At 41.6% G+C, this 288,358-nt stretch overlaps 1 protein-coding gene across 3 annotated transcripts; it reads right to left on the reverse strand.

Moving 5' to 3' along the window:
• Window positions 1-23,496: 23,496 nt before the first annotated feature.
• Window positions 23,497-176,633, reverse strand: MPPED2 (metallophosphoesterase domain containing 2). Of its 3 annotated transcripts, XM_045017074.1 has the most exons (11): window positions 176,490-176,633; window positions 168,601-168,670; window positions 157,616-158,087; window positions 154,794-154,835; window positions 152,480-152,577; window positions 151,855-152,098; window positions 108,909-109,090; window positions 80,709-80,934; window positions 33,181-33,296; window positions 29,169-29,282; window positions 23,497-24,821 (listed from the first exon to the last, which is right to left on the reverse strand). In XM_045017074.1, exons 6-11 carry the CDS (start codon window positions 151,980-151,982, stop codon window positions 24,703-24,705), a joined length of 885 nt encoding a protein of 294 aa, XP_044873009.1. In that variant the 5' UTR covers window positions 151,983-152,098; window positions 152,480-152,577; window positions 154,794-154,835; window positions 157,616-158,087; window positions 168,601-168,670; window positions 176,490-176,633; the 3' UTR covers window positions 23,497-24,702. The 3 variants fall into 3 exon arrangements, with proteins under 3 accessions (XP_044873009.1, XP_044873008.1, XP_044873010.1); XM_045017073.1 differs by lacking the exons at window positions 152,480-152,577; window positions 154,794-154,835; XM_045017075.1 differs by lacking the exons at window positions 154,794-154,835; window positions 157,616-158,087; window positions 168,601-168,670; window positions 176,490-176,633 and having other exon boundaries at window positions 152,480-152,938.
• Window positions 176,634-288,358: the final 111,725 nt, after the last annotated feature.

Genomic DNA, 288,358 nt, shown 5'->3' on the forward strand with positions numbered 1-288,358 from the left:
GTACTCAATATTTTTATTAATAGCCTGGGCACAAAAAGTAGGAGTGTGCTAATATACTCTTCTGATGATACAGAGTTGGGAGTAATCATCAATACTGAGAAGAATCTGAATATTATGCAGGAAGATCTTGGTGACCTTGAAGATTGTAGAGACAGAAATAGGATGAAATTCAATAGTACAAACTGCAAGTTCATGCACCTAGGGTCTAATAATAAGAATTTCTTCCCCAAGATGGGGGCTCATGAGTTGGAAACAACAGAAGAGGAGAGACTTGCATGTGTGGGTAGATCACAGGATGACTGTGAGTAAGGCTACATTTTAGTCATGGGTATTTTTAGTAAAAGTCATGGACAGATCACAGCCCATGACCTGTCCATGACTTTTACTTATACCCTTGACTAAAACTTGGGGTGGGTGGGGGGGTGAGGTGGTTCGGGAGGGTGGCCCTGGGGGTGCTGGCGAGGATGGCACGGCCCGGGGGGTGCCACTGGTGCCGGGGAGGGTGGCGTGGCTTGTGGAGGGCATTGCGAGTGCTGAGGGGGTGGAGAGTTGGTGGGGCTGTGGCAGGCTCCCTATCCAGCTCCTGGGAAGTGGCAGCTCCAGCACCTAGCTCCATGTGCTATGTCCACTCCACCCCAAGCCCTGGTTCTGCAGCTCCCATTGGCTGGAAATCGTGGCCAACTGCAGCTGCGGGGGGGTGGGGCCTGCAGGCAGAGGCAGCATGTGGAGCTAGGAGCTGAGGACAGGGAATTCCTGTTGCCCTTCTGGGGAGCCTGCCCCCCCCCCCCCAGATAAGCACAGCACTGCACCGCACCTCAGCTCTAAGCCCCCCAACTAGGTTTACCAGACAGCAAGTGTGAAAAATTGGGACAGGGATGGGGGGGTAATAGGAGCCTATATAAGAAAAAGGCCACAAAATCGGGACTGTCCCTATAAAATCAGGACATCTGGTCACCCTACCCCCCACACCCAAACTCCTGCTACTGGGGAGTGGGGCGGGGGGCGAGACTACCCCAGCAGCGGCCAGTGCGCCTGATCCAGGAGCTGCCTGAGCTGCTCAGGTGGCCCCCGGGCCAGGCGCACCAGCCGCTGCAGGAGTCACAGAGGTCACGGAATCTGTGACAAACGCGGATCCTTAATTATGAGCCACCCATGTAATTTGCCTCTGAAAAAGGCAAATGTGATCCTAGAATGTAGCAAGCGAAGCATTTCCAGTAGAGAGAAGTATTAATGCCATTGTACAAGGCACTTGCAAGACCTCATCTGGAATATTGAGTACAATTCTGGTCACCCATGTTCAAGAAAGATAAATGTAAAGTGTAACAGGTGCAGAGAAAGATATTAGGCCCTCCATTCCCTTGATCATCCTATCTTATGAGAGAAGACTGGAAGATCATGGCTTGTTTAGTCTAGCAAAGAGAATGCTGGAAGTGGATATGGTAAGGCTAAATACAAAGGAGGGTGAAGAACTAGTTAAGCTAAAGGACAGTGTTGGCACAAGAACAAATGGATATAGACTGGCCAGGAACAAATTCAGGCTGCAATCAGAAGAAGGTTTCTAACCATCGGAGGGGTGAGGTTCTGGGACAGCCTCCCAATAGGAGTTGTGGGGGGAAAAATAGTTTTAAAGGGGAAAAATTTAGTTTTAACGGAGCTGGACAAATCTGAGTTCAACTGTAAGATGGAGTTGCTTGTGATCTTAGGGGAAAGGACTCAGGGCTTGTTAGGCCTGAATAAAGATATAGCACAAAACCAGTTATGCCAACCTGACTGAAGTCAGGCTAACAGAGTGGAAAATACTGAGAAGCAGCATTGTCTCACAAAGCCCTGGGAAACAGTGAGATAAGTGAGGGGGCTGGTACCAGCTGTGTTATGTTGAGAAACACTGTTTCAAGAACTGATGAGAAACACAAGCATCTCACAGTTCTGACTCTAACTCCCTGGTTTTAGTGTTCGGTGTGTTTTAACTCCCTCACATTCCTAACCTTTGGCGCTTGTTGAGATATTAACAATTCAATATTGTAGAGACTAGGCATGCGTATATATTATAAGGTGTCTAATTTCTAGTTGTTAGACAAAGGGCGTGGGTTGCTCAAGTGAATGATCTATGACGTAATAAAACTGTCTATATAAGCTAATACTAAGCTGTAAAGGGCGGCTGGTTCTCTTCGGATACGAGCTGTTCTTTTACTGACACGTGCACTTGTCAATAAAGAACTTTTGATCGGACCTTGCTGGTGTTGCCTGTCTCTCTGCGGTCAGACAACGAACTTCGCTGTTGGGGTTCGAGTCCCTGACATCTTTGGCGACTCCGCCGGGACTTTGTCTGACTCTCCGGCGGGGGATCAGACTCTGAGGCAACGCAGCGCGCATCCTCTGGTTTAGAGGAGCCTTGCCTGGTAATCTGATCTCTGCGTCGGCGATAAGGCGAGTTCTGTGAACCAGCTGAAGCTCGTAGAAATCCAGCAACATCCACCTACCCGTTGAGTAGGGTCAAGGTTGCCTGGGTTAGAGTCCCAGTGCAGATTGTCGGGGTTCAAGTCCCTGACAACTTAGGTCTGGGTTAGAGTCCCAGTCCAGGTTTGTGCAGGATCCAAGTAGTCTGGGTTACAGTCCCAGCCTGGGTTTGAGTCCCAGTCCAGGTGTTCGAGTCCCCTGGAGAGGTAAGTGAGCGCTCATTTCAGTTTGCCCTATGTTCCTAAAAATTAATGTGTCAGGGCTTCACCTGGTCATCTGCAGGGGCCAGAAAGGGAATTTCCCCAAATGTACTCTAGGAGGTTTTTTTCTCGTTCCTCTGAAGTATTAGGGATGGCCATGGCTGGAGATGGGATGCTGGATGGAGAGGGTCATGGCTTTGAGATGGCACCAAGCATTCTCCCTCTCTCTCAAGCACAGGTGCAGACTTCCCGAGGAGGTGCTCAACCCCCGCTCTGCCCCCCCACTCCACACCATCCCCCAAACTCCCCCCTTCTGGTTCCCACTCTGCCCCACCTCTTCCTGCCCCCACCTGAACCGGTTCCATCCCCAACCCTGCCTTCCCTTCCCCTCCCTCCCCCAACACCTCCTGTACACTGCTGAGCAGCTGAGTGTGGCAGGTGAGAGGTGCTGGGAGGGAGGGGGAGGTGCTAATCAGTGGAACCTGCCGGCAGGTGGGAGGGCTGCGGGGGAGGAGCTGATCTGCGGGACTGCTGGTGGGTGCTGAGCACCTACTATTTTTTTTTCCGGTGGGATGGAGCACCCATGGAATCAGCATCTGTTCTCAAGTACTTGGTGGGCTGGTTCTTGTTCATATGCTCAGGGTCTAACTGAATGCCATATATCAGATCAGGATTCCCCCAAAATTAGGATTGGCATTGATCTTGGAGGGTGGGGGTTGCCTTTCTCTGCAGCATGAGTGCAGGTCAGTTGCCAGATTATGTAGGTATATAGCACTCAATCATTTCATTGCAGGGGTCTCGAGCACTGGTGTACTTCAGTCTTTCCTATTCTCCATCATTGGCACATAATAATCTAGTTTCCTGTGGGCTGTATGTTTTATGGTCTAATGTCAGTTGTTGGGTTTAGTGTGCAGGTGCTGAGTGGTGTTGGTGGCCTGTCATATACTGGAGGTGATACTAAAAGATGATCTGGTAGTCCTTTCAGGCCTAGAAATCTGACTCAATTGGTTTTCTATGTGACCTTGAGCAAGCCACTTGGGCTTAAGCTATGAAAACTGTGCATTCAAATCCCACACAGAAAGGGAATCATGGTTCCTTCTTTTTTTTTCAGTAGGGTGCACAGTGTCGTGTATGGTTAGAAAAGGATGTGGGCAAGGTTGTCAGGCCTAAAATTAGACCTACCTTTGTTTCGGTTCATGCACGCTTGGGCACATTGCTATACCTCTGCTCTGCCTTGTGAATAGGCACAGTGCTGGATTCCAGGATTCTTGTCAATGTCTATAGGTAACAGAGGCGGCACACATTTTTAAGGGGCAAATTCTTAAATGCAGTGTGGGAGGCAATGCAAGGATCCCCTAGTCCACCCAATCCTTGCATGCCCAACCCTCCCCTAGTCTGCAAGAGCACTTGCATATGGAGGCTCTGAGCTTTCTGCCATGCAAGAGAAGACCCTCCCTGTTCAAGGCCACTAGAATTCAGTTGCCTCCCTTCCTCAGCAAATTGAACTGGTTCATCTGCTTGGGGGATCTTCAAGTGGTAAGGATGGAGGTTGATTTTTCCCCAAGTTGCACATAGGATCTGACTTCCAGAGTTGTTGAACACCATTTTAAATGGGAGTTGAGCTCAGCACCTCTGGAAAACAGGCCCTAGGTGTCTGAACTATGCCCCATCCCCCAGATTTGAGACCCCTTTAGGAAAATTTGGGCCTTAATGCTGTGCTTCAGTTTTTTTTCCCCTGTAAAATGGTGATGGTGATTCTTCAGAGGTGTTATGAGGCCATATTAATCTATATTTGTTGAGCTCTTTCAGACCATTGGATTGAAGATGTTCTGGAAATCCAAAGTAGTATTATATGCCCAAAGTACTCTTATATTGCTACCTAGAACACAGAATGTAAACCGATCTTATTTTTTACAACAAATCTAGGGTATTTCATAGATAGAAACATAGATGGGAAATAGATGGTATCCTTACACTTCACTTCACTGGTGTTAGCCAGTTCCATGTTATGCTAAGATGTGTGGCAATAATATCTTAATGTGGTGGCCATCAGAGAATACAAGGTTTAAGAGCATCCTGAGGTGAACAGATCCATAAATTCTCCTAGTGATGAATGGTAGGCAGTTTCATTTGAGTACTTCCTGCTACAGAAATTAAATACCTTTTCAAGGACATACGTCAGAGAAGAGACTGTGAAAGGACTTTATCACATTAGCAGTTACATCTCTAATATAAAACAGACGTTCATTGCGGGCAGTTGCAATCCGAGTATCAGTGATGCTCCCAGGCCACAGAAAGGAGGTGTGGAGAGAGACTGGGCTATGTTCTTGGCAGAAGCCTGAGAATAATGTGAGGTGCTTTGTTGAGCAAGGTAGAAGAGGTGATGTTCCCCGCTGGAGACTGCCTGTAAGGATGATATGATCCCCCCCAGCTGGCAGCCAAGATCTGCCATTTCTACATGTGGCTCTCATATACAAAGGGAAGGAGCGGGAATAAAGCAGCTGGTCAATTAGAAGATGAGCTTTGTGGCAAATAAAACAATCACCCAGAATCCCCTTAATCTTAATCTTTATTGATCTAGATAACAGGCCTTGGTAGCATCCACAGTCAGTTGAAGTACAGAATTGTTTCAGCTCAAGTGGCACCTGCCACATCAGTCACTCAAAGCCATGTCTTCTACCATATAAAATAGTGGCTATTTTAAACATTCACACTGATATTAAGGCAAAAGCAAGTCAGGGTGTCCTCTCTGCGGATTTGAGAGTGCTCTCTGAGCTTACTTTTGGAAAGAGGCTGAAATGGCATAAAAACTTTCTGTAGCTCATATAATAAGGATTCTGTAGTGTGACGCCAGCTTGAAAGAGCTGAGGCCTGTTACTCCAGTTCTGAAACCAGACTCTTGATCTCCTAATATTTCCTAATATTAACGCTGTGAAGGAAAAGGGAAATAATTGGTTGTTCTTTTAATATATCCTCCATCTACCTGACTTACTGCTTCTCCACCTTAAAATTAGCTTGTGGTTATCTGGGCACAGTTCAGGTAAAGGTGGCCTCTGCTGCGGGGAAATAGTGGCCTGATGTTGTAAGCCTTACTTGTGTGAGCGATTCTAACACTTGTGAGTAGTTAGAGCTGCTGGAGGTTTTCCCAAACAAAAAGGAGTTTAGCTGAAAAAATGGCCTTTTTTCAAAAGGAACTTTTTGGTGTGAAAAATTATCAATATTAATTTTAAAAAATGTGAAAAATTTCACAATTTTTATATCACAAGTGTTATCAAAATGATTCTTAACAATGTATTTACTTCATTTTGGGGTAAGTATTTCAATAATCCAGTCGGGAAAAAATATTATAATAAACAAAGGGTCCATTTTGAACAGAGTAAAACAAAAACATCAAAGTTTTTAAATTTTGAGGTGAATTTTTCCATTTTTTGATCAACTCTATTGGTATTCTCAATGCCTACAATAGTATGGAGAAAGCTCCATCAGTCAGTCAATGGGACTGTTTGTGCGACTAAAGATTACTCATACAGGGCCAGGGTCTGTGTCAACAATCAAATAGGTCATTTCCATCTCAAACTGTTATGATCCCAAAGCTAAACACATGCACCCACTGAGTGAAATCCTGGCTCCACTGAAATCAACAGGAGTTTGCCATTGACTTCGTTTAGACCAGGATTTCACCCTTTGAAATTAGATCTTCAATATTATTGGAGTTTCTCCTTGAAAGAAAAAGCATATTTTGACTTGCAAAGTTAAAGAGTTTTGCTGAGAAAAATAAGCAGGAGGTGTGGTTAAGCTTCCTTTGTTGTGTGTCATTCTAAAGATGGAAGAAGTTAAACCTGAAGCTGGAAAGTAGCACTCGTCAAGCTTATTATGCAGCTGCATAGCTGCTGCATGCAGCACGAAGTGAAAAAGTATCAGGATGGCAGACTAGACGACGTCATGCAAAACTAGCCAGATAAGAACAATTAAGAAACAGGATGAAACCTAAAACAGGAGCTTAATGCAATCACACTAGGACTTAAAAAGAACCTCTGTTTCATGTATGATTAATCTTGTCTGACTTGCCTCTAGAAATTTGTCATCTGTTCCTAGTAGTTCCAGAGCTTTTGATTAGAAGGTTTTGTTTTCAACTAGCTTTATCAGCATTTTGTTTCACTGGGACTGATAGAGTCCCCTTCTCCAGACGGTTTCACTTCCTCTGGTAGACATGACCAAAATACCTCAGCTTCCTTTGCTATGGCATATTGATTTTTTTCGTGTCTGTTTCCCTAAGGAATCGATTGCACTAGAAATTAAGAACAATCCAAGCTTTTAATAGAGCTTCTCCAATGCAATGAAGTTTGGTTGTTTTATGTTGAAGTTCATGATCATTATTTACTCTGACAGCACCCTCGACGGCAATAAAGATTGACCCTTTTCTGAAAGCACCAATCATCGTTACAGAACAGACTTGTCTCTGATGCCCTTATATCACTGTATATATTTCTTATAATTAAATGTGCTGATTTGTGTGATCATGTGACCAAATACATTTTGTGGTGTTTTCCAAAATTTGATTTCAGAGCTTTTTGAGAGTTTAACATTCTATTCCTCAGCAAATAAAACAATGCTGTCTGAATAGGATGGGTAATATGCAATGGTGTTGTAGCCATGTTGGTTCCAGGGATATTAGAGAGACAAGGTGGGTGAGGTAATATCTTGTATTGGACCAACTTCTGTTTGGTGGGATATACCTCAGAGCTCTGGTGAGACAAGGTTTTGAGCTTACACAAACAGAAGCTGGTCCAATAAAGAGAGATTACCCACTCACCTTGTCTCGCTCTAGAATTGATAGTATTTCTTTCTCAGTTAAAAATCTGCTCCTGCTCCTTCAGAAATGAATGGCAAAACTCCCATTGACTTAGATGGATGCAGGATCATGACCTTAATTGTTATATTCTAGGTCTAAGAGTACCCAAACATCTGTAATCTACTCCGTGTTCTTTCAGTGTGTTCTAAGAGCATGCACGGAGAATTACATATTAATTTAATTTCCTTGGCGCAATGTCTTAGTTATGTCATTGTTTTATAATTAAACACAATCCTGCTATTGGAAAACATATAAATACAAATAAAACTTTGTACCTTCAGGAGGTTTGGTGTGCAACATCCTCCTTTGTAGTATGTCGTGAAACAAGGCTTCACTTTTGGCTGAAGAGACTTTCTTAAAACCATGGGGGACTTAAATTCTGTGCGTGCCATGGTGTCAATGTGAAAAATATTAGTGTTTTCCAATTTTCTAAAATTTGTGGACTCAGCTGGTGTAAATCAATGTAGCTCCTTTGACTTAAATGTTTTGAGATTCTTGGATGAAAGGTGCTCTCTCTATATATAAATATATCAGAGAGATAAATACCAGGGAGGGAAAGGAATTATTTAAGCTCAGTACCAATGTGGACACAAGAACAAATGATATAAACTGGCCATCAGGAAGTTTAGACTTAGACGAAGTTTTCTAACCATCAGAGGGGTGAAGTTCTGGAACAGCCTTCCAAGGGGAGTAGTGGGGGCAAAAGACATATCTGGTTTCAAGACTAAGCTTGATAAGTTTATGGAGGGGATGGTATGATGGGATAGCCTAATTTTGGCAATTAACTGATCTTTGATTATTAGTGGTAAATATGCCCAATGGCCTGTGATGGGACACTAGATGGGGTGGGATCTGCGTGACTACAGAGAATTCTTTCCTGGGTGCTGGCTGGTGAGTCTTGCCCACATGCTCAGGGTTTAGCTGATCGCCATATTTGGGGTCGGGAAGGAATTTCATCGGGGCAGATTGGCAGAGGCCCTGGTGGCTTTTCGCCTTCCTCTGCAGTGTGGGAATTCTTGCTGGAGGATTCTCTGCACCTTGAAGTCTTTAAACCACAAGCTGAGGACTTCAATACATCACAGCTGTTTTCCTTAAGAGGAACGTAAGGCTATATTGCTCCACCACACATACAATAATTTAATTCTCAGTCCTTCCTTCATATAAAGTGCCCAGTGAGAGATTCTGCCAGGGCTGACAGGCTTCCTGTTGCCTGCTGCAGGCTACTCTCTATGTAGTAGTTTTCACACTTTGTGTATTATTACCTTAAAATGGAGGAACAGCTGCCTTGCATTACACTCAGGGCCGGCTCCAGGCACCAGCCGAGCAAGCTGGTGCTTGGGGCGGCAGATTCCAATGGGCGGCATTCCTTCCAAACCTTATTTTTTTTTGCGCTTTGCCGCTTCCCCCACCCCTGCAGATTTTTTTCTTTTTGGTTTGCTGCTCCTGTCACCCTGTAGGGGGCGGCGACGCGGAGGAGGGGAGCTGCTGGGAGCGGTACCAGGTCTGAAGCAAGCCCGGCACAGCAGCCCGTGTCCTTCCCTGCCCACCCACCGGAGCGGCGTGGAGCCCTCTCAGCAGGTGGCGCGGCGGGAGGGGCCGCATGGCGAGCGCTCGGCTTAAGGAAGCCCTGGCCATCCCCCTTCTCTCTTCCCCACCCCCCGCTAGCTGGGGTGTGCACTCCGCTGCCCGGGGTCTGCAGGGCTGGGAGTGCCCCTGCACCTGAGCTCCCGCCGCCCCGCAGGTATTTTTTTTTCTTTTTGGTTTTTTGTTTTTTCTTCCCTTCGCCGCTCCGGCCGGCAGGTTTGTTTCACGCCCCCCCCCCCCACTTTGCTGTTTCGGCTGGCTGGCAGGTTTGTTCCCCCCCTTCATCGCTCCAACCGGCCAGGAGGTTTCCAGCACCCCCACTTTGCTGCTCCGGCCAGCTGGCAGGTTGGTTTCCCAGCCCCCACCCCCCTTGGTGTTTCCGCTGGCTGGCAGGTTTGTTCCCGCCCCCCCCCCCGCTTCGCCGCTCCGGCCCCCATGCAGGTTGTTTTTTTTTGCTTGGGGCGGCAAAAAAGCCAGAGCCAGCCCTGATTACACTCCCTCAGTAATGCCCAATCCGAGGCCTGTGCAGAGAAACTAATTTCCTAACTTGCCTAAAAGAAAAAATGAAAATGAAGTTTCTTAAAATTAAGACTTTGTAAATCAGTTGGGGGAAATCTGATATTAGAAATTAAACTGTCTGCAAACAGTAAAAACTTGCATAATGATGCAACTGCACTTCACAGAGTGGCATATAAAGTAATCTAATTTCATACCTTGATTTCCTAATTTGGTCAGAGAGGAATGGAATTCCTTGACATTGGCAGCTGGTCAAGTGGTGGAAGAGGTGTCTAATGGTTTCAGCACGAGATTGGGGCTCAGTTATGTCTAGGTTTTGCCAAGGCTTGCTATGACTTTGGATGAGTCATTTAACTTTTCCCTGCCTCAGTTTACCCATCTTTAGGCTTGATATAATAACACTTACCTGCCTCAGAGGGGTTCTGTGAGATCCATGGGGTGGGGGGAAGCAGAATAGAAATGTAAAGTAGTGCTATTATCTTAGTAATATTTCCTTGCAGTGTGCCTAGGCATAATTAACAACAATGAATTAAATCTACTTTAAAAAAAATAGAAATTATAATATTTGCATGTGAAATGCTGTTCTGTCTCTTTAAGACTCTGTCCAGACTGCAAAGCAGTCATGCCATTAATACTAAATACTGTACGTTTCTCAGTAATACTGAACTCTTGGTGACCCTCGCAGACAATAATTGCTTCAGAATAGGTTTGACAATAACCGCACAAAACCCTCTAAAAATAAGCACACGCTTTAAATACATTTTAACATTGGAGACCTACATTATATTCTTTATATGTATATCTCCAGCATTGTTCCTTGATTATTAACACAGTCCCAGGCAGTTGGAAAAAAAGAGTTTTCCAAAAGTTTTTAAATGTCTTGTGCGCCAGTTTCTAAATTGGTAGGGAGACAGACAGCCACCAAAAGTGGGTTGCCCTTAAAGGGACCTAACTTGAAAATGTCTTGGCCAGAACCCACTCTCACTTACACCAGTGTAAATCTAGAATAGCTCCATTAAAGTCGGTGGAAGAAATCCAGTTTTTGTCTACTTAGAGGGCCAAATTCAACCTACTTTATGAGTCGAGAGCAATTAATTCAATATGCACGAATAGTAATTCACATTTACAGAGCACAAAAGGATGTGTGTTTCAAAACGTGTATTCACATACGCTACAGAAGACAGTCACACCTGGGGTGGAAGAATGACCCACTCATTGCACTGCAATTGGAGGGGGAAACTTTGGCCAAGGGTACTGTGGAAACCTCTGCCCTTACAAAACGTGCTGTGTAGGTAGGACCCTACCAAATGCACAGTACATTTTGGTCAATTTCATGGCCAGAGAGTTTTAAAATTGGTCGATTTCACGATTTCAGATGTTTACATCTGAAACTTCAGGGTGTTGTAGCTGTGGGGGGGTCCCAATCCAAAAGGGGATTGTGGAGAAATCGTGAAGCTGTTGCAGGGGGCTCGCTGGATCGCCACCTTCACTTCTGGGCTGCGGAGTTTCCTGCAGCTGGAGGAGGCTCCCTGAAGTGCTGCTGGCAGCACCCCAGCCAGGGGCTCCTAGCTGCTAGCCCTGGCTGCCTGGAGAGGTACAGGACTTTTTCTTCCCCTGCATGGTCCCTCTAGTGGGGAGATCGAACCCAACTCTGGGTACCTCCTGTAGGAGCAGGATTTTATAATTACATTAATTCTCATAGTACATGATTTGATTTCATCCTGTCAGCCACCCGTTTTGAATAACAGACGCCCTGGCAGGAGCCATTGGGTGGAAACCTCAAGCCCCGGCAGGAACCCCGGGGGCAGAAGTCCTGAGCCCAGGCACCCCGAGCCCTGGCAGGAGCACACCCTCACTTATGCACTGCCTCTGGAGGTGGGTCTGATCTCCCCACTGAGAGTTGCTGTGCAGGGGAAGGGAAGGACAACTCCTGTCCCTCCCCAGCCTGGCCCACACTAGCAGCTAGGAGATCGGATTTCATGGGGAAGGGCTTATTTCACAGTCCTTGACGTGATTTTCATGGCTGTGAAAATTGGTAAGGCCCTAGCTATAGGATACGTGCAGAGCAGCAGGACCTCAATTTTTCAAGATCTCATCTGGAAGATTATAGTGAATGGTATGGAGTGGATGAGGGTCTGTTAGGAGTTGAAACTGTGGTGCCAGGGCCTCCAGATCTTCACTAATCTTGGTTAAAAGAAACCTCACTATGAATAGAGCAGAGTTAAGTGTTTACTTCACTCACAGAAGACAGAGCTCAGTTATAGGTTTTCCCACCTCATTCAATGCTGGCATACGAGGCAGTCCTTTACAAACTCCATGTAAGCTAATCCTTCAAGCCAAAAACTGTCATTAGACAGTTACAATGTCACTGTACGTTAAATGGAGCATAGGATGAATTTTGAGATGCTGAATAATAGCAATATAGAGAAACCCAAATCATTTTATTTTGCCTCTATTCTTATCACTCGATATGGGTGGTTGTCAGTGTCCTACTTTGACACCATTCAGCATCAAAGCCTTCAAGAAAACTACCTCGGTGTATGAATTGTATGATCTTGTACTTGGGCCTATTGCCTACTCTCCTCTTGTCAATGAGCTAACTCTGTTTTAGAGAAACTGATGCTTCCAGCCCATCAATCAAGGGAGACCAAGCTATTGACTGAAGGATTTGACCTAGGTTTCTGCAATCAGTGAGCAGTCCAGGTCCCAAGTTAACCAACCTGGCATATTTTATTTTAGCAGGGCCATTTGTACAGCTCTTTGGAAATATTACTTTGGTGCCAAAGCATTTGTATTTAAACTCACTTTGCGTTTAAATTTCTGCAGAAAATAAAAATTCTTCTGGTTTTCAACCTTGGCTTCCAGAATGTAGTGGTGTGGAACTCGTTTCCCAGAGAGGAGGGGTCACCCCTTACATTCTTTTCAGGAAACTCTTTTCCTATTAGTTAAAAACTATTTTGCAAACTGGGATCAGTGCTGTAGTGTTCACTTGGCAGCTTATTTAGCTGTTATATGAAACTATCATACAGCACTTCCTCTGGCTCCAGATCGGGAAGCGCTAAGGGCCAAGAGATGTAAATACACTGAACTTTACGCTCTCCTATTGCTTTTTAATCAAAAACATCTCTGTTCTCTAATCCCTGGAGAATTCAGCCTTGTCTATTGACCACCTAATGAGTTGGACCCATTTAAAAAAAAACTAGCACACAACTGCGTCCAGGCCAGGTTTCTAAATATTAAAGACTGTGCAGGGTATGATTGTCCCAGGAATGCCTAGTAGTAAAATGGGGTTTTAATGGTGATTAATGAAATTACTAACCTATCAGCACTGCTAGGCCTACGTATAGTACGCTTGAGAATTTCTCCTAAAAATAGTTGTCTTCATATGAAGAGGAGCTAGTTAAATACAGATTTTCTGTAGGACCAGATGTGAGGCATAGGGTGACCTATTATTGCAAGTATGAGCCACACGACTTGGCTGAATTGTGTTGAACAAACTGCCCAGTAGAAGGGATAACATCTAGTGATTATTATAAAATTGAAGGAACTTTCTAGATTTTTAAGGGACAAAGGTGAGCTTGAAGCTGCCTAGATCAATTAATCACTCCAGCTTGACTGAGTAATGTTAGCAATATTCCACTATTTTTATTTGAGACATGCCATTTGGGGAATACACTTCTGCAATGCTCCTGCATATGAATTTGTTACAAAATGTGTTACTATTGCAGACCATTGGCCCACAGAGGACAGGAAAATCTCTGCAAGATGACTCATTTCCTCTGAAGTTATACCTGTGATGCAGCTGGTGAAATTCTCTGTCATGTGTTAGGCAGGGAGTCAGACTCATTTATCGTAATGATCCATTCTGGACTTTAAAAGGTCTGATTCTATGAATGTTCTGTCTGTGGGAGACCGGCCCCCTGTGGAGATGACTTGAGTTTCTGCCCACAAAACCTACATATCAACATTGGTGAGATCTATGCAGAACCCAGTATTTAACTGGGATTGAGGTTGTCCATAGAGAGGCTCTATGCCTCCAAACTGTGTCTGTGGGTCCAGGGCAGTGCTGCTTGAAGGAAGTCCTATTGCCACACATTCTTCTGCTGGCTCCTTCACTCAGAACCCTCCCTTAGGGGGCTAGAGTCATCCCTCCCCCCATCGGTACTAACACTGTTGGAGAATCACTGTTGTGCAGAGAGCACTTGTTCCTCAGCCTCCATGCATGGGTTCCCATCCCCCTCCGAGCATCTTTAGGTGAGAGTAGAACAAGGCTTTAGAAATGCTGTTCCTCAATTCACTGACCCAAGATAGGCTTCCATAGGTTTTCCAGCTACACCATCAGAGGATGGAACGGTCTGGGCCATTATTTTGCTAAAGACCATACACTAAAGGCTGATTTTAACTAAATGGACATCAAATTATCTGGACTTTGACTTTGCAATAGATCTGTACATATTAAAAGCTAATACAATTAAACTCATTGTTCTCACGTATAAATGAGAAGACCTGATTTCAAAGCACACTGAGTTAAAGAGCAATGGTCATGAGCTATCAGTTTTGTTTAGTTCTTCATGGTGCACCCATTTTCCTGGTCTTGCACTAACCATTTCTTGTATCAGCATCAGAACTTATGAATGAACAAAGTCAGAGCTGTGGAACATCTTCACCAGAGAATTCCTGTTCCCTCACTGGGGGCTAGGACTCTGCTGAAACCCTGTTGTTTGGTTTTTTTCCATATCCCTTAATTTGTTCTTTTATCAAATACCGTAGTTGGTCTTTGCTACATTGGCAGATATTATCCAGAGCAGAATATAATGTACTGGTCTCAGTGTTGCTAAAGTCACTTTGTATTAGTTTTCAGTATTATTCTATCATTATAGGAACAGGTTAACGTATTTCATCATGTGTAAATGGACAATGGTTGAAGATTAGAGAGGCTTCATTTGCTATGAAGAACTACTATTCTGTCTCGGGGGAAAAAAGAACCAGTTGACCTAGATGAAGGATTATATACTTACTGTGGATGTACCAAATTATCACCACCGTGTCAGCGTACAGATATTAGATCTAGTAAAAGTAATGCAACCACTGACTGATTTCTTGGGGTCAGAAAATGCTAGAGGCTGTTTAAATAATCTGGTCTGCGGACTTGGCACGTAACATTTCATAGTCTTGCGTATAATGTTTTACTGCCATTTCTAAACCATACTAGTGCTCTATCTGCATCTGGCCAATTTCCTCCTCCAGATGAGACATTCAACCAAATTATCATTTACTTGTTGTATAGTGGAGAATGTAAATTTTTCAAAATATTTTTCAGCAACATTCAGGTAATTTAGGACACTTTCAGTATTTCTGATCTCAGTGTAGCTGCTAGGTGTCAAGATAGAACTATCTCCTTTTATAATCCATCAGGCTTTGTGAGTTATTCACCAATGCCATATTTCATTGTATCACACGGATCTGTTCTACAAGCCTAACTCACGGGAGCAGTCTGATGACTTTGTAATTTGCTAGTTTGTCAGAAATCCCTTGTTTATGCAATCCTAGAAGCCCCGTGGATGGGATTTTCCGTAAATATTACTTTAAAGTTTGCCTTAGTATTATGAAAGCATGCCGAATAGCCATTCAGAAACAGAGATTCTAGTACAACCAAGCTCTCCCTTGCAAATAACACCTACAGCTGCGGTTGCCTGCGTATTGCTACTACGCATTAGGTACATAATTCATTGCTCTAGAAAAGTCTGCTTTGTAACTATGTTACTATTAAAACAGTCTGTCAAGTGCCACTGTGTTGGGAAAGCACATCACGACAGATTGTAATGACTGCTTATACCAGTCCAGCTTTCCCCTTGTTCCATATAAAAGCCAGCAAACCCTAAATCATCAGTGCAACCCTACTGCTTTCCTGTCCTTTGTGTTCGAGCATGTCTTTGTCAGGGAACTAAGTCCATCAAAACATAGTTTGAGAGAAATCTATTACATGGTGTATCAAAGCTCTATTGACTGATTGAAAAATTAAAAGTTAGGATTGGGCTTTCAACACAAAAGCATTTCCATCCCAAAGAAATATGACTACGAAGTACTCAGCAAAAATGTTTAGAGATGTGAAGCTCTTTATACTCGATCTACACCTGGTATTTCAGTGCACACACATTCAAAGGCCTTAGTACTCCATCAACAAACCAACACACAGCATGTCCCCTACCTCACACAGGTGGATGTTACTCAGATAAAAATGACAAGAAACAACTGCATCTACCAGCATCATTAGGGCCTGAACATAGTTAGTTGTTTTTTTTTTTTTTTTTTTTAATTTCAACTGGCAACTTAAGGTGAGGTGCTTGAAATATTATGGCAGCAGAGTTACAGTGTATGTACTTGGGCATAGAAATCAAGAATGCCATTACAATGCCATTTTAAGATTTTTTGTGTGTATGAGTGAGCGAGAGAGAAACAATTAAAAAGTGCAAGTCTGAGACAAGCATTAGAAAGACAGCTAATATGAGTTTCAGATTCTGAGAAATAAATAGTTAGGGGCGTTCAAGACAATACTAATAATCAGGAACTGTAGTATTTGGAGAGGAAGAACAGTCTTATGGTTATAGCAGCAGATAGAGACTGGGAGGAGGGTTCAGGTCCCAGGTCTGCCACAGACTTCTTCTGTGACCGTGGGCACATCACTTGACTTCTCTGTGCCTCAGTTCCTCCATGCATAAAATTGGGAGCTCTAATTTTCGTGGGACAGAATAGCTGTATTACACAGGTACAAATAATCATTTGAGATATCCTAATGTTACACTAGGAAAGTTAGAGGTAAATTTTATTGTGCAAGTATCCCCAGTAAAACCAGGAATTACTGAACAGGGGCTCCAAAAAGAACTTAAGTGCAGCAGAGAGTGCTAGATGACTTTCTACATAGGACAAATCCACGAAAGGCCAAGGACTCAGGGTCAGATTTTTAAAGGTATTTAAGTGCCTAAAGATGCAGACACAAGCCTGGTGGGATTTTCAAAAGTGTCTAGATGCCTAGCCCATGGGAGTTAGGAGTCTAGGCACTTTTGAAAATCCTCTTAGGTGCCTAAATACCTTTAAAAATCTGGCCCTCAGTTCCTAACTAGAAACCTGGCATATGACAAAATGGTAGAAGTCTTACTACGTGAGAGATGCAATGTTTAAACAAGACTGTCCTTGGGCCCTCTCTAAGGCTCTTTCTATGCTGGAGAAATTTACATCAAGTATTCCCCTTCAGTTGGCTGATACTTCAAACAATCAAGACTTTTGAGTGTGAATGTGAAGTGCTGTTCAATCAGTGCAACCTACCTGGAAATTTGTCTGGGTAAACCCTAGGTCCAAGGTATTGATTGGTGCAGTGGAACTCATCGAAGCATAACCCACTGAGCGCTCTAGGATAGGAAAGCCCCAGAAGAGGTATCGACCAGGAGGAGTTCTACTATCAACATACGTGATGTGTGCTGAGTAATGTGAAGCCAGTAATGACACTGAATTGCTGCAAAAGGGTGATGAAGCTACTACTCTCTATCTGGCTCCTATTCAGTAATGTTATGAAAATGCTTGGTAACCACTTCTGACCTTTTAAAGAATTCACCCAAGTGAGTGTGTGCAATGATGCTGAAGCTAAATCATCTCACATTTGCCTGCTGGAGAAAAATGTGTGATGCATTTGAACACTGAGGTGACTGGTGATGTTCCTGTGCATTTAGTAGGCAACATGTCTTGCTAAACAAAAGCTCCCTGGATCTTTAAGTCCTTATTCAAGCAACACTCCCAAGGGCTTTATTTTATCCGGAGTAAGATCTTCAGGATTTGGCCCTACATTTTTCAATCCTAGTGCTCAAAATATGGTCTTGTAGTTAAGGCACTGGACTGGGGCTCAGGAGATGTGGGTTCAATTCCTAGCTCTGTCACAGGCTTCCTAGGTGACCTTGGGCAAATCACTTAACCGCTCTGTGCCTCAGTTTTCCATCTGTAAAATGGGGAGAACAATATTTTCTTTTTTCCCTTTCTTCTTCTGGCTTGTGTATTTAGATTGTTAGCTTTACAGTGTATGGTCTCCCTTTTACTATGTGCATATACAGCTCCCCAACTTCTGGGGCCCAAAATAACTGTAGGCACTACTTTAATACCAATAGTGAACTAAAAAGCAGGTAAAGAAATGTGTCTGTGCACCAGAACTGCAGAGCAGTTGGTGCACTGAGGGTATCAGGTATGTTCCTGATATATTAATTATGAGATTATTTACCTGTACAAGGAACAATGATAAGTCTCTGGAGTATTTTTTAAATTGAACCTCTTTTTCTAACGGTAAAGAACGATACAAAATTGAATATTTATTTTTACAGTCCGTCATTGTAAACATCCATATTTCATCAATGGGAGCGCTTGTCTATTGACTGACATAAGTTTGACATTGAATTAGCAGCATTTTCTTTTGGCAATAGCTGAATGAGAACTTTGAAATTATGTATCTTATAACTGCTTGTAAAGAACACCACTATTCTTGTAGTTTACTGAAGGGTCTTCCCTAAGATCCTTCAGTACCCCTTGAAGAGTTCTCTGCCCACCATCCTGCTAGTTGGTAATGGAATTTATTAGTACCACTATGCCACGTACCTAGATGATACTCACAAGGTCTGAGAAGGGAGAGAGACATACAGAACACACTCAGTGAGGCTTATCTTCATTGCAACTGTTAGCTTGAATCAGAGCCACAATTCAGAACAGTGCTGGAGTGAGACAGAGTGACTTGATTAGCAGCACAGTGATTGGATTAGCAGATAATGAGTTGTAATGTATTGTAGCTGTTGCATCCTCACTGCATTAGTAGCTTGAACTTCTGCCCATACCCACCCCATTTGCCCCAAGCCTTACGAAGTGGTAAGCTTAGAGTTTAAAGCACCAATTAACTCTGGTTAGAGACTTTTGTGTGTGTGTGGACAGGAGTTGAGATGGGTAACAAGTTCTAACTCAAGCTAACTGTGCTGTGAAGATGCACCCACAAGATGCCAAGATGAGATACAGACATAGATTTTGATCTAACTGAAATATAATCTTCAGGTATGAAAATATGTGAGTAAATCATTCTGTACTGAGAGGATATGCACAGGGAAACTTCCCCCTATGAAAGAGTCAGGACCTTGACTCTCATTCTACCTCTAATCCACAAATAGCAAACACACTGAGCCACACAATCAGAAAGATTTGGGGAAAAAGGCATCCAAAACTCCCCAAACAACCCCCTTCCATACAGAATACATCCAGATACCTGTACTGTATATGAGTTGGCAGCACACTTCAGAGGTCCATTGGGACAAAACTGGTTGGCTCAATAGAGGGATGCAAGCTCAGAAAGTGAGACCTAGCTTGGGAAAAGTAAATCTGCATGGTGATCCAAAACAAGGCACAGATGCAGTGCAACGGAACACTTTCTGACTTCGCCTGCAGAGAAAACAGCCACCAAAAGGACCAATAGGATCAACAGAAACACAATTAAAAGGACTCTGCAGGAATGTGCAAGAAAGCAAGTAGATCATGTGCAACGAGGGCTCCAGGTGTGTTCTAATATTTTCAGCTCTTGAGTCTCATCAACCTAAGGAAAATAGTAAACCTACACATACACCCAGGGTGTAAGGGGCTAATGGCTGTAGTGGTTGTCTGAGATTGAATCATAATGGGATGCTTAGTAGGATTTTAACTGACGTAAATAAGCAGCAGAGATTGTGCACAAGAGGGGTTCTTGAAGATGAAGGAGCTGTGTGAATGCTGAGATCTGTATCTCCAAGCAAAGACACAATCAAATTGCTGCACGCTTTGTTACACAGAGAATTGGGAATGTATTCCTCTTTTCAGTGCAAGAAGCCAATAATGCCCAGCAGAGGAGAGAATGGGCCCTAGCATATTGGGATGGGGAGGGAGGGACCCTTCATAAAATGGTACAAACCTTGGTAAAAAGTAAGCCAGACATCCTAGGTGGCAGCCTGTGCCATTGGTGGAAGATGCACGGTTGTTTAACTAGAATGACAGTGTCATGAAGAGAAGGCAGAAATGTTAAGACCCTAATCAGCCAAGTATGGTCAGAAGCTGGCCCCAGGAAAAGTTCTCAGGTCTACTTACCATCAATCTGGAAGGGCTGCAAGGCTTGGTGGCGGTCTCCCTGTGACGTTAAGTTACATTCTCTTTGAATCCTGGAGCTCTGCTTATTAAAATGCCTCCTATGGGGAAAATATCTCTCAATAGAGGGGGGGGGGGGAAGTCTGAGTCACAGAAAATGAAAAACAAGCAGCTAGAACAGGAGTTAGTCCATCAATCTCCTCCTTAGACACAGTCTTGGCAAAATCCATTCTCCTAGTAGAATTTGCCTGGAGTAGACCGGATTGATTTGACAGTCTCTTAACCTAATAAATGCTTGACCTCAAGGTCTGCTGAATTCACTAAATTCACTATTCACTATGCACAGAGAATTGGGAACCAGTCACCTCTGGGGAACATCCTGTTCTGCAGCCCTCCCTTGATAAAGGCCTTGACTGCTTTCAGCCTTATCAAGATGACTAGATGAAAGCTGCTCTCAAAAGAGGAAAGGTTAATCGACTTCAGTGCTGTTAATCAATCACTTGGAAAGATTCAGCACTTACAATAGGCAGGTCCCTCTTCCTGCCAAAAGGTTCTTGCATGTTAACCAGGGACTTCTCTTCCAGCTTGAAGGGTGAGTAATAGACAGAAACTTGTTCCAGTTAGACACCTGGTGCCTGATCCGGAGCCCTTTGAAGACAATGGAAAGACTCCAGGTGAGGTCTGTGGACTTCGGAGCAGGCTCCAGAGGAAGAATTGTTACCAGAGGCTTATTCTATATGCTAATATGGAACCCTGTAAGAGAGAGGCACCCTTGAAAAGGAGCATAGTTATCACAGATGAAAGCATAGTTCTTCAACAGCGATGTTATCCTAGATACACACTGCTTGTCAAATATGCCTAACATCTAGCAAAGGAAAATTACCTGTCTGTGACAGAAAAGACAGTCTCTGAACAGCACAGAAATAAAAGGTGCTAAACTCTGTATCTGCTAATGCTCCCTGTCCTCATGCAGCTTCCACTAGCCAATTGGTTGGCTTTCACAAGGAAGAGAAAAAAACTAGACTGACTTCTGGAATCTCCTGAAAAAAGAGGAAAAGAACTAGGAAAGTTTTTAGAAGAGAGGAGACAAGTTCAATAAAGCAGATGATTCCTGAACCCAAAGGCGGTGCCAGTCAAGGAAAGAACCATACAAACTATCTGATCATTTTGGGGAAAATAAAATTCACTAGAGTAATATACAGCCAATTCCATTTACATCAATAGGTGGTGATGGGTCGTAAAGATCCAAGCTTACACAGGAGTTGAGAGAATTCTCAGCGCCCTACACGATCAAGTCCTCATGCTTTTTAATGCAAAAAGAATGGTATGATTGAAGGAATTGTACTCATCTCCTGAACAGTTCTGACATGCCTTAATCTCCTGGTGCTGGCTCTAGTACTTGGGGGTTTTGACACTGGTACTTGGTTTCACCTAGCCTAGTCAAGGCTCAGCTTCTGTGCTTTGTCTTGGAGCATCAGTGATGGCTCCTGCTCAACTGAATCTGTGCTTTAGCCCACAGTAGGGCTCAAGCTCCCCTAAACCTCAACCTGGTCTGCTTTGGGATTTGGAGCAGTGAACTCTTTACCGGAGAGAGACAACTGAATTGGAGTTGCAGACTGTGCCCGAGCCCTCGGCAATGGGCGAGAGGGCACAAGGAACCGTCTCCATTTTGCAGAGCTCACTTAAGGTCCAGCCACTCTTGCAGTCTCTCTTTTTTGCCTGCTCCCTCAAAGGCACAGCAGCCCAAAGGATTCAAGGCAGCGGACCCATGCACAAATCAACAACAGACCACAAAGGGGTGTAGCTGGAGGTGTACTGCCTGTTTGTGCCTGGGAGTGCCAAGAAAGATTCTGCTTATGCAAGGAAGAGTGCTTCCAGGTGCTTCCCCTGGGGAGGTGGTGTTCAGAACTATCTCCAATACACAGCTCTCTTACAGGCACGCTTGAACTCTTGGGGCCCATTTCTGCCACTTGTTGAATACCACCTTACTCTTTGGTTTCACTGGAGAATTGGATCCTGAAGTATGAAGGGTGGGTAGGGCTGGTTGCAGAAGGAGGGGAAGGACAAGCGTCACTGACTTGTTTTGCTGAGCTGTTGGTCTAATAAACTGGTGCAGTTACCTAAAACGATTCTGAATCTCTGCAGTAGACTTTCTGAAAAGGAAAACCCATATAAGAAGGATTATGAATATAAGTCAGAAAAGGGGGTTTGATATGAGTGGACACATGTCGACTTAAGGGACCAAACTCAGCCCTGGTGTAAGCAAAGCTGGCAGGCAGCTTTTTCTCTAAAGTCAACCAAGCTGTGCTCACTTTGTTCACTGTTCCATAAAGAAACCAAACAGTCAGATACAAAACAAGAGACAGGCTCATTGTTTGGGAAGGAAGTTCCTACTTCAGACTATCAAAGCCACACAAGCCTATGGCTGGAAAAATATTGAGCTGAGATTTTCATTTGTGTCTAGGGGATTTGGATGCCTAATTCCCCTTAACTTTAACATACAATATACACCTATGTAAAGTCAAGGCCTTGTAGTGTCTGTAAAACTCTGCTGTAGCAGACTGGAGACGTGATGTCAGCTTTAGCTAAATTCAGAAATAGACAGAATTAACGCTGCAAGCAGAATACTATCACCACAGCATCCTGGTTTATATTGAAATAAATCATTTTAAAGACGCCCTCTGCTTTTTTCAGCATTCGGCATGTCAGATTTATACAATGGAAAGGGACAGCCAGGAGGAAGAGGTTGGAATCTGGGTGTGGAACAGTTTGGGATTTTGCGAATGGGTCTGGGACAATTTGGGCTCAGGGAAGTTCTGTGGCACTGTTTGAGACTTGAGTAAGCACGCTGAAAATCAATGGGACTTGGAGATTTTAAAAAGGAACAAAAGCAGTTTGGCTCCAGTTATCTACATGTTTCTACTAAAAATGCTCAGTAGTGAAACAGCTGACGATGACGTTTCCAAAATCATTGGTAGGTTTAAAGGTTAATCTGCTGGGGTGACTGGGTGCAGTTCATGGCTCTCTTGAGCTATTGTTTTAGGTCGTAGCAGGTTCATGAAGACAGCTCTATATCCATTGCCATTTGGACATTTACCTTCATAAGAGCTAAAAGTAATTTACAAAATACTTTTGTTTTACATTTATTTTGCAGTAGCTCTAGAGACCAAGCAGGGTTGGGCCCCATGGTGCTAGGCCTTGTACAAACATACAGTAAATTACAGTCACTGCCTTAAGGCGCTCATGCTCTTGCACAATTCTCCTGCAAGGGGTGGGTTCTGCTGCAAATTCTGTGACCTAGAGTTGCACAATAGGTCAAAACAAAATAAATATGCCCTATATTTCATCTAGGACTATTAATTTTTTAACCTACAGGGGATGAACAACATAAAACACCCAGAGCAGTTAAAGTACTTATGAATAACTGAGGAGGTACAAAGGTTATTACATAATCAATTTTTCCATACACTGTCTGAAATACTGTCCTATGAGCCTTAAACTGCACATAAACTCAGTTCACACTGAATTACACCTGAATACAAAATCTCCATGTAAAAGCTGTGGAAAGATGGATGGCAGAGGAACGGAAGGAAAAGTCCACTGAGTGCTTTATCGACCCAGCTGCCCGCCCATGAATGGTGAGCAATAAAAATTTATGGAAAATGAGAATTTTTTACTTATTCTAATCAAGGCCTATGGGATTAATTCAAAGACTCTTTAACACCAAGTATTTAAAAATCTTGCAATTTTATTTGCATATAAAGGCCGCTAGATATATAATATCACAATAAATTTAAAGAAACAACTGCTTTTCTAAATTCCATTAACAAGGTAACATAAAACAGAACAAAGCTCAATAGCATTTACATTGGTAGAACAGAAATAACTATCTGCAACAATATTTTGTGCTAGTAAGATTGCATTTACACACAGTGCAAAATAAGGAAAAAAGGAAATAAAAAGACAATTCAAGAATATTTAAATATAAAGGACAACTAAGCCTTATTTTAGTTAGGCTTGATTGTATCCATTTGATTCTATACATGCCTGAAACTGCACAAAGATTTAACTCAAGCTCTTGAAGGCCTTGAGCACTTGGAAAATGTCACATCCTTCATAATTTAGATGTGCTGTACAGCATAATTTTTCAGATGCTATACTTGCAATATTAAATTCCTAGTTATAATGCACAAAAAATACATATATATATAAATTCATATTTAAAAGGAGTCCGCATTTACATGTTTTTACTGCATGAAACACCTGCTCTTTGCAGCTTTCATCCCCGTATTTTTAAAGCTAAAATAATTTAAAAAACAAAACAAAAAACCCAAATAATAAAAAGGTAGAAAATCACATAAAGGATGCAGCTATCTATATTTAAAGTAGGCAGAGACAAACAACTGTGAAGTCTGTTCTCCCCTTGCTGCACATTACTGGTAATAGGAGGGAACTACAGTACATGCACACTTATCAAGGGGCAAACAGACTCCTAAATCATGTTTACATTACTAAAAAAAAGTTTAATATAACTGCGGGGGGGAGATAGGGGAAGGTGACATCTTAACTAGGAAAAATTACATTTAAAAACTTTCAAACAATAACAGTTGTGCAAATTTGGTGTTTTTTTTTAAATGCTGCCTTTTTAGCTTATAATATAATATTAAAATAAGGTCTCTCACTTGTTAAAAGAAAGCTTGGCTGTCCTTTTGAGAATACTATAACAATTTTACAATGGCAAGTTTGAGAAAACAAAAAAAGTTCATTTTACAAATTCACAATGCTGTATCAATTTAAAATGGATGCTGCATTTCCAAAAAGCATAACCTCTTTTTCTTTTTTGTACCAGCAATTTACAAAAAACCCACATAATTTTGGAAATAAACATGTAAGAGAATGTAAGTTTTATAATTAGAAAATGGCAGTTTATAGACCTTCCCCACTAAACTGTGCAGTAGTGCTTCATGATCCTTGAGGGGTTGGAAGGTCAAATATAATTGGAGGATTGGTTGGTTGAAAGCTGACTGTACATGTTGAGGCGTTGATGTACGTTGTGTAACCGTCTGTCATAATGCCATAACCTGTAGGGAGAATGTGTCACACACACGATAATATAAATAAACAAACGATGCTGACCTTATGCAGTGCCTATAGGCAGGTACATAAAAACCTGTTATGAAAACAGGGCTTTGGAATAAAATTCAGTGAATCCTGTCAAAATGTTATAAGCTTTTGAAACTTACCACAAAGTTACAAATTAAAAAAAACGCAATGCACTGTATCTGGAATAAGAACAGGGTGTTTTAAAAGTGCAGTTTTCTGACCAGAAAGGCCTTTTACTACGCTGCAACTGAACAAGGCAAAAATCCCTCCTTTTCTTTAAGCTAATTGGTTTTCTGTGGTTTGGCATGATTCTAGTGTCTGGTTGTGAAGGACCGATCAGGAGCAAGAGCTGAAAACCCCTCTCCTTTTAGGCACTTGGTCTGCAGATATCCTCTCAATGAGTTCAAACAAACTTGGCTGGCCTATCCTACATTGGCCATATTGTCTAGTTTGTCAGCTCACGGGTTGTGGGGGTGGGTGTTCACAATGGTTTGCTAAACCTCAGAAATCAATTAGCAGGAAAGAATAGGCATTTTCTGTAGCTTGGCTTCCCAGTATGGACAATGGATCTGAGCAGAAATTCCAGCCCAGGGCACAGAAAATGAAAGGCCAGCTAGATGAGCTGAAGAGGCTTGAGGACTGGCCGAAGAGGGAGGGGAAGAATGGGATACTAGCTCCCACAAACCTTAAGGCTGTAGTTGAACAATTGTTTGGAGAATTCTACTGTCTGAACATCACAACTGCTGACAGAGAGATTGAATGGTAGTACGAAGTGTAAGTGTGGGTGCAGCTCTAGTGGCTGCTATGCAGAGCTCCTCCACAGAGGCTGGCCTCTTCCCTCTCTTGACCCAAGAGCGGCCTATCGTAGTGAAAGAATGGGCTTTAAGCTGGTCCAAGCAGGGGAGGTTCACTGAGGTATTGGTGAACCCGATGGAGGAATGCATATAAGGGGGGAGGGCAGTGCAAGAGCCTTTGAGCTCCTTGCAGGGGATCCTCAATGAAGAGGGAAAGGGGCTTTCTGATCTGCTACATATAGAACCAATAAGACATCACAGGCTTATTGATGTCCAAGGAAAGCTCACAAGATTCTCCACCATCCTTAAGGTTAAGGCAGAATTGGGATAAAAAGGTGAAGAGAGGAGACTGATAAGAGATCTGGAAAAAAATGTGAAGCATGCTGTTGTCTTAATTAAAGGGATGATCACCTGGCCTGGACACCACACGTTCTCTCAACCTGTCCAGGAGTGATCATTGACTTCTACCTTACTTCTTTAGCGGACATTGCCTTTAGGAACGTAAGGCTAGATTCTCTGCCTTGCTCCATCCTCAACTCCATACAAAGATCTGGACATCTGGCTTGGGGTTCTACTTGCACAGGAAGTGAGGTAAAGCCTATGTAGCCAGCTCTATGCTACTTGTTCCTGGCCCCCCTGTAGGGGCATGAGGGGAAATGGCTAGAGTGCCTTACACTCCTGTAATGGTGGGCAGGCAGAATAAACCCTTGGGGCCCATTATCTGCCCGTGGCCTTCAGGCTCTGAGTCACATTCCTCCTTCTCTCTCAAAGGTGTTTATAGGGTGATGGGGAGGGGGAATGAAAACTAGTAACAGTCCCCTGAGATTACTGAGGGCAGAACAGGAGACGGGAGAACCTGTGAGGAACACCCTGCTCAAGGAGCTTTTTTGGGGCGAGCAGAGAGGCATGATAAGTTCTGTTGAAACAGATGTTGGCCCCCAGAAGAGTCTTTGCTTCTCCCTCAAAAAAAAAAAGTGTTTTGGGAGTGGGGGGAGTCTGAAGGGACTCCTTTCCTTTACCTCTTCCTCTCTGCTCTCCTGGGATACCTGTTCAGATCTAACTCCCACTGGCAGGATTAGGGGGCAGCTGACTTTTCAGGCACCCTAGCCCATTGAAGGACTGGATGGGACAGACAGACAGCACTATCAGCACTTTCTTCTGTGCCGAGGGAAGAAGCAAGCTTCACCTTTGCTGTCAGTCACGATACTGTGGCTGGCCCTGAAAGATGGTGCCCCAGGATGACACTTGCTGCTTTCCTCATGGAGAGGCAGGAAAAGAGACAGGAGACTAAACAGAGTAGGAAGGGCTTGGCACCAAATTTCTTGCTCGTGACTGGTCCTTCAGAGGAGAGGAACTTCCCACTGTCAGTATTAGCAGGCCAAACCTCAGGGAAAATATTTTTCCTTTTGCAATGCGATATAGTACAGATCGCTGCCGCATGAAAGTTAACACAAAGCTTGTGCTACCAAAATGTCCGCCAGAGACTAATCATTTCACAATTGCTGTGTGGTCTGCCTGTATCGTTTTGTTTGTTTAAGCTGGCAATTTTGAGTTAGGTCACTTTGCAGTGGAAAAATACTGGTTTAAAAAAAATAAACTGAGACTGCAAAATTCTGCCTGAAATACTTGTGTGCAACTCCTACGGCCTTCAATGAAAAATGGGTTCATGTGGTCTGAGAGCAGAATTTGGTCCTGAATTAATCGTGCTTTAACTCTTAAACTCTCAGAAACATTCAGGCCAAATCTTACTACAGTAAAGTGAGTAGGCAGTTCCTTTGCCTTCAGCATTAGTCAACTGAGCAGGATCTGCATCTTTGTTTAGAGCCCTTGTATGCTCAAATAAGACTCCTTTCATGCTTGTGGTGTGTGTTGCCATCTTACTTACAAGGTTTAAATGTAAGGTGCACATGACTCCACAGTGTTTTTTCATAATGATCTTACGCGCTAAGAGGCCTTTGCTTTCCCTCAGCTTAACATTATTACTGCAGGAAGTTTGATTACTTTCAGCTTACCATGCACCTACAAAAGGCTATAGGCAATTTGCATGTTCTAGTTGGAAGCCTTCTTGTATTCACTTATCATTAATATCTGATCATTAATATTTATAGAAAACGTCCAATCCTTTCCTGGTTTGCATTAGAGTGCTGCTATTCATGCCACTATAGTTAAGGTCATGTCAATGTTTCTGTTATAAACTCCTTATTTACAAGACTTTATAACCCATGCATAAAAATTCATTGTATAAAGTCATGAGGGCTTCGGAAAATCAACAACGGCAGGCGAGTAGCCTGTCTGTTCTTTTATAAAGTTCTCCAACTCTGTGAGCCTATGGAGAGCTTAATTAGAGTCAATGGCGAAATCTCCAGGGGGGGAAATATAAAGCACTTAGTGTGTAATTTTTAGTCCTAGGGTCACAAAGTCTCACTATCTCTCCCAGGCTGGACTCCTAGTATTTGTCTCATTGGAACATGAAAGCCACAAAGTGTATTAAATATTTAAAAACCTCCAAATGTATTTATTTAATCTCTCATTCCCTCCCATCCCCACAAAATGATCTTATTGTTCTGAAGTTTCACACTCCGCCTGCCAGGTGTGAGATTAAAAATGGGGAAATATATCTTCTGAAAAAGCTTTTCTGAAGTTCACAGACCTTGAAAGATTACACCTCATGAAATATATTGCAGAATGACTTCAGAAGTGGATTTCAAAGGAACTGTGGTGCTTATCCTCTCTTCCCTCCTGACTTATGGCACAAGCTGCCCTCCTTTCTACTGTACTCTCCCCCATATACTGACTGAGGTAACTTGATGGAGCAAGCTTTCTCCGAATACCACCCTGTCTCTTCTACCTCCTTTGCTGGCTCCTGTACTTGGAGTAACTGGGACTTCCTTGTGGTTTGGTAAGACAAATTTCAATTTGCTTTTATTCTTCTGAATATGAGGGAACTCCCCCCCCAGAAGCTTTGAAAGCAAATAAAGTGGCATAGCACAATTACTGCAAGTTGCAGGTGTGGATATCCTGTATGTGGTCAATATTTTAAAATATGCGTTCCTCAAGATGGACTACTAAGTCTTTGGACACTAAGAAGTGAATTTCCAAAGTGCTGAGCACCCAGCAGATCTGACTGTTTTCTCATTTTATTCTACTATGGGCTTGTCTACCCTACTGCGAGGGGTCGATCTAAGATAGGCAACTTCAGCTATGTGAATAGCGTAGATGAAGTTGATGTACTTATATCTACTTACCGCGGTGTTTTCACTGTGGTAAGTTGACAGCTGACGCTCTCCCGTCAACTCCACTTCCGTTTCTCGTTCTGGTGGAGTACCAGAGTTGACGGGAGAGCGCTCAGCTAGACATGATAAATCGACCCCCGCTGGATCGATCGCTGCCCGCTGGTCCAGCGGGTGGTGTAGACAAGCCCTTACTCATAATAAATGGAAAGCCCACATCTGGTATAAAGTATCACAGAGATCTATTTGTTTCCCCCATAAGGATTCTCATACAGAGCTAGGGAGCCCTACTATTTCTTACCTTCATGAATTCCACCAAAGACGTGGAGTTTGGGCCTTACTCGCCTTTGCACAGTGTTCAACAGCTCCACACAGCCAACTCTTTGCAGCTCCTTTGGGACCCAGTCTCGAAAACCTGAGGGCAGAATGCAATCAATACTCTTAATTTTCTCTATTCAGTTAGGTTTTCATTTAGACTTTCAGGAAGCCATAATTCACTAAAGGTTTATTACGTTAATGGAGAGGTTAGGATTACAGATAAAGCATACAAGGTCTTTTAAGAAACTTCTCACTCTGTCTTCCTTAGGTTCCTAAGGTTTTTTCCTTTTTCCTTCCCCCCCACTCCTGCCTAATTAACATTTTCTGTATGTGATTTGATTTATTAGAGTTTTAGACTCTTCTTCATGAGTGGAAGTTTTGTGACTCTTATTCCTGGCAGCGCTGCAATTTTTTCCCCTTCTTGATTCCCCCGCCCCCACCCCCTGCCTTATTTCTCCCTTCTGCTGCTGTCTGCTGTTGTAGCAGCCTATTTCCCAAGCTAGTCAGGTAAAAAGTGCTGGTCACAGTTATTCCAGAGACAGGCCACTGGAAGGATCTTCTGTTCTCACACCTGGCATCTCTGCCACCCCAGAAATTTAAAACGTATCATCTTCAACAACTTCCAGAGGCCCAGGGTCTGTGAGTGTTGGGTTACTGTGGAGCCCGGATCACTGAAAATAGGCAGCACAGAGCGACAGGGAAACAGCTACAAGCAACCTAGTGCTAATTGACTACTTTTAAAGTAAAAACCACTTAGTTCTATAGCTAATACGGAAAATCCATAAAATTTGACATCAATTAGTATAAATGTGGGCTGTCTGGACTATTACAGCCTAGACTAACATTCAAAAGGGTGTGAAGGATTGTGAGAAGCAAAAGATAAATCATAGCTGAAAGGAGGAGCAAACTCACTCTTGATGTTACTCTGTTGACTTCAAAGTACTTATACAAGGGATAAATTTGGCCCAAGCTGATTAAAAATGGTGGGACATAAACTGGACTATATGTCCTCTTCAAAACTGGTCGAACAGCCAAGGTAGGTAATGACATAATTCTACCTAAATTAATATGTAGCCACTTTAAAAGGCAATATTTGAGGTGTATTTTCAGGCATGTTGAGGCCCAGTATCTCTATTTGCATCTCTGATGCCCTGATCTGTGCCCACAATTAAAATGGATGTAAACTGTATCCACAAAATGGGAGGCTATACTTCTGATTTTTTTAAAGGAGTGGAGTAAAATTTCAGAAGGGATGTCACAAAAAATTCAACTAAGAAATATTGTGATGCTGCTGAGACTAAAGCATACTATGGGAAACCAATTTACAATATGTGGATTGGCAGCCCATTGAAATCTAGCAACTGGGAAAAAATATAAACGTACTTGGGGCTTTTTTTTGTTTCTTGGGAAGAAGTAAATAGATAAAATGTAAATAAATAAATCACTACAATCAAAGGGTGGCTTTCAAAGTACAGGACATTCCACTGAGAAGGAGTGCTAGATCACAGCTCTGTTGAAGACACACATTGGCTCTAGAGGATTTAAAGGTGACATGTACATTTTTACAATATTCCCTTGGTAGCATTATATACTGAATGCCCCTAATACCCAGGCTAAAGATAAGCACTGAGTATATCAGGGATTGGCAACCTTTGGCACATGGCCTGCCAGGGAAAGCCGCTGGCAGGCCGGGCCGGTTTGTTTACCTGCTGCATCCACAGGCTCGGCTGATCGCGCGCGGCTCCCACTGGCGGCAGTTCGCCGCTCCAGGCCAATGCGGGCTGCGGGAAGCGGCGTGGGTTGAGGGATGTGCTGGCCTCCGCTTCAGCGGTGAACCGCGGACAGTGGGAGCCGCAATCGGCCGAACCCACAGACGCAGCAGGTAAACAAACTGGCCTGGCCCACCAGGGGCCGCGTGCCAAAGGTTTGCTGATCCCTGGAGTATATTATTAGTGTAAAATTTTCTTCTGTTCTTCTTAAGTCCCACAACATTCAGCTCTGCTAGGATTGCTGACTCCTAACTCAGGCTTGGTCTACATCTAAAACGTAGGTCAGCCTAGTTGTGTCATTCACGGGTGTAAAATATTCATCCCCTGACAGATGTAGTTAAGACAACCTAAAGTCCCACTCTAGATGGAAGAATTCTTTTTGGGGGGGAAGAGGGGCGTGGATTAACTACAGTGTTGAAAACCCCCTTACGTCACTGTAGCAAGCAAGGGGTTAAAAGCAACTGCTATAGCTGTGCTGCTACAGTGTAGCCAAGCCCTTAGCTGTGATGTCCTACCATGCATCAAGTTCCTCACACTCCATTCACCAAGAAACCTGCTGGACCATTCAGCTGGCCTCTGGCATTTAAATGCCATTTTTAAAGCATACCCTTCACAGTTTAAAATAGTATTTTGTAACGATTGGCTCAGATGCTGAGCTGGTGCAAACCTGAATAGCTCTGCTGAAGTCAGTGGAAATTCTCTAATTTACATAAGCTGAGGATCTGGCTAAGAGCTTGGCAAAACCACACAATCTACTAATTAATGCGTGCTTGCACCTGATCTTCCTCACCCTGACAGAACATTTTTATACAGGTAGATCCTCAGCTGGTGTAAGTTATCATAGCTCTACTGACTTAAATGGAGCTATGGCAATTGACATTGGCTGAGGATGTGACCGTAGATTTGTATCAGTCTCACAGAGCAGGAACCAGAAATATGTGACTTGGTGGAATACAGCATGAAGAAGCGTTATGGAAGCATTTTCCGAAAGGCTCAGTGTTGGCATAACTCTTCTCCCGTTGAAATCAATGGGAATTTTGCCCTTCAGTGCAATCAGAGTTAGGCCCAAACTCTATTTAAAATCACGTGTGATGAATACTCTTTTTACCTGCTTTCTGAGGCAATCGGGACAACCCTATGATGCCTCTTATCATAGCATAACTCTGTGGATCAACAGGGGTACTCATGTGTGTATGGGAAGCGGGGTTTGGCCCAAGATGCCATTCATGAAAACTCAGATACATGTACTCATCTCTCATTGAAATAAATAGGTGTAGTTTGAATGAATAGGTCGCAACAGAATTTTGGTCCTTCATTAATGTAATCCAATGTTTAATATTTCAGCGTAATTGTGAACTTTTGGTAAATCTGTTTAACAAAGTGTAACAGGGTGCTGGCTAGGAGATCCAAGCCAGGCCCCTGTTAGCCCAGCTCTGCTTAAAAGGGGGATTAGTTAGGAGTGGCTGGGGAGGCCACACCCTAATCACCTGAGGGGATGCACCTGCGGGCCTGAGTGGCCAGCCCGCTATATAAAGCTGGCTGGGAGGAGTCAGGAAAGGGAGGAACAAGGAGCTGTAGATCCCTGCTGGCAGGAGAAGCTAGCGGTCTCCCAGGGTGTTGGTCTGTAAGATATGTAAATAGTAGGTGGTGGGGATAAGCACGAACAGTAAAAGAGCACTGGTGCATGTACTCTGGAGTGGTTTCCGACTGAGTTTGTGGTGGGGCCAGGAGAAGGCACTTTTACACGAAGCAAGTAATCTTCTAAGGGTAAAGAAGAGAAATTAGATAACCACTATATAATCTTGACCCAATAAAAAGCTTACATAAACATTATGATCTAATGCTGGTGGTGGTTGCGAGGGAGGACCAATCTTTCAAAACGTTTTTAGTCAGTCCTGGAGAATCGTAGGCCCATGTGATTGGAAGCTTTGTCAGACAAATAGAATACTGTTCTTAAAATAAAGGATCTAACTCAAATGGCTGTGCAGCTAGATACACTTTTGATTTTCCTTGGCTTCACTAAATCAAAAAATTTAATTTAAAAAATACCTAGAAGTCCAACATAATTGCTAAGTTTAATTATCGTACTAGACTTCTTTATTGATTTTTTTTTAATTCATAGTTTTGTGTTAGGGTAAAATTGTGTCACTCAAAGTATTAATAGCTTTGCTTGCACTAAAAGTGCATTCTACTTACAAAACCACACACAGCTTTTCCTTCACTTACCAAGAGGAGGTCCATGTGTCATTAGGATATCAATGCCCTCAGGGATAAGGTTCCACTTGTCCAGCAAAGACTGACCTCTGGGTAGGTTAAAGCCCCATCCATTAAACCATGGTGTCCTTTGGGGAAAAAATAAGACAAACTGTCTCAGTCTGATACAGCAATCTTTTCTTGCTTTGGAATTTCTAAATTGTAAATTTTTCTGTACTGTTTTGGCCATCTCTTCTGTCTTTTTACGATCACTCACTGACCAAAGAGCATTCGTCTTTGGAAGAGACCATTCCCAAAACAAAGGGCTTTAAGGTTTTTTGGGGTTTTTTTTTGTTTGTTTTTTTTAAAAGTGCCCTAGCTGTAAATTTGAATCCATATCAGGAGCCCATCTTTCCTACAGTTTCGAGGGTATTTGACTCCGGGGCTTGGGTTTACCCATCATAAAGAAAGGAGAGAGTCAGTGTGTTCAGGCCTAGATCTTTGGGGGATTTCAATTCCAGGATTTGGGCTTCGGCTCTTCCCTTATTTTAAGGTAAGCACCTAGACCAGGGGTGGGCAAACTACAGTCCGGGGGCTGCATCCAGCCCTCCAGATGTTTTAATCTGGCCCTTGAGCTACAGCTGGGGAGCGGGGTCTGAGGCTTGCTCTGCTCCGCGTGGCGGGAACTGTGGCCAATGGGAGTTGCAGGGGCGACTCCTGTGGACAGGGCAGCGCGCAGAGCCGCCTAGCTGCACCTCCGCTGCTTGAGGTAAGTGCTGCCCGGAGCCTGCACCCCTGACACCCTCCCACACCATGATCACCCTCCCGTCCTCCGAACCCCTCGGTCCGAACCCGGAGCACCCTGAACTCCACATTTCTGGCCCCACCCCAGAGCCCACACCCCCAGCTGGAGCCCTCACCCCCTCCTGCACCCCAACTCCGAATTTTGTGAGCATTCATGGCCTGCCATACAATTTCCATACCCAGATGTGGCCCTCAGGCCAAAAAGTTTGCCCACCCCTGACCTAGACCAAAAAAAAAATCAAACCCCAAAACATGGTTTGGGAGCAGGAAAAAGAGAACGACCTGCAGTGCAGGGTGCCCTATCGGAAGATGGGAACACAGAACAGTTGTTTTCTATGGCAATGGTCACAGGCCTGTATAGTATACCATGGCTGTATGATCTCTAACATTAGAGCACTGTGAAATGATACAACATAACTATACATGGTAACCCTAAAAAGATATTACACTCTTTAAAATACCTTAATACATATTTAATTCTGGGGGGAAATGGGGCCCTTGAATTTTCTCCATCATAGCAGTTAGGAAAGTCTATTATAGAAACCATCTGATTGAGACACACACTCTTTATGGGGATGAAAGGAACTATAATATTTGACAAAAATGTTTTTTCCTGATAAGTTTTGCTATAAAATGTGAAAGCAAAATTGAGTAGTTCTGATGTAGAAATATAAAAGCTGTTATCAGATGTGAAATGCATATCGTCAAGATAAAAATTATATCCTTACCTCTATTACTAACAACATTTTAGGCTATTACAAGCAAAGGAATTTCAAAATCCTCACTTGCTTTTCACCATTTGTGCTGTTTTGCGTTTCATGTGGTTTGGGCACTTAAACTAGTCAGTTTTACATTCTATTAGAAATGCTCTCGGACTAAAATCTGGGATCAAAGCAGCAAGCAAAGCAAGTCTAGACAATGGGCCCTCTCTAGATTTTTAGCTCCTTCTCTCTCAAGTTATGTACTACCACAGAGGTGTTGTCTTTCTGAATCACTACTCTGGAAAGGAACATTTAAATAGATGAAATCTGTTTTCATTAAAAACGTAAAACATCCTCAAGGAAATATTTACATTTTCAGTTTACAATGAAGTCAGCAAGAGTTACATATCTCTGTAAATCGCATCCTCACCCATCCCCTTCGGCATTTCATATTATACACATAACTATATTTGGGACCTACATTAAATTGACAATTTCCCTTTGAGATTATAAATCTACTTCTCATTTTCATAATTCAAATGTTTTGTTTTTATCAGAAGTTGATCTGAGGAAGATCAGTATTTAACCAGGGATTGATATTCTGAACACCTGTTCAATCTACTGTGTGTGAAATGGAAGGCTCATTTGTCCTATAAAGATGACTCCAATATAAGAGTTATGGGAACCTTTGCAGATACCAGATTCACTGAAAGGAACCATTTAAAGTGTACAATAGACAGACCATCCTTCATCATATAAGTAGTCCCATACATAATAATGCATGTACGTCAGGATTACTGGCTTGAGTAAAAGTTTGCAAGATTGCAGCCTGTGCGTTTACATATGGAAAGAAAATGTCTAGTTCCATTTAGGACTTAATCCTGCACCCATTGAGGTCAACGACAAAACTCCCATTGATTTCAGCAGGCTTCAGTAGGTGAATGCTGAATTTGCACCGGAGTTTGTGTCCTTGAAGTCTGCCGTGTCAGAACTTTGTTTTTGCTATTCTTTTCCACTGCAATTAAAGTTTAGTTTCTTACTCACAGGTGTCTGAAACAAACAGCTAAATTAGCTAACAATCTTTCCTTTATTGTAATACTCTAGTTTCTAGCCATATGCAGGTGATTAAATTTTTCAGAGTTCCATCTGAAAATTAAAACATATTTTGGCTAATTTTTCATCTATATAACAAACCATAGTCAAACTCTACTATGACAAAACACACACACAATGGGGGGTTGAATTGGTCACTATCAATTAATGATTCTTTACCCGTTTCTCATGCAAAGATTACTGTAATAATACTACAGTTAAACCTGAAATGTGAAACCATAGCTGTTATCTTACTGGAGATCTTTGGAGAATTATACATGCAATAAACCTAGATTGTGTGCAGTAATTTTTGTTCTTTAGCAGTCAGGGGAGAGGAGAAAGGGAATCAGAGTTCCAGTGTAATCTGCATTCACCAAAAAGACTAAATAATTAGCTGTGACTGACACACACCACATGGGAACTAACTTGTAAGACAACTTCTCGCAAACCTCCCCAGTAGTGCCATGTGTGCATAGTATAAAGTGTAAAACATTCTCTTTAACACACTAAACATTTTCATAAGCAATTAATAAATATTGTATATGGGGGTGACAGAACCCCTGGGATGACAGAGATTTAAACTGCAATTCCTGGTGGAGCTATTTCAGCTTGAGTTTACTACTGCTTATGCATATTCAATGAGAATACTGTGCCCTCACTCAGCAGAGTTACTCACTTGCCCTTTATGCTGCCTCAAGTTTCTAGAGAGAACAAAGCTTGTTAGAAGCGCACACAGGAGAACTTGTTCCGAACAATGTCAATAAAAAATGGGTTTCCGACACAGATTCAGGTTTAGATGAGATCACAGGAAAGGTCATCCCGTTTTTGTACTATGCTGTGTTGTGGTGCAGCCAAAATGAAGTTGATGTACTGTGAATCCCTTGAGCGGACCAATGAATAGCTGTTTACCTCCAACAAACTTGAAACATGTATAGTGAGTAAGAGAGAAAGACTGGACTAGTGGTAATACAACATTAAGTGCCTCTATTAGATTCCCTGTTGCAAATAGTTACAATTTATTTCTATTGCATGATATATTTTTGCATGCCTAAACAGCAAGAGCTAGTCATAACTGTTATACTTTTAAATTATTTCACAAAGAAGAAAATTAACTGGTACCAATATTCCACACAATTTTCCTGGGCTGATTACTTGTTAAAAGAAACTTCCTTAGCTGGGGGTGGAAGATACTTCTTTTGGTTTTGGTTTTTAAAGATTTCAATCAGTTTTCCTTATACAAGCCTTTGGTATGCTGAAACACGGGGCAAAGTTGGTACTCAAGGTTGCTTAGTCAGTAGTACACATGATTAGACTCTTGACAAATTTGCAAGATTAGGAACCAAGTGAAAGTGACTAGCTGGCTCCTGGAAATATTACTGGTATACCTGATTTTTACGACATTTTCAAGAAAAGAAAGTAATTAGACTGCTAAGTAGTACCATCCCTGAAGCCCAGAGCCAGAGTAAAACACGGGATTGGTAATCAGACATTACAAGTGATTTTTATCTCTGTGTTGGTGAGCCCGAACAAACCCTAACTTCCTCCTACACAATGCATGGAATGATATTGGTCCCTCTTATCCTGCACATCAGACTAAGTCCAAGAGAACCTAATTTAACCACCGCTGGCTAGAATCATACTGCACTTCACAGCATCTTTCATATGCCATGAAACTGTCATGATAATTCTTGATCTCTGGCTCACCTGACAGCTCAACCCTCCCATGACTGCAAAACTTCCTTATCATTTAGAAATAGCAGTTATACTGGCACCAGATGTGTCACATTGAATATCCAGATGAAAGGCAAACACCTGGCCAATTTTTCTCTCCACAGCTCTTGACTTCTATGCAGAAGGCCAGCACTCTCCCCACAGATTCCTCTCCACTTGGCAATCTGAAAGCTACTTTTTCTGCAATTAAAAGGATGCTTTGCGCTAGGCCACAAAACCTCTTCACACCTTGTACTGCAAGAGACACACACATAACTTGACATAAACACAAGAGGGAGGGGAATTTTAAGCTTCATGATGAGACTTACAGGTGTTGTGAAATCTGCCTAACAAGGAAAACAATTCCTTCTGCTGCCGAAAGCCAGCACAGGATTTGTTTCTCACCAGATTTCCTTTCCCCAAAATGATTCCACCTGGGGGCTATGGGGCAGGAAGCCAGGAGACCTCTGGGAAGTACCAGCACTCCCCAGAGGGAGCCTCCAGGCAACAGGTGAGCAGGAAGTCAGGGGAGAGCCGGGCTGTGGCTGGGAGCCCAGGGGGCAGCTGGGCTGTTGCTGGAGCCCCCTACCTATCCTATCTGGTGATAGCCCGGCTTTCTTGTCAAGGTCACGGCTCCATGAGAGCCAACAGCCAATGTAAGTAATGCAGTTTCTGTGTAGACACTGCATCACCCTAACTACACTGCCATACGCCCTCTCGGGGTGGTGGAGTTATGATGTCAGTAGGGCACTTATGTCAGCGGAAGCAAGGTTGTAGTATGTACACTGACAAAATCAGGTTGATGTAAGCGGCCTTACATCAACCTAACCGTGTAATGTAGGCCAAGCCTACGTCTGTTTTCTTTCCACAGGCCAATAGTGGGGGAAATGCCTAAAATCCATCTCCAAAGGAAACAGTTACACACAAGTAATAATGATGATGATGGGCTCTTTATTTTGGTCAGCACTTAGAGCAAACACACAAACTTGTGAGATTGCTAGGGAAGAAGATAGTAGTTCCATTTGTAGAAGAAAAATGACAGAACAGAGCACTAAATAGGCATTCCCAGAATTGTTCAATTACAGAACTGCCCTATAAACTCATCCTGAAAGTACCTATTTCAGTTTTACATTTAGGGCTTAATAGCAGAGAGTGTCCTGAACTGAACAAACTGTAAAGGGAAGATATGACCTTTATGCACAATAAAGAAGAGCCTTTCAATAAAAAACATACAGCTCATAAATGTTTGCTAAGGAGGAAAAGCACATGCAACTTTCTCCATTTAATGAAACAACAGAGTGCGCCTCATGGGAAGGTAGAAAATTGTTGTAGAGGGGTGTGTGGGGGGTGTATGTAGTTTAAGTAGAAACAAAATAAGTGAAAAAATAGTGTAAAATGGATTAAGTGCATTTTTAAAAGCCATCTATGAATTACAAGATAAGAGCTGCTGCAATTTAAAAACTTTTAACCCTGGAACTGAGCTTTATGGAACCTAATTTTGATTAAGCCCTTTCTTATAGCAAACATCAGGCTATTATTTCATAACAGATACTGAAGGAGGCAATAAATAAGGGTCACAGTGTGAAAATCTTAAAGAATAAATATAGTGTATTTCTTGCAGCTCTTTTGTCGTAAGGATAGTCTTGTGACATAAGCACAAGTCTGAGAGTCAGGTGACTTGTTCTAGTCCCAGATCTGCTACAGACCTCCTTGTGTGATCCTGGAGCGTCACTTAACCTCTCAGTGCCTCATGTTTCTACAATGAGGCTAATACTGTCTAACTCAACAAAGATTGTGAGGTTTAATTCTTTAGGACTGCAGTATTCTTTGTAAAGCATTTTGAGTACTTCATGTGGACACCACTATGCTGGTGCACAATATTATGATTATTAGTCATGTTGCTTTTGTAGATCTCTAGAATGAGTAGATACATATAACCCAGAATCTCTAATGCAGTCTAAGGCAAAGAGTGGTGGTATGTAAAATACAGAGGTACTTTGGCATGCAGTCCTGTTCAGCCAGTGTTATATCGTCTTTCAATCAATTCGACCAAATTCTCTCCTCCCTGGCTCTCTCACCCTCTGAGGCAGAGTGAAAATGCCCTGGGATCTATACGAGCTATCAGCCTCCAGTTGAACTGTTCTTATTGAAGTAATATCAGAAAGCAGTTCAGCTGAGTTACTTTAGTTTTGTTTTTGTGGGGGACAAGGTGAAATGGGGATGGGGGTCGACCATCTTTTTCTGAAGAGATGCTGATAACTCCAGAAAAGCTTTGGCACACATCCTCTGGCCCAGCTGAGCTGTGCAATTCTAGACAAGGGGTGGGAAGCAAAGATGTCAGTAAGGGTTTGGCTACACTTGCAGATGTGCAGCGCTGGGAGTTAAAGCTGTCTTCGTACAGCTGTGTAGGGAAAGCGCTGCAGTGTGGCCACACTGACAGCTACCAGCGCTGCAGTGTGGCCACATTTGCAGCATTTGCAGCGGTGTTGGGAGTTGTGCATTATGGGCAGCTATCCCAGCGTTCAAGTGGCTGCAACGTGCTTTTCAAAAGAGGGGGGTGGGGTGAAGTGTGACAGGGAGACAGAGAGAGTGGATTTTTGGAGCTGACACTGTGTCAGCTCCCTGCCTTGCAAGTTCTAAGGATTTGAAGATACACAGCACCAACCTTCAATCATTTTAAAAGTTTCGACCCCTTCCCCCACCCCTCTCTCATTCACTAAATGCAAATAGCCTTCAGACCACATAAGCAGCTGCTCCAAAACGGACCCTCCCTCCGCCTCTCCCGGCTGCTTCTCTCCTCAAGCAAACATTCCAAAGGGATCCCTCTGCCTGCCTCTGCTCGAGCAAACAGGAGCTGTGTTTGTTTTTTAGATAAGCAGCTTCCGGAAGCCCCGAGTTCACAACAAAACAAAGAGAGGCATCACAACAAAACAAAGAGTGTTCTCTTTACTTAAAAAGCATTATGGGAAGGTTCTGGAGGTCAGTTACAGAGTAGTAAGATTAATCACTGTTTACATTGGCACCCCAGCACTGCAAGAGGTGGAGCACAGCCAGCGCTGTAGCCAGGGAGATACAGCGCTGTATGTGCCTTGCCAGTGTGGACGGGGAGTAAGTTACAGCACTGTAAAGCCACCACCAGTGCTGTAACTCTCAAGTGTAGCCAAGCCCTAAGTCACCTTTGCAGTTCCTGATCCTGTGGCAGACAGGCACTGGTCCTAGTCCCTGGAGACAGATAATGCAGCCTATTTCGAGCCATGCCCCTTCATCGGGGACAGGGAGAGGAGAAGATTTGTGTAGGAGTCACTTTACTGTCCCAATGCCACCTGTGGCTTCCCTTATGACAGGGAAATCCTCAACTGGCCAACTAAACCAGATTTAACTCTGCTTTGCACTGCCAGAGGGAGACATGGCAGACTTAATGCATCTGAGCATCTGGGCCAAGGTTTGGCAGTGGCTTCTCACAGTTTTTCAATTTTTAGATTGCCGTAATGAGACATGGCTTATTTAAATTTTGAAAGCATACAGTGTGGTAGCTATTTTCAGCAATACCTGACATCAGTATTTTACACTTTGCTTTATGCCCCATTTTTCAAAACTGGATGCATGCAACTGCACACACAAAAATGTGTGTATATAATTTGTGTGTATCTACATGTGGAATCACAATGTGTTAGATGACCCCCCAATGGAGTGATTTGCTACACATCAGTAGTTCTCAGACTATGTATGGTCAGTGGAGTCCTTGGTTGTGGTCCTAAGAATGAAACATTTAGAGATGCAATCAGGGAGTGACTGTGGTGTTTGAAAGGAAAATGTCCCACAACAGCATCTTTCTCTTACAAAGGAGTTTGCATTTAAAAAAAAGCTACCAAATAAGTGCACTACACAATTATATTTGCCACCATTAATCCAAGTATGAAATATGCTTCTTGCTTCAAATTGTTCTTGCTTCCATCCTCAGAACAGTATGAATTATTAGATGGGTGTTTCAGGTTAGGATCATTTCAGGTGGAGCTCTATACTTGAATTTGCAGCCCCTCAGTCAAAAAAGAGAGGGCCAGATTCTCATCTGCTGTAAACTGGCATAGTTCCACTGAAGCTATTTGCCGATTTACAGCAGCTGAGCATCTGACCTAGACTGTCTACGGAGACAGAGCTCGTATTTAAGGATAGACATAGAAATGGATACACCTTTCAGTCCTTTGTATGAAAGGAAAACGGTTTATTTCATGGGGAACTTCTCACACATCCTCAAACAGGTTCCTTCTCCTTTCCTGATATCTCCCAACAGACTTCTGACTTGCTTCCTTCTTGGAGTCCCATCTTTCACTAACATGCTTCAAAGGGCATTTGCTTCCACTTCTGAAAATGTGTTTCAGAGCCATGCTTCCTCTGCGATGGGGCCCCAAACTATTGGCATTTGCCCCACAATTCTCTGTCCTGCTATACTATACATGGTATGCATATCACTGGAGAACCACCACAGTGTAACAGAACTTGCATTTTTTTCACATTATCAGTGCCAGAGGCCAGCAGACAAACATCTAGACACCACAACTGGTCTTCAGTGGTATGGAATAAAAGTGTGCAAGAAGGAGGTTGTGTGGAGGAACATATAGTGCAGTATCTACATTAGGGAGACCTTGAGGAACAGGGCCAGAAAGGCAAGATGCCAACAATATCCTGGGGGATTACAGGAGGGAAAGAAAAATGTGGGAAGTAAAGAACATATGGCCTGTTTAGGGTAGGAACTGTATAGGAGGGGAATACTGAATGAGATGGGGATATAAGGAGGCATCACTGAGAAAGAGATGGGGGAGGAGAGAGGAGTAGCGTTAATAAGCATATGTACATTTCATTGCTCATCTGAAAAGAAAACACTCTTTAAACCTTTTGAGGTTTCCTAAACTCTAATTATATTGCAATTTTATTTAGGGCTTTAGATAATGAGCTCTGGGAAATATTTTAATATCCCAAAATTATGAACATAATTTCAAATTTGACTCTAGGGCTAATTTTACTCTACTTTAAAAAGGACTGTAGACTTAGTAAGAGTAAGAATGTCCAAATTTGGAATTCTACAGCTCTACATTTTCTATGTTGCATACAATTGCAATGTTCAGCAGTGCTACAATATTTGAGGGCCTAAGTGTTACCATTTTAAATACAGATTTTTTTGTGTGGCCATTTCTAAAAGATTGGGGCTGGAACCCTACCTCAGAGGTTGAATGCAAAATAAAATCAACATCCATGTTGGGAAGACACACCTGTCCAAACGTACAAGCATGAACACATGACTGCACAATAATGATCTTTGCATGTTTCTACATACCTTCTAGCATCCATGGAACACCAAACATTTTTGTGTGTGACTTATAAAAAGTGTCTGAGCTCCCTCAGCTGGATCTGAAGCAGTAGTTTCATCTCTGTAACCTTTTCCTAGCTCTGTACTGACATCACTGAAGTGAACGAAAAACTTTGTATTTATTTTGGCTCCGCTGAAAATAGAATGGTTTGCATGGATAACTTTGTGAGAACTGCAGTATAAAAATCTAGATTAAATTAAGATAGAGCTCATTATGTAGATAGAAAGACTCTAGGAAAAGGGATGGGCAAAGAGAAGTATCAATCTTTGACATCTGAAAAGGTCAAAATCTGCAAGGAGCTATATCTAATAGTTTCTAAGAGCAAACAGAAAACAATAATGTTTATATAATACGTTTAAAAGGCAGCTGACCTTTTAACTTTATTTCAATTTGTTACAAAACAAATTTGGCCAAAATCTGAACTGGTGTAACAGATACAACTCCACTGAAAGTAAAGGAGTTGTGCCTGTTTGCACCAGTGGTGAATATGAACCAGTGTTTCCAAGGAGCAGTCTCCAAAAACTTGTGTTTTTCAACCTCAAGTGTCTACTATCCCTGCATTATTGAGAGCCTGAACTGGCCAGAAAACAATGGGACTGTTCATTCAATATTAAATGCTGAAGGTCACAAACAAGATGAATGCCAGGTGCATATCTTTTATACACTGCTCCAGTTCCTTCACATGTAACTATACACATATGCACACACATTCCTACTAACCTATGTAATTTAATACATCAATGTGATGGAATAATATTTTCCCAAAGGAGTAATTTAGGGCCTGATCCCTCAGTCCTGCCATACATGTAACACCAGCTGACTTTAATGGACGTGCTGAATGAGGGCGGGCTTTCATGATCCAGACAGACCTTATTTACTCTTTGAGTGAAATTCCCTCCTGAGCATAGGGATGAATTTCACTCACTTGGTGTGGCCCACTGGAAGACTAGACATTGGAAGGAAGAGGGCTCTGGAGGCACTGCATAATTGTGTGAGAAAGGAGACGACAACGGTGGGGATAGTAGAGAGGTACACTGGTTTCTTCACTCTGAGGATCACTGATGTTCCTTTTATTATGGTGCCTAGATAATTTGGTCATTGTGCCTTACATGCAAATACTTAAAAAAATGATGATGTTCATGGTGAAGAAATAGGACTATTGATGGACCAAAGGCAATGGAGAGAGGGAATTGGGGGCATACTGAAGATATGGAAAGACAATGGGGGGAGCCTCAGATAGCTCTGATAGTTCAAAAGAATTAGAAATTGCTATACTGGATCAGCTCAATGGTCCATATAGTCCAGTATCCTGTCTCTGATAGTGGGTGGTACCAGCTGCTTCAAAGAAAGATACAAGAAACTCTGCATGAGGTAGGTGAAGTTTCTGAAAGATGGAGGTTAGTTTATGCCCTGAAGCATGCATCCAAAGCTCTTCTTCATGTTTTAATATGTATTACAACAATTCTGAATACTCTTATCATATATACATCCAGTCTTTCTGTGAATCCTTCTATGTGCTTGACTTTAATCATATCTTGTGGCAATGAGTTCCACGGGCTAGAAACAGTGTTCCTTTCATCCATTTTGAATCTGCCACCTTTTGGTTTCATTGAATGTTTCTGTATTATGAGATGGAACGAACAGAGGTCACCAATCAGATCAGCATCAGATCCCTGACAATGGGAGGTGTTTTGTAACAGGAGTTGAGGGCACTGTGCACCATACAGGATTCCTGGATTTGTCACCTCTCTCTCAACCTTTTGAGGAATGCCCAATTCTGTTGCAGAGCTGTCTAGGGCCAATATTCTCAAATTCTTTTTCCTATATGTGACTGCAATGTCAGCAGTATCTCTGCAGATGCAAAAGATAATATATTGCTTTCTCTCTCACACACACGTACGTGAGTACGTGCGCACGCGCACAGACACACACACCCCTGAGCACAGTCAACTCTACAAAGGCAGACATAAATCTGATTAGATCCTCACTAACAAATAAGGAATAGCATTGCTGACTGGAAATTCAGTGACATCACAGTATAAGCCAGGGTGCAAAGTCAAGTCCAGCATGCTGGCCAGGGAAGAGAGACAATAGCTGGGTTATGAAGAGGGAATAGCACTTTTTTCAATTTTCTCTAAAGAAAATCTTCGGAAAAGGGAACAGACTTTCCACAGTGTACTTACAGTCATGACTATTACCTACCTCACACGCAACGTAACTCAAGGCATGCTGGCCATAAAACTCAACAGGAATTTTAGTCTCCTAGAGCAGTGTTTCTCAAATGTTTTGTGCTGGCGATCCCATCTGGGCTTCCCCCCAGTAGAAAAACTTGTGACCCCCTACCTTCAGCCCCATAGGGCTCAGGGCAGGGGCTCCAGCTCTGGGCTTCAGCCCTGCTGACCCCATCGAAATGGAGTCACAACCCACAGTTTGAGAACTGCTGTCCTAGAGTAAAACTGGGGTGAGTGGAGAAAGCAGAAAAGTTAAAGTGAAAAAACAAAGCTTCTACAATGTAACTTCAGAACCGGGGTTAAAATGATGGGGAAAATCTTTTAATATTTAAAATAAATTGACAATTAATTAAAATATTTGTATTTTGTTTTAATGAAGACTGTTAGTAATACTCCTCCTTCTCAACTGCCAGCTCTAAATAGAACAACTTTCAAGATTGGGCCCTAGTTTTTCCTATCACAGTACTGATCCTGCTCCCAGTGACTTCAGTGGAGAAAGATGAAGCTCCATAGCAGTACAAAATGAAGATGAAATGAGAATATCTATCCTTCTGTATTTTGTACTGCTGTATTTAACAAAGTTATATTTAATAAAAGAGAAAGTTTGTGACCTTCCATGCCAAGTTTCAGCTTAGAGTAAGTTTTTACAGACAAGCTATAAACTAGAGCCCTGCATGGGACTTTTAAAATCCTGCTCCCACTATTATGGCAGAGGGTTCTGTGGGATCCCAGGCCTGCTGCAGAGCTCTATTCTAAATCCCCTAATTAGGAGTTTATAATGGAAAGGCAGACTGACATTTAACTAGAGTGGTGCTTTTAACAACAACTTTTACATTTGTGTTTTCTGGGAGGCTGAATGACCACAAAGTTAACATGCTGTATATTCTGGTAATAAAAATCTGTTGAAAACAAAAGGTCATTTTACTTCCTCAGATAAGAAGGAGTTAGGTTTGTATTGTATGGCCACGACAGTATAAGGACAGGATAATTCTTAGAAGAGAAGTTGATATGTCAGATGGCTAGGGTTTTTTGTTTTCAACTCTTTAACCATGTTGTAAAGCCTTGCAGTTCATAACCTGTAGTCACCTATCGCTATACACTACAGATTTTAATACAGGTTCCCAATTTCAGACAATCTGATGTGATAAAAATCTGAAACTTACAGTAGCCCATTATATGGGCAAACTATTCATTTTATATTCACCTCCTTGTTGTATCAGTGCAGAGGTCATCTAAAGAGGGGGTCTAATTAATCATGCTGTCAGAGCCAATGAGGAGGAGCATGCTAATAGGACTTTTATTTCACCCAGGAAAGCAGCGGTCTGACAGGAACTAGAAAATATGGCCTTGATGTTGCTGTTTATTAGCATTGCTGAGATCAGTGGTAATGGGAGCCAAGCAGCTTATGTTTGATAAAGTGCTGGATGTCAAGAACCAGCAGCAATCAGAAATTAGACTGACAAGAGGCAAGACTCTCACATTATTAATAGTTGATAAATACAAAACGAGGTTTGGTGAGGGAGACACACGAAAACATACTGTGAACTAGCCAGGGCACATGCATGTTCAGAGAGAAGGAAAGTGAGTCAAAAAACTACCCAAGACCGGTCTCACTTACTTCTCTACTGCCCCCATGTAAAAAAGCTGATTTTTTTAAAAACTAAATGATATGCCCACATCAAAAAGTAATACTAGCGTATCTAAAAGTGCCTGGGTGTGAGGCACAAGAGATGCTCACAGATATTAGGAGGGCACTGGACTCTTGTTAGCAGCAGTAGAATTTGCTGTGTGTGAGATATGTAAAATTTGACATTAATTATTTTAGTAATGCACCCCTATGCGACTCCTCAATGTGCAGTTTATTTTATACTTCAGGCCAGCCTAGTTTTTTTTTTTATAATTAACTACTTTCTCAAGACTTCTTAATTGAATTTTTTTTTACAAGACTATTATTTCCAAATGGAGAGAGAGAGAGAGCATTAAATAGCCTTCTCAACAGAGAGGTACATGGATTCACAATTGTGTTGGATAATATAATCAAAATCCTGCCCATAGTAACATCCTTTGGCAAGGTTTAAGCCAAATGCCTAGCACCGGAAAAAGAATATGTGCTGCAGAGGGCGAACATGAGACATTGTTGGGATATAAAACTAGATTCAGAAAGGGAGGTAGACTGAAACTTCTGTGTTGAGGGAGGAAAGCTCTAATGTTTATGGCTGCTAGTGTGGATCCAATTATCTTCATCCTGAATTGTTTCTTTTTCCCCCCTGAGAATACTCTATTGTCTAGATCTTCCTTTTGGAGCCCGCCATAAACATTTGTAATCCGAGGTTGCAGAATCAAGTTCTGTAGCCTCTAACTGATGTGACCAAGTTGAAGGCAGCTGAGCACAACTTCTGTTCTGACAATGAACAAGGGTACAAGTTAATTCCCACTCTAATAGTGGCTGTTGTGATGTGGACACCTGTCCAGTATTAAGTGGATTGAAACAATGAACTTTTTCTACATAACAGCTTTTGTGCAGGGCTCATCTGGGCTGGATTTGAATTGGTGATCTAGAAATAAAGTATTAAGCCATACTTAAATGTACCATTTTTAGTAATAAAAGTATAAAAGATATGCACCTGGCATTCATCACTCTGTCATTTCATTAAATTAATATGAACTAACCAGTCTATTATTAAATTATAACTCTAATGGGCCAAATTTTGCCCTCACAAAATCCCGAGGAATATACTGAGCCAGAGCTTCAACTGGTGTAAATCGGTGTAGTTCCGTATAGACTTCACATATATAGCCTACACTTTGTGACTGAAGAGTTAAATTATGCCCTTAGTTTTGATTAGCCAGACTAAAGAATCCATGGCACTATAGGAAAAGAATAGAGGATGTCTTTGCCAACATCCCTATCTGCAAACGATAGGCTCGAGTGTCCAAGACTATATGTAAATTATTATGGAGTACATAATGGCTGCCCATTTTGCTGCCCTCTTGCCTGACTAAAGATGCCATGAACCAAAGTAACTCAGAGTTCCATCCGTTGAACAATATTCATTCCCTGCCTTGGTTTTTTATAATGCCCCACTTTGTTTACTGTATTTGTTTGGCCTGAGTGTGACCAAACCAACCGTTTCTTCAAAGGCTTCATAAAAATGCCTTCTTCAGATTGCCTGCTTACCTCTGCAGGGCTACTATTGTTATTTTAAAAGAAAAAGGAATCTTCACCTTAATCACAATGACATTGCTATAGGAACCTTATTTACAGTATGAGAAAAAAAATTCCTTTCTTACAGCCTCGTTCAATCTAAGCCTCATTTAACTAGTGGGACATTTTTACAATGGGTTTACTGACATACTGTGATAAATGGGTGTATAACATCCTTCAACAATAGCCATGGCCTTAGCCATAACCACAATGTGTATAAACACTGCATTGGTTTTAACAATGCACAGTCCTGAATAGTAGGAAGTAAAGTAAAACAGAACACAAACATTGTTACTAATCCCCCCCCCTTTTTTTGGTGGGAAATGGAACATCCACCAAAAAATTATGAGAATTAAAAAGTTGAAGTTTCTAAATAGTACAGGAGGCCTTTGAAATCCTGACCCAGGCAGGAAGCTTTCCTGAAATTTGATTCTTTTAAGATAAGAGTTGGCAGCAGGATGAAAGCAGCCCTACCCTTGTTCTCCCCACCCCATGTCAGAGAAGTGAATGGAATAGCTTATGAATACATGCAACTCACCCACCATTCAGGAGCCACACCGGTGCCTATTTGTCCTGAAATATCAGTATTAGGTTACAGTGCAAATCAAAGTAACTGTTAGCCAGCATGAACTTAATCCAAGAAAACAATGAAGACCAGAGTAAGGTTTTTAGAGAGTTTTAACAAACTTTACAAACTTCAGTGTAATGCGTGGAATTAAAGGACTTCTCTGTGGGGACTGCGCTTTCAAAACACTGGACACCTTTGCAATGCCTTATAACTTGCTGCAGAAAGGGAAGAAGGGCAGGGGTGCCATAATTACTAAATGAACTAAAGTTTATTTATCCATCTCAATTGCTTTCCTGCTCATAGCTGGCCTACTATTTAATTTAATATAAAATATCACAGTGCTGGTCATGGTGAAGCTACAGTATTTACACTGGAGACTACGCTCTGACATTCTGTCTAAATGAAATTTCCCAGTTGTCCCAAACACTTTTTATCTTGCTTTTATGCTAGCAGTTTGAAATGTCACTATACACTCCTCTCAGTGACAAATGAGCAAAGGACTAGAAAACCATCTCGCTGGTTCCCCTAGTGAAGCAAGCCTGGCACATGTGAAAACGTATTTTGCATGCTGGCTTTTGGTCCACCCTCAAACCTTAAATGTAACTGAGACTAGGACTTGGCTTCATTCAAAAATCTGGTTAGGAAAACACCAGAAAATATGAATACACTAGGGGCCCAATCCTGTAAATTACTGCCATGAGTAGTCTCATTACTGCAGTAAAAACAATGCATCAGTAGTAAGAGTTCAAATGATTGAGCCATAAGTGAACTTATTAGGTACTATAAATTACTTAGACTGAGTCTTGGGTAATCAGATATGAATGAAAAATTGAAGAAAACCCCTTCTACAAAACTTCTGTTCCAGAAACAAATACACTGGGGCTAGATTCTGCTTCCATTGAAGTTCATGGGCGATATGCTGGCAGAGAGGATAGCTGGGGATTTCATGTGACCCACACACAACCTTTATGTTACCGTGGCTATAGCATGGGCTATAGTGAAGACTCAAAGCTTTTAAAGTTAAACTTTGTGGACTTGAAAGCAACAATATTGAATATTTTATGAGAAGCCTCTGAAGGGCCCTAACAGCAATATAATGGCTGCTTTCTTATAAGCACTGCACATTTTCAGTAGAAAATAATCTGAAAGGTCTGCAGAATTTCCAGATATTGATATATAATTTTGTTTTAGGTGTCAGATTTTATATATATCTACCATATTAGTTACCATTCTGAACTGGGATGAGGTCAGACTGCATCATGAAGATCTGGATCCAAGTTTTCTGACATTTAGAACTAGAATTCTTCAGTAGAAGTTGTGCTACTTTTTAAGAAAACTGTTTCTGAAGGGTTTCTCATTGAGTTTACTATTTCAAGCAGCTGTCTCTATTGCTCTTACATTGACAGTATACAAGTGAAAAAGGTAAATAACTGATTTAGTTTGTCTTTTTGAGATCAGTCTCTGTTGGTCTTCATTCCTATTTGGAAGGATTTAGTTTTCAGGGTAAAAAAAAACCAAACCCTTTTAATGTGAAATCCTGGCCCCATGCAGTTAATGAGAGTTCTGTCATTGACTTCAGTGGGGTCTGGATTTCACCTCAGGAATTTTTCCCACAATCAGCATGTGATGTTGAACTCCTATTTTCCCCATGCAAAGGCAACCAGCATTTTAAAAAACAAATCATTGATGCACTGTCATTGGCTTCAGTACTGCAAATGCTTAAGCTTATGCATAACTTTACTCACATGTGCAGTTGCTTTGAAGCCAATGGGACTATCTGCACGTGCAAAGTTAATCATGGGTGTAAGTACTAGCAGGACTCGGGCCTTAAATAGTGAAACTGGTCTAAACCTTTTATATAACACATTCCAGCTGCAGTCAAAAAAATAAATGGCTGAGCTTGACTGAAATATCTCAGGACCGAAACCTGCAGTCCTTAATCAGGCAGAGCTCCAGTTAACTTAATAAACTATTCCTGTTCTCTTTGAGAGTTCTGCCTGACTAAAATCTTCACGACTGAGGTACTAATTCTAAAGCCCATTGACATCAATGGGCTTTGGATTGGGCCTGGGGTGGCCAGATATACAAAAGTACTTAGGCAGCTAGCTGCCAAATGGGATTTTCAGAGGTTCTCAAACTTCATTTCACCGCGACCCTCTTCTGGCAACATGACCCCAGGAGGGGGGACCGAAGCCTGAGCCCACCAGAGCCCCACTGCCCTGGGTCAGGGGGCCAAAGCCGAAGCCCAAGGGCTTCAGCCATGGGTGAGGAGCCTGTAAGCTGAGCCACACGCCCCAGGGCTTCAGCCCTGGGGCCCCAGCTTGTTTAACGCTGCCCTGGTGACCCCATTAAAATGGGATCCTGACCCACAGTTGAGAACTGCATTCTAACCTGCTTAGGCACTTTTGAAAATCCCAGGAGGCACCTGTCTGCATCTTTAGGTGCCTGTACACCTTAGTAAATCTGGCCCTGGGTCATCAACGAAGACTTTGGGTCAGATTCCCAGCTGAGTTATGCCAATTTACACAAGCTAAGAATTACAACCATCTTGGTTATTTTCCCACCAGCTTAGCCCTATTTCTGACCCCAAAGCATATCGGTCTGACATTTTGTTAGACACCCATCATTTTGTCAGACACTCCGTACCCTGGCTTTGGCCCTTTTCCCCCCCTCTCTCTCTCAAACATTTGGGAGTTCTCTACTTATTAGCAGTAGAAATCCATGATAAAATACAGAACCCCCCCTGCCCCACTGATATTACAAGGATGTTTTAATTTTGATGGAACTGAACTCAAGCTGTAGGAAATGGTGATACCAAACCAGAGTTGCTACATGATATTACCACAGTAGCATTTCTTTTAAAAACTATAGACAGAAATTCTGTTCTTCCTAAAGGGGAATGGACCAAATTTTAGGAGGCTTTCACTTACCTCGTTCACCCAATGATACTTTTGTATTCATTTATGAAGGAATTGTTACTATAGGGTAACTATGACAGATGATAACAGATAATATGGTATTATGCTAACACAATATCTTTATAGCAGACTGATGACAGAATTCTTTTTTTAAAAGTAGAGTGTTTTTAAGATCTGGTAAAAAAAAACGTCCACAGATTCTTCTTGACTGACGGAACATAAGAATGGCTATATTGAGTCAGGCCAGTGGTCCATCTACTACAGTCTTATGACAGTGGCCAGTGCCAGATGCTTCAGAGGAAACAAACAGAACAGGGCAATTAATTGAGTGATCCATCCCCTGTCATGCAGGAAGGTCTCCTTTGATGCTGGCAGGTTAAAATTAATTCTCACAACTTCTGGAAGTTTGGTCCTAGAGATGTGTTGTCTTCCATAAAATGATACATCTTACTACTCTTACTGAGCCTCATCTGAAGCCAATAGGAATCTCTCCATTGACTTCAATGGATTTTGGATTAGACCCATCATGTATATTTGTATGTAATGTAAATGTAATCTGCTTTTTGTATTCTTTATGGCCCAGCTTTCATTTATTCTTCAAAAACTAAAAATCTTAAATAATATTAATTCCAGTTCAATAACCTATGTTAATTAGGAATTATTAAGCATATAGTTTAAAGTGGGTACCTGTAATAACTCTTACTGGGCCACTATATCAGAATAGTGGGGAGTGATGTCATATGTTGGGCACAAAGTACTGAGAGTCAAGACTTCCAGGTTCTAGTACCAGTTCTGACTAATTACTGGGATGAAACCCTGGCCCCACTGAGGTCAATAAGAGTTTTGCTGTTGATTTAAATGGGATTGAATTTCACTCTAGCTGACTACTGGCAAGGCACTTCACATTTTTGTGATTTTGTTTATACATCTGTAAACTAGGCATAACCTGCCTCTTTGTTGTGAGGTTTTAATTCATTAACCTTGGTAAAATGCTTTGAGTTCCTAAAAGAGGCAATACAAGGGCCACATCCAATGCCCATTGAAATTAATGAAAAGATTCCCATGAACTTCAGTGAACCCTGTACCAGGTCTTGAGTGTAAAGCAGCAACTTCTATAAACCAGAAAAATTTTACATAAAAAAAACAAACCCATAATTATGTTAACTGATTATCACTGTAGCACATCATAAAATGAGAGATGAAAAGATATCTACACAGAATGCATAACAGAGAAGCAGAAACAGAAAGAAGGGCTGGATCCTGCAAACACGTGGTTCATATGAGTAGCTCCACTCAGTCCATGTTATGAACAGTTACGTACATACACAGGAATTTGTAGGATTTGCAGGACACACACACACACACTCTCTTACACTTTTTTCTCTTACCAGACACAGATGTCTTGGTATCACTTTCGAACATAATTTCTATCTCATCTATTCAAGTCTCTTCTGAACACCACCTGCATTACAGTAACATGTTTTGAAAGGGCCAGGGACTGGTATATAGCATCAAATCCTCATCTGCTGTTTTAGCAATAAAATGAACACAACTGGAAAGCACAAAATAACTGTTTCCTGGTATTTTGATGTCCTCCTGTGGAGAGTCTTGACTTCCAATACCACAGGAAACGGGGACACCACCTCCTATACAGCTGGGCTCTGCAAACTCACTGCACGTTGGGATCCCAAGCTGGGAAGTCAGGGTCCTTGAAATACCAAGTATGAACTTGTGCAAGTTTAAACAGCAACTCTTCAGTTCTGAACAGTGAAGAGCTGAGTGTATCCAGTGGAAGCCGTGGAATAATAAGCTTAGATTTACTGCTCACATTTAAAGGAGAATTCTAAGTTTCTCAGCAATCCTAAGGGCTGGTGTTTTGAAGAATTATCATGTTAACTCAAAAACTCAGACGCTAGAATGCAACATCAAGAATCAACAGTCTCTATAAATTACAGAGATTATCCTTTCTAGCCAGTATTTGCAGTAATGTATTAAAATCTTTTCACCTGAAATGTTACTACCTAGAAAAGGACACCCTCAATATATTTACATAAAAAAGCTAGGTTGTATTACTTGAAAGCTGTGATGTGAAACTGACAAAAGCAAAGAACAATTAAACTTCATCACAACCAGAAGAATGTTCAAAGTCCAGACTTTTATTTACCTGTTGCCACTTAAAGACATAGGCTTTGCCATCAAGGATCAGACCAATGGTCTAATGAGTTGGGTATTATGCCTCCAGTGGTGATCAATAGTTGATACTTCAAAAGATGGTGGGGGAAAAAAACAGCATTCATTGCAATTGAACTCATTGCCTCTGACCAATGGGGCAATCCAAGTGACCCCTGAAGCACTACATTTGGTTACTCTTAATACGAATGATTACAATTATTACAGGTCATAAAATCGTCCAGCCTTTTTAAAAAAATCAGCATAATGTCCGTGGGTGAAATCCCACCCTGTTTTGTGAAGGTGCATTGAAGGAGAATGTAAAGCCTCTTCCAGAGAGTACCAAGGTAAAATAGCTATCAAGACCTAGCTACTGTGCTTGCCAGCATTTCATAGCCATGTAGGATTGTAATCTGCCAGCTGAGCGCATGACCACCCTCCCCACTCCAGATCAACTATGCAGTAAATGGCATGAGCTTATTAAAGTGTATGCCCCCACAAGCCTCAACCCTTCTTGTCTAAGGTTGGTTTGAAAAGCATCATACCAGCCAGAACTTCTCTTGCCACACCATCATCAACTTAACTCCAGCAAGGAAAGGCAGGGTGTAGCTCACTATGGAATTATCCTTTTTAATCTGTCATGTGTTTTCTGTATATTCCTATCATTTCACTATTCATGACTGAAAAATGCTGATGCTTTCACTGCTTTATCAGCCTCACAAGAATTCCTGGCTTTACCAGCTGGTCACTTGAGTGTGAGTTTCCATTTATTTTTAAATAATTTTTAATGTGGTAGAATATTTTTTATGTGTAGCTTTAAATAATTAAGAACTAAAATTAAAAAGAAACATAGTGCAATATGGGCCATATGATCTGCAGGCAACCATTAGCATAACAAAGCTTTTTCATGTTTCTCTGATGTAACTAAACTGAACTCTAAGCAGTTCTAAGCAGCTCAGAGCACAGGATTCAGAGAAGGGAGCATATACAAGAGACACAGATGGACAGGCAGGCTGTGTGCATGTGTATTTGTTAGTTGTTCAAACTCATCAGCAAGTTTATCATGAACAGGGCTTCACCAGAAAGTGCTAAAGTTACCGTAATCAAACAATTTTACTTTCACAGTGTTAATCTGCAAATATTAGTGTATTTCCCCTCTGTTCTCAGTGCTTTTCCATACCAGATACAGTCCACTTAATCTCTGGTTTCTACAATGCATTTATAGTACCACCCACTGCTCCGGACTGCACGGCATGCTCTCTTTCTACACCTTGCTGCTGCTTATCTACCTTATCCGCTCAGGAAGAAAATTCAGCAATACTCTTCCTCTGGTCACTGATATCTCTGGGAACCAAATCCATTAAGATATTTCTGACCCCTACTCATGCTATTTTAACTGTCTGCTATACAGGAAGCAACTGATAAAAATAGGATTACAATGCCCTTACAGATGAACTAGCAAGAGGCTTGATTGTGATTGATGCCTGAATAAATATACACTAGCAGACCCTACATTTCAACACAGCTTTTGATAGAAGGTGCAAAGGAGTGTAAGGTTTTCACTGCCTAGACGGCAGTATTCTTTTCTCAAAGAAACCTTTGGAAAGAACCTAACCACTATGGAAGCTCCTGGGGTATTCAGTTTGTTTTAACCTCTTGTTCTTTCATTTTAAAGTGACGGGTTGCTGGTTTTTAAATTATCATTATTTTGTAGAGGGTCAGGCAGGGTGTGTTTGTCTTTTCTCTAGATGCACCTGAGCATTTGAATGCAGCTCTAAATTCCGTCAGTGTTTTAGAATTGTTCAATTCTGAGATTTATCAGAGAGAGAAGGAACAGCCAAAGAGTTTAGAACTAGATCTAAACTTCCATGGAGTTTGCAATCTGGAGTTATGGTTCGGGATTTTTGTTTTTCGGCTAGAGTATATGCGGTTCGTAACTAAATTGCATGGATGAACACTCTGGGAATGATGGAAGTCACTGAGAGACAATGTATAGACTTCTTTCTGAGCAATCATTTTACAATAATGTAATTTTTCCCTTTTTTCAATAGCCTGCAACTTTGTACCTTACTATGAGTGGGAATGTAATCTATCCTTCCTTCCTCCCAGCACAGAGAGTCAGTGAGTGTGTGCTGTTTTAAGTTCCACTCTTTTTTAAAGCAAATACTCTAGAAGTATTTAAGGTGTAGTAGAAATAAAAATACATAGTTTGCTGCTTCCTTGTGATAGCAGCAAGAGGGCACAATATTTCCATCAAAATATTTGGGATGTTTTTACTAGCAATGCTCCCTTAATATTTCAATATAGATTCAAGTTGACCTGCAAGCATTGTTTTAATGAACTAATGATCAAGTAATGTGCTTCTTGCCTCAAACAGCAATTGCAAGAGGTCAACTCAACATAGGGCTCATATTTATATTTCAGTTTTGGAGAGGGTTGTGTGATTTCAGGACACTTACATTATCAATTCCAAATAGCACAAGTACTTCAACAGTCTCTGTAAAATGCCATTTTTTTCATTCTGTAAAAATAGACACCTGTTTAGCTCATCAGTGCCAGGATGGAGGCAAAGCACTTCAGCAGGTGTGTAACTTCAATAACAAGAATAGTCCCATTAATTTCAATGGAACCATTCACTTGCTCAGAGTTAAGCACACATAAATGCTTTGTAGAAATGGGATCCAAATCACCCTATTGAAAATAAACTAATAGTAATACTTAGTACTTTACCTGTCCCAAGCACTCCTCAAGCATTGACTAGTTAATCCACCCTTCACAAAACCCCTGTGAAGTAAGCATGTAAGTATTGTTAGCCTGTTTCGCAGATATGGAAATTGAGGCAAAGTTATTACCCAAGGCCTGCAAGCATCAGAACCTGGGATTTGAACTCATGACTTCATAACCTCTCAACCATGTGCTGAGTCCTCCAGACACCCAAACAGCATTAGACTGGAGCACAGGCGACATATGGCAGATGACTAGTAAGTGGGATTTTTTTTTTTTTACTATTTGCAGCAGTTTTGCAAACAACAGCAAAAAAAATTACATTTCACTGACTACTGCCATCTGGTACTGTTAATTTAGGCCCAATCAAAATAGATAGGCAGATAGATAGGCTACTTCAGTTTTATCTCATTGTAAGGTCTAGATTACAGTAGGCCCACAAGCAGTATGTCTGTACACCTTCTTTTAATGACTCAGCTGTGAACTGCATTGTACTGCATTCCAACCTAGCTCTTCCAAATAAACGCTCCAGTTTTATAATACAAAATTAAATTTTGGCATTGTGCACGTAAAAATCAAACTGCAAATATATAAAATTTCCCAGGACATCTTTTATCCATCTGCTGATAATATAGATGGTTATCCAAGTCTGTCCTCTATGTAGATGTTTGCAATATAATGAACGAAGCAAAAGATTTGTGTTGTTGCAATTTAAAATGTGTGAATTTGAATGAAATATAAACTCAAAGCACTAAAGGCCAAATTATTTCCTCAGGCCCCAGTTTAGAAAAGCACTTAAGCCATGCTAATGTTAAGCATGTGCTTAAATCCTGGAGATTTCAATGAGATTTAAAGGTGTACTTAAAATTAAGGCACGTGCTTAAGTGTTTTGCTAATAAGAATGGATTTAAGCATGTGGTTAAGTGCTTTGCCTAATCGGGGACACACAATTGTATGCAGTGCTCAGTGACTTCAATGGGAGCTGTGTGCAAATGTCTGAGACCAAAATTTGGCTTTTAATCACCTAATTACTACAAGAATTTTAACCAGGAACTGGTCATATAGATTGCTTGATGATAAGTTGCACAGTAAAGGTGAGACTGTCAAAAGTGCCTTTGGCATTTGCCTAACTCAACTCACAATCCACAGAAAACTTCGCATTGACTTCAATAGGAGCAGAAAGAGTATTTTTGAAAATCCCACCCTATCAGGACCTGCACTGAAGTAAAATACAAAACTCGCACTGACCCAGTGCTGCTGGCTCAGTCTAAATGAGAAGTAAAAGATCAACATAGATGGCTGAATTATGGAGCTGCTCCTCCAAATCGGTGAATGAAAAATGAAGACAGTGGATATGTACAATTAGTAACAAAGCTTGCCATGTTAGCAAACAGCTATGGGGATGCTTGGGGATAGTGAATATCTCTGGCCTGGATGATATGCATCTCAAAATTCCATAAATTAGTTACAAATACACTGTATCAATCAGAGCAGTTATTTTGAAATCAGAGAAATGGAGAACTAGAGGACTGAAAAAAACAAAACAAATGCAGTATTGACCTCCAAATACAAATTAAGGAATGAATCTGAAAATTATCAAATATTTGGTCTAAATCCAGTGCTGAAAAAAAGGTGTAATCATATTCTAAAAGATAACAGAACCATATGTGTTAAACAGCTTAGGTTTACAAAAGACACATGGATTACAGCTAAACTTATTTTTAAATAAATTATGAAGAGTGGACTTCAGTGAAACACTGGAGACAGTACTCAAAAATGAACTCAAACTGGCTTAGATATGAGGACTGTCACATGGATTGAACTGTGGCTTTAGGGCCATAAACAAAGGGATTGAAGTGATGTGGGGGAGGTGCTCAGTGGATTGCTGTGGGGACTGGTATTAGGATCAGTTTTACTTAACATCTTTATTAATGATTTGGAAGAAGGGATAAACAGCACATTAATTAAATTCACAGATTGTAATACATTAGGAGGCGTTACAAGCACAACAAAGCAGAGAGAAATCATGCAAAAAGGACCAAGAATTAAAAATATGGGGAGGAAACAACAAAATGGGATTATTCATGGAGAAAGACAACTTGATACATCTGAGGGGAAAACAATCCAAAATATCGATATTTATTGGGAGAAACCTGGAAAGCAGTTAAGTCAGAAAAGACTGAGGTGAAACAGTTGATAGCAAAATATGTATGAGCTTGCACTATGACAAGCGAAAGTGATTTGGAGCTGCAGTCATCACAGCAGAGTGCAGCGAGATCCTAGGTTGCTCCTTTCTATTGGAGTACTGAAACATATGCATTGTTACACCAGAACAAACCAACAGTCCATCTAGCTAAGTATCTCTCTCAACATATATTACACTGGCAAAATTGCAGCTGGAGTACTGCGTTTTGGTTCTGAGCCTCTCAATACAAGATTATTAAGAATGAGGGAATATACAGAAGAGCAACAGAAACAAAGGGAGGAGGATTTACCCTCTTCAAGTACTTATAAATAACCTGTCTATACATATTTAATTCTTGAGAATTACACATGTATAAACGAGGTCTGATAAGTACTTGAAGAGTAAACACACCACAAGGAAAAGGAATTGTTTAGGGGGACCAATCTGGGTATAAAACTTGGGAGTAAAAGAATGAAAAGTGTAGGTTGAATATCAAATACAATTGCCCATCAGTAACATCTAATAAACTGAGGAACAGTCTCCACGAGGAAATGGTTAAAGACCCAGTGCTTGAGTTATTTAAAATGGACACAGCACTCAAGAATAGTCCAGGGAACAATCCTACACTAGCAGGATGACTTAATAGGGCTCTTCCAGCTATAATTTCTATGATTCCATGATATGAGTTCCAAAGACAATAAGCAGAGAGACAAACCTCTGCAAAATTAAATCACTGAGAATCAACTAGAGAATGGAAATTATATCATGGAAAAGTATTTTCTTCTTTGTAAGCATTAGCATTAATCACATGCAAAAGTAAAATATTAGTTAATTTGATTCTCTCTGCCTTCCAGACGTGGGTTGAAATGAATCAATGCAGGAAGAGCAATTTCTCTGATAGCTGGGGAAATGATCAAATAAAATCTGTAGATAAAGCTAGTGAAAATGAAATGACCAAAAAGAAAGATACAAAACCATGTTTTGGGGTTTATTTCTTCTGAATTCCTAATAAGTACAATAAATGAAAATCTGCACACCAGCAGCTTCCTAGCAGTTTGAGTGGAAGGTGGCTACACTTAGTATTTAATGGTTTGGGTATTTTTCTTTCTAGTAATTAATTATTCTATTTATTAATTTTCTTTTTTTGTTGTTAAATTATTATTATTGTTTTGCAAGCCCATAACACATTATCCAGGCTTCTAGATTTTGAGTACTGCTAATATATGCCTAATTCACACCAGGAAAAAACAACAACAATGTAACTAGTGGAGAAATCCTTAACCAACAGGAAAAAAAATAATAATATGAAAGACGTGTTTAAAGAACAATACGCTTTGGAACCCATTCCCCTTAATTGCTACGAAGCAGGCTCCTGGGTGCACATAGGCCACTCAACTATTCATCTCAGTAGCAGATCCTGGTAAGATATGCACTGAAGGAATTATGTCTGGACTGTGTCAAATAGGGGTGTTGGTATTTAACTGTGTTCTGTAGGCCATGAAAGGTCAAACTGGACAAAACAGAGCCTAATGAAGCAGCTAGTATCTGGGGGCGAGGAGACACAAAGCCTTTCAAATTAGTTGAGTCATGATGCAAAGTGATGATGGGCCCAATCATGCCCCCTGTTACAGCCAATGGGAGTTCAGCCACTGACTTGACTGGGAGCAGGTTCGGGTCCATTTTGTGTGAGGAGTGAAAAATTCAAGCTTGTGTACCAATGAAAATGGATCAAGAGTTCTGCCTGCATTCCATAAAAATAAAGGAAAAACTAGCCATATACAGAGGGAGAGATCAGCAACTCAGCTGATGCAAACCCTGTTGTATCACTGCTGATTTTCTTTACAGACAGCAATCCAGCCATATCAGCCTCAGTAATTTTGTTCAAGGGCAGAATTTAAATTAAACAAATACATCATAAAACCAGAAAGGTAAAACTTTAAAAATCAACAACAAATGGCTGATTAACAGGAGTTCTGGCATGCTCTTTCTGATACGTATTTTAAAATATATTTTCATTTTGAATGGATTAAATCCTATCTTTAATTGGACAGATAATTCCTTAGTTTAAATTGAGAAAAACCTTTCCTGAAATAAAAATTGTTCTTTTAAAAATATCCTCAAATGACACTGTCATGATAAACATCAGATCATATTTATTACATTTTTCTGTATCATTAATAATACTTTATATACTGAAATTAATCTAAATAGCTAATTTATTTTTCACCATTTATGTTGCTGGTTTATTATTTATACCCCTTGGGGTTGAACTTACTAAAGGGGGAACTCTGTAGCCTAATTAAGATGATAGGAAAGAAGATGGCCAAGTACAGGTAGGCGCTAATGAGGCACAGTCAATTGTGAATGAGTCTCATTTAAATATAACACATGAAGGCAAACACCTGAATACTGACAAAATATCCAAGTGCTTATAAATAAGCTAAGATGGGTGGATTAGAGGGGCTTGGCATTAAATGAGGATATTGATGTAAAGGCATTGTCGAAACTTGGTGGTACTAGGGTGACTAGACAGCAAGTATAAAAAAAAATCGGGATGGGGTAGGGGCGGAAATAGGAGCCTATAAAAGACAAAGCCCCAAATATCGGGACAGTCCCTATAAAATCAGGACATCTGGATACCCTAGTTGGTACGATGATAATAAATGGGACACAGTAATACCAGGGGTATAAAATATATAGGAATGAGTTCATGCTGGTGGGAGAGTGGCACTGTATGTGAAAGAAAGCAGAGTCAAATATAGTAAAAAATCTTAAATGAATCAAACTAAACTATGGAAAGAAATTCCACGCTTGACTAATAACATTATAGCAGTAGGAATATACTACCAACCACCTCACCAGGATGGTGTCGGTGACTGTGAAATACTCAGAGAGACTAGAGCAGCTACAAAGGCACAAAACGCAATAATGGGGGATTTCAACTATCCTCATATTAACTGGGTATTTGTAACCTCAGGGAGGGATGCAGAGATAAAATTTCTAGATACCATAAATGGCTGCTTCCGAGAGCAGCTACTTCTGGAACCCTTTAGGGGGGGAGGTAATTCTTGATTTAGTCCTAAATAGGACTCAGGATCTAGTTCCAGAGATGCCTATAACTGAACTGCTTGGTAATAGTGATCATAATGTAATTAAATTTAAACATCCTTGTAGGGGAAAAAATGCCAAAGAAACCCACCACAACCTCTACAAAAATGAGGAAGCTAGCTGAATGTAAATTAAAAGGAACAATTGCAAGGGCAAAATGGCTGCAAACTGTATGAAGACTACTGAAAAACACCATAATGAGACTCAAACTAAATATATACCCCAAATCAAAAGAAACAGTAAGAGAACTAAAACAATGCCGCCACAGCAAAACAGCAGAGTAAAAGAGGCAGTTAAGAATGCCTTTTTGACTCTTAGAAATTGGAAGTCAAACCTTGATGAGGAAGAGGGAAAGGGGCATAAATCTGGCAAGGTAAATGCAAAAGTGTAGTAAGGTAAGCCAAGAAGGAATTTGAAGAGCAACTAGCTAAGGACATGCACATAAAAAACTAACAGCAACAATTTTGGGTAAGTACATCAGAAGCAGGAAGCCAAATAGTCAATAGAGCAACTGTATGACTGAGGGAGCTAAAGGAGCACTTGAGGAAGACAAGGCCATTTTAGAGAAGCTAAATGAATTCTTCCCTGCAGAGGATGTTGGGGAGATCCTCACACCAGAACCATTCTTTTTAGGTGACAAAGCTGAGGAGCTGTTCTAGATTGAGGAGTTAATGGAGGTGTTTTGGAACAAACTGATAAATTAAACGGTAATAAGTCACCAGGACCAGATGGTATTCACCTAAGAGTTCTGAAGGAACTCAAATGTTGCAGAACTACTAACTGTGATATGTAATCTGTCACTTAACTCAGTTTCTGTACCAGATGACTGGAGGGTAGGTAATGTAATGCCGCTTTTAAAAACAGGCTTCAGAAGTGATCCAGGCAATTACAGGTCAGTAAGCCTAACTTCAGTACCAAGCATATTGGTTGAAACTATAGTAAAGAACAGAATTATCAGGTGCACAGATGCACAAAATACATTGGAGAAGAAATCACGTGAAGGGAAATCATACCTCACCAATCTATTAGAATTCTTTCAGAATGTCAACATGCCTGTAGACAAGGGTGATGTAGTCAATACAGCACACTTGGACTTTAAGAAAGCCTTTGATAAGGTCCCTCACCAAAGGCTCTTAAGCAAAGTAAGCAGTCATGAAAGGAAAGGTCCTCTCATGGATCTGTAGCTGGTTAAAAAATAGGAAACAAAGGGTAGGAATAAATAGACAGTTTTCACAATGGAAAGAGATGATCAGTGGTGCCTCCCCAGGATAGGTACTGGGACCTGTAGTGTTCAACATATTCATGAATGATTGGGAAAAGGGATGAACAGTGAGGTGACAGGTGAAATTCAATGTTGATAAGTGCAAAGTAATGCACCTTGGAAAAAATAATCTCAACTACACATACAAAATGAGGGAGATTCCATTAGCTATTGCCACTCAAGAAACAGATCTTGCAGTCATTGTGGATAGTTCTCTAAAAACGTTCACTGAATGTTGCAGTGGCAGTCCAAAAAAGCTAACAATGTTAAGAACCACAAGGAAAGGGATAGATAATCAAACAGAAAATATCATAATGCTACTATATAAATTCATGGTACACTGAGACCTTGAATACTGCATGCAGTTCTAGTCACCCCATCTCAAAAAAGAAATATTAGAATTGGAAAAGGGCAACAAAAATGATTAGGAGTATGGAACAGTTTCCTTATGAGGAGAGATTAAAAATACTGGGACTGTTCTGCTTAGAAAAGAGACGACTAAGGAAGAACATGATAGGGGTCTATAAAATTGTGTATGGTGTGGAGAGTGAATAGGGAAGTGTTATTTACCCCTTCACATAACACAAGAACTAAGGGTCACCCAATGAAATTAATAGGCAGCAGGTTTAAAACAAACAAAAGGAAGAACTTCTGCACAAAACACAGTCAATCTCTTTGTCAGGGGATACTGTGAAGGCCAAAAGTATAATAGCTATTAGCCAAAATGGTCAGGGATGCAACCCTATTCTCGGGGTGTTCCTAAACCTCCATTTGTCAGAAGCTGGATGACAGAGGACAATGGATCACTTGAAACTGCCCCTGTTCATTCTCCCTGAAGCATCTGGCACTGGCCACTATCAGAGACAGTATAGTGGGCTAGATGGACAATTGATCTGAAGTAGTATGGCCATCCTTGTGTTTGCATTTCACTCACTTTTAACAATGAAATTACTACTGATCGGTTTTACTTTTTGTTTATAATCCATGTGACTTCCTTGTTTTCAGATATTAGCTTATTTGGCTTTCCACCAATGCAGGAGAATGTCTCTATTTTTAAACAACCACTAGGCTTTTTTGAAAAACAAACAAAAAAAAATTGTAGGTTTTAAAATCTACCCGTTTTATTTTATAAAACCCTGAATTCTGAGCCTTGCATTTTGGAATGTGAGAGGTTCCTTTTTACTCAAGATATGACTGACAAATCAATTTGTGGTGATAGGACACTGTTCCAGTTGTTGATAATCTTCCATAAGTTTTCTACTAGCATGTAGCCACTTAAACATTCCTTAAACAACTTAAACAAAATTCAGCTGACTTTTCAAATGATTTTTCCCTTGCTAATATCCCACAGCAATAAAATCAAAATGTAAAAACAAAGAAATTGCAGCAGATATCACAGATTTTAGTCCCATTTAACACAACCCATCCCTAGCAGCTCTGTGTATAGACTGATGAAGTGAGCACTTACACCAAATCATTCAAGTAGACTTGTTTTGCAGACTGATTAATAGAAACAAGCTCTAAGGACTAATCACAAGTCGAGCCCTGTTTGGTAGATTAATAGAACAAAGGCACAAGAGAATAAGGAAGGTTACAGTACTGGAATATGAATAAGGAAAGGTGAACACTGTGTAGTTTGATTGTTAGTACTTATCAACCAAAGACAAATCTTCAGGGCCAAGTCTCAGTATTTCACTTGTATACATGAATCACTATTCCGTGCTGAAGAGGCTCGGTTCTATTAGGCTGATCAGTCTACATATCTCAGGATGATCAATCTATGCTTTAACTCCAAGATTAAAAACACAGAAACAAAATCTTTCACGGAATGATGAATTACTCTAGTTTTACTGTAGAAATAGCTCCATTTCATTTGGCATTTGCTGATTTCAACAGACACTTCCAAGCTCCAAACTTTTTTTCAGTTACAACCATGGACAGAAGAGCACATGTGACAGCTCAGACAATGCGCGCGCGCGCGCGTGTGTGTGTGTGTCACTGAGCTGTGGTTTGGAATCAATGAATATTACTCAAAATGTTACCATATCATGGTGACACATGCTAAGATCCTCTGTCGAATCATTCTGACGTCAGGTTTGTGAACCCTGCATAAAGATGCAAGATATTTACCACTGTGTCATTTTGGGAGGTAAATTTTGCTGACTCCAGTCAGGATACAAGAGGAGCTAAGAGAGGGAGGGAAGGAACTAGCAGCTGGGACAGATACGCTTCTTACAATACAGCTGAGCTTGGGGAAAAAGCTTAGGCTTTCAGTGTCAGTTTCATTGTTACATTATTTACAAATCAAACCAAACTTCAGTTAGGAGGTAAATTTGGCCTATATACAATGTGTATACAAATGTAATGGCTATATAACAAATTTATTTCTCTGTTCTGTGTTATTTAAATTCATTTGTTGCATTTTTGTTTGTTTTAACATGAAATTTAGTGGTCCAGGTTAAAAAGGAAAATGAAAGTTTGTGGCTGGTTTAGGATGCTGGGCAGTTGGAGCACACAGGAAAATGTTACATTGCACACATCATTAGAGGTATAAAATCTGTGTGTGAAAACCTCATTTCACGGAAGTCAATAGCAAAACTCCTTTTGACTTGAACAGGGCCAGGACTTCACCCTTTCTCTTTTCTTCATTTAACCACAGAAAGATTAAACATTTTCTGGTGAATTATATTGTGGGGGGTTATATATGTGTTTTTTACATTATTTCTACATTTTTCCAACTCTTTTCACAAGCTCAAACCTTTTCAAAGTTAGGCATATGAAAGGACCATAAAATGTCTTTCATAAACTTGACATAGCTAGTTGAAAAGTGTATTGAACAGGGTGTTTAGCTTGGGAAAGGGAAAATTTGTTCTCCAGAATAGATTGCATTAAAATGAATTACAGAGTTATATCAGCAACCAGCAGAGGGAGACAAAAACTGCTACAAAGCTAAAATATAACTGCAGGGGCACATAATTCTGGTTTACCTTATACTGGGGCAAACCACAGAACTAGTGTTTTCCGGTTAACATGCATTTTGCCCATCTACTGCATTCTTCTACAGTTCAGAATATTGGATCCATCCCAAGCAGCCCCAGATGGAATACCAAGAAAGAAGGAAAAGACAATTCCTTTCTTGTGACTTTTTTTCTTATGTGCCCAATTGTCTCTTGTTGGGTATGGAAACAAGATGTATTAAAAACTGTGCCAGGAAAAGGAGAATGAAAGGCTCACGCCGCCCCTTCCTCACCATATAAATACTGCATTTGATGAGGTGCACAGCCCAGTGCCACAAACACTTGCCTCAAAATGGTAGCAAGGATAAACATCTGCTTAAGTGTGTTGCTGGATTGGGGCTTTTGCTCGCAAGTTTTTCTTCTCTGACATTCCTACTATACAGGCCCTGGCCACCTCCTGATTAGGTATAGAATGAATACTTTCTCCAGACAGTTTGCAGCTAGAGTTGGTTTAAAAAAAAATTAAATGGAAAATTTTTAACAGAAAATGCCTTTTTGATTAAATAGATATTTTCATAAAAGATTCAGTTTTGGTCAAAAATTTTCAGGTCTTAACCAAAAAAGTTTTGTTTGTGAGTTTTGGATTTAAACCCAAAAACTTCCAGAGGAAAATTCAACAAAAATTAATATGTTTTCATTGTGACTGAAATTTTTTGTGGGAGGGGAAAAAAATTCATTGACCAGTTCTATTTCTAGCCACCTAAGAGGCTTGGCAAACTACATGCATATCAACTTCCTTCACTAAAGCTGTCTGAAGAACCCTTTTAATGGCCATCTTTTCATTGAAAGTAGATCTGAAGCAGATGATTCCATCTCAGAGAAGACTCCTGAAGGGGTCCATCTACAGGGATTCAACTTAGGACCTCTAAATCTAAAAGCACAAGCCTTTACTACTTGTAAACCTTTGTACATGATCTAGCAGCTACCCTTCGTTATCATGGATACAACTAGCTTAATTTTGAGAGAGACTCACAAATTCCCAGAAACAATCCCGAGTATCACTTTAATTTCAGATCACACTTCTAAAATCATTTCCTGTTCTACAGGGTCTGAAATGATTGGTAGCCTAACTCCTATTCTGTAACTAAAAGAGCATTTTTTTAAAATGACCAATTTTTGACCTAATTGGCTTATAGTAACGTTCTCTTCTCGTGGCTGAGCTGAAGCACAACAGAAGATTAATTGAAACTTTTGCCTCCATTCGCACTGTACCACAATTTGTCAGCTTCTGCAACAGCCATAGCTCTAACAGAGCTTTCATCATTGTCTGGTTCTCCTCCCCTTCAACGGTCAGGGCCTACTCGCTGCTTGGGCCTAAAGGCTTCAGTTCCCACTGGTCAGGCCCAGACTCTGATTCCAGACTGACTGACTGACTCTCTCTATTGTTTGGGTCTGAAGGCTCTGCTCTCTGTCCCTCTGGCTTCCCAGGTGCCCTCAGTGGCTGGGTCTCCCCAGGCATCTTGAGCTTGATGATCCTAGTGTCTTGCTGGCTGGTTTTTCCAGTGCTCAGCCCCCCTGGTAGTGGTCTCCCCATTCAGCACACTCTTGATCACCCCCCACTTATAGATTCTTCTAGCCCTTGGGTCCCAATTCCCCTGCTAGTCCGCTCCTCACTCAGCCCGCATTGCTCTCCTCCCTCTCATCCTTCTGTTGCTCTTCTCCACACTGACTGTGACCCCAAGCACTCAGCTGCTCCCTAGCTCTCTCATGGTATGGCTACACTGTGATCAAAAACCTGCGGCACCCACGAGCCTGGGTCAGCTGACTTGGGCTCATGTGGCTTGGGCTATAGGGTTAAAAATGGCAGTGTAGATGTTTGGACTCGGGCTGGAGCCTGGGCTCTACACTGCTATTTTTAACCCCACAGCCTGACCCCTCTGAGCCTGAGTCACCTGACCTGATTTACTGCAGTGTAAATATACCCTCAGTAACCTCTTTCCTGGGACTTGAGGAACACCACCTTCTGTCGCAACTCCCGCACTCCTCAAGTAAGCCACTCAGACCCACATGTCCCACCTAATTTCCCCTTTCCCTGGATGAGCTGGCGAGTGGATTTTTAGGGCTCCTGCCCTAGGTATTATAATTTCTCAATACATCAACAGCACAATCTCTTTTTTTCCCCTCTACCCTAGACCACAATGAATGAATGGCTTAATCAACAGGAACTGCCCTGGTAGTGACAGAAGGTAAGAAAGGGGAAAAATAAGGCCCATGAGCACTGAAGCTACATGGAAAGAATGATTAAACAAAGCGCTGCCCTCCATCATAGAGTTTAATCCTTTGAGGAACTGAGCACCTCTGGATTGGTGCTAAGGGCCCTCAGCTCCCACTGAAGTTGATATCCTCCAGAGGTGCGCTCAGCTCCTCTCAGGATTAGATCCTTATAGAGGTGGTGTGGAAATATCAGAATCTGTAGTAATCTAAGCAGTGCCTGCTCCTCTTGAACGTCTTGCTGGGTGCAAATGCTCTGAGCTGCTCAATGAGATACAGCTTTGTACCACTGCATACAAATGCCACGTGGACCCATGTGCTGCTGCAGCACTCAGCAAGAGGAAAAAGAACTTTTTCTGGACAGCTGCCAACTGGAAGAAAAGCACACACACACACACACACACACACACCCTTGTGTTTTTTGTAAGTGCAACTTTCATTTTATAATGACTTTGTTCTTGATCAGATCATACACACACTTACGAACAGCAGTCTCCCATAATCTATTAACCCCTGGAGCACTACAGCTGATGCACATTCTGTCTCCACTAATAGTTGTATAGCATCTACTGTGCTTCATGAAAATGTTTAAGGAATCTTAGACATATGGCATGTTACCTTTGTTGTTTGGTTGACCACACACTGAACACTCATAGAGCAGTGAAGAGATTAATAATTAGTCCAAATCCTGTCCACACACCAACACAAACACAGAGGTGTGAGGAATGTTGTTGATGGTTTTTCATTTCAGCAACATGTCATCTGCAAGCAGGCATGGTTTGTAAATTACACTAGAACTGAATTCTCTGCAAGTACTTACTCACTCCTTAGTCAGGCAATATTCCCACTGAAGTAAAGTCCTACTGTAAACAGAATAAGCACTACATGATTTGACCAAATGTTTAGAGGTAGAGCATTTTGAAAATGGTTAGTTTGCTGCTGGCTGGAGTCTTATTAAAAGCGGTTAGGAGACAATGCATTTTAAAATGATCTGCATTACAGTCTTTTTTAATTTGTTGTTGTTAAAATAAAATGGAGGCTAAGTTAGAAGTGAATTTGATCTCAGGGAGACTGAACAGAAATCTGTGACACTCCCAAAGAGGCAAAAATATAAACAAACCCCCCTGTAATTCTAGACCTGGGGGAATACATTCTTCGATCTTATAATGAGAGAGCTGAAGGACAAATGCCAAGAAAAATGAAATAGGAGCCTGTGCCTTTAAACACAACCACATTACAGCAGTGTGTCTATTTGTTTAACACACACACAGAAGACCTTATTCTTTGCCAATACTATTCCCAACTGCTGACTTCTACTGAATAAATGCCGGAATTCCTGAAAGACTGTGCAGCACCAATATAATTTTCCAATCTCCCTTTCTATTCCCCAGTGCTAATAGCAAGGAGGAACTTTATTGCTGAGCATGGCAATTTCTGTTCTTTTTTCACTTTTTTTTTAGGCCCAAGTTAATTACCAAGTAAGACTATGAAAATAAAAGAAATGAGACTCATTCTACCCATCAGTATATCTGAATCCTATCATGTGAGTTGCCAATTGGTTTTCTAATCCTCACACTCAATATCGGCTGTTAATTTGCTCGCTATTTCAAGAACTTGAAGACTGTCAGCAAAATCCACGATGCATTACAAAACTTATAATTGGAAAAAAATCTGATGCTTTTCTGACAGGGTAAACACAAAGTATTAAAGCACCGATCAGAACAAGGAAGCTGTAACAAACCAGTAGCTATTTGTACTAAAATATAATTGTAAATGCAGTGGAGAAATAAACATGCTCAGTTTTAACTCATTACTAAAATATGTGCAAAATTAGGCCAAATGATGGTGCGAATCCAGCAATTTTACACCAGATTTAAACACACATACACAGAGAAGAGAGGAGAAAAATATTGTATTTTAAAGGAGATGACTGAACTGTGTGGTGTTGTTTTTCAACCTTTCTTGGCCTTTTCAAGGTCACATTATCTATGCCAATTAAAATTTTGCTTCCAAAAAAAAAAAAAAATTAAGGCACTTCCTCCAGAGTTACTAAAAAAAGCAAATGAAAGCCTTTGTGTCTCAGAGGTGAGCTATAGTGAGCTGTTTGTTCCTGACCTCTGGATCACCCTATGGATCAAATTCCTGGACATAGGAAAAACCCACTAACATTCATTAAAAGCAACTGGGAGGCCAGCTTTGTGTTTCTGTTCTTGAGACCTGACCAAGCTACAACTTGACAAAAGGTGCAGGATATTGCTGAACAATGCAGCTGTTCCTGTTGGGAGGGGAAAGGATTTTCCCAGTTCAGATGCTGGAGAGCCGCAAAAAAAACAGATTTACTGGACACCTCAATGTCTGAGGCATATGACTGTGAAAATTAAAGAGTTTTAACAGTGAAATCATTAAATATCAATTATAAAGTTCAAAGAGATTTATTTATTTATTTTGTACTGGCTAGCTATTAAGACCTAAACTCATACTCCTGGTAATATTCCTGTTGAAATCATTAGGAGTTTTGCCTGCATAAGGAGCTATACAATCAGATATTTCTGCACTAACTAAACCAGGTCCAGAGGGCAAAGACAGTAGGAAGTGAAAGGAGGCAGATTGTAGAAGTAGATTGTTGTCTACAGACTAAATGGAAAATCTTTACCTAGGTTATTTCTTCAAGGTGCATCAGCCAGTCTCCTAGTTAGGGTGTGAAAATGGCAGTTACATCCCCAGCCTCTGAAAGTAGGAGTTCAACAAGCAACTTTAGCATGTCCGACCCTTGCTCAGGAGGAGTCTTTCACTTTTCAGGGGCTGACGCTCCAAAACTTTCAACATCTCTGCAGCTAATGCCATTTAATACTCCCAGACCCATCAGGCTACATTCAAATTTTCTGCACCTCAAAGACTGTTGATATGCTCCACTGCACTCTCCAATTGCAAATACACATGAATGCTCCTGTGTGTTGTAAGTTATTTTCTACATACAAATTCTACTAAATTGTAAGTTAGGAGGCACTACTTGAATTCTCTTAGGTCTTTAGAAAGCTTTCAGATGTACCATGAGTAATAACATGTAATGAATATGGACTGATATTCCTTTCCCATAGCTACACTGAGTTGGCAATTTACATTTTCTAAATAGATAGATGAGTTATAACCAGTTTTCCCAGTCTGATGGCAATTACTTCTTAGAAACCTCTGACAGGCTGAAACCCTCAGAACTGCAGATGTTATTCTTAGTTTGGTTCCTCTTCTTAAATTAAAACCACTAGCTGTATCAGCAAACATGGATTTTTCCCTCTGGAAATATCATCTAAAATGCACATAAATCGAACTTGCCAACGTAGCTCAATTTAGGTTGGAGTGTCTTTTTGTTTAATGCACTTGTGTTTCACCTCTGAGACAGAAAGGACAGTTACTCACCGTAGTAACTGTTGTTCTTCGAGATGTGTTGCTCCTATCCATTCCATGTAGGTGTGCGCGCCGCGCGTGCACGGCTCTCCGGAACATTTTTACCCTAGCAACTCCGGCGGGTCGGCTGGGCGCCCCCTGGAGTGGCGCCGCCATGGCGCTGGATATATACCCCAGCCGGCCCGTCCGCTCCTCAGTTCCTTCTTGTCGGCTACTCCGACAGTGGGGAAGGAGGGCGGGTCTGGAATGGATAGGAGCAACACATCTCGAAGAACAACAGTTACTACGGTGAGTAACCGTCTTTTCTTCTTCGAGTGATTGCTCCTATGCATTCCATGTAGGTGATTCCCAAGCCTTACCTAGGCGGTGGGGTCGGAGTGAGACGTGGCAGAGTGTAAGACTGCTGAGCCGAAGGCTGCATCGTCTCTAGATTGCTGCACCAACGCGTAGTGGGAAGCGAAGGTGTGTACAGAAGACCAGGTGGCCGCTCTACAGATGTCCTGGATGGGGACATGGGCCAGGAAGGCGGCAGACGAGGCTTGCGCTCTCGTAGAGTGAGCGGTGAGGCGGCATGGTGGCACGCGAGCAAGCTCGTAGCATGTCCGGATACATGCCATTGCCCAGGAGGAAATCCGCTGCGAGGAGACCGGCTCGCCTTTCATGCGGTCGGCAACTGCTACAAACAGCTGTGGCGAACGCCGGAAGGGCTTCGTCCGCTCGATGTAAAAAGCGAGGGCCCTGCGGACGTCCAGGGTGTGAAGCTGCTGCTCACGAGGTGAGGCGTGCGGCTTCGGGAAGAAGACCGGAAGGAAGATCTCCTGATTAAGGTGAAAGGCCGACACCACCTTAGGGAGGAAGGCCGGGTGTGGTCGAAGCTGCACCTTCTCTCCGTGGAAGACGCCATGGAAGACGGTGTATGGTGGACCAACCGTTAGAGCACGGAGCTCAGAGACTTGTCTTGCTGATGTAATTGCGACGAGGAAGGCTGTCTTCCAGGAGAGGTAGAGCAGAGAGCACGTGGCCAGAGGCTCGAAGGGCGGTCCCATAAGCTTGGCCAGAACGAGGTTTAAATCCCAGGTCGGGGTAGGACGCCGCACCAGTGGGTACAAGCAGTCCAGGCCTTTAAGGAAGCGGGAAACCATCTGGTTGGAGAAGATGGACCGACCTCCCATAGATGGACGAAAGGCGGACACTGCTGCCAGGTGCACCTTCAAGGAGGAGACCGCAAGACCTTGCTCCTTAAGGTACCAGAGGTAGTCCAGGATGGTAGGGACAGGGACTACGAAGGGATTGAGGCCTCGTTGATCACACCAGAGCGCGAATCGCTTCCATTTCGCAAGGTAGGTGGAGCGAGTGGAAGGCTTTCTGCTCTCTAGCAGGACTTGCTGTACTGCCGCCGAACAGTCCCTCTCTGCGTGGGTCAACCACGCAGGTACCAAGCTGTAAGATGGAGGGACTGCAGGTTCGGATGGCGGAGTCTGCCGAAGTCCTGCGTGATGAGGTCCGGCCATAACGGAAGGGGGATGGGATCCCGAACGGAGAGCTCGAGCAGCAGGGTGTACCAGTGCTGTCTCGGCCAGACCGGAGCGACGAGTATGACGTGGGCCCTGTCCCTCCGAAGCTTGAGCAGCACCCAGTGTATGAGCGGGAAAGGAGGGAAGGCGTAGAGGAGGTGATCCATCCAGGAGCAGAGGAATGCGTCCGACAGGGAGCCTGGAGAGCGACCCTGGTACGAACAAAACTGGTGGCACTTCCTGTTCTCCTTGGAGGCAAACAGGTCTATCTGGGGAAACCCCCACCTCCGGAAGATTGTGTGCACGACATCTAGACGGAGGGACCACTCGTGGGAGAGGAACGACCTGCTGAGATGGTCGGCCAGCGTGTTCTGCACTCCCGGAAGAAAGGACGCTTCCAGATGAATTGAGTAGGTCACGCAGAAGTCCCACAGGAGCATTGCTTCCTTGCAGAGCGGGGAGGAGCGGGCTCCGCCCTGCTTGTTCACATAGAACATCGCCGTCGTGTTGTCCGTGAACACCGCTACGCATCGGCCTTGCAGACGGGCGCGGAAGGTGTGGCACGCCAAGCGGATCGCTCGCAGCTCCCGGACGTTGATGTGGAGGGAGAGCTCCTGGGGCGACCAGAGACCCTGGGTGTGAAGGTCGCCCAGGTGGGCCCCCCATCCCAACGCCGAGGCATCCGTGGTCAGTGTAACGGATGGACGAGGAGGGCGGAACGGGACTCCTGCACACACGACCTCTGGGTCCAGCCACCAGCTGAGCGAAGCGAGGGTAGGCTTCGTGACCGTGACTACCCTGTCTATGGAGTCGCGGTGCGGGCGGTACACTGACGCCAGCCAGGATTGAAATGGGCGAAGGCACAGCCTCGCGTAGGCGGTGACAAACGTGCAGGATGCCATGTGACCCAGGAGGCGTAGGCAGGACCGAACTGTTGTAGTGGGAAAGGTGTGCAGGTCTCGGATGATGGAGACCATCGTCTGGTGCCGAGGTCGGGGGAGGCAGGCTCCGATGGACCGCTCCGATGAACTCCACTCTCTGCGATGGAGTCAATGAGGACTTTTCGGCATTGACGAGAAGGCCCAGTACCCGAAACAGGGATAGTATTTCGGAAATTTGGTCTGCTACCAGTTGTTGGGATGGCCCGCGAACCAGCCAGTCGTCGAGATATGGGTAGACGTGAACGTGACTACGGCGGAGGTCTGCAGCAACTACCGCCATGCACTTGGTGAAGACCCTCGGCGCGGTGGATAGGCCGAAGGGTAGTACCGCAAACTGGTAGTGCGCACTGTTGACCATGAAACGTAGATAGCGTCGATGGGGAGGGTAGATCGCGATATGGAAGTACGCGTCCTTCAGATCGAGGGCGGCAAACCAGTCTCCCGGATCCAGGGAGGGAATGATGGTCCCCAGGGTTACCATGCGAAATTTGAGCTTGACCATGTACTTGTTGAGCTCCCGGAGGTCCAGTATAGGTCTGAGACCTCCTTTTGCCTTGGGGATGAGGAAATAACAGGAATAGAATCCCCTGCCCCGCATGTCGTGCGGCACCTCCTCTATGGCACCCAAACTCAACAGCGTCTCGACCTTTTGTAAGAGGAATTGCTCGTGAGAGGGGTCCCTGAAGAGGAACGGGGAAGGTGGGTGGGAAGGAGGGGGCGAAATAAACTGAAGGCGGTAACCATACTGGATAGTACGAAGTACCCAGTTGTCCAATGTTATTTGGGACCACGCCGGGAGGAAGCGGGAAAGGCGGTTGCAAAACAGAGGGGTTGGATCCTGGAAAGAGTCTGATGAGCCGTCGTTGGGCGTCCCATCAAAACGGCTGCTTGGGCCCTTGCGGGGCCTTGGACGACGCCTGGGCCTGGTTGCGCCTGCTACCGGATGGCCTACGGCGGTTTAGACCGTTCCGCCGACTATTATACGGCCTTGACCTGGCCTGGGTAAAAGGCCGGTAGGGCTGTTGCTGCCGGAAAGAGCGCCTCTGGGTAGCTGGTGTGTGCATACCCAGAGTGCGAATAGAGATACGACCGTCCTTGAGGGTCTGGATCCTGGAGTCCGTTTTCTCCGAGAACAGACCGTGAGTCTCAAAGGGGAGGTCCTGTAGGGTATACTGCACTTCTGGCGGCAGGGTGGAGGACTGCAGCCAGGAGATGCGCCGCATAGTCACTCCTGAGGCCAAAGTTCTGGCCCCTGAGTCCGCCGAGTCCAGAGCAGCCTGGATGGAGGACCGGGAGGCTTTTCTGCCCTCTTCGACTAGAGCGGAGAACTCCTGTCGGGAAGCCGTCGGGATCAGCTCCGAGAACTTAGTGAGGGACACGAAAATGTCAAAGGTGTAACGAGCTAGGAGGGCCAACTGGTTGGCAATCCAGAGCTGGAGACCCCCCGCCGAATACACCTTTCGGCCCAACAGGTCCATGCGCCTGGCATCCTTGGACTTTGGCGCCGGGGCTGGCTGTCCATGCCTCTCGCGGTCATTAACAGACTGCACGACGAGTGAGTCTGGAGTGGGGTGGGTGTACAAATACTCGTACCCAGTGGGGGGGACCGAGTATTTTCGTTCAACACCCCTTGCAGTAGGAGGGACGGACGCCGGTGACTGCCAGATGGTAGTGGCATTTTTCTGAATAGTCCGGATAAACGGGAGGGCCACCCGCAACGGGGCCTCGTCTCCGATGACGTTGGTCACCGGCTCTTCGTCCTCCGGGACCTCCGCCACCGGGAGGTCAATAGCCTTCACCACCCTGTGAAGAAGGTCCTGGTGGGCCCGCAGGTCAATCGGGGGAGGGTCCGCCGTAGCGGCACCCGCCACCGCCTCATCCGGCGAGGAAGACGAGGAAAGAGTCTGGACTACCACATCTGCCGGTGGTTGCTCCGGGGCTTGGGAAGCTGTATCGTGCCCCGGATGCTCTGCGGGACCTGACGGCGACAGGGCCTCCCCCGGTGGTGATGGGGGAAGCCTGCTCACCGTGGCTTCTAGCACCCTGTGTTCAGCACCCGCAGGGCGCGGGGGGAAAGGGAGCCCTTGGGGCTCATGGTAGGCCCAGGGGACCCAAAAACCCCACTGCTGTGGACCAAAGTCCTGGTTCTGGGTGCCCGCCCGGAGATCTCTCCCGCTGCCTGCCTGAGAGGCGACTGACGGCTGACGCGAAGGCCACGGGGGGGGGGGGCAGAGGCGCTGATGGAGTGCGCCGTGGAAGGTGGCAGCTTGTCCCCGGACGGTGCCGAGGATTGGTGCCGACCGTCGCGGTGCCAGGATGGAGATCGGGACCGTCGATTGCCTCGGTACCGGGAGCCTGACCGCGACCTCGATCGGCGGTGACGGGAGCGGCTTCGGGAGTCACGGTGCCGAGAACGGTACCGGGAGCCAGACCTCCGACGGTACCGTCGGTCTGGTGACCGGGACCGTGAGCGTCACCGGGAGTGCGATCGGTACCGCGATACTGAGCGGTACCGGGACTGCGACCGGTGCCGAGACAGGGAGCGGTACCGAGACGTTGATCGGTGCCGGGATCGGGATCGGCGTGACCGTTTCCTGGATCGGGACCGGGTCCGAGACTTGGAGCGCCGTCCATCCCGTCGGTCAGGGGCCGCATCATTGCCGGCTTGCCCACCGACTGAACAGCCCGCACCGGCGGTGCTGGGGGCCGGAGGCTCGGTGCCTCTGTGAGCTCGATAAGCTCTCTCGCCGTCGAGAATGTCTCGGGTGTGGACAGGAGATGCAGCTCGAATGCGGTTGGCACCGGGGAGCTGGGAGGTACCGGACTCGACGGCTCTTGAGGTGCCGGAGTCAACGGAACCGTGCACGGCTTGTGCACTACCACAGCCGGTGCCGGAGGTGCCGGTGATGGCTGGGTAAGCTGTCCCGAAGCAGGAGGCTTAGAAGCCGAGTGCGCCGTCTTCCGCTTCCTCGGTGGAGAGAGGGAATGGTGCCGGGACGTCGGTGCCGTCTGCGAAGATCTAGCAGCGTCGGTACCGGGGCGGATCGGTGCCGCTGGTGCGCTGCGCGCCGAGGACGATTTCGGTGCCGCCGGGGACGGCGCGGGAGGCTGAAGTGCCACCTCCGTAAGGAGCTGCTTGAGGCGAGAGTCCCGCTCCTTTCTGGTGCGCGGCTTAAACGCCGTGCAGATTGGGCACTTATCTGTCCTGTGAGATTCCCCGAGGCAGCGCAGGCAGGAGTCGTGCGGGTCGCCCACGGGCATGTGCCGCTGGCAAGCAGCACAGGGCTTAAACCCCGGTGCCTTGGGCATGAGCCCGCACCGGTTGTGGAAGAAGAGGGCTAACCCCTCTAACTCCCCTACTATTACTATAACTAATTAAACTTATTCAACTAATCTAAAAACTAACTAAGTTAACCAACTATGTACACCAAAGAATGGAGAAACGCTAGGGCTGTGGAGGTAAGAGAGCACTCCACTGTTCCAACTGGCCGTCACGGGCGGTAAGAAGGAACTGAGGAGCGGACGGGCCGGCTGGGGTATATATCCAGCGCCATGGCGGCGCCACTCCAGTGGGCGCCCAGCCGGCCCGCCGGAGTTGCTAGGGTAAAAATGTTCCGGAGAGCCGTGCACGCACGGCGCGCACACCTACATGGAATGCATAGGAGCAATCACTCGAAGAAGAATTGTGTGTGTATTTTTATATATGTAGATAAAAACCCTAACTGAGGTAAGCAGACATATAAAACCCCCCAGAGGTTTCGTCCTTTTGGGGTAATCTGTATTTGAAGATTTAGGATAGTAGTTCAGGGTAAGTATGGAGGGTGGGGAGAATGCAGTATACCAGAAGAGCACAAAAGCTAAAAAAGTCTTTTTCCATCATTAAGGAGCAGTCTCCTCTCTGTACAATTTTGAACAACTGACTTTGTGCATCTGATGCACCTTTTCCCTTCTCTGAAGGAGCCACACAAAATGCAGAAATCTAATTGGATTTCATACTTTCCCAGTAGCTGACACAAGAGGAAAGGGTGAAAGCTGCCATTTCAGCATCAGCAGTCAGCATCCTCCAAACCAAGATAAGTAGACTCCCTAACCTAAAGAGCTACATCAATTTAAAATAGTTATCTCATCTCAATTTCCTCATTCCCACTTGCCCTACACACATATTTACCACAATTCATCACAACTTGACACAAATTACAGACTTTGTTCAAGAGAGATTAGAGGAGTGTCCTAGGATGGATGGAGCTCAGCTTTCCTTTCTGGCAAAGTATCCATTGCCATCCATGCGTTTTGCTCAAAGAAATCCCAGGATCAATGGGCTAAGGAGTCAGGTCATTATGAAATAAAGTTAAGTGGTTCAATGGCTTGTGCTGCTGGTTAGGAGAACCTTTGTTCCTTGATCAGTTGCCCCTTAATATTTCTTAATAAACCTCCTATCTTCACACATACAATATGCAAAATTTAAAGACTTCTGGATGCAGTTGGAAAAAGTAGGCCATGGGTCACCATTATGGGTTCAGTAAACAAAGGCAAAAATCAGTACATATATACACGTGCTGGAAGTGTATCATAGAGTCCACTATTGTAAAACACCAAGTCACATGTCGCACAAGAAGACATTCCTCAAGGCCTGTAGACCACATTTTCCTCTCTGGTCTCTCCAGTGGCAATAATCTTAATCTAGGTTAAGTAAAACCCATCTATACGAATATGAAAGGATGTCTGCAAACATCAGAGGTTGTCTGCAAATTGCAAGCTTTCTGTCTAGAGCTCACACAGGAGGGAGGAAGCTGTTCACCATGGTAATCTGCAGTTAACATTCCAGAGAGCTCACAGAGCTTTTAGCCCTCCAGCAACAGCCTCAAATCCATGTTACATTACCAAGGCCTTTATGTGCCCTTGTCTTCTTCAGAGAACTACCTATGGTTACTTTAGAAAAAAAGACTTTCAAATATCTTTAAGAGATGTTCTTTATCTGAATTATGACCATCTCTAACAATTAGCAGACACTGTGAATCTAAGAGTATTTTTTAAAAACTAGGTAGTATCAAGTTGATTTAAACTAGAAGCGAAAGCCTATGACTTTTGAATTAAAAAAAATCAGTAGCTTAAGTCAGGGGCATTGGACACAGAGTATTTCTATAAATTTCTCCCCTCCCACCTGGGTTGCCTGTAGCCAGCAGTGTTGCATGTGGACTGTACAAGGGACACTGGTAGGAACTTCACCACCAGAGAGTAACTGAGCAAAGGTGCTGTCTATAAATTGCTAAGCAGCACTGTCCAGGTGAGCGAGGGAAGGATCTTCTCAAATGTGCATAAGAAGCAACTGCAGAAATGCACATAATGCAGCTCCATTCTTTGGTGCAAAAGAACCCCCAGTCTCTCATTTAAAGTGAATCTGGTATCACTGAGTTACATGATATACCTATATTAAGTCCATGCTAAAGGATGCAGACTAATATCTAATCAGCTAAATCAACATAGAGGTTACTATTATAATTCCTACATGTTTAACAATTATTAACATCACTGAGGCTCAATTTTGTGGCATAGGCATACCAGTTTCCCTTACTGTGCTAACTGAATTCAAGAAGTACCAAGATCCTACATCTAAATATCCGGGCAATGTGATGTGACAACAGATTGAAAGAGTAGTGGTCAGATAAAGGAGGTGGCATTTTAAAAACTCAGTTCAAGGTATCTTCAGTACAGAACTGTAGACAGCTATAGTCAGCATCTTCCTGAGTTTGTTCAGAACAGGGCCTCAACTCTGATCTCTCTCACACTAATGTCATTCAAGAGCGACACTGATAGCAATGGACTTACAGTGGTGTCAGTGATGTCAGAATTAGGCTCAAAGTCTAATTATCAAAATTTTGAGAACAAAAAGAACAGACAAATTTTCAGTATTCCTCAGTAGCAAGATAAAAAAATAGATATTAAGGCACCAACTTTAAAATGGTCCCATACTGATCTAAGTTTTTACAAGTGTAAATGACTACACAACACACAAGGCAGTGGAGACAGGTTTTAGGGACTGAATTCTGCCCTCGTTGACACCTATGCTAGCCCACTGAATTCATGGGAACTACATGGATACAGAGAAGAGCAGAATTTGTCCAAGAGTTTCCAGTAATCAAACAGCAGGCAGAATGGATATAGATCACAGCTCTTTTTTTCTTGCTCTGCTCCCTCTCTCACTCACACAAACAAATAATTATGTTTATCTTGCTGCATAAAATCTTTACCACTACAATTAAAACATCATTGTCTGTGTTTTCATAGCTGTTCACAATGCAAGGTTTACTGAAAGAAACAGTACGGTTCTGCACACCAGCGCAACAAAGCAGGACTCATTGCATTTTCAATGGCAGTAACTCTTGCTGTGGTTGAAAAAACAAATATAAGCTCAGAAAGTTTAAATGGGGACTTACCATGGGGCACCGTATATTCGGAATCCTTTAACTGTTACCTCTGAATCTTGCAAGTAAATACTGTTTGTCAGAAGTGACTGAACATTGTCAAAGTCCTCTGGTTTCAATTTGGACACAGAGGGAAAGCGGTAGTAATCCTGTTTAACAAGGTCTGCCATGAATTCCTTATCAAATGTCAGTTCATGATTCCCAGCAATCACTATTTTATATTCATATGGCAGGCTTCCTGAAATAACAAAAAGAGCACTTAATTAGCACATTTGCTTCCCACACCAGCATACCCGGCAAAATAAGTAGACAGCGAACAGTGACAGAATGAAATACACAGGATCCGTGTGTATCTCCATGGGCAGCGCACGCTATTAATGCTGCTGCTTTTTCTCTGAATGAAATTTTGTTAAAATGTAAAGTAATGTCACACAAAGAAATGTCATAACCAAAGGCACGTACTGCAAAATGAAACAAAACAAGCTGGCAGGCATGCAGACAGATCCTCAGCTGGTGTAAATCAGCTCCGCTCCACAGGCTTGAATGGAGATACAACAGTGCTGAACATCTGGCATACTATCTGTTAGTACATGGGACTAGCTAGAAGTCAGCAGTCCTGGGTTCCAGTCTAGTGTGCAGTGAGACATAATGAATGAATGTTTGTAAAGTGCTCAAAGGAAAGGCTCTACACTCTGTATATATTAGGTAGGATTACTTATTAAAGGTATATTTTACGAGAGTTTAAGGATGACGAAATACCCATTAAGCAATTTATTCCCACGTTCTACCCTGTTCTACACAGTACCAGTCCACTTATGATGGACTCTCATTGTATTATTATTCTTATTATTTGTGTTATGGTAGCGCCTATTTGAGATCAGGGCTCCACCCTGAGATAGATGCTGTATAAGCATATGGTAAGAGACAGTCATTACCCAGAAGGGCTTACCAGCCAAATGGACCAGACACATAAAGGGAGGGAGAAAGGAACTGAGGCACAGACAGCCTATCTTTAAAATCGGGATATTAGTATTTTCTAAGGGCTTGGCTACACTTACAAATTTGCAGCGCTGCAGCAGGGTGTGAAAACACACCCTCTGCAGCGCTGCAAATTGCGGCGCTACAAAGCGCCAGTGTAGTCAAAGCCCCAGCGCTGGGAGCCGCGCTCCCAGCGCTGTCCGTTATTCCCCACAGGGAAGTGGAGTACGGACAGCGCTGGGAGAGTTTTCTCCCAGCGCTGGCGCTTTGATTACACTTAGCGCTTCAAAGCGCTGCCGCGGCAGCGCTTTGAAATGCAAGTGTAGCCAAAGCCTAAGGGCCTAATCCAAAGCTCACTGAAGTCAATGGGACTGGCCCATAAGGACAGATTTTCAAGGGTTCAGTACCCCCAGTTGGTGCCAGATTTAAAAAAAAACAAAGCAAAAAAACCCCGTTGAAAATAAGGTCATTTATTTCAGTGCCTTAAGAAAAGCTGAGTTCTTTTAAAAAAATCTGATTCAAAGCAGCTCGCCAAAAATCACACAGAAAACTCTTAGAGCTGGGAATTGGCCTCTGATCTCCAGTCCAAATGCAGCGCCTTAACCACAAGCCATCTTTCTTCTCTTATAGAAACTCATTTAGCTTAGTGCACGTTCCTAATGATCACTAAGGGAATGATTTCACAAAGGTGATTGGTTCCTTACAAATACCATGGATTAGATAGCCCAATAGATAGCCACCTCTTCTTACTGTTCTTGGCCCTATTTGGTTGTACAAACTGTGAAGGAAAGACTAATATTCTATACTTATGAATACTATTCTAATAAGGACACTACAGCCCCAGTTCTTTAGTCTTTGCACTCCTGAAACTCGCACTGAAGGAATACAGGATTGGGCTCTATGTTTTCTTGCCAGCACTATCCCCCACAAACACACACAACTTTCCTATTTCAAAATTTGGTTTGCAAATAAAATAAAAAAGCCTACTTGAAAAAATAATTAGAGAAATGTTTGTGATAGTCAGACTAACTTTACCCCACTTGGGCTTATGGGGAAAGAAAAGTCTCTCCCTTTCAATATTTATGGCAAGGAAATGGGAGTTCAGCAGGATTTTTATGCAAACATTTCCTGATCAAAATCCGTTAACTCTGGGTAGAAAAATAAAAAGCTATGACGTCCACCCCTCCCCCAAAAAACACTAGACATCTTCATAGATTCCTAATGTCTGAACAAAATGCAGATCATACATATTAATAACTCTCTGTGGTGCTGCATTAGACTAAAAGCTGGGGGAGATGCTACTGGGCATTTGTCACTCCTCTGCAGTTTACACCCCATTCCCTCCTCCCTCTTTCCCATCTCTGTCACATGCTGCTCTGCAATTCATTTTATTTAAAAACTAGGAATAATAGGTACCTATAATTCCTGCTCTCTCTGACTCCTGGGCAAAAGGCAAAATTGCTATTTTCTTCTCTCTCAGGGAACAGAAAAGATACCACTGGCATGAAATCTGATACACTTGTCATAATTATCAATCCCCACAAACCAAGCTAGATTTGGTGAAATTCTTAAGAGAAGCTGGATGGCGACGTTAAAAGTAGGTTTCTGCCAAGTATCAGTATTTGCTAACTTCAGCGGAGAAAACTTCCAGCCACATTCTGGATAAATGACCAGGTTTTACTTTTTCCCATTTAGTTTAATAAGATACTTTAAAATTAGCATACCACTGAGCTCATGCCAAATGAAAAGCTGTACATTTTACTTCAAGACAAATTTTTCTTGAGCCAAACAAACATCCCAAGCTGGAGAGTTCCCTATGTAGTCATGCTGAACACAGCAGACAAACTGCAACTGAATCACTGTTATATGAGTTTATAAATGGAATGATATACACGTACATAATCCCAAAAGAATGAGGGGAAACTAACAAGTGGCTTGATCCTGTAAGTTAATGACAAAGTCACAAACAAACAACTGGAAGGACATATTCGGTCATGGAGTCCTGTCCCCTGCTGTCACAAGTATAAGAACATAAGAACGGCCATATTGGGTCAGACCAAAGGTCCATCAAGCCCAGTATCCTGTCTTCCGACAGTGGCCAATGGCAGGTGCCCCAAAGGGAATGAACAGACAGGTTATCATCAAGTGATCCACGCCCTGTCACCCAATCCCATCTTCTGGCAAACAGAGGCTAGGGACACCATTCCTGCCCATCCTGGCTAATAGCCATCGATAGACCTATCTTCCATGAATCTATCTAGCTCCCTTTTGAACCCCGTTATAGTATTGGCCTTCACAACACCCTCTGGCAAGGAGTTCCAGAGGTTGACAGTGCGTTGCGTGAAAACATACTTCCTTGTGTTTGTTTTAAACCTCCTACCTATTAATTTCATGTGGTGGCCCCTTGTTCTTGTATTATGAAAAGGAGTAAATAACACTTCCTTATTTATTTTCTCTATACCACTCATGATTTTATAGACCTCTATCATATCCCCTCATCCAGTCGCCTCTTTTCCAAGATGAAAAGTCTCAGTCTTATTAATCTCTCCTCATACAGGAGCCGTTCCATACCCCTAATCATTTTTGTTGCCCTTTTCTGAACCTTTTCCAATTCCAATATATCTTTTTTGAGAAGGGGCAACCACATCTGCACGCAGTATTCAAGGTGTGGGAGTACCATGGATTTATATAGAGGCAACATGATATTTTCTGTCTTATTATCTATCCTTTTCTTGATGATTCCCAATATTCTGTTTGCTTTTTTGACTGCCGCTGCACACTGAGTGGATGATTTCAGAGAACTATCCACAATGACTCCAAGATCTCTTTCTTGACTGGTAACAGCTAATTTAGACCCCATCGTTGTATATGTATAGTTAGGATTAGGTTTTCCAATGTGCATTATTTTGCATTAATCAACATTAAATTTCGTCTGCCATTTTGTTGCCCAGTCACCCAGTTTTGTAAGATCCTTTTGTAGCTCTTCGCAGTCTGCCTGGGACTTAATCCCATTCTTAAATTTATCAAGATCCAACTGTCATCTAGTGAGGTTGTTTGCCCCTGCTACTACTGGGAGATTGTTCCAGAACCTCACGCCTGTGATGGTTAGAACCTTCTTCTAATTTCTAGCATGAATTTGTTCATGCCCGTTGTGCCAACACTGTTCTTTAGTTTAAATAGCACTTCTCCCTCCCTGGTGTTTACCACCTCCCATCCCCAATGTATCTACAGATAGCAATCATATCCCTGCTCAGTCTTCATTTTGCATACCTATTTTTATATAGTGCTTTTCATTAGTAGATCACAAACTGCTTCACAATCTTTAATGTATTTATCCTCATAACACACCTGTGAGGTAGAGAAGTAGTATTATCCCCATTTTACAGATGGGGAACTGAACCACAGAGAGGCTAAGGTTTGAATCTACAAAGGTACGTAGGTGCCTATCCCCCCAGATTCAGGTGCCTAAGTCCCATTTTTAGGCTCCACTGCAATCCACAAAATTCCTGCTCAGGTGCTGCCTAACTCTGCACCTAAACTCACTCATTTTTGCAGTAGAAGTTCCCTAGGCACCTATGTTTCTGCCTCTGGGCATTTGTGATACTGGCAGAGGGCATGGGTGTGCACAGAGTTTTACAGGGATCCCCTGGGTCAGTTATATGCATAATAATTCAACAAAGGCATATGAAGTCTCTACTGAGATCCAGTAATACACTGGTTGGCGTAACCACTGCAACATGTATATAAGGATAATATTAAAGGAGGTACTTGCCTATACTGGAAAATAAGTTCTTAAGGTGTGAAAGGGCACCAGAAGGTGAAAAACATGTTCCTTTCCGATAAGACGCTTATCTGTCTGGTTATATGCAAACTGGGTATCATATACCTTACAAGAGATACCTATTTACATACTAAGCCCCTCAGCTAATCAACATTGAGAAACTGACAAGAGATTGCTAAAGCTATAGGAAGGAACACACAGCAGGAGAGTGTCTGGTTTATGAATAAAGATCAAAGGACTGTTTTGCCATATCTAGGGTTGCAAAGAGACACCCTGATATCTTTCACTTAGGAAGTAAGCTGACAGTGGGCTTGCTTGCTGGCTGTAATAGGCTGGAAGGATTTGGGGTGAGCTTTTGCTCTTATGACAGAACAATGTCCTATTAGTTAAGTTTAGGCTCTAGTACACGTGCTATGATTTCATTTCATATGTAACCCTTTGTTGCCAGTATTTCTGCTTGCTATCATTTGAATCCCTGTTCTTTGCTAAATAAACTTCAACTTGCTTTCCCTATAAACAAATCTCAGTGCTGTGTGTTAAGCAGAACTGTGTTCTGGACTGTAACTGATAAGCTGTGATGTACTGTTCCTTTGTGAACAGAGGAATTCTGTGACCATCCAGTGGATCAGGAACTGGGAGACGCTTGGAGCACTCAGGGATTGGAGCGTGCCCTATCGCTAACCCGTAAAGAGAGAGTGGGGCCTGTGGTGGCCTAGAGGGGAGTGCTTGTGTTGCCAGAGGCTGGTGGAGTTGGGGAGCTTACCCACAGTAAGCACAGAAAGGCTTCCTCACACTAAGAGCAAGTACAAGTGAGGTGCGTCACAACTCTGAGTATCCCCAGAAAGCATCACAGCATGCACACTGCTACTTCACTCTAGGTGTCTGGACACCTATCTCCTGCCTAAATCCCAGTGCAATCCATGAACTGGGGGAAGGCAGGCATTCCTCTGCTTAACTTGCCTGTGAAGCCTGATCCAGGAAGCACTTTCAGAGGTTGCCTACCTCCATGCAAAACAGAAGGAGGAGAAGCTCCCTTTAGCCCAGTTGTTAGGATACTCAACCAGAATGTGGGAGACTAGTAGTTCAAGTCCCTGCTCTGCCTGATGAGAAGGGATTTGAACAGGGATCTGTCAGGTCAGTGCCCTTCCCCCTTGGCTACAGAGCCTCACTCTTCGTTGCCCAATTATTGAATTAAAGTGGAACAATTTCAAGAGGAGAGATTGAGGGGACTGACCTCAGTATACGCCTTACACCCAGTCTGTTTTGTGCAAAGGTAAGCTGCCTCTGAGAAAGCCTACAGGCTCAGGCCCTTCACACAAGTTAAACAGCAGAATGCCCGTCTTCCCCTGGGTTTATGGATCTCTAGCAGAGATAGGCACCTGTCTCCATGAAAGAGGCAGGGCTTAGCATACATCCTTCTCGCTGGCATCTTCACCGGCTCCTCCTCCCCACTGTGCTGGCTTTGTGGATTACATTCTAAGGTGCCTATTTCTCCCAATATATTGTGTAGGGTACTTAGGCGTTGTGGATTGCAGTGTTGTTCCTGTGATTTTCTAGTGCTCAGAAGTCAGGGATTATGACAGTGAGCATCCCAATGCCTAAGTGTAGTGTACTAAGACTGTATTGTGATAGCATGGACACTGAAATGTACATCCACATCTGACAGTGAAGCAAGCATGCCATGGTACATTGTATAGCACACCCTCAAGATGCTAGCTTGATTAGTAATTAGTTATGGGCCTGGTTGTATTTGCTTGCAGTCTTTAAATGACGTACACTTCTTTCTTTTTTTTTTTAAATGGATCAGGATGAATGTGCTTCATTCTATCTTTAAACATTCATGGGACAGTACCTGCTGTGTGTTAAGTGCATTTAAATGCTTAAATACTTTCATTATGTACCAGAAACCTGACTTTGCGCCATAATTTCTTGACTTTAGATTCTGCCAGATTTCTTTTTCCTTTTCTGATGGGTAGGGGCACAGAAGGAGGCTCAGGAGATGGGGGGAATTTTGCTCTTTAAAAAAAACAAAAAAAAAAACCCTCCCGCCCCCAACGTATCTATAACTAAATCTGTTGAAAGCCAGCACAGGCCCATGAAAAGCAGAGGCGGTCCATCCATTGCTTTCCCCTTCCCCTAGGAAACTGTATATAGTATTAATCAGAGTAATAAATTACCTCCAATCAGATTATGTATTTGTACATCTCATTCAGGTTATCCCCTCCTGAAAGGGCCCCAATAATGTAAAACATTCATTCATTCTCTGTGATACAATTTATGAAATATTCTGGCATGTTTTCATTTGGCAACGGTGCCCTTTGTCTATGTTCTGCTGACCTTTTATGTTTTCTATGGAAGCATAAGCACAGTCACACACAAATCTCCTACTCAATGGTATTTTAGTTTTCCTCTTGCCTACATTAATCTTTATGTAGCCACATTCAAGTTGTTTGGTTGCTCAGTGCACAGTAGCACAGTGCAAGCTTTGATGGGCATTTCCCCATTTTTTCTTTATATCACACATATTAATGTAATACAGTAGTTCAGGAAAACAGTAATACTACTTATTCTCAATTATTCCATGAAACTGCTGTGTGGGGAGGGATCCATTACCAAGCTGTGGAAGATGCCTGATGCGTTTGTTGGAGTGAGCGCTTCAAAACCCCCAGTCGCAGACTCACAAAGTGACAGTAAAGTCTAATTTTAAACCATTCAACCAGTTTCCAGATTAGGCCAAAGGCCACAACTGCAGCTGCTGAGTGTATGCATGTGAAATCTTAACAGGAGGAGGATTAAAAGGAAGCCACTGTCCCACTGGAGCAACTGGTAAGGAGTTTATGATGGAGATTTTCGAACATCAGTCACTCTACAACTTCCAAAATCAAACAGCCATGTCAATGTGCCAAAATATATTACTTGGGCCAATTACGTCCTTGAATATCTGCATGCAATGGAAGCTGTGCACATCCCAGGGCAGAATTTAATCCATGACTAGCAAATTACTGTAATAGCTATGAATGCTTCTCTCTTCCTAAATATGACAGTTCAGTGGCACTCTTGCTCAGAGAAGAACATCACTATTAAGAGTAAGTCAGTCAGTTTCAGGCTCACAAATAATTTTTTATACTTCCTCCACCCAGCAGTTGCCACTAAAACATGACTTTGGAATTAAGGATTACATTGAAGATATATGACTCTCCTAAAGAAACTGGTTTTGCCAGATTAACTTTAAATACTTAAACGGCCAGATTTTTACTATGTGATTTAGCCAGGGGTTCCAAAACCTCAACCTAATGTCGCACCAAATAATTCTCTTTACATTTCTGCTTCATAAGAGCTTGATCCTGGAAGCCCATACTCACCCAAGCTGTCTTTTCTGATTTCAGTGGGGCTACTCAGAAAAGTAAAGATTTACCCTATATATGGCATTATAAAAGATAGAATGTGATTGGCTATGAGATTTAACTATGCATGTCCTTGTTAGAAGCAAAAATGCCAGATCTTCTGTCATAAATAAACAGATCAGGGTTAAGGTCTCTTTTCCTATCCTGTTCCTTGATTGGTCCTCTGGTCAGGTGTTTCTCAGGTTACTGAGCTTGTTAACCCTTTCCAGGGAAAAGAGACCTTAACCCTGATCTGTTTATTTATGACATCTTCTTAGTCAACTGTTCAAAAATATAACAATAATTATAACATGGTTGAGAAGTGCAGTGACTCCAGATCTCCACACTGTTGTAAAAGCCACATTGCCTTCAACTTCATGCTTCAGGCATTTGAGGGAGTGGCACACTTTGCTATTTGTTGTTCTTACTTTTGAGTGATTACATGGAAATGGGGCTTTACTGCTGTCTATAGCTGTAGTACATAACATTGTAAATGTATTTCAGTCACAGATATTTGACTCCTGTCTTCTCATTGTTACAACTCCTTCAGTGCCTTTCATCTAAATCTCAACATGTATTACAAGCACTAATTAACTAAGCCACCAACACCTCCATCAAGCAGGTAAGTATTCTCATGCCCACTTTACAGGTGGGCAAACTGCAGCACAGACTGGTTAAGGGAGTTGCCTGTGGTCATACAACGAATCAGAGTCTGAGACTCTCAATTCCCTGTTCTAACTACTACCAAATGAAACAGGGCTTACAGATATGTAGAAGCAGAAAGGAACATTCTCCTGTAACTACAAAGAGGCTCAGAGATCAGCAGGGAAATCAGCAGACCACAGACATCCTTATAGACAGCCAGTTGTTCTTCTGTGCCGTTCCTTGCTATTGGCAGCAGAGCTCACCCAGCAGAAGGGCTGCCATTGGTGCCACCCCCCTCAGTGAGGTGAGGGCAACAAATGCTGTAAAGTGGAACTTAATGTTGTTCTGAACAGCCGTAATTCCTGGTAGATTGTCTGGTGGAAACTCCACTGGTTTTGGAGGTCAGTGTGAACAGCAGCTTCATCTCTAGCTCTTCCCTGCATGTGGCCATCCCTATCTCTCAAACTCACAATGCCCCAACCACATAATGGGGCCTTCTCTATTTTGAGAGACGGTGGGACAATGCCTCAAAAGCTCTGCTTCCTCCTTCCATATGGAATGGATGGATCAGACTCGTATCTGTGCCAGTTTTTATAATACATGCTAGATTCCCCACGCTGAATGGAACAACACTAGTCCTCTGTAAAACTTAGGATTCAAAGCAGGATAGAAGGAGCAAACATCTTTCCTTGGATTATACCAGCAATGAAAAAGCTCTGGCTGCTGTCAGAATAAATATCCCTCCCACTATCCCCTGCCCTGCAAAATAAAAAATCCTTTACTCAAATAATTAAAAAAAGAAAATGACAACTATATTGGCCAAACAAGCTAACAGCTTAACACACATTTCTAACCATTCACACACACATCTTGATGATATAAAAAGAATGAAACAATTCACAACAATAAAATAGTTCAAACAAAACATACATGAAAAACAGAAACACAAGGTCCAGGCATAGCTCCAGGCCACTGAAGACAGCCCAAGTCCCAAAACTCTGCAAATCTTCCTGCTGCAAAATATTCCACCAGGTTTTTTAACCATCAGTTCACAAATGCCTTTTTAAAGCAACATTTGGTTTTGGAAGAGCGTGAAGGGAAAGATAAAAACACATGGAAACTATATCAAGGTGGGCGAAAGAGTAAAAGTTTAACTGTTTTGCTTTATGCAAAGAAAACATCAGACCACAGTATAGAGAAAAGTGAAGGCTGAGATCCTTGGATTCCTGTGATAAATCTAAAGCTTGTACATAAAAGCTCCCCTTTGTTGAAAAGGTTGTTAGACACCACAGAAAAGAAATGTTATGTAAGTGCAAGCTCTGCCTCTGACCTTTCACTCTGTAACCGTCAGGCTTCATTCATTTTCACAAGGCCTGACAGCTCTAGCGTTAATACTCACACTTGCTGATCGAGCCACACAGCAGGTTCAGACTGCTACCTTCTCCTCTGAAATTCATGCATTAGGGTTTCTTCCATGCTGGTAATGGAAAACCAAGTCTAAGAAACATTAAACACAAAAAACTACGTTACAATAATGCCAAGGTTGAGCCATAAACCCACGAAAGCAAGGAAATGCTGAGTGAATCTTTGTCTCATCACCCGTAACTCAGTCCTCAACAGCTGAAGCACTGTAGCACTTAAGGCCTTCCACTAGAGTCCACAGCACTAGGAGATGTTACTTGACCTGTGTGGTCCCTGACCAGCAGTCTTATGCTGCAGAACCAGAGGTGCTCAACAGCAAATATTCCTATCCAGATATCTGGCCCATACAGAAGTAAAATATATTGTACGACAGTGACATGTAACATCACCAAGTGGAGTAGGACCCCTGAAACAGGGCCATATACACTGTGGTATCTAGTTACAAAGGGGCAGATTTAAGGATGCAGTGACAACAGTAACTTGGAAATTCCTTGCTTTTATGCATTTATGTCTCAACCGTAACATTATTCTAATGTAACTGTTTGTGATTTATAGCCGGAGTTATTTTTGTTCAAAACAAAAAAAAAACACGTTAGTATGACAGTAAGATACAATCTTTTGTTTCACCACTGATGCCACAGTCTATTTACAGCTGAATTGACATCAGTTATTTTTTACCTCTTGAGTTTGTTTGGAAGTTTGTTAGGATAATGTAACTGAAACTGTCTCTCTAATGGAGCCTAATAAGAGAAGGTTTTCACTAGATCTTACCAACTGGTGCACAGTATTTATTTGTCCTGAAGTTGGAATACAAATTAGGCATTCTTTGAAAGCCGCAGCATGATTTTGTAGCTCAAAGTATTGCCAATCAAAGCCATGAGCCAGCCCCCCAAAATCATGAGATTGGCTTAAAAATTATGGGATTTTAAAAAGAATACATTTGGAACTCTTTTTATTTGCCTGCTGGTGAGTGAGCCTTTAGGGTTAATGTTTTCAAGCTTTCCTCCAAAATGAGAAGAGCTAGAAAATTACTTTAAAACAGCTGAGATTCTCATATAATAACTCCAGGAGATGGGGCTTTAAGGAAAATAACAGATACCATAAAAGTCACATGAAGTTGCAAGAGCTGGCAACACTGTCCTTAAAGTCTACCTTTAAATCTAGCGAAGTCTGAAGGGCAATATGGTCATTGTATCTTGCAATAGCTTTTATTGTTTTTTTCATTCATTTTTAAAGTCAATCCTTGAAAAAAAATGTAAATGTGCCAATCGTTCTAGGACGTCATATAAACAATACAGGGCACAAAGAGCAGGCCTAACTTGATTGCTGAGTTACTTGAATGCTTGCTTTTAAAAGGATCCACTGAAATGAAATAGCACTAACTTGGGATAATATAAGGGTTATAGGCCAGATTTAGCCTTCAATTCATCTGGTGAATTGGAGTGGGGCTCCACTGATTTAGGCAGAATCATTCCAGATTTACACCAGTGTAAATAAGATCAGTGTCTAGTCCCATATAACATTATCCCTTTGAACCATGGACATAAAACACTAAATATATTAAGATATAACACATTAGAGCTGACAAATTCCAGACAAATTTTGACTCAATGAATGTTGTTTCAAATGGCTGAGATATTGAACTTTGGATACAGAGCAGACAATGGAAACAAAAACTCAGCCTTCATTGTGCCAGTGAAGTGAAATGGAAATACTCTTCTAGAACTTGATTAAAACTAAATTGAAAAAGAACATTTTTGGTTAATATTACATTAGGCTAAAATACAGAAATGAATCATAATACTATTTAAATCTAATAAGAAAAAGCCATCTCCATTTCAAAACTTTCAAAGCATTCTCTATAAATGCATCACAGATCAATTTACATGGTACTTTTGCCAATAAGCAAAACCAAATCACAGGTTCCAATTGGCTTAACTCATATTGGAAAGTGCGAAAGCAAATGCTAGAAAATGCAATTACTGCAAACAAACTCCATTTTCTCCACTCAGGAGGGAATTTCAGGGAACATTTTATTGCCATCAAATAATATTTCTAAAGGCATAAATACACAATTCTATTTTCTTTTTGGAGTCTCAATTACTGTATAACCTAATCCTCTATAACAAAAACCTCCAGATTTTGAACTAATTCATCAGAAGTGGATATTACCTTGTGCACATCGACACCGTGTCAATTTTAATAATTTGCTCTTTGCATCTTAAGAACACCAAAACCAATCATCAGTGCCTGACACAAATAGCTAATACTTCTAATAACATCCTCTTTCATTTCTGTAATTTACAATTCCAATTAAGCTTATTTTTTTAATGAAAAAAAAAAGGCTATCAGAAAAAGAGGTCATCTTGAGAAACAATTATACTGAATGTAATTAAACTAATCATCATTATCATGGAGGAGAGCCTTGGTATTTTCCTGTATATATATTTCCACACTTCAAAAGGCCAACAAATGCTGCTACTTAGAATTTCACGTCAAAAGACAATCTTTGTTTTAAAGAAATAGCTAAGGCAACTAGAACCTGATACTTCATCTCTTACTCAGACAAAACAATGCTCTGAAATCAATGGAAGATTTTTCTTGAATAAAGACTGCAGGACCCACATCCAGATGTGGGCCAAAAATCTTTACTGGTTTTGTATAATAATTTGATCCAATTCCCACTGGTATCAATGGAGAGACTCTCATTGCTGCCAATGGAGGTGAGATCTGGCTCTATACGTGAACACCTCTTGAGAATCGCATCCAAATACCAAAACTCTCCCTTTTGTCCCTCCCCCCGCTTATGAATTTGTTCTATTTATTTTGTTGCTAATTTCTAAACCCAAAGACCCACATTCTTCAAGGTCTACAGTTCATATGCAACAGTGTTCACACACATTTATATGTATCACACCTTACTATTATGTCCATTTAGTATTTTTTGGGAAAAAAAATCCTTCTATACAAATACAAAAAATTGCCTTGATTGTTCTGTATTGTACAAAGAAAGTTACAATCACACATGCAGAGAAGTCTTGTAAGGAATTTTTATTATTAAGAATAGTTGCTAGCCATCATTTTTGCAAATTTTCAGATTTATATTTAGAAATAATGAATTTTGTTTTTCAAGAAACAATAAGTTCTTTGGCGCAGCAACTGTCATTGTTTACGTACTGCCTGGAATAATGGGGCCCGGACCTGGCTGGCTACTAGGCAGTGCTGCAATACAAATGTTAAACATCACTGAATAAAGTACTAATGAGAATCAATAATAAGCCATAACAATGCTAAGGAACAATAAATACAAGTAAAAACACAAACATAAGAAGAAACAGGTACAGGGTAAAATTTGTGAAAGCATCTAAGTGACTTAGGTGCATACGTCTCTGACTTTCACTGGGACTCTGGCTCCTAAATCACTTCTGAAAATGGGACTTTGGGCTTGTCTACACAGGAACAGTCAGGAAAGTTCATCTGAATTAATAAGAGGTGTGAATTTAAAGTGGCTTAGTTGGACAGCACTGAACTCCTGTGTGAACACTCTTAGGTTATGTCTATACTAGTACTTTTGTCAGTAAAACTTTTGTCAATCGGGCGTGTGAAAAAAACACACTCCTGACTGACATAAGTTTCATCAACAAAAGCGCCAGTGTGGACAGCGCTACATTGGCAGGAGACACTCTCTCACTGAGATAAACTAAACTGACTTAAGGCCACTTTAGTTCTGAGTAAGAGCATCCACACAGGGGTTTAATGCAGTTTAACTAATCAACTTTAAATGTTAATTCAGATTAACTCCCTTAAACTATGTCTATACTGCACCACAGTGTGGACTACAAGGGTGTGACCTGCAGAGCACAGCAAAGTGTTGCACGCTAACTGCTCTGTGTGGAGTAAAAGGTAACTAGTGTACATAGTCCTCTTTCAAACACAACTAAGATTAACATGAAATAGGTAGGTACCTTTTAGTTTGTCAGCAGCATCCACGCAGAGCAGTTAGCATGCAACACTTTGCTGCACTCTGCAATTCACAATCCCACAACCCACACTGCAGAACAGTGCAGATAAGCCCTTAACATCCCCATGTAGACAAGCCCTTAAGCTCCTAAGCTATTGAGGTGCTTTACAAATTTTTACCCCATATCTTGTCTGTGCATGCATGTGTTTATTTGTTAATATTTGTGTAATAAGCACATTTGTTAAAGAAAATAATATATTTTTTAAATCTTTTTTTAATTTAGTTCAGTTTGTTGTTTTTGTTTCTTTGTTCTCCGAAAAGGAGAAGACGAAAAGCTGAACCAACCCCACTTCCAGCAGCTGATCAATACCAACCTGACGGCATTCCCTGATAGCCCTGCTTAATGTATCTGATCTCACAATAAACCTGATGGTTCTTTTCCAGATTTTTCTACAGGGGATGAAAACAAATGACTAGTTGCAGGGAAGATGCTATCTGCAGTTACAGTCAATTTAAAAAATATATTCAGGTGCAAGGTGCTTGTGAGCTACTGTTATCCATCATTTATTGCCTCTTTTTACTGCCCAGGTTTAAATTTATTATTTTAAATAAATCTAAACATTCCAGTACAGTCTCTCGAGATGAACCTGGATACCATGAATCTCCTGAGCTTTGTACGGAAATTCCTTTTAATAATCCAACCCACTGAGAGGTTTTTTAGCTACTAACATGAGACAACCAAATCATTCCAGCTGTTCCTTATTATTTCAGGCAAGCAAATTTGTTTGTTTTTTCAATTCTTGTTTTTATTTATTTTTCTAGCCATCTACAGATGCCTGTGGAGAGTAACACCTCCCCCACAGACATTTTCCATGAAAATGTAGGGACATATAGTAACCGTAACCCTCTCATTTGACATCCACAAGGAGAACTGTACAGAGAGACGACTGTAGCAGGGATCTGTGTTTACCCTGGCGGGCCGGGGTGGCTTGTTTACCTGCCGTGTCCGCAGGTTCAGCCAATCGTGGCTCCCACTGGCTGCAGTTTGCTGCTCCAGGCCAATGGGGGCTGTGTGAAGCGTCGTGGGCTGAGGGATGTGCTGGCCTGGGACGGCGAACCGCGGCCAGTGGGAGCCGCGATCGGCCGAACCTGCAGACGTGGCAGGTAAACAAAGCAGCCCAGCCTGCCAGGGTGCTTATTCTGGCGAGCCGCATGCCAATCCCTGGTCTAAAGGAATAATCATGGCACTGGGAGCCAGGGACTCCTGAGCTCCAATCTTAGCACTGTCACTTCATTCTTGTTGCTGCCTCTCTGTGTATGGCCTTGAGCAAGCCACTGCAATTATTTATATTATGGCAGTGCCTAGAGGCACCAACTGAGCTCAGGGCTTCACTGTGCTAGACACTGTACATACATATGATTATAGACTGCCCCGTCCTGAAGATCTTAAAACCTAAGGCCTTGATCCTGTTGCAAGTGACTCTCTCAGGGCAGGGTCCTATGCCTGCATGGCAAATCAATAAAGTCACTTCCCATACAGCGTTAACTGCAGGATAGGGGCGTAGACAGACAAAGGGTGGGAGATAGTAAGTATTATAATCTCCATTTTACAATGGTTAATTAAGGCACAGAGAGATTATGAGGTTTGCCCAAGCCCTAGATTACCCAGGAAATCTTTGGCAGAGTCAAGATAAAACCTAGATCTCTTCTGTTCCAGTCTATTGATTTAACTACAAGGCCATCTTACCCATCCATTTCTGTCTCACCTTCCTCATTATTAAAATGGGGATAATATTAGTTACCTCACTCACAGGACTGTTGTATTAATTAATGTTCACACAGAACACTGAAGTGGTAAAATGCTAAGTACTGTAACTATTTCTGTGCATCTGAATTCACAGCACCGTTTATTTTAATGAGGTTCTGAAGTAGTTGAGTTCTGCTGCAAATGCCCTTTTCCATCCTGTATGAAGATTTCTTACATATTCTAAGCCTTGCTGGAAAATATACTTCTGCACCTAAATGCCATTTGTAATAGAGTGTTGGGCAGGCAGCCTTTTGAATTTCTAACCTACTGTGTCTTCTTCAATTACTCTTAACTGACCCTATTCACTTATCCTTTTCAGCCTCCGATTCTAGTGTTTTGTTAAATAAAAAAATCAACCTCCTATTGAAAAGTGTGATTTGCACACCTTAAACACTACAGAATAGACAAGTACACTTAATCAGAACTGGCAATTAATAATGCAAGCTAATATAATCACTACTCCACCCATTTAAGAAATTTATTTCTTATTTATAATTCCTTTCTGCCAAGGTTTTCGCCCCTTCACCTAATAGGTAGCCATCACTGTTTTTACAGCTGGCCTCACGGAAGCACTTGTTTATGAATGGCTCTATTGCTTCCACTATAACTTTATGCATGTCCTCTGAAGTCATTTGGTCAAATGCCAGACTAATTTTAACATCCGTAGGCAGAGTTGTCCAGTGATGAAAGCAAGGCCTCTTCCTTCCACTCAGACCCAATGCTACCCCAATGGAGCAGTCCTGGTGACTAGACAGTATTGTATCTTCCACACCATCACTCTTCAGTGCCTTTTCTTTCTCTTCAGATTCTGGCTATCACCATGGTACTGTATACTTCCAGGTGAACAGCCTTTTCTACAGTAGACAGCACTGCTATTCTAGGAGTTACAGAGTTGTGGTTATTAAGGGATGTGTGGCTGGTAAAAATTCTTTAGTTTTAGGGCTAAGAGCATCGCCAGAGCAAATATACTTTATTCCCACCAACATCAAAAGCTTCACTGGGGACAGAGGAGAGGAGGAATAAAAATGAATCTCCTTCACTACAATTCCAAGAGAAAACTCAATGGAACTTTCATGAACAAAACTTCATCATTTCCCTGTAGCTCTTCTGCTGTCCCTCAGCTGTAAGCCTTTGAGCTCCAACACCAGGTGGTATTCAAGGATAGTGAGGCTTACTAAGAGGCAGCAAACTCCAGGAACATGATGTAATACATAGGGAGGGAGCAGACATCTCAGATAAATAACCAAGCTGACCCTGTATAGAGGTATGACAAAATGTGGACAACTTTGGTGGCTGTTATTTCTATTAGAATTTCCATTTTTGCATGCTTGGAACAGCATCAGAAGAGAAAATGCAAGGTGCCAGGAGAAAGGCTGCTTTAGTCTTATTTCCATCCCAGTTAGAAAGAGGTAACTAAATATTTCTGGAAGCTTATCCAAAACAAGTGAGGGTTCACTTGTCACTAGTAATATGCAAGTCATGGGGTACAGAGGGTTTCCAAGTCCAAATGTTTGTATTAAGAAGGATCAAAGTGAGCCCTGGGAAAAGTAGGAACATCTCCCATCTGACTATTTTTGAGTCCCCCTGTTGTCTTTTGTGTCTCTTTGTTCTTTGTAATCTCTCTCTCCATGCCCTTTCCCAGTCTGATGTTCTCTTGTCATCATTTTGTGTAGTCTTTGCATCACCTCACCTCTTTCCTTACATTACTATCCCCTGCTGTGCTGCTTTGTTCCTGCTCTACTTCATGTGCCATCAGTAGTGAGGTTTTAATAACCTTTGCCTCACAGCTAGCATGCAGAGTGGGAACAGAAAGCCCAGCACAGCTGAGGACAACATGATAAGAAGGTGGAGTAAAGCATTTGAGTGAACTGAGTTTCTAAAAATGGAGCCTCCTGACTTCAAGTTCTTAATTGTTTTGGACACAGGGAACATGAGTCCCAAGGTTCCTCACAAACTTAAGAAGCCCACGGGGCAGTTCAAATCAAATTCTGCTCAAGCACACTAGTTTAATTTCTTCACCTTCAATAGTATTATTTCAGATTTATACAACTGAGAGCAGAAGCTGTCTGTGGGCTTCCAGCCCAGCCCATCTAGAAGTCTTTCAGAACAGCTATCATTATTTACACCATCATTCTCAGAGAGACACTGCAGGATATTAAAAAGCAAATTTCCTCTTTCAAAAAAAGTAAACGGTGGCATCTTGTTTCTCACTACAATGAGCACCATGGATAAATGACCAAACTGCTGGTATTACTATACCTTCCCCAGAAACACTGCTGGAAATCAGGTTTTACTTTTCTAGATCTCCCAGAAAAGAATTTCAAATAAATATTCTACATCAGCGGTCAGCAGAAGTGGTGTGCTGAGTCTTCATTTATTCACTCTAATTTAAGATTTCATGTGCCAGTAATACATTTTAACGGTTTTAGAAAGTCTCTTTCTATAACTCTATAATATAACTAAACTATTGTTGTATGTAAAGTAAATAAGGTTTTTAAAATGTTTAAGAAGCTTCATTTAAAATTAAATTAAAATGCAGAGGCCCCGGACCGGTGGCCAGGACCCGGGCAGTGTGAGTGCCACTGAAAATCAGCTTTCGTGCCACCTTTGGCACACGTGCCATAGGTTGCCTACCCCTGTTCTACATCGATCATCTATACACTCTCAACACAACTCCAGAATTAATTACACGGGTTTTCTTTTCTGAATCTGATATAAAAACAATGCAATGCAACATTTGTCAGCGTTCAGATCCTAGCTTGTGGCCCACTGGAAGAAGAGGGTTAATTAACAAGTCACATAGGCTGGTAATATCCAGTAGGAAGCATGGCTCAAAAAGCTGCCTATTTTTCTGGCCATAAAGAAAATAAAGACAGTAAGTCTTGGAACATTAATTAACCCCCCAGTATTGGTAATTACCATAAGATGAGAGTCTGCCAGCCTTGTATTAACATAAGTTGCTGCAAGTTGCTTTTGAATGGTACAGTAATGCCCATGATCCTGTGAATAAACGCTAACATTAGAGTTTTAGGACTCAAGCCCTATATCCAACAAATGCTTTTAACAGATCTTCACTCTCACTGGTTGCTTGACCAGAAGAAATTCATTTCATACAAACAAAAAAGCCAAGGAGGCGTTCCATTGAGCAAGCACTTTCTTTACTCGTCTTACAAATAATCTCCTGTATTCACCAACAATTTCCTAAATGAGTAGAACAGTGAGGAGAATTAAAAAAACCCTAAGAGCCCTTGTACTCTTTGCCACCTACACTGGAAATAACAGAGTGGTGATTTAAAAAATAAAGGCCAAAAAAAAAAAAAGTTCTGTAATAGACAGGACACTGATGACCAATTTTAAATTGAATTACACAGCCTGCTAATTTTTATGATGAGATAAAATTTCTTTGGACACTACACACTAAAATCTACACAGAGCTTTCTCCCCCACAGCCCCAACCCCTCCCTCTGTTACAAGCAACTCCTCCTCCCCTGAAACAATTGTTTTTACTAAGCAGAAACGTAATGCTCTACTAACTGAAAGACTTTTTAAAAAAAAATTAAGTCCTGTTAATATGGTGCAGTGAAAGATTCAGTAGAGAGGTTTACATCTATGTAGTTTGTTTATTTTTGAGACAATGCTTAATTTGGAAGCTATCGATAAATCAATAGTATACAAAGAGTACATGCGTTAGGACTGCTTTTCAGTGAAATCATTTCCAGACTGAGTTTTGTAGCAGTAGCAGCAACGCTTGAAAAACCTGACAGCAGTGTTTGTGGAACTTATCTTTCTGTTTGAGTGGCTTGGGTTTTTCTCATGGCTGTTTCCTGCAATGCTCCTACTTTGTTATACTTTAAAGGGGATTTTTTTTGAGGGGTGGAGAGGTGATTTGTGATTATTTAGTGCATTTGTTTTGGTTGTGGTTTGATTAACTATCCCAGCTTTAAGTAAGGGCAGCCCTAGCAAGCAGATCCAAGAAATGACAGAGGAATTACTGAGATGAAAAGTCACAACCAAAAATTGTGGAATATTTTCTAGTGCTCCCCTTCTCCTTTCTTTCAATTAAAATTACCAGATTAATTTATTGAAGTGATTTCTTTATATTAAGTCTCTCTGGAGATGTTGTCCTCTCTGAAAATAAGATTAACCTCAGCCAAGTATTCTGTTTTCAGATGTCAACCTAAAATTTACACTGATTTGTTTTAAGATGAATTTCCATACTAATGCTTGGTAGTATATGAGTTGTATAGGTGTCATATACAGTATATTTCCAATAAGTTACAGATTGCAGAGGAGACAGACAAAAAGGACCAAGGTTCCTTGAGCAGACAATAAAAAATACATGCAGTTCCTTGAGACTTTTTTGTTAAGTTGCTGGGGGGGGGAAGGGGAGGAGATAACATACCTATAAAAGTTTAACACACATTTATCCACATGGAGAATTTCCACTGAAGTCAATGGAATTTTTGCATGCAAATCAATGGCAGGAAAATGGTCCCTTCTACTCTATTTACAAAGTTATACTTTGAGGGTACTGTATTCTACATAGCATATAGCAAGAATTTCAGCTGACATGCAAAGTAGTAAAATAAAATATCAGGAAAGAACTGGAATGAATATGGCATGGAGAAAGAATTTTACATTTGTTCTTTGAATTTCTTTATAAATTGCTAGATGAAAGGGGAAATATAGTTCCTTATTGTATGATGCCAAGTGCTTATTGGTATATTTACCCATACTTTATAAACATATCAAGATGCAACATTCACACTTGTTTTGTATTCTCCTAAACGCATTACAAGTTAGGACACAAATATGAGATTGGACTCTCAAACAAAGATACAAATATTTTTACAAGAAGCAAAACAGGATAATCCTTTCAAAAGAAGTTTAATAAATACTCAAGAGAATTTTAAAAAGTATGAATTTGGATTACATTTTGTTAATTGCACTGATGAATTTCATGCTTCTGAAACTGAGCAGCTAACAGCAAGTGCTGGTAGCCATGCAGGCAGACACTGTGCAAGTTTGCCTATACAGCTCTGCCAATGCACTTCAAGACCTCTACTTACCATATCACTTCTGAACTATGCTGCAGCAATCAGCTAATTTGGCCGGATCCTGAAATCCTCGCTTAAGCAAAGGGATCACAGAAAGCCTTCTCCTGCTCCCACTGACCCCAAGAGAGCAGAACTTGTCCAATGCATAAAGGAAGAGTCCTAGAGTATTAGAAGTCAGTCACTGAAGACGTAGCTTTTTCTAAAATGAGACTAACAAACTTTTCTGGAGCTTTCTTCCCTCCTCCCAGAGCAGCAGTGCAGAACTCAAACACTCTTAAGAGGATTTAAATCAGAACAACATTTTCTTTCAATTGCAACTATTGAATGCATTCAAAATGTGTTAGAAGAGCTAAGTGCAGCAATCTGGTATTGTATAGTTAGTCACTTAATTATTCATTCTGGGTGTAATGACTGGAGCATGTTTAAAACAAGCTCCAGATGGTAAGAGCAGAAAGTAAAAATAAATCAAAATTTATAAAAATAAAAAGAGATTTCTTTTTGTTGCCATAATTTTACTCTATAATATTTTGAAACGGCCTTTAGATTTTAAATTATCTCAGAGCATTTTGCATTAATAGCCTTCTGAATTTTTGGCAATTTGGAGTTTATTGGGTTGTTTTTCATAAATAATCAAACATGTTTATATTAGTTACATACCAAACACTGACCAAATTCTTACTACAAAAGATAATATTTTAAAAGGAATACAATGAAATGAAGTCCTGAAAAGTCAAAAGTTTGATCACAGTGAATTTATTATCTTAAATGTGCCTAAATATGTGAGATTAATGCTCAGCGCTGCATGCCTTGCTCAGAAAAAATTCCCATTTACTATTCCTAAGTAAGTAGAGGATTGGGTTCAGAGACAATCCAAGTGTGCAACTATAATGAGAAAAGAGTGAAGGAGGAACCTAACCAAAAAGGAATAAAGAGATGGTTGGGAAGAAGAGCAAAGGAACCAGCCTTCCCTGCCCTTCTCTCTCCCCGCTCTCCCAAAAGTAAAGTGACCAGAAGAGCTATTCAGGAATGTAACCCTGAATGTTGGGTTTTTTTAAGTGATAAGAAAATGTTCCAAATCTCATTATGTTGTTTTGTTCCATTTGTCTGCTTCAGAATAAGTTTGGTTTTTAAGAAGCAAACAGTATAATGGCAGACATCCAACCTACAACCCATGGGCTACACTTTTAGATATTGACAAGGGATCATGTGGACAAGCTAAGAGTGGATTAGAACAGGTCATCTGTTCATACTTCCTACAGCAACACCACATTATCACAGGTCTTCCAGCTTTATCATCTACTCTACATTACAGTCAACAGTTTCATTTGAAGCTGCTACTTTCATTAACTTAATCAAATGTCACATACCAACATGACCCACAGTAACTTTTCTGCTTAGTGTAAAACAAGCCTTAACAGAACTACCACCAATACACAAATAAGCAAATATAACTTGCCAATCACCAAATTTAAATATATACGTCCTCTGCTTTTATTTCTTTCACTAACACATTGGACAAACTAAATATACTGCATATAAAGACAAAATTCTTCTTTCATTTACACCAGTGCATTTCTACTGAAGTCAACAAAGATCACACTGGTATAACTAGAAGAATTTGACCCTAATCCAAAAATCAGACTTGTCTCACTATGTCACATTATTCACGTTTCCTCAGCTTAACCATATCATGCAGCAGCAATAGAAAGAGAAAACCCTAAAGGTACATCTACATTGTACACCCCTTACATCAATGTGTAGAGTATACTCGCTGCATGCCCCACAGCATGGGTATAAGCAGAAGCATAGATGGTGAGACACTTCTTAGGCCTGATCTCTGTGGGTATGTACTGTGCACATCCCTCTACACACCCAAGCAGTGCCTCCCCCCTCTACACTGCTAAAAACAATTATGTACAGTCCTGCTGTCTCCCCGCTACCAGAGTCTTTTCCTGCTGCCTCCCTCCTGCCAAATCCTTTCACTGATGCATGTAGCTACATGTCTCAGTGTGGATGCAGTTGCTTTTCATTGCAGCATGTAGCTACACATACCCTACATGCTGCCACCAGCAGTGTGCAGTGTAGATGTACCCTAAGAGGAACACTATTGGCAATGAACATATAAGATGAAAGGAGAGCATAAAAGAACCACTTTGCCCCTTCCAAACATTTCAGAAACAATAAGTCAAATTTTCTATTTTCAGTTATAGTGATGTATACTTGTGGTAACTCCATCAACTTCACAGGAGTTATTCCAGATTGAAATCACTATTGCCACAGACCATAATTCAGCCCAACTCATTGAACCTGCACACCCCACGGAGGAGTTGTGCCTAAGTAAGAACAGTACAAGCATTTCGGGAAATAAATAGTAGTAGCAATTATTTGTAAATAAATAAATAAATAAATAGGTGAAGAACTTCAGCTGGTGTAGAAACAGATCCTGCAAACAGTACTTCAGTCATGATACTATTGAAATTGATGCAGACTACTCATGTGAGCAAGGGTTTGCAAGATCAGGCCCCATCTGACAGGATAAATATACCGTCAGTCATTACAGATATATATTATGTAAATTCAGCTTTGCGTTCTCTTTACTTTGCATTCATGACTTATTCAGTCACTTCCCAGCACATGGGAAAGGACATACTGTATATCGTCAACCGTGCTATAATTACATATTCTTCTATTTAATTTTCCATATATGACTCAGTGTGATGGGAAGGGGATAATGCACACTGTAATATAATAATACACTAAGTATATTTGGAAAGAAGTATATTAGCCATAGCATAATATCTTAATTCTTCCCCAGCCCAGCATATAATGCTGTGTTTACTGCAAGGTCAGTTAAGTTACTATAAGGGATTTTTAATGAAAACAATTATAAATTTAAAATAACTGTGTTTAAAGCATTTAACAGCCACTAAGGTCAAGTGATTACAGCAGTTACAAGACCCATGGGACATGTTCACACCAAAACAAAGTGAATAAATTACCTCAGCTGGCATGTGTAATCACTAAGTGACCACAGAGGCTATTCAGTGCATAAGCCCAGAAGAGTTTCATGCAAAACCAATAATGAAAATTTATCAGACAAGGGAAAAAAGCATAAGAATTAGCAAAAGTTATGCTATAGACTACATAACTATAGCGAGCAGAAGACATGATATGGAAGGCAGAGTTTGATGAATGGTGGACCAAGGCTGAAAAACACAACAGGCACAGGAAGAAGAGCTGATATTAATGAAGCAAGGTGGGAGAGATATCTTCTATTGCAGTGTTTCTCAACCTTTTTGATACCATGGGCTGGCTTGCTGCCTTCCTAAACTGTGTCAGGGAGACCTCAGGGACCGGCATTGGTCCATGGACCAGTTGTTGAGAAACACTGTTATATTGGACCAATTTCTGCTGGTGAGAACCTGAAGAAGAGTTCTGTGTAGGCTTGAAAGCTTCTCTCTCTCTCTCACCATCAGAAACTGGTCAAATAAAAGATACTACCTCACCCAACTTATCTCTCTAATATCCTGGGACCAACACAGCTACAACACCATTGCATATATTAATGACGCAGGTAGATAGGACCCAAACCTAAATACCTTACGCAGCCAAAACACCCACTGAGTCCAGCAGGCATTTCAGGTGCACAAAAATTAAGAGTCATAAGGCAAAACGAAGGACTCAGTCCTGCATACAAAACTCTTAATCAAGTAAAAATGGGGTAGGATATTAATCTCTTGACTTTGGCTTTGTTTTTTCTGCCAAAAAGGTGTGTTTTTACAATGGGATAACGAATGTACATTAGCAATCCCTTTAAAATCCTAGTGGAGCAGGGCCCTGTAGTTTTACCACAAGGTAAATTAGACCAGGTCAACCACAGGTGGGAGTCTACTTTGACCTGGTCCTGCTTTGAGCAGGGGGTTGGACTAGATGACCTCCTGAGGTCCCTTCCAACCCTGAGATTCTATGATTCTATGATAGCTACCTTGCAGTGAAAACTACAGGTGGCTGGTTTCACACCAGGATTTTACAGCAGAATCACTAACCTGCATTAGCAATCCTGCTGTACAAAACCCCACCTTTTCTGAGATATGCCCATAGGCTTTGATGGGAATTCTGTGTGCAGTAAGGTTTGGGGAACAGACCTTAACTGACAGGATGGGATGAACAGCTAAGACAGAAGGAGAGACAAAAGGAATACCACTGTGCAGAAGTGAGAACAAATCTTAAGAATAGGAAACAGAAGAGGATTTGCTCACCTCTAACATACGTAGATATTTCTAAGCTCCCATTACTACACTATCTGAGCATCTCACTATTTTAAATATATTTCTCCTTACAACACTTTTATGAGATAGGGCAGTGATATTATCTCCATTTTACAGATGGCGAACTGAGGCTCAGACCGACTAAAGGAGTTAGATGCCTAACTCCCATTGAAGCCATTTGGAGTTAAGTGCTTAAATGCCTTTAAAATTCTGGCCCCAAGTGACTTGCCTAAAGTCACACTGCTTTAATTCCAAGAGAGGAGAAGAGAAAATTGCAACAGATCCACACCAGAAGGGCATGTAATGGAGGAGTGCCACCTATATGGCACCCCCCCCACACCTCACCCTATAGAAGTACCTTCGTGGATGCTCGCTATAGAGATGGAGAGGGGCAGGCGGGGCAGTGCTCAGGGCATGACCTTTCTCCATGGTTTCATGGTGATCACATTTTTCACAGTAGCCACAGAGGGGAGAGGTGGCTACACACTAGGCAGGAGAGATGTGTTGCCCAGCCACTCTTCCCCCACCTTCTTCCACAGGGCCATTCAGTTCCTCTATGCATTGTGTAAATAAAGGCGAGTGTACAGGCACGTCCCAAGGAGAGTAGGGGAATTTCATCACTGTGAGGTATGAACAGAACTCAAGACAACAGATCACCTAAAAGAAAGCTAAGAATAACTGCAACCATTATATGGTGGGGAAAAAAAATCATTTGCAGCCTCATTCTAATATGCAAGCAGAGTGGCAGGTATTGTTTTGTGTATGAAGTTACAGGTGGACTCTATGGACTACCAAAACCAGAATGAAATACAAGAGAGATCTCCTTAAGACTACAGAATCTGGCCTATTAGACATATACGCCACACCAACCTCTGCCAGCCGTGTGTGTGTGTGTGTGTGTGTATACTCATATACACACACATATATACACTAAGAAATTCCTTAAATAAATATTGGAGCTGGATTACTACAGAGCAATATGATAACCACAGAGCAATATGAAAAAAGGTACTAAACTATACACATGTAACTCCTGCACACATATACTAAGCACATACACCAGGGGCGTATGTGATGAAATCGAATCATAATTGGTTGTTAAATAAAGGGGTATCTCTGATACATAAAATTCAATATGGAACAATGGAAAAATTTACTTGTGCTGGCTTCCTGCAGCGCAGATTGGCATCTTCAAATAAAGTGTTGTATCTCAGCACTATCCTTATCAAGATATTACTATGGTATTTTGAAGTAATGACTCAATATTTAGACACGCCACTGAGTTCCATCCATAGTGGGTACTTGGGTCTATGGGCTCAGGACAGCAAATCCTTCCAGGAGCAGCCTGCCACACAAGGGGTCTGAAGACTGAACCATCTTTAACAATAGTGCTCCCTACTTCCCTTGTGTGACTGTCTCATTTTAGGGGGGGAGCATATTCAATCTCTTTTGAAACTATGTATCCCCAAGAGTCCCTGCATATGTCAGTGCATATGGACTCCAGTTTTGACAGGCCTTTGTGGAGGCTGCACAAAAAGTGTGGAAGATGGCTCTTCGTATGCTCTTCCTCCTATATTCCCACATAAGCTCTTGTCACACACTGACCCGTACTAAAACTGTTGCAGAAAGGGATGTGTTTTGAATCATTTGAATACACTAGGACTTTCTAATCATAAGGGTGGTGAGGCATAATTACAGCAGGATGGCAGTGAGGGATACTAGAAGCCATTGTAACCAGTATACAACAGCCAGAGGAGGGGCAAATATTCTTAAAGTAAGACAAGGAACTATGAGACATTGAAAGCAAGTGGGGGAAAGAGAGTAAGAAAGTATAAATGCACAAAACAGGGAGAGGAAAAGCAAGGAGGAGGATGAGAAAGGCCAAGGATGTGGAAGGAAAGCTCTTTTGTTTCTTTTTATGAACCAAAAAAAGGTCCCCTCTCATTTCCCTAAGGGCCAACCAAGAGAATCCAATGGGATTTAATGATGCTATTAAAGGCCTTTAGAGACGTGGTCATCACACAGCAGCAGCTGAGAGAGAGAGAGCAATGACTGGGGCACAGTGCAATGACTCAGCCATACTTGTAAAAGCTTTTATATAATGTTGCAGATTTATTTTGAGAAGGAAGAGACTTTGGATGACCTGCTTGGTCTGATGGGCCATCCTAGCATCTTTAATACCCAAAGTGCTAACAGTGACATGGCAACACATAACTGGCCTCATGATATCATGTGTAACAATGATGCCTGGCACATGGGAAAATCCATTCTCCTGAGTATAACCTACTCGCTGTAACCTGCCCCATTCTTGCGGAGCTGCTGTCATTCTCTTAACGACTCACAGTATCAAGTGATCACTAGGACACACCTGGCAAATTCACCAGTGCAATAGGTGCTTCCATCTGGGAAATTCCAGAGCATAGCAGGAGTCAGCAGTCAAAGGGTTAAAATGCCAGCCCTCCTTTATCTGAAAGGTGCACTCAATTCAGTAACCACAACCACATACTGCCTAGTACAAGCCCTTTGAAGCTGCCCCTCCCAGTGGTGGGAAAAGGGTTTTTTTGGCTGCAGACCCAGAGCTACAGAAATGCCAGCTGCCAGGAGTACATACTGTGTGCACACATCTGGTCCCCCCATAACAGTGTACACTCAGAGCTGCCGCATAGCTCCTGTACCCTTGCCTTGGAATGACAGAGGTCCCTACCCCAAGATAATGCAGTGATAAAGCAAAATATCTCAATTCATCTTTAATTAACACAATCATATTAGACAGAGCACATCACACAGGAACAACTGAAGCAGAGGTTGTGGAGATGGGGTCTCCAAGGGCTTTAATTCAATTAGAAAGCACTGAGTGACACTTGGACAGAAAAGGTTAATTGGGGTCACCAAAATGCAATAATTCCTTACCTAACCAGTCATTAAACTTCTTAACCTCGGAGGGCAGTCCCAGCTCGGTGAAATCGCCTGTGTGGAGAAGGATGTCCCCATAAGGCATCTGGATGCCATCTGTTCTGGAGTGTGTGTCTGAGACGCAGACAAATCGCGTGTGGCCCGTTGGTTTTGGAGTGTCATATGGGATAGGGTCGACCCTAAAGCAGACACATAACAGAGCCCATAACAGTTACATGGGTTACAACCCTTGCATGCTTTACTTTAAATATGAACATAAATCTATACACAAAGTGCTTAGGGAGAAAACTGTGGAAGATCAGAACTGTCCTGTTATCTAGGACTCCATAATGCAGCAGAATGAACAACCCAAAAGGTAAACACTTTCCTGAGAGAAAAAAAAGACGGTCAAAAATTATACATGATATGGCCTGTCCAGCACCAAGTCCTGATATTAACCTCAATGAAGAAATCAGAGAACATGGATTCTAGAGATGTATAATCCAGTCAGACCTTTTTCACCCAATCAATAGATGCTACCACATATCTTATTAAATGACCGAGTGCATGGGCCATTAAATAACATCACTGCCAGCTGGGCCAGAACAGTCTCCTACTAGGCTCTATCCTGCAAGAAACTGAGGGCTGGTCTACACTATGGGGGGAAATCAATCTAAGATACGCAACTTCAGCTACGTGAATAACGTAGCTGAAGTCGCAGTATCTTAGATCGAATTACCTACCGTCCTCACAGTGCGGGATCAACGTCCGCGGCTCCCCAGGTCGACTCCACTACCGCCGTTCGGGTTGGTGGAGTTCCGGAGTCGACAGGAGCTCATTCGGGGATCGATATATCGCGTCTAGATGAGATGCGATATATCGATCCCCGAGAAATCGATTGCTACCCGCCAATACGGCGGGTAGTGAAGACGTAGTCTGAGCAACAGGATTTCAGTCAAGCTAAGCACTAAGCTACATGCTTAATGTTAAACACATGAATAGCTCCATTGACCTCAGCAGGACCAGCCATATGCATACAGATAAGCACACGCTTAAGTGCTTTGCTAGTGCTCAGCATCTTGCAGGACGGAACTGAATGAAAGGAAAAAAAGGTGAACAGCCAGCATAAGAATAAAATTGATTTGTTTTTAAAAAATGCCTTCAGTTTTAGTAATGTGATGTGTTATCTGTAAGAGAAATAAGACAATTCATAAGAAAACATAAAGCCTAGCAGTGTTCCTCTTTATTTTTTTTTTAAATAGGCATATATACCTATTTATGTCCTGAGCTGTATGACGACTTCCACGCTTAAGTCCAAATTCTTTGCTGGTATAAATTGGCAGAGCATTGTTGAAGTCTATGGGGTGGTGTCAGTTTATGCAGGCTGAGAATTTGGACCACACAGTGAAAATGTCACAAGAAGAGCTGACAAATAACAGAACTGTGTAATATAAAACAAGATACATGGAGCAATATCCCACAAGATCATATCCAGAAAGTGTAACAGAACATTCTGCTGAGTCACATACTATATGGAGCCAAAGGATCTTGTACAGAACACTGAAGATTTTTAGATCTTTATTCTCACTACTGCTTCCTAATCCAGACTCAGGTGACGTGTGTGTGTAAAGTGTGGCTTTGTGTGTTCACTAGCTGTCCCTCCCCATCCTCAGTGAAGTAGAAGATCAGTGTAAACTAAGGAAAGTTGCAGCAGTTTAACTATGCTGATGTAAACCCCTATTTTGATACTTAAATAATCCTCATCACCGAGTGCATTTAGACTCACAACAACCCTGTGAGTTAGGGAAGTGCTATTACCCTACTTTACAGGCACAGCAATTAAGTGACTTGCCCGCAGTCACACAGGAAGTCTGTGACAGATTAAAGGATTGAACGTGTGTCCTTCAAGTCCTGGAGTACTAACCAACCACTAGACAGAGCATATCCTTCCTTTCTTAAGGGCAACAAACCATCCCAGTGCAAAACAGGGCACGTACTAGTGCAACTTACCCTGACAACCTATTGGGATAAACTTTAGTACTGCAAACCTCATTTTACACTGGTGCAGCCTATTTACACTTGGGGTTTGCACTAGTGTAAATACATTAGCGCAAAGGACAAACTGCTGTATAGACAGGGCCTTAATGGAAGAATACTCTAGCTAGTATTTTTTTTACTACCAAGAATTTATTTACTTTATCGCATATACTACAAAACATCTCCTGAATAGTGCCCAAGTGCTACAACGGTGGGTGTGGTAGGAATGGATAGATCACATTGCTACATATTAGTATCCTACAAAGCACAATCATAAATAACTAGGCCTAAACCTCATTTCACTTGTCATATAAATGAATCGAGTTTTTGTTGCATTTGTTCACTTACTTGCTAATCTGTAAAATTCAGTCATTCATAAAGTACCTTCCCAGGTACTGGTGCAAATCAATGAGGGTCAATTGTATTTAGTTGAATTTATTTGCCTGGCCTTTATTTTTCAAGTTGGGTGAGGTAGGAAGGAGCAGTTTGGTATGTAACTTGCACATGTTCCTGTATATTTTTTTAATACTGCAAATATTTGTTTTCCCAAAAAATAAAATAATGAGCAGATTGTATGATTATATGGGCCATATAACTGGTTATCACTGTGGGTTTAATTGGAAACTCAAAAAGACATCCTAACTCCAACACACAATTAATGGGTTTTTCGCCACAAGGGTTAGAAATGAATTGTTGTTACCACAGAGAAAATCCACTGATCCACTGAGATCACACTGGCAACGTGGGCAGAACTGTGATTATAAGCAATAGTGCTTTCTTATTTGGCATCTTCCTTCCCATTACTGAGGCTAAATTGAAAACTTTGAGATATATATTACCAAGTAAATACATGGGTCTCTGCAGCTATGGTCTTATCAACATCTCTTCTAGGAATGTTTCCTCAAGACAATACAAGAAATGAACGTCTGCTTTCATTGCTGTAGCATACTTTGTTCGGGTATGTCTGCATTAGGGATGAATAGCATCATCGGATCTTGTGGCACCCACTTTTGCTTGTAAACATTTTTCCCTGCTCCCTCTAGCTCATTCCCAAATACGCTGGTTGTTTCAAGATCTGCTCTGCTACAGGCAATCCCATCAAAGCATATTACTGGAGACTGGCTTACGGTTACACCTCTACCTCAATATAACGCTGTCCTCAACAGCCAAAAAATCTTACCGCATTATAGGTAAAACCGCGTTATATCGAACTTGCTTTGATCTACCGGAGTGCGCAGCCCCGCCCCCCGGAACACTGCTTTACTGCGTTATATCCCAATTCATGTTATATTGGGTCACGTTATATCGGGGTAGAGGTGTATTTTCTATGCATGCAATAACTAACCTAAAGAGCATAACAAAATCCAAATTCATTAAGAGCTTTTCTTTTCTTTGTGAGTGCTATGATGTTGCTGCATAGCTTTTCCTCTGGATTCGTGCTTAATTTCCTCTGTTATTAAGCAATACTAGTTTACTAAATATCTGAAACTAAACCAGTGCAGGTTCTTATACCCAGCCCATCAGATCTCCTGACAAGCTGAATATTTCAACATCCTCTTCCGCCAACAAAGGCTTAGGAAAGACGGTGTATTGCTAGTCCAGGCAGCTGAAGTTCTCTATTTATCCACAGCTACAGCATAAGCCGCAGCAATGCAAACGCCCCCTACATCACAATGCCCATGAAACTCTCAACTACCTCCTGAGTAAGAAACTCATCACACTCCATATCCATTCAGTCCTTGGTCTGTCCACTGATGTGCGTACTTGTTCATTAGAATCTGCACTGAAACCACTTATTCACTTTACACTAGCCACTCAGGGCATGTCTACACTGGGACAAAAAAGCCTGTAGCTGGCCCAGGTCAGCTGAGTCAGCCTTACACGGCTTGGACTCCAGGGCTGTAAAACTGCTGTGTAGATATTTGGGCTCAGGCTGGATCCTGAGCTCTGAGAACTTGTGAGGGTGAAGGATCTTTTATTCCTGTGTAGACATACCCTCAATGGCCATAGGATAATAGATTTCAGGCTGGGATTTTTAAAGGAACCAAGGGAGTCATGTATCCAATTCACACTGAAATCCAGTGGGAGAGGGGCATTTAATTCCCTTAATCATAATCACTACCAACCTGAGCCAGATTAGAACCAGGGACTGAAAGGAGAAAGGGTCTGTTTTCCTTTAACAATTCCCTGAACCACTCAGCACCCTGTCCCTGCTCATCCCCAGGTTTTGAATAAAAAGATCCCAGCTGGCAGAATAAAACACCTCTAAGATTATTCCACTGTCACATCTGGAAGGGGGGAAGGAATGGTAAACACGTTTCCAACTTTGTGAACTATAGCCTGACACTGCATGATTTTCCTAGGCAGCCGTAGCTTTCTTTTAACAAAAATAAAGCATATTATTTTTTTCACATGTGCATCTGTTTTGATTAATATGGTAACCAGGTAATGCAAAGCACTGGGTGTGACCAAAAGCACCCTACACACTACTGTAATAATATTTATACAAAATATGCCTTGTGAGGTATCATTTGAAAACTAACACATTTATCATCAATATTCTTGTGTAATGTATGTATGAAATGCATATTAAGTGTTCTGAGCATAAGATGAAATTATGAGTACAGCCTGTGGAGTGGGTCAGCCAGTTTCTCAAAGACAAAGGATCAGCTGACACCACTATCCAGCTGTTATCAAAGCTGCAATCACCTGTCAAGTGGCCATTCTTTGGCAATGGAGGGGGCAGGAACAGATTGATATGCATTTCAGAATAATAATATGGGACCTCTTTCACCACAAGACTCCATGTCTTCTTCCTCCCAGCTGGAATGAACTTAACTAGGGGTAACCCTCGGGAAAATGACTTTCAAAAGGGTGAGTGAACTATAAAAGTGAGGGGCAAAAATACCCCAGCATCTCCCTCTTTCTCTCTCTCCTCAATTCTACCTAAAACAACAAAGGAAATGGCCCTTTGACTTTGCGGGCAGCTCCCAACCTGAGAATTTGGTCAGCTATGTTGCTGGGAACATGTGGTAAAGATTTTACCTTGAACCAAGTCTAGCTTGCTAAGTGTTAGCTACTAGGAAGCATTTTATCTTTATTTTTCTTGTAACTGTTTCTGACTTTAATACCTTATACTTGTGCTCACTTAAAATCTCTCTCTCTGTGTGTAATTAAATAAACTTGTTTTATTTTTAATCTAAACTAATCCAGTGTTGTTTGGTAACTCCAGTTAAAAAGTATCGAATTGTTGAATATTGACCCTTTACTGGGGTAATGGACCTTTAATATCTGAACTGTCCAGGAAAAGGCAAGGAACAGGTTTTGGGAAAATTCAGGCCGAGGAGGGTGTTGGAGTCGCTTTGCAAGTAGTAACCAAAGCTGATAGAAGCCAGAGTTATGACTGGAGTATTGCTGACAGGCTGCTGAGGTCAGTTGCTGGACTCGGGTTGCAGCTATACACGGACTCAGGGTATGACCTGCATGCTGGTAGGCTGCTTGTGAGCAGCCCTGGTTGGACAGTACAACAGCAAAGCACTGAGAGGCACCCAAAGGGGCAGGGCAGGTGGTGACACAACCCCTCACTAGTCTGGACTGCATCCCAGAATGTGATACTAGGGTAAAAATTTTAAAGCACCCTGGATGACATAGGAGCCTACGCCCCATTTTCAAAAGTGGTCTCATGAATCTAAGTGACTTAGATGCTTTTCACATTTTTTTCCTGAGGATTCTAGAGTGCTCTATGCCCAATTAATGATATCCCATTAGATACCTGACCATCAAATGCTTTCTAAGATTAAGAAGAGTACTGGTAAATTCTGCACTCTCTGGGGTAACACATATGCGAAATAAATTATATGACAGAGTTTACGAATCAGAAGCAATAGGGGGTATGTACATTATGCACAGACCCTGCCCCCCAAAACAACTGCTCAATTTAAAATAAGGTGCTTTTACCATCAGCTTTCCAGCTCTAACCTCCTGCCCTATAGAAGACCCCTTGTCTAAAGGCTCCGCGTTACTCTAATATATTAGCTTGAGAAGTGTGAAAATGAGCAGAGGTGTGGGTGGACGGGTCCATCACCATCTATAAAAATCTACCTCCACTAAACCAATGTGGCAGCCCTGAGCAAAGCACAGTAGCTTATGGAACTATATTGACAAAAGGCCACATGGGGGCTAGGAGAGCTAGGTGTCAGTGTAGAGGCAGAGTCTTCAGCATACCCCAACATACACTGCAGCAAGGTGAGACTAGCTTCCACAGCACTAATGCAGCTGACTAGAAATTCTATGGTGGCTTCATTTACATTTTAAAAATTAATGTGTTACTGAAAATGAAAATAAATATTGCAATCATTGCAACATCCCCTGTGTAATGATTTTCATATTAAATTTCATTTATTTTGCATTGTTTCCACATTTTCAGTTTGGGATATGCCACAAATATTTTAGTGACAATGCACAACTGCGCTGCAGAAGTTATCAAGGGGGAAAGCTAGAGGTTTTGGCAGCTAGGTCGGAGATGATTGGAGCTTTTGGCACATGGGGAGGCATGAGACATTGAACAGTGGAATAAGTACATTAGCTGGATGTTTCTACTCAGTAGTGAAATAGTTAATGTTGACATGTAGTCATCTCTCGATTTCAGACCAATGTCTCACTGAGATGAATGGGGCAGTCCAGATTTCTCAGAGCTACTGTTGCAGGCTCTCTGCAGAATGAGGCAGAGAGCACTGCATTAGTTAACTTTGAAAACAGAACCAAATGTATCTTCGCTACCAGTAAGGCTGCCTTCCCCCCTCCCGCGCCCCTTTTGGTGTGTGGAGAAGCCAATCTCCAAATCCCCTCCCCACCAATTATGGAAGATTTCCAGGGACACTGCAACTTCTGCCTGGCAGAACTTCCAGTCCTCTCACTGGGAACACCCCACATAGGGAATCATGCAGGCAGGTAAAACATTTACACCTATCACACACACAAATTTTATTTGTCCTCTCAGGCATTTTTTAATATAAATTTTAGCAGCAATATTATTGTGTACAGTCTACTGTTCTTAAACTGTCTTTGTTGGTATTGCTACAGGGGATCAACTTTGGGGCCACCATAAAGGATCTTGAAATTTTACCCTTTTCCAGATCTGCTAGCTGTAGTAATGGATATTGGCCATGCCTTTATTATCTGTTCTTTGTCACCTAACAATGTTTTCTCCATTGGAGTATGTCTACATCTGAATTTTTAGTCATGCTTTAAATACATTAATTAATATATGTTAATTAATGCAATTGTAAATTCTGGTGTAGACAGTACAAAACCATCCGTTACTAGCCAATCTAAACTATAGGTTACAGCAACAAAAATTAGTGCCTAGCAATCAGCAACACACGTGTGTCTCCTGGTACAAACATTTCTGTAATATCTATACTAGAATTTACAATGGTGTTAGTCAAAATGTGCTAATCATTTGTTAAAAGACAACTACAAAATTCAAGTGTCACCTTCGTAAGGCAAAAGTAACGTTCACACATGTTGTTTCTGTGGGTCATTTAGAGGGGCAATAAGTTAAATATATATTAAAACATAGCTGTGTTATTAATATTAAACAAACGTTTTAATCATTTACTTTTCACCATTCATACTTTTCACCACCAGTGGTGATGAATTGGGTTTGGTTTTATACTTTACTGTCCTCTTACAGAGTGCCCCATTACCCCTATTTCAAATTTTGTAAATTAAACACTCTGCAGTAAAATCAGTATGCTCAGAAATCCCCCTCACTCTCCCCGCAGGAGCAAAGTACAAATATTTCCAGCAAATGCACTTAAAACAAGTTTGGTTCTAAGTACTGATACCTCCCCAACTCGTCTATGGCTTTAAGAAAACATATTTGTACTGGATATACAAAAAGAATAGATTTACCAGAGCATCGCCCCTTTCTCTCTGTGGGTATGAGACTGCACACACACGTGCACATAGATGGGGTTTATGAAAAATAAAGGGAGGACATTTCTGTGAAAGCGCCTTCTTAAAATATTGACTACACATCATTGGGGTTTCCAACTCTTGTGATTTTATCAGGAGTATCGTTGTATTTGTTAATTTTCTTAAAGCCCCAGTGCTGGAGTCACATAATTATGTGAGAATCACAGCTTTCATGTTAAAAAAAAAAAGAGAGTATGTTTCTCGCTCTCCTGGTGCAGAGAAATGCATGAAAATATGACCTGAGTGCACCCTGAAGACTTGGAAATCAAAAGGCAAATAAAAAATACCAACATTTTTTATTTATTTTAAATCTCATAATTAAGCCAATTTTGCGATGTGGGGAGGCCCGATTTATAATTTTGGAATGCTTTCTGTTGGCTATACTGCATTATGGTCAAATTCTGAATAAATACCTCCAATGGGTGCACATGCACATTATTTTTGGAAGCAGCACTCCAGCATCTGCCTTTAAAAATTGGATCCAAAATATTACAATCATTTTTCAAATGAATCTAATTGTAAATTGACATGTTACTAAGAACTGTATCACAGGGGTGTACTGGAGTAAACACACCAGTAAATGGCACATCCCTCCAAAACTAAAAATTGGGTAAGGGTATGAACATTTTTTGGCAGTTGTGAATACTGAGGGAAAAATAGCTTAAATGACAGATTCCAATCCCCCACTTACCAGATCTGTGAACAGGGAGAAACAGTTAGCAACACGTATAGCTAGTTCTTATTAAAAAGAAGTTGTGATCCACCTTACATTTATCATACAGGACACCTGCTTCCAAAATGATCTGAATAATATTGCTGAGTAAGAATTTGGGGTTCCAAATTCATTCTACTGACCTCAGTGATTACATCATTTCACCAAGTTAAATAAAAAATTCCTAAGAAACCTTCTGCAGAATTTTTTAAAAAATTGTCTTAATATAATAAAAAGATTGGACAATTGATTAACTTTTCAATATTTATAATTGTTGCTCCCAACCTTGAAATGGGAACTACAAGCACTTTGGCAAATGGACAGGCAGGTTGTCTGGTAACTTCTCTAAACATATCCATTACTGAAAGGAAGACTAGTTAGTAAGCAACTGCATACAGAATTAACTCTCAGTGTATCACAACCGATATCTTGACATCTCCAGCAAGAGAATATACTGACAGTGAGAATATACACTGGAAAATGACATCATGTTATAATGTGTTAACCGACACATTAAATACTTAGTAGCACTCATTATACACAAGACTGTTGTGTATGAAATCATGTTAGCTGTTTGTAGTCAGGCTGCTATATCCACACTAACAAATACTCAACATCGTGTTCATTAACAGATGTTATAACATGATGCCAGTTCCCACCGTAGACAGACCCCCAAAGACACTTGTTTTCTACCCTGTCTAGCAACAGAAGCAGACCAGGGTAATAACACCTTTCTTATTCTTACTATCAGATACTAAATTTACACATATGTCTAAGAACAGATTATCACCAAATATTTAAAACATCAATTTTCATCCCAAAATCTTTATGCACTTGTAACTTCCATTGAAATCTCTTTACAAACATTAACAATTTAAGACCCACGTGTTGGTTAACCCTCAAGCTATGACTGGAATAGAGGCACAGAGAGGCTAAGAGTCAGATTTTCAAAGGTATTTAGGTGCCTAAAGATGCAGATAGATGCATAATTGGATTTTTAAAGGTGCCTAAGTAGTTAGGATCTAACCAGTTTATCTGCTTTTGAAAATCCCATTAGACTCCTGACCAGATGTATAGATGCCTAAATACCTTTAAAAATCAGGGTCTAACTGACTTGTCTAAGATTTCACAGGAAGCCAGTGGCAGAGCTGAGAACTGAATCCAACAGCCTTGACTCTGAGACCCCAAGTGGGGTCATGACATTAGCAGATGAGGTCGCAGCGATCTCTAGAGCGCACAGGATGCCATTTTGCTTCACACAACATGACCTTGCATGTATATTGCATATGAGGTCACAATGCAGGGAGGATGCCATTTTGCTCTACACGTTGGCATCCTCCACAGAGCATGACCTCACATGCACCATACATACAAGATCATGCTGTTTGGAGGATGCCATTTTGTGGAGCAATGGTATCCCCCATGCAGCATGACCTCAAACATATTGTGTATGTGAGGTCACACTGTGTAGAGGACACCACTTTGCTCAGCATCCACCATGCTGTCTGGAGTCCTGGAGGAAATATTTCATTAAAATGGGGTCATGCTAGCAAAAGGAGTGGGAACCACTGCTCTAAAGCCTGTTCTACACTAGAAACATTTGACAGTATAGTTATGTGATTTTTAACATTTTTATACCTGCAAAAGCCCTAATGTAGATGCTGGTATATTGGCAAAATTCATGTTTTTACCAATATAGCTTATTTCATTTGGGGCTATACCAGCATGTCACATCACAGTCCCTACCTGGAGCACACACACCTCTCCCTCACGGAAGGCGACAGCATGACAGGTATGCCAGTCTCAGTTTCACTTTTCAGATTCCCCAGTAACTCCATGCAAGCTCTCTTGACACAATAATATCTTTGGGGCTGGTTTATTATAAGACATTGTGCAAATGGTTCAAAAACAAGCCCCAAACACGTTTTCTATTTTTTTTACCTCATGTAAACAGTAATTTATATCACCTGACATCATCATCCCACAACACCCCAAATATCACGCACTGGCATCTCTGACCATGACCAGACTCTCTGGCAGTCCTCCTCTGTCCTTATACCCAGACAGCCACGCTAACCCTTCTTACTGTAAACCCTGCTCTTCCCAGCAACTACCCCACAGCCTGTCTGCTGGGAGATAATCTTTACCAGGAGAGTATCCCTTACTCTTCCTGGCCCTCTCATGTTTCTTCTGGGTCCAGCTCTTTGGTCCTGGAGATCTTTCCAGGTAAGCTCCTCTGCTGCTCCCCTACCTTCAGCCCTCCCTGGGCCTCGGCTCTCTCTCTGCTGCACCTGACTTCTGCTCTCTCCAGCCCTGGCTCTTTGGTTTGGGGATGCCAGCCGGCAAACCCCTCTTGCTGTTCCCCTGCCTTCAGCTTTCTCCCAAGTACCAAATATACAGTCTTTGGTAGCTCTCATCTGCCCCTAACTCCCACTCAGGCAGCTCTGATTCATAAGGTCTCCCCCAACTCACTTGGTCTCCTCCAACTGACTGGGTCCTCTCCCTGTCTCTGATTCTTCCTGGTCCCTTATAGCTCACAGGTGCTGCCACACCCTCTTAATCAGCCAAACAGGAACACCTGTTCTGGCACAGGGGCACTGGACCTACTTCCTTCACAAGGGCCAACCCCCCCATGACACAGCAAAAGTACATTTGCTGGTACAAATGGTGTCTCCACTAGAAGGGTTTGTCAATATAGCTATACCAGCAAACACTTTCTAGGTTAGGCAAGTCCTTAGACTCCTGCTATAACCATTAGGCACACTGCCTCCCTAAATCTATTTCGGTCAGATGTCCTGGATGCCAAATTCATCCCTGGTGTAGCATCCCTGGTGTAGCTCCAATTATTTCAGCTGACTGCCTGAGAAGGATTTAAAAGAATGTGCCATAGATGGTGAAGGAGGCATTACTGGAGAGGAAGAGATGTTACTATGTGGTGTAACGTCCTCCTCTAGTCTGACTTCCTGCTCCTCCAGGATCTCCTCAGGAGCATCTGAGTCTCTACACAGAAACAGTGGCTGAGGGTGAATGCCTCACAGTCTCTCAGTATGTAACACTAGATGCCCGGGAGTCCTGGTGCCTATAGGCTGCCCAGGGATCCCAATAGGGCCACTGGGGTGGTGAAATGGCATGGGAGGCTGAGCCCAGGGTTGGTCATATCACGGGGGGTGAGGTCCAGACCTAGGGCATGACTGGGAAGGTCCAGGTTGGTAGTGGGAGGAAGTATAGTGAGAGTGACGAGAGAGGACCTCTTCCTGGTCACGATCCGATTCTCCACTGGAAAACAGTGGAGCCAATGCAGAGATGTGAAGTGCATGGCTCAATGCCAATAGTGAGTCTTGGGCTCGAGATGTGCCTAGTACTGGGGCCAAAGAACCGAACAGAGGAGGCTCTGGTACCTCAGATACTGTGCGGTCTTTAGAGAATCTATATTCCTGCGGTGCCACAGTAACAGGTACCATCAGTGGTTGGTGGTATTGAGTTGGCAGTACCAAGGGAGCTGGTGAGCTTGCCTGCACTGAGCAGTTCAATGAGGGCTGCTTTGAAGTTGTCTGTTCCGAGGGCATCGGTATGGTCTCCACTCCTGTCCCTGACCAGCAGTACCACTGCTTCGGTGCCTGTGTTCATGGGATCCTTATAGGAGCCAGCTGTATCTGTTGATCCGGACCCACGCAATCTATGGGTACTGTGCTTAGATGCCTTCGGTGCCATTGGTACCAAGACGACCAAACATGCTGGGGATCTCCTCTGGCTGGTTCAGGGCTCACTATGAGGGCTCAAAGCTTTCTTTTTGGAGGTCTTATGTGGGGTGTCCAAAGATTTCTTCCTGGATTCACTGGCTTTGGAGGAAGAAGGCTGCAGAGAAGACTCACGTCGCCTCAGAGACCTCTGGGTGCAGGTCAGACGCAGGCTGAAGAGCTCCCTATATGATGAGCTGCCATAGTTTCAGTTCCTGGTTTGTTTGTTTTTTTGGGGGGGGGATGAGGGTGGGTCTGGTGTTTAGCTTCTGACAGATAGTACACTTCTGTGGAATGTAGCCCTCCTCGAAGCAACGGACACAGCGGGAATGTCCATCCGTTACCAGAATGGACTCCGTGCAAGAAAGGCATCACTTAAAACCGGGCGAACTGGGCATACCCCTTATTGAGGGTTAATCCCCAGTAGTTGGGGCGGGGGAAGAGATAAATTATTTAGTTAGTTAGTTAGTTAGTTAATTTTTGAAAAACGGGAAGAGAAAAAAACTAAAGAAAATTATATGAGACTAAGAAGAAAAACACTAAAACTAGCTAAGAATGACTTTCTAAACAGTAGAAGTATCCATGAACGGACAGCTAATCATTGCGTTGTCTCTAGCCGGGGTGAGGGGAGGCGGCTAAGAAGGAGTTGCGGGTGGTTTGTCCGTGCAGCACTAATTAGCCTGGAGGCAGAGCACAAGGAGGGGAAAGCACACATGCAGGCCAAACAGACACTTCTACCAAAAAGAACAGGAGTATTTGTGGCACCTTAAAGACTAACAAATTTATTTTAGCATGAGCTTTCGTGAGCTGCAGCTCACTTCTTCGGATGCATAGAATGGAACACACAGACAGGAGAAATTTATACATACAGAGAACATGAAAAGGTGGAAGTACGCATACCAACAGGAAGAGTCTAATCAATTGAGATGAGCTATCGTCAGCAGGAGGAAAAAAACTTTTTGAAGTGATAATTAAGATGGCCCATAGAAGGTGTGAGGAGAACTTAACATAGGGAAATAGATTCAATTAGTGTAATGACCCAACCATTCCCAGTCTCTGTTTAGGCCACAGTTAATTGTGTCTAGTTTGCATATTAATTCAAGTTCAGCAGTTTCTCTTTGGAGTCTGTTTTTGAAGTTTTTTTGTTGCAAAATTGCCACCTTCAAGTCTGTCACTGGGTGGTAAGAGAGGTTGAAGTGTTCTCCCACTGGTTTTTGAATGTTATGATTCCTGATGTCAGATTTGTGTCCATTTATTCTTTTGCGCAGAGACTGTCCGGTTTGGCCAATGTACATGGCAGAGGGGCATTGCTGGCACATGATGGCATATATCACGTTGGTAGATGTGCAGGTGTACGAGCCCCTGATGGCGTGTCTGATGTGATTTGGTCCTATGATGGTGTCACTTGAATGGATATGTGGACAGAGCTGGCTTTGTTGCAAGGATAGGTTCCTGGGTTAGTGTTTATGTTGTATGGTGTGCGGTTGCTGGTGAGTATTTGCTTCAGGTTGGGAGGCTGTCTATAAGCGAGGACTGGCCTGTCTCCCAAGATCTGTGAGAGTGAGGGATCATCTTTAAGGATAGGTTGTAAATCTTTGATGATGCGCTGGAGAGGTTTTAGTTGGGGGCTGTAGGTGATGGCTAGTGGCGTTCTGTTATTTTCTTTTTTAGGCCTGTCCTGTAGTAGGTGGCTTCTGGGTACTCTTCTGGCTCTGTCAATCTGTTTTTTCACTTCAGCAGGTGGGTATTGTAGTTTTAAGAATGCTTGATAGAGATCTTGTAGGTGTTTATCTCTGTCTGAGGGATTGGAGCAAATACGGTTGTATCTTAAAGCTTGGCTGTAGACAATGGATCGTGTGGTGTGACCGGGATGGAAGCTGGAGGCATGTAAATAAGTATAGCGGTCACTGGGTTTCCGGTATAGGGTGGTATTTATGTGACCATCGTTTATTAGCACAGTAGTGTCTAGGAAATGGACCGCTTGTGTGGATTGGTCTAGGCTGAGGTTGATGGTGGGATGGAAATTGTTAAAATCACGGTGGAATTCCTCGAGGGCTTCTTTTCCATGAGTCCAGACGATGAAGATGTCATCAATGTAGCGCAAGTAGAGTAGGGGCGTTAGGGAACGAGAGCTAAGGAAGCGTTGTTCTAAGTCAGCCATAAAGATGTTGGCAGACTGAGGGACCATGCGGGTACCCATAGCAGTGCCACTGACTTGAAGATATATATTGTCCCCAAATGTGAAATAGTTGTGGGTGAGGACAAAGTCACAAAGTTCAGCCACCAGGTTAGCCGTGATATTATCGGGGATACTGTTCCTGATGGCTTGTAGTCCATCTTTGTGTGGAATGTTAGTGTAGAGGGCTTCCACATCCATAGTGGCCAGAATGGTGTTTTCTGGAAGATCACCGATGGATTGTAGTTTCCTCAGGAAGTCAGTGGTGTCTCGAAGATAGCTGGGAGTGCTGGTAGCATAGGGCCTGAGGAGAGAGTCCACATAGCCAGACAATCCTGCTGTTAAAGTGCCAATGCTTGAGATGATGGGGCGTCCAGGATTTCCAGGTTTATGGATCTTGGGTAGCAAATAGAATACACCTGGTCGGGGTTCTGGGCATGTGTCTGTATAGATCTGTTCCTGTGCTTTCTCAGGGAGTTTTTTGAGCAGATGGTGTAGTTTCTTTTGGTAATCATCAGTGGGATCAGAGGGTAATGGCTCAAAAGGACTAAAGGTAAAAAATCCATTACAATCTAGATATCACACAGACTATGCTGACAGATTGTGCCACACACTCTCAAATAAACTGCGAAACCACCTGATCAACATCCTATACAGCAAACGGGGGAAGATTAAGACTGAACTCTCTAAACTAGATATTCTGATGAAAAACCAACCTTCTACACATACTTCCTCATGGACAAACTTTACAAAAACTAGACAAGCCATTTACAACACAAACTTTGCTTCTCTACAAAAGAAAAAGGACACTAAACTGTCTAAACTGCTACATGGCACAAGGAGCCACAACAGTAGCTCCCTTAACCCACCCAACAATATTGTTAATCTTTCTAGCTATTCTCTTAGCCCAGCAGAAGAATCTGTCCTATCTCGGGGACTCTCCTTTTGTCCTTCCAGATCCACGAATATGATACAGTTCTGCGGTGACTTAGAATCCTACTTTCGCCGTCTCCGACTCAAAGAATACTTCCAACACCACACTGAACTACATACTAACCCACAGAATCCTTCCTACCAACGCTATAATAAAAAGGATTCTGCATGGACTCCTCCTGAGGGTCGAAACAACAGACTGGACTTCTACATAGATTGCTTCCGTCACCGTGCACGGGCTGAAATTGTGGAAAAGCAACATCACTTGCCCCATAACCTAAGCCGTGCTGAGAAAGCACAGGAACAGATCTATACAGACACATGCCCAGAACCCCGACCAGGTGTATTCTATTTGCTACCCAAGATCCATAAACCTGGAAATCCTGGACGCCCCATCATCTCAAGCATTGGCACTTTAACAGCAGGATTGTCTGGCTATGTGGACTCTCTCCTCAGGCCCTATGCTACCAGCACTCCCAGCTATCTTCGAGACACCACTGACTTCCTGAGGAAACTACAATCCATCGGTGATCTTCCAGAAAACACCATTCTGGCCACTATGGATGTGGAAGCCCTCTACACTAACATTCCACACAAAGATGGACTACAAGCCATCAGGAACAGTATCCCCGATAATATCACGGCTAACCTGGTGGCTGAACTTTGTGACTTTGTCCTCACCCACAACTATTTCACATTTGGGGACAATATATATCTTCAAGTCAGTGGCACTGCTATGGGTACCCGCATGGCCCCTCAGTCTGCCAACATCTTTATGGCTGACTTAGAACAACGCTTCCTTAGCTCTCGTTCCCTAACGCCCCTACTCTACTTGCGCTACATTGATGACATCTTCATCGTCTGGACTCATGGAAAAGAAGCCCTCGAGGAATTCCACCGTGATTTTAACAATTTCCATCCCACCATCAACCTCAGCCTAGACCAATCCACACAAGCGGTCCATTTCCTAGACACTACTGTGCTAATAAACGATGGTCACATAAATACCACCCTATACCGGAAACCCAGTGACCGCTATACTTATTTACATGCCTCCAGCTTCCATCCCGGTCACACCACACGATCCATTGTCTACAGCCAAGCTTTAAGATACAACCGTATTTGCTCCAATCCCTCAGACAGAGATAAACACCTACAAGATCTCTATCAAGCATTCTTAAAACTACAATACCCACCTGCTGAAGTGAAAAAACAGATTGACAGAGCCAGAAGAGTACCCAGAAGCCACCTACTACAGGACAGGCCTAAAAAAGAAAATAACAGAACGCCACTAGCCATCACCTACAGCCCCCAACTAAAACCTCTCCAGCGCATCATCAAAGATTTACAACCTATCCTTAAAGATGATCCCTCACTCTCACAGATCTTGGGAGACAGGCCAGTCCTCGCTTATAGACAGCCTCCCAACCTGAAGCAAATACTCACCAGCAACCGCACACCATACAACATAAACACTAACCCAGGAACCTATCCTTGCAACAAAGCCAGCTCTGTCCACATATCCATTCAAGTGACACCATCATAGGACCAAATCACATCAGACACGCCATCAGGGGCTCGTACACCTGCACATCTACCAACGTGATATATGCCATCATGTGCCAGCAATGCCCCTCTGCCATGTACATTGGCCAAACCGGACAGTCTCTGCGCAAAAGAATAAATGGACACAAATCTGACATCAGGAATCATAACATTCAAAAACCAGTGGGAGAACACTTCAACCTCTCTTACCACCCAGTGACAGACTTGAAGGTGGCAATTTTGCAACAAAAAAACTTCAAAAACAGACTCCAAAGAGAAACTGCTGAACTTGAATTAATATGCAAACTAGACACAATTAACTGTGGCCTAAACAGAGACTGGGAATGGTTGGGTCATTACACTAATTGAATCTATTTCCCTATGTTAAGTTCTCCTCACACCTTCTATGGGCCATCTTAATTATCACTTCAAAAAGTTTTTTTCCTCCTGCTGACGATAGCTCATCTCAATTGATTAGACTCTTCCTGTTGGTATGCGTACTTCCACCTTTTCATGTTCTCTGTATGTATAAATTTCTCCTGTCTGTGTGTTCCATTCTATGCATCCGAAGAAGTGAGCTGCAGCTCACGAAAGCTCATGCTAAAATAAATTTGTTAGTCTTTAAGGTGCCACAAATACTCCTGTTCTTTTTGTGGATACAGACTAACACGGCTGCTACTCTGAAACTTCTACCAAAGATCCCTGATCAGAAGTGCAGGGACGCATATACACTAACAGTGGGCACCCATAAGGGGGGCACTACTCAAACTAGAAACAAACACTATTTCAGTTTAACAAGTAGACAAAGCTACCTAAGAAAACAAAATTTTGACATCCTCTCTAATAAAGCACTGCATAGTGCAACTCTAGAAAGAGTAACAGGACCTCCCCACTTTGAAACTGCACACCTCATACATTTTAACCTTTGTTGCTGTTATTTAAACTTTCCTTCTTCCTTTGATGCAGTCATGCATTTTCTCCAATAGCTATTTTTATGCAACAGGTCACTGAACCCCTTTTGTACAAATAGCACCATAAAAACTATTTTCTGTATTAATTTAAAACAGACACCAATTAATATTTTTGTTACATCACTATCATAACTTGTCTATAGAGTTTATTTGAAACATATATTGCATTTAGGCAAACAGCACTATGAGAAGCACTGCTGTATGTAGCATTAGGAGGTTTTATCAATAATGTAGTTAATAAGCAGAGGTTTTGTGGGCAACCACACTATGTTATAGGTTATCTGAGAACATTTACTTTTGCTTATCTTATTTTCCATTTTAAAAATTAATGAATTAAGAAATCCTCAGAGGGAATATCTGGGACATTCACATTTATCACAAATGTTTCTGACTTCTGCCGTCGACAATTATTCTTACAGTACTAAATAATTTATTTTCAAAGAGAGGTACCAAAAAAAATCAAATAAATTCTAAAATGAATTATGGTCAAGATAAAGATCTGCCTTAGGAACACTTATAGAAAACTCAATATGAAAATACATTTACCTTCACTTTTATGCCTGTAACAAAAATTAGAAAAACCACAGACTGGATGATAATGTTTGCAGTTCTATTACACAAGTTAATTCTGTAGACAAACATGCTGAAAAACCACAATATGTTACTTTTATATGCCCATGAATGTGAATAGTTTTAAGCATTACTACATAGTAAGCAGAAGTCATCACTATTGATGCAAGCCTGATTAGCAATCGCTTGTTATGCAGCAGAACATGAGACCTTGAAAACTTGGAAATCCAAATGCTCTCCAAATCAACACTTTGCAGAATTGAAATCTTGGTTTGCATAGCAGATGTTGCCACACATTGGAGAACAGCTATTTCCATGCTTAACAAAGAAAGCCGATGCATTCTAGCTTTGAAATGCGGGAAAAGAATGCCACCATAAGAAGCTCTAGGGGGGTAGGGAAACAAGCTGCATCCCATAACATTTTATGATACAAAATGAGATGCAGGCAATGTAATTTCGCTTATGTGATTCAGTTACAAGCAGTGCAAATGTTATCTCGCTGGTTATGCTTTAAAACAAAAGACTGAATCTGCTTGTTTAGCAACCAGTGCAACAGACATATAAAAATCATGACACAACATACCTGCAGTAGAACAAATAGGCACCACTGGTCTGACCTTTTAGACACATTTTGTAATAATCTCAATGGGTGAAATTCACCCCATTACAGTTGATGCAGGCAAGGAACAGATTCAATCCTATTTAAACCTTTAACCCAGTTGTAAATGGTGCATTGGAGTGAATTTTACCCAATGTAAATATTACCAACCCCAAGTGTTTAAAAATCATGTGTCAGGCCTCAAAAATCACAAGATTAGCTTAAAAACATGAGATCTTTAAGAATAATGTTTTGGTTCTTTTTATTTGCTTTCTGGTTTTCTACAGTTGTCAACACAGGGAAGTTATTCTGGAATAAAGTGGGGTGTGAATTTAAAGCAACATAGCAATTCCAGAATAGTTTATTCCACAATAGTCATTCCAGTCCATTTCCCCAGGCAGATAGGCCTGGACACTTGGGTCACATTTTCAAGCTTTTCTTTGCAACCAAGGTGGTTAGAAACTTCTTTTTTTCTCAAATGAAAGCTGAAATTCTCATGTAACCAGTTACCTTTCGTAGCTTGGACTTTAAGGACACCACCAGTTATTGTGAGACACTTAATAAAATCACAAGAGTTGGCAACACTTACATGCAAACATATGTTAGTGACATTTGGCTGCAACGCTATTGGACTGTATCAACACAAGTAAATTTTGGGGGGAGGGGAGTTGCTTTTAATAATAAAATTTGCAAAATTCTATCCACTCAGTCATACAGAGTAATTAGTTTTTTCTGACATGCAAATAAGGAATCAGTATTTTTCATTATCATCATCATCATCATTGTGGCAAGAGTAGTGAAGCATTTTGTGCATGGGCTGGTAAAGTTTCATCATAACAGACTATAGTATCTTTTTTTTTTCATTCTCTATGACCTTCCAGCAAAATGACCATAAAGCATTTTGAAAACACTGAATAACTAAGCTTCCTAATGCCCCTGAGAGGCAGGCAATATTATTTTGCCGATGAGGAGACACAAATTAAGTGACCTGCCCGAGGAGACACAAAGTCCAGTCCGTTAAAGATCTGAGAACAGCTGTCCTTTAGCCACTCTTTCCTCTAAACATGGAACTATTTCTCTCAGGAATTCTATTATTTTGTAAAAAGAACAGGAGTACTTGTGGCACCTTAGAGACTAACAAATTTATTTGAGCATAAGCTTTTGTGGGCTACAGCCCACTTCATCAGATGCATAGACTGGAACATACAGCAAGAAGATATTTATACATACAGAGAACATAAAAAGATGGAAGTAGCCATACCAACTGTAAGAGGCCAATCAATTGAGATGAGCTATCAACAACAGGAGGAAAAAAAAAACTTTTGAAGCGATAATCGAGATGACCATAGAAGGTGTGAGGCTACTTAACATGGGGAAATAGATTCAATTAGTGTAATGGCCCAACCATTCCCAGTCTCTGTTCAAACCTACGTTAATTGTATCTAATTTGCATATTATTCAAGTTCAGCAGTCTCTCTTTGGATTAGACTCTGCCTGTTGGTATGCATACTTCCACCTTTTCATGTTCTCTGTATGTATAAAATATCCCGTCTGTGTGTTCCATTCTATGCATCCGAAGAAGTGAGCTGCAGCTCACGAAAGCTCATGCTAAATGCTAAAATAAATTTGTTAGTCTTTAAGGTGCCACAAGTACTCCTGTTCTTTTTTCTTTGGAGTCTGTTTTTGAAGTTTTTTTGTTGTAAAATTGCCACCTTCAAGTCTGTCACTGAGTGGTTAGAGAGGTTGAAGTGCTCTCCCACTGATTTTTGAATGTTATGATTCCTGATGTCAGATTTGTTTCTTTTGTAGTGTTCTTTACATTTCCACAAGCAATTGTAATCTGGCAATGTGACCAATGTTGCTACTAGCACATCATTAAGGCCAGGATCCTATGCTAATTGAAGTCAATGGCAACAATCCCACTGACTTTAATGGTGAAGGATCAGGGCCTAAGTGACAACATTTTGTTCACCTCAATGCACCAGCAGTTGTTTAGCTGAAACTGTTGTAATCTCTGGGTATGGCTACACTTACAAATCTGCAGCGCTGGTCGTCCAGCTGTGCAGGGCCAGCGCTGGTGTGTGGCCACACTTACAGCTACCAGCGCTGGTGTGTGGCCACATTTGCAGTATTTGCAGCGCTGTTGGGAGTGATGCATTATGGGCAGCTATCCCAGCATTCAAGTGGCAGCAACGGTGCTTTTCAAAAGAGGGGAGTGGGGTGGGGCGTAGTGTGACAGGTAGCGGGGGGAGAGAGAGAGAGTGGATTTTTGGAGCCAACACTGTGTGTTTAGCTTCCTGACTTGAAAAATCAGAACATGTTCCCGATCCCTTGCCCTTAACTCTTAATTGCAAACAGCCTGCAGCCAACACGACTCCCTTTCTCCCCTCTGCCCCCGCTGTTTCTGTCAAGCAAACACTCACTCCCTGCCTGCCTCATTATCTCATTTGATTGTTCACAGATTGATCACAGCAAACAGGAGCTGTGTTTGTAGATAAACAGCTCCGGGATCAACGGATCGGAGCTACGGAGCTCGGAGTTCACAACAAAACAAAGAGAGGCTGCATAAAAAAAACAAAGAGAGTAATTTATAAAAGCATTCTGGGATACATCCTTATACCCTGGAGGCCAATCACAGTGCTGGTGTGTGGCCACACTTGATGACCAGCGCTGCAGCACCAGCGCTGGAATCCTTATTCCCCATGCTGAGTGAGGTGTACGGGCAGCGCTGCAGCCAGGGAGTTGCAGCGCTGGAAGTGCCCTGCAGGTGTGGCCACTTACTAATTGCAGCGCTGGTGGAGGCTTTCCAGCGCTGCAACTCGGCTCTGTGAAGTAGGGACAATTTTTTTGTTCTGTGTTTCTAGTTTGGTCCTGGTCCTTGATTAGAATAATACAAATAATAAATAGAATAAGAATAATTGCAAAATGAGTTGAAGTTGAATTTTCAGTTCTGTTCATTATGGTTAAAAGTGACCACAATTTTACAAATTTTTACATTACACACATCTTCAGCACTAAAAGCAACACATCTAAACAAAAGCTAGGTGAAGTCTCTAGACCTGGTCAAAAAAAAACAAAAACAAGCAGTGATTCACAAATATTTTCATGTCTAGAAAAAGCAAAGCTGGCTTGCTGCTATTGGTGGTGTTATCCATTATCCATGAGAACATACAGTAAGTACCAGCAAAGATGTTCAACCATTTTACGTCAAATGATTAGTACTGAAAGTTATTTGTTATTCATTATTCTCCTCTTTGAAAAATTTCAGTCATCTAATCACGGAACAAAACCAAAACCATGTGACTCAAGTGACCAATCACACACCTTGAAAAACAAGCCCACAAAACAACCAACAGGCTAACATTTTTCACAAAAACTATTAAGCAAATACGAATAACAAATAGACCCATAGATAGGGTGTTTCCGAGCCAACCTTCAGAAGAAAGGGCTAAATTGGCAAGAAATGTTATTTGCAAAGAATAATCCACCCAGCTCTAGAAATTGCTTCAGTACTTGATCATTCATTAATATAAACTAAGGTTCTACTGTCACTGTTTGCAGCAGATCCTATTCTACAAGCTGGGAAGTACTCTCAACATCTGCTGACTTCCCAGCAAGTTTAAGGGGCCTACCTCCTCAAAGGACATGTTGAGCAACTTGCAGGATTAGGCCCGTTCTCCTTAAACTTCCAGGAACAGTTAGAAGCTTCAAGCAAATCTGCCTCATAATATGGCTATTGTACTAAATTTCTAGTGAAAAGTGGAATTTGTCTAAAGATGCCCATTGCAAGGGGAGGGGACATTGCAACTGGCTCTCTAGCAGCTGCTTCAATCACATAAGGACGTGAATCCAATGCCTTACACTTTTCAGATGCATTCTCCACAAAGGAGCGGGGAAGGGTATTACAAATTCTCCTGGATCATGAAACCCTTTTTCCATTGTGTACACCCTCCACAGCTGTCATCAAGGACAGCTCCAAACACAAATTAGCTAAATAAGCATCTGTGTAGCCAGTTTGTACACCAGCTAACTAAAGTGTGATATAATAGTCGACAGCAGATCTGATAATTGCTCCTCTAGAGGGCAGTGGTATATAAACAAATCTATATAAAACCATATGAGCCAGTTCATTGCTTTGCCCTTGACCTTTGATAAATAATCATGACCATAGCATAACATGCACGAGTCACAGACTTGCCATCTAGTTATTCCTCAGTCTGAGGAGACCTGCCATTTGTATCATCAGACCTTAGTGAATCTAGGTTTGTTTAGCTACACTCAGCTCATTTAAGCTTTAGGTGGCATGCAACCTCATTGGAATTTAACATGTAATCCTACTTGGGGCATGTGCCACTCAATTTTCAGCTCCCAACCTGATGGTAAAAATGCAATTCCAATCCAAGTGTGATGGATACATGCACAATCTTTGGGAGGACAACTACAGTATGATACAAACAAAATTCTTCCTTAGCACGATCTCTCACCAGCTAACCAGATGTCAAAGTTATGCAGTAAGGTGAGTACAAAGTTGTACCATTTCTGCATTTGAAATTAACCACGGTAAATCACTATTTACTGCTCAAACAGTCCAAATGGGCAGGGCAAAGGGAAGACTTATGATGACCTGATTGCTACTTCCTGGATTTACCCCAGCGGTTCCCAAACTGTGATTCCATGTACCAACAATGGTTACAGAGTGCTTGCTGATGGTCCATGTAGTGTCAGCTGGTCACATGGTCCTGGCTCCTCCTTGTTTCCAGCTGCTAAATCACATTAAGAGAAGCTAAATATACACCAAATATTACCCTATTACTCTTCCATGTGAGCAACTGGCCCATTGTTGCCACAGAGATGCTACTCAGCCACCAAAGGTAGGTGAAGTAGTCAGTGTAATCAAGAATGGGAGTGGAGGTGCTTACAAGATCAACTCTATTAAGATGTGGTCCACACCATGAAAAAGTCTGAGACACTCCCTGCTCCCCAGTGCAACCTTGGTATTTTTATTTTGCTATTATGTACAAGGACAGAGCACAAAATTTACATTGGTTTGTCAAGCTCATTAGGCTAAATTCTCTTTTAATCCCAAAGGTAGTTTTAACTTACATCATAGCTTTTAACCCTCCAAAGATCCATTTTGTTAGGGATGGAGTTAGATTTGGGTCTCACAGACTTCCTAACCAAACAGACTCAAAAATATTTTCCCCATAATTTACTTTCATTCTTCCCCTCCCCAGGCTGCTGTCCCACCCTGCAAAAAAGAGAAAATTTAGCACTGGTGAGATTGAGGTAAATAGCAGCATTGATTTGTGCCAGCATTATTTATTGTGCTTGGGTACCAGGTTTTGCAACTTTCCTCACCATCTCTCCCAATGCCTCTCAGTCCTTACCTACTGGGCTATTCCAATCCTGTGCCTTTTTTGAGGCTAGACCGTGACTACTACACCACCCACCCCTCCCCCCTTTTTCTTTTTTACTTTAAAAGAAGTATACAACTATATTGTAAACGAAAATTCAAGTTCACTTTGCAGCCTTTGTTCACAGGATTTTTCTCAGAACCCTTGATTTTTTCCCCAAGGGACACAGAGACATGAATGCCACTTGAACTGCCAAACCTGGGAAAGGAACATTTCAATCAACTTCTATAACTAAGCCCTTATCTACACTGCCATTTTACAACGCTGCAACTTTTTCGCTCAGGGGTGTGAAAAAACACCTCCCTGAGTGCTTCACGTTTCAGTGCTGCAAAGTGGCAGTGTAGACAGTGCACCAGTGTTGGGAGCTGTGCTCCCGGCACTGTTAGCTATTCCTCTTTTACAGAGCTGGGAGAGCTCTGTAAAAAACCCAGCGCTGGTGCCGCGACTACACAGCAACGCGTGGACATACCCTATGAATCAGACTGCCAATGTCCAAATTGCATCTGAAGAAGTGAGGTTTTTTACCCACGAAAGCTTAATAAACCTGTTAGTCTTAAAGGTGCATGATTATCACTGTTGCTTATCTTATGGCCAGTTCAAAGGTCATCTGCCATGGTCAGATAAAACTCAGGCTTGAACTATTATGTTAAGTGAACACTTCTTCCCACCTCGTTCTCACTAAACTCGGAATGAAACTGATCACTCTAGGTTCAGATAATGCAGAGATTGTTGGTATTCTGCTGAATTAAAAAGAAAGTTACAGCTTAAAAAATGTCATAAAGATGCAGGTTTTCAACAATCACAAAGGCATTTCTGGGTGTAACCATCTTCCCCAGGCAACTGGTATTACCTATAACACACCCAATGACCTTTCGAAACCTTCTTTTTAGTCATAGAAATGAAGACAACCGACCAAATTATGTGCTCAGCTACACCTGGATAAGTAGGAGGGCGTGATCAGGCTAACTATATTTTAACAGCATTGAAGTCATTGGGAGTTTGCCTGAATAAAGAACTCTGGATTTGTCTGTTAGGGAGATAATTATGAAACTTCAGACAGCATAGCAGTGTTGGTGAAGAGTGTGATTTGGGGGGGGGGGAGCTTATTTTTATACCAGCAAAGGTTTTAGCATAGATGCAGTGATACAGGCATAAAAGCACTTTGTTGGTATAGCTTATTTCACTCACCAAACCAGTATAAATATTTTTGGTATAAGCTGCGTCTATCCTAGGAAGGTTTACTGCTATGGTTACACCAGTATAGCTATACTAGCCAACTTTTTCCTCATGTAAACTAGATCTATTTCAATTTTCCTGTGGGAGGGGATGATCAGACTGGAGGACAGAGCTAAACAGGAGGATATCACCGTATGGTTCTCAAGGGAAACAGAGAGAGAGAGAGCAGGGCAGGTGTTTCAAGGCTCCTTTCCCCTACCATGTTCCACCAGCACAGCTCCAATGGAACCATGTTGACAGGGATCTGGCAGCTTGCAGCTCAGCTCTGCCACGGACCCTGGGGATCCCCACCTCAGAGGAAGCCCAGTGGAAAGGTATTACAGTCTTATCTCTCCATCTTGAGGTCTGCAGAGTGCTTAATGTTTGAAACCTGACATGTATCCTTTCTCCATGGCCAGTCCACTGGAATCAACGGGAGTTTGCCTGAGCAGAGGCAGATGATTAGGCCTCATGGTTCTGAGAAAAGCTGTAGGTGCCCTGGTTTCTCTGACAATGAGCAACACCACAACTGCCACATGTAAAAGGAATGAGAACAGGCATTTAGAATGGGATGTTTCTTTTCAACATTTGTCTGTCTCGGGTACTTGTGATTTCACTGACTCTGGCAAAGAAACCAGAGGGTCTGAAGCTCAGATCTCTCTCTGCCTTTGGGGCCTGTCCTGTTCCCATGGAAGTCAGTGTTAAAATGCCCACTCTGATCTCAACAGGTGCAGAATCAGGCCTTCAAGGATGTGGTAACTGTCTTGCATGACAGAGTCCTGATTCCTGCAGCTTTGGACAATGGTGGGAAATCCTTTCCCCTTGTTCTGTAATTTTACAAAACAATTCAGTAGCACACTGAACGGTTGACTCCTTTGAACCACCAATCACCATCGCAAACCATGTAAACCCATAACCTAGACATAATTTGCAAGAGCATCTTGTTTGATACCTGTAAAGCTAGCTGTAAACTATACACTAGTGACCAACTGGAAGTTATGAAATTACCAGTTAAGGGCCCAACCCAGCTGTCAAAGGAAGTGAATGGAAAGGATCCCTCTGACTTCACTTGGAGTTGGATTGGGCCCCAAGTAACCAAACAGTATAAAATATTAAGACACCACATCACAAAATGCACTTCGTTCTTTTTAGAAATGTAGTACAATATTCCATAGCATCTTAAAGAATGAGGAGTACTTGTGGCACCTTAGAGACTAACAAATTTATTTGGGCATAAGCTTTTGAAAGCTTATGCCCAAATAAATTTGTTAGTCTCTAAGGTGCCACAAGTACTCCTCGTTCTCTTTGCTGATACAGACTAACACAGCTACCACTCTGAAACCTGTCACCATGGCATCTTAGTAACTATTATGCAGTGTATTTGAAAGGATAGTGAAGTCTTGGGGCCAAATCCTGATTCCACCAAAGTGAATGGCAAAACTCCATAGTATACAGAGGCTGTTTTACATTTAAGTCTCTCCTGATTAGTGGTAAGAAACTGCCCTTTTGGTATTATGTGTATTATGGGGTGTGTGGGTTAGCTACAGTACAAGTTAATGAAGGTTGAATGTATTTTTTATTTTCACAAATATTTAGGTTAAGTGCCTCAGTGCAGTATCCCAAGAAGCATTTATAGATTCACTTGAAACACACGGTCACTCAAGAGCAGCTACTACCTTTAAAATCTGTACCCATGACTGGGGAAGCAGTGAAATGAGAGAGCAGGTGAAGCTGTCAATAAAACAGAGTAAGCGGTATGACTTATTCCTTTTAACCTCTGTAGAACCTTATTAGTCCTTTCTAGATATTGTGTCACTATTAACAGCAAATGTACTAGAAATTATAAGTCAAATAATATATTAGCCAAAATAACACCAATAAATTGCTACGTTGCAAGGCTTAGCATAAAAATGAAAAACACTAATGGAACATAGTGCAGTTTGTACAAACCATGTGCAGTCTAGAATCATGCATAATGTAACAGTGCAACTGCTAACAGCAGGCTCACACAAGATAATTTACACTTGTTTTTATGGGCATGAGGAACTGATCTTTGAAGTTGTCCCTAATGAGATTCTGCTTGGCCCTAACAGCATCCTGAGAGAGTGTGCCGGTTTTCTCCGCTGCATCCGGTGTAGATTTATAATGTAGACTACAGACTCATTTAAATTGTTTGCAGAATTGCTGTAGCTGTGTTGGTCCCATGATATTACAGAGACAAGGTGAGTGAGGTAATATCTTTTATTGGATCAACTTCTGTGTAAACTCAAAAGCTTGTCTCTTTCACCAACATAAGGTCTTCTTCACCAACAGGAGTTGGTCCAATCAAAGCTACTACCTCACCCACCTTGTCTCTCATTTAAATGGGACCTGAATATTGGTGTCTCTCTCTTCATCCCGTTTTAAAAGGGGATTCTCACTCTGGGGGAATACTCACTAATATATCATACTTTACACCTTTCAAGTTTTTTTTTAATATTGCCTCTGCCTCATCTTCTTCATCAAAAGATATATTGGGGGTGGTTAATAAAGTTTCTCTCTCTTACAGCCCATATAAACTTTCAATTTGATTCTGCTGTGATGTCTAAATACTAACTCTGCGACATCCCAGTTATATTTTTAACAAGCAATTCATCTCTAAAACACAACATTATGGCTTCCTCACAGGCTCCAGGAGATGTGATGCTGGATAAAGAAGCAGAAAACTTTCATTCAAACAAAAATAATAGCAGAAGGAACACAAAACTAGTGGAAAAGTAAGTCAGTTTTTGTAAACTGTAAATAATATTTTTTTAAATTTCCCACCACTGTGATGGTTCTTAAAATTATGACCTTGCCAGGAGGACCGTTTAGTGAATGCTATTTACAAAATCTCACCTTTGACAACCCCTGCAGTAACTACAACACCTTTCACTTCTTAGGGGATACTGTGGTTGGTACCCACAACCACTACAGAGGAGCAAATGTTGAGCTTTTAATGGCACTTGTAAGCTTTAAAATGTGCAAAGAGTTAAGCTCATTGTACGTGTCTTGGACTCTGAACTACACTATTTCAACCCTAAAGAGTCCTCTCGTATCTGATGATGATATAACTTTCATATGAGAAAGTGGTCACCCATAAACGCCTACTTCCGTTAACTAAGTAATATTAGCACTGTATTTGCACTATTCTAAGTATTCCCTTAGAAAATTAGGGAACAGTACATATCCATCAATCTAAGGCAAAACTAGCAAACTTTTAAAGGTGACCACTTTATGTGCCGAGTGCTACAAGGAGACCTTGTTTGTTTGGGGAAAAGGGGAAATTAATCACCATATGAGTCATAGTAACTCTTAAACTGGCTCTGTTTCATGTTGGAAAATAAAAAGATGAAATCCGTAAATTAATTGGAAACATCCTGTTAGTCCAGTTGAGACAGCCTTATGTCCTAGGGATATAGAGTATATTGCACAGAAGTAGATGGCTTGGGGAATCAGTAATGGGTTATGCGGTTGTTCACTTAGATCACTGTTTCTGACTTTAAACAAACAAACAGAAACAACAACAAAAACCCTTACAATCAGATGGGTTGTTGGTAGCCTGCCTGAAACAAGTTAGTGGCCTCTGTCTGCTTCCTCATGGATGAGTGTCTGCTTTGCAAATGCAACCACTCCATTTGGCTTTCTCTGAATCTACTCTTTCAATCCTGAAAGAAGTAAGAGATGAGGGTCATTTGTTGGACACTATGAAGGAAGCTTTAATGGCAACTGCAATAGCTCTGTAGAGAGTGGGTTTTTCTCCCAGTGCAGTCAGCCTGGCACCTTTCACAAGCACACTAAGCTTAATAGAAGAAAAATTGTAAAGAATAAAATAATAATAATAATAATAATAATAGTGTGTCTTTAAAGTGGTTAGGCTCTGGGCATGGCACTGAAAGGTTTAAATGACCTTGCATGAGTATGTGAACATACAAGCCCTTGTTCAGCACTGAGAAATTCCCTTGTGAGCAACTACGAGACATAAGACTAGAGGCTTAAGAGCTGAAAAAAGCTTTTGTTAAGGAAATAATAAAACACAAACAACTTCAGATTGACTCTGGTATTAAAGCTTCAGTAATAATGTGTGCCATATGCAATCACTATATTTCATGCTAGAGCAGGAATGCCTTCAAACTCATATGCAGACAGTAAAATCCTGACACACAAAGCACAGCTGCAGGACATGGAGAGAGAGCTATACTTAATTCTAATATTTTTTTCCTCTGGTTGCTTGCTGGTTATTTCAAATAATTTGCTCATCTTTCATTTTCCATTTATTCTGTTCCCTGCCTAACATCATTGTGTTTTTCACTTGCTATTTTCCTGCATTCCTTCTGTATTTTATTAGACAGGAGGTGTGGTGGCCCTTCATACTGTGCCTAAGGAAACTGCATTATATCTTTATAGTGTGACTCAAGGTAAAATCTTCCCTGAAAATTATCATTTCTTGCATGAAATCTGCTAATGGCTCCTAGTTCACGTAGGGCCTGATCGCAAGCTCATTTATGTCACCTGAAAAATTTCCCTTGACTTTCATTGGATCAAACCCTTTAATTCTATATTGGACAAAATAAACACATCATAAAAGATGGGCAGCTAAAGCCTCTTGCCATTCTATAGCATGTTGTCTTAAGCTTCGAAAGGAAGAGGTGGCTGAAAACAATGGTTCTTGCACGTACAATACATAATTACAGCATGAACAGACCATCAGGAAAGCAACACAATGCAAAGTTAATTTTTCACTTATATTGGGATTTCTTTTTAATCTAGACCATAGCTGAATTGCAAAGGTTCTTTACAGTAAAAGCCTCTCAGTATTAATGGGATCTAGCTGAATCAGATTGAAAAAAAAAACCCAGAGCATTTAATTTCCTTGAAAGCAATACCATTAGGACTCCCTTTTCCTTTTTGCCCCGAGAAACTGAATGCTCTACTTACATACACATTTCAAAACACACCCTTTTCTCCAAGGCGTTGAATTTACGATACCAGATAATTAACAACAAATGGTAAAAACTCCAAGAGTTAAAGGTCTTAGTTTTGTTGCCAAAATGGTGTCTCAGATTCCGAAATAAACAACGCCTGTGCCTCCTTCCATTAATACTGTGGCACTGTCAAGATGTGGCAATACAAAATAGTCTGGCAAAAATACCATCAAAGGTCACAGTGAAAAAAAAAACCATTATAAATAATACCCCTAGTGGATTATTATTTTTTCTCTCTCTCTCTCTCTCTTTTTTTTAATTCTCACAGGGTATCTACAAACTTGTATTGCTGTATTTGATCTGTGCTGCCTTATTATAATGATAACATTCCTAGTAGACAAAATAGTCTAGAAACTTAGCACAAGCAAGTAAAACAATCTCCAAAAGATCCAAGAGGTTGCAATATGGATCAGACCTCAACAAGTGAAAATGTTCTTCTCAAGCTATCTCTATATAGCGATCTTATCACTATATAGGTTCTGCATATAAAATGGCATTCTTTTCAAAACCACAAACATCTCTTCTTCATATGAAAAGAGGAAAATCCAGGTAGTATCTAAGGGGATACTATTTATTTGAAATCTAGGCTTTTTTTAAAATGAGTTTAAAAGTAGTTTCAGAGCTTACACATCTCTGGATTTCCCACTCAATTTTTGTGGTTTTACAGTCACATTACTTTTTTTAAAATGTATTCTCTCCCCTCTTTGTGCAAGTTTGTCACACAGCAACAAAACAGGAAACCAAAAACTGGCTGAATACATTGAGGAAACAACATGGCCTTGTTTACACCCAAAGTTGTACAACTGTATATATATAGTTAAAGCAGAACACCCTCCGTGTATGGATGCAGTTATATTAGTATAAAGATGCTTATATCTGTTTAGTATAATCACCATGGGAAAGGGAATAAACTATACTAGTACATAACATCTTTATGTTCTTATAGTTTAGTCCATACTAGCTAGGTGTTGTTCAGTAAGAAAAAACACACCCTAAACCAACACAGTTATACTGATACAAAAACTGTGTGCAGTCCAGGTTTGAAACTTTCCACACATTAAAGCAGATCAAAAAAAAAATCCCAAAATGTTGATATTTTCCGCAAAATTTTGATCTCAAAAGAAATTGGAAAAATTGTTTCATTTTTTGACCAGCTGCGCTATACAATTGCCATCAAATCACAAAGAAAACAAACTGAAAATGGGGACTCCCCTGCATTCAACCCCAAATATTTGCTAGTTATGGCAATCATAGGTGTTATTTTTAACAATCACAGGTAAAAGAATTCCACTAAACACTGTGACTGATAAGTTGATGAGTCCCTTTAAACTACTAATATTGCTATATAGCCTGTTAGAGGCTGGTTCTGCTCCAATGAAACCAATGAGAGTGTTACCACTGACTTTAATGGGATGGGAGGACAGAGCCCTGAGTTACAACAAACTCTGAATTACACGAAATTTGAATTTCAAGTACACCACTGTTTCTCCCAAAATTCACAGCCTCACCATTTATTGCCTTGCTGCATTTGAGGATTCACAGAAGGGTTCTTTGTTTTCCAACTGTTGGTCAAAAACAAACATGACATTCAAAAGATGGATATTCTAATATAATTGAAACCTGGTGACTTTTTGCTTTGTGTCCTCTAACATGGGTATCAGGGAAAATGTACAGTAGTAGCACCATTGCCTCCCTGCAAACTGATACAGTAGCTAAACATTTAGGAATAATGTACTGACCCTGCTGCTCTCAGTCACTGCACTCAATTCCTTACACCACAGAAACTGTAAATGTGGTCACTAGCAAGTTCCTGGCTTATAAATGCATCAGATAAGGTCCCTCTCTCATACATATTCTCTCAACCCTTCCCTAGCATGGACAGAACTAGTCTACTAAACTGAATGACTGTGTGCTTTCCAATCCAATGTACTAGATATAAGGTAATGCCCAGTACAATAAGTCAGGACTCTGCTGTGAAGGAGCCTCCAGTACCATCTCTTCTTGTCAACATCTATTTGGGTCTTTGTAGCCCTAATGTCGAGCAGCACACAGAGAAGAAAGAGCTTGGAATAAGAAATACAAAAATGGAGATAAAAATAAATCTTACAAGATACCATGGTATAATAGTTCAAACAAGGTAGGGTTTTGGTTTTCTTGTTGTTACTTATTTTATCCAAATACATAATGATACCTATTTAAAATATGCACATTATACAAAAAGAAGAGTAGAAATTTCTTCAGTCAGTGAACAGTACAAAACATGTCAGCGCTGATTTTTCCATGAAATCTAAAATTACACACAAGAAGCATGTCTATAGAGAAAACGTCTTGCTCCTCCCATTTCAGAATATTTCCTCAAATTTTCCTTTGAGAAATTATTTTTATCTAAGGAGCTCCAAATCCTTTGCAAAAGGACACCTCTGTGAGATAGGGTGGTATCGTCCTAACTTTAGACATGGGAACAGGAAGAACAGACGATGTTTGATACAAGACTATCCATGTGTTAACAGGTCAATGGAAGAACCAAGAAAAGATGGTAAGATCCTGATTCTCAGGTCTAGCTGAGCTTCCCAAAGCATAAAGAGGGCTACCTATATTCTGGGGCCAGCTACAGGCTGGTCCCGTCCCTGAGTGACTCAACATTCCAGCGACCAAGAATAGTCAGAGCACATCCACATGCATCTTGCTCAACCCATGCTCCCCTGCCCTAGCAGCTGCAAGAGAGATAGATCTACTATGCAAGGATAGTCCCCATTGGACAGATCTGTTGGTTTATGGCCCCCTACTCTGCTGGACTGCATAAAGGAACTCCTAACACAATGAAAACTCAGGTCCCCAGGAACCTTGACTTTCAGTGTCCTGCTTTAAACTTTGGGGAAGTATATCTTTGCATGCTGGAGCTCTATTGTATTAGATTCTATAATCTTTGTTTTGCAATGTCCACTGAAATAAAACCCTTAAAGATCTAGTTGTGTTTATTACACAGCACTTCCTCTTAAAATGTTTTTAACTTATACATATTTTCCCTTTTGCTCACTACCTCTCCCGAGGACTAGTACAAAATTCCAAAATGCTGCACAATAAATAAGGTGACTGTACTGGTCATGTCTTTGTCCTATAAATAGAAGCAACAAAAACACAGCAGACTACCTTTGTACTGTTTATTTGCATCAGACAAACCTTAAGAACTCAGGCCTTGTCAGTTCTGCATCAAAATTTAAAAAATTATGGCAAGAATAGGGTACCCAGTGTCCTTAGCCAAAATGTACCCTCTTTATCTGTTGAGCGGTGAGTTATGTTCAAGTTGGTTGTTGTGCTCCACCTCACAGGTGGCTGCATTTCCATGGTGTAATATGTATATAGTTAGTGAAGCACTTTAGGATCTTTTGGCATTAATGCTGCTAAGTACATTTAAAATATCCTTAGTTTATGCATTTTGTATAGCTCTGCACAAAACAAATGAGAAACAAAAGAAAATCGGGGGGGTGTCAAAATCAGGCATGGTAAAGCAGGAACAACATCTCTGATATAAATGGGATTTCCCCTTCTTATATCTCATTTGAATTTGGCCCACTGATTATATATGCCAATATTTCAAGCATTAGTACATAATGGAATCCTTTCTAGGGACTTGGAAAAATCTGGTCTGAGATTTACAGGTGAATTAATTCACCTTATGACACTCAGGAGATTCTCTGCCTGACGCTGGTGCTGACTTTTTCAGCTAGCACTTGTCATTTGTGACAACACAGGTAGCCCCTAGGCCAAATTTTATTATGTCTCTGAATAGGTAACTTTGCAGCATTCTGATAAGATACATGCTTTAAAGAAATTCCCCTGCCCTATGATTTTTCTATCATGTCTGAGAAGCTTTATTACCTAGGGTCAACATATCCTGAGAAAGACATTTTACAGAATTCAGAAATAAGCAAAAACATTCAGGTACAATTTGAGGAGAGGAAAGACATGCTGCCCTGAATTTCTAGGACCCTACAACAGAGCTCCTGCTCCACAGCTGGCTCAGCAGTGAGTTGTTTGTTTTAACCTCTGTAAATGTTGGTAGCTCAAGATTTGAAATCCAAATGTGAGGGTCATTGTGTAAAATATTATTTGAAACTGATGCTTGCACTAATGTTTTGATGTTTCTGAAACAGTCATACAAGAAACAAGCATGAAGGCTATGTGCAGTTACATTACAAACATACACTCATTTGCAGGGCTCTCCTTTAGTCTCATATTAGTTTGCTTTTCTAATGGAGAAATTCAAACAAGGACACATAAAATAAGAGGCCGGGAATCACTGCTGAAGTACAGAGCCTCTGCCAAACTTGGAAGATCCAAAGCGTGCAGGAGTCAAACTCCCTTGTCAGTTCCACAAGGAGTGCCATCTCCTCCCTACCACTCTGAGGAAACAATCAGGCAGTAGCTCTAAACATGCAGATAACAAAAGGTCAGATTGTACCTGCCTGATCCCACTCTTCATGCATGAACGGAGGGGAGGGTCTGCTGCCTCCACAGCAACATCCCTGCCTTCTTGGTATTTCTGGGTTCTATGCTGGGGAGGGGCTTGGAAGTGCCACATTCAGTGGGGATGAGATTACTGGTCCCATGAGGCAGTCAACTTTTCTATTGAGCCCTTTCACAATAGCAAACCCCTTTTAATGAGCTGTTCCAGGCCCGTACTATGTTGGGACTACCAACAATCTGGATGGTGAAATCAGCTGGTGCGAAGCACATATTTGGCTTGCTCTTGTCTTTTATAAATCTTAGTGGATCAGCAAAATCTGTGGGTCAGACTAATGGTTCCTTTCATACACTAGTTTAAACCTGCAAGTGACCCAGGCCCCAGGCTGCAGAAAAAGGCGAAAACCCCCCAGGGTCTCTGCCAATCTGACCTGGGGAAAAATTCCTTTCTGATCCCAAATATGGTGAACAGACGCTGAGCATGTGGGGAAGACCCCCTGGGCAGATACCTGGGAAAGAATTCTCTGTAGTAACTCAGAGCCCTCCCCCATCTAGTGTCCCATCTCCAGACGTTGGGGATTTTTGCTACTGACAGTCGCCGATGCGCCACATGCCATCACAGGCAGTCTCTTTATAAAGCTGTAATGTTAAAATTGATGTGAAGTGCCTTACAAACAGAAAGCAGAGGGAATACTTTTTTAAAGGGAGTTTAGCACAATATACTCAATGTAACAAAGGCTGTAATCCTGGCCCCACTGAAGTCAATGGCAAAATTCCCACTGATTTCAAGGGCGCCAGGATTTCACCCTTAGGCGCCAGTCCTGCAAACACATATCTCCATGCTTAACTTTAAGCATCTGAATAGTGTGAATGACTACAGATGTTTTTAACCTTCTCCACATGTATAAGTACTTACAGGACTGGGATCCCAATTTGAACTTTAATAATGAAATTCAAATCTCTGAGCTATAAATAATAATAATATGAATACTTTTCACTTCTATGGCACATCCCATTTAAGGATCTTGAGGTCCTTTACATACAATGAATTAAACCTAACAGTGTCCTTGTGAGGCAGATAGCACTGTTATTCTCACTTTCCAGATGAAGAATTTTAGGCACAATGAAATTAAAGGAATAATGGCAGGTCCCAAACTTTGTTTTATAAAATAAGTGATTAAAAATTTAAGAGTAGTAGTAATGCTTCCATGACTTTTTTAAAAATAAAGAAACAGCGAAACAGATCATTTACAAACAAGTAAAAATGACCATATTTGCAGTTCAAATCCCATTATTCTACTATATGTGCAGAAACTGACACTGACTAAATAAAACTGACTAGCCTGTTTTCACTGCCTTGATTTTGCAAACACGTTCAGGTGTGCAAGCCCTGGTCTACAATACAAACTTATGTCGGTATATCTATGTTGCTCAGGGATGTGGAAAATCTGAACTATACCAAACTAATTCCCAGTGTAGACAGCATTATGTCTACTGCCTCCCGGGGAGGTGGAGTAACCTATGCTAACAGAAGCCACAGAGCTGTAAGTGTAGACAAGCCCTAAGTGTTTGCAGGATTGAGCCCTAAATGTAGTGTGTTTGCTCTTTTATTGTATGGTTTGTTTTTTAAAAACTGCATAAATACTGAAAAGTAAATACTAAAAGGTAAATCCAAGCAACAATCAGGTTGACTTCAATAAGAGCTCCAAGCACTGAGTGACTGTTGGATCAGCTCCCTATAAGAAGAAAAATGTAAAAGATCCTACTTTCCAAGGTTAACTCTCTCATAATGACTGTGGATTTAACAATTTAGCATCCCAGTGTAAACAAAAGTTTCCCAGCATAATTACATTGCCACTGTTATACTGACATAACTTCCCACGTGGACACCCTTATTCCAGAATAAAAGTGCCTTTTTTTTTCAGTTTACCTTGTGTCGCTTTGGAGGGAGTATATACTAAACATAAGAACGGCCCTATTGGGTCAGACCAAAGGTCCATCCAGCCTAGTATCCTGTCTACCGACAGTGGCCAATACCAGGTGCCCCAGAGGGAATGAACCTAATAGGTAATGATCAAGTGATCTCTCTCCTGCCATCTATCTCCACCCTCTGACAAACCGAGGCTAGGGACACCATTCCTTACCCATCCTGGCTAATAGCCATGAATGGACTTAACCTCCATGAATTTATCTAGTTCTCTTTTAAACCCTATTATAGTCTTACCCTTCACAACCTCCTCAGACAAGGAGTTCCACAGGTTGCCTGTGCGCTGTGTGAAGAAGAACTTCCTTTTATTTGTTTTAAACCTGCTGCCCATTAATTTCATTTGGTGGCCCCTAGTTCTTATATTATGGGAACAAGTAAATAACTTTTCCCTATTCACGTTCTCCACACCACTCATGATATTATATACCTCTATCATATCCCCCCTTAGTCTCCTCTTTTCCAAGATGAACTGGATAAGAGTGTCCACAAGAGGTGTTATACCAGTATAATGATAGCAATATAATTATACTAGTAAATTTTCCCACGTAGACAAGCCCTTAGGCAAGTTTCCATCAATTGCTGTCGTACTGAGATCGCCACCTTCCTTATTCCCAAGTGGTGAACTGTCCTTAAACTATACCATACATTTAACATACTAGTCCTTAATGCTTATATAACGCTATTCATCTTCAAAGCACCTTTAAAACCATGACCCCATTCCTGCAAGCTATTTTGCATGGGTGGACCTTTATATCTGGGTAGAGCCCCAAAAAAGTAAATGAGGATCTGTCTACATGGACTAATTTGCAGTAGCAGAATCTTCAATTAACAAATCATCTCAACACTACTGTGGAGTAAATAATGGGGCTGGTCAAAAAATGGTAAGTATTTTCCATGAAAAAAATTAAAATAAAACAATTGACTTTTCCCCCCAAAAAAAGTTTTCCTGGAAATTTATGATTTTTTGTCAAAACTAAACAAAAAAAATGCATTTTTATTAGGCACTAATTGAACATTTTTCAGTTTGCGTTTTCCCCCCCCCCCTTCCCAATTTCACATCCATTTACTCTCTTTTCAAGATGAAAATAAAGGCGGACAGGAGTGAGAGGTCTGAACCCAGAAAATTAAAAAAAGTTCCAGTTCACTTAAAATAACAATTTTTTTGTTTCAAATCAAAACATTTTTGATTCATTTCAATGAAAAATTTAAAAAATGAATATTTCTGTGAAAGTTTTCATATAATTGGACAATTATTATTTGTTAATCAAAAAGACCACCCCTAGTGAATAAAACTGAGGAAAGGAGATTAAAGGTGGCCTAGAAAAAGTGGGGTCTGGGTGGGGGAGAGGAGGCCTTTTTTGCTTTTCTTTATTATTACTGCTTGTGTTACAACAACAACACAGAGGCCACAAGCCAAAACCAGAGCTCAGAAGTGCTGGGTGTTGTATAATCCTTCAGTTAAAAAAAAAGTTCTGCCCCAAAGAGCTTACACTCTACATAAATGGTAAAAGTCTTTAAGGTCATTTTATTTTTTAAAGATTTTTTTCTTCCACGTTTCTTTATCGCATTAGAAATATTCAGTACCTTGTTTTTCCTAAATTATTCTATGGATGACTGAAGAACTGGTAATGAAATCACAATTATCAAAGAAGTGAAACTTGTTTGAGAAGGAAAGTGATTTTTATTCAGTATGATTACAGCTATCTGTGTTGTGTTTGTTTTTTGGTTGGTGTTCTGTTTTGTTTTCTTGGCTGGCCAGCTGGGTTTTTGATACCTATTTAATTCAAATGCTTAGTAAGCAAATGAAAGGAAAGTTATCTTTGTCAAAGTTTCAATTAAGAACTATGAAAGATTCCAACCTATTTCTCAGAGTCCACCAATGAGACCTCCAGCAGAATCAGGAGGGGGAAAAAATATATTCTTGATATTTTTAACATAAAATGAGGAAACAGAAAAATCTGGGGGGAAAGCGATCTTTCACAGCTTCTTTATACATTCTTAAGAAGCAAAAAGGGACACAAATGCAATTTGTGGTGTTTTTTCCTTAGAAGTTTCCCTTTAAGCATGGTACAATCAGGTCGTTTAGTCCAAAAATATAGAATGAATGGATTTTACAAAATGCAATAGAAATATTTTAATAAATTCTTTAACATATTAATGAAAAGAAGTATTTTTGGTCTCATGGTGTCTGCAAACCAATCACTGCATCACTGTGCACACATACAGAACAATCAGACCGTGAAAAAGTGAAATTGGCCTTGTGTCACCTGGTCAAAGTAAAGGCAGTGCAAACATTAAAAAAAGCATAAATGGGGAAAATTATATTAGAGTTGTACAATTCTTGCAGTTTAGTAATTAAAGCTGCTATGAGTAACAGGAGTAGACAAATGTGGATTTTGGTTGGTTGGGGTATTTAATAAATGACTTTTCACCTGACAGTACCCCTTTAGAGTGCCACAGCCACAGGAAGTGTCAGAACCAGGATTAGAACACAAGAGAAACTGTTTTCAGAGTAGCAGCCGTGTTAGTCTGTATCCGCAAAAAGAACAGGAGTAATTCTCTGTTCTGTGCTGATTACACCATGTGTCTCTGTCCCGAGACATCAAATGGAGGGGGAGGAAGCAGAGGTGGACAAAGTCTAAGGAAACAGTAAGCATGTTTCTGATCTCATGCTGCAGTTTTACACTGATAAGGTTCCACTGATTTTTAATTTACACCATTGTGAGATCAGAATCAAGCCCTATGAATGCAAGAGACATGTACGCAGCTCAGTCAATCCAGATTAAATTGTATTCAATAGTCCTTTAAGCCTTGTCCCCAACCCTTGTCTTCACACACAGAGGAACACACATGCAAAGGAGAAACTGAGATGTGTTGCACACAAATAATTTTGAAAATTCCTTGAGAAGAAAGCTTGGGTGCTAACATGATAGCTTGGCCTTCAAACTGAGTTCTACCTTAGACTCTGGTGTTTAGAACAAGCAAAGCAATATAGCAGTCCATTGGCATGGGCTTGTATACTCTAGTATGCTCATTGCTTGTATACTCTTTTGTTCATTTATCAACTTCCCAACACTCTTTTATCAGGCTGCATTGTAACTTTCCATTAACCGGAAGAAAAAAGTTCTTCGAATTCTTTATAAAGAGGCATTAACAAGATAGTGCAATAAGAAAAACAAAGCTGCATAAAAGATTGGCAGCTTCAGCAGTGTGGCATTAATGCAGAGACAGAAGGGTAAAAAGAGCAGGTGTGCTTTTACAGAAAGTTTTTTTTGGTTATTTTTCTTTCCCAATTTTCTTCCCCAGATTTTTTTGCCTGCTGATCCCCCAGCTCCTGTGTTTGCACACAGCTTCCATTATAACACCCTGGAAAAGCAAATGAGCATCCTTTTCTGAAGCTCTCACTTTTCTTTCACTTCTCCATGACCAGAGACAACTCCTCTGTCCTGATTATTCACACTCACAACTCTGATGATATATTTACCTCATCACTCGCCTCTGCACCCACATCCTGTCATTTCTTCCTCTATAGCTTCTCTAAAATCCAGCATTTGCTCCCCATTCTTAATGCCAAAATTTGCCTCAACTTCTGCAATCTTTGGCTTTCTGCACTTCGGAACTCACCTCACTCACTCTCTCCCAGTTTAGTCAAGATTTTGGTGCAAAAATCATTTCGTTCTCCCATCACTCCATCCCTTTATCATGTCATACTCTTCTTTTATGCATAAGTGGTGAAATCAAAGCAGCAACATTGTAGTTAAGGGTCTGTTTGCACTTTCATTATGTTGTAAATTATACCTCATTTTTTAATTCAGACTAGGTAGTTTTTCAAATCCAATGAAACTAAGATATCTGCCCAACTACTTCTGGCTTAGAGATGCACAAAAATATTAAAATTAGAGATTATCATCATTATTATTATTGCCTATTTCTAGAACAAATCAGAGATGCATTTTGAAAAGTAAATTTTTTTTAGTCTTTCAGCCATTTTCAGGACCTTCTGAAATCCACAATAATTTCCTGTTGCATTCAATAACAGTTAGAAGAGGCCCTTCAAGAACAAAAATTCTCTCCAATCTACAGTCTGGATCTTGATGGGTTATTCTGAACTCATTCTGTACATAGAAATTCTATTGATATTGATGAGAGTCAGCAGGGCAGCCTGGAGTGCAGAATGTGCAATGGAGATCTGCACTGCTGATAAGAGATCCACACTGTGGAGCAGAGGGGAGAGTTTTGCCCTGAAAGGAGAGTAATATGATCTTTTCAGCTACAACAAAATTTAATTAAGGTAAACATTTCCAAGTTTGGGAAGTGGCTCCTCTTCTGAACTTAATCCTTTTAGAAGCTCCATGGATGGTTTATGATTTTATGAATATTGTTACTACATGAAGTCCCAGGAGAAGGTGCTCAACTGTTGGATTGTCAACCTTTTGACAGGATTCTGCATAGCAAAAATGCTATGAAGTGGCATGCTACTTTAGCACTTTTACTATGCAAAGGCCCTATCAAATGCAATAGCGTGACAATGTGCAAAATCCTGGTTAACACAGGGGGCCCCTCTGAGGTCAAGAGCTGTCCCTTTTGTTTTATAGTTTAACATACATTTGAGACTATTAAGAAAAAAAGAACTTAAATAGAAATAGCTGATAAGGATCTGACTTAGCCAAACAATGGGAAGGAAATTCAGAGTTAAAGCTAGCACTTAGTTCTTAGCACTCCCCATTGTGCCTAGATACTATATTGTAGAATGATTTTACAAGTCATACAATACTAAGGCATAACACCATGAGGTAAGGAGTATTTTGTTGGTTTAAGTTCAGGCCATGAACAGTATTTTAACTCGGTATTTGTATTTCTTGAGTCTAATTGTTCCACAATCTCTGAATCCTTGTTGTGAGTGGAATACAGCATGCGGCACACGTTCTACTCACAACAAGGAGGACAAAGGATTCAGTGATCAGAGGACAATTAGTCCCAATTAGGCCTATTTTGCAGCTCAGTGTAAAGGGTGGGGGAAGGGTGCTAAAATTTTAAAGAAATAGGTCCCTCCGGCAAGTTACAGTGAGATCACTAAAGTTACAAGTGAACTTCAGAACCTGGCACCTCATACACAATACTACATTCTGATGAGTTTCACCAAGATTATGTCTACAGTAAAAATGCTACAGTGGCACAGCTTCACTGCTGCAGTGCAGATGCTACCTACCCCAACAGCAGGGATTCTCCTGTTGGTGTAGGTAATTCACCTCCCCAAGAGGCAGTAGCTAAACTAACAAAAGAATTCTTCTGCTGACCTAGCGCTGTCTATACTGGGCGTTAAGTCACCTTAACTATGCCACTCAGGGGTGCAGATTTTTCACATGCTTGAGCAAGGTTGTTAACCCAACTTAATTTTCTAGTGTAGAGCAGGCCTAAGTCTGTGCCATGCTCTTGGGAGGACAAAGTCAGTAGCATCTAGAGGTGATGGAGCACTATTTGTAAAATATAGTATGTAACAAATATTGGCAGCTTTCGTCAAGTAGTTTAATCAACAAATCACTTGATCTAGCTTTCAACCAACTGTCCTATTGACAGACCTCATTTTAAATTAGCTTAAAAAATCAAGGTTAATAATACTTACATATGTACATGTGGAGGCTGGAACCTGCTCTGGTTGATGTTGTAGTGTGTAAATGCCTGGGTTGGATTTGAGCTGTATTCATCCACTGTTACAGTAACTTTGCCTTGTGAAGGAATTCCATGAGCCATCCTTCCTCCTTATAGACATGAGCAATTTACAACTTTCCAGAGTCAAGAATGGCGGTGGGCATTGTGTTCCAGCCAACTTCTGAACCCAAGGATCTCCTCATCAACACTACAGACTTCTACAAAAGGAAGAAAAATAACACAGAGACAGTGTTTAAAGTCCTGAGATGCCAAAAAGATCAAATTATGGCTGTATTTCAATCTAGTCCTATGCTGATATCCTTTGGAAATTTCTATCTATATATTTCTAATGTACCCATTTATTTGAGTATCTAGCCACTAAATGTTAATTATTTCTGCATCTTTTTTTAAAGCTTCCTCACTTTGCACTGTTTTAAGTACTGTTGTAGTACGAATTGCTTAAAATAAGACTTTGTTTACACTACAAAATAATCTGTGTAGAAAGCCCCAGCTAAGTGCCCTATATTTACTATTCCTCTTAATTTTAAACAAACATCTAGTGCTAATTACAGCTGTGAAAGTTAATAACTGGGCCTAACCTCATGAAGGTCAAATGGCTCTTGTCAAATGCCTGCACCCTCTTCGAAGCACAGCTAGCTTTACAAAGTTGGTTACATTTCGTCAGATCTTTTGCCAGCTGAAAATAAGACAGCCCATCTTACAAAGCCGTAACAAAAGGTAAACCACTTTGGTTCAAAGTATTTATATCTGTTAGAAGGAAAACTGGCATTTGAGCAGCATTACCGATATACTCATTCTACCTGCAACAAAACTAAGCTTTCTACACACTTTACATAATCAAATATTTGTGATTTATTTGCTACTATTACCAGCCTTCTCTCAGTGCACATATATAATTCTATTAACGAGAATTCTACATACATATACAAATAAAAGAAAAACATGCTCCTCTGCCTATACACACACATGCCTGAGTCACTCAAGTTACCAACACCTTTTCTGGTGCACCAGACATCATCAAATTCTAGTGAACGTACATACTCACACACAGAGCCATTGTAAAGAATATTAGCATTCAGAGTGGAGAAGCCCAGCCACCGCGGTGGTCTAGCAGTGTGATCACAGGCCTAAGAGCCAGGAACTCCCAACTTCTAATCTTAGTTCTGACTCCTTCATAAAATCATTTCTCCCCCGCCCTCCCATCTGTAAAATGAAGATATCAAGACGACCCTATTTTACAAGGGTATTGTGAAAATTGATCAGTAAAGCGCTTTCAATCTCTGTATAAGTACTATTTATGGGCCAGATCCTCAGCTGGAGGATCTGGCCTTAGATTACTAGATGCAAGGAGCAGGTTCTTGTATTTATATGTAAGTTACAAGAGTAAATCTCCATGTGCTGAGATGAGAACATACAAAATAGAAGAGAGGAGAATGATCTGAATCTCAGGCATCAAACTATGCAATATTTTTCCTACAGTGATGCTCTTAGACTGCTCTTAGCTCCCAAACAGAAGTATGTTTACCACATGCAACATTAAAATTTTGAAATCTTTGCTTTGTAATAAAACTTATTTAGATTACAAGACTAGTTTCCAGTTTGGCATAAAATATTGAAAAAATGCCCAGCAAATGGCAGATGGCCTGCTATAGGCCATTTATTTTATTATTTTACAACCTCAGGCCTACCTCCGCTTCCATATGTTAGTTGGGCAAAGAAATGCCACAATCTTCATTCCAGGAATCGGATTCTCTCATCCATTTCCAATATCAGTAAAAAGCAGACAAAATTAAACTAAACCTTAAAATTCTCACCACGAGAGAGAGCTACTTGTGATTTCGTATGTTTCAGTGAAATCACTGTCTGGTCTTTATACTAATTTGCCCTGATAAGAATAGTAAAGGGTCTGAGGGATAAAATCAACAAGGTAAGATTTACTAAATCAAATCTTTGCTCTGTTAAGTGTGATGTAAGATACATGTAATAACTGCTCATGAATCATAATGTGGTAGTTTCCATACCAAATTTGCAGCTGTTTCCTTAATTTCCCTCACAATTATATTTTACTGTTATTTTGCATAACAGTAAAACACAACACCTGCTTCAAATTGCAGTCCTGTTCTAAGTACTGTAATTCTTTTGAGATACAAACTATTAAGAGTGTGCAGCGTAAAAACTGCATAATTGCACTGCACTCAAAAGTAAATACAAATGAAAACATCTTCCTGTTAGAGAAATGACTGTCATTAAAAAGAATGTTAGCCATCAAGGCTTGAAGGGGAAAAAAATACACATTTTTATACGAGAACTTTAGGGTTTACATAAATTAGGGAATAGTGTGGAAATTACATGCCCAATCTTATTTTTTTGCAATCAAAATCTACTGTGCAAAACAGAGAACATTAAAAGCAACCACAACCAAATTTTTGCTCAGACTTTTAGGAAGGCTATGTACTTCCATTAATAGTATAAGCAGAAGTCAGAACATTAATTTTTTTCAGAGTTACTTGTAATAGGAAATGTAATTTGCTCATTAGAGTGAATTATACACAAAGATAATATTAAACATAATTTTACAGTGTTCATAAAACTATTAAAAATATAAATTTCAGCTAACATAAAACAGAAATACTAAGAGGATATTGGATAGTCATAGAAAATACTTTTAAGTTGCTTCATTGTAATATTTAAAATAAAAACTTCCCATAATATTTAATCCTAAATATATACCTTTATGCTTAACTAAGACTAAGTTAAACAAAGCAACGAATTAAACTGAAAGGTAACAACAAATATCCGACATGGAAAAAAGTCAAATATATGACGGGGAGGCTGATTTTAATTTCATTTTCCTAATTTCTCTTGAATGTTTTATATAGAAATACAGCTCACCTATCAGAGGTGTTGGATTATCTTCTTCTTTAATGTGGAGTTCTTTGAAGACAATGACAAACAGAAGCGAGTATTTCAGAACTTTCATAAACAAATTTGTATTAGGCCCAAGGAAAAAAAGGCTTATTTTTCAGCACTATTGTTCTTCTCACCCCCCTGACAGTAAGCACTCACTGAGATGATGAGCACAAAAGAATAGTTGCATGTTTTTTCATAGCTGTCAAGTGCAACCTAGTATGCAATATTTGCCATTTCTTACCTGATAATTTTTAAGCAAGAAATCTAACTATGAAAAGGATATCCACTTCATTATATCATGTTTTACTAATGATATGCCAGAGGTTATTCTAAGAATGCCAATAGTCATCTTTCAGTGTGTATTTATGATTTAGAATGTTACAAAGAGATACCTTAGTGCATGGGTCTGTTTGTTCAGTTTTACATTTATAAAATGTACAAGGCTGGCACTTCTAAAAACAAAAGGCAGACAATTTTATACTACAGCCTACTTTTCTAAGGAGTATTCATACTGAGCAGCTTTTACAATTTTATTTTAATTTTAACTGTAATTAAAACATTATATATAATAGCTCTTTAGACTTGTCTAGCACTACATTAAAAAAAAATCTCCCTCAAATTTAAGCACTTGTGTGTCCTCAGTTTGAACAATCAATGCTTTTTCTCTTCTGACTGGTATTTAATGGGAGAAAATGTCGAAGTCTGTCAAAACTGAAGAGGGAAAAAGGGGTTAAATTAGATGTTAATTTTCTTTTCAAGTAAGCTTCCAATAACTGTTATATCAACGTTGATAGAGCAACAACATATTAGAAAAATATTAACACAAGCCCACCACAATAAATAAGATAGTTATTTGGTCTCTCATAGGATATTGCAGGATGTGCTAGTGATTATTTAACAATTTGCCCGAAATCCCTACAATGTTGTACAGTACTATACTTTTTCATGCAACTCAAACTTCATACTATTCAACAAGAGTGGTGTATATCATATCAGAGTGACCACCGCATATACTAAGTGTGGACGTGTGTTTTAAAATTTCATTTTAGACAACACATTACCCACTCTGCACACACGTCTAGATAAGCGCTCGCAGACTTCAAGAGAGCGGGAGGCATGAAAAGTTAAATCAAACTAGTGATGCCCACAGAAGGCTTATCCAAAAAACTATGCACACACACCATGAGTCGCACAGAGAAACAAATGCAACGCTGTACATTCATAAATACCACCTCCCCCCCCAACACACACACCGACTTCCTCTCCTTTCATGTGTCTATGGAATAAAACCTCGTGGCAAGCCGATCCCTCAGTATAAATGATCCAGTTGCCAAAATGGTTAGCTCTGTAGCACTCAGTACTAGGCGGAAAAGGCAGAAGTGGTACCAGTCTGCACACGCTACCTCCTCTATCAATCAGTCCATGCCCGGCTGCCGCCTCGTACTCTCTGGGCACCCTCTGTGCTGGCTGTTGGGAGTGTGCTGGGTGCTTGGCTCACTCCCTCTCACCCCCTTTTTTTCCCAGGCTCGGATCGATTGATCACAATCAGTGGCCAATGGCTCTGACACCGCACCATCCTGCCTTTTGTACAACATCCCCCTTTTCCCAACGTCATTCATCCCATCCGATCTTCCCCTTCCACTAGGCGAGCTAGCATTATAGCCCAGATCAAACACACACACACACAGCCAGAGCCCCCGGGAAGCACAAACCCGCCCTGCAAGCTCCTGATTTTGCAATTGCTCTTGTATTTATTATTCCGCCCCCGGGGGGGGCGTTTCTGCATTTTTTTAAAATACATAAAGTTTCCATCCTCCCCGCTCTTTGAAATTAATGCATGTTATTTTTCCACGCCCACATCTGCACTAAAACTGATCTGTGGGGGGGGGGAGCGATATATTCAACCAACAAGAGAATAAATGCTTTTTATTGCAGCTGTGTCATTTCCACAATTCTCCTTCCCCCCACCCCCCACCCCCCACCCCGAAAAAAATCCCTCCTCTCTTTCCAAGTGCCCTAGGCCTCTGGGATCAGGATTTCAAAGCATGTTTTAAAATGTAGTTGTCTCGCATATAAATAAGAGACAGAAACTCCAGCTCCGAATATAAAAGAAACCAGTTTGCAATCGGTACTTTTCTTGGAGTCTCGCTTCCCTCCGGTTCCCTGCTTTGGTGGTGGAGGGGGGTGGGTGAAATCCCCCTTCAAATGCACAAAAAATCGGAGCAAACGCTACATTTCAGTTTGAATGTAACTGTACTTTGCATTTCGCCCGCTTGATCTGCCGTTTCCTTGGTCTCTCCAGCAAGCAAAATGCTCCCTGGCCTACCCTCCCCCGGTCGTGCTCTAACATTATAACCCCGATCACCCGAGACTTTCTAGTAAACAGCCAGGAAAATTCATCCCATTTCTCTCTCTCTGCTGCCAAATCACTTCCACCACTACCTCCCCCCAGACAAGAAATAACGCAGTGGGGAATTGAAGGGGGGGGGGCTTGCATGGGGTGGAGGGAGGGAGACAAGACAAACAGCTCAACAAAATAATTAGCTTTTCACTGTGCAAAAAATAACCCCCAAACAAATGAAAACCAAACCATCCAGCTAAATGATCATTCTGGTGAACGGAAAATAAGCAGCCAGTTCTATTCTTATTCTTCTTTAAAGCAGCCTGGCTCAGGCGCTGCTGCGCTAGCCCCTGTCTGATCCCCTTCTACTTGTACATGACAAGGCACCTCTAACCCGAGGCTTTGTGTTTTGTTATTTTTCCATTTGATTTCTCTCCCCTTCTCTCTAATCGGGGTTGATTACCTTTCTTTTTCTGGCTGCTGCTGTGTGTCCTAGGGATGCCTTCAGTGCTGGGAGAGGAACCGATCCATGGGGGATTTGAGAGAGCTGGTTAAGAGAAAGGCTGGAAGGTGGAGGTTGGTGTAGGCAGGGCAAAACCTTCGACCCTGAGGGTCCCCCGGCCGGCTGGAGAGTGGAAATGAGAGACACAGAGAGAAAGAATGAGAGCAGAGCCTCGATCTGGGAGAGCAGCGAGCGAGCCAGAGAGACAGAGGGGAGAGCGAGCGAGAGCAAAGGAGGGAGAGAGCAGAGCCGTGCAGTGAGAAGGGACTGCCACTGGGGTCAGGGAGCAGAGCACCAGGAAACAGGGCGGCCAAGGAGCTCTGCACATACACACACAGCCAGCCAGCTCCTCCTGCTGCCTCTGACTTCACTCCCCAAGCAAGGGGGGCAGAGCTCTTCTGCCAAACTGCTGCAATGCCCCCTCCCATGGAGCCTGGAAGAGAAAGAAAGGAGAAGCGCTGTGTTAGTTGGGTCAAAGGAGAAAGACAGACCGAGCACCGCGTTTGAAATAAATAATAATAAAAGGCAGGAAATTCAGGAGACTTTTCGGATAAGGGAGCACACAAACAAACCTGCATTGTAACACCTCCCGAGTCCTGAAGGGGGAAAAGCCCTCAGCTGGGGCTAGGTGAGAACAAAGTAGGCATACTTTATGACCCAAAAAACCCAACTCTGTCTCCCCCAGATTTCTGCACTTCTGCTTTCCCTGTGAAAAGCACATTTTCTGTAATGCAGGAGGTACAAATACAATGGCTGGTTGAAATGTGTTAAATGTTCTATAGCAAGAATTAACCTCAGTGCCCAGAAGAAAGCATAATAAAGTGGGTTTTTTTAGTAGAGTTTGCTGGGATTCCCCCCCCTTCCTCCTAAGAAGCCTATAGTAATTGTGTCAACAGTCACATCAGAAGCAAAGTAAACACTGGAACTGTTTGTTCTTTTTCTCTGAAGACAACAAATGGAAGAAAAGACTTCTAAAATCATACAAGTAGGGATAAAGGGGGGGGAGAAATGTCAGAGAAAACGCAGAAAATCAGGCTGATAAAACTATTTCTATCTGACCTTGAAGAATGATGCCCAGTAGGGTCCTATGCATTTAAAAGTACTGCTGGCTGGCTTTGGCCAGCCTTAGGATATGCATGGCAACCAGACCTAAATTTCTTGTTGAAGACAGCCTCACAGATCTAGACTATCATCAGGCAGAAATCCAGTATGAGAGCAAAGGCAGCTGCGTACATATGCAACAAATTAACAGTTATCTCACTAAGCAGCCTAAAATATATTAAGTGGCAGGAGTTTTTTCAAGGCTGGTCAGAAGGCTCTTCTGGGCTTATTTTAGGGTGATCATTGTAAGGCCCCAAAGAGATTTCATTTGTTTTGGCTAAAATGGTCTTCAAACAAGTGAGTCTTCCTTCTCACCAAATAAAGGCGTTTAAAGTACTGAACTTCAGAGAAACATATTCCACCACTGGAAAAAAAAATTGCCCTGAGGTATTTGGATAGAGCACAGGACTGAGAATCAGAAGAGGCAGGTGCTGTCTATTCCTGGCTCTCTCACTCATTTGCCTTACCTTGGGCACTTCTTTGTTCCTCAGTTTCCTCATCTGTAAATTGAGGGCATATATTTACTCCAACTTGCAGATCACTTTGCTGCCACCCACACATTTCAGTCTATAAGTGCTAAGTCATTACCCAGTCATCCAGATCACCATTCTGAAAATGTTTCTGAGAAATGCAACATTTCCAGTCAAATGGGGACCCACTATACCCCAAATTCTTTTAATAAACTAATTAATTTCTGACAATTCTGGGCCTGCTAGGCAATTCTCTTATATGCACAGAGGAGTGGCAAGAATTTTTAATTAATCATTAGTCAAGTTGACAGTACAAGGAAGGAGGAAGGAATTGGGGCCAAAACGTTCTTAAGTGATCACTGGTTAAAAATGAGGCCACCAGAGATCAGTGGCTACTCTGGAAGGATGTGAAACAGGAATAGATGTGGTCCTGAGATTGTTCCAGCACACCAAATCTTCTTAGATTGATTAAAATGTTTTTTGGAATACAACTTCCTATTTTATTTTCTCACCTTTCTTCCTTAATTGATAAAGAAGTGTTAAGTTCCTGAAAAAATTAAACAAAAGAATGCAAGATAAGCAAGAACAGAAAAATTGTGGTAAGTCTGTATTTATTTCAACTGGGGATTTTGATTTATTAATACAAACGGTGATGAGATTATCTAAGGGCATACATTTGGGAATAGAAAAAGTAAACAAACGGTTTGTTGTGAATGCCACAAGTTTGATTTTCTGGTTGGATGAAATTAAAAATGTTCTTCAGGTTCTAACAAACATAAATGCTTACATAAATGCTTCCTAGTTCTAATGGGAAAAAAGATCTACGTAACCATGTTTTTAGACCCTAGACACTTTTTTTACGCTTACATTCATTTAAAATGAAGTACAAGAAATACACAGACTAGGCTGATGCCTATTAAAAGTTTCATTACGGATTTCATTATTTTGTAAAATAAATAGGTACAATAGAAGCTCCCTTTGTGATCCCATCGCAGTCCCACTGCTTAATACCACTGTATTTTATCTCTGGCAAACAGAAGAAAGGAGGGTAGGATTTTCAGAAGTGCACAAGGAAGTTAGGGATACAACCCCCAGTGAAAGTCAACGGACTTGTGCACCTAACTCCATCAATCACTTTGGAAAGTCTCTAAATCATCTGTAAAACTGTACAAGAAAAGCATTTTTAAAGTCTTTCTTTAAGGATCGTTTCCCTAAACAAAGAAAAGTTTTGCACATCTTCCATAGGGAAATAAAGAAATGAGCTGTTAGACTCTGACTTAAATCATGGTACTGGTATGTGTTTGCAGTACTGGATAGATATACACAACTACACAATTCCTACCCAAAAGAGCATACAATCTACGGGTCAGATTATGCTATCCTTACTCAGTGCCTTACTCCATGAACGGTGTCATTTATTTCAATGGGACTATTTCTGCAGTAAAGTGCTACCCAGTGTGACTGAAAGTTTCTTCTGGTTTGGATGCAACAACTCTGTACATTCTGTATTGCTTTAGTGTTTACAACGTTCTGACATCTTAAGGTTAGAGAGTTAAGGATTCTTGTTTGAAGAAAGGCATGATCTGGGAATCTGCTTGTCCCCAAGTGATCATTAATTAGTAGCAACATATTCAAGTAAGAACTCTACAAGTAGAACTCTACAACAAAGACCAATGGTCTGATCACATTCACACAGAGGTCAGTGGGATTTGGCCATGGATTACAGTGGATGCAGGCCCACACATCTGGTAAAAAGGATCTATTTGTAAATAATTGGGGAAGAGAAGACAATTAAAGCAATCATTGGATCAGTCATCACACCCGAGAGAGAAGATCTAATGTTAGATCTAGGAAGATCTCTACTGGGTTTTGTTTTTTCCACATTTTATAGCCTGAAAATGTGCATATTGGATAGGCAGTTTGCTTGACTACATGAATACAATTAGTACATACAGAATAAGGTCAGAAGTCAGAGGGTTCAGACTACAAGCTATCCAAACTAGCTAGAAAGCTCTTATTATAGCTCTTAAAAGTGCATTCAACTAAGAAAATAAATAGAACAAAAAGAAACAGCAACTAACTGAACCCTGAAAAAATTAATGCTACCTCGTGTCCAAGGTTTAGGGTTCTGTAATCTCATTCCTCTATCGTTTCTTCTGGTTTATAGCTTTATTTGATTTTCCCCCTCTCACAAAAACAAGCTCCAGAAACTAAGCTGTTGAACATTCCAGCAAACACTGCATCTTGGGAAAGGACCCAAAGTCCATCTTCCTCTCTGCCCATTTAAGCAGTCCAAGACTCTGAGAAGGGGACAATTCTCAGAGGGATGTGACTCTCATCTGTGCTGTCAGCATCCTCAATCAGGGAGGGATATATCATTGTAATGCTGATAAAGCATGGAGTAATGCTACCAAAGGAAATATCACCAGTTTCCTCTGGGCATTCTTTTTACATTCAGTGGACCAGAACTTTGTCACAGGATAACGGTCATTTGCTGCCTTGCTCCTATTAAATTAAATTAGTTAATTGGAATATCCCCACTTGTTCTATGTAAAAATAATAAAGCAATGTAAAAATATGTGGATTTATCACTTACATTTGGAATTTTCAGAAGTGTATCTACCCATAAATGCACCCAGATAAGAATTGCAGCGAATTTTTGTTCTTCTGAATATTCTACCGAGTACTATTTTTAAAAATACAAAGGAAATCAGAGTGATTTATAACTCCTTGGTAAACTGGGTATATAGTTACTTCAGTTTTATATATACACATGTACTGTAAAAATGTTAACGTTGATTCACACATGGTAGTTATTGCACAGACATTACATCAGGAGCACTTAGGGTCCACAGACAGTGAAACCTAGTGAAATGTGGGAAAGACGGACCATGACTGGAGGAAAGATGTTTGGAGGTTACCTTCCGGTCAACAATCTGTGGCAGTTCACTTTCAGGTCTTGAACACAAAAGGCAAAAAAATCCTGCTTAAAAGTAATGTTGGGTGTCCAAACTTCCTGCTTGTTCTGTATCAGTTTAGATGACAGATGCATACACTGTTCATTAAATCAGTTCTCTCAAATGACCACTTATTTGCGGATGTAAAGTGGGAGGATTAAGGATGCTCAAAAGGGCAATACAGGCAACAGAGCCAATATATCATAACAGTCCAGCCCAGCCACTCTCACAACTACCATACATACTTACTGTAGAGAAAAGTTCCAGTACTCTAGGTTTTGACAGAAATCAAGTGCACACTCATACAACAAAGATCATTACCATGAACAGCAATAGTGCTTGACCTTTGACCTATGCAACAGTCCCCTCCCTCTTCATCATGTAGCTTATTCAACCCAGAAGCAGCATTGAACAGGGGTTCTGAGCCAGTGTAGAGAGGCATACTGTACTGACTAACACCCTCTAATCACATTATATTTCCACTCAAAAATGATCAGAGTCTTGGGAAGCCACAACCAACTCAGAGAGCTTCTGTCTCATGCGCCTACTCTGGCTATGTCTTTCTGATTTTAGTAAGAGAAGTCAAGCATAGACGAAGACAGTTCATATTACGCTATGTGCACTAAGTAAAAGAAAGACTTACTGAACCAACATTCCTACCGTTAGAGTAAAATTCTCCTCTCGGTGTGGCGCTCCACTGCACATATTGCACTCATTTCATATGTGAAACTTCCCTTGACATCAGTGGGAGTTCCACATATGGAACAATTGCAAAATCTGCCATAGAGATTCACTCACAGCACTCTTGTTTTGTTAAAGTCCTGAAGATTATTTTAAGGGATATTCCCTTTCAGATTTAAGTCCAGTCTACACTAGAAAAAGAACCTATTGATGACAATCATTGTCAACAGATAGTCAGGATTAACCTCTGTTACATTCAGATATGTGGGCATCATTGCTTCATTTTATGCTTTGCATAATTGCCTTTATGTTTTTGATGGATGCATGACTGACAGTCTCCAGCATTTTTACATTCAGTTCTAGTTTATGGGACAAATTCTGCTCACGTGCAGGGCTCCCTTTACAGAAAATGAAATTGTAGAGTGAATATCATGAAAAGTTTTCTAAGGGAGTAAGTATCAGAATGTGGAAATATCTCCCAATTGATCTCCATACAGTTACTGGTCTTAATTTTAGCCATAAACAAAATGAACAAGCTCTAATGAAGAGAAAAAGAAAGAGAAGTTTTTCCATGGTCATTTTCTACAGTCCGACAATTCTTGGCTCTTAGTGTTCCTGAATTTTGCCAGTAGCACCAATGATCTGAAGCTTCAAATAGTTAGATCCTGAAGGCAGAAATCATAATCATTATAAATATGAAACATCATACTTACTGTAATATACATGCAATAAACATTTCAATTGTTATATAGAAAATATGGTGTAGGCTGCTCATGCTGCTTCTATCCTGTGGAGTGAGAACTCAGGTTTAATTCACATGAAGTAAACCTTCATGGAAGGTAGGTTCCTATGCAGAATTCGGAAAGGTTCCTACACCATAGTAAGATTAATCTCTGGCTAGTGTTCATTTTTATACTTTGATTTGACACTAAAATGAATATTCTCAGTTATCTGTGTCTAGATTTTGGGCACATAGAAGGAGAAACCGCCTGCTACAAGGAAGAATTGTGGAGTTCTAAGCTCTTTGTCTCAGGCATTCTATGAGGAAACTATTCTACTCTAGTTATTGTCTAGCATTTAAGTTCAGTGTTGGCAAACTCATCCCTACATGTCTTTGAGGCATATGGAAATTGATGATGAAAGTGTCTAGTGTAACTAGAAGTATAATTTGATGAAAACTGAAGCAGTGAACTGTGAGAAACTGCTAAATCAGTGTCATCAAACAGTGCTTGAAAAATAATGAAACAGAAATACTACCAGTACATGAGAAATGCAGGGCAAGAGCTGTACAACCACATAGTAAACTAAAAAATTAGGGAAATGTAAGTGATCATTTTTTTATTGTTATTTTTTAAACGAACACCTAAAATACAACAAAAATACTGTCCAATTTAACATTAGGTAGATAGTGACATCATGTCTCCTCTAAACTGTTCTGACCTACAGCTTGGCACAGGTTTTTCACAAGGAATGTCATGTTTGGTCCTGGCGCTGTAGCCTGTCTACGCTAGCCATGTGCCTACTCAGAACACTGCAGTGACCAGTGTAAATCCTGGCTATAGCTCAAGCCCTCACAGGAACAGAAAGAGACCAAAATAGAACATATATTACAGGATTTAAAGTAATAATTTACTAAAAAAGAAAGAATGTAACCTCAGAAGTAATATGGCACAAATTGCCTAAAAGTTAGCAATTCATGAAGGAGTTAAGGGACTTCATAAAGACAACTTGAAGACTACACTGAGGAAATCCTGATATTCCTACATCTGAATGAAATCAAAACAGACCTAAACTATATATAAACTTGAAAAAACAGACATTCTGATTTTTTGTTTGTTTTTCTGTTTTGTTTTTTTAGTGCTCAACTATGTCACTAACCTCACTACAATTACTGATGTTCAAAATAGTCAATGATTCTGTTCAGATTTATCCATGTTTTGAGCTGGCGACATGCCTAGGTACAATCAAGGGGTGTAAGCCTGTACATTCAAAGACATGCCAGAAAATTTATACCAAAAGATCACAGGGAGACAGAGACAGCTGGAAAAATTGGAGCTGGGGCTCTGATTTTCATGCCAGCATTACACCTAATGCAAAGGGAATGCAGATGATAGACTGCAAGCTATGTATGTTATTCCTGCTGCCATTTAGCAGCATACTCTCAGAGCTGAACAATAGTCAGGAAGTAATGGGGCGCGGGGAGAAAATGCTAGAGTAGGTTAAAAATTAATATCAAGAGTTAGATTAAAACTGCATCAAGATTTTATTTAGGTATGAAAGAAAAATACTAATATCAAATTAACCATTTACAATACTTAGCACTTTTTTCTTTTTATTACAATTTCAAAGCACTATATAAACATTAATTACTCCCCACAACACCAATGTGAGGTGTAGATAGTATGAATTAAAGAAGATTTGTAAGTGGTTAAACAACAAATGCCACAAGCAAGTTTTGTACTGTGTTTTAAAGTTCAATTTGAGAAATTTCATCTCACAGTTTTATGTAAAATAATTATCAAAGGGCCTAAGTACAACTTGTGTTAATAAACAGCTTGAAGATTTCTTCCTATAAAAGGGTGGAAAGATAGGAGGCTTATTAGAAAAAAGAATGAGTGGAATCTTGAGAGGATTTCCAGGCAATACATACAGGTTTCTAAAAGCAATCCAGGCATGAGTTCCTGAGCTTTTGATGTCATCTTTACATGGGAGGAAATCTCAAAACCAAGGTGTTAAAATATTTTTTTTCTCTGCCAATTCACCGTTCAGACTGAACTCTGAATTTCAGGAACTTTTCCGTATAATTTTGTTTTTCAGACAAATTGACCCCATGGGTCATATTTAATAGTGTTATTACTGAGAATTCAAAACAATGCTTTCATTGTAAAAACTGCCATCCAAAGCAGAAGCAGTCTATAAAAATCAAGATCATTTAGAATTTTACCGAGGTATCTTTTAGTTTGTCTAGGAATCATATTGATTCCATTTTTGCTTTCAGACTTGCACATGCCATAGTCTGAAAGCAAGTGGTTGAGAGAAGCAGAACCACACTGTCTCTTTGTAACACCCCAGTAGTCACAAGGAACTGTCCATTGAGATGTCTGTCACTGATCACAGTGGTCTGGAAAGCCTCTCACCTATGGAAAAAAGAGAGGAGAGTGAGAATAAAATAAAGAGAGTAAGAAAAAGAGAATGAAAAAGGTAAGGAAGGAAGCAAAGAAAAAAAATAGAGTCGGGCTGAACAGCAATGATAGGATCCAGATTCAGATCACAACTTTCCGCATGTGTAGAGGTGTTTGCATTTTGGATTCTAGTTTAGGCCCACTTTACACACAGGCCAAATCTGCAATGTTTGGAGCCAAATCCAAATCGTCCCAGGGTTTGAAGTGGAGACTGGTATCCAGGCTCCAACTGGAGCCTCTCTCTAGAGGTAAGAGTGGAAAATAGATGCCGGATATATCAGTGGCCTGAAAATCATTCTCTTCACCACTATGAACTAACTGCTGACCTTCGAAAGCTTGTCTCTCCCACCAACAGAAGCTGGCCCCATAAAAGATATTACCTCACCCACCTGGTCTCTTTAGAAAAAAGTAACAACGTCAAATTAGGAAAAATCTTGGAGTATATGTGTACCTTTGTCTGTTTGACCACGGCTATATTTTACACTGTAGGGAGAGAGGAGTCCCCTTCATCCCACTTAAGTCTGCAAGCAATATCTGTGCATTCCTCATGGAGCTTAGGTCCTAAGAAATGCCAGTTGTCACTGATAACATTGGAAGTTGCAGATACTCTGGGTTTTCCATGATCAGACCTTTTATTTGTGACTTTCTCATGTAGAAATGTCTGTACTGCACTATATGTTGGGAACTTTTTCTTAAGCACACATTATTCTTAGCCTGGTGCTGTATAAGCAACAAATACATTTAAACCTACTACTCTATTTTCCATCCTGTTTGAATTAAATATTTTTTCTTATTCCCAGTTTATTAACATACAAAGTAAATTGTAAGCTGAAACTTTTCAGTACTATCAGAAAACGCAGCATTTAGTACTGAAGGCAGGTGATCTCTTCATATTTGGGGTTTCTCTATCCCAGGTCAACAATCAGAACAAAAGAGAAATGAAGGACGAGATCACCACTATCAATTCAATATACTCTGCTAATTATGATTCAGAATTTGGGAAGTAGTAGGCCAAATACATGTTAGACATACTGTAAGACATTCTAAAACACACATCTATCCTCTGCACTTTTGTATCACTTTCTTTTGCACTAGGCTTGAGAGTTCATAACACTAATGTTGCATCAGCTCAGTATTGCCAAACCCAAGCACTAAAAAATCATGAAACAGGGCTCCCAAAATCATGAGCTCGGCTTAAAAAATAATGAAATTTTAAAAATAAAAATGTTTACATTATTTTTATTTGCCTTCTGGTCTCAGAGACAAGGACTTAACACACTAGGCCCCAGCCCATCAATCAGATCTACACAGAAGGACCTCTGCACCCATGAGGGGTTCCACTGACTTAGATTCAACTGCAGCATTAGAGCTATTGATAGAGAGGAACTCCCCGCCTGTTTTGGACTGTAATTCTTCTGCACTTGTTAATAATATGAGTTCACAACTTTACTTTTGCATGTGGCTCACAGGAAAAAGTGTCGCAAATGAATGCGTAAGTACAGTCTGGATTCAAACACAGAACTCGTGCGGAAAATATGCTCCTGTCCTGTACAAGGAATGATCACATAGTCAACATCTGGAATTACCCCCATCCTTATTTGTATCAACATTACATCCCATCATTTTTTTAAAAATTGTTTATTCGTTTATTGTTGGCAGTCTCTGAGAGCATCTAAATGGCAGCACAGCAACGGTTTGCCAGATGTGGTATTTTATCTGGTTTGTCAGAATTGTCATGTTTTATAAAAGAGGTGAAGAGTATAAGAAGCTAAACATAATGCTGTTTAGATTAATAGGCCTTTTGTTTAAGCTTTCTATGTTCACAAGGTGTTGATATCTGAAGTTCTCTATGCACCCAGGGCTCTACTCAGCCCTGGCAGAAATGTCACTTCTTCCAGTTAACTTCAATAGGACTGAAACCCTGTTATGCCAAGGATGAATTTGATCCATGCTTTGTACTTTAGGAGCATCATTTGTATTAAGTGACACTGGTTTTGCCAAGATAAGCAGTTAGAGATCAATCCTGGATTTTTTCCCTCATTCCAAACGCCATTGACTTCAAATGTAATTTTGAGCGTCCAAGGAATGCAGGATCTGCTTCCCATATTTCAATGAATAAGATAGTAATCAAGGGCCAGACCTTGCTCTCACTGAAATCAGCAGGAATTTTAACACAGACTTAAACGGATGTAGGATTGAGCCTTAGGTTTACAAACCCACACCTATTCTATTCTTTGGGCTGGACCTGGATGGATTTTCATTTACACTAAGGTCCCTTTCCACTGACTTAAAGGGGGCATAAATGTAATTTCCTCCCAGTTTAGGGCTCCTTTACCAAATTGTTGTACAAGGGCAATCAGGCCCTTTCTGGGTTAATTATTGTGTCACGTGGGCTGCAATATTCTGTACAAATTCTCTTTTTAAACATTTGTTGATGCTAAATTAAATGTTCATGTGTGTGTTGAGGACACACTGCACAAGCACCCTCGTGACTTATCCTGCCACATTTGGAAGTAGTGCTGCTCCAGGTATTTTTGAGAGTCACTTTCACTTACCAATTTGTATGCCCCAGGACTGGCTTCTCAGGAGAGGGCCTCCTTATAAGAAAAGCTCATTGTTTTCTGTCTGGAGAAAAAGACAACATAGAAATAGTCCCAAACATGTTATATTAATAAGGCCTTCATTTTCAATAGCCATTTCTCGGTGTTCTTAATATTGTCTCTCATAGTATTTATTTGGCATACATGTGTGACACATGCTACACTTTAAATATCCCCACTAAAAATGAATATTAGAACATTCTATATTGCATTTTACCTGTCAGAGGTCATCAGAAACTATATTTCAAGAAAACTGAAAGCAATAGATGTAGTTTGCCCAGTAGATTAATACTGAGCCATGAACTTTCATCCTCTGCAGCAAGATTTCCATCCAACTGACATAGAACTGACAGGCAGTAACACTCACAACCAGGGGAATCCAATTTAGAGGGAGTTCAAATGGTTTCAAGCTACTCATAGGTCACAGAGGTAAAGTATGCATAAGAGAGCTGGCTTTAATCAGAAGGTTTTCAGTAATGTCATACCAGAATGATGGACCACATTGAAAATGAGCTGGGTGTTAGACTTGAGAATTAAACCAAATATATTTAAATGTTCTCTGAATATACTCTAAGCATATGCAGAGATTTCCACAGGATCATAGATTGCACTTTTCAGGACAATGAAGCAAGACACAGAATTCAGCCCTGAAATAAGTGAGAGCACTTCCCACTGAAATCAGTGGGGATGGTCACTGTTTACAATAGTTTGGCCCCATATCTGTAACTGGTTGAAGCTGTTTGAGCAGATGGAAACAAAACAAAAACCAAACACACACACACACACACACACACACACACAACAAAGCTCCAACTCCATCATGGGGGACAGTTTAAAAAAAACAAAACAGAGGTGACTCAAAATTTTTCTCTGAAGTAGAATGTGCATGGTTAGGAAAATTGGGAGGGATGGTAAGTACATTCGTAAAGGAGAGCAAGAGAGGATTCTAGCAAAAACTAATTCTAATACATACAGTTATCAAATACTGACCTACTTCTGAAACTGGCAGATGGAATCTCAGTTTAACATTTTAAACTAAAGAATAACACGTCCTTCAGTAAAAATGAGAGGATTCAGTTCAATGAAAGACAAAGTGTTAGTCTCTAGAGAGTCTTTTAAAGGTTAGATTCCAACAGGAAACCCCCAAATCTGTCAACTCCTTTTATTTCAAACCTCTCAGATCACTGTGGTTCCATCCAAATCAGGCACGTGCCCTCATTTTCATTTGGATGGTCTAAGAGCTCTCTGAACAAAGTTAAGGGAGGCAGTACAGACAAAGGAGTGCTTTAGATCTGAAACTCAAGCACCACTAGTGTAAGTCTGAGTTTTCCTATAGCACAGCCTCAGCTTTGTGCTACCAGCAGCATGAAAAAGGAAACTGAAAAACAGTTCAATAATATGTTAGATGCCATTATAGACTTTGTATTAAAGTACAGTCCTTCCACTTGTAAGTTTCAAGATTTGCATTGTGCTCAAGGGGATGTGCCTCTTAGAATGCTCAGAAAGACAGAGTCATTTTTTGTGCCTTTATTCAGATCCTTGTCTGCTGTGTAAGTAGGGCATTCTCAGTAGAAACAAAACAACAAATACTGAATAAAGCCCAGTATATGAGGTATGTTGAGTTTTTACAGGATTTCAGTGAGTTTGGTTTTGTAGAAGACATGAATTAAACTAAGTAACTAGTTTTCTGCAAAACTACACCATCTTCTCCACAAAAAAAGAGAATTAAATTCACCATCCTTGAGAGACAGTAGAAACATTGACAGAACTCTAATTGCTTTGGGAGTTGTCTCTGCAGGCAAGGGAGAGACCTGGGGCTAGAAGTAGGTAGTTGGACTTCATGCCACATCCATTGCAAGCGTCTCTCCAGTAGGCTTAGCAGACAAGAAACAAGGAATGGGATTGGGATGGACCCAGTATTTGGTTAGAAGTAGGGCTGTCGATTCGTTGCCGTTAACTCACACAATTAACTAAAAAAAATCGTGATTTAAAAAAAATTAATCGTGATTACTCGCAGTTTTAATCACACTATTAAACAATAGAATACCAGTTGAAATGTATTTAATATTTTGGATTTTTTCTACATTTTCATATATATCATATTCTGCGTTGTAATTGAAATCAAAGTGTACCGGTATATTATTTTTATTACAAATATTTGCACTGTAAAAATGATAAACAAAAGAAATAGTATTTTTCAATTCACCTCATACAAGTACTGTAGTGCAATCTCTTTGTTGTGAAAGTGAAACTTACAAATGTAGACTTTTTTGTTACATAACTGCACTCAAAAACAAAACAATGTAAAACTTCAGAGCCTACAAATCCACTCAGTTCTACTTCTTGTTCAGCCAATTGCTAAGACAAACAAGTTTGTTTACATTTACAGGAGTTAAAGATACCCACTTCTTGTTTACAATGTCACCTGAAAGTGAGAACAGGTATTTGCATGGCACTTTTGTAGCCAGCATTACAAGGTATTTACATGCCAGATATGCTAAGCATTCATATGCCCCTTCATGCTTCGGCCACCATTCCAGAGGACATCCTGCCATACTGATGATTCTCGTTAAAAAAATAATGCATTAATTAAATTTGTGATTGAACTCCTTGGGGGACAAATGTATGTCCCCTGCTCTGTTTTACAAGCATTCTGCCATATATTTCATGTTATAGCAGTCTCAAATGATGAGCCAGCACATGTTCATTTTAAGAACACTTTCACTGCAGATTTGACAAAATGCACAGAAGGTGTCAATGTGAGATTTCTAAAGATAGCTACAGCACTGGACCCAAGGTTTAAGAATCTGAAGTGCTTTCCAAAATCTGAGAGGGATGAGCTGTGGAGCATGCTTTCAGAAGTCTTAAAAGAGCAACATTCCAATGTGGAAACTACAGAACTCGAACCACCAAAAAAGAAAATCAACCTGCTGCTGGTGGCATCTGACTCAGATAATGAAAATAAACATGCATCGGTCAACTCTGCTTTGGACTGTTATCGAGCAGAACCCGTCATCAGCATGGATGGATGTCCCCTGGAATGGTGGTTGAAGTGTGAAGGGACATATAAATCTTTAGTGCATCTGGCACGTAAACATCTTGCGATGCTGGCTAAAACAGTGCCATGAGAACACCCGTTCTCACTTTTAGGTGACATTGTAAACAAGCGGGCAGCAATATCTCCTCAAAATGTAAACAAACTTGTTTGTCTGAGTGATTGGCTGAACAAGAAGTAGGACTGAGTGGATTTGCAGGCTCCTATATTTTACATTGTTTTATTTTTAATGCAGTTTTTTTGTACATAAGTCTACATTTGTAAGTTCAACTTTCACGATAAAGAGATTGCACTACAGTACTTGTATTAGATGGATTGAAAAAATACTATTTCTTTTGTTTTTTACAGTGCAAATACTTGTAGTCAAAAATAAGTATAAAGTGAGCATGTACACTTTGTATTCTGTGTTATAAGTGAAATCAATATATCTGAAAATGTAGAAAACATCCAAAAAAATTTAAATAAATGGTATTCTATTATTGTTTAACAGGGTGATTAATCACTTGACAGCTCTAGTTATAAGACATTCATATATAAGCAGCACCAGCACTGGAACCATACTAGTCTATATTCCATTACTTTAATCAGCATCATGTATTATTATTATGCAATATTTGATTACTTTAAACATTTTAATATGTTTTTTCTTTCAGGCATCTTAAATCGGTTGTTTCAATCAAAACTACGGTAAATGAAAAAACTGCATGTGCATTTTGGGAATTCAGTTGAGATGTACAATGGAGTAATCCATTTCGGCAACTTCCACCCTGGGGATGTTCACCATCCAATCGACCATTTGCCACCTACTCCTTGACAGTGGATATCATGGGATGGGCTAATTTATTAGTATATTCTCAAACAACTACTAAGCAGAATGGTGGAAGAAGAGATGTAGAGTGATTGTAGAGCAAGTGAGAGAAGAGAATTACTTAACTATAAAAAGGATCTCAAACACAGATTTACTTTTTTCACTGATCACCACTTTTGAACACATCTCACCATCCTTGCTGGTGGTCATGGTAGTTAAAATTCACTCCACTCACATAAACCTGAAGCCAAACTTTTTAAAACTGGACGATGGTTTTGCTCCTGAATCCATATCCATATTTTATATATAATATTAATGCTTCCTAAATGAAGAAATTATATTATATATATATATATCCATTTTATATATATAAAAACTGGACGATGGTTTTGCTCCTGAATCCATATCCATATTTTATATATAATATTAATGCTTCCTAAATGAAGAAATTATATATATATATATCCATTTTATATATATAAAAACTGGACGATGGTTTTGCTCCTGAATCCATATCCATATCCATATCCAAAATGGATATATATATATATATATGGATATAAAATATGGATATGGATTCAGGAGCAAAACCATCGTCCAGTTTTTTTACACACACACACATATATATATATATGATATATATATATATATATATATATATTTCTTCATTTAGGAAGCATTAAAAGGTTTACAAATTCTTATGTAAATATCAGAAAGAAAACAATCATTACGACAGTGACTATAAATAACTACCTTATTTAACAATTATTCAATAATGGGACAAGGCTTCGAAGGTTTTGACAAAGTGGAAGGAGCTGGAATTTCCATTGGTGGACACCTCTTACCCAACTTCAGATTGGCTGATAACACAACACTCTTTGCTGTAACCACTGATGCAATACAACAAATGTTGGAGTCTGTAAAAACAGTTAGTGAGGAATATGGACTATTTCTGAATTTGGTGAAAATGAAATGCATGCACATTGACACAATTAACAAAAACAGGATACAAACACACATCACAATTAAGGGTCAAGCTGTAGAGGCAGAAGATGAATGCTGTTATCTGGGATCATACAGAGGCTGTTCCAAAGAAACTGGAAGAAGACTAGCAATGGCTCACTCAGCCATGTCCTCTCTTATGGAAGTTTAGAAAAAAACACAACATCTGAAAACGTATGAAAGTTTGACTGATGAAAAGCTTAATTTTTTTCATAGCAACTTATGCATTTGAATCATGGGGAAAAGAACTGTTTTTCTTTGAGATATGTTGTAACTTTTGTAACTGTTGTTCTTTGAGATATGTTGCTCATGTCCATTCCATGACAGGTGCATGCTCACCGAGTGCACAGTTGCCGGAGGTTTTTCCCTCAGCGGTATCTGTAGGACCAGCTCTAATACCCTCTGGAGCCATCTGCATATGCGCCAGTGCGCTGCCGACCCCACACCCTATCAGTTCCTTCTTGCTGGTAACTCCAACAGAGGGGTAGGAGGATGGGTCATGGAATGGATATGAGTAACACATCTCAAAGAATAACAGTTACAAAAGGTTAGTAACCATTTTTTCTTCTTTGAGTGCTGGGTCATGTCCATTCCATGCTAGATGACTCACAAGAGGTGGGCTTGGAGTTCATGGATGTGCTCACTGCAACACTGCTCTCTCGAAACTGGCATAATCACGGGGGGAGGGGGGAAGGAGGGGGCAGAATGATGGAAGCCAGAGAGACCATGCAGAACCTCAGTTTCTTGAGATATTTCTTGAGGTGACACAGGTCCAGGATAGGCCGTAGACCACCTTGGCCTTCAAGATTAGGAAATATCAGGAGTAAAACCCCTTCCCCCTCTCAAGTCTTGAGGAACTGCCTCCATGGCCCCCACATGTAGGAGGACTTGCACCTCCTGGTCGAGAAGCTGCTTGTGAGAAGTGTCCCTGAAGAACGGGGGAGGGGGTTGGGAGGGGGGGAGGGATGAAAATTGAAGGGTTAACTGACTGTTACTGTAGTCAGTACCCAGTGGTCCAATGTTATCTATGACCACACTAGGCTGAATGGTGACAGGCAGTCCAAAAACAAAAATGGGGTCAGATCCGGAGTTGAGACTGGTATAATGCCCTTGGGCGTATCTTCAAAAGGCCCGCTTGTCCCCAGTGAAATATCTATGAGAGCCCAACTGGGAGGCTGAGGTAGAAGGGTGGGGTTGTCATTGTTTATAACCTTTCCTCCTTCTTCTGTTGGGCTCCTGCCTGGCAGGTGCCATGAACCTGGGAGGCTGCTGGGGCCTGAAATGCTTCCTGGACGCTAGCAACAAGTAAAGGCCTAAGGAATAAGTGTAGGTCTTGAGTCTTTGAGGCTGAGGAGCTTCAAGTACATCTGATTGGAAAACAGGGAGGAGCCTTCAAAAGAGAGGCCCTGGACAGACTGCTGAACCTTGTGAGGAAGGCCAGACAATTGAAGCCATGAAAAGCACCTCATGGTGACTGCTGATGCCATAGTCCAGGCTGCCAAGTCATCTGCATCCAGAGCTGCCTGAAGGGAGGTCCTGGCCACTGTCTTGCACTCCTCTAAGACAGCCACAAGATGGGTGCTGGTACTGGGGGGAACCCTCAGGGATTCCAGTACTGCCACTGCATTGGCCAGTGGCCTGGAAGCCAAGTGCCATGGAAGGACCAGTACCAAAATCTGGAGGCCTGGAGGATGGGTAGGTCTTTGAGGAAGTGAAGGATTCCTCTTTGCCCTCTGAAGAAGATTCTTCCCTTGGAGACCATGGTGGTGCAGTACCTGCTTCTGCCACCAGGCGGTGCTGAGAAATTGGAGACCAATCTCCATGGAGGACTTGCCTCCAGACAGTGCCACAGTGGTCAGTACCAGGATGGATCTTGCCAGATCTTGTTCCCTTCTGACCCATGTCGCCCAACCCAGTGGGGTTCCTTGAGGGGATGGTGGGATCGGGAAGGACAGCAGATCCTTCACCATCTGAAAGGCCTCTGGTGTCGAGGGGGTCAACAACCGTATGGCCCCCTGGCTGTTCCTGAGAGTCAGTGGTGGGTCCCATACCAGACTCAGCACTCTAGGCGGAGTCTGCAAAGTCATCAGTGGCTCAGGGGAGGATGAGTGGCCTGACGCAGGTCTCATTGCACCAGTCCCTCCCCGCTTGTCTCTCTTCAGCACTGGAGAATTCTGGGATGAACATGGTGCCAGAGGAGCACTCCGCATGGATACTGAAGTACTCTGATCCAATTTGGAGTGACTTGCCTCCAAGGCTGGTCTGAGGGCTGCCTCCATAACCATGGATTTCAGCCAAATGTCCCTGTCCTTTCTGTTATCGGGTTTGAAGTCCCTGCAGATCTAGCACTTCTCTTTGACATAAGACTCCCCCAGACACTTTAGACAGCTAGCGTGCAGGTCATTAAATTGGCATCAGCTCGCTGCAAGAGGCACACAGCTTGAAGCCCAGGGCATGCCCAGCCCCAGGGGCAAAAGGTCTCCCAACGACAGGAACAACTATTAACGCTACTATATATACTAACTCTAACTAAGAACTATATACACTAACTATGATAACTATACAGAATATGACAGAGAAAAGCCAACCATTGGGGAAGAAATCTTGCCACAGCAAGGAGGATTGTTCCAGCAATTGTTATGGGTGGTAAGAAGGAACTGAGAGCATGCGGGGCCAGTGGCACTGGCACATACGTGTGTTGCTCCAGAAGGTGTTAGAGCTGGCCCTACAGATATCACTCAGGGAAAAATCTCCAGTAACTATGCACATGATGCATACATAGCTAGCATGGAATGGACACGAGCAAGCACTCGAAGAAGAATTAATGCTGCTGACAAAAAGAAAACTGAAGCCTTTGAGATGTGCTGCTAAGGAAGATTCTTGTGTACCTCCTGGATAGAAAAAAAGACATACTTATATTAGAAATATCACTGGAGAGAACCAGACCCTGCTGTCAGAAATCAAGATGCATAAACTTACATGCTTTGGTCACATTAGGTGTAGAGATGGAAATAACCTTGAGAAGGTTATCGTGACAGGAATGGTGGCAGGTCGACCAGTAAGAAGATGGATATATGATGTGTGGTTGATCCCTGGGAGGTCTGCTGCTGCATACTCAAGGCTAGCGATGGATCAAGAAGTCTTCTGAAAATTCTGGTATATTACCAATATTCAGGTATGAATAAATAGATTTTACTTAGCAGAAATGGAACACTTTAAAAACAGGAGGAATTCCAGTGCTACATGCAAGTTCATAGCCTGTAAATTACTCTTAGTTTCTTTCACAGCGAGAGAGAGATCATAGAATTTATAGCAAAACATCCTAGTTAAACATTGGACTAGCCAAGATGCCAATACTAGGGTCAGTAAAATAAATATTTCTATGCTTGAAAATCCTGAGAACATTAAGGCTTTTAGTGTCCTATGAAGAATCACTTTATTGCTTGGCATAAATGTTTTATTCTCATGTTGGACCTATATTCAAGATTTGCATTGTCTCATTCAAGATTTTTTTCAGTTTTTAAAGAGTTCTCTTCCAATTCTTGCTCTAACTCACTATCCAGGTAAAATAGCTAAATGGCAAAATAGCTAAATCATACCTTATTCATAATTAGTTTGCATAGCTCCTCCCCCCGACCCCTTACACAGGGCTCTCAGCTTTGCAGGATAAATAATCAAGTTAATGTTGTACTATTACCTACTCCTCAAAAGTCAGATTTAAAGAAATTTTCTTCTTTCATCCCAGTTTACTAGGTCAGCAAAGTGTATATTCTTATGTTCTGAGGAAACAAAAAATCCCTATTCCTGTTCACAGGCATCAAAGCCAGTTTTTAATAAAATAAGTCTATAAAGACTAATGATAGTGGGCACATTTCCCAGTTGCTCCAAATCTTTCATATCATCCTATCAACTCCACATTATTATTATTTTTTATCATAATGTAATTCTGAAGACTTTTTCGGTCCGTGTTTCATTTCTATAAGTATGTACAGGGCTTCAAGCCAAAAGGATAAGGATAAGGACCTGTGGATAAGGCAAAGGGACTGTGTAAGGCTCCATAGGGCTAGAACATGTGGCTGCTGGACCCTGAAATTCTGCTGCATCCACACCACTACCTGACAACTCTGGCAAAGTAGCAATCTGTGTGGTCATCCACAGAGGGCCTGACTGGCAGTGCTCCTGGGATCCCTGATTAGTCCAGGTGCACTCCTTAAGACAGAAGGGGCATCAGGAAGTTGTCTGTGTAACTACGTGGATCCCCTGCCAGCTACTGTGACAGTCCCTCTTCCTTTGCCTTATTTGAGTTTCTGGCTCTGACCCTTGGCTCTGGTTCCTCGCTTCCGATCCTGGCTTGGTCCTGGTTCCCGGCTTCTGATTCTGGCTCTGACCCTTTGCTCTGGCCTTACCAACTAGGCCTGACTCTGGTTACACCTACTAGCCCTTACAGCCCATGCCCTGGCTCTGGCACTGTACATTAGTTGATCAGGAGTCTGAAAAACTAAAATAATTTTAAGAAAAATTGCAATTAATTGCTTTGTGGCCTTCCTCCTCCTCCATACCTGCTGGACACTCTAAATAATGCAGCTTTTTGCTTTTTAACACATTCTAATGGCATATGGTATTTAAAGTGGAGTATTTCCATTAATTACAGCTGCTATATACTTTCCTTCATGTCCTAGCTAATCTTCCTCAAAAGCTTCCAACAATTGCAGCCTTTCTTCTATGACTTTTAGTTTTATTTTCCAGCGCTCCATGAAACGTAGGTTGACAGAATCAATCTTTAAGCTCATTACTGGAGGTTACCTCTACCCCACCCAAGTGAGTTTTTGAAAGTATTCATCCATTGGATCCCTATTGAGAAGCTGGCCATGGACAAACATCAAATTCTAGCCTCTTGCGTGATTGGATAACCCCAAAAGCAACTCCATTATTAAAGTACTGTCCAAAGTTCTATCCTCTTGCTGGGGTGGTGAGTTTTATTAGTTCTCTTTTTGGGAAGAGGATGTCATCATAATATAAAAATGTAAGGGCAAAAATCTCAGAGGAACCAGGGAGCTCAGAAAACACCAAAGCAAGAGATCAGTATGTCTTAGGGAATGTCCACATTGTATTTACAGGGAATGACTGCAGCTTGCACAGACACACCTGTGCTAGCTTTAATCTAGCTAGGTCAGCTACTGGAGCAATGAAATCAAGGCCGCATGGGCTTCCACACAGGCTAGCTGCAGGAGTAATTACCCACGATTCCAGACAAATTTGTACAACTTGCACTGAAACAACAAGGAGTCCGGTGGCACCTTAAAGACTAATAGATTTATTTGGGCATAAGCTTTTGTGGGTGCATCTGAAAAAGTGAGGTTTTTTTTACCCACGAAAGCTTATGCCCAAATAAATCTGTTAGTCTTTAAGGTGCCACCGGACTCCTTGTTGTTTTTGTGGATACAGACTAACACGGCTATCCCCTGATACTTGCACTGAAGTGTGCTGCTGCGGTTTCACTGCTCTGGTACCTGAGCTAGCTATATTAAAACTCACACAGGTATGTATACACATGCTGTAATCACATCCTGTGACTGCAGTGTAGACCAACCCTTACTGTCAGACTAGAAGTGATACCTCTGATCTGCCCACTCCCGCTCACCAGCATTACACTGATTTTAAAAAAGGCAAAGCTGGAGAAAGATTAACATATAGGTTACAATACATGATAAGTCAGTTTAAGTGCAAAAAGGGAAGGAGGCCAGTGAAAGATGGCTGGGGTAAATAATTAACAGAAAAAGATATTACTAGAGAGAGAGAAAAATATTATCAATTCCACTAAGAGTGAGGGATAAATGTACAAAGTGTTTACACTTCCCAGGGGAGGGAGTAAAATACTAAAGAAAAGTATATCAGAACAGGCAATCAGAGGATTAAAATCTGAGACTCCTACAACAGTGGCAACAGACAGATGTGCCTCCCTGGAAATAAAGGTTGCAAAATTCAGTGTGTTAAGTAGGTATTATTTATTATCCTCATTTTACAGATTGGAAAACTGACAGAAGCTTCATTTGACTTGCCCAGTTACACAGTGAATCAGTGGCAGATCTGGAACTAGAATTGAGGCGTTCCAGACTCCCAGCCTTCAGTTTAATCCTTTAGATCACTCTTACGTCTTGGCTACACTGGCGCTTTACAGCACTGCAACTATCTCACTCAGGGGTGTGAAAAAACACCCCCCTAGCGCAGCAAGTTACAGCGCTGTAAAGCGCCAGTGTAAACACTGCCCCAGCGCTGTAAGCTAATCCCCACGGGGAGGTGGAGTACCTGCAGCGCTGGGAGAGCTCTCTCCCAGCGCTGGCGCCGCGACCACACTCGCACATCAAAGCGCTGCCGCGGGAGCGCTCCCGCAGCAGCGCTGTACAGCTGCAAGTGTAGCCATACCCTGTATGTCTCTAAGAGGCCCCAGGACATACATGATGTAAATTGGTCATGTGATGTGCTGCTCAGCAGAGGGACTAGAAACCAGCTGGGCCCTGTGTGACATTATCGACAGGAACAACATATCGACATTACAGATCATTGTTGCAATCAAGGTCCTGTAGTGGCACCAAATCTCGTATGAAGAGGATCAAATAAGGTGTCTAAGACAAAGCTATGGTTTGCTGGTTATGATTATGCTATCTGTATGCATGTATCATTTTTGTATTTAAAGTTATAAGTATTGGCTCTATACTGTCTGTATTTCAAACTTGTGCTGTGCTTCTGGGTGACACCCCAGACAATTTGGCATCAGCACTGCCTAGCCTGCTTGATGGCCCATTAAGGACCATCAGCTATACCACTGACCCATTGAAAGAAGGCAGATACATCTTGTGACTCAGCAAGGAATGCAGGGACATGCCTATGGACAGAACTCTAAGGCTTTGGCTACACTTACACTTCTAAGCGCTGCCGCGGCAGCGCTTTGAAGCGCTAAGTGTAGTCAAAGCACCAGCGCTGGGAGAAAGCTCTCCCAGCACTGTCCGTACTCCACCTCCCTGTGGGGAATAACGGACAGCGCTGGGAGCGTGGCTCCCAGCACTGGGGCTTTGACTACACTGGCACTTTGTAGCGCCGCAATTTGCAGCGCTGCAGAGGGTGTGTTTTCACACCCTGCTGCAGCGCTGCAAATTTGTAAGTGTAGCCAAGCCCTAAGTTTTTTCCATGCCACGTGCTGGATAGCTTGTCTTTGGAACAGAGAAAGCAAAAGACTATAAAAGGCTGCTGCATCTCCTCCATCTTATCTTCAATCCTGCTTCTTGCCTCTGGAGGAACTTTGCTACAAACTGAAGCTCTGAACAAAGGACTGAATGACCCATCCCAGCTGTGGATGTACTCCAGAAACTTGATTTGAACTTTCAGTTATTCCATCGCTGCTACAAGCCCGAACCAAGAACTGCCATTACTGTATGTCAGTGTTTCCCAAACCTGGGATGCCGCTTGTTTAGGGAAAGCCCCTGGCAGGCCGGGCCAGTTTGTTTACCTGCTGCGTCCGCAGGTCCAGCTGATCATGGCTCCCACTGGCCGCAGTTCACTGCTCCAGGCCAATGGGAGCTGCTGGAAGTGGCGAGGGCCGTACTTGGAAACCCAAGCTGAATCTGGTGCTCTGTTTGTTTAAATTTAAGTTAAATGCTGGGTCCTCACCTGGTTTGTTGTTGTTTTGTCCTGGTTTGTTGATTTTTATTGTCTAATAATGTGTCGCCTGGGACACTTTTCATGACCTTGTTCTCTATTCACACAAAACACACAATATAATCGTTAAAAAAAAATAAGAAAAAAAAGCATTTCTCATAGCGTTGTAAATCATTTAGTTCCATGAACTGGAACCCAGAGCTTCCCTCAATCTGTCATGTGTGAAAATGCTCAATACTGAAAGAATCCAGAGAAGCAAATCACAAGTGACCTGTCTGTTTAGAAAGCAATGCAGAGGATGCCAATTTCACTCTTTTCCCAGAAGAACAAAAGAAAATCTTAACCCTGTGTAGTACAAGGTGCCCCAGAGTCACTGTCACATGTAGGGATCAGATAAGCACCTGGTTTGTTCTGTCTGTGAAGACAGCTTTATCCAAATAAAGCATGGCACATTTTATCATTCTATAATGGAAGAGACCTGTCATTCTTTGAATATCATCATATGGTTGGTGGCCAGCAGATAATGGATTGCTAAGTGTCAAGGTGACTGGCTTTGAATGTGCACAAAACTAAAAATTATAGACCTGTCATTCCATAGGCAGGCCACAATTAGCAGTCTATGCAACTTGAAATTTCCATTTTGCCAGCTGAATAATCAATTGGCTGCAGTTTCTCAATTTAGATGCATTTTTAGGCCTTTTTGCATTCAGGATTTTATCTTTTTTATGAGGGTTTTAAAATAAATATGCAGTGCACTTAAACAGATGGGGTCACCTTAAAAACAACCCTCTCTCCCCAGACACATACACCAACTGGTATTTTATAAGCAACTCCTTTTACATTATTTTCCCCTGGTCCTGCTCTCACTTACAATGTTTCTGACAGGAGTGTTGTGCTAAGGATCACAAGCAGCACCAGATTAACAGTCTCAAAGACAGTTTGCTTCTATTAACTATTTAATCTCAAATATACTTTTGTGAATGTTGATCCACTTGATATGTGGCTTATAGCATAGTGTAACTAAGAATTAGTCATTTCCTTATAGGGGAAATGTATCTTCACTTTGGAAGATCAGCACAAATGTCAAACTCTGTGGACATTACACAGATTGTAAATTGCCTGGGGTGGGTACCTTATCTTATTTTATGCCAGTAAAACATCACATAGAAATACAGTGATTTATGAATAATACAACTATACAAAACAGCTCTGTGTTGTGTTGGATGGTTGATATCAACACAAGTGGTAAAAATAGTTGTAGTACATATTGTTACCCCTTTTTATCCAAGTGGTTCACCAATATTTGGGGCAAAATGGGTTGTTTCTATTGGGAGGGGGGAATTGATGCTGGGGTCAGGTATTTCTTTGATGCAATCTTATTTACAAAGAATGTACACAAAGTAGTGTTTTGCAGGACACCGTAGGAATCAAACAACAGAAGACAGATTGCTTCCTCAATATTCCAAGCTTCTTTTTCCAACCAGGACTTTCCCCCCAAAGCCCTCTATCTTGGCTTTCTTTCAGGACCATGCGAGAAGTATTTCTCTAGTTGTTATTGCCTTCTCTAATTTCTTTTATGGCATTTCTGGCTGCTTCTCTCACTCACAACTCCACCAAACAATGTCCAGTGAAACCTCACTGTCCACATAACTCAAATCCTGACTGGCCTTGCATGTGACCTGTTTTAGGCAGTGGCTACTATTGTTTCCGAAATCTTACTTAAAAAGGACTACTTACATTTATCCAGCTGTTATGCCCACCAATTTCAATAAGGTTTCACCCAACTCCCTATATAGCGATATACACATATTTACAAGTCACAGGCCTAACTAAATATATATTTAGATGTAAAGAGTTCTGGTTCAGAAGCACTCATGTACTTCTTTTTCCAGCTTTGTTTCATGTGGGTAACCTCCAGAGCTTCACTTTGTCCAGAAGATCAAAGCAGAACGCAGCTGAAAATGCCATGTTCCATCTGGTTTCTACCTATAATCATAAATCAGCCTAGGTTTGCTTGAAGCTCAGCTCAGGCATGCCAATAGGTTTGTAATACTTGATGAGCATGGGCCAACTTTCAGGTTCATAACAACATGAACCCTAGTAAATTTTGCCTAGTTTTGGGTTTCCAAAATAAAAAAAGGTTTCCCATAGCGATGTTACTGCTGCTCAGCACTTATGCTTTATAAGCCTGATCCTGCAGCTACTTAATGAGAAGAATTCAGTAGAGCCTCATCCAAAGTCTATTAGAGTCAATGGAAGATACCTATGGACTTCACTGGGCTTTGGATCAGGCCTCTGTAGCTGTTTCAGGATCAGGATCTATGTTTTTGTAGCATTTTTCAAATATTAAACAACAAATCCTTACAACCGCCCTGTGAATTAGATTGGTAACTACTCAAAGTGGGCTGAAGATCAGGAAAATGGGGTGAGGAAGGGAGTAAAATCAAGAATTATCTTAGCAAGTTGTAACACTCTGAGTCTCTGAATTTCTCCTGTTTCTTTTCTCCTCTCAATAATCACTATAGAGATATCAGGACAGATCTAGCCATTGAAGGACTTGGTGCCAGATGGGATCCTAACTTGTTCTGCTAGTAAACGCATTTTCTTGTTAAGCAGCCTGTGCTGGACAGACTGGTCTACATTCATCCTGGGTGTAACTCCACTGAAGCCCATGAAGATTCACCAGAGATGGAGTTGACCCTATATAGAATCACAGAAATGTAGGGATGAAAGGAACCTTGAGAGATCATCTAGTCCAGTCCTCTGCACTAAACCATCCATGACAGATGTTTGTCTAACCTGTTCGTGAAAACCTCCAGTGATGGGGATTCCACAACTTCCTTTGGAACCATATTCCAGAGTTTAACTATCCTTATAGTTACAAAGTTCCTTCTAACATCTAACCTAAATCTCCCTTGCTGCAGATTAAGCCAAATATTTCTTGTCCTACCTTCAGTGGACATGGAAAACAACTGATCACCATCCTCTTTATAACAGCCCTTAACATATTTGAAGATGATTGTTATCAAACACAAATTGGTGATCTGCACTGTGGCTAACTGTGAAACTTGAAAACTGAAGTGGACATCACAAGCTGGGAGGAGCAAGCCACCAACCGACCCAAACGGAGACATTCTCCATCAGGCAGTGGCCCGCTTCAAGGAGCATCTTGCCCTTGAAGCTGAAAAGAGAGAGAGAGGAGGAAGGAAAAAGAAAGAACTTTTTCCCAGCAGGCAGCTGGCCTGGATCGGACTCCTGAGTCATCTTAGGACCCATATTAAATCTATGGTAGAGATCATGCTTGAATTGAGGGATCGCCAATGATGAACAGTGTAACTCTTACATGCTGTTTCACATGGCTGTTACTTAGGATAATGTCGATGTATTTAGCATGTTCTGGCAAAGCAAAAAATAAAATATACAGAAATTATGGGCCCAATCTTGCTCCCATTGAAATCAATGGCAAAACTCTCCCAGTTTTCTATAGGAGCAGGATCAATCCTTCTGACATGTTACAACAGAACATTTACAATTCTGGAAAACCCATTTCTTTTCTAAGCACAGATTATGAAAGCAATCACAGCCCAACTGTTCATTCAAAAGTGAATAATTTTTTTAAAGTGAGTGTGTTTGTTTAATTTTGTAGGCACTTGCAGATCTTATGGTCACTGTAGGGACCATATGATGCCAGAAAATGAGAAAATGCACTATTTTAGATACTACTGTAACTGGGGTCATGTAATTATCTGATCACTTGACAGCCTTGAATGTACTTATCTTCACACCATGCCCATGATTATTAATATTTACTATTTGTATTTCTTTAGCATCTAGGACTCCTAGTCAGGGACCAGGACCCCATAATGCTAAATGCTGTACAAAACATAAAACTAAATGACAATCCTTGCCCCAAGCATTTTACGATCTATGTACAAAGCAAAAGAAAAGATGGATGCAGACAGACTGGGGAATACAAGGAAACTTTAGACAGTTTTGGTCAGCATGATAGCCAGTGATTTCTGCACACCAGTGGACTAACCACGATCAAGTGTTTTGAAGGCTTCATGACAAAGCAGAATACTGAGGAGAGATTAGAAGGAGTTAATGAGGTAGCTTTATGGATGTTTAGGGAGAGCGTCTCCCTAGCATGACGAACAGCATGGGAGAAAGCACAAAGGTGTTTGTTTGAAAATTTAAAAAGTGGGCAATGGAGGCTGGCATCATGGACCAATCAGAGGCGAGCAATGACAGTTTGATAGTGAATGAAAGATGATAGATAGGATGGGGACTGGCCATGAAGAGAAGCAGCTTCTGTTTGATGTGATAGACAAGGGGAGCCAGGCCAGGTTCTGTGGCCAGGAATGTGCAGGATGTCAGACTAGATGATCATGATCGTCCTTTCGTCCTTTCTGACCTTACAGTCTATGAGCCAATGAAGGGGTGCAAAGACAGAGATGACATGGTCAAAGTGATGGGCTAGTAAAATGATCTTTGCAGCTGCATTCTGAATGGAGATGAGTGGGGCAAGATTGCATTTGTCAAGGCCAGAGAGAAGGATGCTGCAGTAACCGAGATGGGAGACGAATAGAGTCTGGCCAACAATTTTAGCTGCATGGGTGGACTGAAAAGAAAGAATCAGCAAGTTTTAGATATAACGTGACACGAGGATCTAGAGAGAGGTCCGAGTTGAAGATGATGCCTAGGTTATGGACCTGAGTGACAGGCAGGAGATGATGTTGTCCACAGTGATCAAGAAAGAAGTTAAGGATATGCTATTATTCCCATTTTACAAATGGGAAACTGAGGCATAGAGAGACTGGGATAAAATTTTCAAAAGTGAATTAGACTCTTTGGAGTCTAAGTTCCAGTGACTTTCACGTTTACTGGGACTCAGTCTCCAGAGTCACTTAAGTGTTTTTGATCATTTTAAAGTGATTTTGCCAAAGTAACACAGGAAGTCTGTGGCACCCGGGAATTAAGCCTGAGTCTCCAAAATAGCAGCCTAACCACTGGACAATCCTTCATCCCTCTTTCACTTGTATGTTTCACTGTTTTGCCATTATGGATGCAGCTGATGTAATCTGCACTGACTACTGTATAGCCATCTAAAGGAGAAAGAAATCAGATTCATTTTTCCTATTCCCCCCAAGTGTGAAACATGAAACTGATTCTACATTCTGAAGTCAGTGGAGTTACTTCAGCATAAAACCGGCGCATCAGGGCCTAGCCATTTGCTATGAAATTTGCGGCTATACAGTTTTGTATAGGTTGTAAGGTTGTGGCAGATGGCTGGCAAGTGCAAAAGAAAAATGATGCAAATCTCCTTCCACATCTTTAGGGTAAGCAGTTTCCATTCTGTTCTGCTCTCTCGTTGCTGAAAGTTCACAAAACAGTGTAAAGAAAATTTTTATTTGTTCTGTAAGCCCTAGAAATTTGCACTTTCATACAATGATGCAGCCCTTTTTTCTATATTTTGAAATGGATTTATACTGAGACAGAGGTGCTTATTTTAATATATTTATTTGACAGTTTGCCCTGAGAAAAATAAGAAGCAGGATTGTATGTAACAGGCTGCCAAAGAATTTGTAATGGAGTTAGGATCATTCATTGGATGCCCCAAATCCACAGACATGTTCTTGATTCTTAGCTTTATACTAGCAATGGAGTGAAAAATAGATACATACAACCCTCTCTCTCTAGATGCTCTATATCTAAGGAGACTGCTGTGTGTGCTAGAGTCCACTTAACAGGTAAAATAATTATAATCTGAACTGAGACAAGGTGGGTGAGGTAATATCTCTTATTGGTGATGGTGAACGACAAACTTTCGTACACCACAGAGCTTTTCTTCAGTCTGCAGAGCTAGAAAGTTATTTTCTTTCACTAACAGAAGTCCAGTAAAAGATATTCCCACACCATCTTGTCGCACTCATATCCTGGGACCAACATGGCTACAAACTACACTGCAAATTATAATCAGAACTGTCCTTCAGTCAAACCAGCATAAGGACAGAAAAATCTGATTCACTGGTTCATGGTAGTAAAACCACTTATTGTCACCCAAGCCATACTCCATGTAGTGGGATTCTTTGGCCCTAATGTGGAAGTGTCAGCTCCTGTGTAAATCGCTGTTCAGAGAGTAGGAAAATAACCTTTGTTATATTTTTCGACCACAATATAAGCCGCTTACCTGATATCTCTGGCCTCAGTGTGATGGTGAGGTATGGTGCTAAGGGTACTGCTATATTAGCAAAATTCGTATGTGGAATTCATGCACAGATCTCGATTAGCTAATACAGAAGCCCTTTCTACACCACAGCTTCAACCATTACTGACACTGCCAGAGCAACACGGGTGCTCAATTATGACTTCATTTTTGTAAACACACCCTAAGAGTGGCATCTACAGATATCAGGACAGAAGGGGAAATGCCCCAATTAAGCACATTCATTAGCACAGTAGGTCTTCCCATTGGTGGAGATAAGAAATACAGCAACTAGGAGGTGCTACAATTCACTAGGAAGCATTGCTGTAAGTCAAAGGATAGCATTTCACCTAAGCATGTCGGGGCGCTTGGAGAAGTCACCATGAAACTATACCACCTCTCTGTTCATTTACCAACATGTTTTCACATCTCATTTTGAGGTGGAACAGATAAAGTAACCAATACAGAGCAAAGAGAGCATGGGCCCAACCCTACTTTACTTGGAGTTTTGCCATTGACAAACAGAAATAGGCCCTTTACTTGTACCAAGAGCAATATAAACTTAAGCAAAAATGAAAAGACCCCAGTTGGTTCTCCTTGCCTGTTGTCAACGTATTAAGACTCTAATTTCCCGCCAAGCCCAGTCAGCTCAATTCTCAAGATTTTGGTACTCACAGCCAATAGCATAAGCATATTTGGTTTATAAATAGGGGGCACATGGAGGAGGTGTGAAGGGGAATATTTGTCAAGTTTTCCATGCCATCCTGAGAAAATGTTTGGCAAAAAATACCACACTCTATCTTCTTCAGCTGCTTCTCTTTAAAAGAAATAAGAATTTAAAAGCTAGCTGCTAAAAGAATACCATATTCTTAAAACCACAAGAACATTTAGATTCCACATTAAAATGACCATAAATAATATAGTGACTGCATGTGTCAGGTTAATATTAAAAACACAGGCTGCCTGGCACATACCAACTACTAATATTCCACTACAATCTGATATAACAGTGGTGGGCTTAAAATTGAGAAATTTTAGGGATGGGGTGCAGGGAGAATCTTTCCTGAAAGCGATTCTGTCACATTATGTGTCTGTATCTTTCACCGTGTCTGTATCTTTCACCATGTCTGAGCTGTCAGTGAATTATAGCTTTGATGTGTTCCCATAACTAGCCTCCTGAAAAAGGTACAATTTCTGAATATTTCAGACTTGCACTGGCTTTATAATATTTTTGTTTTTGTGCATTGCCATGCTTGAAATGCAACCTCGAGCTCTGCATGCTGACAGACTCCATTAGCATTAATGCTGTTCTCTTATCTTCCACTCTCTCTCTTTCTCTCTCTCACTCTCTTTCTTGTCTGATGGTTCACTGACACAGTTGACAAGGCTGACACCACCAATCAGCTTCTACTCAGCAAGGTCACTGTTCAGACTTGACTCCTGATTGGCTGCTGTGCTTCAGTGTGTTATTACTGTCTGATTTGATCGGAGGCAGGGGGTGGTCTCCAATCAAACAGAGAAAAGGTCCTGGAGAAGGTAATTAAATCCTGTCAGAGGCAATTATCGGTTCCAGGGCCATGACTCTGGCACTGAATGCAGATGATCTGAAGCTCTATTCTTGCAGAAATTCAAGAGGGCTTCTGGCATGGATCAGTTAGACATAAAGGAAACAGCAGGCTTTTTGCAAACAATGCAGTTCTGTATTTTGAACCTTTCTGCACATTGCACCCCCCACTTTATTGTTAGAGTTTGGTTACTACCGATCAAAGAAATATTTCTTTCTCCTCACATTCTAATTAAATTAATAGATAAGATTTTCTTATCCATTATACATATGACAAGTTACAAATCAGAACTTTTGTTCCAAAATATTGGCTACTTAAAACATCCTCCATCAAGGCAAAATGGCTTCTAATAATAGAAATATGCCAAATTGTTGTTTTTTCAGTGGAAAACCAGCATTGAAATTGAATTATGTACTTAGAATGGATAATACCTCATCTTTAAAATCTTTTGTATGTAAATTAGGAGTTTGTTGTTGTAGCGTGACTTCCTATTAATAAAATATAATGACACTAGCATAAATATAAGCTTTTGAAATACAGTACTTGGTAGTCTTTTAAACGTCAGAGTGTATTTCAGTGATTTAGACATTAAATTGTTCAGAGTAAGCTTAAATGTCTAATTGCAATTTACTTTCAATTTTACTAAAGCATGATAAAAATTATATGTATAGTTATATGTACAGTGTAAATTCACATGGAAACTGAAGCTAAAAAAGATCTAACATTTAACACAGAATAAAAACCCTTCCCTAATAACAGACATTTCCCTGTTTTTACCCTGGGTACCCATTCTCAAGCATGCTTCAAAATATTATCTAAGGGCCAGATTCTGAGCTGAGACACACCACAATAAATCTGGAGTAATACCATTACAGCAAATGGGGTTACTCCAGATTTATATTGGTGTAATGGAGATCAGAGTCTGGCCCTCTGCCTTCATACTTAGGTCTAGTAGAGGAACACCTCCTTACATTTAGAGCTTAGGTTGTGACCGACCTTGCACAGGCACAATGGGGGAGGCAGGGGGGAGGAAAGAGAAGGATGTGTAAAAATCCTCCTCCATTTGTGGAACCCACACAAGGGCTGATCGCCACTGTAGCCTCGGTGAACAAACTCCGTTCCTTAGTAACACACACCGTTCCACATTCATTTCAACAGTCTGCACAAACATTTCATCGAGAGTCAGATTGCAAATGATGGAACCTCTGTTTACTGAATTCTTAATTTGTGAGTTTTGCAAGTCTGGGATGGCTCAACCACCATTTAAACACAGGTCAGCTCAGCTGCTGATGAAATATTTTAAGAACTAAGATTCAGCACAAATGCACTGCCATTTTTATCTAGTTTTGTTGCTTTTTGTTGGTTCACCAAATTATTTAATTCGAGACTATATTGTGGACTGGTTTTACATTGCCACACTGGGGCATAAAGGGATGTAGCCTCTTTTAATTTCAGCCATATGTACAGCAGGAGAGCAGGTGCTGCACACCCAATTTCCCTCTCCCCCACAGTAAATACACATGGAATGAGTGGAGCCTTGTCTTTGCCCTCAATGCCCCAGTCAGAACAACTAAACTGGTGCAGGAGGGGAGGGGGGATTAAGCTGATACTTCTAAAGGTTAGTAGTAGGAGATTATTTTTCCCCATGAACAAGTAAGGTTCAGGAAAGCAGTAGCAATTCCCTGAGCTACATTGGGGTGATGCAACTGCACACCACGCCTGACAGCAGGCTGCACCTAAAGGCACATCTGGCCCATCATTTATTCATTTGAAACTGTGGGCGTTGTTCCTGCAGTATGAACCGCTAGGGCCGAGCCCTGAACTCATGTGGCGTCTCAGTGACTTCAACAAGATAGTGCACAGGTACACACTAGTGGACTGCATTTCAAGACAAACAGTCATGGACAGAAAAGTGAAACGCCCAGATCCGTATACGTGACTTGGTGAACAAATATATTTAATTCCACTTGTTATGCATTAGTTTCAATAACACAGACCACATTATCCTTGCCAAGAAAACACACGCTAGATAGGCAGATGGATATAAAATACTAGAGTAATTGTCAGAGTCATCTTGGGTCTTTGAAAAAGAGCCCTTTGGGGTTATTATTTTAGGGTTTGATCCTGCAAGAAGCTAAAGGTAGAGGGTTGAATGCTCTTGATGCATACACAAAGCTCTCTTATGGAAACGCCTCTATAATCAGATGAGCTTTGCACTATGTGCAAACTTCAATAGACTCAAGCTCTGTCAGGTCACTGGGAGAAATAAGTCCAGAGTTGTACCCCAACCCATCCCCATGAGAAAGTCCTGTTACCAGCCCCACAACATTTACATTAACAGACTATTACCTCATGTTACCTCAACTGACGTGGCAAAGCATGAGAGAAGAGAGGGAGGTTCTCCTGTTATGTAGCTTCGGCACAAAACCATAGGGCTTTATAAATCAATATCAATACTGTGGGTTGTAGAGGGAAGGTCCATCCCACCTGTAGCTGTAAGGGGTTTAAGTCATGTCTCCATAACCCATTCAGTCCCTAAATCTCCCTGCAGAGACTGCCAAAAAAGCATGGCAGTTAGTGACAATCACACTAGTGGTTTCTGAAATGTGGGACACTTGTCAGCCTGGAGCTGACTGAACATCCACTCAGTTTATTTACACTGACTAACAAACAGCTGTCAGATAGTAATGACTTTTAGTCACTATCAACCTATGGCAGACTCTAACCAGTGGCCTATTACCAATCACTTGAGCTATCCAGCCCCATATGATAGAAATGTTGATTGCCTGCATTGTTAAACCTTTCCTGTACAGTTAGTAAAAGCAAGTCTCTTCTTAAGAAATGGAATAAATATTGTATTCTTTGGAGGAAGGTACTTTCCTTAAAAACTCATACTTTTAAATGTAATATGCCTGATTCTCAGCTCCAACTGAGCTGCATTCAGTGAGGGATCTCAAGAATCAAGTGGCTCTAAATCAGCATTCTGCTCCCCAAATCCTGGGCTGGCAGGGGAACAGCCTGTCTCCCAGAATAGCCTGAGAGCTGATCCAGCAGCAGTGGGTTCCTAGGGACTGCCCTACACCCTGTGATAGCCTCCCATCCTTAACCTGCCCTCAACATGCTCACTATAAAAGAGAGCAGGGGCAGGGGGAGACTTGTTTACATGGTTTTACACCAATGCGGTGTAATTCTTCTACCAGGTGGTGTCAACCGCAACAAGGGCTGGGTTCCTCTTAACATCACACAGCAGAAACGGCTCAAGTCCCTACCGAGAAATCTGGGAAAACTAAACACCACTATTCAGTGCCTCTAAGAGACAATACTTCTCCTCTTGCAAGCACTGAGTCTGTGTATAACAAAATTAAATTTTTATTAAAAGGAGAGTGAACACAGTATTAATTTGGGAAAACACCACAATGACTCAAAAGTATGCAAACAATAAGTGAACACCCACCTCTCACAATCTTGGGCAGTAGTCCTTTGCCTCCTCTTCTGACCTTGTGATGCAAATGTCCAAAGGGACATTCATCCATTAACTTTCCACTTCCGCTTCCCCTCTGCTGCACCCCACTCATGGTTTGTTGCCAGAGGTCAGAGAAGTCCCTGGTGGATTTAACTCCCACCTACAGAGGTGACAGTAGTTACCTCTCCCACTGCCTCCATTGCTGCTTACTACTGTTGTGGCTCACTGCTGCCGTTTGCTGCTATGCAGTATTCTGAGTTTGCACCACCTAGCCCACTTCTCAGTGATTTCAACTGTTAGTGATTTGACTCGGTAGTGAGGAACCTCGCTGCTGCTGCCTCCACTGCATCTTTCACCGCAACACCATCCCCAAACCAGATCTAAGGCCCAGCCCCCCTCAAACCAGCCAATCTGTGATTTTGGCTTTGGTGATCGCTATGAAGAAACAAGGACTCTAAAGACAGAGCTGATTAGATCCCTTGATTAAACACTGGAAGAGGAGAAAGGTCAAATGTATCCAGGACCCTTTAAACAGCAACACCTGGTAGGAACACCTTACCATACTCCCTGTGTCTTTCATTTGGATTTTGGCCTCACTACCCCTACCTTAATGAGTGAGATAACATTAAGGGTGACCCCTCTCAATTAGGGTATATTAAGAACAGTTCTGTGGCTGTTTAGTCATACAACAAGGACATCATCCAAGACTTTTTTAACCCCAAACAGTCAAAAGTGATCACTTTGGGAAAGCAGGTATGTCTGCTGATCACCTAGGCAAAGTAGGTGTGTCCATGCAAATACAGTCTGCTCTTGATTAATCTTCCCCACAGTTCATCAATAGATGGCAGAAGAGCACTCATTCAGGCCACTAGCTTACAGCAGGATTCCCCTCAGCTAGGGGAATCCCCAGCTGTCCCCTTAGGGCAGCTTTCCAGTGACTTTGTGCTGCCTGAGTAGTGCAAAGCACCTAGATGGGATTGGCCAAGGATGTTTATTTAAAACAATATATTAAAACCATGTCCATTTATTTCTCAGCTTTAACTTTATTGAAGGAAAGAAGGGCTTACCTTATAATTGGGCTTTTCTTGATTTCTAACCAGAATTCTAGTAACGTATGATCTGGGGAAAATGCATGACAATATTTTCAGCATAATGCAGAAGGAATAATAACTTGTTAACAAAAATAGAGTTGGGTGTGCAATTCCCCAAGCAGAAATGGTAAAAAAAATAAAGGACTCAGAGTAAAGTACAGCACACAGGATTGAGTAAATAAGAGAGGAGACATCTGTAGTTGCTCTTCAGCCCTGAGTTCAGATTTCCCAAGTTAACTCTTTTACCTTTCAGTTTACTTCCCAGAAAGGTGGGCTGCAATGCTTGTATTTAAAAAAATAAATACCTCTATTCAACATTGAACACCATAACTTAAAACGAGAATAGACTTTTACAAATATCAAATACTTTTGCATGACCCTTATGGAAAAATCCAATGATAACCCGTTTTTTGAACAATGATATAAAATTCTATGAAAACCTATAGAAAAAACCTATAGCACCCTACTGGCTTCCTCATTGTTAAGAATTATCCAGAATTTTTCTACAAAGGGACACTCTAAAACAAGATAGAGCTCCTTTCTGTAGCTATCGAGATCTGAGTTTGAGATTCTGTGTGTCCCTTGCGAAGTTGACAATCATAGCTACCTAAAACTGCTTAGCTGTTGCAAGACAAACACAATATCTTAAATTCACGTCTCTGGTTTAAAATGTGTCAATTCATATTTTTTTCAACTTACTCATAATTATATACACAAAAATCACAGGTATGGAGAAACATGCTCCCTTATACACAAACACTGAGTAAAAACCTTTGTACAGGATACTGAGCAGTAGTCAGAGTATGTGACACTTATCCCTTACCCCAGAAACATATGATATTAGAAACTGTAACTGTATTGATTGGCCTCAAAGATCACATGATATGTTACTGATTCCTGACTGGATGAGAGTGACTCTTCGTATCTGCTCTGCAAACCTGATTTGACATTTTACAAATTCAACCACGTACTTTCTGTGTACATTCTGCAACATTCACTTAAAATTTACTGTTTCCACAAACGTCCGTCCAGTAAAATCCACAAAAATCAAATGCAATGGAGGCACAAACAGTCCAGGCAAATTTGTTTAATAATTCAAATAGATATTCTCTGAACATCTTGCAGTATTTTCCCAGCTCCTGTTAACCATCTTACTTTTTCTGCTTTGTTTGTGAAATCATGAAAACTAACAAAACAGTTGATTCTATCAAGCATGAAAGGCTAGCTTTCATTTGAGACAGAGCATAGTCAGCAAATCACATAGGTAAATTTCAGGGACCCAATATCCAATCTTGTATGGTTTCTTCCTTCCCACACATGTCAAACTTCAAATTCATTTTGACAACTAAACAATGTTTCCTTTATTTCATTATAGTTCCCTTATTTGGAGTCAAAGCTCCATGACAATTTAGTAGAAAGGACAAGAAAAAAAATTGGGTAGATAGGTACCTTATTTTAAAGATCTCTTGCAAAGATATGTTGGTAAACACTCAATCTGTGTTTGATTTAATTAGAAGGCAATATCCAATATGCAGATCCAGTTCTCGTGATTAATATTCTACCTCTTTAAAAATAAGTCATCAGGCATACTGGCCAGAGGTTAAAAGAAAGCAGGCTATTCTGTGCTTTCTCATTTCCATGTGGTTTTTGAAGCTACACAGCATGTTTCTTAATATTGTTCAACCATCATCACAAACCTGGCTTCAGATTTTTTTAATCAATTAAATGCAATAATAAATATCTTACATTTGTGTGGCATCTGTTCACTCCAAGGTTCTTTATTCAGTTTATATGTAGCAATTGTTTCATGCACCATTAAAATGCAGCCACTTCAGTAGCGGAATGCAGCAAATATTTACTAATGCACAACAGTTTGTGACAGGAAGTATGAAAAAATATAAGATTCTCAGCTGCTTGTATTATCCAGTGAGGGCAGCTGAGAGGGTTGGTGCAGGGCTGCAAAGGAATTGGTTACAGCTTTCTGATTCTGATACCAGTTTTTATGCCAGTCCCAGAGTAGATCAGGGCAGCCACAAGGTTGCTCCAATCTACATTGGCTAGTTATTGTCCTCCCAAAGAGTTATTCACCAGCCAGAGATTTATAAAGCATAACTGCACTTCCAGACATGCTCTTTTCTAACCTTAACTCCCCATGTTGGCACCTACAGCAGACAGGTTGACGTAGAAGCCAACTCCAGAGTTGGGGAACTGTCCACAGCAGGCAAGTCTCCAAATGGAGAGATCTGCTGTTTTCTGGCCCTGTGGTACTGAAAGAGAGGGGCAGAAGGGTTGGACGTGGCCAGAGAATCTGACCCATGTTATCTATTTGAAACTCTATGGGGGGAATTTCGGTAGGCAGAATCTAGTTATAAAAATGGCAGTTGGCCAGGACACAAGGCTAATGACCAACTCATAAGAAGTATCGTGGAATCTTTAATGACCACAAGAGGTCAATCCCTTGGTGTTATCACACATCAGCAGTGCTGCATCCCCTAGCATGGTGAGGCACAGGTTCAGCACACACTCAAAGGGAAGGGTCTGCAGGCCATCTACTAACTTGCTAAAACCACCACCAGCAGCATCCTGGGTTTTCCTTAAGTATTTCCCACCGAACACTGCTTAGCTTGTGAGATCTTATGGGATCACACCCAGCCAACCCTGGAAAGCCGGTAGAGAACAATGTGAGTACTCATTTATTTTCAGAATCTTTTGTTTTCATGCTCTTCTAATGACAACTTAATATACCCATCATCTTACTTTAGTTTTTTAAAGAGAGTATTCATGACAGCACAGAAGAGAAGCTATTGCTAATTGACCAAGCTAAGTTTACACATTTGTAGCTGAGAGACCTTCCTATATATCCAGGATGTTTCTCTCTTTTATCTATAAACTTCTTTGACTTCTATAGATGTCACTATTGCATTGTGTTCTTTTTTTTATGCAGCATGGCTGAAGTTGATTAGCTGAGGCATGCTCCTACAGTGAAATCCTGACCCTACTGAAGTCAATGGGAGTTCTATCATTGACTTCAGTGGGGCCAAGACTTCAACTCTAATGTTAATGCCTTATGGCATCACACCTGCTGCGAAAGCTAAGAGGTCAAATGTTAAAGCCTGTTCTCAGGCAAAACTTTATCCACTTTAATGGGAGTTTTGCCTGAGTAAGCACTGACTAAGAACTTAGTGAGGACTTCAGGATTCAGTCTATGGTGCTCTTCAAGAAATGTGGCCCTGATTAAGTAAAGCCCTTAAGCACGTGCTTCAGTTCATTTTTAATCAGAAAAACACATAAGGACTTGCTTACTTGTAAGCACATGCTTTAGTTCCAATTGACTTTAAGCATATGTTTGCGTGCTGTCCTGAATACGGATGCTTTCCTGAAAGGGGGCCTTATGCTGTGGATCTAACAACAATGGAGGAAGAGTCTGCAAATTATCCCTCTGTCAATTAACAGTAATAACAGTATTTTTCATTTACAGCCTGTAGTGGTTTACATAGTCAATGCACTATAAAAATATAAACTAACTATGCTTTAGCTGGTGTCTTCTGGACCCTGCGAGAATAGTACTGTGGCCATTAAGTTCTCCCTGTCATCATAGTTGTACTTTGATGAAGCGGAAGTCCCTGGCAGTAGCCCATGGGAATAGACTAAGAAGAAGAGACTGCAACAAATGACAGAATACAGAAAAATAAATTGTGTCAACCATTCCATTGATGGACTCCATGTGACGAAGAAATAGACTTCAGAGACAGAGAGGGAGAGAGAGAGTAGAGAGGATGGTGAACTTTATATCAGCCTCAAATCCCACATTGATTTACCGCATTCACTTTTTCAGAGTGGTGGGAAATTCAAGTTTGTGTGTAATATTTCTTCAGTGAGAAGTCAAAGCAATTTAGTCATAGCAAAAGGTAAGGGCTGGAACACTGAAGTAGTCTCCCTCTTTTGTGATGTCCCATCACCTCCTAACTTGTCACTCACATTGGCAAAAATACTTTAGAAAAGTTAAATTGTTCCAGTGAAAAGCACCTGTTACTGGAGATTAGATGCCATTCAGAAAGTTGTTATTTAATTTTTCTGGAGTCAAAGAACAGTGGTAATAATGAAGACCTCAGTAGAAGGATATGATCTTATTATTGTACTTATTAAAGAAAATAATATATTTGAAACTAGCATGGAGACAGCTGAAAATAAACTAGATTGATAACTAAGCTTTGAATATACAGAGCTGCAAAAAAATGGAGAGTTTTTACATATTGTGGAATTTCCCAGAGAATGAGAAAGGAAGATGATGGAGGTATTTCTGTATTGTCCGAGCTGGCTCATTCTGCTGGATCTTGATCTCTCATTACTAAGACATCGTGACAGGAAATTTTACAATATTTACTGATCTGTGTCATGTGACAAATATTAACCACAGTGTATGAAACTCATATGCTAGAAGGTGATGGGGCGAAACGAGAAAGCCAGCTTTCTTGCTATTTGGTTTGTTCTCTGTGACACAGCCACCTGTATATTCCTACCTAAGATGATTCCCTAATACAAAGGAAATGCACGACAGAAATTAAAGTACCATTTAAGTTTTTAGATTAATTAGTACTTAGTTTTAGTATTTAGTTTAGTTTAGATTTAATTAGTAATTAGTACACTTACATACAGCCTTTCATCTGCAGCACTCAAGTGCTTTGCAGAACTTTACAATATACAGGGACCACTTCACCTACAGCTCAAATGTTGCACAATTTGAGACAGGAAGTGAAGAATACTGCATCCTCTTGAAACTACAGAGGGAAACAAGACCGATGTAATTACCCAAAATGCAATCTGGTCAGAATACATGTGGTTAACATTTCAGCTTTATGTCTCATCTGTAAGACAGCACCTCCAGTAGGAAAGTGCTCCCTAATACCATGATGAGGAATAGGTTCAATACTGACTTGCTTGTTAGGTCAGACAAGAACATAGTCAATGTAAAGGCAGCCTGGGACTGGAAACCACCCAGCATACTAAGAATCAAATACCATAGAGACTGAAATGCTAGCCTTGTGAGCTAGCTTTACTGTCCTAACTGTGATTATAGTGACAGTCGTATTCTATTTGCAAGCAGATGGTAACCTTCCTATCCTTTTTGTACTTAATTTCATTTTGTTTATTATTTGTATAGTGTCATGGCTGTCCACCACAAAACTGCTACTAAGAACCTGCTACATATTCTACAACTAAGAAAATATGCTGAACAAACAAGATTGGTGCCTACCCAAAATATATTCTCGATTATAATGGTTTGCTACCTTCCCTCCCCAGCCAGCATACAGTATTATTTTTCCATCATATAGAGCCAGGATCTAAGATAAATTCCTAGAATTCACTGTGTTACACTGGACTGTCTTGCTTACACTGCCATGTGTAAGACATGCTGCAGGCTCTCGTTATCTCTCAATAAAGCTTTGCTGTGGTCTGGCTGTCAGTGCTACTTTGGCATTTTTCAGTGTAGTGACAGGTTTTCTGAGCTTAGCAGCCCACACCATGCTATTCTTCAGTAGCACCAGCATACAGTAGGCAGTGGTCCTCTAACTTGAGTTTGACTGATAAAGCAGAAAAGCCTGCGGAGCCTGTAAGAGAGGGACACAGACATAAAGGAGCTGTGCCCATCAACTTTCTTCAATGTGATTTGTCTTTTTGGATAAAAATTTACATCTTTGAGAATGAGCTCAATTCCAGACTAGCAGCCTGTAGCTGTATCAGGACTCTGTATGTTCTGAACCCCACTTAGTTAAGAAATAAGAACATTGTGATGCTGCCCCCGCCAGGAAACGCAAAACATTTTATCTTCAAGCTTTCAAAATTTCTTTTTTCACCATACTCTAAATACCACTGTTGGGAATAAAATCCTGCTTTAATTATTTCAACACTTATTGACAGATTATATTTTAATAATAATGCTTGAAGGTATATTAAAGTTTGATATTTGCTCCTGTTCAAACAAAGCACTCTCGCTCTCTGTATGTCTCTCTCTCCATCTCTCTCTCTCACACTCACACACACACACAACCAATTTTGCAGGTGCAAAAAGTTGCAAGCATTAAAACAAAGGCGAGCTTAGTTTCTGTGTGTGTTTTGGATTATTCTTCATGCTTAATTTTCAACCAAATGATGTAAGCTTGATGTCAATGAAACTATGACAATTTACACCAGTGGAGAATCTGTTCCAAAGTGTTGAGGAGTGGGTCTCCATGAGGAATATGGAGACACATTTCCTTGTCTGCTAATCTAGTAGTCATTTCCTCACACTTTGTTTCTTGCCAGAAACAGGGAAGAGATTCTCTCTACAGCAACAAATATCTATCCAATTGTACCCCCTGGGTCTGGGGAAATACCCATTGCATGTGAATAGATTCAATGCAAAAACTTCATCATTTTTAAAGAATGAGATTCATTCTGGAACACAAGTAGAAAACCCCAGAGTTTGTTCAAGTGTCCCAAGTGGAGTATTGCCTTCTCTATATAGTATTATGTTAAGCTGCATTAGTTATGCTGCTTCCTGCAATAAGACAGGATTTGAGTTGAATGTTTGATAACCAGATCATTTGGAAAGTTTAGTGAGTGATATAGTTGGACAAATTTAGAGATGACCCACCATAGGAATACCAACTAGCTGTACCTACACCATATACAAATGTGTAGTGTGATAACACAGCTTGAACTGAGACTGCAGATGAACATGAAATTAATATTTAATTAAATAAAAAGTCCCATTTAGTTACTGCAGATTAGAGTTGGCTCTTGCACAGTATAGTTCTTTCCTAATACTACCATGAAAAAAAACAAAGGAATTACAGTAGAAAACCTAAAAGACTATTTCTAACAAAAAGCAGGGCCTATTTTCTCTAGATTTACTCACAATAGCATCCAAAAACTTTCTACTGTTCCATTGCATTTGAATAGCTAGCACAGGGCTGCACATTCCTGGTAGGATGCAGTATATGTTCACCATGAGCAAAAGCTTTCTATAAAAAGCACTTATCAGACAAGTGCAGTAGGAGCCCAATACAATAGTATTGTTTCAGGTACGTTAGGCTGTTGAAACGACACAAAATAGACTAGAGCTTCTTTTTACATGGCATTTTTCATACTTATGGCATTGCAAAGTCATTTGTTCAATACTTGTAGTAGCAGTTAGTAACCATGTAGACAATACCTCACACACAGTTTAGGCAATTGGAAGCTTTTTTTTATATAGAAAGAGAGAATAAATTAATATTGTCCAGGACACTGTAAGGATAAGTCATCACGTTATTTGAGTGAGAGTGACCATGATAAGAAGATTAGATGGGAGTGGCAATATGTTAAGCCTCTGAGCATGCCCAATGTGCACTAGGTATTTACAGAAACCTGAACAAAGTCAGTCTGAATTCTGTGTTCTTTCCTGACAAACCTGACTCTTCAGTGCTTACTAAACATAACAGACACTCAGGTATTTCTTCTTGAAAAGTACAATCTGATCTTTAAGATGCACTCAGACAACCCTAATGGGCAAATATGCATCGCAGTTTAATATCTCATTTGATCTCACCTCTTACATATGAAAACCTTCTCCCTGACATTTGTACCACCGTGGATTCTCCATAATGGATACAAGCACATGTCATGGGGTGACATTTCAATGGCTTACTGTCTGGCCTACAGAGGAGAGTGCTACTAGTACTGAGGTGGCTAATGTAGCCCAAGGTTAAGCATAACAGAGATTCAGTGTGAAATCAACCTCTCACTATGTTTAATGAGATTCCTCAGATTCCAGGTCCCTGAAGCAAAGAATCAGCTCATGTGTTCTATGGATAAAACTTCTTTGGGATACAAAGATTACTTTGTAAGTCTCTTCAAAAGTACCGGTAATTGGAAACTCCACATTGGGAGGAACCAAGATTTTTGGCAAACTAGTCCATCTCTGTATAAAAATGGGTATAAGTGATACATACCTAAAAGGAGAGCCCACTCCTGTTTCAGCGTGTATGGATTAGGCCCAGAATTTGTAAAATGCTTACGTGGGTAGTATCATCAATATTATTGGGCCAAATTCTGCTGCCTTTATTCACTCAAAACTCCTACTGAACTCAAAGGGAGTCTAGCTTGAGTAATGGCTGCAGCATTTGGTTCAGTATTAATATCATCATACTGTAAAAATTATGGATATAAACCAAGTTAAAACATTCTGTTGCAATTCATTTTAATCAATCAAAAGGAGAAAACATAACTAAAGATGAATGATATACAATGAACAATGCTATCTAGGAGCTAGAGGCGTAATAAGAACGCACTGCAAAAACTGATAATTCAACAGTAATTTGTCTTAAAATTCCTCCTGCTTGTTTAGAACTTTACCTTTGTCGATTTTAGGATCTGAATAAAAGCATTGGTAAGGCAGACACATCAGGATAGTCTTTAAAAAAAAGCCATGCTCAAATGGGAGAATTAGCATCAGTGATTAGTGACTACTACTGAAGAAATTAGAAATAATTCCAACCTTTCATTACACAGCTTGTCATTTGGTGTCTGAAAGCAATTTGGTGTAAAACTAATCTTGATGACTGAGTCATTGCCAAACCTAATAATTTGCTGCATAAACTTTAAACCATATAATTGCTCAAGGTGAACACAGGATGCTATAATAGCAACTTTCCTATCTCCAGGCCCAATCATGCAATCCTTGACTCAGAACTTGTGACTGCAGGATCAGACCCTTCATTAGCTTCTTCCTTTGTTTTCAAAGTGAGTTAATATGAATTTAAATTGTATGAAAAATGATTGGTGAAGAATATATTAAGATTTCTTATTAACAGGCTTATTTTAGATTTCTAATGTGAACTGCAGATTGTATGAACACCACTTTGGCTAAGATTCTGGATGCTGCACATTTATATATTGACTACACACAGTAAAACATCCTAATTGCACCTTCGGAATGAAAACCCATCCGGTTTTATATGTCAGAAATCAGACTAAGACTGATAGATTTTTCAATATGTAGAACTATAATTAATCTTATTTTGAATTAACCGTCTCCATGCTAACACAGCAAAATATCCTCCAAGGGACTTATACCTAGTATTTTCATTACTAAAGAATAGATAATCACATATTTTTTTCTTATACCTATTGTTCAAGTCCCTTTTGAAATATTTATGTTAGTTTCTGTAACAAAAATTCCTGTGCAGTTTGTGATTTTCTAAAAGCAAACTGATAATTTTGCATATTTTGACATTTTGAGACTATTCCCTTTCTTTTGATAAAAGAATAAGACCTACTTCTCCTTTGCATCTTCTCCAGTTATCCTCTCAAGGCAGGAGTTTCCAGCTCTCCTCCTTGAAGCTGGGTTGTAATTTGGACTAGCTTTAGGGCCTTAGCCAGCTGGCCCCATCCCCTCCCCCTGACCCTAATTACTTTTTTGGCCCAGAGGGTTCCGCAAGTACCCTGCTCTTGCTGGTGTGTCTCTTGCTAGAAGAGAGAAGGCAGCATATATGCTGGTTCCTTCCACAAGCTGATCCCCAACTGGCAGGGTGAGAGGGCAACTTTGATAAGAAGTGTGAGAACATTGAATCTATCTCCCCTTGTAAGTATTCTCACACTTCTTATCAAATTGTCTATACTGGGCTATCTTGATTATCACTTCAAAAGTTTTTTTTTTCTTACTTAATTGGCCTCTCAGAGTTGGTAAGACAACCCCCTTTTCATGCTCTCTGTATGTGTATATATATCTCCTCAATATATGTTCCATTCTATGCATCCGAAGAAGTGGGCTGTAGCCCACAAAAGCTTATGCTCAAATAAATTTGTTAGTCTCTAAGGTGCCACAAGTACTCCTGTTCTTTTTGCGGATACAGACTAACACGGCTGCTACTCTGAAACCTGATAAGTGAAGCAACAACTTTTCCCACTTGTGGAACTTTAATGTTTCCATTCATTCCATCCCGATCCTGGGATTTTCCTTGTTTCACCTTGCCCTAAATCAAAAGGCTATACACTAAGAATTCTGCAGCCATATGAACAAGCTGTGACTCTGTCAGCTCTCAAATGGGGCTGGGCTCAGTCAGTCAGTACTTGGAGGAGGAACATATCAGGAAACCCAGAATACTACAGGAAAGTGGTGCTACTGATTTAGTAAATAGCACTCATCCATCAAGTTGGTATTGAAACATTGCTCCACCATGGTATTGTGTCTACTGAGCTGCTAGAGGTGCCATCTTTTGGACTTTCCAGAGAACCAAGGGTCTGGCCAACTGTGATAATTAAGAGTCTGGTGGTACTTTTCACAAGAGGACTGTTATTAAATTAGCCCTGGGGCCTTGGCCAAACTCCAACTTGTGTTTTTATTGCTTCCTGTCTCACTAAAAGTTCCAAATACAGTTTCAAATGGATACAGTTCTCCTTTCTTCATGACATAATCTGTATAATACTGCTGAGATCTGTAAAACAGTTCATGGATTTCATCCCAAAAGTGGTTGTACACAATTTATGCATACAAAATGGTATAGTCAGTTAGTACTATTACATGATATTATGTACAGTGCTTTGGTATCCACATGGGTGAAAAGCACTGTTCCTTAATAGAAGGAAATGAAAGATGTTATGTCATTATGGAAATCATTTGGATGAAAGATGCGAAGTTCATTTTCTTAGCACTCTTGATTCCCACAACCAGCTATTACCTCCTCTCTATACATCTGAATCCACTTCTACTTGATAAATGGTCATAGTTCCTGCTTACATCCTCCACTGAGGGAGTAACCCTCTCCTCAGCATATGTCAGTACAATTTAGAAACTCACCCGCAGGAAGAGTCAGGTAACAGGGAGAGTCGACTCCTCTGGGCATAAGTGTGATATCTTTTACAATGAGCCTGCACTCCTTTAGCATGCAGTGAGTGCATGTGCTACGATTAAGCACACTTCAGCCAAAATGACAGATTTATGAAAATCTTTTTGAATGAATATTTTGAAAGTTAATTTGACTGCAAGGTTTGGAGGACATACATAAAAAGGGTTTGCAAAACAGACAGGTGGTTTGAGTTTTTGCTGAGGGAGATTAAAAATAAAATTAAACCTAAGATTCTTACTGCTCCTACTAGCCTCATAGAAACTATAAATAACGAACTATGGTAGCTACAATTAAGAAGAAACTAATTCTCTGTGGAGAAAGGAGGAATTCTTTATGTTTTGAACTTGGCCCTAGATTCAACCAGAACAGGTAAAAGAGATTTGATTTCTCTCAAGCATTTCCAGCTGAACTGACCTCTGTATACATCCAGCCCCCTAAGCCAATTGTAAAGTTAGCCCTGCAAATGCAAACAAGTTCTGTATTGATCTGCTGTAGAAAAGATTTGAGCCTGAATTCTAAAACACCATCATGGGGGGGGGGGAAAACAAGTACGATTAGAAAAGATTTTTTAAATTTTGTTCTTGGTAGTAATGAGTTCTAACACACAGTCACTTTAAGAAATGTTGCTTGTAGGCTAAGGCTACATCCCTGTTCAAATCCCTTCTCCCTCTCAGGCAGAAGAGGAACTTGAACTGGGGGTTTCCCACATCCCTGTTGAGTACACTAACCCGTGGACTGAAGGAAATCCTTCTCCACTCCCCGCACCCAGGCTGTTTTGTGTGGAGTTAGGTGGCTTCTGAGCACACCTACCAGCTCGGCCACTGCATGTGACTTAGGCAGCTGAATGGCTGTCTTTCCCCCGCTATGTGGATTGTTCTGGGGCTTAGTGGGGAGACAGGCATCCAGCAGTGCACACGCAGACGCAGAAACATAGACACTCAGGCAACTTTTACTGCAGAAACATAGGTGCCACCTGCAGGGTTAGGTGGCAACTGAGCGAGAGCTTTGTGGATTGTGGTGGTGCCTAAAAATAAGACTTAGGGTATGTCTACACTACCCGCCGGATCGGAGGTCAGCAATCGATCCAGCGGGGGTCAATTTATCATGTCTAGTCTAGACACGATAAATCAACCCCCGAGCGCTCTCCCATCGACTCCTGTACTACAGCTCAGTGAGAGGCGCAGGCAGAGTCGACGGGGGAGCGGCAGCAGTTGACCTAGTAAGTAGATCTAAGTACATCGATTTCAAGCTACGTTATTCACGTAGCTGAAGTCGCGTAACTTAGTTCGACCCCCCCACTCCTCCGTGTAGACCAAGCCTTAGGCACACTAATACCTTTGTGGATCCCATGAAGCAGTTTTGCCATTGACTTCAATAGAGCCCTAAACACCACAGGAACTCTCTTAGACGAGGTCACATTTGTTTCCTTGGATCAAATGCTGAAATGCCTTTTGTGAGCAATTGAGGCCTACATGAAGCAGTCAATATGAGCTTGATTCTGCTCTTACGCCCATTTCAACCCAGGGTAATGCCATTTATTTCAGTGAAGTTACTCCTGATTTGCACAGCAGTGTGAAAGGAAAATCAGGCCCAATGTGCTTCCAACAGACTTAAGGGGCAAGCACATGGAGGAGATTTCTGCAACCTGTTTTGAGCTGTCAGAACAAATCATTTGTGGGTCTTCCCAGGGGAATAAGAAATCAGAGAAGCGGGCACACCAATCACAAATGGGGAAGGGGCCAGTAAGTTCCACACACTGCACTGATCCACATAACCCAAAGGCCCATGTGGAAGTGAAGACTGCATCCAATATGTCCTCTCATGGCCAACTACGTGTGCGCTCTGGGCATGAAATGTACACTGGTGGTAAAGATTTCTTTCCTCAGCCCCAATGTATTATTAATTAGAATTGGAAGGATTAGATTATCAGAAAATGTCCATTTCACCATAGACAGACAAGGTAGGTGAGGTAATATCTTTTATTGGAACAACTTCTGTTGGTGAGAGACACAAGCTTTTAAGCTTACACAGAGCTCTTCTTCAGGTGGCTGTACCCACACAAACCAATGAAAAAATATTTCCATTGATGATAACTGAAATTTACGGATAGGCAAAGAAAGAAAAAATCTGCTCGAGAACTTATTAGGATTTGATATAGATATTTACTTTGTATATTTTGACATGTGATGTTGACAATTTGTATTTTAACAGTTATAAAGCTTTCACCTTTTGGATGTCAATTTCTACTGTCACTAAATATTTATTGTCTGAGCTATCCCACCTGCTGAATGCCCCCACCCCATAATTTCCCGCAACTGTGAATTTTAAATAGATAAAAATCAAAGGCTTACAACCCATAATTTTGTGCAACTGTTAAAATTTAAATCAATAAATTTAAAAAATGCTTTAAAATAAACATTGATGTTATCCACTGAAATTATTAAAACACACACACACACACACACACAAATGGATTCTGCCAACCCTAATTATAGTGGAGTTTAAAGTGAACAAAGCCCATTTACTCAGACTTTTTTCACCAAGGACTCAATTGTGTAAGGTGCTGAATCATCTACAACTGATGAGACTGTGCAACACTTCCCATTTAGTAAGAGCCTCTAAACGGAGAAGTGGATTTCACTTTGGGTGAAATTCACCTCTGTGGAGCACGCTGGCACAAGTGGTAGAGATGCTTTAAGTCCCAGGTGCTAGCCCTCTGCCTGAGGGTGAATTTTCCCGTATTATAAGAATTATAGTGTCCACACTGCAATTCACTGGAAGAATTCAGAGATTTCCTCCTATTTCACTTTAAACAGTTCACTACACCCTCGTTCACTCTTGATGGATTAACTTAACCATTATAAAAACCCAATAGTGACTGATCACACCAAATACATTCTTCTCTGACGTAAGGAGGACACCACCGATTTATGAAAAAAGGAGCAACACTTGCACACAGAAGCATGGTCTTGTTTATTTCCAGTATGTGCTTATTTGCCTTTGAGAGCATGTTTCTTGTTCACAAATTAACACAACACTTCAGTTATCAACAATAGCATACACAAAATATGGTCTCGAAATTTTACATGGACCTCTGGTATCCCAAAAGAATGAAAGCAATATGTTACCCTTGAATCTAGGCAAGTGTAATTTTGCATGGCATAAGATCTACAGTAGGCAAAGCACATGGGAAGTAAATGGTCTTCAGTATAAGAGGCTCAATGCCCCAAATATCTATGATATATGATTAAAAATAAAACACTCTAAATCTAAACTCCTAGAAGTTCACTATAATTGCACCTTTTACATCCTGTGTTGCACTCCAACTGCTGAATTCCTTAGCTCCCAAGAGCAGACTCATAAAGATGCTGTGCTGTTTGATTTGGCACTATTCACAAGCCTTGGCAGATGATCAAATAGGGGGCACAGAAGAGCAGGAAAAGCCTTAAGAAACTGTCTGAGCTGCTGCTGTTACTGCCTTCATGGAGCAAAAACCCAATGGTAAGCACAAAGTAGCTGTACCTATTAACGGAGCATGAATTACTCCAATTTAATTTAATGCTTCTTTTTTTGTGAGTCTTGGAAAAATAAACATGAGGGCTTTAGTCAACAGATACTAATTTGCATCTTTCTTAACTTTTATAAACTTTGGAACCCCCTGAATATACAGACAATTGATTTTTCTTTCCCTATTGCAGTATCCTGGAATATATTAGTCAGTAATATCTGAACCTTAGGCTTTGAGTGAAAATACAAAACCATTACAGAAGTGACTGGAAGAATATGGCATGATTGAAAGGCAGCATTTTAAAGAGCCTTTGTCAATTACTATGATATTTAATTCCTAAAATACAAACTATGTTCATAAATATGTAAGAGGCAGAAAACTGTTTATGTACCAGAGAGTTTAAATGAAGAACAAGAACTTCAACAGAGCCTGACAGCAGGCTAACTGATCCTGAAAAGGAGCTCAGCAAACTCCGTTTATATGGTGGAACTTCTAAAGAATGCTCCCCCAGCAGGGAGCGGTTTGAGTCACATCTTGACTGTAGTGATAGCTCAAGTTATAACTTGAGTTTTGCCAGGTGACCATAACAGCATCCCAGGGCAAGAGGCTCATTGGTATCTGATAGTGATACCAATGAGTTCCAGCTGGCCTGACCAGGTGAGTGTACCCCCAACTCACTAAGGTCATAACCTGTATCTAAAAGGAATCATGTAAGATCCCTAGAAAGCTAATAACATACTGATTATTGTTACTGTGCAGTGCATGTACAAAGGTAAAATTCAAAATTACAAGCATATTGGGAATTATGTTCTGAAAGTGTGTCTGCCAGGGAAGGCTGAAGCTGCCCTACCCTAGACAAAAGGAATATGCTTCTTCCACCTTGAAGTTGAAGGTCCTTCCAAAGTACATTAAAAGACAATGGCAGTGGAATTTACATAGAAGGTAAACAGACCCACCAAGGGAAGAAGATTGCAGGAAACAGATCAGTTTGCATTTTAGCAAACACCAGTGGGAGAAGAAGCCAGCATGGAATTTCCTTCACCAGCAGACTGTCACCTTCCTCACAACTTGAATGAACTTTACTTTGCAGGGGGTAACCTTCAGAAGAATCCATTTCAAAGGTTCACTGGACTATACAAGAGAGGGGCAAAGAACCCCAAGTTATCTTTCACCTAAGAACTGAGCACCTTGGATTCTGTGGGAAATCCTGACCAGGGGAGTGGTCAGCCATCTTGCTGGAAAGTAGATTGGTAAGGAACTACCTTGAACAAGGGCTGTAGCTTGTTGTGTCTTAACCACTAGAAATCATTTTTCACTTTTATTTGCTTGTAACATTTTCTAACTCTATCCTTGATACCTGAACTCACTTAAAATCCTTTCTTTTACTTTTAACCTAAACTAACCCAGTGCTGTGCTTGAATTAAAGTGATAATACCAATTAAAGTGATCAGCTGTGCAGTTTGTCTCTTTAGAGCAGCAAAGAACTCTTATTAGTCCACTGAATGGTCCAAAAGAGGACTGGACATTGCAGAATACACAGTCATGGGAAAATCAGGGCCTGGGGGGTGCTGGGGTCATCTTGCCAGGTGTAACCAGAGCTGGTGTAACAAAGCAGGCTGCTAGAATCAGAATTGCTAGTTAGGAGCTGCTTATCACACAGACACTCAGTGCATGCTTGTCTGCTGGCTGTCAGTGCCCATGCAGTGGGCCACAGCAGCAGAGCATTTAAGGCACCCAGGGATTTCAGGGCAGATATTCACATTACTCAACATTGGTCTGGATTGCAGCCCAGAACATGACAGGCCCCTAACCCGATTCCCATCCACACACAGAAATCTGTAGCTCTGAGTTAAGTGGTGCTCTAAACTGGAGTTAGCTGGCCAGATGTGGGGAGATGTGGGTGGGGGTGAGATGGTTGAAGCTCAAGTGCTGTTGATGCTCAAGTTAGTAATGCACTGATGATGCAGCTGTTTGTTACAACAACTCATCAACTGCTAATCCAATCACTGTGCTAATACATTCCCTGGATGCTGCTAACCAGATCACTCTGTGTGGTTCCAGTGTCATTTCACAGGGTGTGATTGTACCACAGGTAGCTAGATTACAACTAGTACACGTATGCCTACTTGCCCTATATTACACCTTTCCTTGCAGTGGAGAGATGCCCACGGTGTGGTTGTAATCAAGCTAGGTTAGCTCAAGTGGAGGAACTTCTGTACTAACTCAAGATAACTGTTGCAGTGATGACAAACCCATCAAGCAGGCAGGAGGCAACCTCAAGATCCTCAGGCCACATGGAAAACTCTGGCTATAAAGGGAGTCACTGGATGCTCACCCTATCATGTGACAAGGTTGTTAACCTTTTGTAACCCTGACTGATGTCAAGCAACTGGGGCCACGAAATAAAAATCAGCCTCTTGCCAGCACCATGATTCTGGCAGACCCAGGTGCCAGCTTGCACCAAGATCCCCATGTCTCAACTGAACACTGAAGCAGTCTGGCCCACTTGTGTGCTACTATTGTTAAAACAGGCCGTGGTTTGCCGTTCCAGGCCAGGGGGCTGCAGGAAGCAGCGCAGGCTGAGAGATGTGCTGGTCACTGCTTCCCGCAGCCCCCATCGGCCTGGAACAGCAAACCGCAGCCAGTGGGAGCTGCAATCGGCTGAACCTGCAGACGCGGCAAGTAAACAAACTGTCCCAGCCCACCAGCAGATTTCCCTGATGGACTGCGTGCCAAAGGCTGCTGATCCCTGCTGTAGAGTCATTGCAGCCCAGCTTGACAAGCACCCCTGTGTATAACACCTTTGTCACACTGGGCATCTGTGATTAGAGCTAGTCCCCTCTCTGCTCTGCTCCATAGGTCACTCTCCCCACTGACAGCATGGACCCTCAAAAGCTGTACGGCCATCACCACCCTCCATTTCAGCTGAGCACTACCCCATTCCATTGCGGAGGGCGAGGAGAGGCAGAAGTGTTGAAGCTATGAGAGGAGTTAATGCTGGTTCAAGCCAGTATTAACTCTCCTATTGAGATTTCCACTTGGAGATCTGCCAGGTTGCCAAGGGAGCAGGCCATGCAAAGCAGCTGTTCCCCACCTCTGATTCCTTTCTACCCAGACTCCCTCCTCACAAACACAGAGCAGATCGTTGTGCAAAGAGGAGTACCTTCTGGCTCATACCGAAGAGAGGAGCAGGCCACAGAATCACCACCCCCAGTGCTGTAACTTTAGATGGATTTCCTGCTCTTTTGCATTGCGAATGGAGGGAAGCACAGGGTTCATTAAGCCTGTGATAGCATGATTATATTGCACGTATAAAGCAATGCTCCCGGTTGACTCCATAATGGGGAACTGAACCTAGGAAGTTTGGATCTAAAACCATGAGCCTCACCTGCCTTGAGCTAAAAGACACAGCTTGGTTAGCTCTAACGCTGTAGATGACTCATAGACCTGTAAGCGGTTCAGCCACTAAAGGACGACTGTGTAAACTGGGTGACATACTGTATTACAGGGACCTTTCTGGACTACATGTTTTTGAATTAAAACTTACTATGCATGGTCAAATAAAAAACATCACTTTTTTTGTCCTAGGTTTTGAGAACAAGACTTATTTTGGGGGATCCTAATCCTTTCTTGGGAGTAGAAGATTGCACATTAAGCAGCTGAAGTACAGGAAAAGAATGTTTTATCAAGTGTCACTTTCTCTTTTATCTTTATATTCAGAAGCTTTTAAGTCATTAAAAGCTTACCCTGCTCAGGTTTGTCATACAACAGAAACTGAAACTAAACCTTTAAAAGACAGGAGTTTCACCTCACACCTGATTTGATTGAGTTAAGACAGCCTGAGGGATCAGGTTCTACATAATATATTTGTGTGTTTTAAACTGCAAAATGTTTCCTGTAACAGATAAAATTATAAGTTTCCATTTTATTATGCTGCTTTGACAGTGGTGTTTGTGTCAGTCATGGAGCACAATGTATTCAGTACAGACATACAATTTCCCCTCATTTCCTTTGATCTTTGTTTCAGCAAAGAGCACTGTAATATGCTGGCTTTATTCTGTTGAAACACAACTGAGAGGAATTCAAGAAATATGTACATCCCTAGCATTTGTTTCAGATACAAATTCCATCCAGTAGCCAAGTTTCAGTATCAGTTATGATCCCTTAAAGAAATTACTTCTTAATGAAATTGACTTGCTTATTCATTACAACTACTGTACCTAAAACATAACACAGATGAAAACATATCCTTTGTCATTTTAGCTGCAATTTGCAATATTGATTCTAACCTAATACTAGATCTTGATCTAACTAAGTGCACTATGGATCCAAGGATCTTGACCTCCAGACCAAACATTTATTCTTTATTATAAGCACAGCATAGGCTGCCTCACTTGTATACTTCTGGGTGATGGATATGTCCCTTTACCTATTTCACGTTTATGTGTCCATCTTCACTGTTCAGAGCTAGGCAAGAGTATGTATTCTCAGTGCTCAGTGATACCAAGTAGTCATTCATTGTTTCACAAACAAAGGTGGAAGAACTGTCTAATAGTTCGGGTGCTATCTTCAGACCCAGTAGACCCTACAGTCAATTCCCTTACAGCTTTAGGCAAATCCATACCTCAAAAGAGTGTTAGGAGAATAAATCCACTGAAGATATGGAGGCACTCAGATAGTATGGTAAGAGACACCATATAACTACCAGGGATAGATGAAGGGCTGCTATTTGCAGTCAATGAGACTTCTAAGAAATGCATTTAAACCAGATCAGGGGAGGTTTATAATGGGGAGTTAGGTTCCTACATCCTCCGGAAAGTCACTGGGAAGGGGGTGCATAACTCCACTCTGTGCATTTGACAATCTCCTCAGGCAATCCCTAAAGCAAGGTTTCTCAAACAGGGGTCACTGCTTGTGTAGGGAAAGCCCCTGGCGGGCTGGGACGGTGTGTTTCCCTGCCCCATCCACGGGTCCGTCCGATCGCGGCTTCCACTGGCCGTGGATTGCCTCTCTGGGCCAACGGGAGCTGCTGGATGTGGCAGCCAGTAAGTCCCTCGGCCTGCGCTACTTCCAGCAGCTCCCATTGGCCCGGAGCAGCGAACTGCAGCCAGTGGGAGCCGTGATCGGCCAGACCTGTGGATGGGGCAGGTAAACACAGCAGCCCGGCCCGCCAGGGGCTTTCCCTACACAAGCGGCGACCCCTGTTTGAGAAGCCCTGGCCTAAAGCTTTTATGACAGTAAACTACCTGCCCCTGTTAATACTAGACTGTTTAGTAAATTGACTGTATTTGACCCTGTTTAGTCAGAGTTTTATATTCAACACCACTGCTTTGCTTCATATGCACGTGCACACGCATACACACACACACACACACACACACACACACACACACACACAGCTATCCCTCTGGAAGTGAAATGCCTTAGGACTGATATACTGGGTACTATCACAATGGAAAGGAACAGGCAGGCAGAGCAGAATGAAGAGGGGTGGGGAGAGGGAGAGGAAGTATTCTTGGACACTCATGCCATATGCATACTCCACAGGAAACAACCCCATTCCCTGGGTGTGTGCAAGCTAACCTGATAAACCTGGGAGTTTTGCAACATTAGTGGTTTAGTATTTTACAAAGTCATAATCTGGAGCATATTTAAAGAAAAAAAGTTTGGATAGATTCAAATTCATATTTGTCAATGGTTTTACTAGAACAGAAAGCAGTGCTAGCTAGCAGGGATGAGGAATCAGGAATCCTGACTTTTGTTCTCTTCATTGCCACTGACTTACTGTATAAACTATGATCAATCTCTTCACCTCTTTTTTTCCTTTGGTTTCACCATCTGGGTTTACTACTACTTGCCTAACTCAAAGGCATAAATGTTTGTAAAGTACTTTGAGATCTTCGGGGGAAAAGTGCAAAGTTTTGTTCATTTGACTGAACAACTTCAAAATGGGAGGCTGCATTTCAGATTCTAGGATTTAGCTGTTGAGATGAGCAACACACAGCATTGGGGCTGAAGGATCCTCTTCTCTTTGGTAATATTCAAGGGGAAAACACAAAGGGGAGTGTGATCAGGGCTCCTGCCTAGTGGCAACACTTGATGATAGTGGCAGTCCCCCCAATGCAGATGGGGCAAGGAAACCCGGGACCACCCTGGTTTTGAGGTCATCAGGAGTCCTTCTTGTTCGTGCCAGATTTTGAGCAAGTTAATGTGGTATACTTGAGTTTCCTTCCGCTTCCTGGGCTGGCATATCTCAAATGGACAGCCCCTACCTTTCTCACTATTTTGAACAGGCCCTGCCATGGTGCCATCAGCTTTGATTTGGTCACCGGGAATAGTAGCAGCACCCAGTCTCCAGTGCAAACTCCCTCACCTGGGCTCCTTTATTATAGGCCCGTTCTTGCTCCTGCTGAGCCTTCTGCCATTTTTCCTGTGAAAGCCCCAAACCTCTCCAATTCTTCCTGCAGATGGATCACATATTGGACCACGTTGGGCTTCAGCAGAGGTTGTTCTTTCCACGTTTCGTGAAGAAAGTCCAGCACACCCCGCCCCGGGCTGTTGCCTATACAGGAGCTCAAATGGGGAGAATCACGTCAGAGCCTGCAGCATCTCGTGGATAGCGAATAAAAGAAGTCCCAGTGTCACAGGTCCCCAGCTACAAATTTTTGTAGCATCTCTTTCAGGGTCTTCTTAAAGCCCTCTACCAACCCATCAGCTTGGGGCTGGTAGATGGAGGTCTTTAGTGCTTTGATTTTTAAACAGGGCGCATGCAGTTCTTGCATCAGTTTAAATGTCATATTGGTTCCTTAGTCTGTCAGGATTTCTTAAGGCACCCCTACCCTCGCAAACACCTTCAGCAACTCCAGGGCCATGTGAGTGATGATGCCTGACCGGAGGGGTGTGGCTTCTGGATACCAGGTGGCATAATCCAGTATCACCAGGATATATTAGTAGCCAATCATTGTCTTCTCCAGGGGCCCCCATCAGGTCCATCCCGAGCCTCTCAAAATGATATCCTGACTAATGGAAGGGGGACCAGAGGGGAGATTTCTGGGTCTCCACCTGCTGACACTTAAGGCAGGAGGCACAGTAGCCTTTGACCTCCACATGCACCCTCAGCCAGTAGACACAAAGTGTCACTCTGTCCAGAGTCTTCTCACACTCGAGGTGTCCCCTACAGGGTATCATGTGGGCCAACTGCAATATCTGCCATCAGAAACTCTTGGGGACCAGTAGCTGGGCTCGGGTCTCGGCGGTCTGTACATCCTGGGCCACTAAATACAATCTTTCATCCCGCAGTTCAAAATGGGGCCATAACTTCCCCAGAGGGGTATCTGCTACCTCCCCATTTATGCTGGCGAGCTGTTCATAGGTCCAGCTCAGCATCGGGTACTCCTTCTGGGCGCTGATAAAGTCCACCTCTGTAATCAGCTCATCCCAGTCTTGGGATTTGGGAGCTGGCTGCCTCCCTTCTGGTAGCTCTTGAACAGAAGGGTCTTCTCTAGGGTTGTTGTCGCCCCAATTCTGTCCAAGTTCCAGATCCTCTCTCTGGGGGCCCCCACTTCTTCTCGGAAGAGCCCATAGCCCCAAACCTTTACAATCTCTCTAAACTCCTCCAGATCCTGTCTCAGAATCACTGGGTACATGAGAGTCGGTGAGACCCCGACCTGCACCATCTTGGCGCATCCCCTTATCTTGAGTTCCACAGCCCGCGTGGGGCACACATCCCCATGAACACACTGCACGTTAACTGTACTGCTGTTATCTTGCTCTCCCATGAGTTGTCTCCGGACTATGGTCTGACTACAGCCCGAGTCGATTAATGCTGTCACAGACACTCCATTTATCCACACCGGGATGGTCAATTTGGCAGTCCCCTTTTTCCTGGCCCGGGTGTCTACTGTCCTCACCTGTCCATATGAACAATCCATAAAGGGGGTAGTCTTGGCGGAAATGGCCTGACTGTCCACAGGAGAAACAGGAGCCTGCCAGGGGACTCCCCACTCTTGCTTTGTGCCACTGGGGTCAGGCGGGGGCCTCCTCTCTTGAATTGGACGGGGGCCTAGAGTTTTCATGTCTGGGCCCCCACACCTGCAACCAGATCCAAGCCATTGGTGCATCATGAGTTGGAGTCTCAGATCAATCCCCCAGGTACACCTTCATCCCTGGTAGCCTCAGACCCCCTCGAACTTGATGCCTTTGATCTTCGGACCCCTGGTGGAGGTAATCGCTCCCAGGGAGCCTTTGGCAGCTAAGAAGTCTTTGGCCAGGTTGACCACCTCCCTAATGTTTTGGGCCGGTGTTGCAGAACCTACTCCCTATTTCATGCTGAGAGTATCTTGATGTACTATTCCAGGGCCATCTGTTCCTCCTGTTTGTCTCTCTGGTTGCAACCACTGCCAACAGTGGGTTGAGTGCCCCAGGGGGGATTTTTCTTGGTGGAAACAGTGGTGGTGGGTCTCAGGGGTGCTGTCAAACACATCCAGGATAGCAGCTTTAATCCCGCGCCTCTTTGGGCCCCGATAAATGGTCTGGGCTGGGCCTGTCAGGTCTTGGGCCAGCAAAATGGCCCAATGCTTTGGTTGCCATTCTGCTACTGCTGTGACTCTTTTGAAGATGAGTAGGAACACCTTTGGGTCGTCTCCAGGGCCCATCTTCGTCAACCTCACCTCCATGGTGCTAAGTGTTTCTGTCCCCGGGCTGGCATTGGCCCTCTGCAGTTGGAAGAAGGTGGCCATCTGTTGGACCAACCGTTGTTGTTGTTCGTGTTATTGCGTGGTCAACTCCTGGATGAGCGGCTATTGCTGCTGCTGTTTTTGGACAGCCTGTTATTGCGGGTAGCTATCTGCTGGAACAACTGCTGATGTCATAGCTGCTGTTGTGTCACTTCTTGTTGCTGGCTGTTGGCCAGCCATTTCAGCAGCGTGTCCATCTCCATAGCTCTTCCCTCCCTTGCATGCTCGGAGGCTCTTCTTTCTTTTCTCTCCCCTCCTTTTCCCCCCCTTCCTAGGTCTTCCCACAGATGTGGATCATGCTGCCAGCATTCTCCACCAGTTGTGATCCAAGCGGTGGTGCAGGGGCTCCTGCCTAGGGGCAACAGTTCAATATGGCAGCCATCCTGCCTAGTGGTCACTGTGCAGACGGAGTAGGGGAACCCAGGCCCATGGTGCTCCACTGGTTTGCAACCCAGGGCCTTGTGTAGCTGGTTAGGCTGCTCACCTGCCTTTGTAGGATGTCAGTCTCCAGTCAGCTTTCCTGGACCACTTCCTACTCCAGTCCATATCCCACCCAGCCTTTGCCTGTCCCTGGGGGGTGCTGTCTCCCAGGTGTCTGACTCACATCTTCACCATTGGGTGCCGTGGCTCTCCTTTGACAAGGTCCCTCACCAAAGGCTCTTACGTAAATTAAGCTGTCATGGGATAAAAGGAAAGGTCCTTTCATGGATTGAGAACTGGTTAAAGGACAGGGAACAAAGGGTAGGAATTAATGGTAAATTCTCAGAATGGAGAGGGGTAACTAGTGGTGTTCCCCAAGGGTCAGTCCTAGGACCAATCCTATTCAATTTATTCATAAATGATCTGGAGAAAGGGGTAAACAGTGAGGTGGCAAAGTTTGCAGATGATACTAAACTGCTCAAGATAGTTAAGACAAAAGCAGATTGTGAAGAACTTCAAAAAGATCTCACAAAACTAAGTGATTGGGCAACAAAATGGCAAATGAAATTTAATGTGGATAAATGTAAAGTAATGCACATGGGAAAAAATAACCCCAACTATACATACAACATGATGGGGGCTAATTTAGCTACAACGAGTCAGGAAAAAGATCTTGGAGTTATAGTGGATAGTTCTCTGAAGATGTCCACGCAGTGTGCAGAGGCGGTCAAAAAAGCAAACAGGATGTTAGGAATCATTAAAAAGGGGATAGAAAATAAGACTGAGAATATATTATTGCCCTTATATAAATCCATGGTACGCCCACATCTCGAATACTGTGTACAGATGTGGTCTCCTCACCTCAAAAAAGATATTCTAGCACTAGAAAAGGTTCAGAAAAGAGCAACTAAAATGATTAGGGGTTTAGAGAGGGTCCCATATGAGGAAAGATTAAAGAGGCTAGGACTCTTCAGTTTGGAAAAGAGAAGACTAAGGGGGGACATGATAGAGGTATATAAAATCATGAGTGATGTTGAGAAAGTGGATAAGGAAAAGTTATTTACTTATTCCCATAATACAAGAACTAGGGGTCACCAAATGAAATTAATAGGCAGCAGGTTTAAAACAAATAAAAGGAAGTTCTTCTTCACGCAGCGCACAGTCAACTTGTGGAACTCCTTACCTGAGGAGGTTGTGAAGGCTAGGACTATAACAATGTTTAAAAGGGGACTGGATAAATTCATGGTGGCTAAGTCCATAAATGGCTATTAGCCAGGATGGGTAAGAATGGTGTCCCTAGCCTCTGTTCGTCAGAGGATGGAGATGGATGGCAGGAGAGAGATCACTTGATCATTGCCTGTTAGGTTCACTCCCTCAGGGGCACCTGGCATTGGCCACTGTCGGTAGACAGATACTGGGCTAGATGGACCTCTGGTCTGACCCGGTACGGCCTTTCTTATGTTCTTATGTTCTTATGTTCCCTGCTCACTGGCTCAATGCTGGCTCAGCTCTGTGAGCTCCCTGTGTATCTCCTATGTCCTGGCTTGCCAGCCCCAGACGGAGCTGTCAGGCTGGCTTTTAAACCCCACCTTCAACCAGAGTATGCTTGGCAAGGGCATAGGGGCAAGGCTTCTGTAGCCCATCACTACTCCTTAATCCCTCACTGGTCAGGAAGCAACCGACAGCGATGAGCAACTTATCTACAGCCCCCTTTTGAGAAGAACAGAATCAAAAGGGCTTCTTCCAGACTTCCTGACCACAAGGGGAAGCTCAGCCAATCAGGAAACCTCAAACAGTAACATATAAATTCAACCATGTGACCAATCCCAACTAACCCAAGCAAAAATTATTTTTAAAAAAGCAGTCAGAGCTTCATCAAAACCCCCACAGATGCAGAGAGTGCAAGAGACTTCACTGTCATCTCCACTCAAATTTAACAAAGGCTGAAAGTTTCAAAAGAAAAGCTGGGTTTTCACAGATGCCCCACCAAGTGGAAAACAAGCACATTTCAAATGGTCTCAGTTTCACCATGACTATTTTTCAGTGGGTGCTCCAGAAGACACACTGTTACTACCTGTCCCAGCTAGCTCGTCAGAAAACCCCACATCCACAGGGAACATTTAACAAACATTTACAATATTAAAAAGCAATTTGAAAAAGACAGAGGGAAAATGCATTGTAGGATGCTATCTCCATTTCAGGATCTTAGAGATTTATTTATTATTATATAAGACATGTGTATATTGTCCTTGAGCTCAGGTGGTGGTATCCCTATGTATAGTATGGCATTCCTAAACTCCATACAATGAACCTACCCTTTCCACACTTAAGTCGCTTTTGAAAACCCACTTCTACTCAGCTGCCTACAGCAATTCTTGTGCATCTTAATCTCATTTTGCTAAAGCCTGACCAAATATCTCCTTGGCCATTTTATGTACATGTTGTATTATTTCCCCATTATGCATCTGTCTGTCTCTGTACTTAGACTGTGAGCCCCATCAGGCAGGGACAGTACCTTTTTGCCTGTCTAGAAAGCATCCAGCATAGTGTGTGTGCGCATCATCAACAACAATTAATTTTGTTTAATGAAAGTACATTCAGTTCTGCTAAAGCAAAGCAACCAACATAAATGCCCTGCTTTGATTGTGTAGAGATGAGTTGCAATGAAACTTTGAAACAAATGATAATGCCAAAGAAAACACTCCACAACGGTTGCCAAACTGTTCAGAAAGTGTTAATGTGGCTCATTCATTTTCAGCAGCAATACCAAGTTGAAAACATACTTTTGCTGGTCTGCAGTTGATTGATGTACATTACTCATATCAGGCTAATGGCACTTTATTTTCCAACAGTAGCGAGTAATGAGTGACCTTGAGTGCATATTGTTTTGCTGAAAGGTTTTGTTGCTCCGCTTACTCTATGAGCACCCCCAAGGAAATGAGGGCCCTGTATTGGTGTTTTTCAGCAAACCTCATTTCTTTCATGGCTTTCTGTAAAAGAATTTGATACAGGGATAGAAGCTAACCTCAGTGAGTAAATGAAATATTGATCCATACTACTCTGGCCTTGCCTTCACCTTGTCCCAGGGCTGTGAGTTACTGACTTTTCCGTTTTGGCTGTAATAGGAATTATTACAACAGGCCTGTGCGAGTAATTACTTGGCATGGCAAAAAGGAGGGTCCATCATATATTTCTGTAGAGACGTTAGTTTCCATCAGCCCAGCAGTCTGCTTTTTTGGCCCTGTCTTTCCTACACTTGATTCAATTCTTTTAACCATCATTAATCAAGCTCCTTGTCAGTAGAAGTTTATCAAAAGTATTAAGTGAGCAAGGTTGCATGGCCTCCTTAAAAAAAAAAAGGGGCAAAAAAAGAAAAAAAGCATAGATGCAGAGCAGTAAATTTCAAAATATGGATGGCTGGTTCTGTGATATATATGAGTGTCTCTTCAGCTAGAAAGAGCAGTTTGTTTTAGTGATAGATATTGTAGTTTGAGCCGTGATAGAATCCTTCTCAAGCTTATGTGTCGTGGGCTATCGTTTATGAGAGACCATGTGTTTCTAAATGGTGAAGGTCATGGCTGATGGCAAAAGTAAAAGCAGTGGTGATTCATTAAAAATAGTTAATAGGGCCTGCAGCTGACGGGGATAAATAGCAACATGCTGCTTTTCAACCCACAAGCAACTAGTTTAGGCTATGTTTCTTCTGTGTTTTCCACTACCTCCGTTTGCCAGACAGCTGTGAACATACACACAGACATAAGCAAGATTGCTTCCATTCTGTTAATAATAGATGCAGGATGGGTTTCCAGAGTGAATGACACCGCTAGATACAGATTTTTCACCAGCAGCTAGGGCAGCTTGGCTAAAATTTGCCACTCAATGATGTTTGCTAATAATCAAGCTTATGTATTACACGGCGTTCTTTAGGGGCTAAATATGCAGCTCATACGCACTTGGGCTAACTATCCAGCTGGGGCCCCATCCCAAGCTCCTTAACTCAAACTAGTCTCGCACTGAATTTAACACAAAGTCAATGGGAGTTTTGCCTCAATAAAAGGACACCAGGATGGGGCCTCTGGGCATCAGAATGGCTAAAATACTAATGAGCCTTGCCTTATTGTGTGTACTGTATGTAAAAAAGTCTAGTTGCCCTAAGCTGTTTTTATTTTGTTTGGATGAAATTTATAAAAATCCAATAAAAAAAAGATTAAGGTTTTTTTTAATTGCTTGGTTGAGATGAAGGGTATTTTATTTCACTTGGAGAAAGTAAGCAAAATGATTCAGCTGAAGCTGGTTTAGATGTACATTTGGGAAATAGGGTGGTGAATGCTTATATCTCGTGGATGCAGCCCTTGGGCTATCTGCAAATGACAAACTATAGATTTCCTCTGTTACTTTACACACAGAAGGCATCTAATGACACTGTTATATATTCATTACTCATAAAATACTCAGAGCAGTGATGCACAGCATCAGGAGATAACACCAGCTCCTTACAGCTTATCACGGAGTGTCATGGTTTCCTATGACTTTTTCTAAAATACTGGGCAAAACTGCATGCAATTTTGGAATGCACAAAGACAGAACATCTAGGGCCAGATTCTCCTTTGGTGTCACTCCACTGAAGTCAAGGAGCCTATTCCTCAGCTGGTGTCAATTGGCATAGCTCCATTGGACTCAATGAAGCAACACAAATTTACTGGTCCTGTGGCTTTAAAAACCAAACCATCTTGTTGCAGTCCCCAGAAGCATTCATCCTTCATTCCCCTCTGGGTGCACAATGCAGCTGCAGGTATATCCTGTAATAAGGCTCAATGTGCTGACCCTCAGCTAGCGCGAAAAGGAAGGGGATCCATGTCAGGAATGCAAGGGATTGGGTAAGAGCTCCCTGCACTCTCTACATTTCTACTATAACTTATCTCCTATGAACCTTAATTAAGCATGTGCAAAGAATTATGATTTGTGAGGCAAACTAGGAAGCCTAAATCCAGAATACCAGGTAAGTGTTTTTATAGCAACAAGGATTTTTAAATAAAACAAACAAAAAGAAAAAATATACAAATGATTTTCAAAAGCGATGAGCACATTCTTCTCCTATCCTCTTGTGCTGATCGACTGTTTGCTCCTACCCTTCCCTTCTGGGTATGTCTACACTATAATCATGGGGTCTGATTGCAGCTTGTGTAGACATACCCATGCTAGCTTTAATCTACCTAGCTCAGGTACTACAGAAGTGAAGCTGCAACAGCATGGTCTTCAGCGGAGGCTATACAGGTTCACCTGGAACCCTGGGTACTTACTGGGGTGACTAGTCTGTGCTGAAGCCCATGCTGCCACAGCTTCACTGTTCCAGTACCTGAGTTAGCTAGATTAAAACTAAGTACATCCACCCATAATTGCAATGAAAACATACCTACAGTGTCCAGCACCCTCAAACTCCTCCCCTTACTTTGTCTTTCCATCTAGCTAATCACCTCCTAGCGTAACCCCAATGAATGGATATAAAGAACAAAGCAACCCCCTCCCCCAACCATCTAACTGGGGGGAGGGAGGGGTGCACTGGACTTTCTCTGGGGGGCACAGCAAGCTCTCTGATTGTTCAGTGGTTATGGCAGAAGTGGGTGGGCCAAGCACCACTCACTCAGGTTTGGCGCAGATGCCTCTCCATCATGATGTGAGTGTGGCCGGTCCAAATTTGAATGAGTGATGTTGTGACCAGGCACCGGGGTCACAGAGCCACTCAGGGTTGGCCCAGACACTCCAGGCTGAATCTGCTGCCCTAGGCAGCTTCCTAGTGTGCCAATAGCTAGAGCCACCCCGATCACATGGTTCTCTCTGCTTGTTTGTTTTATCCCTTCCCCCCACTTTTTGCCTGTCTTGTCGATTTAGACTGTGAGCTCTTCAGAGCAGGGACTGTGTCTGTACAGCGCCTAGCACAATGGGGCCCTATTCTGGGTTGGTCCCGGGCGCTACCATAATAAATGCGATAAATAATACTGATGAGTTCCATGGGAGCTGAGGGTGTTCTGCACCTTGGGAAACTGGACTAATGAAGACTGAAAAGATGAATTCTAGTAGTAGGTTAAGGAAAATACCGGTATTGAAAGAGAGAGAAGAAAAGTGAGATTAGCTAATCCGAGAGTCCAATAAGGGTCGACTTGATTTGCTTGGTCCTTTCTTCCTCAAATGTGCCCCGCAACTGCTCAGGTCACAACTGTATTGCCGCATTACAGATACTCACTCATTTTCCTCCCTCTTGTTTCTCTTTGGAAAAAATGTTGATTTTTTTCCATATGATATAAAATAGTTCTCTTTACTCTCTCAGCTTGTGCAACTAGCAACCTTAGCAAATCAGACAGGTCTGAGTTGTGGAGCAGAAAGCCCTGCCTTTAGATTTAGTTTCCTTTCAGTGACATTAGGCATTTAGGCTCTGATCATATGCCGCCTCACTTGACCAATGCCATTCAGAAATGACACCAGCTTCTAAACTAAATATGTTCATAGCAGAAAGTATTTGCCTACTAAGTTGAAAGGCATTAGAGTTGAGAGATCAGTTGTGATTACTTTAATGCTTATATTTCGACATTGATATAAAAGGATCAGTTACCCAGACATAGTCATCTTGAGAAAGACATTTTGCAGTGGTTACAAATTGACTTTTTATGGAGAAAATAAGACTATTCCTAACCTATTGCACTGATATTCTATTTTGTTAATATTTTATGAAATAAAAGTCCTCCCATTAGGGGTGGCAAATTGCTTTATAATTATAGCACTTCACACAGTGGAATGACTACTTCATTTTATGGAAAATGCACAAAATACAATTTCATTACCATCCAATATCTTTTCACCATTCTGAAGGCACAGGGAGACGCTCCTACCCAGATTTTTCCAAGTGTTAGTTTAATTTTAAAAAGAAAATTATGACACATGTTCAGTGCTGCACACAGTTAATGAAATGTCCACTCTAACCAGTTCTAGCCCTGGTCTACACTATGAGTTTAGGTTGAATTTAGCAGCGTTAGATCTATTTAACCCTGCACCCATCCACACGACGAAGCCGTTATTTTCGACTTAAAGGGCTGTTAAATTCGATTTCGGTACTCCTCCCCATACGAGGGGATTAGCACTGAAATCGACTTTGCGGGGTCGAATTTGGGGTAGTGTGGTCACAATTAGACGGTATTGGCCACCGGGAGCTATCCCAGAGTGCTCCATTGTGACCGTTCTGGACAGCGCTCTCAACTCTGATGCACTGGCCAGGTAGACAGGAAAAGGCCCGTGAACATTTGAATCTCATTTCCTGTTTGGCCAGCATGGCGATCTGCAGGTGAGTGCAGATCTCATCAGCAGAGGTGACCATGATGGAGTCCCAGGATCGCAAAAGAGCTCCAGCATGAACGGAATGGGAGGTACTTGATCTGATCACTGTATGGGGAGACGAATCTGTGCTAGCTGAACTCCGTTCCAAAACACGAAATGCCCAAACATTTGCAAAAATCTCAAAGGGCATGAAGGACAGAGGCTATAACAGGGACCCGCAGCAGTGCCACATGAAACTTAAGGAGCTGAGGCAATCCTACCAAAAAACCAGAGGGGCAAACGGCCGCTCCGGGTCAGAGCCCCAGACATGCCGCTTCTATGATGAGCTGCATTCCATTCTAGGAGGTGCCCCTACAACTACCCCACCCCTGTGCTTTGACTCCGTCAATGGAGTAGCACACAACAGGGATGCGGGTTTTGGGAATGAGGAAGATGATGGGGAGGAGGAGGTTGAAGATCGCTCACAGCAAGGAAGTGGAGAAACCATTTTCCCCAATAGCCAGGAACTGTTTCTCACCCTGGACCTGGAGTCAGTACTCCCTAAACCCACCCAAGGCTGCCGCCTTGACCCACCAGGCGGAGAAGGGACCTCTGGTGAGTGTACATTTGTAAATATTATACATAGTTTAAAAGCAAGCATGTTTAATGATTTGCCCTGGCATTCGCAGCCAGTACAGCTACTGGAAAAGTCTGTTAACGTGTCTGGGGATGGAGCGGAAATCCTCCAGGGACATCTCCATAAAGCTCTCCTGAATGTACTCCCAAAGCCTTTGCAAAAGGTTTCTGGGGAGGACAGCCTTATTCCGTCCTCCATGGTAGGACACTTTACCACGCCAGGCCAGTAGCACATAGTCTGGAATCATTGCATAATAAAGCATGGCAGCCTATGGTCTCGGTGTTTGCTGGCATTCAAACACCATCCATTCTTTATCTCTCTGTGTTATCCTCAGGAGAGCGATATTATTCCTGGTCACCTGGTCACCCTGAAATAGGGTGGTTTAATTAAGGGGACATTCAGAGGTGCCCGTTCCTGCTGGGCTGTTTGCCTGTGGCTGAACAGAAATGTTCCCCACTGTTAGCCACGTGGTGGTGGTGGGGGGAGGGGTGAAGCGCTCATCCCAGAGAATTGGGTGTGTGTGTGGGGTGGGGGGCTTAGTTGGGTTTGTGCTGCACATTAACCCGAAAACCGCAGCCCCTCCTCCTTTTAAATGGCCAACCCATTTTAAATGGCCAACCCAATGGCTGCTTGGTATGGGAAATGAGGGTGCTGCTGTTTGAAACCATTCCCACATATTATGAAGGTTAAAGAAGCCAAAAGACTGTGTCTTACCATGGCTGCCTGCAAGCCAAATTCTGTTGCCCGGCCCTGAATGAAAGATCTCTCACACCAAACCAGCATACTCTCAATAAGAGGCAAAATGCGACCTTGTACCGAAAGCACATGTGCTATGTAATGTTAACAGCAAGGTTTACGGTGAAAGAGTCTACCCATTGTTCTCTAAAATGTTTCTTTTCATTATCACTCTCCCTTTTTTTTCCTCCACCAGCTGCAAATGTTTCAACGCTCACACTATCTTCTCCTTCCAAGAGGCTAGCGAAGATTAGAAGGAGAAAAAAATGCACTTGCAATGAAATGTTCTCTGAGCTCATGCAGTCCTCCCACTCTGAAAGAGCCCAGCAGAATGCGTGGAGGCAGACAATGTCACAGTCCAGGAAAGCACAATATGAACACAAGGACAGGTGGCAGGCTGAAGATAATAAGTGGCGGGCTGAAGATGATAGGTGGCGTCAGCTTGGTGACAGAAGGCAAGAGGCAATGCTGAGGCTACTGGAGGAACAAACTGATATGCTCTGGCATATGGCTGAAGTTCAGGAAAGGCAGCTTGAGCACAGACCGCCACTACAGCCCCCGTGTAACCAACCACCCTCCTCCCCAAGTTCCATAGCCTCCTCACCCAGATGCCCAAGAAAGGGGTGGGGGGGGGCCTCCGGGACCCAACCACTCCACCCCAGAGGACTGCCCAAGCAACAGAAACCTGGCATTCAATAAGTTTTAAAGTGCAGTGTGGCCTTGTCCTTCCCTCCTCCCCCACCTCACCCGGTGTTTCCCTCCTTTCCCACCCTTCCCAGGCTACCTTGGCAGTTATCCCCCTATTTGTGTGATGAATTAATATAGAATGCATGAATGTGAAGCAACAATGACTTTATTGCCTTTGCAAGCGGTGATCAAAGGGGGGAGGGGAGGGTGGTTAGCTTACAGGGAAGTAGAGTGAACCAAGGGGGGTGGGGGCTGGTTCATCAAGGAGAAACAAACAGAACTTTCACACCGTAGCCTGGCCAGCCATGAGACTGGTTTTCAAAGCTTCTCTGATGTGCAACACGCCCTCCTGTACTCTGCTAACTGCCCTGGTGTGTGGCTGCGCGTAATCAGTGGCCAGGCGATTTGCCTCAACCTCCCACCCCGCCATAAACGTCTCCCCCTTACTCACACAGATATTGTGGAGCGCACAGCAAGCGGTAATAACAATGGGAATATTGGTTTCGCTGAGGTCTATCCGAGTCAGTAAACAGCGCCAGCGAGCTTTTAAACATCCAAATGCACATTCTACCACCATTCTGCACTTGCTCAGCCTATAGTTGAACAGCTCCTGACTACTGTCCAGGCTGCCTGTGTACAGCTTCATGAGCCATGACATTAAGGGGTAGGCTTGGTCCCCAAGGATAACTATAGGCATTTCAACATCCCCAACGGTTACTTTCTGGTCTGGGAAGAAAGTCCCTTCCTGCAGCTTTTGAAACAGACCAGAGTTCCTGAAGATGTGAGCATCATGTACCTTTCCCAGCCATCCCACGTTGATGTTGGTGAAATGTCCCTTGTGATCCACCAGTGCTTGCAGCACCATTGAAAAGAACCCCTTTTGGTTTATGTACTCGCTGGCTTGGTGCTCCGGTGCCAAGAGAGGGATATGGGTTCCGTCTATCGCCCCAACACAGTTGGGGAATCCCATTGCAGCAAAGCCATCCGCTATGACCTGCACATTTCCCAGAGGTACTACCCTTGATATCAGCAGCTCTTTGATTGCATTGGCTACTTGGATCACAGTAGATTTACCCACTCCAACTTGACACTTGGCTGACCGGTAGCTGTCTGACGTTGCAAACTTCCACAGGGCTATCGCCACTCGCTTGTGAACTGTGAGGGCTGCTCTCATCTTGGTATTCTTGCGCTTCAGGGCAAGGGAAAGCAAGTCACAGAGTTCCATGAAATTGCCCTTACGCATGTGAAAATTTCACAACCACTGGGAATCGTCCCAAACATGCAACACTATGCTGTCCCACCAGTCTGTGCTTGTTTCCCGGGCCCAGAATCAGCATTCCACGGCATGAACCTGCCCCATTAACACCATGATGTCCACATTGCCAGGGACCGTACTTTGAGAGAAGTCTGTGTCCATGTCCTCATTACTCTCATCACCGCAGTGCTGTCACCTACTCTTGCAGGTTCTGGTTCTGCATATACTGCAGGATAATGTGCGTGGTGTTTACAGTGCTCATAATTGCAGCAGTGATCTGAGCGGGCTCCATGCTTGCCGTGCTATGGCATCTGCGCTGAAAAAAGCCACGAAACGATTGTCTGCTGTTGCTCTGACGACGGGAGGGCGACTGATGACATGGCTAACAGGGTTGGCTTACAGAATGGCCCCCTCAAGGATTGAACTCACAACCCTGCGTTTATCAGGCCAATGCTCAAACCACTGAGCTATCCCTCCCCCCACTATTTATGAGCGGGGAGCAAATGAATACAAAACAAATCTGGTCTCTTAATTGTTTTGATCCATTCCATCCCTCTTATACGTCTTAGGCTGGCAGCAGACGGTGCAGTACAACTGCTGGCCATCGTCGTCTCCTGGCTGCTCGTCAGAAGATGGTACAAAACAATTGCTAGCCATCGTTGTCTCCTGGCTGCTTGCCAGAAGACGGTGCAGTACGACTGCTGGCCATCGTCGTCTCCCACTTATGTTCAGATGCCCCCAGCCGACCTCACCAAGGCCAGCCAGGAGCACACATATCTGCCCAGGCGCCCCCAACTGACCTCACTGAGGTCGGCTAAAAGAGCACCAGGAGACGACGATGACGGCTACCAATCGTAATGCCCCGTCTGCTGCCAAAAGGCCATGAGCTGCTGCTGTGTAGCAATGCAGTCCCATGTCTGGCAGCACCCAGGAGACATACGGTGACGGTGAGCTGAGCGGGCTCCATGCTTGCCGTGGTATGGCGTCTGCATGGGTAACCCAGGAAAAAAGGCAAGGAACGATTTATTGCCATTGCTTTCACGGAGGGAGCGAGGAGGGGGGGCCTGACGACATTTACCCAGAACTACCAGCGACAATGTTTTTGCCCCATCAGGCATTGGGAGCTCAACCCAGAATTCCAATGGGCGGCGGAGACTGCAGGAACTGTGGGATAGCTACCCACTGTGCAATGCTTCGGAAGTCGACGCTAGCCTCGGTACTGTGGACGCACTCCGCCGAGTTAATGGTCTTAATGGTCTTAAGTGGGGACACACACAATCGACTGTATAAAATCGATTTCTAAAAAATCGACTTCTATAAATTCGACCTAATTTCGTAGTGTAGACATACTCCTAGATGGCTCAGGAAACTAGCAATGAAATACAGAACCTTTCACCTCCACAGGCTGATCTATACCCAGTTTGTGTACCAATTTAGTGAGATTGGTTTAAATACAGATTTAGTTAAACCCAGGCAGCTCCCTGGTGCGGTTCTTCTTCAGTCAGTTTAAGAGCACATTAAATCCATTTTGCTCCATTTGGTTATAAAACTAAATTAGGTTTCTAAGCCAAATTGGTGCTCAAATTTTGTGTAGATCAGTCCCAAGTCAGTTACTTGAAATCTAGTCCAGGTCAGTAATATTCTGCAGTTCCCAGTTCAGAGCTGAGTGACAACACTGGAGACATTTCTCCATCTTTTGTCCCCCTGTCTTCAAGCACCGACACTATCATGAAAGCCCTCTACTATTGGAAATTGTTGATGCTCTTGCTTTTTTACATGTGACAGCTACATAGCTACTGCTTGATGATAATCAGTGAAAATTCTGTTTTGGGGCCAAAGGTTGTAAGCACAAAATTTAGACAAATAAAATACTGTTGGGAAGGAAATAATCACAGATCATTATTGCAACACAGCAAATGCAAACTCAGCTGAGTCATGTTGCTGGGAAATATTCTCTCTAAAATTTCCTGATTATGAAGGCCTTAATTTAGATGTATCATAATTTAATTGGACAAGATGCAGAAACACCTATCAATCATCGCTGAAACTGAACCAGAGTCTGCCTGAGAGCTGTGAAATGATGCCCAGAGACACAATTCTGCCCAGGGTATGAGTTTTTAAAAAGAATGGTGGTTCTCTCAACTGGCCTCCTGGCCAGTAAACAGTCTGAGATATAGCTTCTGAATCCTGAAGCTTGGAGCTAATTTAAATGTCAAAGTGATGATGAACTGACTGCCCTTAGAGAAGCTTAATATTTAGAGATTTAAAGAAAAAAGGATCAGATAATGCTGCGTATTCAGTGCTAGAACCTGCTTCCATACTCTTATTTTCATATTCTACCTTTTCTCCATTTCAAGCTCAAGGAAGCTACCAAAAGAATTCTACATAAACCCCGTTTCGAAGTTAAATTGTTCAAATACTTAGAGAGAAGAAAAAATTCACACTCTTCTGTTTACAATAAAAATAACCATTAATTTTGTCCTTGCTTTTTTGATCACTGCCCATGACACCTTGCCCTCCGGTTTCTTATTGCAGAGGTTCAGTTTGTAGCCAATGAAGTTCAGTCACTATGAGGGATGCGTATCAATCTCTGGAATAATGTTTTTTTTCGTCTATACATTGCACACTGACCTTGCTTACATACAAGCAGGTATTTAGTTGTCAAGAAGATGCAGACATAAATTACCTTTAACTGTTCTACTGCAATTATGTGTTAGGAATTTTAGCCCTTCATACCTAGCTCTTTGCACAGCAATACTTGGTTTATTTAAAAAGGCAAAACCTTCCAGTGGCACAACTTGCAAGGTCATGGACTCTGAAGAAAACATGTTATTATTTCTGCTATGAAAATTGGTCTATCTAATGGATTTTCATTTAAATACATTTTTGAGTAAAAACAGAAACAAAACTGTAATCTAAACACTACTATTAGCGAGGACGCTGGAAAATAGAGATCCTTCTTTCCACTACCCCATCCCTCTCTATAGCTAAATTTATCTAGGGCTTTATGTTACACTAGGCCAATGGTTCTCAACCAGGGGTACGCATATCCCTGGGGGTACGCAGAGGTCTTCCAGGGGGGTATATCAACTCATCTAGATATTTGCCTAGTTCTACAAAAAGCTACATAAAAAGCACTAGCGAAGTCAGTACAAAATAAAATTTCATACAATGACTTGTTTATACTGCTCTATATACTATACACTGAAATGTAAGTACAATTTTTATATTCGAGTTGATTTATTTTATAACTGAGAAAGTAAGCCATTTTTCAGTACTAGTGTGCTGTGACACTTTTGTATTTTTATGTCTGATTTTGTAAGCAAGTAGTTTTTAAGTGAGGAAAGTTGGGGGTATGCAAGACAAATCAGATTCAGAAAAGGGGTACAGTAGCCTGAAAAGGTTGAAAGCCACTGCATTAGGCAACCTGGAAAATGTATTTCCTCATCAGAAATTTGTAAGATGACATTTCCCTTCTAGTATTGTTTCATCTGAAAATACTCACCCAGAAGCACAAGTGAAAATGAGTTTGGGGTGGAGGAAATCAATCTAGTTCTAATTTGTACAAAACATGTAATTTGGTATCACTGGACTAGTCTATGATCAAGAGGCCCTCCTGTCTGAAATAGCTGGTGTGTTGCCAACCAAGATTGAGTTGAACTGGCAGCGCTGTTAGGGGAAAAGGTATGGAAGCTTGTATAATACCTGCCACTCTGTTTGCCTGAGACCAGTAGTGCTAGTCTCATTTTCTTGCCTGTGGCTGGTAGTCTCATATTCTTGAACAACATGCTCAGGGACAGATTCTGATACCTTTATTCATGTTGAGTGTGAACCTTAATCCACAACAGCCCTTTGAAGTCAATAGAGCAATTTGTGGTGAAAAGTATTCTTACTCTTACTCAGAATCTGACCCTAAGATATATTAGTATATTCACCTAAATCAGGAGTTCTCAAACTGGGGGTCGTGACCCCTCAGGGGTTCACGAGGTTATGTGGGGGTCGCGAGCAGTCAGCCTCCACCCTCAAAACCTGCTTCTCCTCCAGCATTTATAATAGTGGTAAATATGAAAAAAGTGTTTTCAATTTATAAGGGGAGAGGAGTCGCACTCAGGCTTGCTGGGTGAAAGGGGTCACTAATACAAATGCTTGAGAAACACTGACCAAAAACATTCTCCCCAAGAATACTGACCCTCATGTATCTTTCTAAAATTTCTTCTAAGGAATGGCTCAAGCTACAAAGTTCAGCTCTGGACTGGAACACTGCCAACGTTCAGGAAGAGAGAGGGGTTTGGAGCTAGGGTTCTGGTTTGACTGCATGAAGAGATGGGGACAGTATAGTACAAATGAAGAAAGGACTTCCCCTAAATCCAGGACTCTTTTCAGCCGAGTAGTAATTTATATAATTCCATTTCTGGTCCATATGGTATCTGGGCTTTGAAGTTCTCTCTCTATGAAGTCACATCACTATAGCACGAAGTAGGAAGCTCTCAACACAGGCATCAAGTTATATGTTATGATTTTACATGATTTTTCAATTATCTTTGCATTGGCCTGGGTGAGAGTTTCAAGAGATCAGTATTACTGTACCCAAGTAACAGTTGCCAAAAGTTCAGACTACTTTTCAAGGGAATTACTAAACGTGCGCACACACACACACACACACACACACACAGAATGTCCACACTGCTTTGACTCTTCTCTCACACTGACCAAGATAACACTGCAAAAGTATTTAATATTCATAGTAATTTTTAAAATAAATTTAAGTCACAGCTAATAGTAGGAAACTGGTTCAGGAGCCACACTAAGCTGTTTTCTCTTTACTTTTCCCTTTTATATCTATGATCCCAAATGCTGATGCCTTTTTATTTTAAGACAAATGCCATCACCTCAGTCTTATAGAAAAACAGTTGTTCTAAGCACATAGTAATGTAATGAAGAGGCTAGCACGTGTCCCACTCCTGCTACTGGATGGAATATGAACTATTCAACTGTGCATCATGGACTCTATACTGACTACAACTGATGGAGTTTTTTGGCCAAACAGTGGGAGGGAGGCATCCTTTTGGAGAGAAGAACACAAGCTCTTTCTCTGCTACCACAGTGATTTTTGAGCCCTCATATTCTTTGCTCCTTTTAGTTTGCTGTGTCTATTCCTCATGCAGATACAGACTGTGTGTGACAGGAAGAACACAGGGATTCATCCGTAGTTGTATAATAATCAGGCAAGGCAAGAAGGCGGCTTTAGGCTCATCATGTCTTGGATGTGTAACCCACACACTTCCTTGTTGTGGTGCTCCGTCCGCTCTAGTGGCACAGAGACCACTTACAGATTATTGCCATATGACTTTTAGCTCATGCAGTAGAGGCTCATGCATTTAGCTCCAGAGATCCCAGGTTCGATCCTGCCCGCCAATGACCGGGGTCTATCGGTGTTACAGATGCTTAGACCACAACTTTGCCATCTTGAACCTATACACTTTTACACTGCTTGTGCCCAAGGGAATAAAAGTTCAGACAAGGAAGGGGCTAATTCCTTGCAGAGAGAGCCAGTCAGAGGTAGCACCCGGAGAACCTGTTCAACCTGCCATATAGCAGAGCACATGCTTGAAGAGGAAGCAGCTTGGTGCTGGTTTTATGGAAGTGACCTACCTCTTCTTCTAGTCTGAGGAGACCACAGAGTGAAAAGGCTCCAAGGCAAACCGCCCTGTAGACCCACAGAACAGTAACTACTGTTAGCTTATCAACCACAGTACTCAGTGGATATTCTGAGAGAGAGCCAGAAGTCTGATAAGGAGCCCTGGGGGAGAAGAGGTGTTTCAAGACTTCAGCGGCCCGCTGTGGAGAGCTGGTGGGGAGAAAGTGTGTTTACTTTTGTTTGCTGTTAAAAGACTATGGGAAGAAAAAGTCAGGAGTGAACAGACCAGCCCTCTAGTGGATAACTGTACTGTGAGTTGGCATCCTAAGGAGTGGGCTTTTTGTCTGTAAAGCCAGTCACCAAGAAGCAAAAAGGGTGTGTAAATCTCTCTGGGACAAGGGGGAAGCAAGGCAAGTGTTGAAGGAAATGGATCCAAACAAAGAAGCAGGGGGTCAGGGTGTTCAAGGCTTGTGCTTAGCTTGCTTGCACCATTACAATGATATATGTGCAAATTGTGTTTGTGTTTGCAAATGCCTAGTTAGCTGAGTCCCTTCAATCTGACTGTATCAAGCTGGGGAACATATACATCTTTCCCCTGCCATCCCCATGTAATAGTCTGCTATTTCAAGTACCTGAAACCCTTCAATTGGTTCAGTTCTGAACAGTTAACCAATTTTTGCTTTAAATTGTTACTACTACTTGACTCCATATTGGCTGGAGGCTCATTCCATCCAGCCCTATGGGAAAGCAATTCTTTTGTCTTTCTTGCTCAGTCCTTGATGGCTTCTCCACTCTGAAACTTTCTTTTGAGCACACCAGCTCTCGTCTCTTGGCAGAACTCTCCTTTTCCTGACAGTTTTTCCATGAAGTTCTAAGACTACATGGTAGTACAATTTGTGTGCTACAGTGTACACAAGGTTGTATAAGAAATATCAGATTATAATGATATAACAAGAGAGCACGTATATTGAATATGTAGGAAGGCACAAACTTATGATAACGTTTTCTGCCTTTAACTCTGTATTTTCCTGGCTTTTGAGTGCTTGATTTCTCAGAGTATGTCTTGAATATGAGATCTGTTTTTTGATTACTCCCTCTAACTTTCAACAATGCCAAATGAAATGTCCTAGGAAAATCCCCTCAAAATTCCTAAGATTTCTAACTCAAGAAAAGACTGTCCCAAATGATCCATTCCAGATTTTACAGCGCAGCCAGTGCATATGGGACACAGATAGAGCTTTGGAGAGTTTACTGTTACAGATTCACAGGCAAATCAATTTATGGTGGAGCTGTCAATATTACCTATTTCTTACAAATATTTAATCTGTTTTTAAATTCAGATTATTGTGATCTGATAATGGATTAAAATATATTGTGATGCAACATGCTATAACCCAGTTTCTCTCAGTGGTGTAGTATTTCAATGCACTATCAGAACAATTGATATGGGTACCACTGGCATCATTCTCCACTCCCTAATAACATGAATAAAAAAAAGTTCTTGTATCTAAAGTCAGAGTCCTTACTTTGCATTATATTCGGCTGGTCTGAGCTCCCCTTTACAAGCAGGTGAAATGTGATTAGGGAGTTTCTTTAAAAATTGTTTTGCAGAAGGAAGATATGGATGCTACTGTCACCCTCCAAAGTAAATATTTGTATTTTGGGAAGCTAATTGTGCATTAGTTTCCCCTCTCTGCGCCACATTTTCTGTTCCCATTAAAATATTTTTGTTGTGAAAATGTCAATGACATGTCACATAGTTGAAACTCTCATATGCTCATTAGATTCTTATGCTGAATCTTGGGATAAAGGTTGGACTAGGAATAGAATATTACACCAAAGGAGAATTTTCAGGAGAATCGGAATATCATCAAGTAAAATAAACAACATCATCAAAACATATTAATCACAGGACATTTTTCAAGAGCCCTGGCCTCAATGATATATCCTGAAATTGCCACAGTCATTTTATTTCAGATAGTATTCTCTATTCTCTTAATTCTTCATCTGTATTGCCTTTCCTTGATTCTGAAGGAACATCTCTCTTTCATAATGAGAACAAGTCCACAGAACCCCAAAAGATGTGGATTTGAACTACAAGAAAATCTGATTAGAGATAAAATAGAATTAGAGGCAGAAGAAGCTGAATACATGAAACAAAAACATAGGAGCATTTCTGGAAATCAAAGGCTTGTCTGTCTATTCTCCTCCTAGCCTGGTGATCTCAACCTGACTAGTTAATTAATATTATTCAAACCATCATTACTCCTAAATGACTCTCAACAGCAATTATTAGTCTCCAGATAAAATTATGAGTACTCATACAAACCTTTTCTTTTTTTATTTAAAAAGGCAGTTATGCAGCCAGAGTATGAAAAGCAGAAAAAGGCAAATATCAGAGATGGACTGAGTAACCCAGACATACGGAAAGTTTGGCTTTGCATCAAATATGTATAATCAAATCAAATCTCTACTAAATCCTGAGGGAAAATTTAAGGACTACATTAACCAAAAAAGGAAAGAACCCCATCCTCCCTCCTTTATTCCTACAAGTATTCCAATGCTTTACTCAAATCCCATTCACTTTCTTAGAATTACTCACATCAGTAAGTATTGCAGGATTGGGCCCTAAATTTGCACCTGAACATTTGTGTACAATTTTTTGTAGATGCAAAATCTATATCAGTGTGCTTAAGTCCTTTCCAAAGCCCACTGAAGTCAATTGAAAGGCACCCATTGCATTAAATGGGCATTCGATCAGGGCTTTAAATGGAGTAGTTAATTATCTAATGTGTAAATGCAATTTGTACATTCAAATGTGAGGTTTTAGCTTATGCTAAACTGCTAGCACAAATTTAGAGACCAGATTGAGGCCACTTGGAGAATTTGGTCCCAAAATGTCCAGAATCCTTTTCATTCCACGAATCTGGAATACACACCTATGATCCTACAAGGCACAGGACACACAGCTTTCCCTAACCTAACTTTCTGAAGTTGGACATCAATATCATGAACTTGACTTTCACTAACATGCACACTTTTGAGGAAACATTCTTGACCTTCTAAGGTCACTTCTGACTTGCTTTTGCCAAATCACAAGACAGAGATTTAAAAAAAAAAATGCTGCCTGCAGTCTTACCCTGTTAGTAATTAATCTCTAACATATGCATGTTGGAAGGAAGGGGACAGGGAAAGAATCTCTCTCCCCCAGCTTCTCAGTTTTAATCTGTAGTGAGAAAGAAGTCAAATACTTTAATAGTAGGTTAACTAATGGTGAATTAAACTATTGATTAATTTAAAAGAAATAACTAAAATTAAATAAAAGTCAGACCCATCTTTTTGAAGCCTCCAAAGTTCAGAGATTTGCGGATCCAAGGTTTGGTCTGGCCCAATATAAAGTTATGGGCAGGCTACGAACTTGGCAACTGCGTTTGGATTCCAATCCCTCCTAATCCCCGACATCCAGATCTGGAGTTTTGCTTTGGATCACATACTCAGTATTTGACAAGAGATCCTTTGATAAAGGTAAAGCTCCATCTATGACTGAGGAAATGTATTTTCATAATAGTGCAAACAACAAGGGCATGTTTTATATACTGCATGGCCCCATATTATTTTCCTGACATAGTACTATGACAGAAGTCAAATTATTTTATTTACAGACTGGTTAAAAATAGACATGGAAAATACCCCTCAGACATTTTTAATGCTTCCAGAAATTGTTCCAAATCTCAGTCTAAATTAGCATAGCTAAAATTTTCCTTCCAAGGAGGTTTTTTGCTGATTTGTATTTTAATAACAGTTTCTCAGGTCCTTTCCCACCATCTCGTAAGGAGAGGGAGGGCTATTTTTTAAATATAAACGGGGTAAAGGAATTTATAGTGTAGCCAAGAATCCTTTCCATGTTTAAACCAGGTTAGGGACAACCTCTGTGCTGACACCAGGAGCACTGTCTGTGTTAGCCAGTCTGGGAGATGAAGAGTCAGAATGAACCACATGATCTGTCTGTGACCAGCAGTCTCAATAAGGAATCCCCTTTATATTTCATTGCAGTCAAGTCCTGGCTCTCCCCTACAGGGATTATTTTTGGCAGTGCTATAAATTATTATTCTTTATTCCTTTAAGTTATCTTGTGTTTTAAGGCTAGGTCACTTCCTATTATCTTTATAAAACATCCCTAATGCACAACCCTTTCCCTCAGCATTTACTAAATATAGAAAATGACCCTACATTTTGTGTAAGTCATGGAAAGTGATGTAATTTCTACTGTGGTCTCTTCTATGGGTGCTCTCTTTCTCTCTGAGGGGAAAGAGAGCAATAGCTCCACCTGCCTGACCATTCCTGCTTGACTGTCCTCCACTAGCTAGCACAGGGCCCATGCTATGCTCTTAGCCACAGCTGTACCTTCTTTGGTTGCCTATCAGTTTCCACCCATTTCCATCTAAGTAATGATATTTCATAATTCTATTAATTACTCTAATAGTCCTGGTTTTGTATAATAAATAATTGCATTTCCATATTATTCTTGTGCAGAGTATGACAACTGGAAAATAAAATTAAGAATAATGAGAATGTTTAATATTAATATTTAAATAATAATATTGTATTTGGTATAAATGAACACAGCTCTGTTGACGTTAATGGTGTTTCACCTATTTACACCAGCAGAGAATTTGGTCTACAGTTCTTCCCTATTTAAAGTCACAAACATTTTCGTTAATTGAAGGAGCGGGCACAGCAGGTCTCAATGATGGAGCAGGGCATGAGTGAATTTCAACAGCTTTCTCCACAGAAGCTGATAAGTTGAACCACTTCTCTTTTAAATGAATTCCACAAGTATTCTGATTTGGAAACAGAAACTCACTGACCTTTGCCCCCAGAGTACTAAAAGAGCATGTGCAGCATTCCAGTGACTGACTTTGCTGAAAATAATAGACAATTGCCCATAGCTGTTTGGGTTTTTTTAATCAGAGCACCATACTCTGCAGAGACCAGATCTGATTATCCCCTCCACAACAGGGGAGCCACATCAGTTCCATCTAGAGTGAGGGGTACCAGGGAGGTCACAGAAGCTCTCAGACATGTTCCTTTACCTTGCCCTGCTCCTGTAGCAGCACTGTGGGATCCAGAAGCTTATCGTTTCCTCACATTACCACTCTCTTCAGCTTCATAGAGCTTAACATCACTTCCTCCTTTTTACAAAGTAGTGGATGCATGACACAAAGGGACTGTAGCCAGGAGCAGCAGCATGGGCACCATGCTATCATGGAAAAACTGTGACCTAAGGAGCTGTGCAGAGCTTCTGGGCTCCCAGTGCAGATGACCTTCAGCTTCATTTATTCTGAGAGTCTTGGAACACACAACAGCATGGAGGGATCAGGGCCGGTGCAACCCATTAGGCGACCTAGGTGGTCGCCTAGGACGCTAGCATTTGGGGGGCGGCATTTCAAGTCCTTCGGCGGCGACCGCGGCGGCCAGATCTTCGGCCAACCCGGGCGTCGTCGGCATTTAGGCTGAGGGAGCTGGGGCAGGGGGGGCACAGGGAGGGCCACCTGCAGCAAGGGGGGGGCAGCACACAGGGGGAGAGGTGAGCTGGGGCGGGGAGCTGCCCCGAGGGGGGTGGAGGGGAGGCTTGGGGGTGGGAGCAAAGAGCTGCCACAGGGCTCAATGTGGGGGGAGGCGCAAGATGGAAGTTTCGCCTAGGGGGCGAAACATCCTTGCACCCACCCTGGGAGGGATGATTCCCCTGTCTGTTCCACTACTGCACAGAAGGAACAGATCAGAAGTTCCTGCACCCTGTGTGGGTACTTCCCATGCCGGGGATGATCTACAGTCCACACATTTTAACAGTGAGCCTGATCCTGAAAGCCTTACAGAAAGAAATCTCCCAGGTGAAGTCTGCAATATCAGATCCATACTAAGGGTACGTCTACACTTACCTGCCGGTTCGACGCGGAGAGTTCGACTTTTTGGAGTTCGAACTATCGCGTCTGATCTAGACGCGATAGTTCGAACTCCGGAAGCGCCGCGGTCGACTCCGGTACTCCACCTCGGCAGAAGGAGTTGGCGGAGTCGACGGGGGAGCCGCGGAGTTCGACCCCGCCACGTCTGGACGGGGAGTTGTTCGAATTAGGGTACTTCGAATTCAGCTACGCTATTCACGTAGCTGAATTTGCGTACCCTAATTCGAACCCCCTTCTTAGTGTAGACCAGGCCTAAGAAACCACACTGTAAGGTACACTACACTGCAGAGTATCTCAGTCCTTTTGGTAGCTCTAACCTTAAATACTGAATGGATCACATAAACAGTTGGGGATTTTTGTTTTATTTTTGAACACCTTTGTATTCTGGATTCCTAGATATTGAAAGGCTGCTTACATATCGTTCAGTATAAAGCTAATATAATCTCAGGAAGCGTCATACGTGGCCAAGGACAGGAGCACACTTTCAGCTGGCACTTTCTAAGCACTTAACAAAAGCTTTTCTTAAACAATAGGTTTGTTCTGATAAAAAATAAAGTCCCCACTCCTTATAAGCAATGCCATATTAATTTAATTGCTTTATAACTGTTGCAGGCAAGGATTTTTAAGATCAGAGAATCCCAAGGCCACATATAATTGCTAATCTAATTTGCATGTGCATTTAGTATATCACTTGCACAAATCAAATATCTATGCATCCAAATGACCAGGTAATTAGGCACATGCCCACTGTTTCCTCAGGTTTTGAAAATCAGACTCCAATTATTTAAATAATTCAGAATTAAAATATAAAAATAAAATTTGGGTTTCATTTTATTGCGAATAAAGGAACTCAGAACAAATCTCTTTTATTAAAAAATGAAGCAATGTAAGGAAGGAGCAGGTAACTGGAAATCTTGTACCCCAAATGATGTTTTTATTCTAAGTAAATATTAGCAAAGCAAGGAAAAGCTTACTTGCATATCAGTAGTAACTGTTAGTGAAACATATTTTCATATGCTGCTTGAAAAAGAGAGCGTAGAGTACAATTAAATGCAATATTGCCAAATAAAAACCAACAAAGCATTTTAGAGGCATCTGAAGCTTAGCTTTCTCCAAGTAGTAAATTTTAAAAAAATAAATAAAACATACAGTACTTTGCCCACACTGCAATTTGTCAACTGTTGAGGAAATTGGCATGTCTTTTCTGCTGATTTATTAGTTAATCCCAACAATTCACTGTGGAAAAGGCCAACAATGAATTACAACGTGTGGAAAAATTAAGTAATGCATTTACAAAGTGTTTAACTATACAGCTCTGAGAAACAACTTATATAAAGCTACTGCAGAGCTAGTTGCAGCTTCTTGGGTACATGTAAAATGTTACCAACAGTATCCCAGATACAAATGATTTATTGTTTAACAATTTCAATTTGTATCTCTCTTTTTACTTGTTGGTACCACATAATGGGATGTATTGTGCTTTGTTTTAAAATCAAAATGTGTTTGATAATCTTGCATAGAGCATTCAGATAAAACAAACAAACATGTAATGTATAAGGACACAGCAGTCTTGTTCCTATAAAGGGTTGAACCAATTCAACAAATCACGTAAGTACATCCTTAACTTTAAGCAGATGAGTAGTCTTGTTAACTTCAATGAAAGCACGCGCTTAAGTGCTTTGCTGAACTGGGCAAGGATGTTCAGCATCTTACACAGTGAACTGGCTAGGGAGTATCTGTATCACTACTCTCTTTTATGCGTAATAAGAATTGCTTATTTATTTAGTCATAGGCTCGATACAACTAAAAGCTAAAGGAGATTTTCCTTTAGCTGAAGGGGTAGGAGCTGTGCTTTTGGAACCAGAAAGGTTCCAAAAACTGGGCCTAATCCAAAGGCTATTAAAGTCTATCCATTGAGTACAATGGACTTTGGATCAGCTGAGTTGCCAGGTGATATACAATAGTGACAACTGTGAAGTCATAGCTGGCCATAGATTTCTTATACCAATAAACACACTTAAATATTCTCTGAAGCAAGATATTGCTGGATCACAGATACATAAGAGCATAAGAATGGCCATACGGGGTCAGACCAAAGGTCCATCTAGCCCAGTAACCTGTCTTCCAATAGTAGCCAATGCCAGGTGCCTCAGAGGGAATGAACGGGTAATCATCAAGTGATCCATTCCCTGTTGCCCATTCCAAGCTTCTGGCAAACCGAGGCTAAGGACACCATCCCTGCCCATCCTGGCTAACAGCCATTGATGGACCTATCCCCCATGAACTTATCTAGTTCTTTTTTGAACCCTGTTATAGTCTTGGCCTTCAGAACATCCTCTGTCACGGAGTTCCACAGGTTGACTGTATGTTGTGTGAAAAAATACTTCCTTTTGTTTGTTTTAAACGTGCTGCCTATTCATTTCATTTGGTGACCCCTAGTTCTTGTATTTAAGGAAGTGTTATTTATTCCTTCTCATTTTACTTTCGCCACACCAGTTATGATTTTATAGACCTCTATTATATCTCCCCCCCCCAACAGTCATCTCTTTTCCAAGCTGAAAAGTCACAGTCTTATTAATCTCTCCTCATATGGCAGCCAGTCCATACTCCTAAAATTTTTGTTGCCCTGTTCTGAACCTTTTCCGAATCTTTTCCAATTCCAATATATATTTTTTGAGATGGGGTAACCACATCCGCATGCATTCAAGATGTGGGCGTACAATGGATTTATACAGAGGCAATATGATATTTTTGGTCTTGTTATCTATCCCTTTCTTAATGATTCCCAACATTCTGTTTGCTTTTTTGACTGCCGCTGCACATTGAGTGGATGTTTTCAGAGAACTATTCACAATGATTCCAAGATCTCTTTCTTGAATGGTAACAGCTAATTTAGACCTCATCATTTTATATGTATAGTTGGGATTATGTTTTCCAGTGTGTATTACTTTGCAATTATCAACACTGAATTTCATCTGCCATTTTGTTGCCCAGTCACCCAGTTTTGCGAGATCCTTTTGTAGCTCTTCACAGTCTGCCTGGGACTTAACTGAAACACTAAACATAAAACTAACAACCATACAGTATAGTATAAAAACAAACACTGTGATATCTAGCACTGGAAATGGGACCTAAGAGTATCCTATAGATGGCCTGACTACACCTTGCGAAGCAAACAGTAACTTTAGGTGGGAGGAACATCCCTAGTGTGACCATGCATGTTATATGCTAGTTTACAAAAAAAACTTTCACCCAACAGATGTTTGGTTACTTGAACCCAGCTTTCTTGCAAAATGTATGAAATCCTCATTCATCTGGCAAAGCAGTTTCTTTATCTCAATGATAGATGCAAGCATCAGGTTGTAAAGAGCAGGTCCTTGTTCCAGCATCTTTAGGATATGGCTACACTGCACACTAAGCCCAGGCTCTGACTCAGGTTTGAGCCCAAGCCCCGCTTCTGCTAACACACAAATCTGTCTGACTCAGGACAGCAAGTACTCAGGATCCAAGTCCTAAGACCCTGCTAGGGAGCCTGGGTCAGAGACTGAGTCCTGCTGTGACTGTCATTTAGCAGGGTGGATGCAGCTCAACCCACAGACCTGACTCAGAAGGTCTGCATTGTGCAGTATAGACATTTGCATAACTTGAGACTCAGGTCGAGTAACTGTAAACCCAGGTTTACAATACAGTGTGGATGCTCAAGGGTAGGCTTGGAAACACTGAGTCCCCAAGCCCAGGTCCCACAATGCAGTGTAGAGATAGTAGCTACCTTCCTTACTAGACTGATAAAATAGTTGTGTACTGGTGTCCAAGAAGGAACCCTGCGACAGCCAAGAGAGGCAAGTTATTGGAAACCACACACATGTACGTGTCATCCTGGGTTGGGTGAAAAACATTATCAGTATTGATTAATCACAGACAACAAACTACAATGATCTCTAGATGACAGGTGGCCAAACCACGGCTCGTGAGCCACATGTGGCTCTTTTACAGTTAAAGTGTGGCTCCTAGAGCCCCCCACGACCCACATTCTCCACCTACCAGAGTCGGGGGTGGGGGAACTCTGGGCTTCTGCCATGCGGCAGGGTGATGGGCTCGGGGCTTGTGCCCTACTCCTGCTGAAGCCCTGATCCCCAAGACCCACCACCACCCTGCTGCAGGGCAGAAGTTCCAAACCCCGGCAGGCACTCCCAGCTCTCAAATATCTGAAGATTATCTATCGTATGCGGCTCAGAGGGTTGGTAAGTTTGACCACACCTGCTATGTTAGCTTGAGACAGTATCACTTAGAACTGCATGAATAAGTCTGTGAAGGCATTGTTCCCAATTTAATCACCTACTACAATCTTTAGAAGTTATTTTTATCCAACATGTGAGAATTTGCTCATGACTTCTCCTAGAATTAATGTGAGTTATTCCTGCATTTCCTCTCCTCTTCCTCTCATGCAGCCACATGATGTTCAAGGTGGAAGAAAAGGGAATGATCCAAAGGAGATCAAGCTAGGAGAAAAGAAGAAATATGGGCACCCTTTACAATACACAGAGCTTCCAAAAAACCTGTTTTGGGCCTACCTTCCTGACTAAAACCTGATCTGTAATCCACTTCCCTGCTCCAGCACAGATACTGAGGCACCAGGGAAATAATTTTTGTGGTACCAAGCCTTGTGCTACATTTGAGATGAAAGCAGAGCTCAGTTGTTGCTACTGGGTATATTTATTATATCCAAAACGTCTACGTTCAAAGAATTTTAAGGTTACAAAGTCAAAGTCAAGCACTCAAAAGTTAGGAAATGCCAGAATTAAGGTTGACAGTGCAACCTACATTTGACCACCCCCTCCACCCCCGACCTCTATGATCCTGTTCTATTTCCCCACAGAACCTGCCTCATTCAGTCCACAGGATGGACAGTACTCACTGAATAGTAGCTATTCAATATTTATATTTATCCTCATTATTCAGTGTATGGCTGCCTGGCCTTATTTACTGCACACAATCCAAACCCCTGAATACAGAATTAATTTCCTCATGAGCTTTTTTATTATGCTGTCATTGTAGTATCTAAGGCCTTGTCTACGTTGGCAAGTTTCTGCGCAGTAAAGCAGCTTTCTGCGCTGTAACTCCTGAGGTGTACACACTGCCAAGCCACTTAGTGCGCAGAAACTGCGCACTTGCAGTGCTGTAAAAAAAAAAAAAACCCGATGAGAGGCATACAGCTTTCTGCACCGGGGCTACAGTGCCACAGTGCCAGTGTAGACACCCTGGTTGATTACAGTGCTGCAATTGGGATCCGGGAGGTGTCCCACAACACTGGTTCTCATCTCTCTGGTCATTGGTTTAAACTCTACTGCCCTCAGGTGATGAACCATGAGCCCCACCCCTTAAATTCCTTGGGAATTTTGAAAGTCCCCTTCCTATTTGCTCGGTGAGGCGTGCAGTGGTCTCAGCACATCTTTCCACGTGACCATGCCTGCTCCACACACCAGGCAATCACCCACGTGGAGCAATGCTGAGTTGCTGTACCTCATCAGCATTTGGAGAGAGGTGGTGGTCCAGGAATTACGATATCTACGGACAGATTTCACAATGCATGACAGAAAGGAGCCATGTCCAGGACACACTGCAGTGCAGGAGCTGTGGAATGCCAACCACAAGGCGCAGGAGGCAAACTGCCACTCCAGTGCTTGTGCCCAAGAGCTGCCAGTTCTACAAAGAGCTGGGAGCGATACTCTGTGGCAACCCTGTCTCCACTGCAAAGGCCACTGTGGATACTTCAGTGGCTCATGTGCCAGTCGAGAGTGGACTGAGCCAAGAGGAGGAAATCTTGGACGTGGAGTGGGAGGGGGACCCAGAGGCAGAGGATGACTCGGCAGCCAGAGATGCATGCAGCCAGGAGCTCTTCTCTACAGCGGAGGAGGTTAGCCAGTCACAGCTTTTTGGAGCTTGGCGAAGAGCAAACTGGAGAGGAGGCCCTGGTAAGTGGGTTTGATTTTGGGCATCGCTGAAGTGAGTTGTTGGGGACAGGAGGTTGCAGAAAGCAGGCTTGTGTCTGTATAATGCACATACCACCACGTGCCTAGTCTGAGCGGCGGAACAGGGTGTTGATTGACTCCCTCACTTTACAGGAATCTGTCTCAGTGATCTCCACGAAACTCTCATGGAGATATTGGACAATCCACTGCCGTAGGTTCTTTGGCAGAGCTGCTTTGTTTCTTGCACCATTAAGGAGAACTTTCCCGCGCCATTCTGCCGTCATGGCAGTGGGGGGACCATTGCTGCACACAGGCGAGCCGCATAAGGACCAGGGCAGAAACCGCAGTCTTGGATAAGACCCTCCCTTGATTTCCTGCTCACCTTCATTAGCGAGATAGCTTCCATAATGAACACAGCCTGTGGAAAATGTGGGGACAGGAATGATTATAAGTAATCATTACAGTGCTGGCTCTCCCCAAGAGCCACATGCCCAGTGTACAGTACAGTCCTGGAACACTGATTTCCCCCGCAATTACTCCCCGTTTTGGGGGTTTTGTGGCTCATCTGTGTTTGTCTGGGGTCAGCCAGTTAGTGACAGGTATGGGAATAGTGGCTGTGTTTTAAATCACTGAATCATTGGTCTGTGTGTTGCAAACAATACTGCTTCTATAAAATGCTGCACTTTGGCTTCACAGATATGACCTTGGGAGCCCAGCCTCCCTCTTTGTTATCGCCAGCTGAACAGCTGCACAGAATTAGAAAGCAGCCACGAAGAACTAAAGAGGACTTTCTGTGTGATGTCATGATGCACTCCGCAGCCAAAAAACAAGAATTGAAGGAGTGGGCAGGACAGAGAGAGGAGAACACAGTGCGCCAGAACAAAGCCACGGAGCAGCTCTTAAACGTTACGGCGCGCCAAGCGGACATGCTCGAGGCCAGGGGTGGGCAATAATTTTCGCAAGGGGGGCCACTCCATGAATTTTGGTAAGTCGTCACTGGCCACACATTTCTTATTAATGAGAAGCCATAATCTGACAGGGGGGGATAGCTCAGTGGTTTGAGCATTGGCCTGCTAAACCCAGGGTTGTGAGTGCAATCCTTGAAGGGGCCACCTAGAGATCTGGGGCAAAAATCAGTACTTGGTCCTGCTAGTGAAGGCAGGGGGCTGGATCTTTCCGTGTCCCTTCCAGTTCTATGAGATAAATATATCTCCATATATTATAAAAATGTTGGATTGTTGAAAAGGATACTTGACCAAGTGACAGAAACAAACCCAGAGCAGAAAATAATTTTTCTACATTGCATTAGTGTTATTATTAAAAATGTTACAAGTGTTGACAAAATGTCACCAAATTTGAGATGCTGTTATTTACTGCCTCCAGCAGATCTTTTCCAGTAGTTGTATATTTCATTGACTGCATTGATGCCAGTTCTTCTGTGAGCTCAAAATTTGTGGTAGTGCCTCGAATGAAAATCAAGAACTGGGCTGTGTCTTTAACGTCACAACTTTCACTGAGTGCCAGTGCGAAGTATGAAAAATCATTTGCCTTGCTTTTCAACTGTTGGTCCAGGTTCTCCAAGATTTCTCCTACATGTCTCACCACAGTTCGCCTTGACAATGAAACGTTTTTGAACTGCTATTTATTGTCTTGGCATAATATCCAAGCAGAGTCAACCAAACATTCCTTGATAAATTCTCTCTCGGAGAATGGTTTGCCATTTTTGGCCATTTTGTGTGCAGTCATGTAGCTCGTTCTTGTAATTCCATCTTGTGCTGCGGGTCGTTTCGTGAAAAAAACTGATCTTTTTGCATTTGAGCAACCACCTCATTTACTTTTCTAACTTTCTCTTCAGCAGACATGTTCTTATATGGATGCATGTTTGGTCTTGAAATGAAGGCTTAAGTTGTATTCTTTGAATACTGCCACACTTTTCTTTGCAATGTAAGCACACAGCTTTCCCTGCCCCATCAGTAAAAAAGTATTTTGAAGTCCACTCTTAGTTAAATCTTCAGCATTCGGCATCTACTTTCCTCTTCTTTGATAAACTCATTTTTAAATTCTACCCCTTCACTACAGTGCCATGTAATAAAAGAATTCGTGCAAAAACTGAGGGCTATTAAGTATTGTTGATTTTGTGGAATAGGGTGGAGGGTGGAGAAATGTGACAAAATGCATTTACCTTCTTCTCTTTTTTGGCTTTGATCCTGCAATGAGCTCTGTGAGAATGGAGGTCTGCACCTAAACAAAGCCCTATTGACTTTTATTTGGGGCATTCCCCCTAAGGAGTTTGTTGCAGGCTCAGGGCCTTAGTTATTATTAAATTCTGGTTTCATAAAACATCAGAGTTTTTTGTTCATATACCAGACAAGGAAGATAATTACCGACAACTTAAGAATCTTGTAATGAATAGTTCTAAATTCCAAGTATAATGCTGGTTAGGAACCAGCGCAAACCAGAACCCTTTATTCTGTAGAAGTTTGTGACCAAGTAAGAACTGTAGCAGTTATTTAATCACTTGATTGTAAATTGTTATGTTGACAGTTTTACAAATGCTGATGTATGACATAAATCTGTACGCCACTACTGGAAGCCACAGTTGTGGTGTTGATTTTACTGTGCCTGTAATGATGCGAGTGACAGTGTTGAAATTCGACAAGTGATGCGTGGAAGCTATGTATCCATATGGGTGAGCAATGTTCTGTGGTAGAATAAACAGGGCCCAGTAAAGAGATCCATAGGGAGGGTAGCCAACAGAATTGCCGGGCCCCTGTGCAAGGTGGGGGGCGGCTCCGGGCCCCAGAAGGGGTGGGACCTCAGGACTGACTGGCAAATGGGCAGGCACTAGCTGCCTCCCTACATGAGAGAAGCATGATACTCAGGACATCCTCAGGGGAAGCAGCACCGTGTCCCGGACACAGGCCTGGTCTACACTGGGAGGGGAGGGGGAGAGAATAACGTAGCTGAAGTTGACATACTTAGATCTACTTACGTCAGTGTCATCACTGCGGTAAGTCGACAGCTGATGCTCTCCCATCGACTCCGCCTGCGCCTCTCGCCCTGGAGGAGCCCTGGAGTTGACGGGAGAGTGCTCGGTGGTCGATTCATCACATCTAGACTAGGGAGTCTGAGGGAGACTCCTGAGCAAACTGAGGAGAGCTCTATATCTGCCTGAACTGTGTGACTGAACTAGAGCAGTGGTTCTCAACCTATTTACCACGGTGGGATGAATATTCCTTGTTATGTGCCCCCCCTTGGGACCCAGCCAAGAAAAAGAACATTCTCTCTCTTCTTTTTTTCTTCCGCCTCCTCCTATATTATAAGTAATAGGAAGTAAATGAAAATAAAGTGAGTTACCTTGATTGGGGCAGGGGCTTGGAGTGCAGGAGGGAGTGTGGGGGCAGGTTCTGGGAGGAAGTTTGGGTGCTGGGTGCGGGCTCTGGGCTGGGGCAGGCGTGTGGGAGGAGGGGTGAGGGCTCCGGGAGGAAGTTTGGGTGCAGGCTCTGGGCTGGGGCAGGGGGTTAGGATGCAGGAAGAGAGCAGGGGGGCAGTGAGGCTCCCAAAGCAACCAGCACACACACTCTTCCAGCAGCCGCTCCTAGGCGGGGCTAGGGCCAGGGGGTCTCTGTGCGCTGCTGTCTGCAGGGGCCTCCCCTGCAGCTCCCATTGGCCACAGTTCCCAGCCAATGGGAACTGCAGAGTCAGCGCTCAGGGCAGGGGCAGAGCACAAAGACACCCCCGACCCACAGGGACCGCATGCTGGCCGCTTCCGGGAGCGAAGCGGCATGAAGAGAGGGAGGCAGAGCAGGCCGGGAGCTGCCTTAGCCCTGCTGCTGGCACGTCTCTGTGTGCTCCTTGGAGAGAGGGGGGCAGCAGGTCTCCATGCACTGCCTTGGACAGGGGCAGCACATGGAGCTGCCTCCCGCTCCCACCAGGGGTGCACAGAGATGTGCCAGAAGCCGGTTGCTTCCAGGCGTGGTGTTAGGGTCACCAGCCACAGCATGCAGGCAGCCTGCCTGCCTGCCTGAGCCCTGCTGCACCGCTGGCCGGGACTCAGGGGCAGGTTGTCAGATATTTGTCCTGCATTTTGAGGGCCTCCCTAATGTTGGGGGCCCCAGGCTACCGCATGGTTTGTTTCATGGTAAATTGGCTCCTGTGTGGGCCACATCCACAGAATATATACACTACCTGTATGGCTCAATTTTCATTTACACCAAAACCCCTTCACACGAGTCTAATAATATAAAGAGACAGTAGATGAAATCTGCTCCCACTCTAAGGCCCCTTTGCACTGCTAGGACCATTCTAGCGAAAATGAGAATCAAAACCCTTTTTCCAACTTCAATGCAATGAGGGTTTTTCAAACACAAAAAACCCACACATTCCAAAAATAGACATTTCATTAGCGTTGATTTGTCGGATTACCAAAAAAATCCATTTAAAGTAATAGAATATCTGCAGAACAAAATGCAAGAATTCAAACTGAAGGTCTCAGTGAAAGACAATTTCCGTGTAGGTTATGAGCCTACTGCCACTCATGCAAAACTACCATGGACTTCCAATAGGAGATTTTCTGTATGAAAAGACCAAGATTGTGCTCAATATTAGTAATTCTTGACTTATGGCCAGTGCTTGGTGAAAACTATCTACAAACAAAGTTCATCTGGTTCAATCCTCATAGATGATAGAAATACAAAACAAACAGAACCACAGAAAACATTCTTTGTGAAAAGTGATAGTGTCTTTAAAAAAAAAGAAAAGAAAAGTTTGTTAAATCAGCTGGCATGCAAAGGGCTGTCGTGTTGCAAATTGTCATTAATTTAAGTAGACCTCAAGTTTCATTTGCTATTAGATACAGTAGCAAGGTTGGAAAAATAAAAAGCTACACAGTTCAGTAAGTCTATAAAAAGAATGTAAGAGTCATACACTGTGGTGGATTTTCTGTGATGTCCTAAAGGCTTTTTAGATGCTTAGGCAGTTCAGTCATGAGACTAGAATGCTTTGATCATGCCAGCAAAACATACCATGGAAAAATTAGCAAAGTAGGCCTATTATGTAGTGAGTGCACATGCAAACATCAATGATACTCCCAATCCACAAAGTAATAAATAAGCTTCTGTTCAATTAAAAACATACGTTTTTTGTTTGCGTGTGTATGGTTTTTTTTAAAGCATCTGTTATGTCTTTCAGACAAACTCATGAACACTGAGTCATGACCTGTGTTGAATTTAGACAGAGGATAGCTTCCAAAACCACACCTTAGGCAGGCATCTGAACAGAAGTGTTGTCGCTTGTTTTAACTGGATCCAACAGGATTAGTAGGTGTAAGAGGGCATTAATATGGGTACAAACTGTTGATTAGCATTCTGTGGAAACTGAGAACAATAATATACAAACAAACCAGACTGAATACCCTGTATCAGACTAGTTACTGTTGAGTAAGCCATTGTCAGTTTACCAGCACGCAAATCAATATTGCCAGAGAGGAAATCGAGCTGGACAGTAAACCCTCTGCAATTGCTCAGGAGGAGACAGATAATACAGCACACCAAGAGAAGAAAAACTGAAAACACCAGAAATTTGTGGCACCATAGCCTCTCTTATTGGTGTACCAGTTCAAAAGATGCACACATATTTAAAGACTAGATGGGAGCAACTCTTCAGCCTGTTCAAAGGGCCATCTGCCTGCATCAGCACCACCTTGTGGCAAAAGTGGCATTCAATAATTTCAAGAAAAGATTCTATGATGGAATATGACAATATAATCTACACCAGAAAAAAGCACAATTCCTTGTGAAATGTAATCTAATTTTAGCTGCCAAAACTGCATTAATATATACAGACACAAATTACATACACCAAGCAAAGAGGTGACATTTATGGAATGCTTATATACTATATAAGGTTTGCATTGCAAAGTATTTATTGTATAGGAATGCAGTCTGTGTATCTTTACATATTCAGACTGTAGCCCAGTAGGCTAGCTTACTTCTATTATATTCTCTGATTTGCATTATATTCTGCTTTCTTATATTCAGTAGTAATGCAAGGAACCTACAGGCTTGTATCCTGTAAAACACTGGCTTCAGCAGTTAGCATGAGGTTTGAGGCCTATGAACTTTGGCATAGATAAACGTAGGCAATCCATAAGTTTTGCGGAACTGGAAGTAGAATGCAAGGGGGAATTTTGTCCATAATGACATCAGCCAACCATAGAAACATGAACTAATACCAGCTTCTGGAATGTTTTGGACGGAACATCCGACCGGAAGAATACCATGACAATGAATTGACATATATGATAATGGGGTGAACTCATAAATATATTAACCTATAAAAAAAGGACACTTTAACATTGATAAGGAAAGGAAACACAAATAAGGGGAGAAACCCCTGCCAAATATGCATTAGACATGGTAATGTCTGCGTAACATATTATAAAAGTGGCATCCCAGGGCAGTAGGAGAGGGAGAGAGATTTAGCTCTGGGAGGGGCCAGAATGATGGCCACTAGTGAAGATGAGGAAGGTGACGGTGATGAGGAAGATAATGGCTAACATTTCAGATTGTTCTGCAAGAGATGGAGTGAGTATGGCTGTTCAGATGTACTTTCTGTATTATCTCTATCTACTTTACTGAGTTAGAGTGTGTGTGACTTTGTTAAATGTATTCATAAATTATTTGTAAATATAAAAGAGTTCCTATAGTGTGAGTGTTGCACCTGTGCACATCAAGGTTCCCAACTATATAATTTTAATAATACTGGGCATGATCTTGCGATAAGAACCTGTCTACCCTTAAAGTGATAACTGAGAATTTTTATTCATAATCTACAGATCAGGCTACAAGACAACTACAAAAATAGCTCCTTAGATGGGACAAAATACATCTCTCATTCAGAATTTTCTGAATCCTTGTAGGTTTTAGCACTTAGATTAATAATAGGGTGACTTTTACAACCTTTCAAATAATAATTTTAAGGTTAGTTATGCATAGATCTCTGGCCCAGATTAAATCCCCTTTGTGCTGCTCCAGTGGTGCAAAGGGGATTTTAAAACTCTATTAAAAGGGGCAGCTGGAATTTCCCTTGTAGGAGAATCTCCATGTGGCGTAAAGACAGCCTAGCCAGCATTGTGCTACCCTCTCACAGTAACCTTTGGCACAGGGGGTGAGTCAATGATGGTGAGGAGCCAGCAGAGGGTGGGGTGACAACAATCCTGTGACCTCCAGCTGGAGAATAGTCCCCACAGGCAGGGCCGTTCTTAGGATTTATGGGGCCCTATGCAGTATGGGTCCACCTCACAGCAGTGGAGAGTCACAGTTCACTGCAGAGATTCCCGTACCCTCTCCCTCACGCAGAATGTGCTGCGCCGGCGCATTCAGCTCTGTGAATACAGTCCCTGACTAAGGAGACTGCAGTGTGCACTGGGTGTGCACCTGCTGTCCCGGTGGTGCCCCAAATTTTCGGGTGCCCTATGTAACTGTGTATGCTGCATATGCTTAAGGACGGCCATGCCCTGAGGGAACTGTTACAGCTGGCGTAAGCTATAGCAGCTCTGTTGCTCCTCTAACTTAGAACTTCCTTGGGAGGCCATGGCATCAAAGAAGGCAGGAAAAGTGTCTTAGGGTACGTCTACACTACAGGACTATTCTGAATTTGCATAAACCGGTTTTGTAAAACAGATTGTATAAAATCGAGTGCGTGCGGCCACACTAAACACATTAAATCGGTGGTGTGCGTCCACGGTCCGAGGCTAGCATCGATTTCTGGAGCGTTGCACTGTGGATAGCTATTCCGTAGCTATCCCATAGTTCCCGCAGCCTCCCCCGCCCCTTGGAATTTCCGGGTTGAGATCCCAGTGCCTGATGGGGCAAAAATCATTGTCGCGGGTGGTTCTGGGTAAATGTCGTCAGTCACTCCTTCCTCTGGGAAAGCAACGGCAGACAAGCATTTCGCGGCTTTTTTCCCTGGATTGCCCTGGCAGATGCCATAGCATGGCAATCATGGAGCCTGTTTTGCCTTTTGTGACTGTCACCATAGGTGTACTAGATGCCGCTCACAGAGGCGATTCAGCAGCACTACACAGCAGCATGCTTTTGCTTTTGCATGACAGCAGAGATGGTTACCAGCCTGTAGTGAGGCGGCCTGGCTCCTGGCCGCTCCTGAGAGGGAGGAGCCAGAACAGCCACCACAGTGGGCAGAGCCACTGCCGCCTGTCCCTGCCCCCCGGAAGTCAAGGGGCGGGACAGGAAGTATAAGAGCCCCGGCCCAGCGCTCAGTTGCAGCCCGGCGTCCGGAGAGGACAGATGCTCCTGACCAAGCTCCTGCTAGACTGAGCCTTCCCCGAGCACGGTATCCTGAAGCGGACTGGCCGAGCCTTCCCCGAGCACGGTACCCCGAGGAGGGCTGGTCGAGCCTTCCCCGAGCACGGTACCCCGAAGAGGACTGGCCGAGCCTTCCCCGGGCCCGGTATCCCGAGGAGCGGCCCGAGCGTAACCCCGACCCGTGTCCTGAGGAGCAGCCCGACCTAGCCAGCGCTCAGCACGACGAGGAGCCCATGGTATGGGACACCGCTCCAGACACCAGCGATGAGCAGGTACCCATAGAGTGGGAGATGGGAAGTGGCCCGGGGGTAGCTGACCCCAGTCTGGCTACTGCAGATTTCGAGCCGATGTCGGTGTGTTGCGGTCAGGACTCCACCGACACAGCAGCAGACTAACTGCCGCTGTTAGGGCCCCGGGCTGGGACACAGTGGAGTGGGTGGGCCTGTGTCCCCCCCCTGCCACCCCTCTCACAGGTGGCAGTCTTCCCCTCACATCAGAGCTCAGACCCCGAAGTCTGGACTCACCTGTTGCTGCTGCTCAGCTCCTGCTTTAAGGACCTGAGCCCTGAACTATTGTTGTTTGCTCAGCTCCTGCTTAAAGATCTGAGCCCTGAACTATTATTGCTGCTCAGCTCCAGCTTAAGGACCTGAGCCCTGAACCATTGTTGTTTGCTCAGCTCCTGCTTAAGGAGCTGAGCACCTTAAACTACTGACTCTGTGCTCAGCCCCTGCCTGAGGGTCTGAGCTAGAACTGCTGTTTTGCTGCCCCGCCCTGACTGAGGGCCTAACGGATGCTAGTCTGCATGGTTACCAGTCCTTTTGCACTGCCCCATGTGCCAATAGGCTGATGATGACAATGGATATCAGTCTTATTGCACCATCAGCCACCCATGGCAGGGGGGGAGCAAGGATGTTGGTGTTGAGTGCTGCAGCATCGTGTCTATCTGCAGCATTCAGTAAAGATAGGGTGACATGTAAAAGAGTCAAGAGAGGATTGTTTTCCCTTTCACTTCTGGGGGTGGGTGTGGGGGGGTGTAGATTGCCGAGCTATGCCCTGACCCACCGCGGACACCGTGTTTGACCCTAGAAGCATTTGGAGCTCAGCCAAGAATGCAAATACTTTTCGGAGACTGCAGGAACTGTGGGATAGCTTGAGTCCTCCAGTCCATGAGCGTCCATTTGATTCTTTGGCTTTCCGTTACGCTTGTCACGCAGCAGTGCGCTGAGCCCCTGCTATGGCGTCTGTCTGGAGATTTTTTAAAAATGATTTTGAATTTCGTCTTCTGTAACGGAGCGCTGATAGAACAGATTTGCCTGCCCTTACTGCGATCACATCCGCATGGTCCATGTGGGAGCTCTTTCTTTATTTTGATTTTTAACTGCATAACCACACGTGCTGATCGGAGCTCCACGCTGGGCAAACAGGAAATATTCAAAAGTTCGCGGGGCTTTTCCTGTCTACCTGGCCACTGCATCCGAGTTCAGATTGCTGTCCAGAGCGGTCAGTGGTGCACTGTGGGATACCACCCGGAGGCCAATACCGTCGATCTGCGGCCACACTAACCCTAATCCGATATGGTAATACCGATATTAGCGCTACTCCTCTCGTTAGGGAGGAGTACAGAAACCGGTTTAAAGTGCCCTTTATACCGATATAAATGGCCTCTCAGTGTGGACGGGTGTGGCGTTAAATCGGTTTTACGCTCCTAAAACCGGTTTAAACGCCTAGTGTAGACCAGGCTTTAGCCACACGCTTTGCATAGCTGAAGGGCAAACCCACAAGATGTATGATGTGCCTGACATTCACTTTGATTTTAATGCTTATATTGATTATATTATAAAGCTCTTACATGTTGTTCAGTATGCACTTTATAAACGTTTTATGTAAAATAACTAATTCAAGAAATACACAGCTTTCTTCTGTAAAGCTTATGACATCATGGGACTAATATTTGTGCGATCACATTGACTGCAGTGACGAAAGAATTGGGATCCATCCGTTTAAAAAGTGACCATTTTCCAAATCACAGCACCATTGTGCTCAGTACTGTATCAAATACAGAGGAAGACTTGTCTGTCTCTCTCATTACTGCTTTCTCCATTCTCCTTCCCAGTTACTCTCCCTTGCACATGTGTTTCCCTAGATATAATATTTTTCAGATTTGAACGTTATTTTTGTGATTTTCTCCCTGTTTCTTCTAATCTCTCTCGGTTGTTGTTGTGGCATTTTATTATCATTTTACTGTCCTCATTAGCATTTGCAACTCCTTCCAATTTAGTATCCTCCAGAACAAAAACACCGTCACTCAACTTTACCTTTTCTATGGATTTTCAGCCAACTCATATAATAGTATTTCTAACCAATTTTACAAGTAAGACTTCATGATACTGTACCTAATACTATCCAACTATCCCTTTAACTAACACACACACACACACTTTATATGCGTAGATTTTCCTCTCAATGCACATGCAAAGTGGTTGTCATTACAATGTCAAAATTTACTTATGGTGAATCTGAGGACAGGGGACATGCAATGGTATCTCAAACTTGTAACTGCTCCTCATATTATTCAGAGGGAATTAATATAAAGATATAGCCATTTTTAGAATCTATTTCATACTATTATAAACTTAGCTCTTTGCCTGTCCTTGTATAAAGAATGTGTTTTGACTTTATAGAATCACTAGAGGAAGTTGTTAATTACATTAAATGAACAAATCCCACCTAGAACACATATGGAGATGGAAATGACATGCAAATCCTATTTTAAGTCATTTTAAATAAAGTGAGAAAAGCATCCATCCCCAAACTTTTGCCCTGTGAGCAAGTGTAGCAAAGAAAAGAACCCAATTTTGTTTTCTTTTTATTCTTCATGCTCTCAAAAGGATTATCTCATGCACTCAATACTCTCTTCTTCCAAACCCCACAAACTCTGCAAGATTGATTACAAATCCAAAGGTAACTTTTTTTCTTTTAAGTTTAATAAACTTACATGCCAGACAACAACTTGGTCAGCACCAAACATGACAAAGATCATGCTATCTTTTCATTCCAATAAACAGAGGTTACGCTGACTAGAAGGTAGCGTGCCATACTACAGATATCTAGCTAGGAGATAGTTTTTCCCCAGGCTGTCAACAGCAGCAGCAGCGACACTGTGAAAGGGATTATGAATAATCTAGCATTTTGCATTTTAAAATCTCATTGTTTATTTTTTCTGGAGCCCAGTTTAGCCTTTCACTTAGCCTTGAAAAATGTATCTTTACCAGGAATGAGCTACTAACTAAATGAAAAATGAAACCTGAGATTACTTGTTCCCCAAAATTAGGATGCCTGAAGTTTTGCAGAACCAACAAGACTAGCTCTGACAGAAACAAGAATTAAAAAAAAAAAAGCCGTATTTTGCTCAGAGTTTTTAGCTTTTAGTATTTCATGTAGGGATCAAAGCAGTTTGCAATATAATCTGTTAAATACGGTCTCTCAACCCCTGTATACACTGTTTAATTTTTATATAGTCTTCAAGTGACTTTTTTATTATTATTTTTACTATAACCTGAAAGGTATGTTTGCCCTGCATGAAGGGTTCATTTATTAGTACTAGTATTACAGTAACACCTTAAGGCCTCAGCAGAGATCGGGGTCCTTCTGTGCTAAGTACTATACAAACATGTAGTGAGCGACAGTCACTGCACTGAACAGTTTACAATATATCCTAGACAATGCCCAAGATACAGAAAAAACTGGAAGGAAAGATTCCATCTGTTTGTTATTATTTATACTGTGTCTTGATTTACAGACAAATCAACAGACCTGATTCTCCACTGCCCTGCATCTTACATAGATAGAGCAGAGGAGAATCAGGCTCAGTCCCTGGGCCCAAAAAAGCTTACAGTCTACATTGAAGCTTAGGTTTCAATACAACATTACATGTAACAAAATAAATAGATATATAAATAAAATATCAGATGATCAATACTGTTAATTAAAATTCTGTGTGTCATGAATAGACTACGGCTATGTCTACACTGGCACTTTCGTCTCTAAAACGTTTGTTGCTCCGGGTGTGAAAAAACACCCCCTGAACGACAAAAGCGCCAGTGTGGATAGCGCTTCGTCTCTGGGAGATGTTCTCCTGCCAAAGAAGCTACTACCCCTCAATGGAGGTGGTTTTATTTTGTCTCCAAGAGAGCTCTCTCCTGGTGATAAAGAGCAGCCACACAGCGTACCTTACAACAGTGCGTCCACAGTGGCACAGCTGCGTCGTTGTAAGGTGTGCAGTGTAGACAGCCTAAGATTTCTACAATTTTACCTTTAATTTTGCTTGTTTGCTCATTAATAGTATTACACACTGTGATTCTTTCATTTCCTAAACAGCAACACTTTCTGCTCCGCCCAGTGTGGCAATTTAGTGTTTGCAACAAACGTACATGTCCAACCTTCTACCTTTGTATGCTGCTGCAGACTCTGGGTGTTGCTGTAGTGGGCTTGTGCTAGCAAAGGGTTAAAAACTTTTCTTATGTTCCTACTGGGTTGTAAAAGAAACTGCTGAAGCTGATCAATGACCACTGTTAAGACCTGGAAACCAATTATAAACCTGAAATTTGTGATGAACAAAGCTCTGAAACACTAGGATGAAAACTACTGAATTAGTCCAGTTCATTAAAATCATTAATAGTCATGAAATGAAAACCACCAGAGTCCAAAAAGGCTTAATGCCCTATCCATATTAATTAGATGGGAGCAAATCTGAAGTGAAAAGCAGCACATGCTTTGTAGAATTAGCAATTGCTCTCTACAGACTACACAGATCTCTATTAAAATTCAGTTTAATTAAAATTGATCACGTTAAGAAACTGATGTGGTTAATTAACTGAATTCCTGGACTTCTTTTCATACATTTCACAGATGCATTGTACACTGCTTTCCTGGGTGACAGCTTATATTGCACAGTGAAAATCATGATTTTACAGGTTAACACTGCTTATTCCATGAGACCTAAAGTTACACTGTACCCACTAGAAGAGGTTGGCAGGCTGAAGAGGAAGACACCTTAAAGATCACTAAACTATACCCACAAGAAAACCTGGTTGGAAATCACGTTTGACAGTTCACCCTTAGGCAAATGGAGGTCTCTGTACACATCTGAGTAAGATCATAAGTTCTGTTACTGTGTATAAATAAAATATGCTGAAGAACGTATTTAAAGAGATATGCTGACATAAAAAAGCTAAGGATCTAGCCCATGACATGACTGGGGAGTGTACAGAGATACAGAATGCAGCTATTTTATTTTTAAAAATACACAGTCCCTATACTTTTAGCCAGAATGTGTGTGGTCCCTAGACTTGGCTAAAGCCTGGATCCTGCAACTTCTTGGGTACACATGGACTGCTGAGCTTGCATATATCTCCACTGACTTAAACAGTGCTCTGCACCGGCAAAGCAGTCCATCCACCTGCAACAAGTTGCAGGACAAGACCCTAAGCTTCTAGATTTTAGGGTCAGATCCTCAGCTGATGGAAATCAGCATAGTTCTACTAGCTTCAGTACAATGATTTAGGCTGGCTGAGGATTTGACCTTTAGACAGTAATATGACAAAGCTAATGTAACATTAAGAGAAAAGCATTTCGAACTATGACTCCCCATATGCTCCTGGCAGATCACAAAGTTTTCCTCTCCATTTCCTCCTTTGGTGTATTTTTAGTCTATGGGAACATCTAGCATATTAAGTATTCCTGCAAAGATTTTCACGCTCTGAAGCACCACAACTTAAAAATGGTCAGCAACTGGTTCAGGATCTCTGCATAGCGTGTGTCACTCATAGTCAATGGGAATAGTCAATATGTCTAGTATGTGAAAGGAAGTGAATGAACTATGGAGCGTTAGTGTCAATATTATTACAGCATGCAGAGTTTTAGCCTGAACCACACACCAAATGGCATCCCTGCCTTCCAGGTTATAGAGTAACGTACAAATCTTAAAAGGCTCAGAGATACAATAGCTGCTTTTGACACAACTTATCAGATGAGGGTAAGGATATGATAAGCAAATTTTCAAGGAACAATGAAATACTTTAGCCATTTAATTTTGGAAGGAAGGAAGGATAGATGTTATGAATATACAGTTGCAAGATGTCAGGATGAAAGCTAAAAGAATTAGATACATAAATATAAAAGGCATTCAATACTTTAAATGCTGTATGACCAGTGACACAGACCTGTGGATTTGAAAGTCTTTTTATCATTTCTGGCCACCATGCCAAATATTAACCTTATGTTTTTCTTCAGAGTTCATTCATAGTTTAGGATCACTTTTAACATTCAGCATACATTATATTTTATTTACATATGTCATACCCCTATATCTATAGAACTGTAACCCTCAATGCATCTCTCCTCAACATCTTTTTTTTTTTTTTTAAAGCAACATATGTCTAGGATATATGATATATGGCCGACTCTTAATTCCCCAGTGGCCAAACCCTGTTAATGCCTTGGCCTGTTTCAGTAACGTGATCGTGGTTCAAGTGATGTAAAACACACACATTCAATCATTTTCCTTCTCCCTGAAGGCAAACGCCTTCTTATCATGGAGAAACAGGAGTTCCATGCTGATGTGCAAGAGAGCCTAAGTTCTTTTAAGCCTCATCAGAAAATTGAATACTTATTGCAACCTATTGTTTGGAAGTACAGAGTAAAACAGACAAAAGCAGACTGCAAGTGTGGGCTGAATCTCCCATGTTTGTTTGCATTATTTAGTACTTTATGAGCCCCAAAAGCTGCCTTACACTATAAGGACATGCCAGTAAAAATAAAACCAAGCAGAAGAATCTAGTTCCAGAAAATATTAAACCCATTCATATTTAAATTTGCAGTCAGCAGTTAAAATACAATGAGCCTGGAGAGTATGGATTCAGTGCACCAGTCAGAGTAGGGGGAGCTGTGGGAGAGCACTCATTCCCCAAGCTAGGAAGAAGAGAGGAGGCTCCTGTGTGATTTTTAGAAGAAGGGAGTGCAGCTCCTTTTTGGTTACTTTAGCCACTACTTTCAGTCAAAACGGGCTGTGTAGGTTTTACAAATCAAGTAACAGTGAATTGATTATGGCTTTTCTGGATGTGTCTGACTGACAGAATAAAACAAACCATGTGGTAAACAGAGCAGAGTTCAACTCTGGAAAGTGATTCCCTAAAAATGGCATCACAAGTTTCCATTTCTGTCTCTCTCAATGACTTCTACATCAAATCTACTGTCTGCCACAGATGGGCTTCCAAACTGATAGTGCAAAAGGTCAAGCTATAACTGCCCATCCACCCTACAACAAAAAAATAAGCTGGATTTTTACCATGAGAGGTAACAAAGATGGAAGCTGATAAGGGAATGGGAAATTTGTGAGGCTCACTTTTGCAAAGCTGTTCTGTCAAGATTTGTCTTCTGCAGAACAAACCATAGGGTCAGCCTCCAAATCCCACTCATCTCCTGAAGTTCTAAGGGATCTGCATGGAGCTTTGGACTCAGGCCTCCACCAGCCTGAGTCCAAATGTTTCACATACCTTGGTCCCTGGCAGTTACAGTTCCAATGGATTTGGGCTACCTGTGGCTACACCCTGTGGCTTTTGCTCTCCCCAAGGGCTTTCCTTAAAGAGGAGTTTCCCCACAATGAAGGAAGCTCTCTCAAGGAAAATGTAATACAGGTAATCGCCAGAGGGAGAACAGTGTGCCTTCCTATGTCCCCTAGCCCCAAACACAGGAAAACCTTTTCCCTGCCTGTACAGATTCTCTTCCTCCCATTGTGAATTACAACCCATCAGACAGTCATCGACTGGGTATGGGGAAAGGGAAGAATGGTGCTATGGAGATCCCTTCCACAAAGAAGGTGTAAGAGCTATAGTTGGAGGGCCTCTGCAGATGCAGTTCAAGGGAGTACAATCTGGCATGAAGAACAGAACAAAGTGAGTGGGAACGGATACCTCATGACGTTTCCCTTTCCCTACACAGCTTACTCCCAGAGAGGTGAAACCTGGCCCTTAGTTTTATTTAGTACTTAAATTAAATATAAAAATAAATCACTTATTTTTAATTATAGTGAATTACTTGACAGCATCGATAAATTCTGTTTCTATTCATACATGCTGCTTATCCTCTAAGCCAATCCCCATCCAGCACACCTTGAGAGGAGACTAGAACAAACAAACTAAATTATGATGGAACTGTTCTGTCACTGAGATAACACGTACATCAGTTCTATACTGGTGTAACTCCACTGGGTTTGTGGAGTTACTCTTGATTTATACATGAGTAAGTAATAGAAGATTAAGCACCTGATTCAACAGCTAGTTCTCTTTCAGGATAGGGCAATTGTTAGGGTCTATCCTTGCTCAGACAGAAAGGAAAAAATTATTTCAGAGAGGAATTTAGTTATAAAATCCTTGGGACTGTTAGCTTCTTCAAGAAAATTAGAAACTGCTTATTTAACAACTAAGATTTTGAAACATCCAAGTTTTTACCCAAGTGTTAGCCAAATGGAAAACTGAAATTCGATAACTGAAGACTTCTGCATTTCCTTATGTTTTTGTCAGCAAGAGTCACAAGACACTTTTCATGGCTTATATGTTCCTCATACACACACATACATACATATAAGCTATGTAAACTCAGTATTCCCCTATCTGGATTTCCATATACATCTTGGACCCATTACCTGAACACAAGGGAAGGTGCAGAATGCAGACTAGCAGTGGGATCTGGGTCAGAAAGAATACAAATCTCTTAAATGAAGATATACAAAACTGAGGCAATGCTAAAAAGAAAAAAAAATGTACTGCAGGACTTCATATCCAATGTCTACCAGAGTGCAGTGAGGAACAAAGTGAAATCTCATTATTATAGATACAATCTCAGTTGACTTTGAACTGAACAGGCCAAATTCATCATCAGCAAAACTGCCATGAAGTTACATCAGGGAAGAATTTGGTTTAGTATCTTATCATACTGTTTCCATCAAAGCAATAGACATACTAAAATCTGTTTCACATACCAGCTATCTACCTAACCACAGACATAAGGATTTCACAGAGAAGTATGGATTGTTTTGTGTATTATTCAATGCTGAATTCATAGACAGCTATGTGAAGAAACAGCTCCAGTAAAGATGAAACCATTTATAGGAAAATTCTTTCCAGTTATTTCACGTCCTTGTATTTATAGCGAGTCTAAGGTTGTAAGTTTATTAAGCAATATGCCAAGATTCCCAAAAGTGACTAATGATTTTTGAGTGCCAAAGTATACACCCCTGGGGGATATTCAGCACTTTCTAAAAATATCAGGCCCCTTTAAGGAGTCTCAAGGTGCATCCTCAAAAACTGATGCACCTAAAATCTGCAGCAGTTTTAATCTTGGCTATAATCTTTTTATTTGACAAAATTTTTATGTCAGCTTTGTCTGACAGAGGTTCACTACTATACTTACATTTTGCATTTCTGGTAAAACTATCCGCATATCTGTGAAAATTGAGAAATATCTGAACTCCTAAAATGGGGCCAAGCCAAAATGAAACTTCAGGAAGAGACAGTAATAAACATCCTTCTGTGACTCTAAAAACTATTTTTATATCTAGCTAAATATATCAATGATGTAAAAATGTCAGTTCATATGACATATACTGAGGAAACAGATGAAGAATTATTAAAAGAAATAATTTAAAATCAAGGCCCCCATCTATTATGCAACAATTTGATAAGAAATTCCAGGTCATAAAGGATAAATTGTTACAGCAAATATTCAAACTTGGTAAGTTCAGTTGTAGTTCATGATATCATGCTGTCTCAATCCATTCTCGTTCTGTGCGTGGTACTAGGAGATTTGAAGCAAACTCTTGTGTTAATTTTGCATGAAAACACCATCTGGCTCTAAACAACTATCTAGGCCATGGATCTGTTATAACCTAGATATGGTCAACATGATATTGAAAGGTCAAAGAAAGGTCTAATTACATGCCTTAGTACTTAGAGGGCATGGTCACTGGAGCATGAACATAATCACTCAGGCCAAACAAGACTCAATTAAAATTTAATTATCAGTGAATCAGACAACTCTCAAAGAATTATTCCATGTAAAATTATTATTTGATTGTTGCTCAAAATAACTGTCTTGTCTTGTTAGTCTCTAAAGTAACCCCCGAGATAGCCTCAGATAATTCCCCCGTCATATATTTAATATCCATCAATTTGTTCAACCAACCCATATAAAAATACTAGAATATTCTACAAATGACTCCAAATACTGTAATACTACTATTGTAAACTCCCATAGTCCATTATTATAGTTTAAAAAAATAGAAGAACTGGAGGTAAAATTGTAGGAAGCCATTACAGAACAGAAAATTTCCAGCATGATGCTTTCCTTTTCTAATGTGTATCCAGCTCCAACTTGAATAGATTAGCACTAAATTCTGTTGCCAGACCTGGTAAAGCCCCCTCTGGACACCCACTAGGCTGCTGCATTTGATCCCACAGCATGTGGGACTCAGCCAGTAAGCCCAGCTCCCACCACTACACACTCACACAGCTGGACACCTTCCAGGTTGCTGTGTTTGGGTCTGACCATGCCAAACTTGTGTTCCAAGCTTCCTGAGTCTGAGCAGGCTCCACCCTGTTTTTTTCATTGTCCTCTCTGGCTCATTTCCTGGGCACAGACTCTCTCTGTTACCCCCTAGCAGAAATGGGACCTTGTGGCCAAGGCCATCATGACCAGCACTGCTCCTCCCCCACTGCCCTGTCACTGACACCCCAGTTGCTTAAGCACTCCCTTTTCCAGTGTTCCACTTTGTGGGTACTCTGGCTTACAGTCCACCTCTTCAGGAACATATGATGTGATAGTGGATGCAAATAGGCACACTAGCTTTGCAACAGATTCCAAAACCAATCACTCTTTACTTTAGAAGACACAAGAAATATACAGGTTCAGGCAAAACACTAACACACTTGTATACATTTCCCTGCTTCAGTTTCTTCACCACTTGAGAGTTTTTTGAGCTTAGAGCAGATCCTCCACTGAGTCCAGGATCCCTCCCATCCTGCACAATCAAGAAGTCTACCACTCCCCACCATCACAGCCAGTTTCCTTCTTTCTCAGTTGGTCCTGAAGTTTATGAATGCATATCCCTCCACTCCTCTTTCCTGACCAAGCTTCCTTTGTGTACATGAGGCCCTACTCTACGTCTCAGGTTGGACATGTAAGTTTTGTTCTGCTTTTGGGGAAATCCCTCTTCTTCAAACACCAGCCCCCTGCGAAGAGGTCAGGATGCCGTCACTTCTTCTCCTCACATAAGGTCTATTCAGATGTGGATAGTCTTTACCAATTGACCTATTAATAGATCGACATCACCTCCCTGTCTCCTTAGCAAAAGAAGCATAAGGGAGAACACAGGAGGAGGATACTGAGAGTACATAAAATCAAACTGGAATTCATATATCATACACAGAGATTCCCCAAAAGATCAAACCTTTTAAAATGTATCCTAGCATTCCATAGTAATAGCTTAAACAACTGCATTATCTCTGCTGTAATCTGTAGTGCTGTGGAATACTGTAAAATTGGTGGCTTCACAATTTTCTCATGACCAAAACTATGACAATTGTGACATTTGAGGAATACTGACACATGGCTTTATGGAAAAGTAACGAATGTTCTGATCCTACAAAAACTTACATACATGCACAACTTTACCTTCCATGAATAAACTGTTTGAAGAATGAGGGTCTAACTGTTGCCCATCCTCCTTGTACAACCCCAGCAGAGGAAAGGCTGCAAGATCTGAGTTTGCACACTAGATGTAGGCATTTAAAATTTTTTTTCTACCTTCCCAATAGAAAACGACAGTATCCGAGATGTTCTTTTCTGCTTCTGAATACTGTGATGGAGAAATCATTCAGATCATCATCAGCATCACTTTCAAGAGCCTGATTTCCATACTTACCCTTCAACAGCAATATCACTGCATCTTTTAATCCATTTTTATATACTTAAAAAAAAGATATTGGAACTTTTTGTTTGTTTTGCATTTTATGTATTATTCCTCCATTTGTAAAATGGGGATAATGATGCTTACTCACTTTTGTAAAGTATTTGGATATCTGTGAAGAGAGAGATATTATGGCCGGTGTGATGCTTGCAGACCAGGTGCCAGCTAATGACAAAGTCCCAGGGCCTCACTGAACACTAACAAATGCATAGCTGGAAACCAGTCTGGCTTACCTGTGTGTTAATATAGTTAAAACAGATATTAGTGTTATAAGAACACATTCAGTGTTTAGACTTTAGGGAATGCTTGTAGGATGCGACATGTATTAATCCTACTTATAATATCTGCAGCCCAGGGTATAAAGTTATATGGAGTGTTTGCATTGTAAACTTCTATAACTGTGTAACTCCTGGAACAAGACAAGAAGCATTAATTGAGGTAAAGTGTTCGTGCTGCACACAAGATGGCCCACTGAAGGCACAGGCAGCATTGTGTAGCTTCAAAGGACAGTGCCAGTGTTGACTCCATTCCTCACTCCCTCCAGGAATGGGAGGCCTGTACATTAACTCATCCCATCAGCCTGGATTCTGGGGTGAAGGGGATAAAAATCCCTGACAAGGAGAAACTGGGGGTTTTATGCTGTCTGGACCTTAAGGGACAAAGATTCCTAAACAAATGCAAGAGATCCCCATGCTGCTTGGCATGGGTCACCCCTAAAAGACATACAGAGATGCTTATTTCAGAAACTTATATTACTTTTTTGAATTTAAGACTAACTCATTTGTGTGTGTACGTTTTCTGTTTTAACCTTGGAAATAACTCATTTCTTTTCTTAGTTAATAAATCTTTAGTTAGTTTATTACAGGATTGGCTACAGGCATTGTCTTTGGTTTGAGATCTGAGTACAATTGACCTGGGGTAAGTGATTGGTCATTTGGGACTGGGAGTAACCTGAATATTATTAAGTATCAGTAGGCAGGGCCGGCTCCAGGCACCAGCATTCCAAGCTGGTGCTTGGGGCGGCATTCAGCAAGGGGAGGCAGCACCCCTTATTTTGCCCCCAAGCAGCGCGCCGAATTGCTGCCGCAGGTGGGGGGGGCAGTCCGTGTGCCCTTAGGGCAGCAGGCGCATTTCTGCAGCGGCAGCAATTCGGAGGCAACTTCTATGTTTAGCTGTCCGGGGCGGCTTCAGCTAAACATAGAAGCTGCTGCCGAATTGCCGCCGCCGCGTAAACGCGCCTGCCGCCCTAAGGGCACACGGACTGCCCCCGCCGCCCAGGGCGGCAATTTGGCGCGCTGCTTGGGGCGGCAAAAACTGTAGAGCCGGCCCTGTCAGTAGGGTAACCGTGTTAGTCTGGATCTGTAAAAGCAGGAAAGAGTTCTGTGGCACCTTATAGACTAACAAATGTATTGGAGCATGAATTTTCATGGGTGAATACGACGAAGTGGGTATTCACCCACGAAAGCTCATGCTCCAATATGTTTGTTAGTCTATAAGGTACCATAGAACTCTTTGCCTGAATATTATTGTGATTTTTGGTGTAAAATGACCATCTATCACATAATTCAGCCTGCCTAGGTGGCAAGACAGACTGGAATGCCCAAATGGACTGTCTGTGATTCCACGGTAAGACTGTTGTAGTGGTTTAGGAGTTCACATCTGTAACTGGGTTGGTGAAATCTAATTATGGAACATACAACCAGTTTGGAGTTTCTGCCCTGCTTTTTGACAGTCTGCCCTGAGGTTGGCATTCATGAGCCACAGCAGACAGTATGACAGCATGATCCAGCAAAAACGTAGGCCCCAATTCAGCAAATTTCTTAAGGATGTGCCTAATTCCCACGCACATCAATAGGACTACCTCACATGCTTGAAGTTATGCATGTGTTTTAAGTGCTTTTCTGACTCAGAGCATTCCTGGCTGCAGTGCTTATTATGCCATTCCATTAAACAGCCTGATCTTCAATGATGTTACTCCAGTTTAGTGCCAAGGTAATGCCATTGAAATCAATAGGTACAGCAACATAAAACTGGAGTAACAGTTGAGAATCAGACCCAATGTAGCTACTTATAACTTGTAAGCGCTACACCTGATAGTATTTGTAGGATTGGCCTTAAATAGTAGTATTTAACAAGCATTATTACTAGGTGTCATAAACAGATAGTTAAGGGTTAATGTCTCTTTTACCTGTAAAGGGTTAAGAAGCTCAGTAAACCTGGCAGATACCTGACCAGAGGACCAACAGGGGGACAAGATACTTTCAAATCTTGGTGGAGGGAGTTCTTTGTTTGTGTTGGGTTCGTTCGCTCTCAGGACTGAGAGGGACGGGACATCAATCCAGGCTCTCCAAATCTTTCTGAATCAGTCTTTCATGTTTCAAACTTGTAAGCAACTAGCCAGGCAAGGCGTGTTAGTCTTATTTTTGTTTTCTCAACCTGTAAATGTTTCTTTTTGCTGGAAGGATTTTTACCTCTGTTTGCTGTAACTTTGAACCTGAGGGTTTTCCTCTGGGCTATATGAATCTAAGTACCCTGTAAAGCATTTTCCACCCTGATTTTACAGAGATAATTTTTACCTTTTCTTCCTTTAATTAAAAGCTTTTTCTTTTTTAAGAACCTGATTGATTTTTCCTTGTTTTAAGATCCAAGGGGATTGGGTCTGAACTCACCAGGGATTGGTGAGGGGGGAATGGTTAATTTCTCCTTGTTTTAAGATCCAAGGGGTTTGGATCTGTGTTCCCCAGGGATTGGTGAGGGGGGAATGGTTAATTTCTCCTTGTTTTAAGATCCAAGGGGTTTGGATCTGTGTTCCCCAGGGATTGGTGAGGGGGGGATGGTTAATTTCTCCTTGTTTTAAGATCCAAGGGGTTTGGATCTGTGTTCCCCAGGGAAGGTTTTGAGTGGACAGAAAGCGTGCCAGACACTGATTTCTGGCTGGTGGCAGCGTTACCAGATCTAAGCTAGTAATTAAGCTTAGAAGTGTTCATGCAGGTCCCCACATTTGTACTCTAAAGTTCAAAGTGGGGGAGGAAATCTTGACACTAGGGCTGTCAATTAATCGCAGTTAACTCACATGATTAACTCAAAAAAATTAATCATGATTAATCACACTGTTAAACCAACTGAAAATGTAGAAAAACATCCAAAAATATTTAATATATTTCAAATATATTGATTTCTATTACAATTCAGAATACTAAGTGTACAGTGCTCACTTTATATTATTTTTATTACAAATACTTTCACTGTAAAAATGATAAACAAAAGAAATAGTATTTTCAATTCACCTAGTACAAGTACTGTAGTGCAATCTCTTTATCGTGAAAGTATAACTTACAAATGTAGATTTTTTTTGTTACATAACTGCACTCAATAACAAAACAATGTAAAACTTTAGAGCTTACAAGTCCAATCAGTCCTACCTCTTGTTCAGCAAATCACTAAGACAAACAAGTTTGTTTACATATATGAAAGATACTGCTGCCTGCCTCTTATTTTCAATATCACCGGAAAGTGAGAACAGGCATTTACATTGTACTTTTGTAGCAGGCGTTGCAAGGTACTTTACATGCCAGATATGCTAAACTTTAGTGCACCCCTTCATGCTTTGGCCACCATTCCAAAGGACATGCTCTCATGCTGATGATGCTCATTAAAAAAAATGCGTTAATTACATTTTTGAACTCCTTGGGGGAGAACTGTATGTCTCCTGTTCTATTTTACCTGCATTTCATGTTATAGCAGTCTCGGATGATGACCCAGCACATACTCGTTTTAAGAACACTTTCACAGCAGATTTGACAAAATGCAAAAAGAGATTTCTAAAAATAGCTACAGCAGTCGACCCACGGTTTAAGAATCTGAAGTGCCTTCCAAAATCTGAGAGGGACGAGGTGTGGAGCATGCTTTCAGAAGTCTTAAAAGAGCAGCATTCCGATGCAGAAACTACAGAATGCGAACCACCAAAAAAGAAAATCAACCTGCTGCTGGTGGCATCTGACTCAGATAATGTAAAAGAATATGCGTCGATCCGCACTGCTTTGGATAGTTATCGAGCAGAACCCGCTCATCAGCGGGGATGCACATTGCCTGGAATTGTGGTTGAAGCATGAAGGGACATCTGAATCTTTAGTGCATCTTTTTGTGCACATAAATATGCACATAAATATCTTGCGACAATGGCTACAACAGTGCCATGTGAATGCCTGTTCTCACTTTCAGATGACACTGTAAACAAGAAGCAGGCAGCATTCTTTCCTGAAAATGTAAACAAACTTGTTTGTTTGAGCAACTGACTGAACAAGAAGTAGGACTGAATGGACTTGTAGGCTCTAAAATTTTCTATTGTTTTATTTTTGAACGCAGTTACTTGTTGTACAGAATTATACATTTGTAAGTTCAACTTTCCTGATAAAGAGACTGCACTACAGTACTTGTATTAGGTGTATTGAAAAATACTATTAATTTTGTTTTTACAGTGGAAATATTTGTAATAAAAAATAAATATAAAGTGAGCACTTTACAGTTTGTATTCTGTGTTGTAATTGAAACCAATATATCTGAAAATGTAGAAAACAGCCAAAAATATTTAAATAAATGGCATTCTATTATTGTTTAACAGCCTGATTAATCGCCCGATTAATCACGATTATTTTTTTAATAGCTTGACAGCCCTAAATTACTTTAGACTTCCAGAACCATTTCCAGTCACTCTGTTTCTTGGCAACTGATTTTTTTTTGGGGGGGGGGGGGGAGTTAAAACAATGATTTGATATATCTACATATTAAGAGACTATTCTCATGTTAAAAAGTGCATGTCTGAGAGGGTTAGAGTCCTCTTACATTTATAAAAAAAAATAAAAACTACAAACACAAACAGAGGTAAAGAAGAAACTAACAATCACACACAGACAAAGGCATTCCTATGAAAAAGAAAAGGGTGGTATTTTGATCATTTTCTTCCATATTTTTGCTTTCAAATCATTAATAAACCCATTCCCATCTCCAATTTTATTATTTTTCTTATCTTTTTGACTTTCAATAACATTTTTATTATTAATCTAAATATTACATTTAATATTTAGAATAATAAAAATATTAATGATATGAAACTAGGCATGAAATGAGAGAGATTGTTGAGTAATCTGTGTTAAAAAAAGAAGAAATGGTCTGATTAAATATGGATTGTGAGATATCTGGAAAAATAAGAATGATATATTCCTTAAAATTTGAATAGTGACAAGATAACTAGAGAATCCAGTCCTGTACTATAATAAAAAAAGAGAATTTAACCAGCAGAAAACATTTTTGAGCAGGAACATCTGATTTAGGAATAGAAAGTGAAGCCAAATCACCTCCTGTGAAATAAGCTCATACTATTACATTAACCCAAAGAATATATACTTACATACTGATATTAAACATTTTTTTGCCGCACATAGGATGATGCTCTCATCTGTTCCTAAAGTTTATTTCAGATAGGTATTAAACATGAAAAGACATGTATGTAAATTTAAGTTTTGTAAACTTGTGTACTTTTATTTTCCAGATCTTCTACACCTCTCTGCAATTCAATGTTATCACAAATAATAGCAGACAACTGAACCTGTAGAGCTGATTTGTTCATTAGCTTTTTCTGAACAGTAGGTATTGATTTTTCTACATCAGACGCTCTTATTCGAAGACCATTAAGAGACAAAATTATATTTTCTGAAATTTGCTCCATTCTATTAAGGGCCATTGCCATAGACTTTAATGACGGAGTCATTGAAGGTGATACAAGAGATCTAGAAGTTTGAGACTCAACTGACCGAACATTATCAGAATGACCATTTCAAGCACGTTAGATATAGATCCATTTCCTAGAGTTCCTACCACACCATAGTGACTTCTGCTGGAGGCTTTTTCCTTGAATTACTCCAATTTATTTTTCTTTTATATCTCAAAGGTATCTTTTGTAGTTTGATCAGGCATCATAGAAAAACAAGCCAGAGATTCACCCTAAAAAACAAACAATTGTAATTCTGTCACCTGCATTAAAAAAAAGACTACAGGAAAAATGTCCTGCTGAGGGAAGCTACCACTACCAAGAAAAGAACAATTTTATAAATTCAGCATGACAAAGCACTTCCTCACTCCAGAAAAATTCAATAGCAGGAAGAGGATAGTTAGAAGAACCCATGATGACAAGCAGCCCAACAAGTTGTCTCCATCACCTCTTTTTCCCTACAGCAGCCATCATCAGATTTCTATAATCATCATAGCTCACGACTCTCCATCTGGTTTTCTAGGTCCAGCTGATGATGTTACTTGGGGCATTTATTTCAAGTAGCAATAGTGACTAATTATGGGACCAGATCCTCAGTAGGTGTAAACTGTTGTAGTTCCAATGAATTCAATGGAGTTAGGCTGATTTACACCAGCTGAAAACATCAACCTTTGTCTATAGTTATGCTTTCATTAGCTTCTCTCTCTGATATTCTAGATGTCCTATAAGCCTCTCGGCTTCCCTAATCACCACATGATCCTTAATCATACAAAGGGTTATTTTTATTTCTACAAATATTAATTAGTAATTTGCATACACAGTCTTTTGCATCTACTGTCATTTTTCTTGACTGCCCTTGATTTATCTCCCTCAAGTACCTTATTCTATTCAGTTGTATTCTGTATGTTTGTCCTTATGAACTGTAAGGTTTTGCCTTTCTCCTTTTGACATTTTTATTTTTAATCTAGAACCCAGTATGATCTACCACATCTTTCAAGATTTTGCCCAGATTAAATATTTTATTAGTAGTTAATATTTATATTATGATAGTGCCCGAAGGCCCCTATCAGGATTGGGGTCCTATTGTGCAGGCTGTTGTACAAACACAGAAAAGAGAAAAATCCTGCCTCGAAGGGTTTACAATCTAAATAATGTAGAACCAGTAGTCTATGGAACTCACTGGGACTATTAAAAAGAGTAAACTGACTAATACATATTAGTGTTGTAGGATCAGACCCATAGTTTTAAAAATTGCCTTGCCCCACAACATACTTTCATTATTGTGCTCATTATTATTAGTTTGGGTAAGAACTGTCCCTACTCAAGATCTAGAAACACACGGGACTAGATTCTCCACCTCACTGTATTGGTTTTATGTCACTGCAACTCCACTGAAGTCAGTAGAATTACACTGGTGTAAAATTTGTGTAGTGAAGTAGAGAATCAGTCCCAGAGTACCGTCAGCATTGCTGCCATCATTTAATGAGCTGAAGTCTCCACTTTGAGCCTGGATACTTACACTTTCTCTTTTCTACCACTCTGTCCTACAGATACATTTTTTTCCTCCCAATCATTCAACTATTTGCTTAGGTGGACTATAACATTGCTTATGCCATTTAAAATTTCAGAATGTGATTTATAATTACTCTATCCCATTAAAAGTTGTCTCTGAATTCCCAAGGACTAACACATCCTTCTCCAAATGAGGTGATGAGGACTATGTCTTTCTAGAAATATACTCCCTCTCTCAGTTCCATGCTCAATTCAAGCAGGAAGTGAATTGTAATACAATCCAATGGTAGGACATTGGGTTTAGAAGTCTCAGTAGAAAGCAAGTAGGTAAAAAAATCTGATGAAAATATAACACAACCAAGGGAAAACAAGTTAGATGAAAACATCTCTGCTGCTTAATTAAAAAATGAGGGGTAGATTTTGATTACTACAGTACGTGTGCTGTGATTGCAAAAGTATCAGCACAAGCGCTGAACTGTTAGAAAACCTACCAGGCATAGGTCCAATAAAAGAATATTCAAACAAAAAGCATATTATCTCAAAGTGCACATTTTTATTTAATTAGAGGTAAAACAGAACGAGCAGTAATAGGTCAATAATAATGACTTATAGCTTCCTTTATGTGGCACATTTACAATAAATGGTAATTTACCATTAAAGAGAGATATTAATTTTTTTCTGTAGAAAAAATTAACGTTAGTCATTTTGAAAAGGGAAGGCTCTTCATTTCCAGCTTTAGGATTTGCATTCAGTTATTCAGTCTCAGGATATTAGACACCACTCCCCCTTTAGTAAATGCAGGAAGAATTAAAGTATAACCACGTATGACATCATTCCAACCGCACTGACGAGTAAAAATTGTTTCATCCGTGCTATTAGGAAAACATTCCACTTTCCAGTCTTGCTAAATGGATTAACCTGTCATACCCTTAGAATCATTTTAAAAAACAAAGGTCTCGTCTCTTTAGCACATAGGTGCTTTGCTTTCATTTTATTCCAGTAGATGAAGTGATACTAATTCTGATCATTACTTTGATTTCTAAAAGACAGATAAATTTGCCAGGCTGCATTTAGACTTTCTGCTTTTGTTCCAGGCCTAAATCGAGTTCAATCTGAATTTTCTGAATTAATCATCTGTATGCCAAGTATACAATATAACTTCTGAAACAAATTTTGTTGTTACTGTGGGTCATATTGTGGCTTTATTTTTAAGCAGAACTTTCTATTAGTTTCCACTCCTATTCCAGAGAAGAGGCAATCAATTTCAAATTAACATAAAATTTACTTCTTATAACTACCCTAATTATTTAAAACACAAATATAGATTTTTATTAGTTAATACTCCTGCCCATCAAATGAAAATATCACCCAGAATTTGTGCACTTATTTTGGCTATACTCCTAACTTCAGACTCCTTTTAAAGTTTATACTCTACTAGTTGGATTTTCTCTGTCATTAGTTTCTAATGGGAGTTGGGCATCCAAATCCTTTGGATTGCTTTGTAGCTCTCTCCCGAGATATAAATAGCCTAGCTTCTAATAGACTGATTTGCAATGGACTCGGCTGAACAAAATCTTTGGAACTGGACGAAGATAGATTTGCAATACCTTCCCTAGAATAAAACAAATTGTTTTACAGCCTAGTCTTACTAGTTTGATTATTTCACAGTGCTTCTCCTTCCACTAATCCATTCACTAGTCTCTTCATAAACAGTCTTCAAAGAATGAATATCAAGTTCCAGAATCTAAGCTAATTTCATAAACCTTTTGAAAATAGATTGGATTTAGCAGGACTGTGCTTAGTTCAGATATATGGTTGGAATAAATCTGAGACAGTGGAAAGGTAAAGGTTTCCATCTGATTTTATTTAGTAGCAATATAGTCCAGATGGCAGCCAACAGTTTAAAGATGATACTGAAATACTGTATACTGCCATGCAGCAAGGTACTGGATAAAACTAAAACATAAATAATTAAGATATCATTACAAATTTAACCACATCAGTTTTCAAATATAGATAAGAGAGAGGAATTTAAAATAACATCTGGAAACTGAAATATCAGATTCTATCAGGGTTAAGTATATCATAATTACTAATTACAGAGAAGATTAGCAAACTACAGTTCAGGATGTGTATCAGTCTGAATGACCTAATAAAATGGAGAGAACTAATTATTATGTTAAATCTAAGTTAGGAGCAGCAAACACGTGATGAAACATTTGTGACTATCCAACCAATTCTGGATTGTAAATAACCCTGGAACATGGCTTTTCTCTCTCTATGTACACAACCCTCACAGCCTCCAAAATAAATTTTAAAAAAAAATGCAAAGGGGTGGCGGTGGGCAGGGGAAATCTAATTCATATCACTCTTATTCTGAATGGATAGGTATTCAGATAATTATGTTTGCTAGAAAAATCACTTCTTGATTATTTAAATGATCAGCATCTTTCAGTCTCCCTCCCCTCCCCCCAGTAAGATCACTGCATTCTATAGTGGCTCCAAAAAGTGGGTAAAACAAACATCCGAGCAGCACTTTGTAAAACAAAACATTTTATGTCACCTGAAGCAGATAAAGGATTTTATTAGTTTTTGCACATCATGTAATAGAACCTTCTAATTTAGAACTCTTAATGTTAATATTGTGTGTCTGGGGTGAGCAAAAAGGTTTGAATATTGCAAAGTACTCTTCTACTGTGCTCAACTTTGTGGCCTCATATCTGTCAAACTACCATCAAATAATCCAGTGCACAGTTTGCCTATTTACATATGATGATTAACTTCTGTTATAGCTTCGTAATACCATGCAGTTTTTAATGGGTCTAGATTACTTTTGGTCTGACAGGAACTGGCGATCTGTCTGATCTACTATGTGATTCAGCTACTGGACAGTATATTGTCTTATCAATAAACACTGTATATTATATATTATAATAAATACGACTAATGATGCCATCATCTGACATTTATCTGCAGCCTTTTCTCCAAAGGTTCCAAAGTGCTTAATGAACTGATTTTGTAACTATGAGCAAAGCCCTCCTTTCTGGCCTGTAATGCAGATTCCTTTTTAACCATGCCCATTACTATTTTATAGTGTGTGTGTCAGTTCGGTATGTGCAATTCCCTTTGGCATCTATGGAATTTCTGCACATGGAATGAGTGTAGATTATGCAATGGAGAGCCACAGTGTGCAGTGGGGAGAATTTTGTTCTACAGGGGAAATTCTTAAGTGAAGTCAATTGTGGGGTGAAACACATAACCAATTCTCTTTGCAATATTCCAAAAACCAGACAACCTTAGTTCCAGACTTTCTATGTTCTCTTCTATGTTTCAGATGGGGGCACCCTGGAAATGGACAGGCTGACCACAATGTGCCATTTTCTTTAAGTTTCTACCATCCTAAGAAAACTTCAGTGAAAGCAATTTAATGTTTTCAAGTTATCCTATACTTAGCTAGTAAAACTTCTCTGAGGTGAAGCTGCCTGCCAGTATTCATTTGCATAACTATACCTGTTAATAGAAAATTCCTAATGCAGACTTCTGCAACCAATGACCCGACATGGTTTTTGGATAATCCCTGGAGTTGATTCCATAATAGTAAAATCAAATGTGCAAACCAATGACATAGATATAGCCCTGATCCTGTGTGTTTCATTTAAAGGGAAAGGGCAACTATTTGCCATAGGCCACCACTGTGGAATTTCAGAAGCTAAGAAACACCACTCATCACATTAAAAAACTAATTTGCCCTCATATTTTGATACTTCAAAATTTTAATGGTGAGCAAAATGGATATGGTTTTCTTCAACCAATTTGTGTGGGGTACAACAAATCAGAACAAATGTTGTTTAGAGGAAATAGAGGGGTTTGAAGTTTTGTGGTACATAGCATGCAGGCTGTCAAATTAAAAGTCACATCACCTGTACATGACTGATGACTATTCCTAACATGAATAGTTTACAAGTATCAAGGGAATACTGTGTATGCTACTGGATTCTGAGATGTCATCTCTGGCCAGCTCTGCCCTTCTCCATTTGGCAGTAGCAACCCAGGACTGTACATAATTGTATACGGCAGGTTTGTCTTCGCTGCTGTGACATAGTTACATAACATCTTGGGTTTTTATTATTAGGCCAGCCTTTCAAAACGGTCCTGAAAATGTACCAGGCCAAAAATTTATATTAGTGCTGGTGTTGGGAACTCCCTAACACAAATATTTACCCTGCACCCCAAAATATATTCATCACCTTGGATGAGTGAGTGATTAGAATTTTGCAAGGCTGCATTAAGTGCATTTCGTAAATTAATATATATAAATTGTTGCAGACAAAAGGACCCTAGAACATTTCAAGGAAAGTGTGGTGGGCAGGTTGGAGGACTGGAGAGCACTGATGACATTTTAACCTGACTCCCTGCCGGGTAGAATATTGCATTATATTTAACATACCTAACTCACCCATAAACCAAGCAACTAAACTGACTAGCTTGCAATAGCTGAAATTCACCACTGCCTTTTGCTAATTATTCACATTCATACAATTGCCTGTGCTAGTGCTGATCCATGTGCAGGACATTCCACATCCCAATCATTTTCATCATGGAGAGAAAACTAAGTGCACATAGCTCTTATTACTGAAGAACTATTACTACCAGAACTACTACCAGATCCTCATCAGTAGATCATCAGGCAGGCCTATGCACATAGGGGCAACACCTCAGTCCAGCACCCAGCCAGAATATTGAAGTTGAGGTAGGCACTTGAGAAATGCACTGGGAGGACAGGATCTTTCTATACACAGAACTTGCAGCTATGAGTAGCTTTGTAACTGCAGCCTGAAGTAATCCCTGTAGCCTTAACACATCTTGTCTGTGGAGTACAGGAGTGTTGAGAGAGGGCTGGAAAATCTGTGGGGCATCCAGACGCAGCCTTACCACCTTCTCTGCTACCACCTGACACTCTTGCACTGACATGCAGGATGCCGAGCTCCTCATCAGGAGTATGCACTTCCCATGAAGACCCCATACAAATTTGGCCTGTCCACCCCAACCAGTTACTCTGCAGAGACAGGGGCAAGATTTTCTACGTAGGGAATAAGAAGGCAATTCAAATCCACAGACGCATGACCATGCAATGCCTTGTATCTAAAAAGTGTAATCTTGTAATCAATATACTGTTTAATAAGAAGCCAGCACAGCCCTTGGGAGTTATGCTCTAAATGTTTAGTTCTGGTGATAAGCTTTGATGCTGACCTCTCAGCTTTATGGAGCTTTGTACAGCCATAGCACTTCAGTAATGTTATCTGATGGTAACAATGGCATAGATCCTTGAAAAATAATTATAGAAGAGTGTGACGCTTGTTAAAATGGAACATATATAAATATCAGTTGATCTAGATGGTCTGCATTTTAGCATATGAAATGAATTAATGATCCTATCTACCCCACCACTGACAATGATTTTGAAAAGTCTGGTGCAACTGAGAATAACTGAGATACTACAGAAAAGAAAATGTAGTGCTGACTTGCAAAGTTGGAAAGAGGAGTGATCCCGATAATTGGGACTGTGTAAGTCTAAATTCTAGTTCTAACTAAACAATGGAAGATTTTTTGTTTTAATCACCACAAATATGAGCTGTACAGACAAACAGTGTTGGTTTATGAAGGTGATATCTTACCAAACTTCACTGCATTTTTAATAGAATACTATTGGATGGAAAGTAGGCATTAGATGTATATGTTTGGATTTTAGTAAAGCATTTGATACCGGGTCTCTCAGAACCTTACTTGAAAAGGTAAATTCAAATCGACTTGCATCCACTGTCCTGTGGATTGAAAACTGGCTGAAAGACTATAAACAAAGGGTAACAATAATGTGCAACCCCTAACGACCTGGAACTTCCCCTTCGGGCAGGCTACTGTATAATTGTCCATTATGGTCTTCCTCTTTCCTCTAAAGCACCTATTACTGGCCATTACTGAAGATAGGACACTGGACTAAGGGTCTCTTCTGGTATGGCAATGTTTATGTCCCTATGGCAAAGTATTAAGTAGGGGAATGTCCAGCAGAGTCCTGTCAGGATTGTTGGTAGGTCTGGTCTTATTTAACATTTTCTTTCACAGTTTGGAGAAGAGAGTGTAAAGAACATGCTAGTGATATTTACAGCTGACAGTGATTAAGGAGGAGCTGTAAATACCCATGAGAACAAAAAAATAATACTGAGGGACCTAGAGAGATTATAAGCATGTGTATAAAATGAGATTAAGCTTAAAAATGTAAACTAATACATGTGGCAAGAAAATCTGAATCACTGATGGAGGAAGTGGAACAAGCAATTTTGAAAGCAAATTAGGTATGATAGAGAAAAAGTTAGACATGAATTTCACATTGAAATTGGAATAAAAAAGACTAATGCAATTTTGGGATGCATACAAAGTGATACCAGGTCACAGGGCAAGAAGGAAATAGTTCTCTTCAAAGGGGAAACAAAGGCAGTGTGAGTTAGCCAATAGACTGGAAGCTGAGACACAATTGGTTCTATTTCCAACCCTGCCACCGAATCACTGTGGGACCGTAAGCTGCCTACCTTACCACGTGTCTGTTTCCTCTCCAACCCTTTGTCTATCTTTTCTGTTTAGACTGTAAGCTTTTCAGTCCAGAGAGGAATGACAACTCAGTATCTAGATATCATTCACTGAAGCCACAAATGCTGGAATTTGATTTGCCATTGCAGCACAGCTCAGGAACCACTAGCCTTAAGCCAACCAGCTGTCATGCCAAACCAACCTGCCAGCTGTCTGCTGAAAGTGTCAAGCGCCCCAGAGGAGAAGAATGTCAGATGACGAGTCCATGACAAATGGCGTCAGTTCTATCGGAGAAATGCCACTTAGCAACACATAGAGCCATCCGCAGCCACAGAGTTTGACAAAATTCTGAGTGATATTAGGAGCGGCACTGCTGCTGGCTGTAACAACGTATCACCAGAGTTTTTGAAGCATCTCCGACATGTGCTTATCACTGGCTGGTGCAGTTCTTCTTGTGAGTGGTCAACCAACAGCAACTTCCAAAGACATGGCGAATGTCACAAGTCATTGCTCTCATGAAACTGGAGGACTCACAATGTTGCAAGCCATTGACCAATATCCCTGTTATCTGTGCCATTCAAGGTGCTGGAACATCTCATTCTCCAGCTCATCTTCCCAGAAGTGGAGTCAATTCTCAGCACTGAGCAAACAGGCTTTCAGAGAGGTTGGAGAATCTACAATCAAATGCTAACTTTGATAATATTAATAAAAAACGGTCTTCAGAAAAACCTGAAGACGGGGGTCATATTACTGGACCTAACAGCAGCATATGACACATTCTGGCACATGGGGCTCTTAGTCAAATTGTTAAGAGCACTTCCAGCATGCATAGCCAACGTCCTTGACCTTCTCCTCCACTTGTGTTTCCAAGTGCACGTGGGAGATAGAGTTAGTGCATGGAAAAGAAATCAAGACTCTACCCCAAGGCTTTTTGCTAGCACTAACATTTTTCAATCTGTACACAAACAACCTCCCACTTACCCAGTCCCACAAGTTCATGTACACAGATGGCATTTGCTTAGGCTTTCCAGCAGGGTCATTAACAGAATTTGAAGACTTGACTAAAATGGACGAATACTGTAGTCAGTGGCATTTACAATCAAGTGTGCCCAAGAAAGTATTGAGTGTGTTCCATCTTTACAATGCACCACAACAGCCCAAGAACTGAATATCTTTCTCAATGGACATTGCTAGAAACATGAATCCCACCTCTACCAGAGTAACACTAGATAGATCTCTCACATACCTTAACTACCTGAGGAAAACTGAGGTCACGTAAACAAATTAGCCAGCAATTCATGGTGAACAAATGCTCAAACTCTCCAATCATCCAGTTATTTAGCCCTCTGATACTCTGCAGCAGAATGCTGTGCTCCAGTCTGGCTCCATTTATCTCACATTAAGTTGGCTGACACACAACTACCCTCAACCATGCTCATCATAACTGGGACGATTTGACCCACATCAGCAGTGTTAAACAACATAGCTCCTCCACACATTTGTCATGAGGATGCTACAGCCAGAATGATGGAGAAAATCAGTGCAAATCCAACCGCTATACACAGATCTCGTCGACCACTCAAGAATGTGCTTGTTGTCAAAGCACCTGTTGTGGGCCCACTTGCCCTGCCCAGATTTCGCTGTGATCTCAATGTGGCATGAAGAATGGTCTACATCAGAACGAGTCTCTTATAACTGACCCGACCATGCATGTACCCAGCTTTGATTTGCTACACCACTCATGGGCCCTTCTGAACTGATTTCTAATGGACCTGGGTCAATGTGTAGCCAACCTTCACACTTGGGGCTAACGAGATGATCCCATGTGTGGGTGTGGCCAAAGACAATGTCACACATCACCAACGACTGCCCTCTGACCAGATTTGATGGTGGTCTGAGGACTCTGCACTTTGCTGATGAGTCTGCCACAAATTGGCTTGGCAAGCACCACACCCAATAAGAAGAAGGGCAGAGACTGTCTCTTACTATGCATTTGTTCAGTGCCACAACTGGGCCCCAATCTTAGTGAGGGCTTCAAAGTGTTCCTTAATTTCTAAATAAACAACAACATAACATTTTACAAATATTTGAGGGGTGTAAACACCAATTTATTAGGGGGCACAACCGAGCTAATGGAAAGGAAATAAGAAAAGGATCACTCAGGAACAGTGTCCCATAGGAAAGATTGGAAACCCTATTCCTTAATATTTTAAATTAGGTAGGACAAAGAATTCTAGAAAGCATACAGTAAGGAAAATTCGACATTGACAGGGAGGCCAGATGATCTAGTAGACCTTTTCCATCTATAAATTCTACAGTCATGACTATTTCTGACAGTAGTCAGCTTATGTTATCAACTGTACAGGGCTGCATTCATCCAGAAATCTCAGGCATTGCACACAATTCACCAGCCCTTAATACTATATAGGGTCAATTGTGCAACCTCAAGATGTTGCATTAATGCTGAAAATAACTTGATCCAACCAAAGAAAGAGTGAACAACCAGCCATGTCCCTGTCTTATTTGCATTTACTTCTCTAGCATTCTATCCAAATCTTTAAGCTCTAGTAGGTGGCTGGTTCATTCTCATTCACGTTTTCTCTCTCTCTCTCTCTCTCTCACACACACACACACACACACACACTTACTTTTAGGAAAAAATAAATACATTTGAGTGCCTTCTCTCTGTCAGTTATAAACATTATAATGGCAAGAGATGCAAGCCATAGCTATCATATACATACCAAAAAGCAGGGGACACGCCCAATTCATAGCCTTAGGGAACTCCGTAATTCAAGGAGCAATATCAGAAGATCACTTATTTATAGTGACAAACTGGCACCACTGAGGCAAATACTAATGAAGCAATGTCAGAACAGTGCCCACAAGGCTCAGGATCTGCTACAAGTATTTTGAGAGAAACCTATGATCTACAGTATCAAAAGCCACAGAAAGATCAGTAAGAATTAAAATTGACAATGTGCCAGAATCCACCTACTATAAAACAGAAGGTCACTACAAATCCTCATTAAAGCTGTCTCGGTGCTTTGGCCTGATTGAAATTTTTCAAACAGTATGTTATCATCATGAAGGTAAAGGTTGCAGTTGCCCTGCCACAACCTTTTTCCAGAACCTTGCTAAGAAAGGTAGATTTGAAATAAGGTGGAAATCTGAGAAATTGCCTGAGGACAGCGAAAGGCTGCTTAATCAACTGCTCCAATCTCCAGCAAAGAAGAAACTCTCCCAGATGCCAAAAGAGGTGTTAATGATAGATATTATAAAAGGGAGCTGCTGCAGTATATCTTCCAAGCACTGCCACAAAAGCCTTCCTGGCAACAGATCAAGAGAACAGGTTGCAAGTGCAGGGCCACATCTATAATAAAAGACAGTGTGACAGATTTAAAATCCATAAGCTAGACTGAAGTACATAGTTCAGAATCCCAATGACCCAGCTCCAACTGCAGTTGCTGTAAGCCCGGGCCTTTAATAGAAAAGCATTTTTGTTATAAGACTGGAGCTTCTTCCCACTCCTTATCTTGTGTCCCTGATGATGGAAACTCCACCTGCCCAGATGCCTTTTCCAGTGCTGTTTGCTCCACATCACTTCCCTAAGAACCCTCTACTCCCGTTCCAGCTGTGAAGCTACAGCAGATTTTAATTGAGGTGACTATTCAGCCATAGCAGAAAGGTAGATAGAAAGAGCAAGAATTCCTTGAGTAAACGTGGACCTATGTTATAGCAGCTGTATCAGTGAAGGAGGGGGATGAAAAGGAATGGATCATCTTTGGCTGAGCAAGCCAAGTATGGGGGTTTTCCCTGGGCTTGGAAACGAAATTTAAATGGGCCTGGGATCTCCCCTCTTTTTATCAATTATTGTCTTTTGTAGTTTACCTTCATCTAAATAAAACAGCTCATTTTGACTTTTCCCCTCCCCATATTTGCACCTTCTACGTTTCTTCTTTAAAACCAGGAGGCTCTGTCACTGTTTCTTCACCTTCTCAGAGCTCTTTCTTGGGTAACAGTTCCCTCCTCATAGTGAGAATTGTCAGGTTATTTCCCCATACACAAAGAACAATAATATAATCATTCTCAGCCTAAATTGTTATTAATTTTGGTTTAAGGCAAACAATAAGACAGAACAAAAGTCTCCATGCACCCACAGTTTGCCCCCCTTCCCCTGTAACACACTGTAATCATTCTGCCTCACCCAAAGGCAGCTGACTCTGAAGACAATTAAAGGCACAAACACGGAAAAATGCAAGTACACAGAGAGCAGGATCGTAACAGATTCAAAGCAAAACTGTATGTAGCTGTAGTTTGTTTTTTCAAGCTTTGACCTTGCTCCAATTTAATTACAGCTGAACCAGAATAGGGTTTAAAATGGTCCAGCCAGAGACAAAACAAAAAGAAAGTGAACCTAGAAAGCCCCACACTGAAATCTACCATAATCTGAAGTCTATCAGATCACAACACTGAAAGAATATCGGGAAAATGTTATTAGCTGGTTATTTATTCCTGACGTTCCAGCAGAGCCCAAACCAAAAATTAAAGCAAAAGTGCATAGAGACAAAGGAGCAGCTGTCTATTACTATCCTGTGGGTTGAGTCTAAGAAGGAGGATTAGTATCTTTTGTGCAAGTCTGAGAAATGTTTGTTCCTGGCTTCGATAACTGTGCTTTTTTTTTTTTAAGTAGCATTAGAAGAACCTTGTGCTTCACAAAGCTACTGAATGGTTTTTCCTTTTCTTTTTCCTTCCTAACCTGGAAATCCTCCCTCTGGCAGCAGTTGAAGTTGGAGAAAATTCTTTATTAATTTCTGAGCTAGCTGACAGAGTTGAGCGATGGACATGAGCTGCTAGTTTGTGAGCCCAGTGATGGTGTTTAAGCATCAGCTGGAGTAATGTGTGTTTTAGGGTGGGTGGTAGACAAACCTCTTCACAGGAGCTGTTAGCTATTTTGTTTTCCAAACATCTACTCCAATTCACCCTTTTCAAGTACAAGGCAGATAAGGTCAATAAATTTCCTAATGGTACGTGGGTCAGGCCAGTGGCAGAGCTGTCCTCTCCCTTCTAAATATTTCCCTTTAGAAGTGCTATTTGTATCATTACCAAACCTTTTCAATAGTACTGCTCTGTTACTAGAAGCAAACTTTGCATATATAATTAACCCAATGGAAACACCACCAGGGAGGAGGAAATGAGAATCTGAGATTAAGGTCAAATCCTGGGGATTGTCCCTGGTGCACTAGAAGAAAGACAAGATGCAATGGATGTGGTTTAATTAGACTGCAACTTTATTAACTTAATTCATCTGGGAACTATCCAGCAATAACTTGTACAGTGCAGGTCATGATTCCTTCCTTAATCGTTTCCACCTGATGGAGGGCTGCTGTCAGCGCCTCCCACCCACCCCCAATCCCTCCATATCTGATTCTACTGCATTGTTGGGACCCCACTACCGTCTCTTGATATGAGGGTTAGGGAACTGGGGAACAAGGTTTGTCTCCCCACTAAATAAGAAATTAGGAGCCACAACCCCATTCCCCAGCTTCATTAATGGATGCCCTCTGCTAAGTCCACTTGCAACTCTGATTTATCAGGGAATTGGACCCCGTGTAGAATGAGTATTTGTGCTGAACACCTGCCAAATTGCAGCAACTTGAACCTAACTCCTGACCTACCCAAGTGGAACCCTGACCTGCAGGGGGGAAGGCAAAATACCTGCCACAGCTCAGTCAATCTAGCAATGAGGAAAAATTTCCTTTGACCACAGCAGACCAAAACACCCATCCATATGCTAATTCTATATATGGGAAGGTGCGAGTTGTTACTCTGGATGTGAGAGGGGGCTCAGACTGGAGGTATATGGTATATACATCCTCCCCTATGTGCATAGGGGCTAATGGGTTATCTTAGCCTCACCGCTCTGCCCATCAACTCAGATGATTCCTTCCCCCCTGCCAGCCACCCTCCTCCCCAATTTCTAAAGTAGGGGGGACCCTTAAAGGAGCCACTATCCTTTTTTCTTGCTAGTCCAGACAAAGTCCCCCACCCCTTTGAGATTGCGGAGGTAGCAACGTATCAGAAAGAGCATGCTGGACTCTGAGGTAGAAAAAATGGGCACTGATATTTCACAGGAGACTAAGGAATGGTGGGAGGGACAGACACTGAACATGTAAAGTAGCAGGTGCCAGGGGAGTGAGCCACACCCAATAATGCTGCAACACAGTCAAGAGCCAGAGATGGAAAGAATTCTTCCTGAAGCCTCTTGCATGGTTATTACTGAATGAAACAACAAGGCAGTCAGCAATGGGACAAGTTCCATCAACTTGTGAAGAGGAAATGCAGATAAAGAAAAAATGGCACTTTAGTCTCCTGCAGCACAAAGGGGATGGCCCCTAATGCTTGTGTGGGGAAATTCCTGGGTGGCACGAAGCCAGCACAGCCTCAGGGGACTGTTCTAGCCAACACAAGTTAGAGCAGACCTGTACGGATAGGTTTATATTGCAATGTAAGCTCAGGGTTAGTAGAACTTCAGTTAGCAGAGCATGGGTTTGTTAATTTCGGGCTTGAGCGTCTACCCTCATTTGCAACCCTAGGTTAGGAATTTTTGAACCTTGGGTCCCAACTGGGACTCAGCATCTATACTGTATTATGTGGGTCCAAGTCCAACCACCCATATCCCAGACTTCCTAGTGCTCTTCCAAAACATGGCCACTCTGGCTCTTTGTTCCTGCAGTATATTAAAATTTAACAGTCCACCAAACTTGACTGTCCAGAGGACAAAGTCTGCTCACGGGATTGTGGAATACAAGAGCACTAATCCAGTGTGGTTGCTTCTACACTGCAAAAAAACAGGACATGAATCCTGGGACCCAGCTTGATTCAGGCTCCGACCCTCCACTCCTATGGGATCCTGGGACTCTGGTTCCAAGACCTGTGTTATAGCGCGATTTGTTGTAGATGGAAAGGGGGTTAGGCTTGAACCTAAGTTTGAACCCTGGGCTTACACTGCAGTGTACCCACTCATGCTCTGGGAATCAATTCCTAACCTGAAGTTACAAAGGAGTATAGATTCTCAAGCTGTAGGCTAACAAACCCAGCATCTGCTAACTTGAATTCTGCTAACCTTGGGCTTATGTTGTAGTGCAGACATACCCTAAGTGTTCTAACATGTGCTGGGGGCTGCTTCAGCCTCTGGCTGCCCCTCAGATTGGTATATAGGAAATGCTGTCCTGGATCAGATCTGTGGTCCATCTAGTCCAGTAGCCATTCACCAAAAGTGGGCAGTACCAGATACTTCAGAGCAGATGCAAGAAGTCCTACAGTAGTTATGGGATAACCTGTCCCTAAGGGAAGTTTCCACCTAATCTCCAATAGAGAAGCACCCTTTCCAAACCTTTTAAAAATGTATATTATTTTCTACTATATATTTCTAGATAGCCTTATTATCTATATAAAGATTTAATCCTTTTTCAAATCCAGTCAAACTCTTAGCTTCCATGGTACTTTGCAGCAATGAGTTTCACAAGCTATTTGAATATTATGTTAAAATTGTTTCCTTTTATCAGTTTATAATTTGCCACCTATGAATTTCATTGAATGTCCTCTTTCTTGTATTATGAATAATGATGATCAGAGGCTCCTGATCTACCTTCTCTGTTCCATTAGTCTCCACTGACTTACAACTAGTAGTAACACTTGTGCAAAGTGAGTACAATGAGTAGAAAATGATACCACCAGTATACGTGAGTGGAAAATATTGATCTGATTGTGTTTTATGTCAAACTCTGTGTAAAGGCAGTAGAGCAGTGGTTCCCAAACTTGTTCTGCCACTTGTGCAGGGAAAGCCCCTGGCAGGCCGGGCTGGTTTGTGTACCTGCCATGTCCGCAGGTTCGGCCAATTGCAGCTCCCAGTGGCTGCGGTTCACTGCTCCAGGCCAATGGGAGCTGCTGGAAGCGGCGGACAGTATGTCCCTCGGCCTGCGCCACTTCCAGCAGCTCCCATTGGCCTGGAGCAGCGAACCGCAGCCACTGGGAGCCGCGATCGGCCGAACCTGCGGATGCGGCAGGTAAACAAACCGGCCCGGCCCGCCAGGGGCTTTCCCTGTACAAGCAGCGGAACAAGTTTGGGAACCTCTGCAGTATAGGATCAGGCCCACTATCATTTGGCTCCAGAATAAAACACAAGACAACGTCATTTCTTGCCATATTAGTTCTCTCTCCTGACTACATATCTACTTCACTCCTTACTGTAAACACCTGTAGAGTTATCTTTCGTTTCCACTTGAAAAATCTGTTATGGAGTATGGCTGGGACACAACTGCTGCCGTGTTCCTCCCCAGAAATGGCTACTTCTGTTAGCACCTTGGGAGTTTAAGACTATTAACAACAGATATTCTGATGTTAGACCATTATTAATGTATTAGCACAAGTTTTAACTACTACTTTACAATCTGTGTTCTCCCTTAGACTTGAATCGAGTAAACTGGTAGCCCTTACAGAAACACACAGCATGTGTTTTGAATGCAATGATGTCAAGCGGAAGCTGTACACAAAGAATGCAGCAGACATTGTGTGAACTCACTTTTCTGAAATGGAGATGCAGGTCCCTTGTCTGGCACCTAGAGATCTGAAACTATGTCACGGTTATAAAACCATCACAGCCTCAGATGCAGTCAAGTCTATTTTTCAGTTCAACTTGTCTGGTCATGAAAAATATTAAATTTGCAGATGGGACAGGTATACCTAAAAAAGATCTTAGTACCACCAAACTCTTCCTATGATAGCAAAATCTCATGCAATTTATGTGAAATGCAAATTCCCTGCCTCTAATTTCAGGTCAGCTGTTCTTTACCTAAGCAATATTTAGCACAATAAATGAAAGAGAATGGTTTGCATTCATTCATTAGGAGTTTGGAGGAAAGAGGGACTAGTATAATGTCTC

The sequence above is a fragment of the Mauremys mutica genome, chromosome 4, assembly GCF_020497125.1.
Source record: "Mauremys mutica isolate MM-2020 ecotype Southern chromosome 4, ASM2049712v1, whole genome shotgun sequence".
Classification (NCBI taxonomy): Eukaryota; Metazoa; Chordata; order Testudines; family Geoemydidae; genus Mauremys; species Mauremys mutica.

Bases quoted from the DNA above. Each gene is read 5' to 3' on its own strand.
- MPPED2 (XM_045017073.1), bottom strand. From the start codon at position 151,982: ATGGCTCATGGAATTCCTTCACAAGGCAAAGTTACTGTAACAGTGGAT. The intron at 109,091-151,854 runs GTAAGTATTATT...TGTCTGCTTTAG, and splicing joins CAGCCTCCACATGTACATAT to GGTCGACCCTATCCCATATG. The intron at 80,935-108,908 runs GTAAGGAATTAT...TTGTTATTTCAG, and splicing joins GAAGTTTAATGACTGGTTAG to GAAGCCTGCCATATGAATAT.